Below are 260,635 nucleotides of genomic sequence, written 5' to 3' on the forward strand. Positions count from 1 at the left end.
AGAGGAAGTGTGAGGGTGTTACAGTACTCCCTCAGTCTCTGTTTGCTGAGGTTGAAAAGAAATGAGGATGTCCCAGAGGAAAGCACAGAATAAACTAGGATGTACAAGATAATACACTGACAAATCAGATGGTTTGAGATCCTTTTAATTAGTCCTGTCAACACCTGCATGTTTAAATCCACAATGCAAACATGTGTTGTCATGTCACGGCGTCTCTTACATCACTCTGTCTCTGTAGTAAGTACACCCCATAGATGATGATCCTCACTGCTTTGATAACATTCAGCAGAGACGCACAAGAAGCATTTCATCGTGTGAATTGTTAGCAAAGTCGACTTAGTGCTTGGTGACAAATAAAGCAAATAAATGCAGTTCAACTTGCCTCTTGATTAGAACTCGACCGATTAATCTTCCAGCCAATAATATCGGCCGATATCAGCATATGAAGTGGCTATCAGTTATCTCAGATATGCGCCGATATTAATAGATTTATTAACCAGTCAAAAAACGTTTCATTTGAGTTTCATTGTTTTCACTAGCAGTTCTCTTTCACCAGCAGAGGGCGCTATATGGATACCCACGAACATCATCACTCTCCAGAGTGTCAAGAGGTGATTAATATTAGTGTTGTAGTACTCCAAATCGGTCTTGGTCTCAAGACCACTTTTTGAAGGTCTGGGTCTCGTCTCGGAAACGATAGCAATTTTATTCGGTCTTTTCTCGGTTTTAGACTGGGTGGACTCTGGATTTTAAGCCAAGACCACCACTGAAAGGCTATTTTTTCCTCGGGTTACGTCCTTAACCTTCCAGGTGTCGCGTTCTGAGTAAGTGACACGCCTGCTGCACACTTGGAGTTGATGATTTCATTGATATTTATAGTCTTGGTCTTGACTCGGTCTCGATCCCTAAATGTCTCGAGCACTCTGTTCTCGGGTATGTCTTGGTCTCGGTTAGTGTGGTCTTGACTACAACACTAATGCACATACAGTACAAATTCTTTATCTTTATCTATCTATCTCTACAGAGCGCAGAAAGATATCGGTATTCGATTTTTTTCTCTTCCTAGTATCGGTATCAACCCCAAATGTCCCATACATAAGTTGGGCTCTACTCTTGATACTGGTTTGGTAGCTTGTACTTTTCTACTAATCCAGGCCTTCATACACTTGGATAGTATTTTTGTGTTTGTATGATTGGACATAAACAGAAACATACCCAGCTTAATGTCTGGACTCCAATGAGAAGTCTTGGCACTTGGCTTTGTTTGATTGGCCAACAGTTTAAATCAATATCTACAGTAATATAAACAATCTTATGTCGGATGATGAATAACACGTTTTATCCTGTTTCATTTAAAATGTTGTTTTCTGTCGGTCATAAATCATTGATGTAATGCCGACGCTCTAAACATTAGATATTCTTTGTATCAAACATTGTCTGCTTATCCTGCTGCTGAATACGCTTCACACCAAAGGTTGGCTTTCAAAACTATCCAAAGTTTTGTGTCTGAGCTCAAAACCCGGCAGCTCTATCCGCTCTTTTCTTGCCAGTTCTTGACTGGGAAACTTTCCAAGTCCGATGTCGAAGTAGTGTTGCACCACATTTCAGATTTGACTGATGCCACTGCTACGGCTGTCATAAAATTGACATAAAAATAAAATAATAATTCCCCCGCCGCTTCAAAGGATTTGGTCATAACTTATTATTCACTCTCCTGTACCGAGGCCGTCACAGATGCCCTTGATGTCAGGTTGATGTCAGAAGGATTTCTTAGGCTGAATAAATTCCCTCTAACTGAGGACTTTGCAAAGACATCTAGCACCGTCACTAATGTGTTTTGTGCTGGTCGATGGTGTTTGCAGCACTCATTTGTATTATGAAGCCTTAATTCTACCCTGTTGTTCCTTTGGGACAGATTTAACCGTGGTGCTCTGTGTTCCTCCCAGGTGGTAATGCCTCCACAAATGAAATGGACGTCCCTTTTGCCACGACCCTCAGGATTGCTTCTGTTAATAATCATCCTTTTGTTTTCATGAGCGTAGAAGCACAAGGACTCCAGACAAAGCTTTTATTATGAGACATAAAAAAAAACGTTAAATCGCCACCGAATACAATCTCTCATTTCCATCTTTCTGTGTCCCATGCAGAGCCGAACAAGACACTGTGTGTTACTATGGAAACAGAGGCAGCCCTGAACCCATCCATCTAAAACCAGGTCTGTGTTTTTAATGTGGTTGCTGTAGAAACCGTTCATTGCACATGCACCTCTCCTCTTGGCCTCTGGCCCGTTCTTTTCAGCGTGACATTACAGTGGAGATTTTGCTCCCAGATTGTCTCTTCATTGGAGGAAGTCAGACACAGAACTTACTAGCATTTCTGGGTTTTTTTTCTCCTTCATGTGCCCCTCAACAGGAGTGTACAGCTTGAGTAATTCGTTGCTGGACACTCCATGGAGGAAACTGCTGCAGGGAAAGCGACACTTCACCAGCGTCGTCAACGATCAGTCGCTGTCCTGCGACGGCCTGGTGCAAGAGCTACTCGGCGTCCTCAACAATGAGGATCTGTAAGTCATGAAAATGTTTTTTTAACTAATGATGCCTCTGTATGACCTGTGGAAGCAAGCAAGACCGTAATCGCCATGAAGTAAAAGTAAAAGACATGACTTAAAACGAACGGTGTGGAAGTCACGGACGAAGCAAACAACGCTTTAATGAGAATATTTTCCTTTAGTTCATTTTGTTTCCGAACCCCTGTTAAGATCATTGAGTCAACATGGAGGTTTGTGAAAGTACTTCTGATGATCGGAGGTGATTTCTATTTGGTTGTGTTTTCGTCCTGCACTCCATCACAAAGCCGAGTTCACCCTGAAAAACGTCGAACTCAACGGGACAAAAACTGTTTTTCACACCTGATAGAAAGGAGAGTCCACTTTGCAGAACGTTCAACAGAGATGAGTTTGCAGTAGACTTGACCTAAACTTTTATTCAGAGTCTACAGTATTAGGGCTTTCACACTTGCAGAATACTCCTGAAAAACTCCTGATATTTCCCAGAGGAGCTGAACGTATGAATGCAAACAGCTGAATTTGTCGTTCAGACTTTCTCCTGACAGACCTCTAGTATTTTGTCTGCAGCAAATCTAAGTAAGCTGATGTGAGAACGCAGCAGGATATTTTCCGGAGAATTCATCTTGAGCCAATAAGAGGGGGGGAGTGATATTTATATACTGTGACTGCTGCACGGTGCATACAGTGTCTGCAAGCAACCTCTATGATCTCTGTGCTCTAATGAACCTGCTGCATTATGTTTCCTGTTCTCCAGTATGTTCTTCTCCTCACTTTAGTTGATGTTATCATTCCGTTGAACTACTTGTAGCAATGATATATAGGTATATATTCTCATTATAGCATTGTGTAGCGAACTCTGTTTTCTGCCTGAGAAACTTTCAGTGAGAGAATTGAGTGAGCTGTGAGTTTGGAAACTAGCCTGTTTCTAGAAGTGTTGTTTATACACAACACCATTCATGGATATTGCAGATCAGCTGACTCTAAAATACTGCACTAAAGGCTCTTAAGCTTCTCAAACAGGTGTCCTCTGGGTTTGTTTGTTTAACAGGAACACACCTGATCCAGCTCAGGAGAGCCAGGGGGACGGTTACAGCCTGTCCATGATCCAGGCTCTGTCAGCAGTGTGTGTTCGCTACCCTCATTATGGCACAAGGTCAGTGTTCTCCTCCATCCCCCCCTGTGTTTGTTTCCACCTGAGGTGACAGACACACCTGAAGGATCACAGAATACTCCAGTGTATGAAACCCTTCACAGTGGGTTAATGAAAGGGGATCATCTAGACTGTAATGCTGCGCTGGATTAGTGGAAACAGACACTGACCGGTAGCCAAAAGGTCAGTCCTCAAGTTAGGGAATTGTCTTGTGGCTCTGCTCTCGCTTTCTAAGTGTGTAATAAAAAAATATCAAACATGCCATAAATCCATCCAACCGGTCGGGAGCAGCTGATTGGCCCGTGATCAGCAGCTGATTGGCCCGTGATCAGCAGCCGTGCCTCAGTGTTCATGCGTGTGATCAGGCTGGAATTTGTCCCGCCTTCAAAATCAGTCGTATGACTCAAAGATCTGGTCCAAATTGGCCTGAACTTGTACAGTGTACACCAGCTTAAAGTGTCAAGATGGAGATCAGAACCTGTCTCCATTCACACCCAGATCTGCATTGAACTTATCGATACTGCTATCGAGTCATGGGGTTCTGCGATTTATCACGAGTCGAGTCACATTATTTAAACAAAATCCCCTGGTGCACAAACACACATCTATTGGCTAAAAAAAGTTTTGAATAAACTTGAAATGCCAGGAAACCAGCTCATCAGTATTGTGTTTAAAGTGAAACTGTCCTGTGAAAAAACTCTGTCATCTACGACTGCTTCTGCTGCTGCGGGATCCTCCTACACTCAAAGCAGCCGTGGCAAGAGCATCCAAACGTTGTAGCTTCATTTAAAAATATTAATTTAATGTTGTAGTCTCACTAAAGGAGGTGACATTAGGTTACGTTACGATTTGTTCAAGAACATGTAGGTCATGGTAAAACACCTGAATAACTACATTTGTTTGGAGGAGAAATGTGTTTGTTTTCCATAATGATCGTTCTTGATTCAGGTGTTTGAAATCCCTCCATGAATGTGAAACTGTGACTCTGAAAATATCATACTGTCCTGTTTCTCATCATCTTGGTGGTTAATTGATGTTTTTGTGTCCTCACCCGTGTAGGACCAACACAGTAATCCTGATAGACGCAGAAGGTAACGTGACCTTCACAGAGCGCACCATGCTCAACTGTGACACCAGCAAGTGGAGCACCAGCTCCTTCCAGTTCACACTGCAGGACTGAAGACATGATGAAGTTAACCCACTCTGTGCCTTTCTGCATCACTACTCCTCCTCCTCCTCCTCCTCCTCCTCCTCCTCCTTCTCTTCCTCTTCCTCCTCCTCCTCCTCCTCTTCCTCTTCCTCTTCCTCCTCCTCCTCCTCTTTCTCTTCCTCCTCCTCCCCCTCCTTCTCTTCCTCTTCCTCCTTCTCTTCCTCTTCCTCCTCCTCCTCCTCCCCCTCCTTCTCTTCCTCTTCCTCCCCCTCCTTCTCTTCCTCTTCCTCCTCCTCTTCCTCCTCCTCCTCCTCCTCCCCCTCCTTCTCTTCCTCTTCCTCCTCCTCCTCCTCCTCCCCCTCCTTCTCTTCCTCTTCCTCCTTCTCTTCCTCTTCCTCCTCTCTCCTCCTCCTCCTCCTCCTCCTCTCTCCCCCTCCTCCTCCTCTTCCTCCCCCCTCCTCCTGTTCCTCCTCCAGCTGCTCGTCACTGAAGACCCGTCTGCACTTTTCTAGTGTGCAGCAGAAGCTGCCTCACAAACATCGGTGAAACGTATTTCTTAGAATTGGTTTGAGTCAAGATGCATCTTTTGAAAATGTGTGCTAATTTATAAGATTGCCAAAGACTATTCAGGATTTTGTAGTGCAACATATGTTAGCTACATGTAACCAAACAGCAGGGTTGGGATGCTTTAAGAACTCGGATCCATTATAGACTGCCGTCATGCACGAGGTTAGTTGCAGTCTAATTTATTCCTGTTGGTGTCTGATTATTTCCTTTAAAATCGATGATAGAGCAACAATAAAAACCTGTAATTTAAAGTAAAAATCCAGCTAATTATCTTTTGCTTCACACTGTAGGAATTGTCAGGTTATCGTTTTTTTACGGGTGATATGTAATTTGTTTTAATTTCACAGTAATCATCATAGATTAAAAGACAGATTGTGTTTCTGGTAACTGTAACCTTCTCACAGGTGATTCATTATAAATTATTTTGGGCACCAACCCTGCACTACAACACACTCAGTATTGGTTCCAGCAGTCAGTTTTATATGCAAATAGATTCAGACAGTGGATCTGGGACAGGGTCCACGGTGGAATAATGCATTATTCAGCTGCGTGACAATAAAAACAATCATTCAAACGCTCACATTTGGCTTGCTTTTATTATTATTATTGTTGTGGACGTAAATACTCAAACACAGTGTAACACAAATTGTTAACCACAGATGTCCATATGCTGCCAATCAAATGAGACAGCTGGCTCTGCCTGATGTATTTAACTTCTGTGTCCTGTTTCCTAACCACGTACTTTATACTGGCAGCTGTGGCTCAGTGGTAGAGTCGGTCGTCTCGCAGCCGGAGGGTCGAGGGTTCAGTCCCCAGCTCCTGCAGCCACATGTCCGATGTCTCCTTGGGCAAGACACTTAAGTTGCTCCCACTGCTTCATGGGCTGTGTATGAATGGATTACTCTTTACACAGCAGCGTCTGCCATCAGAGTGTCAATGTAATATAAAGTCATTTTCCACAAAGTTTTGTTGGATGTGACAGCTGAAGCGGGACTATAGGTGTTTTCGTACCAAACAGTTCTTGGGACGATTTGAAGAGGAACTTTCCACTACAGAGTTCCCTGAGAACTACACGCCATGGGGACTGTTCTCTCTGTCTGCATTTGCACCGCTGCCATGATGCCTACTCTGAAGCAGGAGCAGAAAAGAATCCTCTAAACGGGGTTCTCTGAAATAGTTCAATGTTCCTGCATTGCGGAAACAGTAAAAAAAAAAAAAAAAAAGGAGGAGGGTTCCAACAGTTCCTAGAACTATGAAGAAGTTCTAGGGTCCGGAAACTCCTGATGTTGGGAAAAGAGATGCAGGGGGGGGGGTGACAGGCAGCAAAGGGCTGAGGTTGGATTCAAACCCTCGGCCGCTGTGAAGGAGGACATCAGCCTCTGTACATGGGGCGCGCCACATAACTGCTAGGCTACAGTGCTCCCAGTGTGTGAATGTGTAGGTGTAAAAATGCTTTGAGTAGTCAGCAGACTAGAAAAGCATCCTGCAAACTCAAGCCCATTTACATTCAGGTTTTAAGACGACTCACATTTGATCTAGTACCCAGGAAAGCACGAGAGCTAGCAGGTGATCTGACTCGTGAATACAGATTGTTCTCATGTGCTTTGATCCGCTGTCAGCTGCAGAGCGTTCATGAAGCCTGCTGTTCGTCCCGTGAGGCGCACAGCAGACATTATTCTCTGAAATGTAGCAGGCATTTAGATCAACCGCACACATTTATATCCTTTTATTGCAGTGAATTCCTGTTTTCAGTTCAACAACACAGTATTGTATTTAAGTGTGTTTTTTCAACATTTTATAAACCCAGTGATTTAAAAACAGTGTGCTATAAAGAAAACAACACCCAAAAGACAAACCAGAAAACATCAAGCTGTTGGGCCACGCAGGCTTAGGACAGTCAAACCATGGACTTTGAGTTATATTACTGAGATGGCCTAAAAGGACTCTTTATCCCAGAATTCCCTGCGGCACTTCACACCTACGTGTGACGTAAAGGGGGGACCGGAACCGGAGGGAGACCCCACAGGAAGGCGGCCAGGTGATAAAACTCTGAGACTCCCCTCGTTCATTCTCTTTCACGCGCCGATTTTGAAGTGCTCGGAGATACAAGCTCACCTCCTGTTTTCTGCAACAACCTTCCTTTGTTTAAAGCTTTGGCGCGCAGGTAATCCGCGGCCGGCAGTGTTCCAAATTCCGAGCTCGGATTGTCCAGTGAACGCATCTCAGTTTCTCGGAGAGCGGCAGACTATAACAGATTATCAGAAAGATAACGGTCTTATTCCGTCCTGCAACGAAAGGACATCAACGGACATCTTTCCCCTCGACGGAGAACCAACGAAGCCGCTCTTGCCGTAAGGGACCCTCGCCGCCATCAGACGCCTCTGCACCAGGACAGACAGAAGATCTGTTTTATCGCCGGACTCCTTTTTCCTTCACCGATCGCAGGCAAAGCGATTCACAAGTGAGGCTTAATTAGGTCTGGGCAGAATTAGCTTTAGAGAGTGTTTTTAACAATTGTTTGATTGAAGCAGAAGCTGTAATTTTTATCTTTGTTGGACCGTCGCGTCCTGAGTTTTACCTGTCTAAAACTCTTGTTGTTCCCATTTCGGACCGCTGCGTCCTATATGTGTTTAGCGTAACAGCGTTATAACCGGGTATTATTCTTCTGATCAGAAAGGCCAGTGCAAGCCGTATTAACTCGAATTCGGCCATTGGTTTGTTTCTGTGAATGAAGGGAATTACTCCGAGTTGTGGTGCGGGATTCGGACTGTGATCCGGCCTCTTCAGGCACGCATTTCTCTCCTCCTCTACGCTCCTCTTTTATCCTCTTTTCTTCCCCATTACGCACATAGGCTACACACCCACACACACAGAGATCTATACACTCGCGGCCATCCAGACGCCTCAGACACACAGATCGTGTAGGGCCGAACTCGGTCTCTTTCAGACATTAAGGCCACATTAGGTCTTTGTTAGGTGTGTGCCATCGTAAGGGCGACCACGTGGGACGAAGCAATCTCCCCCTTTTCTTCTTCCCCCCCTCTCTCTCTCTCTTCTACACACACACACACACACACACACACACACATTTACACCTCATTCACAAGGTGTGCTTGATAATGTTTGTTGCTTAGATTAGTTTATAATAGTTATTTGTTTGATTAAGTTCATTGATTTTGGATTGATGTTGCTTTGTTTAAATAAATTCTGTTATAATTTAAGAGAGCAGTTGTTTGTGATTACTGGTTGTATTTGCATTGTGATATAAGCTGGGTGCGAAGGCTTTGTGTACGGATTTCACACCTTCAATTTATTAAATATAGTTATTAATTATTAATAATATTAGTAATTAAATAACTAATCTGAGACTGATTTGAGTGATATTTTGGTTATATTTCCCTGATTACAGGGTGGTGCCCCAAAACGAGATTAAACATAGTTTAATGATATTTTATTTATATTATTAATAATTAGAAATAATTATTAAAGAATATAACCAAAGTTGACTTGATACAACCCCAACAAATGGTGCCCCGTGTGAGGCCTTCAATAAACCAGCTTTATTGCACTGTAAATGCACAGTAATCCGAACTTAAATCCTAAAAGGGATCTTTCTGAAGAAAATCATATTTTCTTTAAATTTTTGTTGTTTAAGCAAAGCAGACATCAAGCTGTGGCTTAGTTGTGTTGTATGTTGTTGGGTAACGGTTAAAGCAATAACTGTTGTCCCCTTTGTGTCCATACAACAATTGGACATAAGGATGCAGCTAGTGTGACGTTCTCAATGAACTTGATTTGTTGCATTGATCCTGAATAATTCTACTAAAGGATTGTGGTGCTCCTTGTTGTTTGAGAGCCATTTGGCCAGATGAGAGTGTAACCATTGTCGCATAGCCAGCTGTCTGAGAGGTGTGAGTTCCTCCCTTCCTTTGAAGACTTGAGGTGTGAATCCCCTCTCTTATCTTCCAGGATAGACTACAGTGATCAATTGGGAAACCTAGATAAGATTTGCTCTGGTGTTGATCTAGCTTTGTTTAGCTTAGCGTTTTTAACAGTAATCCACTGTGGTTCCATTTTATCATGAAAATGTGTACCAAGACCCTAGGTGAGCCGGGAGCTGAGACTCCTTTTGGATCAGACGACGGAGCACTGCAAGAAACTGCTGCCGGTCTGACGAACCTCTCCTCAGAGGAGAGTGCCAACCTATATAGCTATTCAATTAGCATTAGGGATAAGAAATTAGAGGAGCTAGTTGATCTTGTCGACCACAGAGCCAGGATCACCCCTAACAAAGACAGAATGTATGCAGAAGACATACATCAACCATGGGCCAAGGCTCGCTGTGGATCAGACGATCCACCCCTTCAAGACGTAGTTGCTAATCTTATCCACCCCCCTATAGAGCAGCTCGACAGTCTGAACTCCTACACCCTCAGCACATGTGAAGAGAAACTAAAGGGCTTGGTTGAATATGCAAATCAACCAACTGGGAAGCCAACACGCACAACTTCAGATGTTCTAGGCAAAATTCTCCTCCTTTATCAGCAGAAATCAAATGTGCAGAATGAGATACACCGGGCACAGCTAGCCCGGGTACAAGAAGAAGGACAGATCCTGCGGGACGACTTCGAAAGATTGCAGGATAAACTAAAGACCTTGCAGGAAAATTGCATGGCCCTGCAGGAGGAGAATAAAACACTGCATGAAAGCAGCAAACTGGCCGAACAGACGAAACGAAGTGACACGGTACCCAGATTTCAGGATAGGCAGATAAGTACTGCAGCCCCCATGTCAGCTGAGGAAACCTCAGACGAAGGATGGGAGACTGAACCAAGCACATGGAGGAGGGAGACAGACATGTTGAAGGATCTGGAGGAGAGGGGAAGATACCGCCGGGTCGACCCAGGCACAAAAGCGCACACGTCCTCAGACTACCCGGTAAAGAGCTGGGTGAGTAAAGATGAAGGGCGCCACGCCTCCCCAGACCATGAAGCACCGTCATTGGGAAATGCCCCAAGGCCCCCGCGTTCTGCAATACGCTTTGAGCCAAGAGAACCCTCACCCCGCAGGAAGAGGGACTTCACGCCCCCTAGAGACAGGGAGGAGGCACGGGTCCAATCGGGCACCGAATATTACCTGTCCCATGATAGACGGCCACGTCTGAGCCGAACACAAACCCCGCCACGGTTGCAACCGTACTACCGTGACAACCACAGGGCTTACGATTCGTCAGACGACTCGGACGGCCCTCGCCAGCCTTCGGGTCAGGGTCTGCGAACCAGGCAGATGGAACCTCAGGCCAAAGATCTGAAGCGTTTTGACCCAGATAGCCCAGATTCAAGTAGTAACGACTACCTTAGAGAAGTCGACCATTGTCTCCGTGACCTGCCTCATGCGTCCTCACAGGAAAAACTGAAACGGATCTGGAAGACTACGGCTAGGAGTGTCCGTGCTTTCATGGGGACACTCCCACCAAAGGTCCGATCCTTGCAGAAAGGAAACAAATCTGTTAGTCAGCACTTACAAACTGCCAAGCAGAAAGTGTTGGACTTGTTTGAATTAATTCAGGGAGTACAGGTAAGCATGGAGCAAGACATATCGTCAGGATATGACTCCGATCCTGGACCAAGCCCCTCAAATGATCAAACAACCCTGCTGAAAAAGCTCAGTAAAGAACCGAGCAGCCAGGACAACCAAAGGACTGAGGAAATAAGTCTATTTTTCCCTGATTTTGACTGTGGAGCCCCGCTCCTTGGGGAAACACCCCAGTTCCCTGACAGCTGTGACACCCTTTCACACCTTCACAGGTTGGAATCACCACATAGAAAGGGGGGTGACTTCTCGGCCCCCAGAGGCAGAGATAACACCCGGCCCCCTCCTGCTACCTGTAGGTTCCCATCGCAGGATTCACAGCTGAGGAATATCCAAACCTCAGATGACTCGGATGGCTCCCTTTTACCCAGAGATCAAAGAATGCGCATAAGGCTCATTGAATCTATGGCACAGGATGTAGAGCGGTTTGACCCAGATAACTCAGACCGCTGCATCGATGATTACCTCAGAGCGATTAACCTGTGTCTCAGTGATGAACCTGATGCATCCACAAGAGAAAAACTCAGGCTGATCTGGAAGACAACTTCCAAGAGTGTCCGTAACTTCACGACTACCCTTCAGCCTGAGATCAGATACCAGTACTCTGCGCTCTGCAATGCTTTGCGCCAGGAATACTCCACCTACATTGACCCTGCATCTGCCCTTCTTAGCGCTTTCAGTGTCCTGCACCAGAAGCACGAGTCCCCCAAAGATTATTACTGGCGCCTAAGATCTGCATATTTCCAGGGACGTGAGGCTCCAGGTTTGGAAGAGAACCAAACTTTTAAGTCCATCTTCATGCACAATCTGCATGGCTGCGTGCGGTCAGATGTCACCCTGCATAGTCGTACACATCAGCTTAGTATGAAAGAGATCAAGAAATACGCACAGGTGGTTTGGCAGACACGCTTATGTCACGTGACACGTGAGGGCAACAAGAGACCACATCACTGGCAGAATAGAGAACAGAGCCAGGGGGGTGAACGTGGGACTCAACCACAGAGTAGGTTCCAGCCTGGAGAACTGAGAACTACCAGATCCGAACGGAACTCTCGGGATGGCCGTAGCCTGAGACAGAAGGGTAGGTATAACCGGAGTTCCTACGAGCTCCCTAAGGAAGCAAGTTCTGACTCCACATAGGAGTGGGGGTATAGCCTCCATTCTGGAAACACAACAATGTCACTCTACCGACATGAATGTTTCCTAGTCCCTGTTTTGACATTGGTAGGGAGACACATAATGTACATGTACATTTACACACCTACATGCCACACACACCTTCCCACAGGCTTACTCCTGCCCAGGCTAGGAGTTAGTTCACAAATCTACACCTGATACTCTTCTCTTTCTCTCCTCCTCTTGTCTGTTTGTTTCAATTGTTTTGTTAAAGAATTCACCTTGAGTAGCAAAGCTTTGCTAATGCCTGGTTATGTTGTATGCCTAGCTTTAGACATAATTAGACAGTCTGCCCAGACTTTGCCTCAGTGTCTGCCCAGACCGAATGCCTCTCAAAATGTATGGACTGTTGCTCACTAACTATTTGAACGTTTGTCTCCTAACACATGGACTGTTGGCCCTATTTGCCCTAAAGACTGTGAACCGCAATCCCATTCTTCAGGACAAAGGGGGGATGTTGGGCCACGCAGGCTTAGGACAGTCAAACCATGGACTTTGAGTTATATTACTGAGATGGCCTAAAAGGACTCTTTATCCCAGAATTCCCTGCGGCACTTCACACCTACGTGTGACGTAAAGGGGGGGACCGGAACCGGAGGGAGACCCCACAGGAAGGCGGCCAGGTGATAAAACTCTGAGACTCCCCTCGTTCATTCTCTTTCACGCGCCGATTTTGAAGTGCTCGGAGATACAAGCTCACCTCCTGTTTTCTGCAACAACCTTCCTTTGTTTAAAGCTTTGGCGCGCAGGTAATCCGCGGCCGGCAGTGTTCCAAATTCCGAGCTCGGATTGTCCAGTGAACGCATCTCAGTTTCTCGGAGAGCGGCAGACTATAACAGATTATCAGAAAGATAACGGTCTTATTCCGTCCTGCAACGAAAGGACATCAACGGACATCTTTCCCCTCGACGGAGAACCAACGAAGCCGCTCTTGCCGTAAGGGACCCTCGCCGCCATCAGACGCCTCTGCACCAGGACAGACAGAAGATCTGTTTTATCGCCGGACTCCTTTTTCCTTCACCGATCGCAGGCAAAGCGATTCACAAGTGAGGCTTAATTAGGTCTGGGCAGAATTAGCTTTAGAGAGTGTTTTTAACAATTGTTTGATTGAAGCAGAAGCTGTAATTTTTATCTTTGTTGGACCGTCGCGTCCTGAGTTTTACCTGTCTAAAACTCTTGTTGTTCCCATTTCGGACCGCTGCGTCCTATATGTGTTTAGCGTAACAGCGTTATAACCGGGTATTATTCTTCTGATCAGAAAGGCCAGTGCAAGCCGTATTAACTCGAATTCGGCCATTGGTTTGTTTCTGTGAATGAAGGGAATTACTCCGAGTTGTGGTGCGGGATTCGGACTGTGATCCGGCCTCTTCAGGCACGCATTTCTCTCCTCCTCTACGCTCCTCTTTTATCCTCTTTTCTTCCCCATTACGCACATAGGCTACACACCCACACACACAGAGATCTATACACTCGCGGCCATCCAGACGCCTCAGACACACAGATCGTGTAGGGCCGAACTCGGTCTCTTTCAGACATTAAGGCCACATTAGGTCTTTGTTAGGTGTGTGCCATCGTAAGGGCGACCACGTGGGACGAAGCAATCTCCCCCTTTTCTTCTTCCCCCCCTCTCTCTCTCTCTTCTACACACACACACACACACACACACACACACACATTTACACCTCATTCACAAGGTGTGCTTGATAATGTTTGTTGCTTAGATTAGTTTATAATAGTTATTTGTTTGATTAAGTTAATTGATTTTGGATTGATGTTGCTTTGTTTAAATAAATTCTGTTATAATTTAAGAGAGCAGTTGTTTGTGATTACTGGTTGTATTTGCATTGTGATATAAGCTGGGTGCGAAGGCTTTGTGTACGGATTTCACGCCTTCAATTTATTAAATATAGTTATTAATTATTAATAATATTAGTAATTAAATAACTAATCTGAGACTGATTTGAGTGATATTTTGGTTATATTTCCCTGATTACAGGGTGGTGCCCCAAAACGAGATTAAACATAGTTTAATGATATTTTATTTATATTATTAATAATTAGAAATAATTATTAAAGAATATAACCAAAGTTGACTTGATACAACCCCAACAAAGCCAAACAATAAAAAAAAACTAAGAAAAGAAACCCTGTTATTAGGTGCAGAAACCTCGGATCTATTGACTCTGTTCCCCTTGTTCAGTCCAGAGTCCGGACTAGATGGTGAATCAGCGCTGCCTGTAACTGGAACAAGCTGCCAGCAGAGATCAGATATGCTCTGAACGTAAACATTTTTATATTTTTCTTTTCATCGTGTGACTTTGAATGAGCCTTCAAGCTTACACTTTATTTTTAATCTGTTATCATTGCACTTCACAAATAATTATTATGTCATCGCATTGCTTCTTAATTGTTTTTATGTCTCTTTTACAAATTATTGTATTCTCCTTCATTTTATGTACTCCTATATTTTCTGAATGTTAAAGGGGACATATTATGAAAAATCCACTTTTACAGTGTTTCTGAACATATATTTGGGTATCCTGAGTGTCTACTGACCCACAAAATGTGAAATAAACTCATCCAGTCCTTTGTTTGTGGTCTGCATAAGTCTGACAACACAGAGACAAATGCTCTGTTTCAAATGTGCTCTCCTTGTGATGTCACAGTGGGATTCTGGTAAAATAAATCCCCTCCCCTCCTCTGGTATCTCCACCCATGGACTCCACCACGAGCCTAGAACAAAACTTTTGCTCAGGTCCGCCATTTTTATTCTCTCTACAGAGGAGTGATGTCTACTGGGAAAACTCAGGGGGGGGAGGGGGGCACATTAGCATTCTCAGTCAAACACAATTAAACTATCCATCTAATGGATATTGAACACCAGTTTTTTGTTGCCTTTAGAGTAAAAACAAAACCTTTAAATATACTCTTAATGTTTGTGATTCTTAACTGGATCAATAATCATTATTGGACACATGATTGAAGAGAGTGCATTAGAGCGAGGGACATACTGATTGCCAGAACTTGTGAGCAACAGAAAGTCAAACAAAATTGTAAATGACTCCACAAATGGACTTCACCCCCAGCCTAGAGCAAAACTTTTGCACAGGTCGGCCATTTTTATTCTCTCTACAGAGGAGTGATGTCTACTGGGAAAACTCAGGGGGGGGGGGGTCATTGCATTTAAAGAGACACACACCAAAACGGAGCGTTCTGAGAGAGCTGGTTTATACAGGGTCACAAACCTCCTCTGGTGCTTGATTCATGTTATATTTTGACCAAAGCACAGCACAGATGTTTCATTTAGACCACAGGGGACTGTTTGAAAAGGTGGAGAAGAGGGATAATATGTCCTCTTTAATATATTAGTCTTGTATTTGTGAAGTCTTTTCTGTTTAAAGCACATTGAGTTGCCTTTGTGCATGAAATTTAATATATAAATAAAGTTGCCTTGCCTTTTTTATTGAATGCACAACGCAGGAAATATGAACTATTTTAGTTCCTAGAACTCTGTTTAGAGGAACCTTTTTAGCTCCTGCTTCAGAGTGATTACTCTCCCAGCACAAGAATGACTTTGAAGTCTGTGTTCGTTGATTGGTCAAATGCAAGAGCCAGTCCTGTACCACCAACCTCCATTTTTAAGTCCCACTGTAAATGTTAGTGGATAACATTAAATGACAGCTGGTAAAAAGCTCCTAAAATCATTAAAAGTGTGTCTGTGGGGAGGCAGACAAAATGGACAGACAAAGAAGTCCAGGTATTATTAAGTGATGTTGCTCTGGATGCTGTTGCCGTCTGACGTCACTTTAAGGTTCATATCAGCCATCAATATGGCGGTGCAAATGCAGACAGAACAAACGTCACCATAGTATGTACTACTCAGGGAACGCCCTAGTGGAGAGTTCCTCATCAAAAGGTCCCCACAACTATTTAGTCCCAAACCACCTGCTTCTATCTGTATATGCATCAACTCATTTTCATTTATGAATGAGCATGCATGACTAAATACACGCTGCATACCATCTTTTATGTCAACATACTGATAATCCATCCATCCATTATCTATACCGCTTTTCCTGTTCGGGGTCGCAAGGGGCTGGAGCCGATCCCAGCTGTCATTGGGCGAGAGGTGGGTTACATCCTGGACTGTTCACCAGCCAATCACAGGGCTGACAACCAGCCACACTCATATTCACACCTACCGACCTAACGAGCATGTGTTTGGACTGTGGGAGGAGTCAGGAGTACCCGGAGAGAACCCACACATGCACGAGGAGAACATGCAAACTCCACACAGAGAGACTCCTGTCAGACGGGGATTCAAACCAGGAACCTCCTCACTGTGAGGAAACGGCGCTGATCACTGCACCATCGTGCAGCTACAGATAATCCAAACAGATAAAATGTAAAAAAGAGAAAGAGCAAAGGATCCAGCAAATAAACTGATGAGTGGTGTGCATGTGTGTATCCTCCTCCAGATATTTAAGCTGCTGTTTTTTATTCTGGAGTTTTATTTCCTTCAGTCTATTAAAGGATTCTGCCTTTATTTGGGACAGGCGTCAATTATGTTTAAACAAAATCTGTGCACATCAGAGATGGGACGGACTATACGATTGATAATTACATTACAAATCACTCTTTTGATCTTACTTTGCAGATGACAGTATGACACCCTGCTGCACAGCTGGTACACATACGAACATTATTTTGTCTTTTTTTGACAGAAGTTAAAGTTCATCTTTATGTTTTATGTGTCATGCTGCTTTTATTTTTAATCTAATCTGCAAACTAATCAACACTAAATGCATCAAGGCCTCTAATCAAGACCTGCCTTTATTTTTTAAAACATGCAGCAACACCAGGCTACTAAAAGGGACTGGGCTTTTATTTTGAAGTTTTACAGTAAGTATGTCAATCATCACTTAGGGGTGGCTGTGGCTCAGTTGATAGAGTTGGTCGTCTCTCAACCAGGAGGTTGGGGGTTCAATCCCCAGCTCCTGCAGCTACATGTCCGATGTGTCCTAGGACAAGAGACTTATCCCTGAAATTGCTCCCGCTGCTTCATCTGCAGCATATGAATGGATGAGTTAATACTGATGGACTCTTTACACAGCAGCCTCTACCATCAGTGTGTGAATGTGTATGAATGGATGAGTTAATACTGATGGACTCTTTAGCAGCCTCTACCATCAGTGTGTGAATGTGTATGAATGGATGAGTTAATACTGATGGACTCTTCACTCAGCAGCCTCTACCATCAGTGTGTGAATGTGTAGGTGTGACCTGCGGTGTGAAAGCACTTTGAGTTGTAAGAGAGGGTAGAAAAGTGTTGTACAACCTCAAATCCATTTACACAACATTTAACATTGACCCACTGCCTCAGTTTTACATTTGAGAATCTACAGACACAAGATATCAAATGAATGACAGCTTTAGTTTGATCTAATGTCTAGTTCACATGATCCTTATTGTTTTAAGGACTTAGATAAAAACATACACAATGATGAATGTGGTCAATGTCACAGCTTCATCTTTAGAAATACAATTTAACTGAACAACACAGGACTCAAGCTGTCGTGCATCAACTGTTTATTTTACTTTTGTTGGTGAATGGTGACCCCCCCTGGTAAGTATAGAAATGGCCATTCAGCCGTATGTGTGGGGCCCTTTAAAAGAATCAGGATATGTGCCAACACACCTATGACCATAAATATGTGATGTGATCAGTGTTTGACTCTCTGTTGAAGGTGCAGAGATTTGTCTTTGCTCTCGCCCGTGTAGGACCAGCACAGTAATCCTGATAGACGCAGAAGGTAACGTGACCTTCAGGGAGCACACCATGCTCAACTGTGACACCAGCAAGTAGAGCACCAGCTCAGGGCCTAAATAAATCTTTTTTACTCTCGAACAAGTTCATTTAGTTGGACACAGATATGAAAGTCTTATTTGTGTTGTGGTGATTCTAGAGCCTGTTTGGACCTCAGGAAAAAATATTCCCAGGGGCCCCTCAAACCAGCATTCATCACCAGTTATAAATAACCCGACACCAACAACGAAATGTAACATTTTCCAGAGTTCATATCAGAATGTTAAAAATAAAAATGTAAAGAACATAAGAAAAATGTAATGCCAATATATGAATATAAAGAAGGATAAAAACATCAAAGAACAAACACCAGGATGTTACGATATGTTTCTAACATGTGTCATCGCCCATATTAAGGATGAGACTGGCAAACTTTTACTATTCTATGATTGAGTGCTGTCAGATGGGGCCCCCTTAAGGAGGTCTCCTGTAATTGCAAACTGAGCCACTGCTGTGGATTAAAGGTTTTCTGCCCTTGAGGGTCGATTACTGGCCTGGGGCCCCCAGCAGTTTCCTGCTTTGCCTGTTGACAAGCAGCACCTCTGGCAGTGCAGCAGCAGGTAAGTTAACCTTGGACATAAACGAAAACAGTTTTATTAATTGTAATAGAGCTGTGTTAGTGCACTTTAATGCAAACAACAAATAAACAACAAACATGTCCTGCGTTCAGTGACTTTCCTTTACATATTTTGTGTTTGTTGTGTCCGATCATGTTTCCCAACACGGGAAAAATGTTAATTCACATTTTTTTTGTAATTTATACAACAACGAGGTGCTGCTTGTCAACAGGCAAGGCAGGCAACTGCTTGGGGGGCCATGCCACATAGGGGCCCCTCAAGGGCTGACAAACTTTAAACCACAGCAGTGTCTTAAAATGTGCAAATTTTTTTATTGACCGTAGGAAACCTCCCTTAAGGGGCCCCATCTTACAACACTCACTCTCGTCTTAGCATCTCATTTCATCTGTGAAAACCAAAGTTTGTCAATGAAAATCACAGAAGGAAGATGCAGAGGATTTATCTGTGTGGGAGTGAAAAAAGTAAGAGGAAGAGCATCAGGACACATCATGGGTAGTTATAATAATATTGGTTGTAGGGGCCCCTAATTCATTTTTGCCTAGGGCCCCAAGACTCTTTAGTTGCCACTGAAAACCTGTTTCCCTTGTTGATGTCTTGGATATTTGATCGTTAACATGTGTACTGTTTGTAGACTGGATAAAACAGTAAAGTCGCTGTGTTGTTTTTTTGCAATAAACTTGTTAATTTCAAAGTAGAAATGTACACATAATACAAAAATACAGTGCAGCCGGGAAAGAGGGCGGTAACTGTTGAGCCCTGCTATGTTGATTGGCGTAATCATTCATATATGACGTGTTGGATGGTGCGTTATGATTGGCCGACGGATAGATCAATCATGCAAAAAGCCGGTATCGAGGGGGCGGAGCTTGAGTTCGATTAGCCCGCTGAGGTTTTTTTCTCCAAGATGGCGGAGCTGCGACTCAGGAGGCAGTGTGGCGGAGCGTGGAGAATAAAATAATCAGGAAAGGTGGTTAGGTGCCTAAAAAAGGAGACAACCGCGTCATATTATTGGTGAGTTTGTCAGCAGCTGAGTTTGATTTCAGGGCGGCTGACATGTCAGCAAACCGTTAGAGATGTGAGTTTTAGCATGTTAGCATGTCAGCATGTTAGCATACGGGGGCCCGCTGAGCTTCTGCTGCTTCTTCTTCTCTTAAGAGTCATTTGCTTCATCTAAGATATCAAAAAATCCCCAAGCAGAACCATATATACGTCCCTCTTCCGCAGCTACATGTCATGATATGTCTGGTCTCGTCTAATTGCCTGTCATTTATGTATTTTTATGTATTTGAAGAGGTACCAGTGAGAAGTACCAGAGTTAGCCGACATGCTAATTCTCCTCTGCAGTCTTTCCAGATGTTCTTTGACTTCATTGAAGTAAATATAACACATTAACATACAGATGTACACAATACAGTGTGGATAACTACAACAAATAATATCCAACATGGGACATGATGCAGTGAAACTGACTCTCTTAATTGATACCACTGAGGAGAGAGATGCTCTGAAGGAAAGGACCCCCTGACCCCCCTCCCCCTGTAGCTGCACCTGCACCTGCACCTATAGTGGTCCTGCTTGAAGTTAATAAAGCCAGACACACAGAAGAGGACGATCCAAACCGTGAAGGATCCTATAAACTTAGGCAGACATTTTTGCATCTGATGAGGTTTTCCCAACTCAACAGTCTGTACTGCTTTAGGATATGGTAACCATGGCAACTCAATGGTTGTTTGTCTTAGGTTTTGGTCTGTTGGTCACAAAGTTGCTCTTGACATTTGCTCTCTCTCTCTCTCTCTCTCTCTCTGTGTGCTCCTTTTTCTGCAGCTCCCAGAAGAGTCCAGTGGAGGATGATCAGTGCCTAGATCCCGTATTAAGCTGAATGCATTGTGATTTCCAATAATTGAGACAGTGATTCTGAAAGCTGTCTACATTAATGAAAAGAACAATGTAGTCAGCTTAGCATTTTCACCTCTGGTACGTGGTCTTTACAGGGATGTGCTTCTGCATGCATGCATTCTTGGTTTAGGTAAAGGAGAGTTTCTCAGCAGGTCAGATTTTTTTAAGAGTAAATTAATAGTTCTGTGTAAGACAGAGTGTGAGACGCAGGGTCAATGGAGATAGATGATGTTTTACCCCCTCTCCCCTTGGAGCCACCTGATGATTTTGGCCAACATGAGGGCAGAGCACCTCCACCACCTCCCCTGCAAACGTCCAGTGACGCAGAGGTAATGGACGTTAGCTCTGGTGGTGATGGATACACATACACCCCAGGGGATGGGGAAGCCCAGCCACAGGAGCCCCTCAGCATGGGCTCAGTTACTTTCTGTAGCCACCTCTCAAATGAGGCCAATCCCAATCCGACGTGCCCTCGAACAGCCCGCCACGCTCCGCCAGTCACCAAGTTTCTCCCAGACCTCAAGCTGCTCAGAGATGTAAAGATCAGGGTGAGCTTCACTGAAAGCAGCAGCAGCAGCAGCACTAGCAGTAGCAAAGACAGGAAGGTTTTGTACACAGGCGAGGGGCAGGAGGGAGGAAGTGATGACGGCCTGAATGGTGAGCTGCATGACTCGACTGGTGAGCATGAGACCGCTGAAGGCAGCTCTGGAGCAGCGAACGAAGCAGGTAGAAGGTCAGAAGAGGCTGAGGGAGACCAGGAAAGTAAAGTAGAGTTTGCTGTCCTGGATGAGTTGGATGACTTTTATGAGAACTTCGTGGATCCCGACGATGGGGAGCATAGCAGCTTTAAGTCTGAGGTCATAATCCAACAGGAGCAAGGGGATGACGAGGTCGTGACTTACTCCTATGAGGTACGTATGCTCTCATGTCTGCCGTATCCATTGTTCATTTCAGCTACACAGACAAAGAACAATATTGTACACCTCATACAGCTCACACATTCCAGCAAATATTTTAATGCACATGACTAAAGAGTGATCCAAATACCTGCAAGCATCACTCTCTGTATTTATATTCATTATTATTTATAACCTGATTTATCTGTTCATGGATCAAGTTTTCTCAGTTATAGGATGAGCGAACCAGTTTTGCCCCTGCATTCTTTTGACTTAGGGGCGCACTCACACGAGGCAAAGTTGTCCCATACCGTGTTTAAGCACGATTGTCCCCCCCCTCCCCATTCCCCCGCTGGTCTGCACTCACACTGCTCCAGGACTAACCGGGCATGAGCGCGGTTATCTCTTCTACATACAGTCATCCTACAACACATGCATGACTTTATGTGATCATGAAGCGTGCTTAGTTTATAAAGCACGTCTTATTTATTAAGACAGGCGGACTCAAAAATTAAAGATACAAAAAATTAAAGGGACGTGTGGTCGAGTCTCCGTCCGCACATAGGAGAACAACACAGACCATGACAGCTTCTTTACTGTCTTTGTGTCTTACTTTGAGTCATGTTAGTCAGATACAGCAGGCTAAGGATTTCTCCTTAATGAAGGCTGTCCATGTTGTGTACTCGTGCATGAACTGTACCGTGCTGAAACAGACTTGCCAAGGGAGTGTACCGTACCTGAGCATTGATCTGAGCACTCGCACTCGTCAAACGAACTGGACTTTGAGGTGAAGCGTGCTTAGACACAGTACAGATTGCCTAGTTTGAGTGCGCCCTTTAACTGCTTTCAGTGTCATTCAAATTTAATCGAAGGGCCACAAAAAGCGACTGTTGTTAAGATTTCCTGATCCAGATTTTTTTCTGCTTCAATTAGCACGACATGTAAAGCCAGGAGCGTATGTTCCATTGAGACGCATAAATTCGGATAGTTTTTGTCTCTATAAAATAAATTCACTAGGTGAGATGCCTGATGTTTGTGCCTTTTTATTTCCCATTTAATGATCAGTTTCCTACTCAAGCAAAAGTAACTAATAATCATTTTTAAAGGAAAGAACAAAACAGAACTTCCAATAAAACGTATATATTTTCTGTTAGGTTCATTATTAGTTTCTGAATGCAGAAGTGTTTTTTTTTTTTTTTTTACTCTGCCGTAGTCAGTAAAGTGTTTTCTCTCTCTGGTCACTTCACTGCCTCACTTCAACTTCACTCTAACACCGTGTCCTAACAGCATGTGATGCGAGCGTCAGCCACCAAATCAGATGGATTCAACTGTCTCCTGTTTGACCGTCCCAACAGTCCACGAGCAACCACACTGTTTTCAGGTGCGGACAAAGTGGAGATCGTGTTGCATTAATAATATCCACATCCGTGATTGACAGGTTGAGCTTTGACCTGTGTAGCCACCGGAGAAAACCGTTCTTCGTCTCACCGTGAGTCGTTTATTAACGAGCCTCTGAGAGGTGATGTGAGTCAATACCTCGTCTTTACAAAGCCCCACACTTCTGGTTGTCCACCTTCAAAATAAAAGCACCAGGTGTTATATTGTTTACAATTGGACACTGAAACTCACAGAGCAGAGAAGTAAATATTTAACAGAAGCAGTGTGGATAAGAGCGTCCAATGGTGCCTGCGGCGCTTTCATCTGCAGCTCGCGTGCTGTTAGGACACGGTGTGAAATGACGCATTCTCAGCTCCCTTAAACCGGTGACCTATCCTTCTCTCTTGGCCTTAACCATTGACTCTTCCAGGAGGAGTTTGACAATGATGTCGATGCTCTACTCGAGGAGGGCATGCCGGTCCCAAAAAAGATGCGTCCATCGGAGGAAAAATATGGCGGGGACAGTGATCATCCGTCTGATGGTGAAGGCGGCGTTCAGCCCATGATGACCAAAATAAAGACAGTGCTGAAGAGTGAGTGGTGGATCCGTCCGGGTTTGGATTCTTGAAACTATTTTGAAGATGAAATAAACACAACTGACCTCAGAAACCAAGTAGCCATCCAGTCTGTGTTGTATGTTATCACAATCTAGATGGAGCAGCTGATAGGCACGTTCATGCTCTTTGATCACGTTATGATACCTCTCTTCTCTCTATGCCAGGTCGGGGACGTCCACCCACTGAGCCGCTACCTGATGGATGGATCATGACATTCCATAACTCGGGCATTCCAGTCTACCTGCACAGAGAGACCAGGGTGGTCACCTGGTCCAGACCCTACTTCCTTGGAACAGGCAGTATTAGGGTGAGGTGCAACACAAGGGTTTTGATCTTACAATTAACTGTAAAATCTGGTGAATAAGATGCAGTGTTTCCCCTACCATTATATTAGGCGGCCCGCCCCCCCAACGGCACCCCCCTTCCCCCTTGATGGTCAAGTTCATTTTATTTTCTTTATAGCGCCGGTTCACAACAGAAGTCATAAGGATACCTTTCCTATAGAACAGGTCTATACCTCCTCCTTTTATTAAACAAACTTAATAGCCTTATGTTATTTATCTTATTTACACGACGCCATGTCATTTCTGTCTCTACATGGTCGCGCGTTTACAATTCTCCTCTGCTCTCTGCAGGTGGAGCTTCACCCCGATGCACACACACACATACACACAGACACGTTCGCACACAGACACTTGCGCGCACACAGCGGAGGTCTGGGTGTGTGTTGTTGTGTCTGACGGACGCACACGCAATAATAAAAAGTCCGTAAGAACCATCAGAAAATAAAGTAGTCGGCTTAGTTGACTTCGGACTTTTCTGGCCATGTCTCTCTCTCTGCCATTACTCAGGAGATGCGCAGTGAGCATGCTGCATTCAGGGGTGCTCAGAAACGGGAGTTGCAGACGGAACAACTTGCAGGAACCGCCCCCCCCCCCCCCCCCAGAGCTCTAAACCTAGGGGAAACACTGAGATGCACCTTTAATACCTATTTTTTCATCTAAAAAGTTGGCTGCGTCTTTTACGCCAGTGCTACCAATTAACAGTATAAAATGCTGACACATTCTCTGTCATTACCGCGGGTACAGCAGCCACGACCACACACACACACACACCGTGCGACCTGGCACGATTAAAAATACATCCCCATTCATTAAATATTGAAAGCTGATTGCACGCTGTGCTGGGAATGACAGCGACACAGACCAGGCTGGTTGACATATTTTCTCCCTCATGAGGTCATAATCATGCATTTACAGAAAACAGTGGTATATTGTTCCGTAAATAAACCTTGTGGAGTACTCTTTTAATTGAAAGAGTCCTGGTGACGGGCAGAGAGCTCATAAGCTAGTTGTCTGTGCTTCACATATTCAACTGCAGGCTGAGAGCTCGACTACCGTACTGTAGCTAGTAGGAGAGCAAACTTCACAAAGTGAAAACAGACGGAACTAAAAAAGCGACACAGCTGCATAAAAACTGCACTTTGTTGACTTTGATGCACACGATAGAAATCATCACGCAGGAAAACATATTAAATTTTTTGTTCTCTCTTAGAGATCTTCAAAAACAGAATGCATTTTATAATCCAGATTTTTACGGTACTAGGGCTGTCAAAGTTATTGCTGTTTTTTTTTTTTTTTTAAATCTCTTTTGATTGCGTGCTATTTGTTCCCTTTAGACTGCAGCGTAGTTAAGCCACGGCACAGACGTCTGCATCTCCCTGTAGACATAGTGATGGAAAAGAACGACGTCTCTATGCCTGTGAATGGCTCATCATGAAGCGGACTGCGTTACTTAATTAATTCATTTTACTTATTGAATAAGGACAGTGAACATTAATAAACAGATATATGTAAATATGCCAGAATTAGTAGAAAAGCTAAATTCACACTACAGGGTAGATGGTAACAAAAAACCATACAGCAAATGTAGAATTACTGCCAATTTCAACTTAGTCTATGTGTGCTGTGCACTAAGGCACCGTGCCACTCGAGTCTGTGTTCCTGTTTCCCCAGAAAGTGGTCCTTCTCTGGAGCGTGCCAGCAGCGCCCCTCTGCTCTGCTCAGTTTTCAAACACGCTCAAAGTCTTTTTTTGTTTGAGTAAACTGCAAGCACGTATCAAGCTGTAATGTGCAGAATACAGTAGATCAACCTGGGCAGGAAGTCAGACAAGGAAACGCGCAGAGCATCCTGTCTTTTTCAAAATAAAACCCAATATACAGAATCACTGTCGTATTTTCCATCACTAAATGAGCTACCAATCCACCTAAGAGAGACAAAGCCACACCTTGCATCGCATTTTTCTCTTTATTCTCGTGTGAACTTGGGGTTCTCTTGGGATCTTGTGAACCTGTGTGTACAGCTGTCCGACAGAGCAAAACCGTTGCGCTGACGGAACGCAGCACAAACATACTATGTGGAAATTGGTCTCAATAAGTCTCAATAACTGGTGGGCTTCCAGGACTTATCTTGTTTATTGGTAATGGATGGTTAAGGATTTTATTTTATTTTTTATTGATTAAATAAAAAAAATTGCAGAATTTTTAAATTGGAGCATCATGAAAATGTTGAGGCTTTAGTCTTGAAGGTCAGGAAAATAACTTTGTTTGTTTTTCTTTTTTGTTGCAGAAACATGACCCTCCTACCAGCAGCATCCCTTGCCTTCACTACAGAAAAATGAAGGATCAGGAGGAAAGGGAGCTGAACGGGGAGGTGGCACTTTCACAGCAGTCTCCAGTAAAGCAGCTTGTCGAGGAGGCCAATGGAGGAGAGGAAGAAGGCAAGTCTGAGGCTACAGGGGAGGAGCAGGATGACGTCCGCCCCCCGAGTATGACAGAGGGTGACCCAGATGGAGAGGGAACCACTGATAACAGCGTGCCGGTGAAAGAGTCCCATTCGTTTGACACCGCCCAGGGAGCCTTAGGACAAGTCAAGGCCAAGGTGGAGGTGTGCAAGGATGAGTCTATAGGTGAGAGCCTTTTGTTTCATACGGCTAGTTACTGTAAAATCTGGTGTATAAGACACTCCGAATACCTGTTTCTTCATCTAAAAAGTTGGCTGCGTCATATACCAATATACTAGTATCAAATCCTGAAACCCACGGGGGTGCAGCCGCCACCACACATTGCACGCCACCTGATGAGATTGCAAATCCCCCACCCCCTTTATGTGTGTGGCAAGCTGTGCTCGTCATAATGGTGCTTTTAAAGCTCAGGGTGGATCAGTAAATAAAGCTTGTGGACGACTGGTTTGATTAAAGACTCCTCAATTAACAACAACAAGCGAGCGACTACATGGTGAAAACAGAAGGTCCTAAAAGAGCTGCACGAAACTGCCCTATGGGGACTTTGTCTAACACAAAAACGGGGACGCCTCTTATATTCAGGTGGGATTTATAATCTGGAATTTTACGGTAAGACTTTTGAAGGGTCACTATCGTGTTTGTTTTTGCTGCATTAGTCGATCTAACTCTCTTAAACCTCCTCCCAGAACTTGAAGAGTTTCGACTGTACCTGGAGAAGTGTTTCGACTTTGAACAAGTTACTGTAAAGAAGTTCCGTACCTGGGCCGAGCGGAGGCAGTTCAACAGAGACATGAAGAGGAAGCAGGCCGAGTCAGAGAGACCCATCCTTCCTGCAAACCAGAAACTCATCACGCTGTCGGTCCAGGATGCACCCACCAAGAAAGGTAACAATCTTGCTCACTAATACGTCCTGGATATAAATACAACAAAACAACTACTACAACTATTCATACTGGGGTCCAAAAAAAGAAAACAAGACAGGAAAAAAACAAGACAATCAATCATTTATCATATTATTTCACACTGTATGAAGTGTGAAGTCTGGGGCTGACATTATTTATTTGCAGTTCAAGCATTCATCCGAACCTAGTGGAGAAAGTTAACATTTGAACTGTGATTAGTCAGGCTGTCTGAAGTAGTTTGCAGTTTGATCCAGCAGAGGACGCTCTCAGTGTAACTTCACCATTGCATGCACTATTGACCTCAGTAAATGAAGACTGTAATGTGCTAAAAGCACATTGCAAACTTACATGAGGTCAGACTCGTCTCTCTGCATACAGCAAACCCTTTAATACACACTTGAGACCGGGGTCGTCTACTTCTGCACAAACGCACTTAGTCTAAGAAAAAGACGCGGTGCTATTCTTCATCGACCCTCTCTGCTCTGCCTCTCACATCCAGAGGATTGTTAAAAACAGGGGTGGGGTGGGGGGGTACTGCTGGTAGCTCCGCCTTGTCACGTCGCTGATGTATACCACTCTCTTCTTCTTCATGTGTTTTCTTGTCTACTTCTTCTCCTTCTTCATTTGTTTTTTAATAGCGGTTAGCAAACTGTAAAGAGCAATTACCGCCACCTGGATTGCGGTGTGAATACGGCGCTCTGTGTGATTTCCTTTAATCTCCACTTAGACGTATTTGTCCTGACTGTGACGCCTGTAAAGATACAGGATGAATACAGAAGATGTTTGTTATACCGTTTCCGTTCTGCATTAAAGTCTTTTGAGCTCGTTGTTTGTTTTTTTTCTTCTCCACAGAGTTTGTCATCAATCCAAACGGGAAGTCTGAAGTTTGTATCTTGCATGAATACATGCAGCGTGTCCTGAAGGTTCGACCTGTTTACAACTTTTTTGAATGTGGTAAGTTCTTCTTTTCGTACGTGTAGACAGCCAAATGAAAACTTGAAAATACCGTGAAAATAGGCCGTCAGTTACAATGCTGTTTCCAGTGTGTGTAGAAAAGTCTCCAGATTGTTGAACACCTTCATGTTCCCACAGAGAACCCAAGTGAACCCTTCGGAGCGTCCGTCATCATAGATGGAGTGACGTACGGCACAGGAACCGCGAGCAGTAAAAAACTTGCGAAGAATAAAGCTGGTAACTTTTTCTCTTTACTCAAAAGTGTCATCGATGGTGTGAGTGAAGAAAACTGAATATACTCTGTATCAGTTTAAATCGTTTAGATCGTCCTGATTATGAACCGTCACTTTGACACCTGAGGTCATTTATTAAAATGCAGTGAGGTCCGGTTTGAGATCATCTGACCCAGTGATTCTCAGCTGATCTAGCCTCAGGACCCACTACCAACACCGTTGTCAAAAAGCTGTGACCCAAATATCAGATATTTTTAAGCCAACTAGATGTATTCAATGAAAAATGGTACAAAACATGTGACAGAACTTCACTGGGGCTCCGGGAACTTACTGGTTAGTGCAAGCTCCCCATGTACAGAGGACCTACAAATCAGACCTGTGGTTCTTTTCCAGCTTGTCATTCCTCTCTCTCTAGCTCTCTCTCTCTCTTTCTCTCTCTGCCTCTCTTTCTTTCTCTCTCTCTCTGTCTCTCTCTTTCTCTCTCTCTCTGCCTCTCTTTCTTTCTCTCTCTCTCTGTCTCTCTCTTTCTTTCTCTCTCTCTCTATCTCTCTCTCTCTCTGCCTCTCTCTTTCTTTCTCTCTCTGCCTCTCTCTTTCTCTCTCTCTGCCTCTCTCTCTTTCTTTCTCTCTCTCTGCCTTTCTCTCTGCCTCTCTTTCGCTCTCTCTCTCTCTGCCTCTATCTCTTTCTCTGCCTCTATCTCTTTCTCTCTGTCTCTCTCTCTGCCTCTTTCTCTCTGCCTCTATCTCTTTCTCTCTGCCTATCTCTCTCTCTCTGCCTCTTTCTCTCTGTCTCTCTCTCTCTGCCTCTCTCTCTCTCTGCCTATCTCTCTCTCTCTCTCTGCCTCTCTCTCTCTGCCTCTATCTCTCTCTGCCTCTCTCTCTTTCTCTCTGCCTCTCTCTCTATCTCTCTCTGCCTCTCTCTCTATCGCTCTCTCTCTCTCTGCCTCTCTCTCTTTCTCTCTGCCTCTCTCTGCCTCTCTCTCTTTCTCTCTGCCTCTCTCTCTCTATCTCTCTGCCTCTCTCTCTGCGCCTCTCTCTCTCTGCCTCTCTCTCTTTGCGCCTCTCTCTCTGTCTCTCTCTCTCTCTCTCTCTCTCTCTCTCTCTCTCTCTCCCTCTCTACCTCCCAGATCTGATTTGTCCACTGTCCTATCTCTACAATAAATGCATAAAAATCCCAAAAGTCTTTAAAAAATGAAGTGAAATTATTTGATGCGATGGTAAACCAGTCCACATGAAGAGTTAGAAACCATGCAGCTTCCATCAGCTTGAAATTCTCTCACAGCAGTCATCCTCTCCGGCCCCTTCCAGACGTAGAGTTTACTGTTTGTTAGTTAGGTTTGCTCGTCTTCATCAGTCGCTCGATCTGCTCTGACTTTGTGTTCTGGTGTTACCCGCAGCTCGAGCCACACTGGAAATCCTCATCCCCGACTTTGTAAAGCAGACGTCTGAGGAGAAGCCTGTAGAGGGCGATGAACAGGAGGTACTGTTTTTACTTTTATTTCTATTTTTGACATTTTTTACCCTGACGTTTGAAGGCAGGTAGCAGGAGTTACAAGTCGTGTTGCAAAATGTAGAACTTGATGCTACGGTTGCATGATCACAATCTCAATTGATACCTATATGCAATCTCATTTCTAAATGATGCAGATTCTCCTGCTCGTATTTCCCTCTGCATTCAGAACGAGCAGCATTCATGTCAGTGTTTCTTATACATAGACGATACTCAAGCAGGTCGCCCCGGTATATTCAAGGTGCCCAAGTCGGCTATATTTCTGACATTTTATTTAATATTCCTAAAAATGTCTGTGGGCACGAGAGAGAGAGAGGGTTCCTCTGTCTGTAGATCCCTCCCGCCTTTCAAACCTCCCAGTTTAGTAAGAATCCTGCAGCCCTACTTCAAAGTGAAACCACTTCACTCACCTGCAGAAACCTCTTCCTGTCGTTGTCTCCACAGTATTTTAACCACATCAGTATAGAAGACTCAAGGGTTTATGAGCTGACCAACAAAGCAGGACTACTCTCACCATATCAGATTCTTCATGAGTGCCTTAAAAGGTAAGAGGAGCTCGTGTCATTATGTGAACGCTGTGAATATTTGAATCTACTCTGGAGCTGGAGACGTTTTGCTCTCTGTTTTCGCTGCTGAGCTGAACTCCTACTTGTCTGCTTTGTGATGTTTAAAGGTTTTAATCGTCACATCTCGTAAATATTTTGGCCAAATTGTCTGTAAAGGAACACTACATCAAATCTCATCTTACAAAAAAATGAATATAAGAATAAAAAGTTTGCTAGCTCTCCTCGTCACAGAGCCTCACTCGCCGTCATTTCCAGTCACATATTATCGTGAAATATAAGTTGCACCGGTATATTTTAGGGCCGGCAGTAGCTCAGTCCTGTAGGTGCTTGGGTTGGGAACAGGACGGTTGTCTGTTCAAGTCCCAGTGCGGACCACATAATGGAAATTGGTCTGGTAGCTGGAGAGGTACCAAATCCCTTCTTGAGTTACGTAGTACGGTTTTCTTATTTAAAGCTTTTAAATCACTAAAAAACGTCTTTTCCGTTTACTGCCATTCATATAACATGTATTGTTTTCACCCAGAAAGAGGCGGGGCCTGTGTTGTTTGGGCAAAGTACCCGGCTGGGTCGCTCTCACCAATACTCAGGGCAGCCAATCACAAAGTAGCAGATACTGTATGTATTTTAATTTTCTACTGTCTCTTCTCTCCGATAGAAACCATGGAATGGGCGACACCAGCATTAAGTTTGAGGTGATCCCTGGGAAAAACCAGAAGAGTGAATATGTGATGTCATGTGGGAAGCACACTGTCCGTGGCTGGTGTAAGTAGACCATCGTCCTCGATGCCCCACATGGTCACGCATGATGATGTCCCTCATGGTTAACTTCATGGAGTCTTTTACAGACTAGTTAACACGGTTTTGATTCTTCCCAACAGGCAAGAACAAACGTGTTGGAAAACAACTAGCATCTCAGAAGATCTTACAGATGCTTCACCCCCACGTGAAGAACTGGGGCTCGCTGCTGCGCATGTACGGCAGAGAGAGCAACAAGATGGTCAAGAAGGTGAGGAGCCCGAATATCTGATGACAACATTTAAAGCTCAGCTGATCAGCACTGACATTAAGGTCAAAACTCTAAGCCAATTAAAATGCATTCAGCGTCAAAGCCTCCTCAGTCACTTGCACATATTTCCCTGGAGTCAGCAGCTTTCTGGGCTTTTTATTTTAATTTCCCAACTCATTGTAAACGGTAAAAGGACTTGAGCTTGTATATTTCTAGTCTTCTGGCTCAAAGCTCTTTTACACCACAGGTCACACCTACACATTCACACACTGATGGTAGAGACTGTTGTGTAAAGTGTACATTATTAACTAATCCCATTCATACACATTCATACAACAGTGACGACGCAGTGGGAGCAACTTGGGGTTAAGTGTCTGGCCCAGGGACACATCGGTGATGTAGCTGCAGGAGCTCATATCAATGTGTAGGTTTGGGACCCTGAGGGTCACTCCTTCAAGTCCTGGTGTGGACTAAATCTAGAAATTGGCCCATTAGCTGATGAGGTGCACCCCCTCAGCTCAGTAGCCTCAGGCCCTTAATCCACCTAGTGGTTTTCCTGGGCAGAAAAGCGCTGGCTGGGCACTCGGGAGCGCTTCATTGCGCATTTGGCCTGCACAAAAAAATGCTGGGTCTTCCATGGATTAATAAAATATATCTTAACCCCTGACCTTCCAGTTGAGAGAAGACAGACTCTACCACTCATCCACAGCCGCCCCAACTCATGGCCTCGTTAATGTAACTTCATGCCTCATTAGAACAACCAATGAAAAGCAGCGTGCAGCTTCAATGAAGAGTGTCGTTCATTATGTTACCTACGTCTCCTGACTTCTTCTAATTCTCATCTTTCACAGGAGAGCTCCGACAAGAGTGTGATCGAGCTGCAGCAGTTTGCCAAAAAGAACAAGCCAAACCTTCACATCCTGAACAAACTGCAGGAGGAAATGAAGAAGCTCGCCACACAGAGGGTGAGAGCATTTCACCTTTATGTGGAGCATTTAACATAGCAAGTTTAACCTGTAAACATGTGAATCCCTCCTTAAACCAGCCGTCCAAACATCCTGTCGCTGATTTCTGTAGATTTTTATTTCAAATCAGTTTCATGTGTGAGTAGAAGTTTGTCTGAGCAGATTCTCTGAACTCACATGCAGAAGACGATCATTTGATGATTTAATCAACATGTTAGTTTTCTCTCTGAGTGTTGGAAAAGTTAAAGGTTTGTTTTTATTCTTTTCCTTCCATATTCCTTCGCCAAGAACTAAAGGCATTAAAAATGTCAGTAAGAGTTTATTTAACAAAAGACAAGATTTTAGTTTGAATCCAATCCAGAGTTTCTTTTTGTCAAACTGCAGGGTCGTAATAAAGAGGAGGGATACTTTTCTTAATAATTAGACTTGATGCTTAGGAGACCGTTGAGTTTTGTTCTTCACACGCCTGGAGCAGATTGATTCTGAAGCTCGGGGTCACAACCCCTGCAGCGGTTGCAATATATTTTCTCAGGGTCACCAGAAGGTTATGGAGAAGAGGAGCACGTTTACCTTACTGCTCATTGTATTTAGTCAGTCGCTGTCAGCTGACTTATTTTTGTTGATTCTGTTTCCAGACTAAAGTCCTGATTCTGTCTTTATTTGATCCCCAGGAGGAAACCAGGAAGAAACCCAAGATGACCATCATGGAGTCCGCCCAGCCGGGGAGCGAGCCCCTCTGCACCGTCGACGTTTAAGTCTCCGAAACACTGAAGAACCACGGCACTGAAACCTCGTCACTGTTGGACGTCCCGCACCAACGCCCATCCCTTAATTATGCATCACTGGACATCTAACGGCAATATAGTGAAGCGTGGACCGAGCCGCTTGTTTCTGTTTCACCTGTGTTCAATGTCTTCAGCTGGTAGAAGTAAACGCACCAACAGACAGTAGAGTCTACCTCTCTATGACGCACGAGGAACAAACGTATGAACCACCACTTAATAATAATAATGATAATGCATGCTTCTTCTTTTTGTTTCTGTCTGCAAACACACTCCGTACACTCTGTTTGAATCTGTTGCAGCACTTATTATTTCTGTGTGTGTGCTTCAAGTGTTTGAAAGGGACTCCTCACACTCGCGTATTTATAACATTCGTTTACGTTCATGGATATTTTAATGGTTGGTGTCATGAATATTATGGTTGATAAATACGACATATGCCGTTTAGTTTTTTCCTTAAGAATGGACAGTCACTGTCTCGGTTTGCACGATACAAATAAAAAACCTGCGTTGTGAAGCGGCCACTATTGAGAACTCTCGTCATGCACCCGTGTTGACTGATCATGCTGGTGGAACACGATTGGTTGAGATCTTTTTTGTATTTAGAGGGATATTTTTTTGCCTTTTTCTTTCTATATTTTTTTTAACACGCTTCGGCAATACCAGAAGCTGACCCCCTCCTCCCACCTTAATCCCGCCCCCTTGGACTGTGTTTGAGGGGGGGAACTGCTAGATTTGAATAATGTACTAATACCGCTCTTATAGGCTAACAGCTTTGCTTTTTAGTGCCCTGGAGAAATGTCATGTTGCCTTAGTCAGTTTGTTTCATGAAGGGCTCAGCGTTGAACGACCACATTGGACCTAAAATAAAATCCCTTCAAGTGGGAAGACTAAACAAGCCCGCCTCGGCTTGATGCAGCATTTAGTATTAGAGACAGCCTCACACTCATCAGGTAACTCGATGGGAAACGCCTTCAGCATGTGAAGAGTCGTCGTCTCACTCCGATCGGGCTGATCTTATTTTCTGACCACGAGTAGAATCCATTTTCAAAAATGCAGTCGCTCCGCTGATCGGATGAAATCGTTTTAGTCCAACACAAGCTGATGAAACTGTGTATACCAAAGCTTCCATACAGTCTTATGCATTTTATAGAAGAGAAGTGTTGCTGCAAACTGCAGAGGAAACGGCTAAAGACTCATTAGTTACTGGAACAAATAGAAAAAAGTGCTGTGCAATCTGTCCCGTATTTGTCCTGTGGTTTTTTCTTTTCTACTGAACATAAACGGACACAGGCTGGTGTGATGTTGTAGAGCGCTTTAAAGAATGTGCTTCCCCCCCTCCCTCCTCGCTGTGTGTTTGTCGTCTTGCCAACTTGTGTCGGTGTGAGAAGAGAATAAAAAAACAAAATCTGCTTTTACATGTTGCTGTTGGATCTTTGAGATGTTGCTGCCTAGATAATGAAGTTTGTATTTCAAGCTGAGCTCATGACTTCAGTGATATTTGTTATGCAAAATAAAGATGTCTTGACTAATGACCACAGCTGTTTGGTTTTTTATTCATTTCCAGAAGTATAAAACATTCCAATACAAAGTAATGGCACTAACTGAATCTTTTAACGATCGCTTCATCGTCTTCCTTCAAAAGGAAACATGTCGATGTATTTCATACATTGAAATACTTTTTCAGTCAACTAAAAAAGCAAAAGATTACAGTTGATGAAGCTATGTCAAACACTGTTATGAAATAACAGAAATACAGGAGAGTGGAAGAGTTAGGCGCGCTGGCCCTTTAAGATGAGTCGGCCTCGCAGAGACTTGACTAAACGATGTCATTATTAAAGTTAATGTTTCCTGGGCTGCTCGCCGTACTGATAAAGAGTGCATAGGGTTAAAGAAAGCGCCTGTTTTCTGCGACTAAGATGCCGTTTCTTCCTTGGAGGCGGTGGCTGGTTGCTGCTGGGAAGTGTAGTCCACTCTCTCCAGCAGCAGAAGCATCTCCACGTGCATGGTCTGAGGGAACAGATCCACCGCCATGGCTCGCACGGGGCGGAACGGGGCGCCGTGAACCCTGTTGGATGGCGCTCTGCACAAACTACAAGACAGAAAAAAAAATCAACATGAATTCTAACAAATCTGTATTTTTTTATGAATCTATAATTATTCAGTAAAAGAAATGAACGCTCACTCGATGAAGTTGTTCATGGCGGCTTTAGCGTTGCACGCCACGTACACCAGCCGCTTCAGGTGTTCCGCCCTCCTGATGGCGAGAACCACTTTGGAATCTGTCGGGTTTGGAGAATAACTCTTACAGAAATGTTTGATTGAAAGTGATCACCGCATTAGTTCCGCTGTGTACTCACGTAGACCGGCCCTCGGAGGATCCACGATGGCCGTGATGTTTGGAGACACGAGAGCATTCAGGATGTTGGGGAAAACGTCCTCCGCTTTACCGCAGTGAAACTCCACGTTACTCAGACCTTTAAATACAAACGCACGAGAAACCTCTGAGTTGATCCGTTTCTATAGTAACTTAAGAAATGACGTCTCTAAACACTGTCGTTTCTATTTCATGCACAGATCACTGCGGTTATATGATGTCATGGCGTCTCTTACCGTTGAGTTTTGCGTTCACTTTGGCGTCCTCGACCGCCTCCTGACACATCTCAATCCCAATCACCTTCTTCACCCGCTAAAACAGAAACACAACACTCATTAAAACTAGAGAGGCACCGATTCTCTGATAGACCCCGTGTCCACCTAGAGGGTTTTTCTCTAAGCGCAGCGTCCTTTTTCAATGAGGAGAGAGCGCCAAGCGTCTTTTACCCCCCCGAGCTCTCCACCTTCTCAGTCTGATATCGGTGTGCGTTAATTACATCAATATCAGACCCGATAGTGAGGTTAGATCGGATTGGTCCCATCTCTAATCAAAACCGTCCACCAACTGTTTTCACTGCTGAAAGAACTTCAGGGTGTGTGTGTGTGTTTTGATACAGCGTGTATTTCAGGCTCGAGCTGTGCGTCTTCACTGGACAACATTTGATTGGATTACAATTATCCTGTCCACAATTCAACGTATCAACGCATCACGAGGGGTTACATCCTCTATATTCTCGATTACTGCACACGGCTGCTTTAGACGCCTACATCTTCATGTTGTAAATATAAATACATTATAAAAGGTCCAGTCGATAAAATAATGTATTCTCTAACTAAAAAAATAAAACTTGCAGGCAGGCTTGGGAATTAATAATTTATGTTTAGAGTTTTTCCTTGTATTTTTTTTCCCCATTGCCTGTTTCTGTTTTAATTTTAAAAACCCTTCAATAAAAAAAAGAAATAAAAGCTCCAGTCGAGGCTGGAAAAAATATACAAACAGCAGGACACAATAATGGATTATGTTGTGTCTCTGTAATGATTCAGACACAGGATATGTTACAATTCAATTCACTTAGCAGACGCTTTTATCCAAAGCGACGTACACCAGAGAGTAAGTACAACACCAATCCATTCATACACCGCCACTGAAGCAGAGGGAGCAATGCAGGGTTAAGTGTCTTGCCCAAGGACACATCAGACATGTTGCTCAGCTGGGGATCAAACCCTCGACCTTCCGGTTGAGAGGCGACGACTCTACCAACTGAGCCACAGCCGCCCCTGCTGGATATCAAGAGGTTTTGAGTTTGTGACGTCACCTTAGCCAGAGAGATGCCGATGGTCCCGGTCCCACAGCACACGTCCAGCACAGTGCTGTCCTGATCCAGCTGAGCCCACTCCCCCACGGCAGAGTACAGCACCTCTGCAGCACCCGTGTTCACCTGCAGAGGACACACGCACACGCACACCTTTGAGGTCACAGCGGTGTCACATACATCGTTTTTTACATCTGACAGACCACCCTGTTTAGTGTTTGCAGAGCCAGAATTGTTGTTTTTAGAAAGCTGTTAAGAACATAACACAACATGTTAGAATGTTGGAACATAAGACCTGATAATATATTTTTTTGACATCTTTGTATACTTAGCTAACAGCCGAGTCCATTAAAAACTTTTTTTGCATCACATGTTGTCATTAATAGTTTTAAGCTCTTGCCTTTCGAGTATTGATGTCTAAGAGCATGCATGCATTTTGTGCAAGAAGTCCTCACTGAATAGATGTGTTATGTGTTCATGGTGGAGGTGGGGGTCGTAAGAATCAGGAAAATGTTTTGGATAAGCTGAAAAACTACGCTGAGGGATTGAATGTAATGTCGAATTGGCTGCAATACAAGGGACACCAGCTGACATCTTGCCTCAGTACGTTTGAGCCTGGTCTGGTGTCCTTAAACAATAAAAACACTGGTGAGCTTTTTTACACACAGCTTCAGTTTGTGATGGTCCAGAGGTATTTATAAGACTGCACACTCGACTGTCTGACCTTTTTCTCCATATAGTCAATGATCATATCTGTAGTTTTCTGTTCAGCTAAGACTCCGCCCACCTCTCTACAAACTGATCAATGAGCGGAAGGTGGCTCAGAATCAGCGTCATATCTTCTAATGGCTCTCCTGTCTGTTGTGCACAGAATGAACGATAAAGGTGACAGCACACGCCCCCTTGTTCTCACCTGGAAGAAGGAATGAGGAGAAATCCTGAACTTCAGACCCAGAAGCTCCTCGTGAATGCTGCTCTCACCAGACACCAGCTCACAGGGCAGGTCCTCCAGGTTAGGAGAAGTCCTTGAAGTGAGGGAAAAGTACGACTTAATGGTGGTTTATAAAGACTCTTAAAGGGATACTTCACCCGTTGAAACATGAATCTGTACTGACATTGGGTCATATATGTAGTAGAAATGTGAAATAAAGTTGGTGCCTTCTTGGCCGAGAAAAGGCAGAAAGTGTCTTTTTGGCTCATGTGGATGAAAGACACCAAATCCCAGAATGCACAGCACCACAGGCCACTCCCACTAAGGTCCCCTATTAACAGACATATTTACTTCAACACATAAGACCGTTTCCTCAACTGATTCAGAGATTTCTTCCAGAATTGATCTTGGAAATTCCTGTCAGAAAACAGACTCTATGTCTGTGTCCATAGACAAACAGTGAGAGCACTGACACTACCAGTCCGCTCCAGCTCGAGCCGGCCCGGGCTCCTCGTCCTCACCGCCGCCGACAGGCAGGCATTATGTCTCGGCTGCTGAGCTGGGAAGCGGCCGGCGGCGTCCAGCAATACAGCAATATAGCCGTGAGACGGTTGCTGCCAACAGGTTGGTTTTGTTTCTGGCAGCAGCAGCTGCAGCTGCAAAGCACAAGACCGGCCTGGGATTCTGGGAGTGAGTTCCCACCCACTGATCTGTGATTGATCTGTAGCTTCAGTGGTCGAAAATTTGAGGAACTAGCGTTGTAGTTTCACCCCGCTTCTAGTGATGCAAAATGACAATTTTTGCATCATCGGGAGCTCCTTTTCAGACTCAGAAATACAAAGATTTCACATCTCTGGGGAAAATGAGGGAGGGATGCACGACCATTCAAAAATACTACCAGGTTTCTAATGATACAAAGCTTAATGCAAATGGGTGAAGTATCCCTTTAATCATGGAGAGAAGACTGTAGAGAGTGTCCAGTTACCTCTGACCCTCTCTGACAAAGTAAAGAGAGGTGACTCCGCTGTCTTTCCCCTCTCCGTCTGTGAAGTAGTCCCTCATGGAGCTCTTCAATGCTGTGATCTCCTCTTCCTCAAGTTTCTAGAAAGTCACAGAACAAGTAAAGAAAAGAGGTCAAAAGAAAAAAATCTACCAAGGTTTAATTCTGTTTTACACAACGAGGTCCCAACTCCATCATCATCTCACCTGTGGGTTGAAGAAAGCTACAGCCATGGCTTGTTTGGTCCTGGTGGTCCGCACAGTCAGCTGCTTCCAGTGTCCTTCATACGTTTCAGGACTGTACATGGAGTACGGCGTCGTCCTGTGTGCACAACAACATTCATTGAAAGCTCTCCTCCACACGGGGCAGTGTACACATGTCCTCGTCTGTACATCTGACTGTGGACCATCAGGGGTCATCTTTAGTGTTTACCTGATGAACTTCTGAAACTGGCTGACCACTCTCTTCGCCTCCGCTGAGACATGACTCGTGTCGGCCGGCCCAACCACGGCACAGGAGCCGCCTTTATATTTCCCCAGGCGGAACCCGATGGTCTTATCCTCGCCATCTGCTCCCATGGAGATGAGGAACTCGCACTTGTTTCTGTATTCTGTCTGCCAGAGGTGAAGGAAGAGAAATACAAAAGATTAGGAGGTTATGAGAACATGTTCTGCTGTCAGTTCTTCAGTGTTGTGATACGAGCGCAGGCACACAGTGTGTAGTTCATCTTATTTTTGTGACTGTTGTGGGACCCGGCCTGTGATCATACCAGCGTAGGAGAAGGCCGGATAGCTTCCAGAGGACAACACATTCTGTTGTACTTTCCTTTCTGAGCAAACAGCCACGGCAACATGGCTTTGTTGGTGCTGCCGATCTCTCTGAAAGAAGACAAAAACAGAATAAGAGGGGATATAAGGGGTCGCTGGTGGAGCAGTGGTTAGAGCGCGTGTCCCATGTACAAATACATATGTATATATAGATATAGATATATGGATTATATAAATGATAAAAAATCATAGTATATCAAGTTGTATATATGTATGGAAAGTCATGGATTGTAACTATCAAATATAGTATCATAAATATAGTATAGCAAATTGTATAAATAAAGAGATTATAAGGAACACAGGAAGTTAATTTAATTTAATAAATATTAATTATTGAGCTGTGGAAAAGGGGTAGGATTAAATAAGTTTTATACTTCTTCCTACTCCTTTTCAGGCATATCAATTAAATATGTGTAATTTGCCCTTTTCTTTTTTTGTGAAATAATTTGAACATTGTTTTTTGTTTATTGTATTTTCGTGCTTTTCATTTTGTTTTGTATTTTTGATATGTTTGATATGTCTGAAATAAATGTAATCAATCAATCAATGTATGGAGGCTGTAAACCTCCAGGCGGGCGGCCTAGGTTCGAATCTGACCTGTGGCTCCTTTCCTGCATGTCATTCCACACTCTCTGTCTCTCTCTCTGTCCCTGATTTCAGACTCTATCCACTGTCCTATCTTTATTGTCTGTGTAGGTTGTCAGTCTTGGTAAAACCTTTCAGCTCTTGACCCCCACAATAAGAGTGCTAAAGACAGGGGACCCTCACTGTCCCTGGAGGTGGTCAAAGCATATAATGAAGCGCACACGCACACTGATTGGCCGATCCAAACACCGGTAACACAAAAGAATACAAGAGCCTAAAAACCATGATATTATTTTAGATTGTAGAAAGGAAGCAGAACAGAAGTTATTTCATTGTACAGACGTTGTTACTTGTTTTTTTTGTTGTTGGACACATATGTTGACCCCACTCACTTTGCCAGCGTCTGCAGCACGCCCACCACCTGCTGCTCCTTCCTCTTCAGCTGCTCCTCATAAGGCACGTTCCACAGAGGAGTCACCACGTTTGCTATCTGCACACTGAGCGCCTCCTCCTCTTCCTCCTCCTCCTCCTCCTTCCCCTCTGCTCGCTTAGATGGAGGCTGCCCTCCCGCGCCCTCTCCTTCGTCCTGCCTCCTCTTCCTCAGGATGGGGTCCGCTTTGGGTTTGGCCAGCCTGACGCTCAGCACCTGGCCCTTCCACTGCACGCCGTGCACCATCTTCATCGCCTTGTCTCGCTCCTCCTCGTTCTTGAAGGTGACGAAAGCGAAGGTCTGCTTGCCGAACAGCTTGATTTTGTGCGGGTTGAGGCCATGTTTGGACAGGAACTTCTTCAGGTCGTTGAAGCCGATGAACTTTGGGAGATTCCTGATCTCCACTTTGAAGATCTCAGATGTGAAGAGGTCGTTTTTTATGTAGCGGTACATGCTGGGGTCAGAGGCCGCTTCGCTCCCGCCTTCAGCTTTCCCATCAGACTTCCCAGCATCCTGAGGGAGGTCAGGTGTCTCCTTCTGAGGGAAGACAGGTGTCTCCTCCTTTGAGGGAGGGGTATCACTCACATCCGCCATCTTTCTGTCTGATTATAAATTCATTATTATTAATTTTTACATTGAAAAAAAAGGGTAGATGAAAACAGAAATACCTAAGGAGACAGTCTTGGTTTTCAATCATCGTTACAGAAAACTTCCATATCGATTAATTTAAAAAGTAAGATTAAAGTATCAAAATACGTCAGTTTGTCATTTACTTCGCTGTAGTTCGCTGTTAAAGGGCTAAATGAGAATACTAACAATCACACAGAGGTTTTAAAAATTAAGAGAAAGAGTTAATTAACATAAAACATAAAGTGAAGTTTCGGTTTTCTAGTTTAGAGAAAACCCGGTTCGTCAACTCGCTTCAATCTATGACAGTTTCCTGTTTCCGGTCTAATAAAGTCCTCGGTAACATTCAGCTGGAGAACAGACGATGATTAAATGACTGAACATACCTGTTTCAAACACTACTACTCTCTACAGTCAACAGGGCGCCGCCATGTTGTTTAACCACGTGTGGGGAATGAACTCTGAACTTTCTTCTTCTTCTTTTAGATATTCGGGCGGTTTAGACCAATCTGGGTATGTTACTGCCCCCCACAGGTAGGCTACACGGAAACTTTTTTTTGTTTTTGTTTGTTTTAAGACAATTACAACATAATACACAAACTATACATCTATGTACAACTATATACAAAGGGGGTATAAAAATAAATACAATTTTCCACAAATATCCAGGGTTTTCTTTGCTTTTTTGTCTTTCAGTCCATAGTGTTTGTAAGTAGTATTACATTGTTGTATTTTAGGTATTTTCTGATTCTATTTACATTTGTGAATAAAATATTTCCCATACAAAATAAACAAGTTTAACATAAATATTTGTACACTGTCAGTCCCACTCTTGTTATAGAAAAACGACAATATCCCTTTCCTTTAATTGAACATTTAAACATTAGTCTTTGTTTTAAAGAAGAGCTCTAACTTGAACCAAAAAATGTGAATATGCAAGCATTCATAAAATAAGTGAACAATGCTTTGGTATCATGGTGGTAAGAGGTAAGTTGCATTACCGTCACCCACTGGATTACAAGAGCGTTACTGTGAACTGTATTTACAGTTTCCACTCAAAGTGATCCCTCTCTCAATCATTTTGTCTGGGTTTGTTTCTTCCTTAAAATACGATGTCCATTCTTGTGTAGTCCAAAAATCTCCTGGCAGCATCCAACACCATTTTAACCTCGTTACAGTTCTTCGAGTGTCCACTTGAGGCTGGCTGCAAAAGCATCTGAAGTCACATACACACCCATTCAAAAAAAACTGTTTTTTACAGCATAAATTAACATGTTTACAGCCTGGTTAAAAAAAGAAAGAAGGTCTGATTGGCTCATGTCTCGATCAGCAAACACTGTACTTCCAGGGTGATTTATTTTGATGATTCAACCGTTTTCATTTTATGAAGGATATTCTATTTACAATAAGCTGACCTGATTTACAGGTGGTTTGTCAAGATGTGTAGGGTCCAAACTGGATATTTGGGACAAATCTTTTCCCATAGTGGATCACATATGGGGACTTTGCGTAATATTTATAGTCTATGGGACAGTGGCTTTCTGAATTAGAGATCTCGCCTTGTTATTGCTGGTTGAAGGACTAGATAAGAAAAATATTTCCTATATTTATCCTACAGTGGTTTCATTCTATGAGGGACAAAAAATGACTAAAGTATAAATAAATAAATAAATGTTGGGAGAAATACATACAATAATGTATAAATAAATAAATAATTAAATAAATGCATCAATAAATAAATAAATATATATATATATATAAATAAATGCAACAATTCATATAAAAATTAATATAAAAATAAATATATTTATTTAGGTATTTCTGTGTCCGTGTTGTACAAGGAAAAGTAAATATGTAAATTAAGTGGGCCGTCCTAACATTACTGAAGTAGGATTGGTCAATTTTGAAAAACAGACAGAAACAAATACATATATACTTTTCCTCTTACGACCTGGACACAGAAATAAATAGATGTGTATTTCATTTTTTGTCCCTCATATCATTCAATGAAAATGAGCTAAAAAGTTGCAGTGAACTCTCGGTCCCCTAACCGGAAGTGGGCCGTGCGGGCTTACGTAGGGAAATTCGGCGCGCGAAAGCTGAAGCAGGAAGTGAGAGTAAGTGAACGTGAAGCGGCGACCAGAGCGGGATTTGAATCCAACAAACGTCGTCCATAATCTACAAACATCTACCTGACAATGGCAGACCCGAAGGTAAGGCGGTGTATTTTGGATCATCCGGTTCATCAGAGTCGATTTAAAGTCTGAATTTAGCGACAGATTTATTTTTAAGAGTCTCAAATTCGTCAAAGTTTAACGAAGGAAGCTGCGCGCAGAGGTGTCGTGTTTAGTGATGCTCGAGAAGCTGATCTACATGTTTTTTTAAAACTACAACGATTTGTGAACGCTTAAGAAGTTCACGATGGGTCTGTAGAAATGTTTATTAATCATAAATGTATATTTAAATATCCTTAAAGCGTAGGGAAGCTCTGAAGTCAGTCAGCATGTTAGCATTAGCATTAGCAGCAGACTCAGCTGCGCAGGAAGCTTTGGGGATAAATACCTCTAAAGATTGAACTCTGTCGTTGTCGTCTGTTGTTTTGTCGCTTGTTTGAACAGGTTAATTAGAAAACTGCTGATATTAAATGTATAATAAAGACATCAAGATTATTTGTCTTTGTGTGAAACAGCTCAGCAGCTGCTAACAGGAGCTAGCCTACAGAGGTGTTAGCCTCTCTCTCAGGGCGATGAGTGACTAACTGCGTGTTAGATCAAAGTAACCCATTTAAACCAGTGAGACCAGACACAATGCCACCTTAATGCACATGTCATTCCTCGTGGATCAAGTTTGCGACACAGCGGGGTGTTAAAAATATTGATTATCTTCCGCATTAGCATGCTAGTGAGAGGCCTTGCTAGCTAGCCAGCAGGGTGACTCCACAATGAGATGTTTGGATTAAAAACAAAGTTAAAAAACTTTATGATTAAGTTACTAAAGTTAAATTCACCTACATAAATGCTAAACCTTTAATATTACCCCATCTTCATAAAAGATCGTTTCCTGTTTTATTAATTATTTAATAGTTTAAACTTAAACATAGCAGCTTGTTATTTTAAGCTAATGGAAGGCGCAAAGATTCCATTGTTACTATGGAAACGAATTAAAGCTGCTAATTTAAACCAGTAGAGGTAAAAGATTCCGTTGTTACTATGGAAACGAATTAAAGCTGCTAATTTAAACTAGTAGAGGTAAAAGATTCCGTTGTTACTATGGAAACGAATTAAAGCTGCTAATTTAAACCAGTAGAGGTAAAAGATTCCGTTGTTACTATGGAAACGAATTAAAGCTGCTAATTTAAACTAGTAGAGGTAAAAGATTCCGTTGTTACTATGGAAACGAATTAAAGCTGCTAATTTAAACCAGTAGAGGTAAAAGATTCCGTTGTTACTATGGAAACGAATTAAAGCTGCTAATTTAAACTAGTAGAGGTAAAAGATTCCGTTGTTACTATGGAAACGAATACAATCTGCTAATTAAAACTATTAGAGACAAAAGATTCCTTTGTTACTATGGCAACGAATACAATCTGCTAATTAAAACTATTAGAGACAAAAGATTCCGTTGTTACTATGGAAACGAATACAAGCTGCTAATTAAAACTATTAGAGACAAAAGATTCCGTTGTTACTATGGAAACGAATACAATCTGCTAATTAAAACTATTAGAGACAAAAGATTCCGTTGTTACTATGGAAACGAATACAAGCTGCTAATTAAAACTATTAGAGACAAAAGATTCCGTTGTTACTATGGAAACGAATACAATCTGCTAATTAAAACATATAGAGAAAAAAAAGATTCCGTTGTTACTATGGAAACGAATACAAGCTGCTAATTAAAACTAGTAGATAAAAGTGAGTTTTACAACCCTAATTAAAGGAAAGGCATCATTAAAATCACACATTGATATGTTTTGTCCACACACTCTTTGTTGTAGCTCATCACGTCAGGGCTGCTCGATCACAGCAAAAAATAGCAATCACGATTATTTTGATTGATACAGAACTCACCGCTAACCCGCCGACTTTTTCAGCTGCCCTGGATTTCCCTGTTCAAACCCTCAATTGACGTTTCACTAAATTCTTATACCAAGAGGTTAAAGTGTTGGAACCGAGACAACCAACTACCCCAATACTCGTTTAAAAAAAAAATTTATTTGTGGGAAAAACAGAGAAAGGGGTAAAGGTACAAGACTGTGTACACTTTCTTCTGGAGTTGAGTAACTTCCCATCCCACAATCCATTGTGACTGAAACGCTTTGTCTTAAATGTAACTTTAACCGTTATAATGTTTAAACTGTTAACAAAAGTGTAGTAGTTTATGTTGTGGGATATATAAATTACATTTACTGCGGGATAACAAGCTTATTTGTTAATTTCCTTTTAACTAGCTAGCTAGCCTGCTAGTGAAACTATCTGTTCGCATCAAGCAGCAACCTCCGGTCATGAAAAATGAAGCCAATGTGGAAGTGTAAAATCTCGCAGTTCATCAAGGCTGGCTCCAGGACCTTCTGAAGTCACATACACATGACTGGCACTAAAGCATAAATTAACATGTCTACAGCCTGGAACAAACAACGAAATTGGTCTGATTAGTTATTGTCAACACTAGCACACACCGTACGGGGGGTGTGTGGGGGATTATTTTAAAACGGCTCTACATGTTCTACATGTATAACAGTTAGTTTGTCGCATAGCTGACATGATTGACAGGTGGGCGCGATGTAATGGTTTGTCAGGAGGTTTAAAACCCGCCTCAGCTCCAGCTCTCAGTCTGTCGTTAGGTTGACTGAAAGTTAGACTGAGACAGGATTTCCAGCATGAAGACTGCTGCTGATGATCCTCCAGAGCCCCCTGCAGGAACAGATGGGTGACGTCACTCAGGCTTCATCCATTAACATTTACAGTCTATGGTTTAATGCATAAACTGTGTTCATGGCTTATGACAACGTACTGCACTCCCTCAGCCTGCAAGTGAGAGAGATAGACAGCTGGAGTGCGCACATGCATAGAGGAAGTGCATACGTGCAGCTCCACCATGAGCAGAGAGGTAATTTAAGGCATGAGGAGCAAGTGCAGGGAAACATTCTGAGTTGACTCTTCTGTACGTTGATCCTTTTTCTCTGCTGGTGGGCACCTCACGTCTACACTGCAGACACGTTGGGTGCGTGGCAGTCCGTTAGTGTTTGAGTCGCGATGTGCACGGCATGAAACACTTCGTGTGTGAGTCTGAGTTAGGCACACAATCAGATCTATTTGTGAGGACCGACTGGTCAGGGCAGAGCAGGCAGAAAACCGTCTGATGCCGGTCACATGCCGATCTGCACCTTTTTCGCAGAACAGAATTAAAGATGCCCGACTCAGCAACAACCATTTACTAAAGGCTTTGCTAGTTCCCCCTACAAAAGCGAGACTTAACCAATGAGCTCTTAAATCCCTCCATTCAACATTGATGGCCTGTTGGTCAGGTGCAGGAATTCGCTTGGTTACAGTTGAGTTTTAAGGCATCACACAGACATAAACCACATCCCTTTTTATGTTAACTTACTCTGATATCAGCTTCAAACAAGTGGACATTTGAATTTTGGTTAATTTGTCCGCTGCTTTCCCTTTCAGGATCAGGAAGAGCAAGAGACCACTGCAGCAGAAACCACAGAGGACACCAATCATGACCCCCACTTTGAGCCAATAGTGTCCCTTCCTGAGCAGGATGTGAAAACATTAGAAGAGGATGAGGAGGAACTCTTTAAAATGTAAGTTCTTTAAAAAAAGATTAGTTTGGGTTGACTCATTTTATTTGTGACGATTGAATGATAAGCCAGTGTCTTCATCCGGGATGTTTCCTGTTCGTGATGTTTTTTCCAGGCGGGCTAAACTTTATCGTTTTGCTTCTGAGAACGACCCACCTGAGTGGAAGGAGAGAGGGACAGGCGACATCAAGCTGCTGAAACACAGAGAGAAGGGCACGATCCGCATACTGATGAGGAGAGACCGAACTTTGAAGATTTGTGCCAATCATCACCGTGAGTCATGTTGAGAAATGAAACTCAGTTGTTATTTCATAGCAGATAAAAGAACGAGGGGAAAGAGAAATGTGAACTGAGACAGATTTAAAAATAACATCTATGAAGTAATACTGATAAATGTTGGCACTAGAGCCCGACCAGTAAGTACTTTTGGGGCCAATATTGATATTAGGGAGAGAAAAATATCTAATCTATCTTTGACCTGTTGAGATATATAGATTTACACATTTATTTTGTTAATCCCTCAAATGCAGTTATCTTAAACTTCTGGAAAGATATAAAATGACAAGATGGTCACTCAACTGAAAAGTAACTGAGCATGAACATGCATCACCGCTTCACTCTGGAGAGTGATCATGCTTGTTGTAATATAGCGCCCTCTGCTGGTGAAAGAGAACTGAGAGTGTAATGCAATGGAACTCAAATGAAATGCTTTTTGACTGGTGAATACATTTAGTATAGTCACTTGATGTGCTAATATCGGCCAATATTAGCGGCTAGCCGGTGAATGGGTCGAGCTCTAGTTGACACATTACTAAAAACCTGCTCATCTTGGAATCATTTTCCTCTGGGTGTTATTTATTATTTTCTTAACGTCTATCAGCTGGAACATAGGATGCGTCATATTTACATTAGCAGACCAGTTGCTCAGATATCTGCTTTAACTACTCAACATTTATATTTCCTTTTAATAAATGCACGTGCAGCCGAGTAGAGGACGCTAAACGGGAAGGCTGTAGCAGGCTCGATAGTTTTCCCCTGAGTGTAATAAACACGGAGCTGGTGCTTTCAGTTCAACATGAACTGTCACAAGAAATGAAATGATGTTCAGTTTGAACACAAAGCTGAAACAATCAGGTTTTCTAACTGCAGTACACAATGACTTCTCTGTTCTCATGGTAACCTGGTCCCCGTCTTGTGAACCCCAGTTGTACCTACGATGGAGCTGAAGCCCAACGCCGGCAGTGACAGGGCGTGGGTGTGGAACACACTCGCAGATTATGCTGACGAATGCCCCAAACCTGAACTCCTGGCGATACGCTTTTTAAATGCAGAAAGTGAGTATTTATACATCTAATCCAGTGTCACACTTGAAAGGCGCCCCGGGCGGTGTTTTAATTTGGAGTATGTTGTGACGATGACACAGAAGTGACTCTGTCTATTTACTGCACCCGGACTCAGCAGCTCGACGACGTGTGTGTGTACATTAACTCTCTGTTCTGTCTACAGATGCTCAGAAGTTCAGGGCAAAGTTTGATGAGTGCAAGGAGGAGGTCAGAAAATCTCTGGAGGGAACAGGTACGTACTCTTGCATTGTTACCAGTGTTAATCCACATTACATGGAAACATGACTATTTTCAGCGTGCTGCTCTTTAGGTTGGAGGAATGTGTTTTTTCTTTTTAATTGAGCCATGTCATGACTATGCAGACACACTCTGTTCTTTGCTGCTCTCTCCAGCATCGGACTTTTTCTGTCTGCTACATGAACATGCAGAATGTGACAGTGACTGGCCTCATTGTGAACGGCCGGTGCCTCTTATGTTCTGCTACATCCAGTGTGAACACGCTCACCTGTGATATCAAACGATGTTCATCTGAGAGAATCTTAGTGCATATGAGATTTACTGCATAACCCTGTTTGTTGTTTGTATTTTCTAGCTTCCACACTTTAATTTACGTTAATCTGATTAAGGGCACACTCACACTAGGCCCAGTTATTTTGACCCTCCTACCTTTTCTAACTTTGGCCTGAACTAGCTACTGACCTCACCTTTCACCCTGTCACCCCAGGCGACCCCGAGAGTGCAAACAAAGTGGCCGAGAAGCTGGAGGAGCTGTCGGTAAAAGACAAGGCTTCAGAAGGAAAGAAGGAAGAAGTCAAAAAGGAGACGGAGAAGAAAGAGGAGGAGAAAAAGGAGGTGAAGGCCGAGGAGAAGAATTGAGAACCAAGAACTTGCTTTGCTGATCTCCAATTTATCAGTTTTTCCTCTTTTTCTACAATAGACTCTAAATGAACTGAATTTGGACACTTGCATATTATTAGTTTTTTATTATTATTATCTGTTTTGCCTCAAGATCACAAGTCCTTGACGCCACTGTGGGAGGGGCGGGGGGGGGGGGCAATCCAAGATAGTGAATTTATGAAACAAAGAAGCCCTTTCCATCACCCCCCCCCCCCCCTCTGCACCATCATTGTCATCTCCAGCTCTTTTGTGTAAAGAGGCTTGTGATAGTGATAATTCCCACATTGGGGTAACTTTTTTTGTTTTGTTATTCTGAAGCGGGGTTTGTTTGTTTGTAGGGGGAGAGGACGATGTAGCCTGCGTGTTAGCAGCACGGGGTCAGGGACCAGGCGGGTGCATTCTCACTGTAAAATAAAAAAGCGTTATGCACCCTGTCCGCTGTCCATGCTTCCACTGTAAGGTGACAAACTTTAAGTGGACGCCTCGTAGAAGTAGTTCCTTCTTGGTTTCCGTTTGTCATCAGTTGTGTCGGGAACCGACCAGAGGAGGGATCCACTCCAGACAGTCGAGGGTCATCAGATTCACGATGGCAGCCTCCACTGATAGCTGACCTGGCAGGAGATCAGATGCACTTAGCTTTTCTTTTTCTTTTCCTTTTTTTTATTTTTTATTTTAAATATCTGAAAATTGTTTGGTCCAAAGTCGACGGTTCAGCAGAGTTGGAAGCCGCTTCGGTCTGCGCCAGGAGAGAGAACGTTTCTTTACATCAGTACATTCCCAGACTTCAAAATAAAAAAAGCATGTCGAGTATATGTAACAGAGTGTGCCCTTATCTGATCTGTGTGCTCACCACCCTCTCCTTTTCTTTCCTCTTAATTCAGTTCTTAACCTTGCCTCTGAAGCGCATCCAAGTGCCAGTGCATCTGTAAATACGTGTATATGGAAGAAATGTTACGTTTCATTTGCACTCAGATGATTTGAAATGTTTCCTCCACCTTCGAATAAAAGCTGTCAAAGACCACACGCAAGTCTGCATTCATGTGAAAAAAACAACAACCACCGCTTTGTTTCCGGGGCAAGTCGTGATGAAGTTATAAAAAAAGTGATTCTTCAAATATGAAATCAAGCTGACAAGTTAGAAGAACATGTTCTATGGAAAGTGCAGAGCATGCACAAGCTTTGATTGGACCATCAAGACAAAATGTGAGAAATGGACTCATGCATCAAATGACTCTTACACACAGGCTTCTTTTATACAGCACACATCTTTAGAAAAGTCCTGCAGGGCTGGAAATACAAGAAGTGTTTGTAAATGTAATTTTTTTAATTTAACATTTTATTAAGCCTGGAGGTTTTATTTTAAGGAGTAGTCCAACCATCTCATGAAGTAGGTGTGTAGTGCAACAAAGATCCTGATACTTTGCAAGAGTAGTGTGCAGCATTTCTAATTAATCCCAGAGGGGAAGTTCAGTTTTTTACTCTGATGCTACATGCTACACACACACACTGAGGTCTTAAATACACACACCTGCACATACAGGTCCTGTGGACACGCAGAGTGCTGCTGCACACAGGGAGTGTGCCAGGTCTGTTGGGGATTTGTTGCCTTGCTCAGGAGCACCTTGGCAGTACTTGGGAAGTGACCTGGTACCCCTCCAAATACCTGACCAACTTCCATATTTTGGTCTGCACAGGGACTCTGCTTCTCAACCCCAGTCCCCGTGCAGACTGAGCTACTGCCTCCACTAAATTAAGATCATGTGAAGTGCTGCCGTGTGCACATTTAAAGAAGGTATCATTTGATTTCCTCCTCCCTACTCTCTTTATGTGGTCAGAGTTACTTGTAGTGGACTATGTAGTGCACTCATTCAGCATGATACAAAAATATTTCACTAAACTAAAATGCGTCGCTTAGCTCTGACTGAGAGTAAATAACGGCATGAATTTCTGTCATAACTTAAACTATAGTGAGTTTATTTTCATTTTAAATAAAACATACATACTCCTCCATAAATGATTCATCAACTCCTTTAATTTTGCTCAAAAACTCTACTTGTTCCCGTGCTGACAATCCTTCGACTCTTTATTAAATCAGATCGTAGATTTCAGTAAAAACGCTCCAAATATGAACTTTATTGTGTTTCTGTTTTCACGCTGGTCGCTCCTCTCCCTCTGAGAGCAGTCGAGTCAAACTCCACTTTCCGCTCGCAGAAATCTTTGAACTGCAATACATGATGGTCTATATTGGTCAGATAGTGACATCTGTTGTACACAACTTCTCCAGACTTTGCGTTGTGGGGACTCTTTAGGGTATGATCCCGCTCACCTTATAGTGCACTACAGAATGTGAGTAATTTCAGACTCGGCCTGAATATGTAGAAAGAAAAATGTCAGCTTTTTAAAGAACATCAACAAAAAGCAGTCCCATCCAGTGGCAGAGTTTGAAACTTTTATTTACTCTCAGCTCGTTGGGAAATACTTCCTCTTCACAAAAATAGGAACGCATGTACATGACGTATATTCTATATTTCTCATACATATTTCATTGTTTCAGCTCGCTGCTGATTGGACAGATTCATTGTTGACTGTCAGGAATGACCCCTGACCTGCAGCGATGTCCGTCCCCCACAGAGGAACAGCGGACTCTTAATGGCAGTCATCTTAGAGAGGAATGACATCGATAGTGTTCTGATGTGTGGTCAAACTGTAGGAGGGGGGGGGGGGGGGGGGGGGGTTCAACTCAGCAGCTAATGGTCTGTTCAGGTGTTTCAAGATGTTCCAGTAAGGTAGCCCTGTAAACCACAGCTTCTTAAACCATCCAGATATGCTGGACTCTGTCAGCCTCACACTCCTGTGTTCATGCTAAGGCAGCTGGGTGAGACCTTCAAAGAGACCCGAACTTACAGTCCCGCATTGATAACATCCAACCCGGTCAGACGCTAAAGTCCACCACAGCTGAGCCACCTCCACACTCTGAGCTCGAGGGAAATGTAAAAATCCTTTAAAAAATGTCATAAATCTTTTTCTTCTTCCAGACCTTTCCATTCACATTTTAAAGTCAGTCTCAGATTTTATTTTTGGGGCCTTTTTTTTGCCTTCATTAGACAGGACAGCCGAGGAGAGCGAGTAAGTGAGGGGGATGACATGCAGCAAAGGGCCAAGGTCGGATTCTAACCCGCGGTCACTGCAATGAGGACTACAGCCTCTGTACATTGGGTGCACAGTATAACCGCTAGGCTATCCGGTGCCCCCCCACTCCTGCTCACTACAAACACTAGCAACATTTTTTAAAGAAGAAACGAGGAGGACTCCCAGTCAATGATTCAAACACCTTTACTGTCACAGCACGCTCATGTGGATCACGTTTCAGCGCCCGGCCTTCATCAGGAAGTAAAAACGGATGGAGAGAAACACTGAGCCGTTCATAGTGGGACTCGACCAGTTCCACACTTGGAGTCAGAGAGGTGTGGCCTGCAGAGCGTCAGTACACCTACAAACTAGAGGAGATGATGTTATTAAAGCCAATGTGTGTAAATGAAATAATCTCATTCCTATATTCATAGGAAGTGCCAGTAGTCTAGTGGTTAGTGCGCGCGCCCCATGTACGGATGCTATAGTCCTCTAAGTGTGCGTCCCAGGTTAGAATCCGACCTGTGGCATCTTTTCAACATGCCCTGATTTCCGACCTCTATCCACTGTCCTGTCTCCAAAATAAAAGGCACTTAAAGCCTGAGAATAAATCTTTAAAAAAAAAATGCCTACACTGATGTCAAAAAGGGGAATAAAAACTACAAAACGATCCTGCAGGTTCTGGACTGTCACCTTTTCTTAGGGAAGATGGGATGTGGTCTAGTGTTGTAGTAGAATAGTAGTCTTGGTCTCAAGAACACTTTTTAAAAGTCTCGTCTCCAAATCAAAAAAAACATTTGTACTCGGTCTTGTCCTGGTCTCAGACTGGATGGACTCCTAATTTTAAATCAAGAACACCACTGATGGTCTATTTTTCCACGTCATTACTGAGATTCATTCATAATCAGATTTTTATCCCCCGGTTACCTCCACAACCCTCCCGGTGTTACGGTCTAAGTGAGTGACGCCCCCCTGCACACAAGATGATGATTTTTCAGTGATATTTATGGTCTCGCTCTCGCTCTCTAAATGTCTTGTCTCGGAGCACTCTGGTCTCGGTTAGTGTGGTCTTAACTACAACACTTATGTGGTCTATACCGAAGGTTTGTAGTGAGGCTGGGTTACTACTGTGGAATTGACCCTGGGCTATTTCACGCCGGGATAACGCCATCCACATGACCATGCTGTGAGAATAAAGATGTCTTAGCTGTTTTCTTCTTTGACTGCTTACATCGTTTTGCAAAGAACACCACCTCTCACCTTCCCTTCTTTGCGTCCAAGTAGCACTCTCCTCCCTACATCTGGAGTTCTAACTAAATGTTCCTTCAAGTGTTTCATCTCACTACGTTTCACCGCGCATGAAACACAAAGCTTCTCCTCTCAAAGGCAACGATGGTTCATTCTTTATGTGAAGATCTTTTACATCCATGTAAACTCACGGCTTTCTTTATATATATATATTCAGATCGTTTCAAATATAGATAAACTCCTCCCACTCCGCCTTCTTCTTCTTAAGTAATTCATGCGATGAGACTTTAAACAACAAATGAAAATAAAGTTCAGTTTGAGTGGCAGACGACACTGGAGCTGTTCCAGACAGCTGCTGCAGACTGACCTGACATGTTCAGGCTTCATGAAGTCTCAGACACATGTTGGTGTCTTGGAGAAACATTTTCATGTTTTTTTTAACGTGGACTTAGAGATCGACTCAAACATTTCACACTTCCTCAAAACACACACACCCTATCATAACATTTCATTGTACGCTTCTTCACACTGCAAGGTAGAACAACCTGTATTCACTTTATGTTTTTTTTTTCTTTTTATGTCCATTATCACAATCTCAGATTCAGAATTTATCAACTAGAAATCCACTCGAAATAAAGCTTCTGTTCCAGGCTTCATTAAGTGTATAAAAAAAAGATGTATCAAACATTTCTTTTAAATGATGGGTATATAAAAAAGGAATCAAACCAAATAAAAAACTACACTACGATGACTGGATGACCAGCGGTCTTCATTTCACTACACTGGATAAAAGGCTCGCTTCCATTCCTATGTTATAACACAAAACGTTCATATTGAACCTTTTTTCTTGACAGAACATGAACAGAGAAGTTGTTTTGGTTGAGCCTGACGCGACTCGCTGAAACAGGGTGAGATGTTCTGATCCTTAAAGCACGGTTAATCCTGTGATCGTCATGGGTCAGGATAAAATAATAAAACTGATAAATGAAGGATATGAAGGGGGTTTAGCTGGCCTCAGAGGGAGACATTCATCATGTGTGAATCGAAATCGACGACCTCTCCTGGTTGCATTTATTCCTGAGACATGTTGTCTTGATTTTATTTCATTATAAACTTTTCTCAGAGAAATTTCAAATGCAACCACCAGACAGAAAACTTGAGCAGTCCCCTCTCAATATCTGTTTTTTTTTTGTTTTTTTTACTCGCACTTGTTGCTTATATAACTTTTCAATCCTGCATCACTTTTTAAAATCTGTACAACTCCACCCAATCCGCTGAAACAGTGCGATGCAATGTGTAGCACCTTGACTTCTCGCCTGTGTGTTTAATTCTTCTTCTGTGGTGTTTTTTTTTTTTTTTGTATTACAACCGGAGACGACGTTGTGACCACATCTGATAGACGACAGAAACAATATCGACAATCTGTTGGACGGCCACAAAAAGTCAGCAGGACACTCCTCCACAAGTACAACCTGCAACAGGATCAACTCAAAACAAAACCGCCCTGTACAAACTCACACAGGTACTTGGCAGACAGACCCTGTGATTGGACGATAACTCCCAAAACAGGAAGTGTAATGTGCCCCCCTGATTGGCTGTAATCTGGAGTCTCTTTGTCGCAGGTCGGCTGTTGTCATTGGACGCGGAGTGTCTTCTCACACTGATATCTCGTACGTAGTGCCTCCCACGCCCGTCACCTTTTTGACGTTACTATGGCGACTGGGGCTGAGTGTGGCACCCTGGGCACTGGGGTGGCAGTCCATCTGCCCGTTTACTTTCATGGCCTCTCTGAGTTGGAAGAGACAAAAAAAACGAAACACATTAGAGTGAGTTATTCACAAGACTAAGGTCAAGGGTCGTGGCCGCATGCAGACGAGATGTGCGGAGTTAGAAGATCAGAGGTGGAGTGTTAACGAGCAGGTGAAAGGCATGCAAAAGAAAAGAGAGATGAGAGGAGTCACAACTTTATTCTTCTGACATTCATGAAATTATACAAAAAAAAAGATATTTTAGGAGAAAAGCAAACTTATAAAAGAGAAGATGCAGAGTCCAGCAGGTGGACGTTACAGATCTGCACACATGCTACACTTCAGTCAGGACTAGAACATTAGTGCTTATGATGAGTCCAGGAGCACAGTTTCAATTCCCTCGAGTCCCTGTCCAGTACAAAGCATGCAGCCCCTCAGGGAGGGGGGGTTAAGATTCATACCTTGGGCCCCCCAGACGAGGTGAGTCTGTCCTCTCGAGGGCACTGATGTAGGAGAGTTTCTGGTGGGAGTAAGAGGGGGATCGGGGCATGGCGGGGGATCGGGGCTGGTGGGACGGGGAGAAATAGGGGCCGTCGGGGCAGGGGGCCCGGCTGTGGCTGCTGTTGGAGCTGCTGTGGTCAGTGTGCAGGGACGTGGATGAAGTCCTTGGCGCCCGGCCTAATGTGGAGCCGGCGTGGCGCAACACAGGGGTTCGCTGCCCGTAGCTCAGCCCGACTCCCATCAGGTTGTCCCTGGAGCCTCCGTAGGCTGGGGGTGTGGGGCCCCTGGAAACAGGGCAGCGAGGCCCTTCTGGGTAGCAAGCATTATGGGTAAGACCGTAGCCCCCGTCGAAAACGCCGGAGTCCTGGGCATAGATATGTGTCTGGGAGCGCCCGCGCAGCATCTGGCGCTTCTCCCTCTCCTCGATCTCTTTGCGCTCCTGGATGGAGGCCATGATGGTCTGGGAGAGGTTGTCATAGCGGACCGGGGATGGGTCCCTATCCCTCGGATGGGGGGACTGCCTACCCATCCCTCTAGGGGGCAGCACTGGACTGTAGGTGAGCGTCACCTGCTGCCTCTGCATCTCAGGCTCCCGGATGTGGCACATTTTGGTGGGCAGGTACGGCGAGTGGAAGCCCCTGGAGGGCGCGGCGCGGTGGGCCATGCACTCGGCGGCAGCGGCGGGGGAGACGCTGGGGTTGAGAAGGCTGTCATAGGACAGGCTGCCGTTCCGGTTGGAGAGCGCGTTGGGGGAGAAGACGCTCTTGTAGGGGGTGGAGGTGTGCGCCTGTGGCTGCAGGGCGGGGAGCTGGCTCTTCTCCTGCCGGCAGTGACCCTGCTTCAGGCTGAGCGAGCGGGAGCCGATGGGGTCCGAGTCCAGCTGGAGGGGGGATGACTGGAAGGTGCGGTGGAGGGGAGCGTTGGTGTACTCGGGCATGTCCAGGTTCGGCTCGGATCGGTAGTCATGACCACGGACACCCTCCTCCATGATGGCTGAGGTCTTCAGGTCGTCTGCCATGACAATCTGAGGAGCAGAACAGAATCTTAGTGGATATCAGAGAAGTAGTGTCACCATTATAAGATCCACACTGATCCTCTCTTACCTTCTCTCCAGCTGTGTGGTAGTGGACTTTAGGCATGGTGCCAAAGGACGGTCTGTACTTGTACATGGCTGGAGTGGAAGGATGCGTCTTACCAGAGAGCGAGCTCTCTACTAACACACACACACAACACACAACACACACACACACACACAGGGAGAAAACCAGTCAACACTGTAGCTACGACAAAAATGAAACCACTGAACCACATCTCACTTAAAGTTGTTTCTGCCAGAAACGAAGCTCAGGGCTGAGTCATACTATCAGAGCAAAGAATCTGTAGGGAGTGAGTTTTTTTTAAACCTGTATAACTTCTGCAGAGTCAAAATGAATGGATATATGCTCTCACTGAACAGCTGTCAATCTCTTGCAGTGTGCCTCAGCCATGAGAGAGAGCAGAAACATGAAGGTGATTCTTAACAACCAGTTTCTCCTGTATTATTAAAAAAACAACAACTCTCATTTACCCAAATGATCATTTATTCAGTTTCTTTACCAAAGGGAGCAAACCATGCAGTACTTTAAAAAATCCACCAGGCAGCAGTAGTGCTCCTTGGAAGAGCAGAACATGTTCACTCCCTGACAAAATGTACAATGACTCCTAGAAATCCTTTGGAGGGAGCATGCTGTTTAATGCACACACACATGTGTTTGACTAACACGTCACACAACTGAGAACAGCAACACCAACACTAGATTAGCTTCTTTTCATTGTTCACAGCGGTAGCTTCAAAATGCATTTAGAGCTGGACATCATCCCTCTCCTCTCTCTTTATTTGACAGAGCTCACTTCTTCACAAGTCACCACTCAAAAGGTGGTGATTCACGTTGCAGTGATTCACTCTGGAGTCTCTTCTTTGTGCCACAAATCTGCTGCTGATTCAGCGAACAGGGCTCTTCTCCTCGTTACAAATCAGACGGCCCTTTCTTCAGCTCGGCATGGATAAAAGGCCATTGACCTGACACTGAGCTGCACATTTATCATGCTAACCTAGCACCGAGTCCAACAACTGGGACGTGGTGACGACGGACAGAGGGAGTCTGAGGCGTGTTGCTTTGTGTCGCCCTGAAAGGAGTCAGAAAGGGGATTGACTGAACTTACCTTCGCTGGAGGTCAGCTGGTTCTTCAGCTGGTTGTACCTGTCAGCTTTGGGCGGCAGGGGCGGCTGGGTTTCTTTTTCGTCCAGGCCATCCAGGCTGCTTTTGGACTATAAGGGAGGAGAGCAGGGTGTTAAACACATCCAGAACAGGTGAGGGGAATGAACTCAGAGTAGCTCTTTGAGTTAATTTCTATCAAGCGCTGAACCAATGTACTGTTTTGTGACACTGTTGGAGTCACAAGCTTGAAAAAAGACACCAAAGTCAACCCAGTAAAACCACAGCCATCACCATAAAACTTCTCCTTTGTCTTCACATGACCCACAATGCAATTCTACCACTAAAGTTCACAAGCAGATTCAGACGTGATACGCTTCAAGAGGCCAATGATCCGATCCCGATCACCAGCCTAAAGCCTGAGCACTTCAATATCATGACACTACTCGACGTCAGGCAAGAAGAATGCAGGCTTGAAATTGTGAAATGAATAAGGAAATGGAAACTATGGGCAGTAAAACGCTGGCTGTGCGCTCGGGAGTGTTTGCAAGAAGCGTTTGTGCACTGAGAAGAAAAGCAGTGCACGTCCGTCCTGTCTCTATGACAACAGTCTGTTGACAACGGCCGCTGTATGACTGACACTACTCTGTTACTTTTTACTGCATGTTTGATATTTGAGATCATTTATTTCCAGATCAGACAAGGAGCAAAGAGGATGTTGGTACAAGACATGATCTGTAGGCGGCAAAAATACAGGTAATATACATTTGGCAAAGAGCACAAGTGACGTCAACAGCGACTTTCTGAAAAGTTTAAAGATTTTCAACTTGAGCGCTCGGAGCGGCCGCACAAAAAAGGCAAAGCGCTCAGAAAAAAGACGCTGGGCGCTGCACTTTTTATCCAGGCGGGCGCTTTCTGCTGCAAATGCTCTCTTATCATGGAAAACAATTTTTCAAAAACGCTGGCACTCAGAAAAACAACACTAAAGTCTCAGAAAGCCTCAGAAAGTCTTGATGTTAATACTGAGCAGATTTGAGAGAAACCATTTCAACAAAATCTGCAATTTACCAGATGTCGTCACTTATTTAAGTCTCGCTGTCACCACTGATTCTCGCTTTCTTAACCCCCCCCCCCCCAAAAAAAAGATATAAAAAATACTAATTCAATATACACTCATCTGTTTACAGTAAGCAGGGGGTTATGCTCAATGAACCCTGGGTAAGTCCCACAGGAAACTTTACTAAATGCTGACCTGTATAGTCTGCATCAGAGCCCTCAAGCACCTGACGACTGTGACACAGTGACACTCACTTTCACTTAGCTTAAAGTCTGTGAGTCCGTCAGTGTGCAGATCGGGATTGAACAAATGTAACCTTCAGTATCTAGTCACAATTAGACGCTTGATCCAATGAAACCTGTTGGTTTTAATCGTATGTTCAGTGTGTTACCGTCAAGCTGCAAAAATATTACAAGAATAAAATACATTATGATTTTCTTTATCTCCTGGTCTTCTACATATATCTGTATCATGATGGGGTTGATTACACACTCACTAATTGTTTTAACGCATTCATAATTTTTTTTTTTAATGAATCAGCAATTTGGAATAACCACAATATGTTTATATGAGTGCTGTCAGCATGAATGCATTAATCGTATTTTCCAGGTTTTAATCCAGCGTTCCTGTTAAATGTTTATTTATCTACCAAATATATTCAAATAAAGAATCATCTGAGTATTTTTCCATCAAAATAACCATATTTTTTCTTCTTGTAAAATGTTTTTAATGTCTGATGACTCATCCCGCACTAATGGGTGTTTAATAATTTTTAGATCAATTAAAGCTTTGTTGAAGCTAATGGTCCAATGAAATTCATCCCAATGTAATGTCCCGCCTTTTATCTTGTGATTGGTTAAATCCCGTTTCAGAGGGAAATACGACACGCTACAGAAGTTAGATACTTTCGGAGCTTCGTTCGTTTCATGGGGACTTTAACAAAAAACACCAAAATAAAAAAATGAAAGCATCAAAAAACTTTTTTTGAAATGTAAAATAATGGAATTTCCAATGTGATTAAATTTGCGATAAATCCCAAGTAAGCGTTAATACTAATCATTCAAAATAATTTAATGGACTCATTCTCTCAGACAGGATCCAAAGACAGCACATGAATCACTTCAGGCTAATTTATTTAAGTGCAAAGGACTAACGTTTGGACACACTGCGTCTTCATCAGAGTCAACCAGTACAGGTACCTTCTACCTTGTTAAAATGAACCATTTAACAGCATATATATATGTATATATATATGTATATATGCTGCAATGAGTTGTGGGTAATTAAATCAGGGAAGACTGCACCTCCACCAGACTCTCTGGAAGTCTGCAGTGAGTCAGCCTGGGCCCCGTGACGGCTGGATAAATGAGAGGTTTGGACAGACTTCCTGGGAAGGTTCCAGTAAAGTCTGCAGGACCAGTGACGTCTGTTTGTTTGGGTTCACGAGGAGTGAGCGACAGCAGGCTGGTAATCTCACGTCTATCTAACATTTCTATCACACACAAAAGGCTTCTCTCACCTCATCTGTCCAACACTATCTTTCTCCTAATTGTCAGTGACCAATCCCACATCTTTAAAGTTATTTTAGGGGATAGAACTGTTCTGGAGTCAAACTTTTCTACTTTAGGACTAATGAAATTATATTATTTATAAGAGGATTAGCATCTCCAATGCCTATAAGGGACAAAAATTATATTTTCATAATGATGAATTGAGACCATAGCTGCCTCTGTGTGAAAAGTCCAATAATATCCTAAAGCTGTAAACTGTTTATTTTGCCTTGTGTGTGAGCCTGTTTTAAAAAAACAGGAATCCAGGTACAAGTCTGGGGATGTTACATATGTTTGACATATATGTTGGACCCCGAGTCCAGGTTTAAGTGCAGTGTTTGTGTGAAGCGTTTGTGCGCTGAGAAGAAAAGCGCTGTACATCCGTCCTGTCTCTATGACAACAGTTTGTTGACAATGGCCGCTGTATGACCGACACTACTCCGTTATCCTGATCATACACGGAGCATAACTAGGGGCTTCAAGACAAAATACGGCCGCACAAAAAAGGCTGAGTGCTCGGAAGAAAATACGCTGGGCGCAGCGCTTTCTGCAAGGGGGACAAGGGGCCTCAGACTTTGGGGTGAAGCAAGAAAAAAAATGGCTGCTCTGAAGTCTGAAGTAAGAGGATACCAAACTCACCTTGGAACGGATGATGGTGTTGTGGATCCCGTTGTCGGAGACCTTGATGGTGATCTGTCTGTCCGACAGGTCAGGTCTGATGAAGGGGGGCTGGATTTTAACGTGGGCCTTTTTCCTGGGGTCCAGTGTGTACCTGCATAAGAAGACAAGTAACAGAAATCAGCCATAGCTACCTCTCTACCACTCAGCCATAGCTACCAGATGTTGCACTGACCTTGCCCTTTGACCGTCAAAATCTAATCACTGCTGATGTTTGTGCTAAATATGAATATCTTCCCTCAAGCTGTTCCTTTCAAAAACATGAGCCACCAAAAACATCAAGATGTTGCTGAAAACTTTATTAGTTCACTTTGTTGCCTTTTTGCCCCGTAAATCGTTGGCATATCATCCTTATTTCCACAAGAAATACTTATGTTGAATGCGAGCAGCAACTTCTGGTGTTGAAAAAATGGAGGCAATACGGACCTGCAAACAACTGCAGTTCCGCGAGTGTCCACCTGAGGCTGGCTGGAAAAGCCCCAGAAGTCACATACTGTACACACCCATGTTATTATGCCAAATGTTACAGCAGAAATAAACATGTTTACAGCCTGGTTCCAAAAGCTGATTTGGTCGGAATAGCTCACGGCTTTATCTGCATACTCTGTATGGGGAATGATTTGTTTTTATAACTCATCTGTTATCACTCAGCTCCACCTCTTTGTGTGTTACTATGTCGACCGAGAGTTAGGTTGAGACAGCATTTTACAGTATGGCGACCACCACTGTTAGGCTTCAAAATGTTCCTTCAGTAACCAATGGGTGACGCCACTGACACTACATCCCTGTTTATACAGTCTGTGGAAAAAGAAAAGAAGAGGCGGAGGAGACAAATAAGGAAAAAAAACACTAATGGTCATGCTCAATGGGCTTTCCTGAACCTGTGAGGAGAGCTGGAGAGAAATGAAACCTCCCAACAGCCAATCAGAGAGATTCCTCTCAACGACCGCCGACGCCGATTCTACATGTTGAATAGGCCAAATACCAAAAACTAGGACCGACAGCCGACGATCTCCTTGGTGTGTCAGGGTTATCAGTGTTTTGCCCGTACACGACCTATGTTTATAACAGATGTAGAATGTAATGTTTTAAGAAGAACAGCTAACATCACTGATGTTTTTTCAAATGTTGTACTGCACCTTTAAGACTTCTATAAACGTACATTGGCCATCCACAAAAACACACTACAGAGTACTATAATGAAATGAGTAGAGCTGTAAGTATAATCCCATTATAGTAACACCGCCTCAGACAGACTTTTCAAACACAACTTAGTGACAGAAAAGCCGAGTATCAGAGGGTCTTAGTGTTTTCATCATTAAACGGCTGTCACTGTGATTTCCTTTAAAGTTTCCTGCCGAGCGTGAAGAACTAGAAGAGTGAATGTGTGGTTTATGTTCTGAGCTGTCTTTACAAATGTCTCCCCCCTAAGATAAACCGTGTTACTAAATGAATGCTGCTGATTTAAAATGACTCCACTACTAGTTCATTCAGTATCAGTGAGGTGAAACATGCTCAGTAAATCAACACGCCTCCATCGGAGACTTCACAGCAGATGCTTGTGATGCAGCGTTTCACCCTCACCTGCTGCCGCCTCTCCGCACTCACACTGTTGATTGTGATCGAATTGGACTTGTCCCTGTTGGTAGTTAAACCGGCATTGTGGGTTTTTTTTGGTGTTTTTTTAAGCTGAGTGTTTAAACACGTTTACTCGTTCTGCGCTCTGATTCTGTTCTCTCTGTACTCTCAGCTGTCTGCCTCCCCCGGGGGGTCGCTGGATGCTTTCAGGCGGGACTGGAAACACATGTCCACAGCCACCTCAGAGAGCACGTGCATATACACTCCTACACACACAACACAGTGCTGTGTGTGTTCTTATTGCAGTTAAAGAGGCGCTGCAGCATGGACACTCATATGCATAAACATATTCTCTAAAGTGTGTGTGTGTGTGTGCAGTGACAGAAAGGTAGCGTCTACTGTACTCATGCTCACACGTGCAAGCTTGTAAAGCATCTTACCTCGGTGCCAGGGGACTGCATAAGACGTACTCCACGTTGCCACAGCAACCCCTGGTGAAGGGATTTACTCCTCCGCGAAACTTGCCCGTCACCTGAGGATCACAACGCCTCGTTCAGAGTCGGCATTAGAGGAGGCTCGAGGCCACAGTGTAAACACACACACACACACACACACACACACACACACACACACACACACACACACACACACACACACACACACACACACACACACACACACACACACACACACACACACACACACACACACACACACACACACACACACACACACACACACACACACACACACACACACGTCCAGCGTTTGAATACAAAGCAGGTGAGTCATGCTGTTGATGCGTCTTATAATTAGTGTGTTTAAGGATGTTGTCGTGTACAGAAGATACATTTCTTCTGTTTCTAAACTGTTTTAAATGCAGCAGAGGGGTTAGTGATACATTTCCATGTAAGGTGCTCTCAAGCATTGGATCCCAACCTGGGGTCCGGGCACCCTCTTGGGGGCTATCAAAGGTTGGGCACCTCTGCTCTAAAGCCTGGGGAGCAAACAGTGCATGAAGCTCCGGGTGTGAATATTGTTTTTGCATGTGTTTGTGAAGCAACGCCTCGCGGCTCTGTTGACATACGCTGGACAAATAACAGCAGAGTGATTGTTTGTTTACGTGGATACAGAACAAGCATGCACTCCTCACCTGCTCATTGGTGGTTCTGCCTCGAGCCACGAGCACCATATGGAAACCTGTCAGTCCCATGACTGGAATGAAAAAAAGCCCGGCTATGCACATCACCACCAGACTGGAGGCAAAAGTTCAGGATCAACAATATGAGAACACATGAGCAGAGAGTGCAACAAGTAGGAATAACAGAGTCTGACAGAAGACACTAACTTATGTCCATGCACTTTTAACATTCTGCAAATAAAAAAAACTATCAAAGTTGTCTGAAGTTTTTTTTTTTTTTAAGATTTATTTTTGTGCCTTTATTGGAGAGACAGGACAGTGGACAGAGTCAGAAATCAGGGAGAGAGAGAGTGGAATGACATGCGGGAAAGGAGCCACAAGTTGGATTCAAACCTGGGCCGCCCACTTGGAGGACTACAGCCTCAATACATGGGGCACGCCACCAGCCACCAGCTAGTTTGTTTTGTTTTTTAAGAGTTTTTCTTAAAGTCTTTATATGTGATTTTTCACACTTAAATGTAGAAATCAAGTATATCCTCTGAAAATAACTCTGTGAGTCATGACTGTCTACAATGGGTGTAACACCCGAGTCCCACTGTCTGTGATGTTTTCAGAGTTTTCAGAGTCCTATCTTCAGTTTGTTTACATCGTCGGGACGGCCGGCTGACTCCTCCCCTCATGTATGAAAGTTGTTTAATTGAGGGACTAGAGAAAAGAAGAATAACATACTGTACTCACTGCTTAACTGTGTTTCTAGATCACGCTCATTTCAGGTAAATCTACATGCAGTGTGAAGATATGAGCATAATAAAGATTGCTAGCATTAGCATGCTAACACAACAATGCAGCGCAAGTTGTTTTGGTTTCATGCTGCTGCTCAAGGGCGACATCTGCTTGATCAAAAAATCACATATAAAGCCTTTAAAGGTTGCTTAAAGGTTTTGCAGCGGGGCATCAAGGATACGTGACAGTGGTGTGCAGCGCTGCCAGCCTCTCCCGGTGGTGGAGGACGAAGAGGAGGCCGAAGGAGAAAACCCCCACCATGTGGATGCTTAGCGACAGCAGGAAGAGGAAGAAGTAGCGGTAGTTCCTCCGTCCGATGCAGTTGTTCACCCAGGGACAGTGATGGTCAAAGTCCTGAGGAGAGAGGGAACACAGCTGGTCAGGAGGTGGGGTTTTATTCACCATCTCTTGTTAATGGGTCTCTACTAAACCAAACAGTCTATCTGAACCCTGTGTGGTGGTGTCTTCATCTCCTCATGTGGATTTAAATGTGGAAAATTAGGTTTCCAAAGCGAATCCTGATAAGAGCATTAAACGCTTAAAGCTGCAAAAGCCGATATTTATGCCAGTGGTCAGGATTTTCTAATCATAATAACCTTATAGCAGATACCTAGAAATAACTTATTTATATCTATTCAGTGTTAATTTATTGATATTATTGGCACAGAACAGCATCAGAAAACATGGCCCGTATACATCAGTCCAACCTTTATATCTACACTGTGCCTGCATACATACATACATAACACATTAATCTCTCCCACACACACACACACACACACACACACACACACACACACACACACACACACACACACACACACACACACACACACACACACACACACACACACACACACACACACACACACACACACACACACACACACACACACACACACACACACACACACACATACACACCTCCACACAGTTGTCACACACGCTGCAGTGTGAGCAGCGAGGCGGCCTGTAGAAGTGACAGGTGGCGCACCACTTCATCCGGACCTGAATGCCCTTGATCTCCACGTTCTTGTAGAGCGGCGCTCGGAAATCATCGTCCTTGTCCTCGTCTTCATCCGCTGAGGAGGAAAAAAAATCACGAGACACGAGCACATCAATGGAGCGCGGATGCATATAGGTGTGAGATTGTGTTGGGGGGGGGGGGGGAGAGAGGAGGAGGTGGTTAATAGACACAAGAGCATTGTTTTGATTTACGATTCAAGTTGACATGAACAACAGCACAGCATCTTAAATGACGCCCCCCCCCCTCCACTGAGAGGAGGCACTGAGAGGGATGAACATTTACAGAGAGTGCTTCATTCTGCCTCTAACATCAGGAGTGATTACTGAAGAACACTGTGACTCATGTTCAACAGATGCTGTTTGCTTTCATTTCCCACAAGGTCACACAGCATCAGAATTGATGCTTCTTTCATGGAAATCAAACCTCTGACTGTGGCTGAGTTTACTCTGTGCTCTAACATCACCCCCGTATACACTATTAGAGCACATGCTGGTGCTTTTCTTCAGACATTCAGGATGTTTTTTGGAGTTGCCATTTTCCTTAGAGAGAGAGCCTTTTGCCCTGAAATGTCTCAGGGTTCTGCACTGAGCTCCAACCTCAGAAAATAACTTCACGGTACAACAATAACTGCAGACAGGCCCAGGTAGATGAACCGACACACACACACACACACACACAAAAGGAGCAAAGAAAGCAAGGGAGAAACAAAGAGAGAGCACAGACGTCAACGGGTCAATAAAAAGCAGATTGCTCTGTTATTACGTCTGTCAGGTCTCTTCAAATAGATTTAAAAGGTTTCCACCAGGCGGTCGGGTTCAGTTCAGTTCGGTACGGTATGGTACACATTAACCCTGTTTCCACCAAGAGGTTGGGTTTGGTTCAGTACAGTTTGGTACGGTAAACCCTGATCTTGCCAGTACCCTCACACATCACTAAATCACAGTGGAGTGACAAAGTGTAGACCGCCAACAAATCCAACAAAGAAGAAGAACGTGACACAGTAAACAAAGATCAAAGAATCCTAGGAAGGTCTGCATCTCTGAGGTCGTCCATGGGGCGGAGCTACATGCTGACAATCACAAAAAAAACAAAAACAGTCTTGAAATGACTCTCTCTAAATCTGCAGGATATTTAAACACGGTGTGTTTTGTGTTTGTCCTTTATTACTGCTGTTCCACAGGAAGATTCTTTTAACCAATCAATGGACTGCAGTGAGTCTAGCTCCAACCTTTAGGGTCGGATCGGTACGCTTGGCACCCCAACAGAAGGGGAGCAAAAAAAGTATGACAGTACGGATCAGTTATTTTGGTACCTTTCTTAACTTTGGACGGTGGAAAATGTGTACCGTACCGAACTGAACTGAAACAGACCGCTTGGTGGAAACGGGGCTTTACCACTGTCAAAAGTTGGAAAGGGTGTGTGTGTGTGTGTGTGTGTGTGTTAGCAAGCACCTGAGTGTGAACTCAGTATTTCTGGCACTTGGGAAAGATAAAGGGATATTAACGGGGATCAAACCTTTGACCTGTAGAGATCAAATGAGCACTTTAAAAACTTTTTTTTTGATGCGGTTGCCCGGGGTAACATGATGTCATGTTCTCAGAAACTTGACAAGTACACACAGCTTTCTTGAGAGCAGTAATGGGAATTTGACGGCGCTCTACATTATCAGAAAACGAGCAGCGTATCATTTTCTGTCATTAATCACTTCACACACACTCAAACGGCTGTTAGAGCTGTCGTTCAAAGTGCTTACCCGCCCATACTAACCAGTGCAACAAAAACTGACTGCTAAATCAGACTTTTATTATTATTGCTGCTGCTGTTGTTGGTCGTCTTCCAGGTGACACAATCAAAAGTTAAAGATGTAGTTTGTAACTTTGGGAAGAAAAACTCTCATTAATCTCACTTTAAAAGATAAGCGATTAAATGCTCTCTTCTAAATCATTATAGCTTAACAACAGTCTTTCAGGTGCTGTAATATAACTAACAGTATATAACATGAGCAACTGTTTGCTAACCTAACAGAGATATGGGGTAATACCCCCCCCCCCCCCCATGCATTAAGGCTGAGTTCTAATCACAGCGTGCCAGTTTTAGTTCTGACCCGCGGGCGTGCATGCCATCCTCTCTTTCTTCTCTGCATTTCCAGTTTTCTTCAGTTTCAACGAGAAATCCTGTCAAGACACCTTACAAAGATATTGCTGTAAAAGGGCGAGTACAGAGGTGATTAGTTGGACTTATGAAATATTGTTCACATGTGCTGCAATAAGACTAATTTTTAATAAGCAGCAACCGTCTTCTTTTCAACGTAACATTACCTACAATGGCCACTAGGGGAGCAGAAAGACCAGCGAGCATTCAGTCCTTTAAGCCTCATTTTGGTCGACACCAGCCTTACATCTAGCATCAATATTATAAATATAAAATTGAATCTTAAGTGAATCTTTGAGCTGCTGAAGGCTAAATGTACAGGATCTATAAGGGGTGGAAGTTGGCGTTCATCACTACCAGCACACTCTGCTCTGACCCACAGAGACTATGTGCTGCAGTGTTTGGGGTGCAGGGTTGGTCAGCAGTGGACCAAACCAGTATGAGGCAAGGGGGGACCTGATCTTTAAAGACCCCCACTGTGATTTCCCTGAATGCTTTTTTTCCCTTCTAGCCATGATCCCTAACCCTCTCTCATCTATTTCCTCATATTAAAAATGTCTCCCTGAAAGGAGATGACTATAATTCGTGTCTGCTCATGTCAGTGACCTGAATAGGAGAATTATTAGCTCTACAATGCCGTTCATTCTCATTTTTACAATCTGGGTGATGACGGTGATTTTCCAGGCAGATGTCAGTGATAGACTATTTCATAACAGTTAATATTGTTCATCAGAGCTTTACTGTCGGGTCTGCCATCTGTGTCATATATAATATAAGAGCTAAAAGAAAGTAATCCCACCAGCAGTCTCTAAAACCAGAAAGGCCAGGGTCAGATAACCTGCGCTTTATACATCATAATGATTATTACCCCTTTATGGATAGAGACGCTCCTCCTGCCGACAGGTGCTTATCATTTACAAGCGCATTACAAATATCCCCGAGGACAAATTCAATCAATATTAATTAACCCAGATGGTGCCGAGGACTCAAAGGCCGCAGTGGGAGCTGGTTGGACACCTGTCATTGTGAAGGTGTGTAGAAGTTGCACCAGCAGTACCTATTCACACCAAGCATACCCGGACTCGGACTTTGGCTCTGGTTTCTCCACCAGCAGCAACTCCGGGAGCTCCGAGGAGAAAGAGGAAGAGGAGGGCTAGCAGGAAGATGACATGCAATCTTAGTAAATATCAGATATTGAATCCATCCATTATCTATTCCACTTTTCCTGTTCAGGGTCGCGGGGGGCTGGAGCCGATCCCAGCTGTCATTGGACAAGAGGCGGGGATAACCCTGGACTGTTCACCAGCCAATCACAGAGCTGACATATAGAGACAGACAACCAGTCACACTCACATTCACACCTACAGGCAATTTAGAGTCACCAGTTAACCTAACGAGTATGTCTTTGGACTGTGGGAGGAAGCTGGAGTACCAGGAGAGAACCAACACATGCACGGGGAGAACATGCAAACTCTACACCCTGTCCGAAGGGGATCCAAACCAAGAACCAATGTTAGATATAGAGGTGAGAAAAAAAAAACGATTTATGTAAAAATTGACATTCTTCTCTTCTAAGATTCAAAATCGATTCATAATTTCAAAAATATAATTTTTTTTTGTTTTTTAAAAAAACATTTTTTTGGGGGGGCTAATAAGTCACTCCCTGCTAAGTGCTAAAACTAGCTTTTTATCTCAGTAGAATGCCAAATAGAGCAACAAGAAATTCAGCCAGTCTCACAGATGACTGGAGTAGATCCTGAAGTATGTACTAATTCAAAAATAGAGTTCCAATCATAAAAAACGGAATCGTTTTGAATCGTAAATCGATTCTGAATCGAATCGTGACCCAGAGGATCGTTATCGAATCGTGAGACACCCAAAGATTTCCAGCCCTAGTCAGATATTTCTTTTCAAACATAATTGTTTCCCACAGAATGCTGTCAAGTGGCCAACATTGTTATGCCATTGCTTGACACATAAACTCATTTGCACGCGCGCGCACACACACACACACACACACACACACACACACACACACACACACACACACACACACACACACACACACACACACACACACACACACACACACACACACACACACACACACACACACACACACACACACACACACACACACACACACACACACACACACACACACACCTCGTGGATAAACACCAGGGTCCATGAAGGTTGCCATGCTGAAGTTGGCCAACACGAAGAGGAAGACGAGGCCATTGTAGACGGGCACAGCGGGAGAGATCGCCTTTGTCAACCAGGGGCACCTAGAGACACAAAGAAAGGGGCACATTAGCATTCTCAGTCAAACACAATTAAACTATCCATCTAATGGATATTGAACACCAGTTTAGAATAAAAACAAAACCTTTAAATATACTCTTAATGTTTGTGATTCCTAACTGGATCAATAATCATTATTGGACACATGATTGAAGAGAGTGCATTAGAGTGAGGGACATACTGAATGCCAGAACTTGTGAGCAACAGAAAGTCAAACAAAATTGTAAATGACTCCACAAATGGACTTCACCCCCAGCCTAGAGCAAAACTTTTGCTCAGGTCCTCCATTTTTATTCTCTCTACAGAGGAGTGATGTCTACTGGGATAACTCAGGGGGGACTCATTGCATTTAAAGAGACACACACACCAAAACGGAGCGTTCTGAGAGAGCTGATAGCCACATAATATTTGTCATGAAAACCATCTCAACCTGACAAACAGCTTCCTGTTAAACGTGAAAACTTGTCACGTCAGGCATTGTTCATTAATGGGGATTCTCCTCTAAATCCAAGACTGACCTTCTCCACTGACAGCAAGTAATAACTGAGTCAGCAGTGGAAATGCCCGACTCACACCTCCAGCCCCGCTCAATCACCTGGACTCAAATGTCCAGGTACAGTACGTTTCCTGTGGTGCCATAATTAACGCCAACAGTTTGTCTGGTTCCTCTGGAGATGAAATACAGGCAGAGTGTAGACGCCCACAGGGCAAACTGCACAGATCCTGTGGGTCAGACGCTCAGAGAGAATCTATGAATTAATAAGAGAGGGAGGAAGGTGCTTCAAAGAGAGGCCCTGTCACTCTCACCTGCTGTTTCCAGCTCGTCTTCCCTTTATACTGGCCGATACGCCCACATTCGCTTACACACAAAAGATGCTTCTCCAGCTTATTCTGACGTCAAAAAGTCAATTTCCTGCCACCAGTGCCCCAGATCATCTTCAATCCATATCATCTCTCCCACTCCTCTCCTGCTTTGTTGAATTATTCAGAGACATGGCTGCAGAGAGCCGCTTACACAGACCAGAGAGGTGTTAAAGGGATGAGGTGGCCTCTGAAAAACCAGTCTGCACTGGTCCACAGCTTCGTGCAGGATATGGGCTTCATTCAAATTATCACTGCAACATATTCAGGCAACATTTTGGCCAACTGTACTTGACGTCACATGACAATTTAGCTACATGTGAAATCTGTTCTTTCATGATTTATCACATCAAGTACACTCTCTTTAGAGACAATTAGACAATCAACAGGAAATGACATGAAGGATGCAAGTAGCCTTAAAGTGATGTTATCTGTCTTGTAGATTTTTTAGTTGGACTAGCAAAGATGCTTTAATTAAATTTAAATTATTGTCCTCCTTCTAACTTTCGATTCTGGTCCTGAATGATCTGGATTTGTTTGGACCAGAGAAGGTAGGCGGTTTTAAGGCACCCACACACGGCCGTTTTGGACGCCCCTCGGTTTGCCAGATATGAGAGCAGTTATCAGGTCAACAGGTGTTGCAGTGATGGAAGCAGCAAGAGAAGTGGTTCAGATAGAAGTGATTGTACTCGACCTAAAAAGCCTCTGCATGTTTCTAATAAGCTCCACGAGCAGAAACGTGCTCAAACTAGGATCAATATTGGAGATGTTTTTGAAAAATGGAGAGAGGTTAGAACACAGAAAGGTTTACAGACCCATACAGAGCTGGATAAACACTGAAGCTTCAGTGTCCACCACATGGTGACCTGCGTGAGCATCGACTTAATGGAGGAGGGAACGGAGGGAGACAGCTGAATTTGGACTGCTATTTCTATTGAACTGTGTCAGGGTTAGATATTGCTCCTTTAAGCCAGTGTTTCTATTTTTTTTCCATGACAGCTGCACTGGCAGGACAAAGTCAACAGGAAGACCCACTTTTTACCACACAATACACCAAAAGTCACCCAAACCGTTCAGGATTTATGCTTACTTATTTGTCATCCAACAACACATAACATGTAATACAGCCAATAGAGTCAAAATGAAAAAAACTGGTTGAGCTTCATACTTGGATGAGCAGACGCAGGCATTTATTTCCTTATATTCTTCTTGTTGTGTTTGTAGTTTGTTGTTGCAATACTTGTCAGGCGTTCCAAACATGCCATTGGTGAGTCAGTTTCTCTGTTTCCTCTTCATAGCGTCCATGTTTGATAATGCTGACTCACATGTGCACGTGTTCATTAAAAAAAAAAGACACCACTTTCTGTACGAGTGGTGTCAAAGTGGGGACGTCTGTTTCAGATACAAAACTCCAGAAGTGTCCAAAGCCTGCTCCGAGTTCAACTCTGAGGACGTTGATCATCTGCAACTCAATGATGTCACTGTCTAGTGCAGCTCGATTATAAAAGCAGAACGAACTGTGTGATAGTCGGAGTCCACATCCACGTGGAACAAGTTTTCAGTAAAGTTTAAGATTTCATGTTGTATGACTCGAACCTGTCGTGATTTACTCAGAATATGGTGGCTTGAAATTCTCAAAACAAAGTCCAAAAAAATTATTATTGGGAGTCTTGTTAACTGTGCAATATGTAGAATTTGATGACAATGTTTACATTCAAGTACTTACATTGCCTCAAATATTTCCAACAGTTATCAAAGATAGATAAATCCGTTATTTTATAGTCAAGACGGGACGTGTCTTGTCAAGGCGGCCGTCATGATGAGCCGCCATGAGAGACAGAATGATTACCGTTGCCGTGGAAACACCGGATGTTACATCCAAGACCGCAACATAAGGAAGTGTGAGCTGCTACTGAAAGCTGCCGTACTGTTGCTGTATGTGCTGCTGTGATAAAAACGTTATGTAATTAATACAACTGATACATCGTCGGTAACCTCTTCCTCAGGTCTGTTTTTGCCCGTTCGTCTTCACTACGTCAACGCGGAATTCGTTTGTCACCGGCTGGGGAGGGGAGTAGCAGAAAGAATCACTCCCATGATTCCCCGCCAGCCTCGAAGTCATCATTCGTTATTCTAGTATTGATTGAGAGCCCCCTGGTGGCAGAAGCATACATATTGTGTCTTTCAATATCTCAACATATCAGTGCAAATGAAGATATATTTCTGTTTCACAAACTCAAAGCTCAAAACTTGAAGTTTGGTGTTTGCAGTAAGTGTCTTTTTTAGATAACTTCAGAATGCAGTTTAGCTGAACCGTCTTCACAGAGAGCTGTGGTGAGTAGTAACATGCTGTGTCATCACAGCTTTGGCAGCGAGTAGACGAGGTACAAACCCTTCAAAGAATTGATCAAAGAAGAGCAATAGTAGCAGGAAGCTCCACCGTTTTACAGAATCCCAACGGGCTCGCCTGTCATGGCATCGTGTGTTTTCGCCCGTGATGTGATACAGTTGAAACGCAGAGGAGGAAAGAAATGCAGCAACCTGTTGAGGAGTGTGAGAGCAGACAGCGTGGGAGGACAATGTGACTGAGAAAAGGCCTGATTAAGGCCACAGACATTGGTTAAGTGTGTAGGTGTGACAAATAACCCCAGAGGGCTTATCAACACGGTTTACAGCACTACAGCTTCTGTAGCCACGATACCTCATCTCAGGCAGCAAAGACTGTGGCTGCTCAATATGTTTGCTTCTAGACAATGAGCTGACAAAAGTGCAGTCACGTAATGAGTTTGGTGGTGTACTCCCCTTTAATTCTTGTGGCTGGCCAAAGTGAAATAAGTCCTCAGTGGTAATTAAAATCCTCCAGCCAGACGGCAGCGCTGAAGACACTATCAGTATGATGGTGTAAAGATAAGAGTCATGCTGTTAAATAAAATACATGGAAATCACAAACTATCTCCTGGGTAATACAAGGAATGTGGCAGGGAAAAATCATCCACAGTTTGCTCCTCAGGGTGGCAAAGAAACTAACAGTCTCCTCTCTAACGTGAGAAAGATCAATATGACCTCTCCCTCTGTCTTCATTTTTTAACTTAATAGACGTTAGAATGAGTTTTAGCACTCTGCTGCTTTTCCCATTTAAATATGACTCATGTGGGTTTATATATTTAACAAAAAACGCCTCATTGGCCCAACATGCTCGTGATTTAAAATGTGAAACAAGGTTAATGATTGGGGCAGCTGTGGCTCAGTTGGTAGAGGGGTTTGATCCCCCAGCTCCGGCCTCAGAAGGACACACTCACTGCAGAATGAGGTGTGTATGTTTACTGCTTCTACCTATGCACTGGAAGCTACCACAACCTAGCACAAGCTAACCGCAGTTGTTTTGCACTTGATGGTCCAACAGAAAGTAGTCTAACTCTGCATCTGCGAGTAAAAACACGGTTCACCCTCATTTTGGAACCACTTTTATCACCATGCTACCATGCTATGCTATGTCTTTGGCTGGGGGAAACACATTAGCTCCCCACCTAAAAACGTCCGGAGTAAACCAAAACAAACCAAAACATGAGAATCCCGTCAGTGGACAGACGGGGTCTCTGCAGACACAGTCAAACATGTATGGAGGCCCAAAAGTGATGATTGTGCAGCATTACATTTGTAAGTCTATATTCTGATTTTTAGGAAAAAAACTACTGACTCTACCTTTAAGGATGCAAAGCATTACTACAGAATTTTTTAATTTATGAGTCATCAAAATTAGCAATCCTGATACAGTACGTTTACGTACATAATACGTTTGGCATTATTCTGAGTACATTTGCTTGATTTTTGGGGGGATTATGAGGGATTTGGGGACTAAAAAGCAGCACAAAGGAAGATGGATTCAAACTGTCAGACTTCCAGAAATATGACTGTGAGCTAAAGAATTCACTGTAACAACTTGAGACTGCGATAAGATGTTGATGATGTGCTTATTGTTGTTCAAACGGCCAAATATGAAAACAAATCAGACTGATGCAGCTTGAATCTATTGTCTCGGGGAAGTAATGATCAGAACCCAGCAGTAAAAATCAAACATTTGAAATTATTTTCAGTTTTATGTGATCAAAACAGCAGCTTAAATCCACTCCTGAGTTTTAGAGCAGCAGCATTTTGCCCCTCTGTATCTTTGTACTCCTGGGGATCTCATCTCATTTGTGGATAACAGCAATGCTGCATCTGATAACCCCCTTGACAAATCATATAATACACACACACACACACATATTAGATCAGGGACTAGAAGACCGAATCTGAGCCTGGGGTATCTGAAAGTCTTCTCGATGACTGCAGAGGTGTAGCGGTGTCTCTGGTTGGGTATTAAGATTAGAGAAAACACCCCGCCTTTCTGGTAATGATAACCCAGCTGTCTTTGAAAAAAAAAAAAAGCCTGGACACAAATCCGGTCTTTAAAACTCAGCTGATTGTCAGGCACCGTACAAAAACACAGGCTGAGTGTTGATTAAATCTGGGGTGGGACCCTCTGAGATGAAGCCTCTAATCCTGCTGGTGTGAAAAACCTCAAGAGGGAGGAAAACGCTCGGTGGTCATCAGGTGTCAAATGACGGACTTTTAAAGGTGGTAGGACTGGTCTAGTAGGCAACATTTTAAATAGTGCTGTGCCCATCAATCACCATCCATCACAGAAATCATTCTACATGTTAGAGACATGATACACACCCAGAGCCTATTTAGCTCCTCAAATCTGCCCGCTGCTTCATTTGCCGGCTCAGAATCGGAGCAGAAAAGCGGCGCTGCCTTTGAAGTTGCTCTTATCTGTTCTTTAAGTAGCTCAGGGAGAAGAGAGAAGAGCGGGGGTGAGGGGTTGGATGTGGAGGGCAACCATCAAAGAGAAAAGTCAGGAAATCCTCTGACAGGTAGAACCTTTCTGGGCCTGACGTGAAGGTGGACGTTTTCACAAGACGCTTGGATTTTGGGAAAGAAGGGCGTGGCCGTGCGATGCAGCCAATGAAGCCTTAAAACCTGCATCTCAGTGACATTCAAACGTTGTTACGATGGACAGAACAAAGGCTATTGATGTCTTAAACTGGACTTTTAAAACACATGTCAACTATTTGGTCTGAATGACATCCTACAAATTTGAATTTCATCACTATGCCCTGCTTTATTTCAAATATGTTGCGAGTCTATTTTCAACAAAGCAACCTTTGAAAGACAAAGTAACATGTTGTTTACATGTTTTTTTTCTTTATTCCAGTGTGATCTTGTAGTTCTCCTGTGATCTTGCTCATGGCTGCGGCACGCTCTAGAAACAGACCCAGTGGGGCAGGACACCGCCAGCCGTCCATCAGAGCAAAACGCTGACAGAACATGTGGAAATAAAAAGTAACACTCCTTGATAACGGGGTTGGGAGAGGATTAATTCATGCATGTGTACACCTCATTCAGACCCAAGCTGGCCTCTGCGTTCTGAGCATGCTCCACAGACACACACGCCAGGCTTTGACCTGGAAGTCAAACAACATAAAAACGCAGAAGAATTATGTGTAGAAAACAAGACGAGGGGATCAACATGGTGAGTGCTAGAGCGAGAACCAATCACAGACGAGGAGGTCAGCTGGAGAAGTTTCAAATAGTACATGGATGGAAAAATGCAGAATGGCGACCTTGTCAAGAAAGATTGTAGTAAGTAAACCTGAAGAGGGTTCATTAGTAACTAGCTAACAGTGGGTATATTGCCACCTACTGTAGTGGAGTTGGAAATACTTCCATCAGTAAATCAATCCTCCCCTGGTCCTTGTTTACAAGGACAGTAGTCCAGTTAAAAGGTCTAAAGGAGTTTTAACCGTATCTAGACTTTACTCTACATAAACGTCCTGATTGAGGTTAACAGAGAGGTCAACATTTTTGCAACTGAGGCTGAAATATTCTGACCTTTATTTCCCAACACTGCATTTCCCAAAATCCAACCAATTAAAAAATAGTTTTACAAGAAACTGCATGCCCTTAAGTTTCCAGCCTCCCTGTTTGTAATGAAAAGTCTTATAAATGTATAAAGTCATCCACGAGTCGGGATGACCCAAATGACTTCAGTGTGTTTTTTTTTTTGTCTCTGTCTCATCTCAAACGAGGGGAATTCCCCAAGGAAAACCCTTTCTTCAGTTTCTGTCAAACTTATTGAACTCCTCACAGGATTCATGAACAGCAGCATCACTCCCCCGGGACCCGCCAATCCCTAACGCAATCACGTCCCTGAGATTCTGTGTTTACACACATGCCATTTAGTATTCTGCACACAAACGCACACAGCAGCAGGCTTACTGACGCTGCATACATCGGGGATGTTTGCTGAGGGCACCGAGCAGAGCACTTCCAGGCAGGTCAGAGGAAGAGCTGCACAGAGTATCATGAAAAGATTTCCTCTATGCTATAAGTTATTGATAAGGACGCTGCTGGTGGCTAGTTCAGTCCAAATTCAAAACATTGGAGAGAGCTGCCGGGTTTTCGGGTTCTCAGGCTTTCTCCAAACAAACCAAGGACATAATCGTTAGATTCATTTGTGACTCTGTAGGTGTGAATGTGAGTCCAGGGTTCGGCTGCCCTGGGATCGGCTGAAAAGTCTTGCAACCTTAAACAGGAAAGGCAGCATAGATAATAAATGGATGGATGTATTCTTTCTCCAATCGAGGACAAAGAATCTAAAAAAACATTTTAAATATGAAATGTTTAACTGCTTCAAAATTTATACTCAGTAATGTAAGTCTCAGGTTTCCACATCTGTTTTGTGTAGATTGTTTTAAATCAGGCTCGTTTATGCACATCTGTAACTGATTCAAGGTGAGCACAGATAAACTTTCCCTCTCTAACAGACACATTTAAAAACAGCCAGAAGGCAAAGCATCAAAGGGACGCAAACCAATTTTTGATTAGAGGAAAACATTTTTTAATATTTTAATATTCATGAACAAACGTGCAAATAAATAGAAATCCAGAGATGGAGAAGCAGAAAATGAAGTCTCTCTGCACCTCAGAGGAGGATCCTGAGCAGCTGCAGGCCACACTGTATCCATTCTGCATTTCAGCTCACAGCTCAGAGCCATTTGCATTTTCATTATTGCATAAGAGGTCCATTTGAAATGAAATAAAATGCCTTGCCCCCTACGCACTGCCCTTTCCGCATTAACATATTCATAACTCGGTTTAATTGTCTGCAGAGAGAGAGAGAAGCAGGAAAGCTGTCCCACGAAGAGAAACATTTCTGTTTCCCTCAGCCACAAATAGTCCAACCAGCCGACCCCCATCAATATACAGCAGACTGTAAATAAGTCCACTGAGCACTGATACTATTACAAACACCCTGTGGCTCCATATATACCAGGCTTAAATAGACAGTTTCATTACAAAGCTATATTAACCGCCTGAAAATATAATAAACCTTTGGCCAACAGTAAATCATTAGAATCAAACATTAGGGGCACACACACACTGGGCCCAGTTTCCCCGTACAGCGCCATGGTCTGCACTCACCCTGCTCCAGGACTAACCGGACCGGAGCGCTGTATACCTCTTGTGCATGACGCTGTAATACAACACATCTATGACTTTACTTGATCATGAAGCATGCTTACTTTTAAAGACAGACTCAATGGGGCGCTGGTGGCGCAGTGGTTAGAGCGCACCCCATGTATGGAGGCTGTAGTCCTCAAAGTGGGCGGCCCAGACTCAAATCCGACTTGTGGATCCTTTCCCGCATGTCATTCCCCACTCTCTCTTCCTGATTTCCAGCTCTATCCACTGTCCTATCTCTCAAATAAAGGCCCAAAAAGCCCAAAAATAAATCTTAAATAAAGACAGACTCAATCAAAAAAAGGAAAAGAGGCGCACGGTCGATTCTGCAACCGCACATTGGAGAACAACAAAGAAAACATGACAGCTACTTTGTGTCTTATTTTGAGTCATGTTAGTCAGACACAGACAGAACACTCCGGGGTTTCTCCATAATGAAGTCTGTCCACGTTTTGTACCCATGCTTGTGCTCATGCATGATGAACTGTACCGTGCCGAAGCACACCTCTTCCAAGTGTGCCAGGGACAAGGAAGTGTAAGTAAGTAAAGTTGATTTATATATTACCTTCCAAGAACAGAAAAAGCACAAAGTGTTTCACAATAAAGAATTTAACATAGATAATACAAAACAGACAGTCACATAAAATCAAATACAGACAGATGGTAAATGGACTTGAGCTTATATAGCGCTTTTTTAGTCTTCCAACTACTCAAAGCGCTTTCACACTGCATGTCAGAACTACACATTCACATGGTAGTGATCGCTACGTAGTATCATCCATCAGAAGTAACTAATCCCATTCATACAACGCGGGAGCAATTCTGAGTCGATGGACATGTTGCCCAGCTGGGGATCGAACCCTTGACCTTCCGGTTGAGAGACGATAACTCTACCAAATGAGCTACAGCCGCCCCAGATCAAACAAAGGCAAACAGATGGGTCTTTAGCTGCTTTTTAAAAGTGTCCACAGAGGTCAAGACTCTCAGTTCTGGGGGAAGACAGTACCAAAATGTAGGTGCCACAACCTCAAAGGCACAGTCTCTTTTGGTGCCTAGCCTCGTGCGAGGAACAACCAGCAGACCCTGGTCAGTGTGACCGGAGCACACTAGTCAAACAAAATGGACTTTGGGGGTGAAGCCTGCGTAGGCACGGTACAGATTGCAGAGTGTGAGTCCGCCCTTAATCCAACTAAGAAGACGGTTATCATGAGAGGTTTTGGATAACAAATGTGTAATCTTGTTCCCTGCAGACTTTCTACTTTATTAGGGAAAGCATTTGGAGTGAGCAGATGTCACACTTTTCATGCATAACTCTCTCTTTGTGACCAACAAATATTTCCATTTGGTATTAAGAGTATTTAGAGGAGTTTACACACACACACATTACAATCAAAAGCAGAAATCTCACGTGAACATACACAGTTTGTTCAACAGATCAATAACATCTGCTCTCACAAGTCGATTAAATCAGACGTCGATCACTTCCCTGATGAGAAGCAGTTTGCAGTGACATATTTCCATAGAGTAACTCACACATGTGTCCGTGTTTGCTAACACAGACGGCTGTGTGGGCGCATGTGTGCTGTAATCTCCCAAAAAGGGGTGATGGCACATGTGCTGCCCGTTTCTCAGGCTCCCCGTGGGAAACTGGAAACCAGCACAGAGCCATGGGTCAGAGGGAGTAAATGAAGCTTACATGGATAAAGACACCGAGGCTCTACAAGACAAGTATAGTAAATATTTGTGGGTATTTAGATCACAGTAACAAGGCCAGTCAGCTTGGCCGATGCAACTGTTGTCTCTGTGTGAGTTACGCTCTGCCAGCATTAAATATATGCAGCTATATGAAACACAATCGGGATGTTAGTCCTCGCTTCAGATGACCGTTGGGATTAGACTCAGTTGCCAGGCTGATACATACAGAGAGAGAGCAATGCTGCAGAAAGTTGGCGTATCCTCCGACACATTCCAAGCCACTCTTATTCTAAACCCCGAGCACAGCGGACTGTATGTGTGGCCACTGTCAGGACCTCTTAGAGTTATGACTGTAAGAGGCGACATGCAGGCAGAGTCCTTCAGTCGGCTTGTTTTCAGGTAAACAGGTCCTGGGAATAACCCTGCACTCACACGCTCCTATGGTCCCAGGTCAGTTCAAGTAGGGAAGTCCCTCTTCAGATTTCAGTGAGTTCAGGAGCTTAAAGATGAGATGTGAAACAACAGAGATGTGTTATATCGATCTGCTCTAAAGAAAAGACGGAAATACTTGCACAGCAACTTCAGGCCCTGAAACACCAAGCAGATCATTGGCCCTTGGTCCTAGTTGGACCAACAGTGAGCGATCGTCATTACACCTCGGCCCTCGTCTGCGTCGGTGAGAGGAGTCTCTCTGATTGGCTGTTGGGAGGTTTCATTTCTCTCCAGCTCTCCTGTCAGGTTCTGTAAAGCCCCTTGAGCATGCCGCTGTAGTATCCATGCTTTCACCCATTAGTGTGGTTTCTCCTTATTTGTCTCCTCCGTCTCTTCTTTTCTTTTTCCACTAAAAGACCAAGGGCTGATAACGCCAATGCCATTTTTAACTTTTTATCAGACATTATTCTCCATTAGTAGACTACCTCTAATACGAGTGGTGACCAGCGGTGTGAAAATGGTCTTCTGGTATCATAACAACGGACTACCACCGCCTGCTGACATGGAGAGTTATTTCCTCTAATGCATGAGCAGAACATACGAGGTGGTTGGCCGTTGGCTGTAGTCTTTGTGGCGTGTTCAAGTGCAACTTTTTGGCCAAAACAAAAGGCGACGTTAGGTGGCACTACAGTGGTTCTTTGCCATCTGCTCGGTGTGTCAGGGCCTTTAAAGTTACACTTTAAAGTGAACTGAAGTGAACTTTGAATGTGAACTTTCATTTTCCATTTACAGGAATGCAGGATTAGAGTCGTGCACGGACAGGGTGGGGCAATGCGTCTTGCCAAATGTTCCGACTGCCCCACCAAAATCATCCCGCTGTTATGATGCTGCAGCCAACAGAGGACGGCTCCACAGTGTTGTTTGAAAAATGTGAAACTCTTACTGCCAGTTACATAGAATTAAAAATGTCAAATTGAACACATTATGGTCTGAGGTATTATCAGATTTTATGCCTTTAGATTTAGATCAAAATAAAACAGTGCATGTTTTAGCTTACAGTCTTAAAGAACACTTATTGGTGCCCGAGTAACAAGTCTTGAAGTCTGGCTGTAAGTGACCAGTCAACAATACAAACAAACCTCTCCCAATCAGATCAGTCTTGAAGCAGGCCTGGTTGTGAAGTTAAGCAGGAAACGTTTCTTGATAATGTGATGTCTTCTTGCAGCTGTATAGAACAAATTAAAACAGATGGTGAGCTAACCATTACACACTCTCCTGATAAGAACGTGTTGGAACAAAAACTCTCAGAGGAAGCAAAGCTGCTATCCATTTACCGTGCTATTACTCCGAGGACTATACGTTCTTCATGAGAAACACCGCTAGGAATACTGGAACAGAGCGGAAATCAGGGAACGACCCAGAACTAATGACCAACATCAGCTTCTTCTGTTTTTCATTTTCCAGCTCTGCAGTTTCTCAAAATGTATCTTGACCACTTTACAAACACAGACAAAGACAATGCAGAAGATTTGCACAAGTTTACTTAAACTCTCAGAGTCAATCCACAGATCACATGACCAGGTTTTGACTTTGTTAACATTGTCAGCCTTAGGGCGAAGTAGGGCTGGGAATCTTTGGGTGTCTCAAGATTCGATTCGATTCAATTCTTAAGGGCACAATTCATTTCAGAATTTATTTTTGATTCAAAACTATCCTGAATTGATGATTCAAAGTCTATTTTTGAATAAGTACATACATACTCCAGTCATCTGTTAGACTGAATTTCTTGTTGCTCCATTTGGCATTCTACTGTGTTAAAGAGCTAGCATTAGCACTTAGCAGGGAGTGACTGATTAGCCCAAAATAAAAAAAAATTTGAAGTTATGAATCTATTTAAAATCTCAGAAGATGAGAATCTCGATTTTTACATAAATCGATTTTTTTCCCACCTCTAGGGCCAAGTGTTTAATTGAATCGGCCCAGCAGGGCTAACGAGGGGCTTTGATTTAAGATAACCTTAAACGCGTTCAAGATGCTGCTTAGTGCTTTCACATGCAAGCCCGACTTCAAATGATGTTTAAGAGTTTAAGTCCGTGTTTCCAAATTAAATGTATCTACACACTAGATGGTTTTGAAATCTTAACTGATTTTAAAAACATGGGAGACCACAGACATAAGGACAGTTTCATGTCCTCTTCATTTAACATTATTATCCTCTGAACGCACACACTAGACAATTCACCCAGACCGCGAGACAACACACCTGCTGTTTGTTTCAACAATTTCACACAGACACAAGATCTCACAGAAACGCATGTGATCAAACGTGACTTCAAAAGAAAAACAAATGTGGAGGCGGATGGACATCATCAGCTGGCTGTGTGGTTTGTCTTCATGACACATTATGCAAACATTCATGTCGTTTCAATAACTTCACAAGCTGCTCTTCTTCTTCAATATTCCACTCAGGCTCGGGGCTGAGTTGTGTTTGTGAGCTGTTAAAAGTACACAACATCCGGTTGGTGACGCTTCCCTATCTGCTCGCTCGCATTGGCTAATGCAGGTTTTATATCAGGGACAGATCGATCTGGAATCATAAATATGAAATCAAAAGATCGTGCGGGCCTCGGACTCGATCATGAGCAGTAAAATAATCGTATTTACTCCACACACTTGAGGATTATTTTTTACAAATAATCAGTTGCTAGAAGCCTTGAATCAGGCCACGCCTCCTCGTTGGGAGGAGGTGGAGCAAATCAGACCGGAAATCAGACCAAAAATCGTATATTGTGTAGCCAGCTAGAGTCCCTGTTTGAAAGCTAAGGGTAAAACCCCCTCTACCAGACACTTAGCCGTTCTAGGAAGAAGAGAGATAAGAAGAGCTGAGGTGAAACCTGAGGAAGCACTCCAGAAATACAGCAAACGGTGGACACACACACACGCGCACACACACGCAGACCAGTGACCGCCTTAATGGACTATGAACCTTAAAAAATGGCCGACCCCGGCGGCTCTCTCCGACACAGTTATGACTGTTACGGCTCTTTATCTGCAACAACATCTGCAAGCTGCTCCATCCACACCGGTGAGGTCAGTCCAATTCTCCTCTTACTTCCTGACAGGAAGCCGAGGTCGAGCTGGGACTGGACGGGCACAAAATCCCACAAACATTCACACAAGCTGCTCTTTACGAGAACCACAATCCTCTCAGTCTGCTGCAGACACATAATGTGGAGATTTTTGAGACTTTAATCAAGGACACAGTGCACATACAGAAGAATTTCTGCATCTACATGTTTAGGAGAACTGCCAGATTATCTGGCTTTGACTAACTGATGGTAACTGATCTGCAGTATTCATGAAAATGAATGGCACAAAGAAGGGGCTGTCAGAAAACAAGGTAAGTATAGACTTCTCCTGGATAAATGAAGGTCTAACTCACACATTCACACCATGCACTGTACAGTCATGTTGCTTCTCCGCAGGGCAGCGTTGGCACTAACTCTTGGATCAGCCGCTTGCCTGCCTTCTGTTCCTGGTGATATTTACAGAACAACACTCTCACACCTCTCCAAAAAACCATCGTTAAGTGGCCACAGCAAAACCGCCTTTGCAGCTCCAGCCTGCATTGCCTGCTTAGCACATTTATTAAGCATAAAATACGCTGCTGCACAATGTCAGTCACGAGATATTGCTAAACAAATCTCTATTTTTGTGACGAGCGGCAACAATGATGTATTTTCCTCCAAACAATGTATCACAAAGTCTGCAGAGTCATGATAAAGTGCGGTCGCAGCCGGTGTGTCAAGCAACTGCAAATTCTGGTTTATTTTAAAATCCCCTTCTTGTCGCCGGTTGCCCGTCTGCCCCTGCAGAGCCCATCAGCCTAATGAACTGTTCATCAATCAGTTTAATGTACACACACACACAGGCCCCGGCTGGTACAGAGGCTGGCAGAGATGGATGGCACCAGACTCGACGGGTAATAAACCAAGAGGAGATGTCTACACATTTCCCTTCTCTCTGACAGGCAGGGCTTCACATCAGAGACAAAAAAGGCAGAGAGGGAATCATTATGGAGGAGCCTGTGGACACACAACCTGTGAGGAGGCCAGAAACAAACAAAGTGTGTTCAAATGATACGAATGAAGAGGCAGAAACAACAAAGCTCTATAATGAGCTAGCTAGTATAAAACCTTGAATGAATTATTTATATTTTATCAACATGCAAAGGACAGCATCAAAGTGCCCGGGTTACTTCATTCAGAAATGTTCAAAGGAAGAATGTGCGACTTTTTGATCCAGTAGATGTCGCCCGTGAGCAACAGCATGAAACCAAAACAAACTGCTGTTTGTGGAACTCCGCCGTACTGAAGCCTCCGCTCTCCTCCAGCGACACACCTCTAACCTCCCTCTCTTCATTTTTGCAAGAAGGACTTTAGCGTAAGCGGCAGACAAATTTGTCTTTTGCTCGAGCTGCAATCAGCTCGCCCTGTGTCCTGTGTCCTGCATTGTTGTGTTAGCATGCTAATGTTAGCGCTCTTTAGTTAGCTTGTAGCTTCATATTGCATGTAAATTTACAAAGAATGACCGTGATCTAAATACGCTTACATGACGTTCAAATAATCAGTAAGTATGTTCTTCTTCTTCTCTCTAGTTCTTGACTAAAACAGCTTTTATACAAAAGGGGAGGAGCCGGCCGTCCCGTCCATGTAAACACGGCTCTGACAACAACACAGCCAGCGGGACTCGAGCTTCTTACTCATTGTAGACAGTCATGACTCAGAGACACATTTACACAGGAGAGACTTGATTTATGATGTAAACATGTTGCACATTCTTTCTTTAACTATATACTACTATATCGTAAAAAAGGGGCTACTTAAAATACATTACGCTGATTAGTGCATGTCATTCCCCCCTCTATCTCTCCACACTTCCTGTCTCTCTACAGCTATCCTATCAAAATAAAGGCAAAGGCCAAAAAAAGAAAAACTGCAACAGAAGACAGTTTAAAAATGCATTGCTCACAATAAAACCTATAGTTCTGATTTTACAGGAAATGTGTAATTACTTGTCGATAGACCATTTGACTTGTTGTGTTTGGATAGCAAATATGTCTTTAAATTTGAAGGTCCATTGATAAACACACTTTATGACGAGTGGCACATCTCAGGTTAGAAACTCTACATGAAGCAATAAGGAGTACAACTGTCGAGCAAATAGATGAAACTAGGTGTTTTAAATATACAGTATATACACAGGACTTCATAAAGGGTCTCTGTGCAGCAGGAAACTTGGTGAAACACTGCTGCCTCAGGACTTTCAAAGGGTTGCAGTCATTTATGTGTTTTTAGGGTCCATATGTTCCTGGTGAGGGGCCGGCCTCTGATGAAGGGAGGGCTTCTGTGGTGTGGTGGTGGTGGGCTTAGTACGGAGCCTTCACTGCAGCCCACATGTACTATGACAGACCTTAAGTCCAGACCTGCTCTCACAACACTGATGTCCAGATGTGGCTCCCTCTGGTTCCAGATCTGAAGAAGCCTACCGTTGTACTGTAGGTAAAAATATCACTATGTGGTGAGCGCAGGAATTCCAGTGTGTTTTAGAGGGCGGAGGGAGCGAGTTGTAACCTTTATGAACTTTGATACGTCGTCACATTACCTGTGAGCTCAAGCTGGATGTCAGTATATTTTAAAGCTTTAGGTTCTGCAGTTTGACTACTTAGGAAAAACAGTGTAGTTTAGAGTTTGATGCTAAAGCCAGGGGATCATTGGCTCCTCTGAGCATTACTTACTGAAGCATTGTATACAGCTAGTCTTTGCGTAAACAGAAGCATTTTTCATCTGATTAATTGATGGACTAATCAGCGTCAGTATCAATAACCAGTGTTACCAGAGGCGCTGCTAGTCAACAGGACAGAACCCTGTTAATGTTGTTTCAGTGTTCATCATCCAAGAGATTTTATCCAAAGGCGAGTTCTCCATCTCCACCCAACACAAACCAGGTCATCATATTTGTAAATCCAATGTGGAAAACAGCGCACATTTAAAATGAGTGTCTAGCTGTGCATGCTGACCACCAGGGTGCTGCAGGCTAATATCAGAGTTTGGTGCTGCACTGACTTTAAATAAAGAACGATCCGTTGAAGCTTTGTATCAAACAGTCAAATGTGATAAAGCTGATGATTCTGAACTGCAGAGTTTGTATGCTGCGGTGCTACAGGGGAATATGTGACGCACTAACAGGCAATACCAACCTGAGGAAGAGAATATGTTTACCGACGAGCTAACATATCCGGGTATAATTTACATGACGTTTTTATCACAGCATGTGGCACACACAGCTCTTTCCCTCTTCCTTATGCAGCAGTCTTTGATGTAACATCCAGTGTTTCCATGGCAACGATAAACATGTCAACTCTGTCATGGTGGCTCTTTCATGGCAGACCCTACGATAAGACACGTTCCGTTACTATTAAAAAATTACATATTTCTCTGGCTTTGATAACTGTTAGAAATATTGAGATGCACAGCCTGGATAGTTGTTAACCTCAGTAACAGTCTCGATGTAAAGATAATCTCAGGGGTCTCATGCTTTTTAAGAAATAAGAAATGTGCACTTTCTAAATGAAAAAAATGTGTATCTTATTTAAATGTTTCCTTTAAAGGCCACATTAGTCAACAAACACTCCTGCACACACTGAACCCTCCGGCTGCAAAGCACACAGCTGCCATGAAAAATCCAGCTATGGCTCAGTATGTGTTTATTTTTAAAAACTGAGTGTAAAAAATGAATTGCTGTAAAGATCTATTGATGGCAAAATAGCAGCAATTTTAAAATCCAATCAACTGAACATTTGTGTGAAGTCATAACAGAGCTGCAGAAATTTAAGCAGGAACATTAAATTACACCAAAGCAGACTTTTGATTTCAGAAGCAATTCAGGGGAGGAAAAAAAAATATCAATTTTTGGGAGGTTTCAAAAGACTCTCCTTCCCTAATTGCAGAGATTTAACATGAAAGAAGCCCATCCCCGCTGCCTTTATGTCTGCACTGCATTGATGTGTGCTGAACAGGCTGAAGTGAGGAATTTACACAAGTCCAAATCGTCCTTCACTTCAAGCTCCGTCTCCCTCCCGTCTTCCTTTTACTCAGTTGTTCCTCTTCATCCATCATGAGCCCCCAAAGCTGACGCAGGTGCTTTCACTAAACCTCCCCGAGGAGCTCCCCCCTCCTCCTCCTCCCCTCCTCTTCCTCCTCCTTCATCTCTGTCGCCACGCCTCCCACTCTCTCTGAAGGAACTCATCAGTGGCCCCTTCACATCTGCAGGAATCTTAATTGTATATTGTCAAAAGGGGGATTTTCTATCCATTGAGGGAAGGGATCTCGATCAGCTGGGGGGATGCATGGACACACGGAGCTTAATTTAAAATCATCCACACACAAAATGCAGGGGTATGCACAAACAACTTACTCATGCATTTGTGTTTGGGTGTAGTGTATGTGGATGAGCATGCCTGCACGCTCAGACTCGGGGGGGGGGGGGGGGGGGGAGCAGGATGCTAAACCTCTGAGGAGATGGAGTATGGCAGCTTTTCCTTCTGCTAGCTGCAGGGTTTGGGATGAAAAAGTGAAATGTTAGTGCTGCTCCTTTCACAAGCTTACCAAAAGCACAGACGACAAACAAATATGTTTTTGTGTTTCATGCTGCGATCATGACACGTCGATACAGACAGGGGGGGGGTCTTAGGGTTCCAGGTCTTACACGCTGCAGAGGGAACAAAGAGTCCCATTGATTTTTTTTTAACTGAGACAAGACAATGATTCTTTGAAGCCACAGAGGCTGGCAGCCCTGGGCAGAGTCCCACCACTGTTTTCTGGGAACTTTGGGAACAAAGAGGGGGGGACATACAGAGGGTGGGAGGGTCAATAAACTGGGGTGACCTGTCTTCAATGCAGGCCTTGTTGGCTCCAGCGTACAGCACAGAGCAGCTAATGGCTCATACATGACTGGGCACATTCAAGCTAACACTGAACTGTTATGTAACTGATATCACAGCAGATTAAGAGTTCTACACAACACATCAATATGTCCTTTCAAATCAAGTGGCAATTCACACGCAGCCAATCGAGCCTTGCTAACTTAGCAAACTTGTTGCAGGGGGACGGATGTAAATATGGGTCACTGACGGGGGACAGTTTCAGCTCCAGAACCCCCCAAAACAAGAGCTCCCCCTGTGATGCAGACTTCATTGATATCAGATACAAGAGCCTACACTAAAAATGGAGGCACATAGGTAGCATGCAACCTGCAGGGAAAGCTTCAACTGATTAATCCAAAGTGCTCAGCTGACTTTTGATGGGCTGTGTGCTCGCTGTTACAATCCTGTTCTGATGCACACCCGGTTTATTAACTCTTATACATCCGACACATTGTTATAGTGTAGTACTCAAGATCTGGAGACCACTTTTTGAAGGTCTCAGGTCTCTGACTCTGTGCAATAATAATGTTATATTAATGTTATATTATGTTTATCAAACCACTTTGTGCAATAACATGTTACACTTTATGTGCACTGTGTGCATGTCTGTGTTACACTGAATATTACGCACTACACTTTTGTCAAATAGCTGATCTATTTTTTAAATCTATCTTTTAGTATCTATTTTTTATTTTTTAAATCTTTTTTTTGTATACATTTTTTTGTACATTCTTAATTTTTCTTTTTTTATTTAAATTGTACTGTGTTCACTTTTTGTTTGCAATCTTTGCTCTTTGCTGCTGTAACAATGTAAATTTCCCCGTTGTGGGATAAATAAAGGATTATCTTATCTTATCTTAGAATCAAAAGCATTTTTACTCGGTCTCAGTCTTAAATTTAAACCTGTCAAGTCCACCACTGCTATTTTTCCACGTCATTACTGTGAAAACGAGGAAAACGTCCCTTTCTGAAACAACGTTTAACTTTAATTCAATTACAATGTTCTGGTCTATATGAGTGACATGCCCCCTGCACTCAAGATGGCGATTTTCAGTGATTTTTATGGTCTTGGTCTTGGTCTTGACTCGGTCTCGATCCCTAAATGTCTTGGTCTTGACTCTGTCTCGGAGCAGTCTGGTCTCGGGTATGTCTTGGTCTCGGTTAGTGTGGTCATGACTACAACACTTCATTGTTATCATGTCATCACATCAATCTGCATCTGAACGTACAAGATACATGGTGTCACATTAGCTCCCATGGGCTAACAGCTAACTCTAACTAGCCTTTTAGCTGAACCTGATCAGATCCACAGTTGTCATTCCAAACAGTCACATGAGAGAATTTTTTTCCTACCTTTGTCTGAACTTAAGAAACACTAACTGTTGTTTCAAACTAAGAAGAATGAGTGATTAAAAAAAGCAACGCCCTCCACCTTCCTGAAAAGCCAAATCCAGGATTTACAATTTCCTCTGAATGTACTTGTGAACATCATAAGAAGCAGGCAGACGTTATCTTGTGTAGCGCCTGCTGCCGGCCTACTTCCCTTATTAAGGGGATTCCTCTACATGCCTCTCCCCTCTGTGCTCGGGTCGTGCCATCTGCTCAGGCTGCACTGGGGAGTTTATTATTATGGCGCTGACAGCCCTGCGAATTGTGACCCTTAATGAAATTGTGGAGTAATATGTAAGGTCTGATCCTCTTAGGGAGTGGGGGGGGGCCTGTCAGGGTCTTTCTCCCTGCAGGCGCGGCAGGCAAGAGCTGAAGAGTGTGAGCAGCAGGAGCCGAGCCCGAGCCATATGTGGGGATAAACGTTGATGTCAGGTCACCGCTGATTCAATAAGGCGGGCTCTGTTAGGCTTTTACAATAACAACAAATTCACATTACGGGTGTGGGATTTCATTACCCGATTGTTAAGTGATTCCTTAAGCGAATTGTCGGCTGAAAGGCTCGGTGATGGGGGATGGGTTAGGGTGAAGATGGATGGCTTTTATTACACTGATGTATTTTGCTATTTCATTGAATAAACTTCTGTTTCTCTGAGAGTTCAGCTGTGGAGAAGGTGAGAAGGATACAGATTTATTTACTAGTTCACTGCTGTGCAAAGCAACAGAAACCAACACTGATTATTTGAGTCTTGCAGCTTCATTATGAGCTCCAACCACAGTGAGCTGTATTCACTGAGATGATTTAAATAGTTGTTTCACAGGGCAATAACGAGAGAAACTGGTAATAGCCTGTGTTCACTTATGGAGCACAATTCAGGCTATTTAGTGCAACTAGCACTGTCTTGTGTTGAAAGTATCGGAAAGACAGATTCTGTCTATAAATACACATGCTGACCCAATTATAGGTGGAGTCGAGTCATCTGTGATTTCGTGTGTTTGAAGCCAGCCAGAAAAAAAAAAAAAAAAGTCCCCTAGAGTCGGCTGGGTGGGGCCTGCGAATACTCTGAAAACAATTAGAGCCAGATATTTAAAGAAACAGTGGAGAATCTATGTAGATTTTGTTGTGCAGGATGTTTCACTTTCAGTTGCAGTATAACTCATTTTGCATTGTGTGCATGGTGCATGGTTATGGTTTAGGTTAGGTTCAGACACAAACATATTGGGTGATCTAATCAATGGACTTGAGCTTGTGTAGCGCTCTCTAGTGTTCTGACAAGTGTTTAGCTCAAGGACACATCGGACATACTGTATGTCTGCAGGAGCTGAGGATTGAACCCCCGACCTTTAAGTTGAGAGATGGCCGACGCTACCACTTATCCACAGCTGAATATACATGTGATGCATTTATTAATTTTTTTCATTTGTTGACAACTTTTTCAACTTGTACAGAAACCAGAAAATCCCCTTTTTGGTAAAGGATAAGGAGGCCTTCAATGAGTGTTATCAAGGGTGAAAAGTGGAAATATTAATAAATACCTAGCCATAAAAGAGAGTTAAAGGAAATAGCTTGATATTTTGGGTATGTGCTTATCTGCTGTCTAGAAAAGTTTGGTGATGAGATTAAAACCATCGTCATGGTTATATGTAACTGAAATATTCAGTCCGTCAGGCTGGAGCCTCATATTTACTCCAGTAGCACGAGTGTTGTGTACAATTTCTCACCAAACTCACTGAAAGAAAGCAAAATTGTCAAACTTCTCTTAAAAATGTCTTACTGTTGCCTTCACTCGGGGTGATGGGCCCTTAGTTTAAACAGATCAAATCAACTTTAAGCAACAAGAAAGGTTTCAAATACAACTGTCACAGCTGGATCTCATCAGGACACACTTAGCCTACGACAACACCATTGAGACTTAAAACACCAGGTGTTGACATTGAGTTTGATCTGGTTGGTGTTGACATTGAGTTTGATCTGGTTGGTGTTGACATTGAGTTTGATCTGGTTGGTGTTGACATTGAGTTTGATCTGGTTGGTGTTGACATTGAGGTTGATCTGGTTGGTGTTGACATTGAGTTTGATCTGGTTGGTGTTGACATTGAGTTTGATCTGGTTGGTGTTGACATTGAGTTTGATCTGGTTGGTGTTGACATTGAGTTTGATCTGGTTGGTGTTGACATTGAGTTTGATCTGGTTGGTGTTGACATTGAGGTTGATCTGGTTGGTGTTGACATTGAGGTTGATCTGGTTGGTGTTGACATTGAGTTTGATCTGGTTGGTGTTGACATTGAGGTTGATCTTGTTTTCACCTGGTGTGATTTGTCATCTGCAGTAACAACCCCCTCACAGCCTTTAACCTGCCTCATTAACACAACATGAAGCACAGCCCATGTAAAGACAACACATCCTTTCATGTAACCAGCATTCCTGCAGATTCTGCTAGCTTTTTTTTTAGCACTTTAGCAAGTCGTCAATAAAGCAGTCATATAAAACTTTGCATCTGGGATTGGACCGGGTACTCAGAGAGTGTTTAACTCAGAGGCATCTGATTGTGAGGAAGAACAGAGCTTCCCTCAGTTACGTGCAAAACCCACAAATCAATTTCTCCACCCAAATGAGCGCGCCATGAAATCTGCTTCACACCCAGCACTGATTAGGACCCAAGGCGTGATGGGCAAACATCTCCACGGGACCAAAATAGAGCTTGGCTTCCTACTAATCCTAGATGAACAGGTGCTTCTATTTAAAGGACCAAATCCTCTCCAATCCACCCTTTGGAATCCAAACAATCTTCCTCCCCGCCCATTCTCTACTGTATGGGGTTTTTCCTCCGTTTGTATTCCCTCTTTCTGCCTTTCCTGGATCATGGGCTGCAGAATGAGGAAGACCACTTAAGAAACCAAAACCTTCTCCACCCTTTCCCCTGAGATGTGTGCAGAAGTGTTTAACTGAGCACGCTTTTTGAGATTTAAAAAAGAATGTATTATCATCACACTTTCCTGCGCATTGCATCGGTAAAACCTTGAGATGAGTAGTTTTGATGTCGAGCTGCATTGACTTTTCTTATTTACAATGTATTAAGAGACTCCATGTATTGACACTGTGATAAACTCACAGAAAATACTGCAAAACCCTTCAATTTCCTCCAGCTCTACAAAGCATTTAAGCAGCTTTCAGCTTTGATTCTTCAATTACACAACTTTAATGAGTTGTTTCACTTTCACCACTCTCGTTATCCATAACACTTACAACAGGAAGCAGAGAAAAATCCTGAAATAAAAATGCCTCCATGTAGCTCACATGTAGTGTGTGAATGTTTAGGTGTGACCTGCGGTGTAAAAGAGCTCTACTAGTGCAAGTCCATTTACCATTTATCATCTTTCAGGACAAGTTGAGTCATTAATAATTGGAGCAGCAGAGAGCGGACATTTTCTTGATCCTAGACGGAGGAAACATCTCGAGGAAAGTTCACACAGAGTGCTAAGGCAGCAGATGACAGAAAAGTATTGGAATCAGAGGAGCAGGAGGAAGGAGAGAGGGGGATTTTACAAGATTGACTTTAGACTCTCCTTTGTTCTCTTTGACCTCAAGGCCCCTTGAAAAACCGAGAGGCCCGTCAGGCTGTGCAACACCTGGCGGACACTGAGTGACGGGGACAATATGGTGCGAGTCTGGCTTTGACAGCAGCCACAGGACGGATTGATGGCACCCTTAAGCTCCGGGATTGCCATGGCAAAAAGCAGAGCACTGCGAACTGAAAGCTCTCATGAAAGCAGTCGAGTTTGAGCACTGCTAATTATAATTTCCCCCCCCCCCCCCGGGCCAAAAACCAATTTGTCTTGTTGTCAATACCACCAAGTTTTCCTTCTATCATGCCGACAGGATGGCTCAAGCCGCTGTTTGCAAATCTGTAATGAAAACAATGAACCAGTAGGGTCCGTATTCAGCCTTGAAAAATGCAGAAAGGAGTAATCCCTCCCCTCCATCTATCGCTGTTAGAGGGAGGAGGAGGAGATAGAAGGCAAAAGCAGACATAAACTCTATTGTAGCAGTCCAAATGTGCCGTGTTGTTAAAGGGGAATAAGGTTGACAAACCCCTGGGGCTAGTCTTGTGAGACAGCTTTTCACAGGAACACAATCACAACCTTTCTAAATATGAATTTCTTTCGGCCTGGGCAGTCTTGGCTTTTGTTGTGGACACAATGCGACATGCATGGGCTGCGTCTGCTGAGCGCTGTAGCAAAAAGGAAAAGGCCGGGGGTTTCTGAGAGTGGGATGTGTTCCTGGCTTTCATAAAAGCCCTCATATTTCTTTTTCTTTTGACCTGGCAAGTCCACCATGAATTTTTAACTCGTGGGGTTTCAAACCCTGACAATAATTTGCTTTATACTCAGACTGTTTGAGACTGTCATCACTGTGTGAGCTCAACTCACCACAATAAATCACACCTGAAAAGGCTTGATGGGTCATTTAAATGTCAGAATGTGCAACATGTTACACATAAATAAATCATAAATCCAGTCTATCCTGTGTAAATGTGTCTCTGAGTCATGACTGTCTACAATGAGGGAGAAGCTCGAGTCCCGCTGGCTGTGTTGTTGTCAGAGCTGTGTTTACATGGACGGGACGGCCGGCTGAAGACTGAGACTGAAGTTAATGATAATGAATAACTATGACCTACAAAAGGAAACACTTCCATCAGCGAGGAGACTGATTGTTACCAAACGATGCGATTTACATCTCTGCTTTCTTTTTTTAACATTTTCCATTGATTTATGGTGAGTGGTACCCTGACTGTCTAGAATAAAACATGAGGACTTTTATGTTGCAGAAACTGACAGGCCAAGCTCAGCAAAGAAATCAGAAGTTCTACTTACAGTAACACCACAGGGGGCGCCATGGTCAACCCAAAGAAAATGTACTTAGATTAGCTTAATGTTTTCCAATGACAATCCACCTGAAGTGTATTGGGGTATTGTTTTGTCACGACCGAGGCAGTTGACAGATCGACTAAGAGAGACACTTTTCTGAAGCTGTTTATGGTTCTATGAAGAGCAGTCAATAAAACCTCCCTTTGAACTGAGTGTCCAAAAGTGAAAAGAACCATCTGTGAGGGAGGGTTGGGAATCTATTAAAGCAGAATCCATCCAAACATCCCTGGGGCGGAAAATTCATTTTATAATCCAAAGAAGTGGATTTCATCAGTGAGGAGGAGTGTGGCGAAGCACCCGTCATGACTTGGCAGAGAAACACTCAGCACTTTGTGTCCAGGCTGTTTCTCCTGGTGCTGAGTCTTACTGAGCCATGATTTTTTTTTTCCCCACTCAGAGAGTACGGAGAGACAGATAGCCGAGAGGAGAGGAGGCCGACAGAGCTGTGACCTCAGCGGAGTGATAGTCCAGGTGAAATATGAAAGAGTGGACAAACTGTCACTGGGTATGAGCTGCTGCAGTGAGACTTATCCCACCTTAAGGAGAAGTGAGTGAAATCACCCGGTGACCATTTGATTAACCTACACAGAAACCAAAATATCAATGGAAGTAGCCTGAGTGATGCCAACCATCTGTTCCTGCAGGGGGCGCTGGAGTCCCATAGATGGCGATCTCCATGCTGGAAACGCTGTCTCAGTCTAACATTAAGTCAACCTAACCACAGGCTGAGAGCTGGAGCTGAGGCGGGATTTAAGCCTCTTGACAAACAGCTACATCGCTCCCGCCTGTCAATCCTAAAAATCCCCCCCCCCCCCCCCCCCCCTACAGCCGATCGAGACATGAGCTAATCAGACCAATTTTTATTTTATTTTTTTAATCACGCTGTAAACGTGTTAATTTTTCCTTTTTTTGAATGGGTGTGTATGTGACTTCCTGTGCTTCTGCAGCCAGCTTCTAGTGGACACTCGAGTAACTGCAGGATTTTGCACTTCTCTGCATCGGCTTCATTTTTCAACACCGGATGTTGCCGCTTGCACAGAACCTACACGGATCGTCACGCTTTTGTGTGAGTTGCAACTATCTCACAAGACAGGGAATAAAATGATTGAACATCATTAGTATTGTGCTAAATGTTCCTGTTAAGACCCTTTTCATCATTTCAGAAGCAAAATACAAGTTAGGACATTTTGTTTTTTCACCTACAATTACCGGGTACCTGAAGCTCTTTTCCCCCGTTTCAAGACGCACTTTGGGAAAATGTGTTGTGACTGAGACGCAGAGCGAAGACTGAATCATCCAGCACTTTTCACATGAACACAGTTACACAAGTTTGAGGGAAGCAGATTACGTATAGCTTTATAAATAAGGACACACAGGACTACATCATAATAAAGGGAGTGTGTTGTGGATTTTTCAGCCTTTTCTCTGATTAGTTGGCAATCCAATATGAACCGTGATGATTATTTCCATATGTGGGTCTGCAGAAAGTGAAGACCTGCAGATACAGAGCTCGAGAACAGAACAAAGAGACGTATGTAAGGAGGATGGGGGTGTTTATTTCTCAATACATTTAAATTACACTCTCTAATATACTTCTGCATAATGTCTGTTTCTGCTTCTGTGTTTGTGTGCAGCTGCTACTAATGATCTATTAAATTAAACAAACTGTCAAAAGAGGATTAGACCGACGTGTGTTAGATTGCTGAGTCAATATTCTGTGAAAATCTAATGACAGTAGAACGAGGCAATAACACACTCGATGAGCCGGATTGCTTTAGTGTTATTTCTGAATCTGATAACTACTTGATCTGTGCCCGTTTGTATCAACATGAAGACTTTGCCCTTCTGCAACATTACCAGAGAGAGAGAGGAGTCAGATCCATACTGAGTTGGGGCCTTAAACTGAACCGTGCGTGCACCAGGGCTGGGCAATTAATTAAATTACAACATTGGCTTCCTGTGGTCATGAAAACAAGATAATCAAGATGAAATGATTTTTGTGCCGCATGCTGGTGTTGTGCTGTGTCTGTTGTTGTGTTGGGACACAAGAGTTCACCACCATTATCTCAAAACACAGTTCATTTATTAAGTGTTCAGAGTGTTTAAGTTCAATAAATGCACGTGATGCAGATGTTGTAAAAATCAATGCAGAATCGTGTTTAATAATCATGATCTAAGTACCAGTAAAAAATCATCACGACAATAGTAAATGGTAAATGGACTTGAGCTTGTATCGTTTTTTTCTAGTCTTCTGACTACTCAAAGCTCTTTTACACCTCAGGTCACACCTACACATTCACACACTGATGGTAGAGGCTGCTGAGTAAAGAGACTATCACAAGTAACTGATCCCCCTGGGGCGACGGTGGTCGAGTGGTTAGTGTGCGCGCCCCATGTACAGAAGCTGTAGTCCTCGAAGCAGGCAGCCATGGGTTCAAATCTGACCTGTGGCTCCTTTCCTGCATGTCATTCCCCACTCTTTCTCTCTCTATCCAATGTCCTATCTCTACAATAAAGGCATTAAAACAAATATATATATATATAAAAAAAAAGAAGTAACTAATCCCATTTATACATGTCCACAAGTCGCTGCTGAATCAAGGGGAGCAACTTGGGGTTAAGTGTCTTACCAAAGAACACATCGGACATATTGCAGCAGGAGCTGGGGATCGAACCCCCGACCTTCCTGTTAAGAGACGACCGACTCTAACTGAGAGCCTAACTCTAACTCTAAAACATCTACAGTCAGATATGCCCTCCTCCAGATCATTAAGAAAACTTTAAAAACATCCAAGGAAACCAGCTCCTGAAGATTAAGAGTATCTTGCAACTGATTCCAAGAGAAATACATTTTGAGTTTTGCAGTAATGGAGCAGGTCTACTCTTTGTTATCGCTGCATCAGTATGACAACAGTGTCACATCCTTATTCAGGGTGAATCTGTGACGTGAGGTGATGTGAGGGGTTTTTTTTGTGTCAGGGACTGTTTTCTAAGACCCAGAGAGAGGTTTCCTTCTCAGAGCATGAAGAACACATATGAGTAATGCTGGTCTCCGTGAACTCGGGGAGCCGTTTCTCACGACTCAGTTTAATCCAGCAGGGTGCAGAGGACATGTTCTGATCCTCCCTCCAAAGAAATCATTCTCCAGGCCAAAACGTCCACTCTACTCCCCCCTGGTCATGCCAGGCATAAGGTCAGGCAAGAGGAGGTGGCAATGAAAGAGAGTTTTCCTCCAGCCAGTTAAACGTTCAACTCTGTACTCTGCCATTACTTTTAACCCTTTACTCGCTCTCTTTCCGCTGCAGTACCCTGGCCATGACTCCCTCTTGCGGTGCTTTCTTCCCTCGCCTTCATAGAAAGCAGAGCGCAGCCTCAATATCATCTCTTTTTTTTTTTTAAATTCCCTCATCTTGTCAGCGAACACACTTCATGACACTATCTTTCACATCAAATAACACTCCTCCTCGCCATCTTCTAGTTGTTAAACTCTGGCGTTCTCGACACTAAGTGTGCTGCACACATTGTGTAGTTTCCACTCTGTGAGAAAATCTTAAAGTCTTAAACGTTGCAGAAAAAAGCCAAACATTTAATCTGACTCGTACCACCTCCCCTCCTGGCAGAACTTGCAAGAAATCAATTCATTTTCCAGCAGATTTAAGGAGATTGAATCAGCAAAGGGATTCCTTGAAGTGATCTATTGCCTCCCTGAGGAGGCGCTTGGCCTCGTGTCAGATGTTGATGGTTTACAACAGGCAGAGAGGCGTTCAAAGGTTTTCCCACATCGCAAAAGTACATACATGTAAAAAAAAAAAACAACTGAGACTGCAATTCAAATGAAGCTTTTTCGATGCGTTTAAAATGAAGAGGAGATTCAATTTTTGTCTGATTTGTAACAGTGGCAGGCGGCCAACCGGAGAAGAGACTTCAATGTGTCTCTTATGGCTGGTTAAGAGAGCAGCTGATAGTGGACTGTGTGTGTGTGTGTGTGTGTGTGTGTGTGTGTGTGTGTGTGTGTGTGTGTGTGTGTGTGTGTGTGTGTGTGTGTGTGTGTGTGTGTGTGTGTGTGTGTGTGTGTGTGTGTGTGTGTGTGTGTGTGTGTGTGTCTGGCTCTTCATAAGATATCTCTAAACTGTTGAAACTGATATTTTCTTGATCCTGTTCCCACTACCTGGGCGTACTTTGAAACAAACACTGTCAGAATAAGTTAACGTTTCCACTTTCTGGCCAGAAAAAAAAGATTTAATTAGAGGATTATTTCCCTTATTTACGGGTCCCGTCTCGTTGCATTCAGCAGTTTTTTTTTCTGACAGGGGGGCTGGGTGGGTTCAGTCTCATTCTGTCTGCAGAGAAAGGCAGCGGTGCAGCGCAGTATTAATTGCTCCACTGTCAGCCAGAGGCACTCGTCTCATCGTCAGAACCATTAATCATACAGTGAGAGGCGGGAGAGGGGCACAGGGCCAAAATCACATATGCATAAAAGCAATTTGTAACACCAGCAATGTGATCAGAAAAACACTTTTTGGATTCCCATGCTGGTGAATGATGTTTAAAAAGCGCTGTTTCTGTGTTGTTGAGACCCTCCTCGTCTGTGCATCTCAGAGGAACAGGAAGGAAGGCTTTACAGTAAACACACACGTGAAAGAGGGATCTCATTAAAACGGACCACAGACAGAGAGAAGCCTGTCTCCCTCCACACAACAATGTCGCCTCTCTCGTTCAGCCAACAGAGCATCCCTGGAGTCTGGATTATTAGAAGCCCGGGTCCCTCCTGAGCCATGAATAACCCCAACAGTTCATGAGTCAGAACCTTTTACATCCACACCTTTTCACGGGGAGAGGAGAACAGCAGCCTCCGCCTCCCCTCCCTCAAAGTTCAATGAATGAATGGAGGCTCTATGAGCCTGCCGCTTCAGCCCACAGTGGAAAATATGACGAGCCAGCAGCAGGTAGGAGAAAGGGGCTTCTGGGACGGCAGAGGTGGGAGGTCTCCCCACCAATATAACCGCTCTACACAGAGCCATTTGTATGTCCTGAGGGTTACAGCCAGAGTGACTTTGAGTCTCAGCTTTGTCTCCAAATCAAGAGATTGTTCTTTTAGCCACACGTGTGCAACATGAGACTTCACTCAGGGACGTTTTCAACAGGTGTGGTACGACTGTGAGCCCTAATATGTATCTTTTTTTAAATTGGTTTTCTTATTTCTTTCGTCTGTTTTTGTAAATACAGTAGGTGTTCCAGTCCCAGGAGCCGATTGGCCCAGAAATTTCTTGCTCCTACCACTGATACGATGCAGAAAAAATAATAATGCAGAAAATGGAGAGATCTCTTCACCATCGACAGAATCTTTGCTTGCATGCCGTCGCTGATTGAGAGGGTGGTGAAAAAAACAGGGATAAACAAAACACAGAAACATACATGCATATAAGACCTGATCAAAACCAGGACACTCTTCAGTGGTTCTCTGCCGGTCTAGTTGAAGGATGCACAACCAACTCCTTCATGAAAATCGCGACCCAAAATTCAGACATTTTTTCAACCAATCAGATTTATTGTGTGTTATTGTATTTATTTTATGGTACGAAACATAAGACGGAACAAAGAGAAGGAACAAAACCAACATGTGTTAATAGTGCTTCACAGACTTTTGGCTTTTATTTTCTCCTTCCAGTCACATGTTTGCGACCCACTGAAAACGGCTCCGCGGCCCACCAGTTGAAAACCACTGCTTGTGGATGTTAATAGAAACAGTGAAAACGTTTGAATTTGTGTTGAAATGATTGCGAGGGTGATAAAAGATGGCTCATTCAGACTGATGAAGAGGTTTGTTGTGCTGCTGGACTAAATAAAATGATCTAATGTTCACAGCTCAGTATCACGTCTGATGAATGGCGAGGGCCCGACACGTTACAAGTGGTGATGATTCCCATTAATTGGAGCAGCTTCTGGTGTGTGGACTTCATCTTTCTCTGATATGTTTCTTGACCATCACCCAGTACACAACTTATCATGTGTGCGTGCTGTTTTTGCACAGCTCCAACCTAACCTACTGATGGTATTTCATCATAAAGCAATTTTCCGTCATTATTGGTACACCTAATGGAACCTTTTCTCCACAAAAGTAATGGCCTTAATTTCAGTGACAATTGAGTTCATTCAGCAGAGACAGAGAGTGAGAGAGAGAGAGATAGACAGAGAGAGAGAGACAGAGAGAGACAGAGAGAGAGACAGAGAGAGAGAGAGAGAGACAGAGAGAGAGACAGAGAGAGAGAGAGATAGACAGAGAGAGAGACAGAGAGAGAGAGAGAGAGACAGAGAGAGAGACAGAGAGAGAGAGAGATAGACAGAGAGAGAGAGACAGAGAGAGAGACAGAGAGAGAGAGAGAGAGAGACAGAGAGAGAGACAGAGAGAGACAGAGAGAGAGACAGAGAGAGAGACAGAGAGAGAGAGAGAGAGACAGAGAGAGAGAGAGATAGAGAGAGAGAGACAGAGCGAGAGAGAGAGAGAGATGGAGAGAGAGAGAGACAGAGTGAGAGAGAGACAGAGAGAGAGAGAGAGAGAGAGACAGAGCGAGAGAGAGACAGAGAGAGAGAGAGACAGAGTGAGAGAGAGACAGAGAGAGAGAGAGAGAGAGAGATGGAGTGAGAGAGAGAGAGAGAGAGACGGAGCGAGAGAGAGATGGAGAGAGAGAGAGAGACAGAGAGAGAGAGAGAGAGATGGAGAGAGAGAGAGAGATGGAGAGAGAAACAGAGAGAGCGAGACAGAGAGAAACAGAGAGAGAGAGACAGAGAGAGATGGAGAGAGAGAGAGAGAGAGAGAGAGAGGGAGATGGAGAGAGAGAGAGAGAGAGAGAGAGACAGAGAGACAGAGAGAGTGTGGAAGGAGGGTCGACCTTTTAACAGAGAAGGCTTTGACCTTGACTTGGACCATGTAAGAGCTCTAAAAGCGTCTCCTGTCATCCTCAGAGTGGGTGTCCACACTGTTAATGTGTACTTCCACTCATTGAACCACGAGGACGTAGGAAGGGCACGACTCAGCAGCCGCTCCGAAGAGACCCAATGTGATTGTTTTAGTAGAACATGTTTGATTCTGGAAGAGCTAATGAGCATTAATGACGGCTTTGAATTGATTCTGCCGCTGAGTGGGCGCACATGGACAAAGTGACCACCAGGTTATCAGATGTGTCATAAATATATTATTTTGTGCCTTTATTTTAGAGATAGGAGAATGGATACAGTCGGCATTCCTTCATCACCCTAACAAAACCGTACCCTTACACATCACTAAATCACAGCAGCGTGACAAAGTGTAGACCGCCAACAAATTCAACAAAGAAGAAGAACGTGTCAAAATAAACAAAGATCAATGATTCCTAGGAAGGTCTGCATCTCCGAGGTCGTCCAGGGGGCGGAGCTACACATTTACAATCGCAAAAAACAAGAACAGCCTTGAAATTACTCTCTCCACAGGAAGTGACGATTCTTTCGACCCAACTTAAGACGGTGGAAACGCCAATAAATGTGTACCAAACCGAACCAAACTGAACCGACTGCTTGGTTGGAACGGGGCTTTTGACATCCCTCCTTTTTTATCATAATATATTTCGGGCACGCAAAATCGCTAGGCTAACTGGAACGTACTAAAAGCTGCTTTATTCAGTGCTTTACTCATTTTAACCATTGGCTCCATTTGTGTACACCCATGCAAATATTTTTGCTCCAGGTAAAAAACAGGCAAACATGACACACTGAAGGGTCGTTTCAGGATTGGGATTGTAAGATTTAGATCCTGTCAAGCTGATGCTTCTGCACGGTGGCGTTTCTAGAGTCTGTCGGGCCCCTAGGCAAAAATTCATTGAGGGCCCCTTCAAACCACCGTTATGTTGCCAGTGTCCCGACGCTCTTCCTCTTTCTTTATTCACTCCCTCACTGATAATTCCTCTTCATTTTCCTTCACTGAAGTGCTCAGCAAGGCAACAAGCGTTAGGGAGGTTTCCTACCGTCAGTGCAAAATTTGCACATTTTGAGCTACTGCTGCGGTTTAAAATGTGAGCACTCGGGGGGGCCCCAGCAGGTACCTTCCTTGCCTGTTGATAAGCAGCGCCTCTGCTTCTGCATTGCTCTTTAAAACCATAAAGCTTAAAAAATACGAATGCAGATATTAAACTGACAAAATGGGAGCTAACGCGAGGCCTTCTCAGCTGAAGATTAGAATTGTTGACTTTGAAGAGGCTGCTGTAAACAGAGGGATTTTATTCTCTTGTAAGGCTTTGACGTCAGGCTTATGAAAACAGTAGCTGCAGGTAATGAACAGCCACAGTACAGTGCAGAGCTCCAGACTAAAGCCGTCACTCCAGCAGCCTCTAAGAAAACACACTGAGCCTCTTGTTTCTTCTTCCTGTCCTTCCTTCCTCCCTCTCCCTTTTTTTTCCCACCTGCCCACACACTCAGGCTTAGATGCCAGAGGACGGATGAACATTCACCCAGTGTTGAAAGAAGTAGGACGTCTCTCAGTCCTCTACAGTGACACAGCTCTTTGCTCAGAGAGCGTTGTGACATTATGGCGGGAAGAGGACAGCATCAACGGACACATTTTCCAAAAACACAACAACCCACAGTCGGAAACTCGCAGCACTCTTTGCCGACTCTGCTTTCCCGTACCAATAAAAAGCATAGTTGAAAACCGCAGGTCACACCTACACATTCACACACTGATGGTAGAGGCTGCTGAGTAAAGAGTCCATCAGTATTAACTCATCCATTCATACACATTCATACACCGCCAATAAAGCAGAGGGAGCAACTTGGGGTTAAGTGTCTTGCCCAAGGAAACATCAACATATGTCTGCAGGAGCTGGGGATCAAACCTCTGACCTTCAAGTTTGGAGACGACAGACTCTACCAACTGAGCCACAGCCGCCCCTGACATAGCTTGTTATTAGCAGACATCCTTCCACCTATCAATATAACATAAAAGCAGCCGTTAAGAGGCCTAACAGTTGAACACTGATGGGAATATCTAAAGCAGGCCGTGTGGAGTCCTTCGTCTTGTCTCTATCACTGCCTCGACTAACATCCTAAAACATTATTTCTGATATCAGTTTCTTTATTGGACACCGTCCTCTTTCAGTGACACCATCTGTCCTCGTCTAGCGGGGCAAAGCAAATTACTTTTCTGAGGTGGTGGAGGAAAACAGCGTGACTGACGGGCCCTGGATCCCCCCTTCCTTCATCTCCGGCTGCAAATCTAGCTTTTAAAGTGACCTGTCAACTTGGGACTGTTAGTTTTTTTAAATAAACGCTCGCCAAAATGCACAGCACTCCCTTCATCACAGCTGTCGCTCGGGCCGAGCAGAGGGCCGCGTCTCGCTGCAATTGTGCAGAACAAAGACAAAAGAGTTTTCCATTGAAGGCTGTGAAATATTTATAGCTGCAAAATGTAAGAGGAAGTTGTTCTATTTCAGTCGGACTTCTAAAGTGCCAGTTGACGATATGTAAGGTTTCTGTGGACCGTGAAGCCCTTTAGAACTGTACAAGCACAAGTCCCTTTGAGTTTTTATTCCACAGAGCTGCTTTAAAAAAAGGCCCTGCAGTATTCAAGTGGGTCCGGTACATGATAACATTTCCACCTCTGACTGCAGCTACAGTAGGAACATCGATTCATGTTTCATGTGTCGCTCAGTGCAGCTGTTCAATAATCCTAAAATCAATGATATGCAGACGACAAAGTGAAATGCTGCGAGAGGGATCATTCACTTGTGCAAAGACTGAAATCAAACAGAGTGTAAGTGAGGGGAGTGAGACGGGTAACGACTGCCCAGGGACGGTCAGGGGTTTAGGAATGAGAGGCAACAGCGATGAGAAGTTAGCCAACGCCATCATCAGAGCGCTTATTAGCTTGTTAACAAATAGGGCTGTAGTATTTAAAGGTAGATATATTCTGATTTAAGACTTAACTGTATGATCGTTTAAAGTCGTGATTGACTGTCAGCTCACACTTTACGACTGAATCGTCGACACATGACCAGAGCTCACGATTTCTGTGCTTACACGATCCTGAGAGCTCACACTGTGCGAGTTAAATCTGACTGGAGAATTCACAATATTCAATAGAAAACTCCCACAGACTCAGGTTGATTTCCGTTGTCTCATATTCAGGGCTCAACTGGGTTAAACACACACTGGCTAAAACGTCCCCCCCCATCCCCTCACCCCTCTCTCTCTCTCTCACACACACACACACACACACACACACACTATCTACATCACCAATAAACACACGCTCATTAGCAGCTAAATCATAAATATTCTGTGTCATCTGGAGGTCCCTTCTGCGGAGGGCGGAGACAGATAAAAGGGGCATGCCTGCTGTGCTGTTGCTACGGTGATTTCAGTCACTGTCTGTCAGTTTGTGCAGGGAAAATCAGGGGATAAAAGTCCAGGAGTCAGGGGAACCTTGACGACCAAAATATAAAACATGTCAGAAATTCATCCCACCGATCGGGAGCAGCTGTTTCGAACTGTGATCGACCGTCTTTCCTCAGAGTACAATGCACGTGCTGAAATTTGCCCGACTTCAAAATGAGTCGTACAACTCAGAAACAGCGTAGGCCTTTCTATGATTTCTTATTTAATTTGTAAATGCACCCTGAGATATGTGGACACGGGAGAAAGTGGAGCTAACGTTAAAGCTAACGTTAAGCAGGATACCGACTGAGTCTCCTGCTAAACAAGCTACGCTAACATGGCTACCAGTAGGCTGTGTACAGTTAAGTGACAGTCTCAACTGATCAGAAAACTGACAACCTCTCTCGCTGCGTCTCCATATTTTATATGGCCAAACCAACCAATCAGATATTAGGAAAACAAATTATTTGGAATTTGGTATTTTCTGATTTGTTAAATCGACGAGGAAAATTACTTTTAATTTCTGGAACTTGGTGAAAGGAGGATATTTGGCTTTAGTGGGGCAGGCCGAGCATTTGGGGGGGGCATTGCTGCTCCCCTACCCATAATTAAAACCAGCCTGGCTTGTATGTATTCATGAATAATCTCTCAACAAGTGTGTGGTGCTACCTGTTTCATTTCAGTTACAATAAGTATTCTTTGAGTCTAAACTCATGTTATTATGAATCAAAGCTTCAGTGTCTTGCTCTCGCTGTAATTTTGTACCCACACTGATGCATCAACGTTGTGCTAAATTAAATGTTGTTGAGCGTTGCCCTGCATGAACGGTTGCCTGGCAACCAGGTATATCTGTACCGGAGTCATTCCAGTTGAAACAATGCAAACCTAACTTTAGGTGGGGTTTATCTTTCAGTGGCTTCATGACGCCGCAGATTCTTTTTCCATTATCGCTCAGGCCAAAGATGGATAAAAGCAGTATACAGCATCGTATCGTATAAATAAATATGACATAAATCACAGAATGTGCTGATATAACGGGCAGTCAAAGGGATGTTATGAGTGCTCTTTGATTATGTGGATCCGGGCGTCCTGTCCTGCAGGGATTAGTCAGGGGAAAGTAAACCCTGCTTTCACTGTCACGCCATGCCTTCACACCTTTTTAGAGATATCAGAGGTTATAGTAGAAACACACACACACACACAACAAACTCACAGGTGCACAGCCAGAAAAACACGACAGAGTAAAGCCTGAGTTAAGCACCTTGCCCCTCGGCTTGCCGCTGCATTGTGTGCAAACAGCTCCTTTGAAAACCCTCCTATGCATGTTTGCTCTGTCTGTTGAAGCTGCGTCACAGTGGAATAGATGTCAGCACAACTTTGAGTTCAAACGCCCGTATTCACAGTTTACAAAGCCAACAATACGTTGCATTTCTTCTCAAAGCTGACTCCGCTTCTCTATCCACCTCCAAGCTCACCTCTGCCCTGTGGGGGTCACTCTAATAAAGCGTGCGCAACCCCCCCCCACCCCGCGCGCAGAGGAGGAGCCGTGTTTGTAGCCTGTTGCTGACACAATTCAAATGACAACAAACATTTGAGGTTGACTTTTTCAGAGAGGAGAGAAAAGCCATCGAGCTGATGTCCGAGGCTTGTTAACATGTTGAGGAGGTTTCGCCCAGGATTGCAGGCGACAAGTGCTGCTGAAAAGCGATAAAACTCACACAGAGACACATTTACACGGCGATATAGTTATGTAAGAATCATTCATTACACCAGCTTTAAAGGACCTGTCTTTTTGCATTAATACATACAGAGAGGTAATATCTGAAAAGCCCCTAATTTGTAAGAATGACTCGCAGCAATCAACGGGCTGTCTCATTAGTTACACTCGTTTCAATGCAACATTAGCAGGACTAAAGACCCAATAAAGGATTGGAAACTCATTCAATATTGTCATTTTAAACGGGGTCGGTGACAGCTTTGGATATAGAATCTATCATAGCAGCAACAAAAGGTTATTGTTCCGTTAAACGGCTGTACATGACTGTGACCCCAAAGGTCAAAATGATTGTATTCATGCAGTGAAGTACGGGACGAAATGTTACAACAACCTGCTGCTTTTTACTGTTCAACCCCTTTAAAGCTTAGCAGGGTCAGGTTTCTGCAGCTGCCACGCTGTTTTTCCAGGAGACACAGTTTATACATGATAAACAGCCACTGGCGACTGTGTGTGTGTGTGTGTGTGTGTGTGTGTGTGTGTGTGTGTGTAAATAGGCATGACTTACTGCAGGTGTGTGGGGGTGTGAGCATCATCAGCCTGTTGTCCTATACGTTTGTTCTTCCCAGGCTGAACATGCCGACCACAGAGCTCCAGTGGATACTTTCAGTGCCCTGCTTTAGCAGTAATGTATGGAAACACTTTGCCACCAATGCAAACTGACAAGTCTCTACAAACAAATCTTTGGAAGACGTACTAAATGCAAGTTATTTCAAAACCGTAACAGAGGTAAAAAAGAGCTGTCTTCAAATATGCACTCCTGAAAATATCTAGATAATTTCAGGAGGACTGTTCTGGATATTCTCCTGACCTGGCGTCACTCATCTGTTACTGCAAGTTGGGTTTGTTTAAAAAACACACAAACAGTCTGCCGGCAGAGGCTTGACCTCCTGAGTCAGTGTCCGGTGTTAAGACTGTGCCAGCTGCGTGAATATTGTGAGCCTCATTAGGCCCTGGCATCAAAGAGAAGGGCAGCAAGCGAGCAAGAGAGGGAGGAGACACATTAACCGCAGCACGGACTCAGCAATGAAGAAGTTTGTAATATTCAGATTGATTGAAGCTGTGCTGTGTCAGAGCTCCCTCACAATGAAATGTCATTAATTGACAGACCACCACCGACATTATGGATTAGTGATACTGGTACTCTCAGCGTAGTCCGCTGTGACTCAGCAGAGAGGATTTTTAAATGATTGGTAAAAATGGTGTGCCAAGTTTAAAGAGCTTTTCAGAAATGTTCCCAGGGCTCAAAATAGGTCTTTGACCACTTCAGTATTCCTTCTTAACAGATGCAATCTGTTCTCATTGATGTGAATGAGTCATCAGGACGTTGTAGTTTAAATGAGTCATCAGGACGTTGTAGTTTAAATGAGTCATCAGGACGTTGTAGTTTAAATGAAACTACAACCGACCAGATTGACAGGCGGGCTGGGATGTAACGGTTTGTCAGGAGGTTTAAAACTCTCAGCTCTCAGCATGTCGTTAGGTTGACTGAAAGTTAGACTGAGACAGGATTTCAAGAATCGCGGCTGCCATCGACGGGACTCCAAAAGCCCCCTGCAGGAACAGACGGGTGACGTCACACAGGCTTAAACCATTAATATTTAAATGCTATATTTGTTATCTTATGGCTTATGATCCTATAGACAGATTTATTTGAAAGTTCAAATATTGATTTCGAATGTTACAGGAGGAAATTATCTTGTAAAAGAAGTGACTGTCCTTCATCTCTATATCTAAACGCGCTAAAATAAATCAAATCAATCTGCTCTGCTTATAAGTTAATAATCACTGATGTATAAACTGGATAACACCAAGCCAGCAGAATGAGAAACAGAAATCAAATAGCAGAGTTTAATTTCAGCGGTTTCTCAGCGACGGCCACAGAATCGATGTGTCAAGATGCCTTTTATCACCTTAACTGGGTGACGGCTGTTTGGAGCCAAACACTTTGATACACTGGTGCATTTTGACATCAGCTCATTAGAGCCATCTGGAACGAGACTGATCTGATCCCGGCCAACACAACAGGATCAGAGTGTGTATCCGAGCGCAAAGCACACGCTTGAAGCACAGGTGTCATCAGCACAATCAGTCCTCCACTTAAGCTCCCCCTGCCCATCTGTTCCATTCACTTCCAATGGTCACAGGTCACAGCCATATCCAGGCATTACAAGCCGACCGATGATCACCTGGAGCTCCGACCTTATGCAGGAAGAACTCAAGTTCCTGATGTGAGATACTGAGATGTGTTCATGTTTGCTCTTCAATTGGAGGAAGATAAATGTTTTTTATCAGAGCAGTTTGCTAAGTCAAGTGTTTACCTCGTACGGTTTGTACACACAGAAAGGGGATAAAAAGGTCCTCTGGATATAAATCAAAGATACAAGTTGGCAGGCAGCCAGCTCAGGTAAATGCTCCTGAGATCCATGAATCTTTCTGCATGGTTAAACTCCCGAATGCTGTGGACAGCACCGTTTATTTTGGAGTGCTGTCGGTTCAAATACAGGACTAACTTTGGATCCACTTGTTGGTGTAGAATAAGTAGAAGAGGAGGAGGAAGAGGAAGAAGTGAAATGAAAATAAACGACATCTAATATGCGTCCACTGTGGCTGATTGACACCTGCCGGCCCGTCAGCCGTGCAGCCAGTGAAATGAGCGAGCACTCTGCTCCACTTACAGCGGGGGAGTTAAAAATAGGCCTCTCTCAGTCACCACTTAGTCAGTGCAATGTGGAGAGCAGATAGTAAATGAGCTCAGTCAAGTGGTTGAATGGCAGCCCTTGTCTCTCTCTCTCTGTCTCTCTCTCAGACACACACTGAATGTAAAGCAGGAGCACGCGTCGCTAACGACGACGGCGCAGTAAACACACTTCTCATGCATTAAGGGTCTGTATGCATGAGGCCAGATGAGGACATGCGGCCGCCCTCTTTCTCTGCGAGCGTGTGGGAAGAAATAATGATTTGTTCTCTGTGCAGTCGGACCTCTAAAGTGGTTTACTAACAGATGGAAATCAAAGGCTCTATCTGTGTTTCACTTCTTAACTTTCCTCTCGCTTGAACATTGGAGGGACGGGAAGCAGCTGAGGACATGTCGGTCTCTGTGACAGTGTTTGACAGATGATGAGTGTCTGAAAGTGGCTAAAGACTGGTTACAGATTGACAAGCTTATGGCAGAATGCTGTGTGTATATGTGTGTGTGTGTGTGTGTGTGTGTGTGTGTGTGTGTGTGTGTGTGTGTGTGTTGCTTGTCTCGGAGGGATGAAGTGGTTCCTCTCTCGGCCATAGGGAATGTGACGGACGAGTGTCAGTTGCACCTCTTTGCAAGCAACTAATAACGTTCTCTTGTTCGTCTACCAACAAATTAAATGTCAATTATAGTCCAACGCTGACACAGTTTGAAACCACTGCAGTAACTCTGCTCGCCAAGCCAATCATGAGCCGTGTTTTATCACATGTACTCTGGAAAATTTGCAGAACGTTTTAGGCAGGATGCCCCTAAAAATTTCCTGACACTGCTTGTTCAAACATGATCCTCCCAGCAGGAGACTATCCCATGATCCACGTAGTCTGTTTTGCTCCGTCATACGGTGTGCGCCCGGCCACGCTGGATCCTTTTCTGGAACCGCGCAGGCATGACCAGCTGTACACACATCACAGGAGAACTACAAGATCAAGCAGGAATAAAGAGAAAAACATGCAAACAACATGTTGCTTTGTCTTCCTGAGGATGATGTGTTGTTCATTCAGTTCCTGTTTTGACGTAATGTTGATAAAGTGATGAAAAATACGATTATGAGTTTGTATATCGTGTTTTATTTTGAAATTGAGCGGACGCTCTGTGCGTTTCCTCGTCTGACTTCCTGTCCGGGTTGCCATTTTCTGTCCAGGTTAACAATGCCTGCTGCGTATTTGAAAAGGAGTGGAGCATGGTAATGACGCTTGGGATACGGGCCACTATGTGTAGCTCAACCGAATCATACTATCAACAAAAGAGCGTAGAAGAACATACTGACGAGCAGAAAACATAATGCAGCCGTTCAATTACATGCACGGAGATCGTAGTGGTCGCGTGCAGACACTCTATGCATCGTGCAGCAGTCACAGTCAGCTCACTTGGACGTGCTGCGGAAAAAAATTCTAGGGGTCTAGCGTTCATACATGCAGCGTTTTTCAGGAGTTTTCTTCAAGTGTGAAAGCCATACTGGTGAAATGCATTCACACATGCAGCTCACCCTGATCATTTCAGGCAGCTTATAGGGAAGTGTTAAAGAACCAATAGCAACAATTATACTTAGATGCTTACTTTTATAACTATTATAACGATTATTTTCTTATTCTGTCCAGGCCTCGAGTCAGAATTCTCTCCAGCTAAATCTCCTCCTGCCTCCTAACTGGCTCACAAACTTTCCTGGGGAAAATTTGAATACTTTTTGGGTCAGCATGACGACAACAACATCCTCACTGCAGCTTTTCTACACAGCAAGAACTCACGCTAACTTCTGAGGATATGCAACGACCTCAGCACCTGATATAAACCTAAGCTATTTACTGCACTACAGCACTTAAGACCCTGGCACATTAACGTGTGTCTGTTTTTGGAGCGAGCTGCGTCTGTGTGAGTGATTTTATGATGTATGCAAGAGAGTGCTTGTAACTTTTAATGCACCGACCAGGAGTGACGCTCTTCATCTTTCTGTATTCTTTCAGACTGCATGACAATAATATGTCCGTCAGATGGCCATGACAGGAGCTGTTTAAGGTGACACTGATGCATCAGTATGAACTCCTGCTTTTCACCAACAAAGCTCCAGGAGAGAGAGAGAGTATGGATTCATGTCAGTGTTTAAAGGACATGAACTGTGAGTTACAAAGATTCAGTCATGCCTTCATGAACTTTATCAATAAATATAGCCTCAGACGATTTAGACAAATAATTAGCTCCTGCTTCATGAATTACCCATGGCCGAGAGAGGGAGGATCAATACCCCGGCTCGTTCCGCCTGTACTTCATTAAGCGCAGCACGAGGCATCACCTCGACGGGAGTTGAAATGTGTCTTGGCAGCGGCAGCGGCAGCCTCTCCCATAGTCGTTCGACACAGCTCTCAGGACGGAGCCACATGTCTGCAAAACACATCTCTGCTTCAGAGGCGGACGGCATCACATGTCTGACAGCTCCTGCTAACCCAAAGGGCCACGTCACACTCAATTTTAACCATAGAGGAGTGATTACAAAGAGGTTGTTGTTCTGTTTGTCTCTATCTGTCTCTTTCTTTTATGTATCTCCCTCTATTCCACTTTACAAGCCCAACACAGTTTCGCCAGATGGCTGTTCAACATGATTCTGCTTCTGCTCGAGGTTTCTGACCTTAAAGGAGCAGTATGTAACTCTGACACCTAGTGGTTAAAATGGTTACTGCAGTCCAAATTCAAAACATTGTAGAGAGCTGCCCCCCCCCCCCCCACTCCTCTCTAGAGTCGATGCTCACGCAGGTCACCATGTGGTGGACTCTGAAGCTTCAGTGTTTATCCAGCTCTGTATGGGTCTGTAAATCTTTCTGTGTTCTAACCTCTCTCAATTTTTCAAAAGCATCTCCAATATTGATCCTAGTTTGAGCACGTTTCTGCTCGTGGAGCTTATTAGAAACATGCAGAGGCTTTTTAGGTCGGGTACAATCACTTCTATCTGAATCACTTCTCTTGAACACTTCCATCACTGCAACACCTGTTGACCTGATAACTGCTCTCATATCTGACAAACTGAGGGGCGTCCAAAACGGCCGTGTGTGGGTGCCTTAAAACCGCCTACCTTCTCTGGTCCAAACAAATCCAGATCATTCAGGAGCAGAATCTAAAGTTAGAAGGAGGACATACTGACTGCTGCATTGTTGTCAGAGAAGACAGCACTTCAACATAGCATGTTTCCTTAATGTCTGATCAGATAGTAAGATACCTTTATCATTTCAGTCAGTAAATATCTTACAGATTGGACCTTTATAGGGAGTTTTTCTTGCCCCTGTAACTTTGCTAAATGCTGCTTAGTGCTCATGGTGGATTAATGTTGGGTCTTTATAAATAATGTAAGGTCTACCTGCTCTTTTTGTGAAGTGTCTTGAGATCACATTTGTTATGAGTTGGCACTCTACTAATGATTGATTGATTCATAAAATCCATAGAAGTGTGGAGGGTTCCTAAGTGAAGTCCTTCTCCCGCAGCCCTGATTCATGATTCATCTTAAAACGCACTTCAAAGTTCACCGGGTATGTGAAAGCAGAAGGTCTGATTACCTTTAATATCCACAGAAATCAAACTCTCTCACGCAGCATCATGTGCTTGTTTTTCCTCCGTCAGTGTGGAAGAGGGTGCAGTTCAAGCCAAACAGAAGGCTGATTAAAGGAAATGACTCAGTGAGGAGCACAAGCTGCTTTTCTGCAGCTGTTTGGCATCGATTCTCCTCGTCATCAGAGCGATCTCATGATGTCTCTGAGTGCAAACAGTCTTCATGTCGATACTCTCAGGGAGTTAGGCGTCACTGAAAGTCACTTGTGATGTGAGGGATTTGATGCAGTACGAAGGACGACACTGCACAGAGCAGTCAGAGAAACTAATGCACTGCTTTGCTGACGGACAGTTAAATATGTAACAACGTGTTAGTCTATTTCAGGGGTTCCCAAACTTTTCAGCTCACGGGGTGCCAGCGACTGGAGACTGTCCCTGGAGGTAAGGTAACACGAAAGAATAAAACAGCCTTAAAACATAATGTTATTTGATAAAGCAATTTAGAGTAAGAAAAGGTGGAAGCAGAACACAGGTCAGTGTAGAAACTTAATAAACACACAGGTGAGTTCATGTTTATATGTAGAGCAGCAGACACGTTGGCGCTTTTATGTGATACCTTACATTTGAAAGAATCAATTCATAATAAAGAGTAAAGTATAGAATTTTACATGATTTACAATTTGTATTAGTTTTTTGAAGGCATCTTATATCTTTACAAGCTATTTCTTGTTGTTGAGATTCCTTGATTTTCCGTGTCTTCAACTGTTTCCATGACGCATTAGGAGCCTTTCTCTGCCTGATGTGGTTGCTTGACATTTCACCGAGCTTGCACAGAACATTTCTCAAATATTTCTGCTCAGAGATTTGTACAAAGACGTCCATTTTATTACAGATATTTCCAAGTACGCTCAACTATCTGTCTTTATCTGCCGTGTGAAAAGCCTCTTTCTGCTTCCATGACAAAACTAAGATTTCACAGAAATGTTGCTGCAAGACCAAAGTGTTCAGTCAACATGACTAACATCATCATCACAGGCTCCTGAGGTTGTGGGACAGGTGCTCTGATTTGAATCAGTGCTGGTCTAAAAATATCATTTAGTGGGAATCTACAGTAGAAGCAGGAGGATGATTCACTTTGACAACTTCCTGTTTGTATGTCTTTTTAGCCTCAGCAATGTGTCTCTGTTCCAGCTGCCCTCACACCTCAACCTGTGACACGTGAAAGCAGGCTACACAGACAGCTGCTGTCACAACCCCCCCCCCCCCCCCCCCCCCCCCCCCAGTCTCTATCCCCCCCATGCTTAGGGACGACCGACTCCAGACACAACAACTCAGCCAGAGTGGGGCGGAGGTTTTTCTATAGGGTCCAACCTGAATCTTGACATTTGAGCTATAACCTTGAGTCCGGGCTCCTTTGGGTGTTTACTTTTAGCTCTGGGGTTGAGACAGCTGTACTGTCCTGAACAACTGTTTACATTGTTTGTGCTTCTCAGAGCCAGGTGTACTTTCTGACTACTCAGCGGTTTCTCAGTGATTCTGTCTCCTCCAATTCCTCCTCCTCCTCCTCCTCCTCCTCCTCCTCCTCTTCCTCCTCCTCCTCCTCCTGCTGCTGCTCCTCCTCCTCCTGCTGCTGCTCCGGTGTCAGGGAAGCTTTTAATCAAATCAATCACAACATCGCTGATCAGAATCATGCATCCCTTGTTGGTCGTCTCTGCACTCAGACTTCTGTGATATTCCCAAAAACACTAAATCAAGCCTAACATATGTTGCCGTGGTTATTTCCTCCTGCATAACACACATAAAGCATTTCATAGATTGTGTTTGTTGTTGCACACTTTGCAACTTGAAAAATAAAGTTCTTGTCAGAATAGTCAGAAATAGGTTAAATTAAAAATCCCATAGTAACACTTCACTGCTGATGAGGAGAAAACCTAATTTTAAAATGTTTGGAAGGAAAACTTTCTGGGTTTCAAAGAATATTATGAGAACAGAAATTCTCCCAAATGAGGGGAGAAACTTTTTTTTAGAAAGTAAGATGTGTCTGAAGTCTCCAGGGAAGACAACCCTAATGACATTCTGCACACATTCTCACAGGGGACTTCTCATTTTGCAGCACCGAGCGCATTATCGAGGCAGAAATATGCTTTTTAAGGAGCCAGAAAACGCCAGGGCTTCTCGGAAAGATAAGCCCCGCAACCCTGAATGATTTTGTTAAGACGGAGCGAGATATATTTCACATGGCGGGCTAAACCCACAGGCTGTTATCAGGGGAGCTTTAACCTGCCACAGTGAGAAGATAAAAACATGCACATATCTCCTCAGACATTTTTTAACTTGTCACAAACTGAGCACAGAGACTCAATCATGGCGTCATGCCAAGAGACTGACAGACACGGTTTTACTCATTACATGTGTTTCTGCAGCCTCCTGCAGTCTCCACAGCCAGCCTCAAACGTCCACAGAGGTGAACGCAGCTGAGAGGAAAATGTGATCCGACATCAGCTGACATCTCAACATTACATGCGGCAGAGGAGGACGAGCAGGACCAGAATGTAAAATGAATGAAGGCGGGCAGGAGGACAGAGCTGGGTACGGCCTCGTATAAAGATCGATAACACAAACTAATTGATATTCACAGGTTATCCTGCCCGGTATTCAGCGATGCTAAAAGCCAGATCAGTGCTCGTGGGAAATGTTGCAAAGAGGCACATTATAAGTGCTGCATTATTGAACTTGTGTGGGTCAGAGAGAGAGAGAGAGAGAGAGAGAGAGAGAATATTTGATTGGAGATGCAGCACGGTCCACTTGGGCTGTTCTGGCAATTTTGCCCGATTTTGAACATCCTGGACACACAGGTGTAAACGCTGGCACCATTAGGAGAAGTGTTTTTCCCCCCCAATCATGAATCCTTCAAACCCCAAAGACAGCAAAATATAAACTGCCAAAGTAATGGCCTGGGTGAAGAGGTTTCTCAGCAGCGAAAATGGGTGGCACCCAGGCTTCAGTGTTGGTCGGCTATTACTCCTGTGACAAATCAAAAAAGACACCCACATCCCTCAGTGGGTGCAGGATCCAAAAAACAGGAAAGGTAAGTGGTCACTAGAGGAACTGCAGTTTTTTTGCACTTTCACATTAGCTTCATTTTTTGAACACAGGAGGTTAGCACTTGGCTCAAGTTTTTTTCGTTCACCTCTGCTGTTGGGAGCCTGATTTCATCAATCAACGCTTGGTGATCAGATCCAAACTTTTGTAGACAGTCAACAGAGAACTCTATTAAAACACTCTGAGGGATCAGCTGGATTTGCCCGCGTTGCTAATAGTTTTACAGAAGTTTAATCAGGACGTTAGCAGTCATTCACACTGCTGAGAATTCACATGGTGACGGGTGGAGATGGGGGCGGGGCGCTGTGAAAACACACACAAAGTCTGCGGTTCATGTCACTTCTGATCAGGTCAGTGAATTAAAACACTGGCTGGCATGTGCTGATCGGATTAAGACTCAAACTAAGAGCCGAGTTTGGAGGAGAGTGGCACTGTGGCGTGGCAGTGAAGCCGCAGAGTGCTCCCAGCAGGGACACCCCAGGGCGCTGTGTCAGTTCAGCAGTCATTTGGCTTCAAGTCTGCTGATGATTTGAACTTCAGCCAAAGCAAAATTAGCATAAGATCTCTCAGGATGGATAATTTTAGTGTTTTCCCTCAAGACAAGACACGCACACGAAAAAAACAGCAAACATCCTCACGCTAGAAAAACAAGTTAGGATGGAGCGGCATCACTGGGACGCCAAGTTGTACAGTCAGTGGTGGACAAAGATCACTAAGTCATTACTTTAGTCAAAGTTCAGATACTCCTAGTCAAATATTAGGATACTAATACGATGAATACTCAGATGGGACTCCATTACAAGTGAAAACTGCTCAGTCAATTTCTTACTTGAGTTAAAGCGGGAGTACCTGCTTTTTAAAAATACTTACAGGTGGAGTTAGCAGAAATATTCACTGCAGCTTATAAATAAAATATTCAAAGTGGGCCCCTCCTCCTCCTGGGCTCATCGCCCCCAGAAGTGCACGCCCACTGCAGGGTTAGCGTGTATGTTTACAGCCTGTAGCTACACTGCAAGCTACCTGAGATTTTATTACATTTGTTTTAATGGAAAAGCCGATAATTAGCACGCTAGCACAAGCTAACTGTCGGTGTTTGGTACCAGGAAGCAGACCAACTCCACGTCCGCAGGTTAAAACCAACATGAGATTCACCCTCGTTTTAGAACGGGCTTTATCTGCTCTGCGTTTCACCTCACTATGATTATATTTTCTCTTCTTTGCTGCTACGTCCACGTCTGTCATATTCGCTGGTTGGAATTGCGTCCAATCACTGAATTGTATCCACTAACAAACTCACATGTGCGCTGTCATTGGCTGGAGGAAACCCGCCCAGAAACATCCAGAGTCAACCAGAACAAACCAGAACATGAGAATCCAGTCAGAGGAGAGAGTCTCTGCAGACACAGACACCACCACACATGAGGAAGCCCAGAAGGGACGATCGAGCAGCTTCTCTTTATTTTGACTCTCTCTTCAAATCTCAAAGTATTGATGTATTTTCACAATGCATGAGTTGAGAATTGTTTTGAACCTAATTAGAAAAAGATTGGTGGGTCAGGTGTATGTCTGAGTATATTTATGATGGATACATCTGCAGGTTGTCTCGAAACGTCACTTGTTGCTAAATAAATCGTCTAACGGGAGCTCCCTGGTGTGCGGCTCTTCTTGCTTCATTATTGCAGATTCAGGAGGTAAACATGACTTCAACCTGGAGCTTAACAATAAGACACGACCACGAAGACAACATGGCTGCCGAGTAGTATGATCTTTTGAATCAAGCTGATTTTGTGGCTGACGCTCGCTCACTTTACATGCTAATAGGACACAGTGTTAGAGAGCAAGGGGACAGCTTTGTTATCGTGTCAATTCAGGGAGTTCCTGCAGTTGTGTCTCCTGTGAGCGAGGAGAGAAGAATTTCTTTGAACCTCCTGACCTTGCTCTTCAGTCGGAAAATAGAGCAACCATGACTCAATCAGCTGGGAATTGATAGCAGCAAAACTTACAGGCTTTTCTGCATACATTTGCTCACTGCCGGGCCAAAGAAAACAGGGAGTCACAGGAAATCCACAGACCGGTGCAGGCTGGCTGCTCTCCTGCAGATGATAACTGCCTCTGTCACAGATATGGTCAACAACTTCCTTCCACACCATCACGAGTCATAAGTCACAACCGCTGTCATATATTTGTCAGATTTTGTAAGAAATATATCACAGATAAATAAGTGTGGGTCTTTTTTTCTGTTTTACAAAAAGGTATAAAATGAGATAGAATCCATTAAAATCAAGTTTATAAACTAGCTCTGCCCCTTCAGATCTCGCGTACAGATCCAAACTGTGGCAGATATCTGTCTCCAATTGAACACCCAGAAACTCTCTATTAGATGGAAAAGGCTCAGTAATCCACAGGGAAACGAGGAGGCCCGAGGAGCTGAACACACTGGTCCTTTGTGAATTTAACCTCATTTTAAAACACCCTGTCTGCCAAGCATGATGTCACTCTTAAAAAGGCCATTTTGACCGAAAGACAACATGGTAACTGGAGCCGTTTTCTCATACGCACTCCTGGAAATATCTAGATCATTTTCAGGAGGACTGCTACGGATATTCTCCTGACCTGACTGTTCACATATGCTCCTCACTGCAGGAGATTATCTCTTTCATACTGGAGAACAGAAAACGTAATGCAGCCGTTTAATTAGAGCACAAAGATCGTAGAGGCCGCTTGCATACACTCTGTGCACCATGCAGCAGTCACAGTATAGAAACATCACTCCCCCCTCCTATTGGCTCGACGTGAATTCTCCTGATAATATCCTGCTGCGTTCTCACATCAGCTTACTCGGACTTGCTGCAGAAAAAATACTAGGGGTCTGTCAGCAGAAACTCCAAGTAAAGTCAGAGAGAAAAATTAAGCTGTTTGCATTCACACATAGTACAGCTCCTCCGGGAAATATCAGGAGTATCAGGAGTTTTGTGTGAAAGCCCTATAGTAAAGTTGCTCAAACATAAACTGACTCATGCTGAAGCTTCCCTCGTCTGTGCATTTACAAACAGGAGCTTGGCATATCTGCAGAGATTTGACAGAAAAACAAACTTTTATCTATATCGTATGAACAACTTATCACCCTTTGCCCAACGTATTTGCCTTTGTGTGTTTGTGTTTTCATGGTGCAGTTTCAGATATGTGGGAGGATGATGATGCAGAGTTAGTGAGAGGTGAGAAGGTGAGGCATGCACACGGAGAATCCTCATTTTTTTTGATATATCAATGTATACATGAGACATACTGGTATCCTGGTTTCTGCATTCTACATATTATTTGCGCAGGCGCCTGTGATGTTTATTTCTTGCCCATGCAGTAATGTTTCTCCACTTCTCTCCAACGTGACCTGACTTGCTCCAGCGTACATGTTGGGTAACCGGCATCCTGTAGCCTGTTCATTCCTCATGGATGGATTAGCATTTTGATGCTTTCTCGCATGTAAACTTACAATTATATTTAATTATTCCATCACCTACAGATAAAACGCAAAGGTTTCTCAGTCGCTCCAGACTAAGACGCTATCGTCGTCGCCTCCATGTTTGTTTTGCTGATACATCACTTGGCCGAGGCCGCTCCTGCACAGGTAGTCAGCAGCTGTCAGAAACCGGGTTAAGGCGTCAACATGCCACAGTAACCTGTTTTCTTTCAGAGTTCTCAAGGTTGTAAAATCCTGTTTCTGAAACCTGGATATGATTACATGTACAAACACAACAACAGGGTACTAAACAAACCCGATCAAAACCAGGATACTCAAGTCTATGCCAACATACTAAATGTTTAAAACAGATTATAATGTCCCTTTTAAGAAGAGAACAACTCCCTGCTGAATTTCAGGCTGATGCTAAGGGTTGTTATGGGTTTATTAAAGTTCACATATTCTCCTCATGCTCTCCTTTCATGTTGTCATTCGGTCAAACTCAGGCAAAGCTACAAACTTAAAGTAGCTTTGCCTGATCTGCAGCTCAAAAATGTATCTGATACTGGTGTCAGTAAAACCCTATTTTCAGCCTCTGCCTGAAACTGTTCGTTTCAGATGCTGCACCCCAAAGCTCTGTTCATGCACAATCCACTTCCCCGTGTTTCTCTAACACTAATATGTGTCTCTAGTCTGTCTACAAACCCCCCAATGATGAGAAAAGTCCATCCTCTCCGTCTTCTGCCTGCTCCACTTTTCAGAAAATGTATACTCAAACAGGCCGTTTGGAGATTTTCCCTTCATGACATCACAAAGGGCAGTAACTCCTCCCCCAGGTGGGTGACACTCCCACAGCTAGGTGTTTCTTCTGCCTCTGAGTCTGCCTTCTCACTGTAAACAATAGGACATGGAGCGAGAAAGCCCGAGCCACATCCACGTCCAGAAAGGGCCATGGTAAGACACAGCTAATTTACATATTTAAAGGTACAGACACAGAAACAGCCTGTTCTGAGCAGGGCTGAAATAGAGGGGTTTATAGGCATGATCAAATACAGGATCAGAGTGGATTTAGAACAGGAAACTTCACACACATGTTTTGAGGAGCACTGAGACTTATTTAAACTGGTTGAAGAGGAGGAGAATATGTGACCTTTAAATAGCTGCCCGTAAAAACAACTATGATTAAACATAGTGAGCCAGAACAGTGAAGTTACGAGCCAACGAGAGGGACAGGTTGTGGCTAAGAACTCTTTTTCAGATTTCTATGAGCAAAGCTTTTTAAATTGGTGCAGTGTATTCACATGACATGCCACTGTTACTTATGTGGACTTTTGGCAGAGATATAAACACAGACTTGATCTGCCTGTGTGTCTTCTTTAGGCTTTCTACAAAGCTCCTCGATCTCTCAGAAAGTCCCTCCAGCTGCGGGTGTTAGGACAAGCTCTGTTTCTACTTATTACCAGTCATGGTCTCCCTGTGGCATAACAACATGAGGGGGAAACAGGGTGGAGACACCCAAGGAGGGAGAGGCTGGAGGTCTAAATTAATCCCACATGTTCCCCAAAGGAGAGACTTTCCAGGCGGCCCCCGCTCCTTCACTTTGTGGGAAGGGTGGTGGAGTGGAGCAAACTCTGAGCACCTCGCTGCACTTTCCCGCACTTTTCGCCCCCACACTGCTGCTCACCGAATCCACATGGATCCATTTAGCTCGACTATGGCATCACAAGGCACAATTTACTTTCTTTTTTGGCAAGTACCAGAGCTCCAGAAGGTCACTGCTTCAGAGAAACCAAAAGGACTTTAAATAGACAAAGAGAAAGGAACACAGTCACAAGCTGCAGAGGGAAACAATGTACTCGACTGATCCAAAGAAGAGATGACACATTTGGACAAATTAAAGACTGTATCTCCTTCTTCTTCGAGGGAAAATTCAAGTTATCAGATCCACGCATATTAGAAAAGAGCACACGGGCTAAATAAATCGATGAATACAAACACAGAAGTCCAGCACTTGGCAGAAAGAGGACAGGCTAATTTTAGAAAGCACTGATTTCTATCAAACAATGTGCTGGAACATCATGCTAACGACATTATTTGGATCCTTAATTGCCTGCTGCTACAGATTAGGATATTTATGATCAAATCAAATGTTAATCTTTTGCTAATTATCTCTCCATGTATGGTCTTGTCTTAACGTACTGTTAAATGATAACACTGTCGACAGTTTAATTCATTCTGCAATGCATTTGTAGCAGAACTTTGCATTTAGCAGAAGTGAGCAACAGAAATAGATTTAAACTGTGCTGATCACTAATGACACATGACCATTTAAAGGAAGAATGTGTGACTTTTTGATCCAGTAGATGTCGCTCTAGAGCACCAGCATGAAACCAAAACGAACGGCTGTTCTGAAGCCTCTGCTCTCCTCCAGAGACACACATCCAACCCCTCTACAGTCACGTTCACATGAAGGAGTTATCAAAAAGAATATACCATAATTAAGCACCATTACGCGCAAGAAGCGGACAAAGTTGTCCTTTGCTCGAGCTGTAATCGAGCTGTGTCCTGCATTGTTGTTTTAGCATGCTAATGTTAGCGCTCTTTAGTTAGCTCGTAGCTTCATATTTCATATAAATTGACACAGAATGAGCGTGATCTAAACACACTTACATGACATCTCTAGTTCTTGACTAAAACAGCTTTTATACAAAAGGGGAGGAGCCGGCCGTCCCGTCCATGTAAACACAGTAGACTATTTAGGATACCCTCATTTTATGGGGAAAGTTGCAGCAACATTGATGTTATTGAAAATTATGGGTGGACCAATTCAGGAGAACTTGCCTTTTCACCTAGGGGGTGTGGATGGACGGCATCAGTTTGTGTTTGTCTAAAGCAGGTTTTCCCCAAACTTGTGGTCCCAACCCTAAATGGGGTCACATGGAATTCAAATGGGGTCCCCTGAAATTTCTGATTATTGATGAAAATAAAATATATCAGAGCATTTTGCATTATGTAAGCTACAAGACGTTTGCTACTGTGAGCCATAGCCCATGCTAAAAACTAACAAACTTGCAGTAGCTCGGTCTGTTTCTCATCCATGCCTCATGCGTCCAGCATTAGTTTCAACCTTGTAAATACAAACTCACCTGGCTGCATATCTTATACTGAGAAAAATAATCCTCCCTTTGTGCACAAATCTCATCCCAGCCCTTCTATGCCTGTGCAGAATAATATACCTGAAATAGCCTAAATGTGGTCTAAGATGAATGTTTACTTGCAACACAGTAGAAATAAACGATGACATGATGAAAATGTTAATCGCTTTAGCAGAATGAGTGTATGTGTTTTGGAGGTCTGGGGTCCCCAGAGTTTTGTGAAGTCAAAGTGGGGTCACTAGCCAAAAAAGGTTGGGAACCACTGCTTCAGAGTCACCCCTTGCGCGCTTGTGGATGCACATAGAGGGCTGGTGTAGCTGTCAGCATTATTTCAATGTAGTTGTCAGGCAATGACAGGAGGGCTGGGATGCAATGAGATCAGGAGACCTGGCCTTTTATACTCTGAGCGTCTCTCACTCATCAATCCCAACGGGGACGGACTGCTCAGACTGCATGAAAGCTCAGCAGCCTTCAGTTCAGACATTCAACCTTGATCAAGAGAAGACGAGGTCAGAGGTCAGGATTATATTCCTCATAAGTAGAACTTCTTCTTCTGCTGCTGAACTAAAGCCGAGGTCAAAGTACACGATCTTTTTGTCGGTTACAAAGGTTGGCATGTCATATTAGGCGATCACAGAGCCAGGAATTTGTGCCGTGAGTTAACAGAGACACATGACAGACTATGTGACGGTCCCTGACCAATCATGGACAACCAACGAGTTCTGAGAGAGAGAGCTGCAGTAGCTGCACGTGTGGTTTAAACATTCAGAGGAATACAAAAAAAACCTGTCATACACAGTGCTCAGAAAATTTGAGCAGGTCATTGTATCATGTAACCTCTGTAGATGATTGCACATCAGTATCAGAGGACATTAAAATAATATGATAGATTTAATAATATCATAATATGACAATATACTAACCAACAATTATTTTGAAAAGAAAAAAAGATCTAAAGGTGATCCTATAATCATGATTACAATAACAGACACACTTCTTAATTTGTCCTCTGCCCCCCGAGGATTCTTTAGAGGACCTTGTTGGACCCCTGACCCCCCCCCCCCTGAAAACAACAACTCCACAGCTTTCCTCTGAGGAGACTCAACAGCTGGACATACCTTTGTTGGCAGATATATGGCAGCTCCCTGTCACTGCAGTCACGGCTGCTCTGAGCGTTTGTATCTTGGATGTTTTGCTGTTTGGTGATGGTTTACTGCCACTCCAAAGAAAGTTTCAGTCCAAAGTCCCCGATGAACAACACTGTTTAACATCATTATCAGATCAAAACTTAATATCTGGATCTCACATTTCAGCACATCACTGTCAAACAGACAGCGGCTAAAAATATTCTGTTTGATTGATGGAGTACAGAAACAGACACGTTGAGCTCTCGTGATGTTTCCACGGCTGGAAATGAGACTTTAACTATTTAGACATTTTCAAGTCATCAACAGAGCCCATCCAGGAAGACGGATTTCCATTAGCATCTTTACCATGAGTACAACAAAGACTCAACTTTTCTAAGGAGGTTTAGCAACAAGCTCAAACTAACGCCACCTAAGTTTACATCATAAAAATGACAAAACAGTACTTTTCTATTGAGCCAATAGATGTGGATGACTTATCATTTCAAGAAATTGAAACCATAGAAATAACATCCTCAACTTAAAAATTAAAAGCCATGCTGGTGTTTTTGTAGTGGCTAATTTCAAAGTTGGTGAAACACTGTTAAAGGCTTCTGTTAAACAGGCTAGTTGACTAGCTAAAGTTGGGAAACTGACACAATTTATTGACCATGGCTAAACGTGGGAGCATAGCCTCAACGTGTAAATGTGGCTAACGTTAGCAGTGCTAGCACCGCTAGCCTCCAGTCCTCCTTGCAGGTTAATAGTTTAACCTGACACAGCCTACTTACAACCTTATCTCCAATTTCTAGCTCAAAATACAGCCAAACCAAACTGCTGTTCATTTTACATCCAGGTAATAGAGCATTATGGTAGCTCTCTCTTCCCCCCACCACCACCACCACTAAATTTCCCTGAATATTACCTGCTGTGTTTGCATATTGGTTTCAACCCAGAATTTTAACAAGGGGAAGGAATAAAGATGGCTGTAAAATGTGGCCACTGGCCGGGAGTCCAACCTATGACCATTGCAATGAGAACTTCACCTCTGGGTGCCTTCATGGGCGTCTGCTCTACTAACTGAACTAAACCAGCACCCCAAATATATAGACATATATACAAATATTTTTGGCTGCTACATCCTGCGGCTGCAGAGCTACATGGGTTTGCGTTAATCTGATTCCAGGTGACTTTTCTCTGTGTTTATTTGTTAGATCAGATTGAGAAATGATTCATACACACTCATGTTTCTTTGAAAAAAATGGAGGAGACCTATACAGTTTAGCATCATATACTTTCTGTTGTTCCCTCAATATGCAAGAATTTGTCACCCTGAAATTCTTCAACAAATCACATTTATAGGCCAAAGTAGCTTCATTTATGGGACACACGCCAGGGGAAAATAAACAGAGATTATCCGTTAAGGCTGTAAGGCGTTCCAGAGCCTGTAATGATCCCACAGGTTGGAAGCATGCCTTGTGGTAAACCATAGACCAGTGAAAATTAACCAGAAACCACCACACTCTAAAAAAATGTGTCCTCAAAATAAACGAGACAATAATACATCAGAAGAAGAAGAAACAAACATCAGGTCTATTTATAACTGTGGCCTTGTCTTCTGCACGAGTTCAACGTGAAATACATTTAGTATTTCCTGTCACCTCAAGTAGCTGCTGAAAAAAGTGACACAACCCTGTACTGCATCTGTCAATCTCCAGCCTCTCCGTTTCCAAGGTGCTGATGGACGAGGACCCACAGAGGAAATGACATCGTTATCTTATCTGACAAAGCTCGCCACACCACACGACCTGCAGCTGGTTTAAAGCCCAGTGATCAAAATACCACCAAAAAGCCAGGGGGGGGGATATTTGGCCAATGCAGGTGAGCTTGTTTTGGTAGTTTTGGTCGTGATAATGAAAGTTCATCCTCCGTTTGCCGCGAGGACAGGGGAGCTGCTTATCCACCTGAGCGGAGTGTGTGAGGGCAGAATATTTCAGCAAATGTTTTACAGGCAGGAAGAGGTGAATACTGATGAGTTTGCCCTAAGAGCTGCAATTTGCAACTTTCTTACCTTAAGCGTACTTGGTATTTAAGGTTGTGTGAGCATGTCACACAGCACTGTTCTAGACACTGATAGAACCACCATAGAGCATATTAATAACATCCCAATCTGTAATTCCCTCCCTTTGAAAAGCTCTCTATGACATCTCAAACTTGGAATCTAAATAGACTTAACACACCAGAGTAAAATGAGCATTATTTAAATCAGGCAGTCAACATGGAGGTCACCAACAATTCATTTTCTGTCAAACACAGCATGCCTCCAAGCCGCCACCACCACACTGGAGGGAGTTACAGCGGCTCTAATGGACATTAATATGAAGCAGTGAAGCATTAATGGTTACAAGCCTGTTTACTAAACCACTTCACAAAGAGAGAGAGAGGACAGCGGCTCAGGTTCAGCATACATACACACACACAGGACACGAGTAAGACTCAATGACAAACATTCAATGATGTGTTAGGGATTTCAATCTCTCTATTTCAAGCATGTTTTATTCAGCAGAGAAGAGAGAGGACAGACGACCACAGAGAGGACGAGTGACCACAGAGAGGACGAGTGACCACAGAGAGGACAGACGACCACAGAGAGGACAAGTGACCACAGAGAGGACGAGTGACCACAGACAGGACGAGCGACCACAGAGAGGACGAGTGACCATAGACAGGACGAGCGACCACAGAGAGGACGAGTGACCACAGAGAGGACGAGTGACCACAGAGAGGACGAGTGACCACAGAGAGGACAGACGACCACAGAGAGGACGAGTGACCACAGAGAGGACGAGTGACCTCAAAGAGGACAGATGACCACAGAGAGGACGAGTGACCACATAGAGGATGAGTGACCTCAAAGAGGACAGGTGACCACATAGAGGGCGAGTGACCACAGACAGGACCCAGGGACCACAGAGAGGACGAGTTACCGCAGAGAGGACAGGTGACCACAAAGAGGACGAGTGACCACAGAGAGGACGAGTTACCACAGAGAGGACGACTGACCACAGAGAGGACGAGTGACCACAGAGAGGACGACTGACCACAGAGAGGACGAGTGACCTCAGAGAGGACGAGTTACCGCAGAGAGGACAGGTGACCACAAAGAGGACGAGTGACCACAGAGAGGATGAGTTACCACAGAGAGGACGACTGACCACAGAGAGGACGACTGACCACAGAGAGGACAGACGACCACAGAGAGGACGAGTGACCACAGAGAGGACGAGTGACCACAGAGAGGGCGAGTGACCACAGACAGGACCCAGGGACCACAGAGAGGACGAGTGACCTCAGAGAGGACGAGTTACCGCAGAGAGGACAGGTGACCACTAAGAGGACGAGTGACCACAGAGAGGACGAGTTACCACAGAGAGGACGACTGACCACAGAGAGGACGAGTGACCACAGAGAGGACGAGTGACCTCAGAGAGGATGAGTTACCGCAGAGAGGACAGGTGACCTCAAAGAGGACGAGTGACCACAGAGAGGACGAGTTACCACAGAGAGGACGAGTGACCACAGAGAGGACGAGTGACCACAGAGAGGACGAGTGACCACAGAGAGAACGAGTTACCACAGAGAGGACGACTGACCACAGAGAGGACGACTGACCACAGAGAGGACAAGTTACCACAAAGAGGACGAGTGACCACAGAGAGGACGAGTTACCACAGAGAGGACAGGTGACCACAAAGAGGACGAGTGACCACAGAGAGGACGAGTTACCACAGACAGGACGAGTGACCACAGAGAGGGCAAGTGACCACAGACAGGACGAGGGACCACAGAGAGGACGAGTGACCTCAGAGAGGGCGAGGGACCACAGAGAGGACGAGTGACCTCAGAGAGGGCGAGTGACCACAGACAGGACGAGGGACCACAGAGAGGACGAGTGACCTCAGAGAGGACGAGTTACCGCAGAGAGGACAGGTGACCACAAAGAGGACGAGTGACCTCAGAGAGGATGAGTTACCACAGAGAGGACGAGTTACCACAGAGAGGACGAGTAACCACAGAGAGGACAAGTGACCACAGAGAGGACGAGTGACCACAGAGAGGACGAGTGACCTCAAAGAGGATAGGTGACCACAGAGAGGACGAGTGACCTCAAAGAGGATAGGTGACCACAGAGAGGACAGACGACCACATAGAGGGTGAGTGACCAAGGACAGGACAGGTGAGCACAGAGAGGACGAGTTACCGCAGAGAGGACAGGTGACCAGAAAGAGGTCTCTGTCTCTTTAAGGGCCCCCTCCCCACTTGCCCACTTTCTTCTTATTGACCAGCTCTTAGGAAGCCTTCCGGCGGGCAGAACGCTGCAGGGCTGCCAGGGGAGGGCTGCTCTCCAGTGCTGGGAGAAGAGAGCCTCTGAGGCCGCCTTGTGAAATTCTTTGTTTCATATCGGAGAACTATTTTGTGATTTGCACAAGCTGTTTAGCGCCCCCTGCAGACTTATACGGGGATTACTCCAACATACTTTTACTTTTTTAAAATGGGGATCAGCATAAAAGGTCAGCTTTTAATAAAGGTGGTGATATGGCTGCTGATAGGATCCTGAATCCCACGACAAAGTGATTCACTGTTGAACATATACTGTATATCCAGTGCCTGCTAAAATGCTTTTGGGTGATACTGCATGGACTACAAATAGAAACCATAATGCTTCTGATACTCAGAGTGGTGCCAACTGAGAGATCAGAAAATACATAACCAAGAATGTTTGACTGGCGCACTTGTTTTGCCTCACCCATATTTCAACATCTGCATACTCTCACTGGAAAACACCTAGAAAAAAAACCTCCTGCAGGAACCTCTGAGTGAAGCACAACAACCCATTCAGACTTCATTCAGGGCGCGCTGAATGAAGTCTGATTGAATGGACGTACAGTGAAAAGGAGGAAACAGATGTGGAAGCTGAAGATTAGATTCCTGTTTCCATGGACAGCGCTGCGCTCAGCCTGGTGATACACTCACTGCCTCTCTCATAATTCACCTCCACTCAGCCAAAACTGCTGAACACGGGCCTTTCTCTAGATGACCAATTGATGTTTTCCACACATTTATCCATACCTACTCCAAAGTATGAACTATTAGCATGGCTACAAATGATAATGGCAAGCGTGGCAGATCAGTTTCCTAAACAGGTTATTCATCTGGCATACAGTCAAGGGCAGTGATGAAGCCATTCTGAGGTTTTACTCAATGGAGAGGGAGAAATCTTTTTCAGCGCTGGGGCTAATTTAGACGAGATGTAGGCTATAACAGAATCTGGTTACAGAGCCAGATAAGGCCCGGATGATATTATGACAGTTTACCCATGACTAAAAGCTTCATTTGTCATCTGTATTTTTTACAATGAGTCGCGGTCATGCTGTGGAGATATAAATAATTATGTACTAATGTGTTCTAATTCAATCTCTGTGGGAAACACAAACTGTCAGGCATCAGTTAGCCAACACAGTAACACATCGTGGACAGGGTGCGTGTGTGTGTGTGTGTGTGTGTGTGTGTGTGTGTGTGTGTGTGTGTGTGTGTGTGTGTGTGTGTGTGAGCCAGGACTCATCCTCGATTGCCTGTATGACACCAAGTGGCCTGCTGGCATCAGTGAGACCTTTAACACACCGCAGCCAAGGAATAAAAAAAGATCCCTGTCCCTGGCAATCCGCCGAACTTGAGTGTTCATGATGGACGAGTATAGCGCTTTAGGTTTAACCCTTACATGTCTACGTCTGTGCGTTCTAAACAAAGTTGCTGCTGCACAAATAGGGCTTCTACTTGTGTTCACTTGTTGCAAATTTGAGATAAAAGGTATCAGACCAACTGTTATGTGGCTTGTGATGTAAATGTGTAGCTTTGCCGTGCAGCCAAAGACAATGCAAGACTGCAGGTTCAACATAATGGACTCTGTGTGTATGTGTGTGTGTGTGTGTGTGTGTGTGTGTGTGTGTGCCAAACGTGGCCTAGTTTGGTCATGCACAGCTCCCCGGGGGGGTTCCATTATACGCTACTCAATCCTCTGGACCTTTTACAGTGAAATGAAGGAGCAACAGAGTAAAGTCTTAATCCTCACCCATGAACCATCTGCTGGGGGCTGAACCTTAATGTGTACATTGAAGTGAGCCCCAGCAACAACAACATCAACAAACAAAAAAAAACGCTCTAGGCGGCAGAAATTCTGACTTCCTCCATATGCAAAGAAAATGTCTGAAAGGGAAAATGTCTTGAAATCACAACACATGCATTCTCCATCAGGACGTGCAAATCAGGCCATTTGTTTATGCAAACCCCCCCAGAGAGACGGCCGAGGAGTGCTGTGGGTTTTTTTTTTTAAAGCTACAATCCAACTCACCAACACAGCCCACGAACACCACATGTTCCCTTCAGTCTCAGTCGCTGACCTGAGACCACTCAGGGGGGGGGGCAGATCAAACATTTTCTGTGTTTTCCTGCATTTGTCTCACACAAGCAGAAAGAACACATTCAGCATCTGCATCGTTCAAATACAGGGCAACAAAACACACCACCTTAGGTACACAACAGCTGATAGTTGGAGGGGCAGTTTTGATCTAATCTGGCCCGTTTTCAAACATTTTTGAAGTGGCAAAAAGATAGAAAAACCTTCTCCACCTGACTTCATTGATGCACACAGTCATTTAAGCTTGCAGAACATGTGAGAACAAAGGAGTAAAGCTGCCTCCACCAGTTAGTTAGTTGGTGTTTTATTGTGTACCATTTAAACACCGGGGTCCTATAACAACCCAAATTAAAATAAAAAAATCCAACAGCGGTCTCCAGACCACTTTTTGGAGGTCTCTGTCTCTTCTCAGACTGGGTGGACTCTGTATTTTAAATCAAGACCACCACTGATCTTTCCACGTCATCACTGTGATTAGAAGGTAAACCCCTCTTTCTAAAACAACAAAAAAACTTGAAATTCATTCATAGTTTGATTTTTATCCCCCGTTTACGGCCGCAACCTTCCAGGCGTTGTGGTCTAAGTGAGTGACACGCCCCCTACACTAAGATGATGATTTTTCTGTCATATTTCTGGTCTTGTCTCGTCCTGTCTTGGTCTTAGTCTTGGTCTTGGTCTTGACTTGATCTTGATCCCTAAATGGGGATTTAGGGATAGATTTAAATAGAGCGATGAAACAGCTGTAGGGATCCTTTCTATGACACTGTTAGACACTCAGAATCACAATTTGAGCACTTTCAATGGACCAACTGTGATCAGGTGCCGCTCACAACCCTGTGTAGGTCGGCCCTGGTTTTAAAATACTCAAAGTGAATATTTCCTTAAAAAGAAAGAAATCTCTTATTATGCAGACAGTCATGTCCGATTAGCCAACGAGACATTACATCTATAAAATATTGTTAAACATAACGAGGGAGGAGAAAATCGGTTCAGCAGTTCTAAACCTAGAAAGATGAAAATGAATCAGCCAAAGAGTGGAGAGTCTGTTCCTAAAGGTTCCTCAATCCAGGTCAGAGGTCGCCAAAACAACTCCTGCACTCAGAGTCACAGAAGAGAGGTTGACATGGTTTCATTTCACTGATGATCCATTCACCCGAGGGTCTGATGATTCAGACCGCCCCTCTACAGCTCTGCACTGTTACTTCATCTCTCTTTAGACAGAGTGACCTGGGGATGAAACGTCTTACATGGGGGGGGCTGATAAGCTGTGTAATCATCCTGACTGAACCACTGACACCTGCTTGTCAGAGCACCTGGACTGGATTAAAGCCTGCCTTAGAGAGAGTAGAAACATGTTTGCCTTGATGAGAGCTAGGGCTGGGTGATATGGAGCAATAATCACATCTCCATATTTTTTAGCTGATAACGATACACGATATAAATCTACTCTAAAGACATAAAATCAAAATCAGTTCTCAGTCAAATCCACATGAGCTGAATGCCAAACATCACACAGACACGTCTATTAACAGCAAGCAACACAATGTCAACATGTACACGATAATAAACTTCCTGTTAGCTCCTTGAATTAAATTAAATAGATACAAAAGTTCCTATCCTGAATAACAAAATACAAACAGCTGAGTTTTTAGTTACTCAGGTGTTTCTTTGAGTTTCACTGAGAGAGGGAGAGATGAGGAGCAGGTGAAGAGAGGCGGACTGTGAGAGTAGAAACAAGAGAACTGGCAGCTCTGCAGAAGATTGAAACTTTATGGATTTAAACGTTATCACCTCCTATCAGTACCTTGTTGTATCTCGTTTGAAAGTACATTGATACCCTATATCTTGAAGACTCGATATATTTACCAGCCCTATGAGGTTGTCCAACCTTATTTCTTCCAGAGGAGCACTTGATGATTGTTTATCCAAAAGGTGAGACATGGTGGTAGAGTCCATGGCACCTATGTGGGGCCTCTGTAACTTTAGGACGATTATAAGCCTTGTTGAAAGGTTGTGACCCTGGAACTATCCCGGCCCCAGTGTGCGGGAATGACTCCCTGTGGCACAGAGAGTATCCAGGCCTACACTAGAGGTCTCCAGCAGTGATCCCAGCGCTGCTCTTGCACAACTTGCACGGTTTTAATGAAGTTTGCCTTGCAGTTATAATGGCTGAATGCTTAATCTGAGGCTGACGCGCAAACCCATTACTGCAACAAGGTTCTCCTTCGGGATAGATGTACGTGTTACTATAACACCACCTTATTCCACACAAGTGACTGAACCCACCCGTGCAAACTTCAGGCTGCAAATCCACTCCAGCCTGTGTAATCTGTAGACACACACGGTGTGTCAAAACACCGGCAATGCAGCGAACCAGAGAGAGAGAGAAGAAGAACCGGAGCAAACTTACGTGAAAACGAAAAATAAAGTGGTCGATCCCACCAGGAGTGTGGCAGCAGTGGACACCGGGATGTATTTGGTGGGTTTAAATCTCTTTCCAGCGCTGTTGGGCATTCTGTAATTTCCACATTCCTCAGTTATTTATTCCGATTGGAGGCGCATGTAGAAAAAAAGATCCAGTGTTGCAGGAGCAAGGCGTTTCTTTTGGCTACAATCACCAGTCCGTCTTTGCTGTCGCTGGAGCCGCATAGATCCTGGGATAGAAGCAGGAACACACGGAGCTCTCTGAGAGGGAGAGAGAGAGAGAGAGAGAGAGAGAGAGAGAGAGAGAGAGAGAGAGAGAGAGAGAGAGAGTCTGGAAATCCTGCCCACTGGTGAGGTCACTGAACCGCTCGGAAAGGTGGAGCCTCTGAGCAGAGCTTCTATAAGACGTCCTATAACACATCCATGGAGCAGAGTCTGCGAGGGGCTCCACCAGGGAGTGATCGGAGGCAGACAATCCAATACTGGTGACAGCTTTTATATTTGATCGCTTTTTCAACAGGAGATTTCTAAAATGCCTACACACCTACCTCGCTCATACAGACTCGATCAATGATAGTGTTAAAGGTGTTTGAAGCTGAGCTGCTCTGCTGTGGATGGACAGGTTCAGAGAGAGCAAAGATCTACAATCTTTCACTTTATCATTATTTATGCTTAAACGTGCAAACACACGACCAAACAATTAAGCACATTCACCTCTATGTTTGGTATTGTTTTTTTTATTTGCATTCAGCATTTTCCATTAAACAAACATACTTTAAAACAGTTGAACCTTTCATTAATTACTCCAAGCAGCATATTTAGAAGACAAAATAACACAAAAAAACATAAAACAACGATACAAGAATACATTATATTTCGAAATGAATCAAAATGAAATCAATGGAAATACAATATTTAAAATTAAACTTAATTTGGGGGCTTTAATAAATGTAAAATTGAAGTCATTCAGAGAGTCTCGAGGCTCTTCCTTTATCCACATTTTTTAAAGATTGAAAAAAAGATTTTCAAGTTTTTTTTTTTTTAATGCTACAACATTTGAGTTACTTTTAAAAAATATGTATTAGTATGTTTCGGTATAGTTGGTGTGCATCTTAAGGCATCTATTACATTTAAGTTGCTAAAATTAGTTCATATGTCCTATATGGAGGCAGTGGCGATTCTAGAGCCTGTGTAGACCCCGGGCAAAAATGTACAGGGGCCCCTCAAACAAGAGTTCATCACAAGCGGCAACCTGCGGTCTTGAAAAATGAAGCCAGTGCAGAAGAGCAAAATCCTGCAGTTCATGGAGTGTCCACTTGAGGCTGGCTCCAAGAACACCAGAAGTCACACATGGCTGGCAGAAAAGCTGTTTTTACAGCGTAAATTAAAATGTTTACAGCCTGTTACAAAAAAAAAAAATAGGTCTGATTAACAATTATCATCACTTGCACACACTGTACGGGGGGTGACAGGTGGGCGCAATGTAACGGTTCATCAAGAGGTTTAAAACCCGCCTCAGCTCCAGCTCTCAGCTGTTAGGTTGACTGAAAGTTAGACTGAGACAGGATTTCCAGCATGGAGACTGCTGCTGATGATCCTCCAGAGCCCCCTGCAGGAACAGATTACACCAGGCTAATAAAAGGGACTGGGCCTTAAATTGGGATGGACTCTTATTTAAAGTTTTCTGGTATTTGTTGTCAGGAAGAAGTATTGCAAGTAAAACTGAGTCACAAGGGCCTTTAAAACAAAACATTTCAAGTCACTCCTTCATTATTTAAAGTCTTTGGTTATTATTATTCCCTGTACTTTCTAGTGTGGATTTAAGCAGTGGTGTAGTGATGTCTGAAGAAGTGGGTATACTGTACTCTAATTCCCCCCCCTTCCCAAATGTTTTTTAAGTGACTTGTCCAACAGAGTATAAATGGCCTCTGTTATAAACAGTGACATGTAAGACTACTCTTGCATATTTAGTTGCGTACTAGCCAATTAGAGACAGAGTAGGGAGGGTTATTCCTTTACCATTCAAGGAAGAAAAAACATCTAGCATACTACTAAATATTGTCAATTAGTCATTGGTATGAATCAGAGGATATTAAGAAGTGGGTATACCCACTGAGACACCCACCCTGCAAGACAGCGCTACCGCAGGTTGTTCATCCCATCTGCCGTCAGACTGTTTAATCAGACTCTTTAACAGCATCACCACCTCATGACTCATTTCAATAATGCTACACACTGTGTGTGTTTTTAATAACAATAACCCTTTCCACAAGTGGAAGTGTACATACCGTGTAATTTTCTATTATTGTATTTTTTTATTTAACTGATGTAAATATGTTTGATTTGATTTGTAACTTCTATTTTTATTTTTAATAATTATATTCCCGTCCCCTGTTTTCTGGAGCTGCTGTAATGCAAACATTTCCCCCATGGGGATCAATAAAGTTTATCTTTATCTTTACCCTTTGGAGAGTGAAAAATAAGTTGCACTACACCACTGCATTGAAGGGTTGGAGCGCCCTCAAGTGGCAAATGTCAGAATTATAAATAAAAAAAACGCGAACTCCGTTTGGTTTGTCCTGTGCGGGCCACCGTAATGTTTGTAGGAAATTGCTTGGATTAGCTTGTGCTGAGCATGATGGGGCCGACTCGGGTTTTAGTGTCCACCTAAGAGAGACACCGCCCGGAGGATATTTGTGCCGCTTCAGGTGTGTGTGTGTGTGTGTGTGTTAACTCTGCGGCAGGTGTAATCTGTTTTCAACACCGTCTGACTAAAGGAAGATAAACATTTGTGAGGTTAGGGAGCTTTACGCTTTGATAACAACGGTGAATCATTGAAGCTAATTAGCTAGCCGTACTTTTAGTTTCCTCGGCGTGTCGCAGACATGTCGTCCAGGAGGACTTTGAGACTGATTTGTGGCTTAGCTGGAGGCTCTGCCGCACTCGTGTTTGCTGCCGCCGCCGCCGCTGATTCTCGGGGATGTTTCGGGGAGCCGAGCGGTCGGTGGTCGAGGTTCACCGTGCTGCAAGCTGCGCAGCCGGCGTGGAGCCCCGGCAGCCACACACCGGCCCCGACAGGACACAGCTGGGACTTCAACTGGGACAAGTACGTGTTAGTGTCATTACCTTCACAGTCCACTTTGATTCACCAGGACAAATCTCTGTCAAATATTCATCCATTCAGAAGCAGGACATCCACAGAGGAGGGATATTACAGGATTAGGACGTGTTGATCTTTATATTTTTTATAGAATTAAGTTATTTATTTATGTCTTACTTACAGTCTTTTTAACACAACAAATAACTTGGTTTACAGTATTTAAGAGTGGCAACAGGATGACACTTTTATACAGTTAAACCCCAAGAGGAAACACACATAGACATTCATCTATCAATATATAAATGTATGAGGGATGCATCGATTTGGTATCAGGCGATATTGGCACTGTTGACAGACATCTGCAAATAATGTGACATGAGCCGATGTTTGTCTGTTGTGCCAAATCAATTTAGTTCTGACAACTAGTACACCATTTGGGGCGGCTGTGTCTTAGTATGGTCGTCTCTCAACCTAAAGGTCGAGGGTTTGATCCCCAGCTCCTGCAGCCACATGTTCGATGTGTCCTTAGGTAAGACACTAAACCCCAAGTTGCTCCTGCTGCTTCAGAGGCGGTGTATGAATGGATGAGTTAATACTGATGGACTCTTTACTCAGCAGCCTCTACCATCAGTGTGTGAATGTGTATGAATGGATGAGTTAATACTGATGGACTCTTTACTCAGCAGCCTCTACCATCAGTGTGTGAATGTGTATGAATGGATGAGTTAATACTGATGGATTCTTTACTCAGCAGCCTCTACCATCAGTGTATGAATGGATGAGTTAATACTGATGGACTCTTTACTCAGCAGCCTCTACCATCAGTGTGAATGTGTAGGTGTGAGCTGTGTGAAAACTCTTTGAGCAGTCAGAAGACTAGAGAAGCGCTAAACAAGTTCAAGTCCATTTAGCATTAATCTTACTGATGATTCAGAGAAGAGATGTTTTTATTGAGCAGATGAAATCACCTGTTGAACAAACTGACTTGTTTTCATTGTCAAACACCTGTCAACCAATCTGTGTACATATCTACCACACACACACACACACACCTCACTTAAGTCCCTGTCCTGTATTCTCCACTGCCCCCCCCCCCTCCCCCCACCAGCCATGTCACAGCTTGTTTAGTAGATTTCAGCCTGCTTCAGATAACATCTTTTCTAAAAGTAGAGTAGGGGCCTCTTTTGTCTTTCCACTGTTTTAAAATCGACTTCTGATAAACGAGGTCAGAGATCAGACTCTGCCGTCCCATGGGTCATCCTAATCGTAGCTTAGTCAGCCCGGGCATTACTCCTAAAGTTAACCATGTGAGACAAAGCCTCTTTTAATCTGAGAGTCTTAACCGTGTTCAGGAGAGACCCGTCTGCACTGACCAACGGGAAGAAGAAAGACAACGCGGCCGAAGACCCCAGCTCGGAGCAGGACAATGGCAAACCCAAAGCTACACGGAACATCCTCCTCATCAGGCACTCTCAGTACAACCTGAGCGGGAGCAACGACAAGGAGAGGATCCTCACGCCGTTAGGTCTTTGTTCACTTTACGTCAAACACAATTTGAAGAGTCATTTCAGTTTGAGCGAGGTGAGGTGATGGCGTGTATTTGTCACAATGTCCACTGTGTCCTCGTCTCCAGGTCGTGAGCAGGCCGAGCTGACGGGTCAGCGGTTGGCCGCGTTGGGGCTGAAGTACGATGTTCTGGTCCACTCGAGCATGGCCAGAGCCACAGAGACAGCGAACATCATCAGCAAACACCTCACAGGTAGTGGACGCATGAAACTTGAACTCTTTCTGTTTGTCTTTGTCTTTCACCTCCTCCAGTTTAGAAACGTACTTTACTCGTAGGTCTAGCTGATGCAGACATTCTGACAAAGTGGATATTAACATTTTGTTCTTGTCTCCGATCTCGTACGGGTCCAGGAGTGGAGCTGCTGCGCTGTGATTTGCTGAGAGAGGGTGCACCCATCGAGCCAGTTCCTCCGGTCACTCACTGGAAGCCCGATGCTGTGGTGAGAAATGCTATAACCATTCTGAGAGCCGTCTGTGCAGGCGGTCCGGTCTAAAGCTGCGGAAATCAGACAATACGTCAGTGCATTGTTTCAGGACTTTCTGAAAGAGGCCAACAGTTAAAGAAGTTACCCCGCCAAGGATCAATGTTTCTGTTGAATCATATAAACCCACCATCAGTTGACAAATCATGTTTGACTTTAAAGACTTAACGGCCCGTGTCCACAGACGGCGCTTTTTGCACTGGAATCACTCACGACCTCCGTTTCAGAGCGCTTCTGGCCAGCGCTTATTGTTGCTAGGTTACAAAAGCTAACTTCTGCTTCCCTCTGTAATGTCTGTTAGGTGTGTTTCAGATAGGTGATTAATATTTGCTTTAATTTAAGGACATATGACAAAGAGTCGTGTCCTGGCACCAGCAGCAGCTCTACCTGGAAACCGTTCCCTCGAAAAGACGAGTCAGACTCTGGTCTCCTCCCACCATTGTTGTTGACAAAGCTTGATGTTGTATGTCCCGCCCCTTCTTGATTCTGATTGGTCAGTGAGGGAGAAGTGACATTGAAGAGCGCGGCCCTTTTCCAAAATTGAAAACATGTTTTCAACTGATAAGGCTGTGAGCGCAGCGACAAAAAACAGCTGACGCGGAGCGCTGAATCATATTGGTTTTGTATGGAAAACGAGCAAAGAGCGCTGCATGTGGACACAGGCCCTAAAGGGTTTGGTAAACACGATGGAACAAGTAGCTCCGCGTAAAGGTTGTTTGTGGTTCATCATTTGCTGCAGATTGCGTCTTTCCTGGTCAATCCACCGACCCCGCTTCCTCCAGTGAAAAGTGAGGAACAAAGAAAAAGTGAGTTTCAAGAACAGGATTATTAGTCCTGAAAACAACCAGTGGAAACGTCACATTGTTGAATACCTCTGTAGTGAGGTGAATTACTTAAAGTTGGTGCATCAGAGAGCAGTGTGTCCTCTTCCACACTGTTGGCCTCATTTTGGAATCTCCTACTACATTCCCCACAATGCACTGCAGCATCATGTATTGACTCTGTGACAAAGTGGCCTTTAAACCTCTCTACCCTCCTCCAGCAGTACCACGAAGATGGAGCTCGCATCGAGGCAGCCTTCCGCCGCTACATCCACCGCGCCGACCCCAAGCAGAAGGAGGACAGCTACGAGATCATCGTGTGTCATGCCAACGTCATCCGCTATTTTGTCTGCAGGTTAGTGTTTCCGCTGGACAATGAGGTCATCAGTCAGCTGAGACTAGACCGTGGCCTTCTTGCTTTGCCGACCGTTGTATTTAAACTCTTCTGCGGTTGTTCTTCATTTATTTATTTATTGAATATGTGCTTTAGAGTTTATTGTTCCCCATCTTGTAATGAGCTCAAGAGTCCATTTAAAGTCAGCTTTTAAAATATGATTTACTAAAACATCCTTGAGTCAAATCTGGAAGTCAGTAGTTCAAGCTGTCGAGCTCAAAACATCGACATCCTGTACAATTTGCAACCAGGTCATTTAAGGTCACCAGCTCCTTGACTTTCAAGGCACACTGCAACATGTTCCAGGCCGAAGGTGCAGAATACCCAATACTTTTCCCAGTTTCTGTCCAAGCGTTTGGGACAGAGAGCATAAAGAGGTCCTGAGGATGGGATTTAGATTTTGAATCATCTTTGATGAGAAGATGAATAATAATACTAAGACATAAAAAAGTATGAAATACTGAAAGGAAATTAGTTTAATGACATGATTCTACGTAGATTGGGCTTCAGAAAGCCTTGATCTTATTTTTATGTACTTTTCATATGTTTAAAAGAGACATAGTAAGTTATGATAAGGATGTAAAATCTTGACGGGCAGTTTTTGTACCATTTCAGTCATTTCTAGTTATTTATGAAATATCTCTACACCTGCTCCTGGAGTCTCGTCCTCAGCTGCTTCCTTCTCTCTCTCTCTCTCCTCTCAGGGCTCTGCAGTTCCCTCCAGAGGGATGGTTACGTATGGGTTTAAACAACGGCAGCATCACGTGGCTCACCATCCGCCCCAGCGGCAGGGTGGCCCTCAGAACTCTGGGAGACTCAGGATTCATGCCCCCGGACAAACTTACGCGGACCTGACGGCCCCAACACGTTGCAAAATTTTCTGGGACTCAGCCCGAGTCCTGGTCGGTCGGTCGCAGGGTCAGAACGCAGTTTCCTCCTTAAGTGTCTTGAAAAATGACTCGTTGATGTTATTGTTTTTTTTGTAATTAAACTTTCGATCGTTTGACACTCTGTGGGTGCGATTTCTTCCGTGCCATAGAAGGCCAGCAGTAGTGCTAACGGCTGCATTGCAACTCCTTCTGAATGTAACTGAGGATTTTTACAACAGATTTTTAAACCAAAAAAAAAAATGAAACAGTTTATTTGTAAAGTTGTTGTGAGTGAGTTCAAGCTCTCAACGTGTCACTGCAGGACGCTACAGTGAGGATTATGTGTTGTTTGGTGCAGCTGTAGTAAATAAAATGATGACTCCCTCAGGTTGTGTTCGAGGTCTTTGCTGAAGTGACTTGCACACACACACACTGGGCGTGAAGTAGGAGTGACGTTTTATTGGTTAGTTGAAAGCGAATGAGGTCTAGACATACAGAAAAGAGAATTCACCATGAAAGTTTGAATAAAGCACAGAATGCTAAATGCACAAGAAGTATGTTTTAAGTTTTTTAGGTGCATTTTTTTGCAAAAGTTCCACATTCATAGACATTCAGAGACCAGGATCCGGATCCGTTGTGACCCTGAGAGCACGCAGACGGCGATACAATCTTCTCAGTGACGTAGTTTGTGCTCAGATAAAAGGTGTAGTTCACAACAAAAAAAAAAACTGTACATTCAGAACACGTGGTTTTTTTTTTTCTCACACTGACTAGAGATGCACTCACGGTTGACAGACCCTCACACAGCAGGGGGTTCAAAGGTCAAATTGATTTGATACAACAAGTCTTTGCACATTCAGATACATCATGTTGAGGAGGAACGGCAAGAACCTTGTATCCATGGGAACGGGAGTTTACTGGAAGCTGATCTGAAACCTCCCAGGTAACACTTAAAGCCCGGCGTGCACTTCACCATTCCACCGTGTCCCTCATTTTGAAGTCTGCACGACCGACACCCGGCGATCGGGCTGAAATTAAGCAAGTCTACTTTGAGGCTCGGCAGCTGCTCTGGATCAGTCGGATGAATTTCTGACATGTTCGATATTTAGGTCGCACATCATTGCAGTGTGAGCAGAGCCACGAGCCGCTTCCTCGACTCTGGGACCCTCCCCTCCCCCCACTGATTTTACCTGCACATACTGACAGACAGCATCTGCAATCACCATGGTAACAACTATGGCATGAATATCTGCAGACCTCCAGTTGACAGAATATTTAAAATTTATATAACAGCTAGTTCTGACCAAGTAATCTGATTGGACGAGGCGTTCCCTGAGTGACGATATTGGAGAACATCACAATATGCGTCCCTCCTCAGCCAGGAGTTCTGAATACTTTTAATTAACACAGTAAGCAGGTTTAAGTAGCTGCTCTGTGGTAACCATGGACACCAACAGAGTGCAGTAGAATAGAATGTTTGGGTTGCTTGGCAACGGTCTAGTTTCTGTTAAATTGTGGAACTAGTTTACAGTCAACAAATGATCTGTTGTTGGTTTTAACTTTTTAAATCACTATTTTTCTGCTTGTCTAGCTGTTGAATCAAAGTAACATCACACTCAAGGGAGAGATGTTCTCTGTGATTATCTTCAGACCCAATCACAGCAGTGCTGATATCCAGTACATCACTCCCTCTCGTGTGATGTTACCTAATTAGATGCTAGTTAGCATGTGTTAACTGGTGATGCAGATTACTTGTGAGCACGTGTGTGAGAGAGAGGGGGAGCGAGAACAAGTTTTTGCTGGCGTCTGCTTTTTTTTTCTAATGAAAATTGATTTGACTCGTACATCAAGAGCGTTGGCCTTGCATCGTGAATAATTCAGTCGTACAGTGTGAGCACGCACAGAGTTCTGGTTGTGTCGTAAACGATAGTCGTACAGCGTGAGCTCTCAGGTCGTGCAGTGCGAGCACAAACATCGTGAGTTCTGGTCGTGTGTTAACGATTCAGTCGTTCAGTGTGAACTGACATTCCTGCGTGACTTTACTACAATCACACAGAGTACACGCCGGGCTTAAAGGGAACTGAAGCTCTAGTGAGCGCCAGTTTTCAGATGACACTACTTATAGTGAAGTGAAGATGGCTGTGAGTGATGCCGATCCCACAAGGAATCAACACCCTAAAGTGTTAATCTCAGTTAATTCTCTGTAAGCATAAGGCAGTTTCTTCTTCTTAAAATGGTCGTAGTAAACCGATAAAGGTGTCATATTTCTGCTGCGGCTACGTTAGCTTAAAGTCAGTCCGCCCCCTAGTGGTCGAAGATCCCTTGATACAGCTTTAAGGTCACCTCAGTGGGCAGTTTTAAGGGTTAACCTCTGGGGAAGGTTCAATTCCTCATTCATACTCAAAGTGTGGAAGATGCTTGTGAATGGAAGATATTTGAAAAAGAAACAAAAAAAAAAACAACTGCACGGTCTAAGGCCGCCAGTGAAGGCAGAGAAAGGAAAAGTCCAGACATGTCCAGGGACCACTGAGAAGAAATGGAAAAAATGTATGCGTTTATTAAAGATCAAAATAAAATCATGGAAGCTCTCCGTCTTATCCATTTGTCCCATGTTTGCCATAATCATCTGGGAGGTCGCACTTTCCAGATGTTTTGTGTTCGAGTTAGAGAGAGAGAGTCCAGACTGAGCGAGGACTGGTCCATCAACTCCAGAAAATTAAGGCAATAGGAAATGGCAGTCGGTTTTAACACCATTAATAAAAACATTTAATTTGTTTGTGCTACTGACCAACATACAAAAAAATAACTTTTAAAATATTGACATTTTGCCTTTTTTTTTTTTTTTTTTTTTTTAAGAACATCTTCAGTGACAGACTCCTTCTAATCCACACAAAGGTTTAGTGATGAGCTAACTTTTGGGGGGGTGCCGCTTGTTTTCACAATATTCAAAAAGTCGACTCAGGCTATGATACAAGTGCGTCACACTGGCCACAAATAACAGGACTGTCGCTTCCACATGGTCCACAGTCGAACAGTAACTAAATGACCAAGATTTTTTTTTTTTCCTTTAGAAAGTCTCGAGTGTGCATCACGACCCAACGTGATGACGGAGTACCACGCATGAATACAAATCTTCCAGACACTTGTGCATATTTCTGTTAGGTTTGTGGTTTCTGAGCTCCGGCATAGACACCTGGGTGCAGCTGGGTTTGTACTGGGAGGGGCGGGGTTATGTGAGGGTATGGCCATATCGGTGGGAGGCGGGGCAGAGGAGGGCAGTTAGACCGCTGGCTCGTTTAAGTGCTTGAGGCGGATACGCTGGATGTAGCTAGCATTAGCAGGGCTGTAACGGCTGGGGCTGAAATCCGGCGAGGCAGCGTGCCGGGCGGGACTGAAGCGACCGCTGGGAGACATCAGGCTGACCGGGGAGCCTGGCGTCTGAGGCTGCATCCTGAGCCGTGGTTTTACCACCACAGGGCTGGGCCAGCTGGAAGACACAACATCAAAACCAGTCAGTGGAAACATTTACAGGATTTCTGTTCTACCAATGATGTTAGACAGACACTGATGTCATGGCAACGGAAGTACCAGCTGTAATGGTTGTGCTTGGCTTTTTTCATCATTGTTCTTTGTAATTATCATTATTGCATCATTTTCTCTTAATGCGATTAATCTCAAGCTATTTTGTCCCTTTAGGCTCCCTGTAGATAATCCTCCTAAGTGTCTCTCTGTAGTCTCAGTGATGTAAAAGCAGGACACTGCTGCATCTCTGAACATCTCATTTCACTTTAACAAACTCTCAGACAGCTCAGCTGACGAGTCCAAAGTAATATCCACCTGATGACATCACACATTGACCTTTGTTACCGTTCCTTTAAGCCGTCAGTTTGGGATCCCTAACCACTTCCTGTTTCTGTGCTTAAGTTAAAGTCCTAACCTTCCAGCTACCAGAAGGTCCTTACTGTATTTCAAAATAAAAGCACACAGCAAGTAAAGTACTCTCAGCTTAAGACAGGAGAAAAATTCAAAATGAAAGCCTAACCGTTTTTATTCTAAAATGTGGAACAATGGAACTTTAAAATGCAATTTTTAAAAATAAACTATTTAAATTCAGCAATTAATAGTTTAAATTGTTTTACAGTCCTAGTTTAAGTTGTCGTCAGTCATCTCTCTTCTTGAAAAGTCTCTGAAACATGTCTAACAAACGGCATGTGGCTGATCTTTCTAACAGACGATGTGAGACTCCAACTCCCACACTGCCTTCATTTTGTTTCACCTTTGACCCTGAAAGAACATCAGGATGAGCCCAATAAAAATCCTCTTAACTGAAGCTGTGGCTAGGTTAACTAGCTTGTGAGCATTCAATTGACGCAACACATTTAATACACAACGGTTACCGACATTGGTGCATACCACATTATTTGCATGTCTGACCTGAGGGCAGGTATTGTCTGATACTGTTTGACCTTTTATCGGATAGTCTGAATTGATCAGCCTCTTTTAGAGCCCGTCAGCGTCATCATATCAGTAGACCCGAGAATAAGCCCACTGACCTCTGCATGTCTGCAGCAGAGTACGACTTCATTGTGCTCTTCCACTTATGAACGCTGGGATACTTCTGGGAGTCGACGTCTGCACCATCTATTGCTGTCAAGACCTCCCTGTCCAACTTGGTTGGTGAATCTCTGCAAACACAGACACCAGTGATAGATACAGTTTCTACACAATATTGATATCATCATCACTTTACAGAAGCAGGTCATCAAACCCTTTAACGACAGCCTGCCTTTCACATTTTTATCCGTCAGTTTTACAACTACACCCAGAGAAAGTATGGGGACTCACCCGTCAATGAACAGTCCTCTTCTAATGTGCGGTGGGGTCCTGTGAAGGAACTCGGAGCTATCTAAGGACTTATAGGAGGACCCAGAGGAGCCTGAGCTGCTCAGGTCCCTCCCTCCGTGGTCCCATGATTTGGACCTAGCACAGATGTTGCGCCCCCCTGATACAGACCCCCTAGTCCTGCCTAGCACCTCCAGACTTTCCTCTGCTTCATAGTACTCCTCTGAGCTGCCGCTGCTGCGCCTCTCCTCTGCCTCTCCTCCCTCCGTTCTCCAGCCTGGCGCCTCAACGCTCTCTCCATCGTGGCTGCTGTGGCCGAGAGACAGGCGGTTCAGCCCGGAGCTCAGGTCTGTGGCTGAGGAGGAGCCGAAGGAGTCACGGACATCCCGGTGCCGGCTCCCTCCACTGCTCCTCCTCTCCCTGCAGACGGTGGGGCTGTCAAGCGTCTCTTGCAGCGACATGCGCTCAAACTCCACCATGAGGTTGGAGATTGGGGACAGCAGGCAGGAGGGTGAGGTGCGAGGGGCCACCTTGTCTCCATTGTTAGTCCTATCTCTGGAGGAGGAGCACACCCCGTTTTTGCAGACGATGCCGGGTGTCAGGATGCCGTCATCGCAGCAGCACAGCAGGTCCTGCTCTGCCGCCGTCTCGATCAGGTCGGCCCCCCGGTGGTGCAGCGCGATGGGCAGGATGTGGAACTCACGGCCGCCCACTGCTCCCTTCAGACCGTCCTTGGATGCAGCAGAGGAGGTGATGCTGGTGAGAGCTGCATTCTGCCGATTCTTCATTTCCTCGAGGCTGATGTCGTCGCCCTCATCCAGGAAGGCACCGACAGAGATGGAGTTGCAGAACTTTTTGGGCTTGCCTTGGACAGGAGAGAAACGATCGTAAAATATACATTTTATCATAGTATGTATGTATGTGTTGTATCTAACGAGATGGTGTGAGAGAACATCAGTTCACTACAATATAAAAGAACACTTTAAGGTCTAGACGTGTCTCTGTTATGCAGGCAAAGGTACCTGGAGAGGGCGTTCTGAACCTGTTGCTGGTCTCATTCTCCCCCGTCTCTTCATGAGCCCGTGGACAAAAATCTCTCTTGCAAAGGTGTTCTTCCAGTTTGCGGAGCCCCTCAGCTGATGACAGATCCACAAAACTGTCCAGGAAGTCCCAGTACTCGGCCCATGGGTGGCCCATCCCATGAGCAAGGTCTCTGCAGATACGGGATGATTCATCAAATAGATGATCACAAATCATCCATATCTGTAACATGTATTGCTTAAACGTCGTGTTTGCATAGTCCACAAGAGGAGTACAAAAAAACTGCAGTTCACCAAGTGTCCACTTGAGGCTGGCTCCAAAAACCAATCCCCTTTAGTTCCCATATCAACATGCTGTTTTTGACAGGGGGGTTGCAACTAATTTATTTGGTTACTGTATTGTAAAAAATATGAACACCATGACACTATAGCCCAACTCATACAGCCTTAAGAAACATTCTTCAGGTGGAAGTCCTCACAAAAGGTTAGGTTTACGTCGGGGGACTCTGTTTCATCTGCCAGATGTTGTTAGAGCTTGTACTCAGAGTGCAGGATGTGAGACTTAAACATGATGTAAACATAATGTAAACACGGTGCCGACAACAACACAGCCAGCGGGACTCGAGCTTCTCACTCATTATAGACTGTCATTACTCAGAGAGACATTTACACAGGATATACCGGTAATTGATTTGTGATATATTTATGTGTAAAATGTTGCACATTCTTTCTATTTTTTTTAAGTAAAGCCTGTTTTATTATTTCATTAGTTTTTGATAACAACACATTTATTGATAGAGCACCTTTCAGGACCAAAAAATCACCAAGTGCTTTACAAAAAGAATAAAAACAACAATCTACACAACAGATCAAGCAGAAGCTTTAGTCTAAGCAAAAGAGTCAGCAGTGCCGACAAACCTTAAACCCAAAGGCAGAGCTCCAAAGTGTTGGACAAACGATATTAAAAGACACATTTTAAGAATAATAACCTCAATAGTGACTATACAGACTGAACAAATACCACAGTGCCATCTCTTAAGTTTTCAACAGTGGATTAAAAGGTAAGAAGCCTCATATCAAATATTTGCTTATGTTCCAGAAATTATTCATCCACGTTAAAACATTATAAAGCAGGCAGACAAGTTTATTTATGAGACATTTCTGATGCAAATTTTGACACTTTCAAGACAAATACTTTTATCAGAGAAGGAGAGCTGAAGAGAGACAAGAAAAGTTGGGAGGAGAGAGTGGGGGGATGACATGCGGCAAAGGGCACAGGTTGAATTCGAACCCATGGCCGCTGCAACGAGGACTATAGTCTCTGTACATGGGGCACACAACATACCCGCTAGGCTATCAGTGCTTCCAGGCTTCATGATTTAAAAAAAAAAAAAAAAAAAAAAAAAAGTAGGATTTTATTTGCTGTGTTGTACCTTTATTCGAGAGATAGGACAGTGGATAGAGATGGAAATCAGGGAGAGAGAGAGAGGGGAATGACATGCGACAAAGGAGTCACAGGTCGGATTTGAACCTGGGCTGCCTGCTTGGAGGACTACAGCCTCCATACGTGGGGCGCGCGCACTAACCACTGCGCCAACAGCTCCGCTTCATTTTTTTAAAATCAAAACTGATTTATTTATTCTCCTTGTACTGAGTGCATAGAGTGGAGACCAAAATGATTACTCACAGTTCCTAGTTTGTTAGATCTTAAAATCATGTTGACCAATGCAACAGAGAGTATTTTAGCTTCATCACGGTGTCTGTTGGAAGTTTTGAATAAAGATTCTGATTCAACTGAAGGGCTTGAGGTCCTGCTGAATTACGTTTTACTGACAAAGTGTTTCGATGATTGTGTGCAGCGTGTTTACGTTAGCGAGGATCGCTCTGAATGTGAATGAGACAGCGTCGAGATGTTAAACAAAGGATGAACCAGCTCTGAGCCAAGGCTGTGGGGCACATGGCCCAGTGGGTCCAGAATCAACAAAGACCTGTTTGTGCTGCCGGTTCCTGAAGCAAGGTTGACAGCAGGCCAATAAGCCTTCAGGAGGATCACAATACAGAATGAAAGCAAAGAAAGGTGTTGGTCTCACCTGCCCACTCTCTCTGCCCCACGGTCGGGATCAGACTTCAGAATGTGGTGAAAGTGTTCCGCTCGGTTTCTGGGCGGCGTCTTCCAGGACCGCCGGAAATCATCTGCCTACAGGAGAAGACGATATATTCTGGTCATTAAAGGTGTTTGAATGATGCAGTGATATCAGGTCATCAGGTATAGGACTTGCCTTTGATGGGCTCAGTGGGCCAGCAAAGGCTGTGACGGTCATCAGGGGGTCCATGGGGCTTCTTGATTGCCGCTGGATCTGTGACAGACTTTCTGAGGTCTCGGGGGACCAAAGAGCACCGATGATGGGCTGAGAGGTGTTGTCTGTCGCCCTCAGCAAAGGGATGTAGCAGCGGTCTATGACACAATGAGCAATTTAAAGTTTACCGATAGATAACAAGTCGAAAGGGTCTTATTCACAGAGCGATACACAAAGAGAAGAGCGTGTTTTAAAGAAGAATGTGCAACATATTACACATAAATACAGCAGAAATCAAGTCTCTCTGAGTCATGACTGTCTACAATGAGGGAGAAGCTCGAGTCCCGCCAGCTGTTCTGTTGTCTAAGCCGTGTTTACATGGACGGGACGGCCTTACATATAAAGCTAATTTATTCAAGGACTAGAGAAACAAAAAGAACATACTCACTGATTATTTGGATGTCACATAAGTGTTTGTAGTTCACAGTCATTCTGTGTCAATTCCTATGCAATATGAAGCTAACCAAAGTGTGCTAACATTAGCATGCTAACACAACAATGCAGGACACAGGCAACTGCAGCTTAAGCAAAGGCGGGACAATTTCCCAGCTGCAGCGTGCACCTCGTCCTATCTGAAAGGCCCTTAATGGTGCTTAATTATGGTACGTTCTAATTGATAACTCCTTTGTGTGAACACGAGATTCAGAATAGAGGAGATATGGCCAAACAGCAGTTTGTTTTGGTTTCATGTTGGAGCTCAAGAGCGACATCTACTGGATCAAAAAGTCACACATTCTTCCTTTAAAGACAATGGGAATCAAACTTAGAGCTGGCAGTGTACTTGAAAATAAAATCTATTTTGGTCAGTGCATATGGTGCTATCAGTCAAGAAATCCATCAATCATATCAAAGCACACAGCCAAATATAAACTACATGAAGCAACATGCTGCTCTTATTAAAGCATGCCTCTCTCTCTCTCTCTCTCTCTCTCTCTCTCTCTCTGTCTCTCTGTCATGGGCGTTCAGGAAACATGTAACCTTGTGATGAAAACGCTTACCCTCTAAATAGTCACATATCTTCTGCTTCACTTCTTGGGTTTTATTTTTTCTGCTACAAATGAGCTGCAGTTAGGAGAGAGAGAAAGAAAAGATTATGGGGTGTTTGTACAGCGGAGAACATCAACCTTGTTGTTGGATTATCAGGGGAGAGAACGTGTTCATGCCTGTCTATGTTTAGCCTTCACTATGCACCCAGCGAATGTTGCCAAAGATTTAAAAAGCAAGCTTAAAGGTCACAGCTTCAAAACCTGAGTAAGCATAGCCGCACCTCCGTCAGCAGCTACTGGCATGATGTCAGCTATACTCAGTGAGGCTGAGGAACTACTCCCATATATGTGTGTACATTTAAAACCATCTGTAGAATGAAAAACAGGGGCTACGCTGAATGTGTTCTTACACAGTCTGCATGTTAACATTTCTACAATTCTACAATTCACTTAGCAGGCGCTTTTATCCAAAGCGACGTACATCAGAGAGTAAGTACAACACAAGCAAGGATCTAGAAAAAAGGGAACAATGTCAGTAAGAGCAAACGATCAGCTTTGAGTCTGATTGGACACACAGGTGCTGACAGGCATTGCACAGAGCAAAACACAACATTGACGACAGTTCTTGAGAGCTCTAATCAGTATAGTGGGTCAGTTAACATAGCTAACAAGGGGATAGAAATCAAACTCCTTACATCACAAGGCTTCTGACCGTCTTTGTTCCGACAGTTCTTATCCATGTCGGGATGCGAGCACAGGACATTGACCACCTCCGGGCATCCAAACTTACAGGCAAAGTGGAGCGGTGTTTCAAAGCCCTGATGCACACAAACAGAGCAGGACTCAACATAAACAAAGATGAATTAAAGATGATAATCAGACCATGTGAGGCTGCTTTGGTAGAAATAACTTACCGCCTTATCTGGGGTGTTGAGGTAAAGATCTACGATGTAGCGGATACGTTTCTGCAGCATGAGTTCCTGGTCATCCGGGTACATGAGTCGCATGAACTCTGGGTTTTCCAAGGTGTCCAGCAGCAGCTGGACGATTCCCGCCTGGTTCTCCTTCGCTGCCACATGCATGACGTTGTACCTGCAGCCCTCCTAATCAGGGAAATCAGAGGAACAAGGATGCTTAACTTTGTCCACAAGCACCATTTCACCTGAACGTCAAATGCTGAAATTAAAACTCCTGAATATTATACAGTAATGACGAGGGCTTAAGACATAAACAACCATGGAGGGGGGGGGGGGGGACTCTGGGATGCTGAGTTGTGGGGGCCAGATGTCGCAATGTGGGAGGGTAGGGAGTATCGGCATTGTCACTACCTGGATCTCAACACAGCCTGGGTCTGTCAAAGGTGGCAATGCTGTCTTGGTTGCTGTGGCAACTAAGGGCCATCAGGCGTTTTAAGTAATGTATCAGTAGGGCATAGGGGGCATAATTGGGATGAGGGGGTGTCTACGCTAATCCTTTCATTAGGGCAGAAGTATCTTGTGTTTATTTCAAATTCATAATAAAGGTATCAAAGAAGCACTGAACATGCATGACTTCTTAAGACTGATTGCATGGTTTAAATTAAAGAAAAATCATGACTGTGTCTTTTTAAGCATTAACAAAACAGGTAACAATAATTGTCTTCATATTAGCGGCTGCAAACTGGATAAGAGCTCCAGCTGAGAGGTTGGAAAATACTTTCCAAGTTAGACTATTCATCTCTATTAAGAGCTAAGAGTTTCCAGAGTGTGAGAAAGCACAACAGGGAAATCTACAACAAGCTCAAGCATGGCGGCCTCTCCATTCGTCCTCAGGTTACCCCTGTTCAGGAAACGGGGCCAGACAGGTAACTTTCTGTTCTCACCTGCACTATGGTGGGATTATCTCCTGAGCCAATGAGGTATCTCGGGTTGCTCCACACCAGATCGCTGACGGTCAACTCGTCTCCCTTCTCCACAGCTTTCCTCAGTTTGGCGGTCAGGTCCTGGGTGCGGGGGCTCTTGAAACTGTTTGCTCGCTCCCGATTGATGGTGTCAACCTCCATGTTGTCTGGTGTGGAAGGGGAGAAGAGAGAGCGAAGGACAGACACAGATGTTACAAAAATAGAGTTCAAGGCTGGTGTGGTGACAACGTTCACCTACTCGCTTCAGATGATACGTCAGAAACTATTGGCCTTTCAAACTCAGATGATCTCACCACTAAATCACATTTTTTAAAGTATGAAAATTAGTTCAAAGAGAGCACTTCAATTAAAGGCAGGAACAATAAGTCAGTGCAGAGTACGCTAATGATCCTGTGGATAAATGCTCCTACCAAGACGGACTGGCAGCCTTCAGACAATATGCAGAAAATGAGAAACAATCCACACAATAGATTTAAAAACTACAGAATTTCTTCTACGAGCAGGCATGAAAAGTTTGCCCATTAGGGAAACAGGTGCACACTTTATTATACATGTAGCATTAGTTCTTCAGTGATGCAGACAGCATTAAACCATGACTTCAGTTTCAACCCTGCTGCTCTTGGGGCGCTGGTGGTGCAGTGGTTAGTGTGCACGCCCCATGTATGGAGGCCGTCGTCCTCTAAGCGGGCGGCCCGGGTTCGAGTCCAACCTGTGGCTCCTCTCCCACATGTCATTCCCCAACCCTCTCTCTCCCTGATTTCCAACTCTATCCACTGTCCTATCTCTCCATTAAAGGCACAAAAAGCCCAAAAATAAATCTTTAAAAAAAAAAAACCTTCTGTGCCTCTCTTCTGTGCATGTTCCTGAGAGCTCTAACCTTCTGCATGACCCAGCAGATCAGCGTGCCATACCTCCCAGACACCTGAACAGATGAATGTATGATAGAGGGAATCAATTATGACACTTTAACATTTGCACAAAACTCCTGATAACTTCCTGACGTGCAAATGTTTCACTTTGACTTTACCTTGAGTTTCTCCTGTTAGGCCCCGAGTGAATTTTCCATTTTAAATCGGGGTGATCTGATGTGAGAACGCAGCGGGAAATACTTAAAGGAAAATTCACCAGGAGCGAGGGGGGGAGGGTGGTGACGTTTATATCTTATGACCTGTATGCACACAACTGGTGGGATCTCCATGCATGTAACGAAACTCCCTCAGTGTTGTCTGTTTGCCAATATGTTCATCTCCGCTCTTCTGTTGTTAATGTGAATGTGTTGAGCTAGACGTAGCATCAGCCAAAAGTTTCTGTTGCTTCTTCTGCAACAGCGTCTGTCACTTTCTTTGCACATCATGTCTTGCCTCCTCAGATCCCCGCCTCCTGTCCAGATTTGAGGCGAAGACTGAAATCTTCTCGAAACGTTCAGGAGTTCATGTGTGAGAACGGCTGTCGTGTCATCTTTTGCAAAGGAGTCTGACTGTAGCTTGTATTTACCTTTACTGCAGACCAGGCCCGGTTTGACTGGAGACACGCAGGGTGCAGATTTGTTGGGAGAGGGGAAATAGTCACAGATCCCTTTAGCGAACTTCTCAGCGTCCTCGCGGTTGGGAAAGGCTTTGAAGCGGGCTCCCTTCATTATCTTTACTGCTTGAAGGGCATCTTTCTTATCCGTGTACACATGTGCTCTTTCTGCAGAAAAACAAAAAACACACCAGATCAGTATATTTATCTTTCTACATCCTTTCTTTGCATCGTCACGCTGTAAACTTATAGATATATATAAAGCCTCCCCTGTCAGACTAACATCCCCGCATTGATTTTTGTGGCAGCTCAACATTAATTGAGATCAATACTCTACATCAGAGAGGTCAGAGAGTCCTACTGTGCTACTTCTTACTGCCAAAGAAAATAACATCAAATGTTTTCATCCACTTAGCAAACACATGTGGATGTCAGACTACACGAGCAGCAAATAATCTTTAAACAAATAGAACAAGGCACCACAGAGAAGAGAAGATTATATATTAACAAAGACATACATATAATAGCATCCCAGAGGAGGAAGACTGTGTGAACTATGTGACTCGAGACAAGTTGACAATTAATCTTTTTTTATTTTTGAGGCTTTTTATGCCTTTAGTTTAGAGACAGGAGAGTCGACAGAGTCAGAAATTGGGAGAGAGAGAGAGTTTCATGGAAGTTTTCCACACATCAGATTCGGTCATTTCTTAATCTAAAACCTCCTGTCACATATTCTTGGAGTGGGATGTCACTTTTAAAAAGTATCAATATATAACAGCAATGTGTTTGACATCAGATAAAGAACATGGGCGAGTCTTTCTTACCGTTTCTAGCCAGAACGTCCTCCCAAAGAGGACAGACTCCGTAAAAAAAGGTTGGGGACACTTGTGCCAGTTTTGAAGGTGTTTCTGTTTTGGACTGAGAGTTGCTGCCTTCAGCAGAGCAGTGTGAGGCCTTGACGGCGATCCCCTCTTCCTCTGGAGGGTTAAGACCCACACCATAACCAAAGTCTGACTCATCAGTGGCAGTCTCAGGGGGTTTGCCGCTTGTTGCGGCAGAAGTTGATGCAACTGCTGTGGCACACGACATAGATTTGGCATGTTCAGCCACACAGACCGCACTGCCCGAGACTCCTCCTGCTGAAGAGCTGTTGTCGGATTCAGCAGCGCTGCTCTCTGGCCCGGCCAGGACTCGGGCTAATTTCCTCTCGAAGGTGGCTCGCGTGGTGGCTGTGATGGGGCCACACTTGAGGTCTGCCCTGGCAAACTCCTCGCGCAGTTCATCAGAACTCAGCCCCCGCAGCCTGCTCAGAACTGCCTCCATGCTTCAGCTCCCTACAACACACACGCACACAAACAATACACTTTAGCAATGTTAAACAGTAAGCTAGCTTTTAGTAGACTAAACAACCACTGACGGAAATATGATACTTATCACAAGCGTCTTATTAAAGTCTATATTAGTAAAAACCATACATTTTCGTTTGTTTTAAAATCAATTATTAATTATAATATTAATTATTATTACTATTAGTAGTCTAACACAGTCAAAGACCCGTTTCTTCAATGTAAGAAAATAAAACTATAATGAAAGTCATTGAGACTAAAATTATTTCTTTGAGCTCTGAGCGAGGAAGAGACAGAAACTTTTATCTCGTTTATCGTTGCTAGGTATGACACATTATTTCAGGAACTGTGATTGGTTGATCCAACAAAATGGAGGAAAAAAAAGTAAATCATAGAATCCAGACAGTCATTGTGTAATTATGAGCACTATGAAATTAGCATATGTGTGATAATTTGTGAGATGTTCTTTTAAAGTTTAAAGCCCACAAGATGTTTGAAATCACACGGCCACTTGTGCAGCAGCTTCTCCACATGCTGAGAATTCAGCAGGTAAAGAGCCTTAATAACAGATTGGATGCACCTGTGGAGGTGACCACATGTAGACAAACTCAACACACATGTCTCACTTAGTACTGAAAAAAGTCATTGTTGGCTTGAAATATCTGCACAAATCATTTATGTCTGCTCTGCACAACTATGATTCAATATTATTCTTCATGAAGTGTTTGCAGAACATTTTTTCATTCACTGAATCCTATTTCACAAAGATTGGAAGCCATGTTCACAATAGATTATAAATGGACTTGAGTGTATATTTCTAGTCTTCTGACTACTCTAAGCACTTTTACAGCCCAAGTCACACCTACACATTCACACACTGATGGTAGAGGCTGCTGAGTAAAGAGTCCATCAGTATTAACTCATCCATTCATACACATTCACACACTGATGGTAGAGGCTGCTGTGTAAAGAGTCCATCAGTATTAACTCATCCATTCATACTCATTCACACACTGATGGTAGAGGCTGCTGAGTAAAGTGACCATCAGTATTAACTCATCCAATCATACACATTCACACACTGATGGTAGAGGCCGCTGAGTAAAGAGTCCATCAGTATTAACTCATCCATTCATACACATTCACACACTGATGGTAGAGGCTGCTGAGTAAAAAGTCCATCAGTATTAACTCATCCATTCATACACATTCACACACTGATGGTAGAGGCCGCTGAGTAAAGAGTCCATCAGTATTAACTCATCCATTCATACACATTCACACACTGATGGTAGAGGCTGCTGAGTAAAGAGTCCATCAGTATTAACTCATCCATTCATACACAATCACACACCGCTGATCATCAGAGGGAGCAATTTAGGGTTAAGTGTCTTGCCCAAGGACACATCAACATATGGCTGCAGGAGCTGGGGATCGAACCCTAGAGACACTCCAGTTAAGAGACGACAGACTCTACCACTGAGCAGGTGCTGCTCATGTTACTGACCTGTATAACTAACAACCAGATATAACACAGATAGATCTGGTATAACAGTATATAAATAAAATAAATGATAACACAGATATAACTGCATATAGCAGATATAAATTATAAAACAGATATAACACTGATATAAATTGATATCAGAATCAACCATATGTATTTGGAACTAGCACCTGCTAGCTAGCATGCTAACCATGAAAGCTCCTGTCAAAGCTAGCATGATGTAAAGGGCTCAGATTAAACTCTCGACTGAGTGAATAACACTCACAGTTTATCCAGAACATGAAGAGAAGCGAAAACATTAAAAGCCGGACACATTAAAACAACACATCAGTCAGTTCACTCGCTGCTGTCACGCCCAAGTTTGTCATTCGAGGTGTTTTCGGACAACAGTAAAAAAAAAAAAAAAAAAAAAAACGTGCTCCGTGTTCCTTATAATCAAAGTGTACGTGATGACGTGTGCTAACAAATGTGTCCTGTACTCACCACAGAACATGTCTGTTAAATACCCGCGGAGGGAGCAGGACACGCTGTGACTTTTATTTCTGATAAACTGTTGGACAGACACAAAGCTGCTGGAGACGGTCTCAAGTCTCATTGTTTACAACACGTTGTGCGCATGCGCAGTTTCAAGGGAGGGCTCACGCTGCATTCCAGGTCTGTGGGAAAACTCAGACGTGTCCGCTTGAGGTGACAGGAACAAAGTTGGATTTCTCAATGTTTCTCACGGTGAATCAAACCAGCAACAGCCATAATAATGACATATAAATACTTCAAACTCCTCATTATCACCTACAATGCCCTACATAACCTTGCTTGCTAACCTTGGGGCGGCAGTAGCTCAGTGTTGGGGCGGCAGTAGCTCAGCATTGGGGTGGCAGTAGCTCAGTCTGTAGGGACTTGGGTTGGGAACCGGAAGGTCGCCGGTTCAAGCCCCGGTGCAAACCAAATATGGAAGTTGGTCTGGTAGCTGGAGAGGTGCCAGATCACCCCCTGAGCAAGGCAAGGCACCAAACCCCCTCCCCACCATCCCAGCCCAGGAGCACCACACACCAGTGCATGTCCATCAAAAGTAAATGATCAATAAAAGTAAATCTCCCCCCATACCCATCTGGCAGGCAACCGCACTCTCACCTCCGCTGACACAAACCTCCTGTCACCCCCCTGCAGGACCAACCTGCTCCATTGCTGCCTCTACCCTCTGGAACTCAATCCCAAAAACATCAGAGATCCTCATCCTCCTTCTCTCACATTATTTCTTATTTTTTGTATATTTGTTAAGCATCTTTGAGTATTTAGAAAAGTGCTATATAAGTCTAATATATTATTATTATGAACCTATACTGGAGAACGACATGTTTGATTTAAAGTCAGAAATATGTGTGAAAACTCCATATATTTATTTCATAAACTCTATTTCAGCTCCATTAAATTGAAATGTTATTTCAAAATTAACCCTGTCACCACCAAATACAATTTTAATACATACAAAAAAAATGCAATTATATTTAGTACGCTTTTTTGAGAAACACACTTTAGGACAACGTATTCCTATCAAACCTTTTTTTTTTACTTTCTCAGTTCTGTTGGGGCCATTAATGCTAAAAATTAATCAAAATATTAAAGAGCCCATATTATGCCCTTTTTGGGGTTCGTATATTTAATCTATGTATCTACTTTTGTACGTTCACAATAGCTAAAGTCCGAAAAAAGTGTCTGTTTTCATGTACTGCTCCTCCTTGCTCCCTCTACGCTCTGAGTCCGTCAGCTACACTCTGCTGAGCCCCCACTGTTAGACCCCATGTGGGCCAAGTCTGCTTGAATTGGTCTGCCAATCCGCTCTGTCGTTATTGGTCAGTTGCTCAGCAAGCTTCTCGGAAATTTCAAAATGAGCTGCAGGGCTTGCCACAACGAGCCAATGGACTTAGATCAGTGATCTCACACTGACAATGAAATTTTTATCGAGGGGGGCTAGAACCGAGCGTTACATGCAGCTAATGCTACAGCTAACAGGAGGAGGTAGGAGAAGCCGCGTTTCCGCGGACTTTGAATTTTTGCACATAGATGTGCCTAAACATGCACAGGACACTATGAAAACACACTAAAGAGCATATAAAACCAGAAAAAGCATAATATGGGACCTTTAAATCAAAACAGAGATCAGCTTAAATTTGTAATCTGAGTGAGCCTCTGTTATTACGCACTAAAACACAAGGCGACCAATCCCCACTGGACATCAATGGGTCGTGTGTGGAGGATGTTAAAACTAATAAAAGTCCACCTCCCAGACGACCACACCTGGTCCCTCAACACAAGCCTCTTCTTCCTTAGTAGGCTGAAGAAGGCAAACCTCCCACCCCCCATCCTCACCACATTTTACAGAGGGGCTGTAGAGAGCACCCTGAGCTGCTGTATCACCTCCTGGTTCGGAAATGGCACCACCTCAGACCGCAAGACCTCACAAAGGATAGTGAGAACAGCTGACAAGATCACAGGGACCTCTCTCTGCCAGCCATCAAGGACATTTATCTCTCACGTTGCCACAGCAGAGCCAACAGGATTGTTGCTGACCCCTCCCCTCCCACCCCTCCCACAAACTCTTTACCCTCCTGCCGCCTGGAAAAAGGCACAACAATTTGTTTTCAGTTTCAGTTTTAACTGTTAGTTACTTGGCGGTGGTCGGCTGGTCAGTAGAGGGCGTCGCACCACAAGGGGAATGACAGACCTTCAGTTCACTGAATATGATTTTAAAACATTTGTTCAACTATAAAAGTTAATGATTGGTGATGTGTTTCTGGTATTCAGGGTGTTAGACTCCTGGGCCTCCATTGCAGGGTATCTGCAGGTTTCAGCAAGTCAAATTTAAGACTTTTTATTACAACCACCACCAAGCATAGCATGTGTGTTACTCAATGAGACTCCCATGAATTGCGAGCCCAAGTACAATATCGTACGTGCACGTCGAGTTGCTTATTTTTAGTGGCGTGGTTCAAAGTCTCGTCGAACATTAAAACAAAAAAAGACTTGTTGCTTCTGATGAAAGGAGCTAGTCCAAAACGAGTTATATAGGCCGTCTTGTCCTTTCCAGAAGTAAACGTGCTCGCGATTTGTGAGTCAGGGAACATCAAATGGAAGAGATCTCCTATCCCCTCATTGGAGTTGTAAGACTGGTGCTTGACCACTGTGTTTAAAATCCACAAAACCTCCGATTTCAGTGTTGGTGTAGCACCAAATGCTGCTCTCAGGTCAGTGCTAGTAGCAGCGGGGACCGTTGTCTGCGGCGCTGGCCCTGGGGCAGAGACGCAAAACTGTGATATGGCTGGGGTCTGTTGGCTCCTGGCAGCGGTTTTGTGCTTTTTGCACTGGCTCTCGACAGCCTTAACCCCCATGGTGCCGAGCTTGAAGGTCCTTTTGCACAGAATGCATCTGGCCTCGTCTGGGTTGGCAACAGACGTGAGCCAACTTCGAAAATGGACGTCGTCCAGCCAACTCTCAATAAATTTGCACTTACCCATAGTCGCAGACTAGCTAGCAAGCATGCAGATAACCATTTATATCAGCAGCTAGTAAGAAAGTAGCCTCTCTACATCTCCTTCTCGAAAAGTTCCATGAGAAAAAGAAAAAAATATATATAACATTAAATAGTCCTGCCCCGACAAATTTAAGACCTTTGAGTAATGTATTTAAGACCAGCATATAACATTTTTAATGAATTTAAGACATTTTAAGGCCTTCATTTTAGATACATGAATTTAAGACTTTTTAAGGATGCGCGGACACCCTGCATTGACACTGGTTAAAAGTTGCCCATGAGATATTTGCTTCAATGAGTGCAGGATATTGCACTCTCGAAATCAACCACCCAGCAGGTTGCAGCAGAGACACATCCTGTGCATGGTAACTTAAAGAGTGAGCCATGTGAAAGAGAACTCAGTTAAGTCATTTAAAATAATGTCATTCGAGAGGAGATCTTTACAAGAGAAGCTGAGAGTCAAAGACCTCCGACCTAATCAGCCGGACATCAAAATTGGTCAAGAATCCATGGACGGGGAGAAACTGCACTTGGACTGTTTCAAGGTGTCATTTCAAGATGTCACAGGATCGCTTCAATGCATTGGCCATGCTCACAACAGAGAAGACACTTGTCAAAGACATCCAGGACTTTAACCTCTGAGTCTCTGAGAAATGTGTTTCCTTAACGTCTGTTTATATAGTAAGGTCATTTTATCATTAAATTCAGCCGATATCTTACTGATTGGTCCTTTAAGACTTTAACTTATCAAATTATTTTAAGATTTAATTTGTTACTAATAGACAGTTGTGTTGATCTTATTACATCCTGGGAACTTAGTATTTGAAACCTTAAGGCCCTGACACACCAAGGAGATGATGGGGAAATAAAATATCTAAAATAAAAAATATGCAGTAGAAAGTAACGGAGCAGCTTCGGTCATAGAATGGCTGTTGTCAACAGACTGTTTTGCAGTGCTTTTCTTCTCAGCGCACAAACACTTCATGCAAACACTCCCGAGCGTACAGCCAGCGCTTTCCTGCCAGGAGAAAAACATGCTAGGTGGACACGGAGCCTAATACAAGCAGAAAGTCGTGGTTTATAGTAGGGCTGGGCGATATATCAAGTTTTTAAGATATATCGATGTATTTTCAATCCAGATATAGGGTAGGACAATATCGTTAATATCAATATAGTTCATGTTGCATTAAAATAACTTTATACGTTTCTTCTGTAGAGCTGCCAGTTCACCTATTTCTCATGTCACTGTCTCTCCCTCTTCACCCTGCTCCTCTCTCTCTCTCTCTCTGAGCCAAACTCAACAAACTAAATGGATAACAAAACACACAACTGTGTTTATTTTGTCATGCAGAAAATGAATTAATTTCACAAACAGGTAGTTTGTTTTCATGTACATGTTGAACTTGTGCAACTGACTGTTAATAAAAGACATATCGATATATATATCGAGTATCGCCATTCAGTGCAAAAATATCGAGATATGAGTTTTGGTCCATATCTCCCAGCCCTAGTTCATAGTAAATAAATATCAACAACAGTTTATTTTTTTTAACTCCCCCAACTCAACTAGTTCCACAATTAAACTAGACTGTTGCCTAGCAACCCAAGCATTCTATTCTACTGCACTCTGTTGGTGTCCATGGTTACCACAGAGCATTTGCAGTATGTACATTTACGTGTATGTTAAAATAAAAGTAATATTATCATGAAAGCAGTGAAATGAGAGTCTGTTGTGTGATTCTGAGGTTTGAAATAGACAAATACAGAAAAACTCTGTCAGCTGTAAATGTTAGTTAAAAGTATTCAGAGATCCTGGCTAAGGAAGAGTGATCCACAGCGTGATAAAATGCGCCAGCTGTCACTTCATTCAATCACAAGTTTATACCTTTTAATTTGTTAATCTTAATTAATGTCTTGAGTAGTATCACAGTCCCAGAGGAACACGATCTTATCTCACACTGTCCTTGTATAATAACACAGAGGACTTGTCTGTCCCGGAGTCATGAACGCATCATCATGCTCTCAATAGAAGAGGATATAAAGAGATATTATTTATGAGACATCATGATTAAGACATTAAAACACAGATTAAAGACAACATGAGGGACCTGCACACGTCACTTTCCATTAAAGATGGAGGCAAACTAAAATACAGGAGAGAAACTTGCTCTGAATATATGACATGCTAATAGACATTAGCCGCATTAGCAAAGAAGCTACATCGAGCCGCCGGTCAGCTAAAGCGAACGTCAATACGTCACTACGTCAGGCGAGAACACCGGTATTAAAGTGTTACCGTACCAAACACTGTAATAATGTACTTCTGTTAGCAGTAGTATGTTCAGTTAAATTAATAAAATTGATTCTCACCTCCTCCTCCTGCTGCTGTTGCTGCTGCTAGGTGTCTTCACCGCGACGGTTTCAAAATACAGAGAATGAGGACCCGCGTCCGTCCCGCGCACTGCCTGATCAAAAAGAAGCACCGACCGTAGCCCGGAATATTTACAGTGAGCCCTTAGACATAGACTATAAATATTAAATTGCAGGGAGAGTTGCAAAACTATGAGGGACAACAAATAACTAAAGTATAAATAAATAATTAAATAAATGCATCAATAAATATATAAATAAATACATAAATAAATATATTCATATATTTATTTGTGTATTTCTGTGTCCATGTTGTACAAGAAAAAGTAAATATTAAGTGGTCCGTCCTAACATTACTGAAGTAGGATTGGTCAATTTTGAAACACAGACAGAAGCAAATTTACATATATACTTTTCCTCTTACGACCTGGACACAGAAATAAATAGATGTGTAAATGTAAAAATACGGAAATAAATTAATAACTCAATTAATGTGGAAATGTATGCATTGATACATATATAAATATATAAATGAATAAATACATGTAAAAATATATAAATAGCCTTTTTCATTAACAAAGTGTATTTATTATTTATTCATTGATGTATTGTTTTCAGCATTTATATATGTATTGACGCATTTATTTAATGATTTATTTATTTATACATTATTGTATGCATTTCTCCCAACATTTATTTGTTTATTTAATTATTTATTTATTTATACTTTAGTAATATTTTGTCCCTCATATAAAACTGCAGATTGGACGGAATCCCAACCAGCTTCCGTTCCTTTATTAATGAACGGAGACAATATAGCACTTCTATATCTAACATTAAAGGTGCACTATGTAGTTTTGGTAGAGAAATGTGAAAGTTGGAGAAGTGTACAGATTCTGTGTTATATGTTCATAACTCTAAACACACAAACTGTCCTCAGAGGAAAATGTGCTCCCTGTATCACAAGATAAAATGCAATGCGAGAAGTTATGGTGGCAACAGTGAAACGGTAACTCTCTTGGTAGCTTGGGGCCACTTTTTCACTGTATTCAGTTCAGAAATATAGAGCGTAGAATTCTCCAACTTTCAAATTTCACCAACAAAACTCCATAGTGCACCTTTAAGGGTAAAAAGGCGTGGTCAATGTAACTTTGTCTTTATATGTAATGTAAAAAACTGCAGAGTGAATCCATGAATGTCATGGGGTAAAGTTGGGTTTGTTTATGCAGAGCAAACAGGTTGAATTTTCGTGGTATAATATTTTGAGCTTGTGATGAAGCTACACATAAACAGATCAACTGCACAACATACAGACAACAAACAGATCTAATGCCTGATGTGTATTTTACAATAATATGTAAAATACATTTTACCATGTTTCTCAAACAGAAAAGTTCATCCTCTCCGTCTTCTGCCTGCTCCACTTTTCAGAAAATGTGTGCTCAAACAGGCCGTTTGGAGATTTTCCCTTCATGACATCACAAAGGGCAGTAGCCCCTCCCCCAGGTGGGTGACACTCCCACAGCTAGGTGTTTGTTCTGCCCTCTGAGTCTGCCTTCTCACCGTAAACAATAGGGCAAGTTACAAGAAAGCCAGAGCCACCCCGAGGCCTTCCAGAGAGGGGGCGTGGTCAGACACAACTAATTTACATATTTAAAGGTACAGACACAGAAACAGCCTGTTCTGAGCAGGGCTGAAATAGAGGGGTTTATAGTCATGATCAAATACAGGATCAGAGTGGATTTAGAACAAGAAACTTCACACACATGTTTTGAGGAGCTCTGAGACTTATTTAAACTTGTTGAGAAGGAGGAGAATATGTTAACTTTAAATTCCAATTTTATTTTATTGGAATATAAATATTTTTTAGCTTCAAATTCTCAGAAACATCCCAACACCATTGAAATAATTTGATCTGAAAGGTTACTTGGAACATCACAAGTGTATCGTAATATAATAATAAATCATGTAAATAAAGGATATTTCTAATAACAGTAAAATGTGCAGTTTCATTGTATATCACTATTATATATATTTGTCATTATACTCCTTTTTAAAGCTAAAGTTTTAGGATCAAATGCCTTTTGCTTTAGTATAACCCGATATCTTTTGGTAAGCTACGCAACAAGAAGAAAAACGTAACTGTTCATTGATGCTGAATTAAAATAAATAAAACTTTAGACATATTTTCAGCATGTAGGTGAGCAGAATTCAATTAATGATCACAAACTATAGTGACGGATGAATAGTGCAATTTTATGATAAATACAATCACATCTCCAAAAAACAAATGTTATAACAAAGGAATGAATCATTTCATATCTTTAGAAAGAAAAAAAAAAGCAGATACAGCAAGGTGCGTAGAGCACAGGTGCCCTAGCAAGTGTTATTACATACGACCCAACGTTACAGAGAAAGGTAGTCTGGAAGATACAAGGGGCCGACCGATTATCCGCCCGTTCAGGGTGGGGGGCGATATTCTGCATTTGGCCGATTATCTGTATCAGCGTTGTATTAGTGAGGTCTGTTGTCACTCACCACTCTGTCTGACCTATTGTCCCGCCCACAACACGATCTGATTGGCTAAATGTCACACGAGTAAGAACCAATCGACACTGAAGCCTGGGCGACACTGATATGCACAGAAACAAGAGCAGGCTGGAGCAGGAGGAGAGTCTCCGGTTGAGAATTTAAACTAAATCTCATGCTGGAGTTTGTAACTTTAAAGATTCTAAAAATTTTTGCGGAAAGATTTAAGTTTTTACTGTGAATGCTTATCGGTTCTAAATATCAGTCTCATGAAATGCTAATAATCGCTATCAGTATCGGCTCTGAAAATCAAACATCAGTCGACACATAATGCTCACAAACCAACACGACGATGGATTGTATGTCGTACTTAAGGCTTCATTTTCGCTGCCAAGAAAACCTCTTCACGGTTTTTTTTTTTTTACTGTCTGGGTTTGAAGGATTCATAATTTGGGAGAAATACTTCTTCTCATGGTGCCAGTTTTTACACCTGTGTGTCCAGGATGTTCAGACTCTTTTGACGGAGACTGTGAATGCATATCAGTTCCAAATATATCGGTAATCCATCTGGTGACTAATAATCGGGATCGGCCTTGAAAGACTAATATCGGTCGACCCCCAGAAAAAACAGTCAAAATACTTCAGCACACAGTATTTTAATATATCCATTGTTAATTTCCTCAATAATCATTTCCCTCGTAACATGTTTTTTTTTTTTTTGTCCCTTTGGAAAGTTATGAGCATACTGTGATGAAAAAGGTTTTCAGTGAGGGAGCGAGCACCTCCGCAGTCGACGTACCGTCCAGTGACCCCCTCTACACTTTGTTAATTAGTCCGCTTAGACTTCAATTTATATTCCATATCTCGTAATTCCTCTTTTAACATTGCTAGACAATTATGATTAATTTACAATCATACAAAAGAAAAAAAGGAAGTATACTCATATATTAAACTCTGAAAACAACAATCATGACACAGCCATAAAAACCAGAACGACGTCTGATTCAGGGGGAAGTCCTATCGTGTCAGTACAGTCATGTACCAAATGTAACAGAAATTAACACATCTGCTGTTAGAGGAAGTCATATTTCTGCTTCCTTCTCCGTCAGTAAAGTCTCGATCATCTCATGTGCAGTGTCAGTTTAAGAGACCAACATGTATTTTACAAATAAACCATTCTTCAGTACACACATTTACATTATTACAGCTCAAATCTTGCACACAACCCAAGCAGAAATATGCCCATTCAAACCAACGCAGTCCTTTACAGTATGTTAAATATCGCTTTAAGGCTTTTTCTTTTTTTTTTTTGCTTCAAATGACGTCAGGCCGTGCTGCTCCGACCCCCTCCACACATAACTGAGAACAATGGTTTTAGAGTTGAAGGGGTTGATATGGTAACAACAGATCTAAGAAACACTGCATTTCAACAAAGAGGCCATACAATAAACATAAACGGACAGCTGTTGCATGACTTTTAACTTCATGGAAAAGAAGTGAAGTGTCATCATCGACTGCTTGGAAACCGCGTGGAGGTGTAACCACGTCAGTTCAAAACACAGATGAGCAGCTTCACTCATTCACAGGCACAACAACGTGGAGGAACAGTTCATCGCCAGTCTGTGAACACGTATCAGACTTCACTTTTTTGCAAACAATGTCAAGTAGCATCGAATCCACTGGTATTATACTCGGAGGACTAAACACCTTTCTGTGAGTAAAACTGACCCGGTAGATGAAGCTGAATCACTATTTTATCTATGACAACCAAAGTGAAGGTGGGGGAATCCTTTTGGGGAGGCTGTCAGACAAGTTTTAATCCCTTAAGTCTAAAATAAATAAATGTGTAAATGGCACAACAAAAGTATAAAACATAAGAAAGAAAGAATAAAGCTATGGTGTACAAAGTATTACTCTGCAGAAGCACGTCTGTGCCGATGGGAGGATGCCAAATGTTGGCAGCAATTGGTAAGAAACGAGAAAGGATATAAGGGGCTTAAAAGTGCCGTCGTGGATAAAACTCCACTCTCCCTCAATTGGCCTGAGAAAAAAAGTTCTTCTGTTATGATTGCTGTTGTTCGGCGTCATTGTGGTTTTCCACCGCCGTGTTATTGAGCGGCGTCGATGATTTGGCGATGTCGTTTTCGACCCCCAGTTGAGCCAGTCCCTCCTCCGTGTCTGTCCATGAGCTCATGGACTCGTGAACCGTCACTGTGTGTTCCTCCATCTGCCTCTGGAGGCTGTCCATCTCCTCCCTGAGAATCAAATACAAAACATTACACGTTATGAAGATTTGGAGAGCCGCACAGCGCGACACATTAAACAGCTTCATGTTGACTTTTTTTTTGGATCATGCTTACTTGAGCTGCCGTAGACAGTTGTGCAGGTTGTTGAGGGGCTCCTTGTTGACAGACGTTGAAGGTTTCAGCAGCTCATCCAGCAGTGAGGCAGGCACTGGGCAGTCTGGGATCTTAACTGGCGTCACTGGGGTGGATGGGTTTCCCTCACTCTTCAGCTCCATTCGCTGCTGCTTCAACAAAAACAAAAAAAACAAAAAAACAGCATCAGGTTCAGGTTATTTTATTTGTACTAGATTTGTTTGCAGCCAGCAAAATCGACATCCATCATGACACACAGATTACAAGACAAACGCAAAACAATGAACACATAAGAGAGAAGGAGATCTAAACCAACTCAAGAATGTAACTAAAAAAGATAGGGAGTGATAGAAGCACTCAAGGTTCCACCAATCAGGGATTAGGTGAGAGAAATCTCCACCGATAAGATCAATTAAAGACACAAGTAAATAAGCTCTCCAGGCAGGCTACAAATACGTTTTGGCCATAAATAAATAAATAAGGTGTTTGAGCAAACATGGCTACAGCTTGTTCCGTGCAGTGATAGCAGCAGGAACAAAGCTGTTTTTGTACCGCTCTGTTCTGCACCTAGGGACTAAAAGCCTGCGTCCAGAGGGGAGAAGCTGAAAAGCACTAAACAGAGGGAATCATTTCAGCAATCGCAGTATCAGACGACTGGACCATTTTACAATCTGATTTAAGGAGTTTTTCTCTTTTAAAGATGTTTGACTGAACCATGACACCAAAGAAAAAGACAGGAGTGATTCAATGAAAGCACGATAGGGATTCATTTAGGGCGCACTCACACTAGGCAAAGTTGTCCCGTACCGTGTTTAAGCACGATTGTCCCCCCTCCCCATTCCCCCGCTGGTCTGCACTCACACTGCTCCAGGACTAACCAGGCCTGAGCATGGTTATCTGTTGTACATAACGTTATAATACAACACATGCATGACTTTATGTGATCATGAAGCGTGCTGAGTTTACAAGACACAACACAGAGAACATGACAGCTACTTTACTGACTTTGTGACAGAACACTCTGGGGTTTCTCCATAATGAAGGCTGTCCATGTTTTGTACCCGTGCTTGTGCATGAACTGCACCGTGCCTAAGCACACCTCTTCCAAGTGTACCAGGGCCAAGAAAGTGTACCGTGCTTTAGCACAGATCGGAGCACTCACACTGGTCAAACAAACTGGACTTTAGGGGTGAAGTGTGCTAAGGCAAGGTATGGATAGTCTAGTGTGAGTGAGCCTTTAGTCACGTATCTCCGGCAGGAACTTCCTCCTTGAAATGTATTTCCAAGATTGGGGGCAAAGATTGTCAGCTTTGTAAGCTTTAGTAAAATAAATAAGTGGTTACACCCTGAATGTGTAAAACAGAGCAAGTTATTAATTTAAAAAAACGGACATACAACATTTTCAATTATGATAGTTATAAACCTTTATTTTTGTACTGTTATATTTTTTGAGTATTTGAAAGCCTTCATGCAAAGATACGTAAGTAGAGATTCAACAGTATAAAGCTACAGATTAAAGGCCAATACATAAGTACTGCTTTAAAGGTCACATATTCTCCTGCTCTTCAACCAGTTTAAATAAGTCTCAGAGCTCCTCAAAACATGTGTGTGAAGTTTCTTGTTATAAATCCACTCTGCCCTACTGTTTACGGGCAGAGCAAACACCTAGCTGTGGGAGTGTCACCCACCTGGGGGAGGGGTTACTGCCCTTTGTGATGTCATGAAGGGAAAATCTCCAAACGGCCTGTTTGAGCACACATTTTCTGAAAAGTGGAGCAGGGAAAAGACGGAGAGGATGGACTTTTCTCATCATTGGGGGGTTTGTAGACAGACTAGGGACTTACAGTAGTTTAAGAAAAACATGGTGAAGTGGATTTTGCAGAATATGTGACCTTTAAATTACTACAGGTAGAAATGTGAAGTGCTGTTGCTTGAAAGCTGTCTAAAAAGCTGTAGAAACACAAAAAGAAAGGACAGCTCGTAAGAGAGAAGAGAAATCCTTACCTTCCTTAAGCGGCTCTGTTTCAGGTCCTGTTTGAGTTGCTGGTTCTGCAGCAGAACTGTCTTCATGCTGTTCCTCAGCTCACCCACTTTAGCCTGCAGCATGAACTTGTCCTTCCTGGTGCCGTTCAGCTCCTCCTGCACCGACTCAAGCTCCACCTTTATGTTCTGACACAGAGAGGGACCTTTGTTTACATTACAAACATAAACCATCATTTATCTTACAGAAAAGAGCAGGGAGAATTATTCATAAAGTGGACTACAGAGAGCACACAAACAGGTCAGGATTATTGAACTTAAAGCAACAATATGTAGGATTCCGGTTTGGGGCACCTGATCTCCGACCGATGGTCTCTGATGCAACTGCACTAAAGTAAGTCACACAGTGCTGTTGCCTCCCCCTCAGAGACAGCGTGCGTTTGTTGACAAACAGAGGGCGTTGTGAGAAGCTAAACAACCATGCCGAGTGACTACGTGCAGTAGTATTTCTGGACTTTGAACAAACTCTGCAAGAGAACTCAGTCTGTTGCTTGCAAACTGTTAGCATGTGGAGTATGACTTTTTGGTCAAAGTATTTATTTATATATGCAAACGTGAGGCTTTTTTTTTTCTCTACCCGGCAAAGCTGCTAAATTTGAGACAACAATGTCACCAATAACAATATTTACAGCAACATTACATCACAATCTGTTGTGAATAATATCTGCATGGATGTACTCTCTGCTGTCAGATTGTTGCTCTCCTGTTAGCCATGAGATGGATCATATCACCTTCTTGCTGGGCAGTAGTTTACCATGCATATGTATGTTTACATGCTGTGTTTTAACTTTCTGTTTATGCATTACTAACAACAGTTTGACTAAGCTCTCGTCGAGGTGTGAAAGCCTGTCCAATATCTCATGTAGTCTGGCATCATGCTCGCTCACTGTCTCTGTTTCTCTTAGTTTCATCTGTTACCGTCCTCTTCTGTTTCTTAGCCTCAGTCTTAACGGGCAGCAGTAGCTCAGTCTTAGGGACCTGGGTTGGGAGCAGGAGGGTCGCTGGTTCAAGTCCTGGGGCGGACAATGTCTGGAAATTGGTCTAGTAGCTGGAGAGGTGTCAGATCACTTCCTGAGCACTGTCCAGGTACCTTTGAATAACGTACCGAACCCTCCCCCTCCCCCCCAACAAGCTCAGGAGCGCTCGCTGTTGGAAGCCCCCTCACTCTGACATCTCTCCATTACTGCATGTTCATAGGATCCTGTTTGTGCATGTCTGTATTTCAGCCTGTGTGTGTGTTGCATGTTCAACAACAAATTGAAACTCCCCTCTTGGGATTAATAAAGTATATCTTCTTCTTCTCAAGTGAACACTTGCCTGCAGAGCTCTCTGTAGGTTGTCGAGTTCTCTGTGTTGACACTGCTCCATCATCTCCAGCTGCTGCTTTTGAGCCTCGATCTCCCTCTGTCTCTGCTCCACCTCCCACTTCAGATCCTCCACCTGAACGCACAGTCAGCGTTAGAAATCAGTGTCACTAAAGTGTCAGTCAAACTAAATCTAAAACGTACTGAAGAGAAGAGGAATCCTTGAATGCAACATGAAAACAAACAAACCCTAACCCAATAATAAAATAGATCATGATCAGAAGAATATATTACAATAAACGTAGGCTAAAAATAAAATCACATATTCAAACTGACCAGATCATCTTTATTATATCTTAAGGATAACCATGAAATCTCCTTATCAGGACATTAAAAGAAGGTCGACATACTACATATCTACGTATAGCCCTCGTTCTTTACCTCTTGGTTAGTGAGAGGCTGCTTGGCGAGTTCCTCATCCAGCTGTTTCTGGAGGATCTGGAGCTGTAAACGGGCCTCAGCCAGCTCCTCCTGGAACCGTGACACCTCCTGAGAGTGCTGCTCATCCTGAGCCCTGCACAGTACGACATAATCAGACATGAAGGGGAGGTAACATCTACAACTAACATGTGTTATTAATATGAAAAAAAAGGTCTGATTGAAGGTCAGCGTCCTTCAATCAGGGACATGCACATACTGTAGTTTGTGGGATTCATTCTGCAGAGCTTTGACCAGGTCCTCTTTGGCCTGCAGGTCCTTTTTGATCTCTGACAGCTCCAGCATGGCTGCCCGGTAGTGCCGTCTGTTGTGGGCTGCTTCAGCCTTTGCTGCTGCCACCTAGAGGACAGATCACATGATCACAACATTAGAGAACCTGGACAGTAGAAGCTGCTGAACCCACTGCACGATAGATGTATGTTGTAATCCTGCTCGTCACTCCTACAGAGAACAAACAAAATGACATATTTTTGTAGGCCAACCCAGAAGTAGCATCGCCATGGGGTCTAACGAGAATTCTCCTATGGGATTTCAGAAAATAATCTCTGTGGCAAACACACGTTTCTGAAGCGTAGGCGTTTTGTTCAGCAGGATAATCTTCACAGATGAACACCATTTTTATGATGTTTGAAGAGTTAATGCGGCCGACAGAAGTAAAAAGCTAACGTTATGCTACAAGCTAACTACACCACGGTCGGATGATTGTGGCGTCACCAGCGTTATGCTTCAGACGATCTCTGATAAACTAATCCACGTAGCTTAATAAATAGTTTACTAACATAATATTCACCTTAACCTAAAGATTAAATTTACAGGAGACATCTCCGACTAGTGAGAGAGTTCCCGCCCTCTGTGTCCGGCGTGATGACGTTTAATGTCCCGACAACCACTGTAGTCACATTTAGCCACTTGTTAGCAACCGGACTCGTAAAAACTTTTCAAGTTTCTTTTCAAAATTCACAAGTGGGGGTATTACCTAACGTAGTTTATGTGGTCTAACAAAACACCAACATCTCTTAAGCTTGTGTTAACCACAGACCTTATTTCAGGCGTCTAACCACAAACCCATTCAAAATCCCTGTTGACTTTTAGACGATAGACCCCATGGCGCTCAAATGCTAACTTACTTCAGGATTTTAGGACTCATTCCTGTGGCGCTCTATAGGCTTTGTAATGTGCCCTTTACAAAGAAAGTTGTCTCAAAATGACTATTCAAATCTATATTTGACTGACAGAGTGTGGAATCATTTGAATGGCAAATGGAAATGATGAGAGACTTGCACACGTTGATGTTCAGCTGAGAGACCTACCTGTTCCCTTAGGTCCTTCACTTTGGTTTTCTCTTTTTCCAACGCTAGCTGCAGCGTTTGTACCACCTGCTTCATCTGCTGGTCCTCCTCCTCTTTGCGCTTCAGAACAGCTTGAACCTGAACAAAACAAAAGATTCAATCTTTGCCTTCAGGTGTCACTACACCTAAGTATAGGTATAAGAAGTATACACAGAAACTATCAACATCTCTTTTCTCACCTGTAAGTTGAGCTGGACAAGATCTGCCTCTCTCTTAGCTAAGGCTGTCTCCAAAATGTTGGAATGCTCCCGCAGTGTATTGTGGGATTGTGCCAATCCTGCCAATTTCCCCTTTTCGTGTTCCAGCTCCAGTGTGAGCTTCTTGTTGGCGTCCTCTAATTTTCGAATCCGCTTCTTGAAGCAGCGGGCCTCCTGAAGCTGTGAAATCAACTCGTGTCATCAATACAGAACAGCGGCCATGAATGCACTAATCGAATGAGTCCAGGTCATAATTGTTCACCTCGTCTTCGAGCTCCATGACCTTCTCCTGATACTCCTCCAGCTCTGTGGAGGTGAGGGTGATCACCTCCTGCAGCTCCTTCTCCAGCATGCTTTTGCTTTTGGTCACAACCTGCAGCTCGACCTGCAGGACCTTTATCTTCTCCTGGAGGAGAAAATAAAGCAAATCAACTTCAACATGTCGCCATCCCTTTACAGCAGAGTTTTCAAGATTATTCACAATAACAAGATATTTTAAAATGTCGTCTTCTGTTTGTCTAAACAACAGCCAAAAGTACATGTCTTGAATTTATTCAGTGCAAAACAACAAGTATCCGTGTTATAGATGATGCATCTCTACGGTCTTGGGCTTACAAATAATTGTAGAATGTTTTTTCAGACTTTAAAGCGAGCGCACTCTGTACGATTTCAGGCCGACGTCGTATCACAGCCAGATCCGCTGCTCCCCACTGGTCCGATAATTTTCTGGCTAATTGATATTTATGATATGCACACACACAGAAAGTAAGAGCAGAGCCACGAGCCCATTCCCAAACGGCAGGACTATTCTTTTCAGATTGTGCCTTTACAAACTGGCAGACAGCATCTGACATCACCATGGCAACAGCAGGCATACCTGTTTAATCTGTCTTGCCCCTCTTGTAAATGTGCAACACCCACTTTGTCACTTTTCTAACAATGCTTTGTTTATGCCAATTAACTGACTTTTTTTGCCAAACTTTATGTTCGCTCTCTGGTGTACGTTTCTTTGGACAAAAGCGTCTTCTAAACAAATTGTAGAACTGTTGTTTCTGATAAACCCTGGCTTGTCTGTACAGTACCTGTAAGACCTGGCTGTTCCCCCCATCGGACACCTGGGCCTTGAGTTTGACGAGCTCTGCCTCGGCCGTCTCCTTGTCACTCAGAGCCTCTTGCAGCCTCCTGCTCAGGATGCCCACGGCGTTTTCATAGGCTTTGTGTTTGGTCTTCATCTCCTTCTGAGCGCTGGTCAGATCTGTCCCCAGCCGCTTCACACGCACCTTCTGCTCCGAGATGGCCCTGTGTGACGCATCAGAGACACTCTGTTGTTTTTCTGACAGCACACAACATGCATACACATGAAACATAGATCCAGAGATATATATATGTACTGAACAGACTTTAAAATCTAATTTAAAAGCAAACAAACCAAACTAAACTAGGTGAAACGGTTTGGATGGACTTTGAAAACAACCCGCAGTGACTCACATGTCGACGTGGAGAAAAGGAATGATATAATCAGTGCGTTCTACTTGTGTTTATAAATAGCACTCGACAACAGAGATGTTCATCGCAGTCCAAATCATTAATGTGGGAATCATTCAAGCTACCCAGATCTCCATGCAGCACATGACTCACTTTTTGGCTTCCCCCTCCAATTGCTCCACCTGTTTCCTCAGGCCTTCATTCTCCTCCGTCACTGCTGCCAGCTGGCTCTGGTCAAACTGTAGAGACTGAAACGGGGGATATTTTTTAAAGTACTAAGCGCCATGAATTTAATCAGAAACATATCAGAAAGGTATCATGATTACCTGGATCTGGGTTTCCAGCTGGTCCCTTTCTTCCTGGATTGTTTGCAGATGTGTCTCCATGTTGCTCATCTGCTCCTGGACTCTCAGCACCTCCTTCTGCAGTCGGGCCTGTTCCAGCTCTGCCTCCTTCTTCTCCCCCTGAGCGCCCAGCAGCTCCTGCTTCAGGTCCTTCACCTCTGCGAGAAGACGCTTTTTGGTGGACTTCAGCTCAGAGATCAACTGGTCTTTAGAGCTGGCGTCGCGGCGGTACGCTTCCACCATCACCTGGAAATGTAACAAATGTGCATCTTCATGAGGAAGTGATATTTCTCCTCTTTGGAGGAAAGTGAGTCGTCTCGCTCCTTTACGTTTTTTTCTTACAAAGTACTTTACAAAATGGCTGCACCAGTATTTTAATCCCACACCGTGTCATCTCTATGTCGGAGTTAAGGCCATTGCACACTGAGTCGTTTTTTTTCTTTCATCAGAGATTGAAGCATGTTAAAAAAGAAATTCAAGCTCATATTTTGCTGGTCATATTTTGACACTGACTCCAAAACGTTTCAATTAACTATGTTTTTTCACTTCCATCCCTCTGTGTGTGTGTGTGTGTGTGTGTGTGTGTGTGTGTGTGTGTGTGTGTGTGTGTAGTGTCCCTACCTTTGTGGAAATGGTGGGATTCTTTTTTGTGTGTGGTTTAAGTATAGAGAGTAGCGTATGAACCTGAAATACACCTAGAAGAGATCGGTGTGCAAACGCCTTTAGATACAATTCACGTTTCAGTTAGAAAGTGAAAAAGATGACCCGATGGCACATTCACACCTCCACACATCAAAATGTCAGAAATTACCACGTGTAACCACTTTGTGCATGTTAAGCTGCAGGGAGGGCCAAAAACTTCAAATAACTTAATTTACGTGTTAGAAACTTTAGTTGTGTAAAAGAGCGTCAGTGCGCACACAGCTCAGATTAAACAAAAACACACACATACAAGTGGCTGCATTAAAAGCATGATAAATGTTATAAATAATTGTTATGAGAGGTCAAAAGAGTGGTGTTAAAACATGTATCAGCCATTTCTGAGCCTGATGGATGTGGGCACAACGCTTGACATGGCTCTCTTAGTCCTGAAGGTGAGAGATCTGTAGCCTGAGGGGAGAAGGTTGTACACACGGCCGGTACAGTGAAACTGTGAATGGCTCATTAAATCATGTTTGCCAATTTAAAATAAAATCTGCTGTTTTCTTGACTTCAGACTAGTCAATTAGTCTGAAGGAACGCAGTCGGCCTATGTACATTCCTAGACGAAAAGCGACTTTTTGAATCATTGAGTAAGTGTGAACGCTTATCATCCTTTTCATGCTATTTTCTTTCTTCACCTTTGGACAATCAAAACTGAACCTCAATCTCATTGAGTTCATGTAAATGCAGAAAAAGGCCAATTGTTTTGTTTCTTATTTACCACCAGAGGGACAGTATGGTTTTTCATGGGTTGCTGAGAGCAGCCTCGCTTTCAATTGAAGGACAAAGATAAACGCTATTGAGTGAGTCTGAAGGCTCAACAAAAAGTCTTGAAAGACATAGAAAACAATTCACAAACTGTCATTCTGTCAATAGACTCCGCCCTCTTTATGACAGCCTGTCGATGTGAAACGAGCAGCATCCATCACTGATAAATCCTCTGAGGCGTGTCAACAAGCACAAAGCCATCTGGCTCGACAATACATGTCCCCGTGTCACCCTCAGATAAACTGAGCTGGCAAATTCCTGACAAGGGTTTTAAAAATGTACATATTGACTTCTACAGTCAAGTTTCTACCTCGCTGCTCCCAACTGATCTCACAGTTAAAAACAAAGGCTCACCTTTTGTTGTTGGAACTGCTCCTTCAGTTTCTGAGCTTGTTTCTTCAGGGAACTATTTTCCTGTTTGAGAGTTTCAATCTGCAACAGATAAAGAGATTTACATTAATCATTATTACATGGTGTGTGTGTGTGTGTGTGTGTGTGGGGGGGGGGGGGGTCTAACACCAAAAGAAAAAAAAATGATACACCATCGCTGTTTACATACATGCACTAATGAAAATTTCCAGAGAATGTCAGGAGGACTTCCCCTGAAATTCTCCAGATCTGGATGTTCACATATGCACCTCACAGTGGGAGACTGTCAAAGTGATAAAAATGATAGCTGTTTTCACCCCAAGTATCCATAGAAGTAGATGGACATATTTCAATGTCAAAGAGAAATGTGTGTGTGTGTGTGTGTGTGTGTGTGTGCATGACTGGTTGATTTGTATTTTACTCTTGCCATCATCTGTCCAGGGACAACAGATGGAAATGAGCCAGTTATCTAAATCTGGTACAAAGCATCTCTTCTCTTCTGAGAGTTTCTTTTGTACACTGTCCCTGATTAAAATGAACTAATAGACTAAAACTAAAGGTAAGGGCGGTGTCTGTTTGTTGTGAAGTAACTGGTAAAAGTTTGATTACTTTTGCTTTCATTTTCTCATGCTAGTGCCTTTTTGTCTCTGGTGGTCTAACCTCTTCACCTCCCACCTGTCTCATACCTGATTGGCTTTGACCTGGACTTCCTGTCTGAGCTGATCCAAGACATCTGAAGCTACCAGAACATCCTCTCCGAGCCGTTCAGCGTTTTCGTCAAGTTGGCTCTTGTCGGCCCTGGCTGCCTGCAGCGCCACCTCCAACACGATCTTCTCATTCTGGAGGAACTGGATGTTGTCATCCTTGGCACTGCTGTCCATCTGCAGCTCTGCTAGCTGGGCCTCGAGTTCCAGGTAACGAGCCTCCAGCTGGTTGATGGACTGCTCTTTGGTCTGCAGGTTCTCCTGAGTGGTGGTCAGCTGGCGCATCAGCTCCAGGTGCTCCTTCTGAAGTGACTGCAGCTGCAAGTCCTTCTGGGAAAGGGTCAACCTCACCTGAGAGGGATGGAGCATGAAAACCAGTTTAGAGCAGAAAACAACAAAGACTGAAAACATACAAACATTACATTTGTAACTACCTGTTCTAGTTCCCTTTCAAGGGTGCTGGCTGTGTTGGCCATTTTAATTAAGCGATCTCGCTCTTCCTCAAATTCGTCCAGTTTGAGCTGCAGGTCATCCTCCACCATGGACTTTGCATCCTGGATCTGCTTGTAAGCTGCTTCCTGTGTCAGCATGTCGGCCTAGGTCACAAACAGAACATGACTTTAAAAAAAACAAAACAGATGCACAACAATACAAGATTCTATCTATGATCATTTAGAAAAGCCTGCTTAATGTGAGGTCCTTTAAATGGTAAATGGACTTGAGCTTGCTTCGTTCTTTTCTCCTCTTCTGCAGGTCACACCTACACATTCACACACTGATGGTAGAGGCTGCTGAGTAAAGAGTCCATCAGTATTAACTAATACGTTCATACACATTCATACACCACTGATGAAGCAGAGGGAGCAACTTAGGGTTCAATGTCTTGCCCAAGGAAACATCGACATGTGGCTGCAGGAGCTGGGAATCAACTCTACCACTGAGCCACAGCCGCCCCTTTACTGACTTGTACCCGGTGTTGGCATATTGACAATGAGAGGCTGGTGAGTGTACCTCGATGCTCTGCAGCTGGACAGCGATGCGCTCTTTGTCTTTGATGGAGCGGTGTTGTGTCTCATTGAGCTGGTGGGACAGAGTCACATTTTCCAGCTTCAAATGTTCAAGGACACCGATCTGAGTCATCTGTCCAGCCTGTGGAGAGAAAAACAACACAACAAAAAAATGTCAAGTCAAAACTGATGACTAACATATGTGAAGCCTCGATGAACCGCATCCATCAACCATTACCTGCATGTTTGCCATTTCGCTCTGCAGTCGCACCCTCGCCTCCTGGGCCAGTGCTAGCTGCTGCTGGTACCACAGTCTGACCTGCTGCAGTGAGTCGATTTCAGCCTGAGAGGTCTTCAACCGGCTCTGCAGGGTGCTGCGCTCCAGCTGGACCTGCTGAAGCTGACCGTGAAGACCCCCCATCTGCAGACGCAACTCCTGAACTGCAGAGGTGAAAGTCAAAACATCAGATTTAGTCATGAGTGTGGACAAGAAAACAACAGGGAGTCAGGGCGTATTCGTTGGTTCCATCCCTTACCTGCAGTGTCTCTGGACGTTACAGTGTTTTGCATCTCCTCCACCTTCCCCATCAGCCTGTTGTATTGGTCTTCAGCCACCTTTAGGTCATTGCTAACAGAAGCCAGACTGGCGTTCTTGCTCTCCAGGCTGCCCTGGAGCTCCACCATGGCCTTCTCTAGCTGGCTGCAGTTCTTGCGCAGGGTGCCAACCTCCGTATTGAGGACGCTCTGCTTCTCCTGGCTGACCTGAGCCTCCTCCTTCTTAGCCTGCAGCTGAGCGTTCACTGTAGCCAGCTGGGCCTGCAGCTCCGTCTTCTCCTTAAGAGCCTGGGGGACAGATCATTGTTGTAAGAACTTGAGCCCAATTACTCTGGGTGTTTCCAACGAGGTGTCTCCCAGCTAAGCTAATTGCCATTAAGCTTAAAGTAATCTTTCTTTGATGCTATAAATCCCAACCTGACATTTATTTGAAGCACTAACAGGAAACACTGTACACATCATATACATATTTAAATATATGAGTAAATAGTGAAGAACACAGTATGTGATACAAATACAACACTAGTCCTGCACAGTGTCCCTTCTTTGTCCTTTTGGTGAAACAAGCCTCATTGTTAGTACACAACAATCATTTCTTTAATGTTCTGCTGAGAAACGTCCCTGAGTAAGTGTACGGCTTTCCTACCGCCAAATACTGTTACAAATACACCAGCCTAGTTTTTCAACTGGGTTGCTGGTAATGCATCTAAATACTTACCGCGTATAAGACGCACTTTTGACACTATTTTTATTATCTATAAAGTTGGCTGCGTCCAATACACCGTTGCAACCACGAGTGCAGCCTTCACCATCACACGCAACATGACGCAACTAAAAATGCAATGCCATTCATTCTGTGTTGCAAGCTGTGCTGGGAAACAAAGCGACGCTGAGGTTTTATATATGTAAATATATGAGTTTACTTAGTGCTGAATGAGACATGAGACGACGTAGTTTCTACACAACGCAAGAGATGAGCTGAGGTCCACTTCTGGAGGAACGGCGCTCGTGCATGTTAGTGAGGGGCATGGCTTTTAACTTTTTAAGAGAGCACAAGAGGGGAAGGAGTGGAGGTGTAGACGGAGCACTGAGGGAATGCTACTTTCAAAATCATCTTGTATTCTCTGTCAGGTATCATAAGATATTAGGTCATAAGAAAGATTAATGTTCAACAGGTGAGGGTGTAAGATGAGATACAATAAACCTTTATTGAATCCACAACAGGGACATTTAGTCTGTAGTCAGTGGATCTACTACATAGATCATCTCCTGCAAAAGGATGTGTTTGGATGACTGGAAACAGAAATCATGATTACAAGGGGTCATCATGTAATCTTACCTGATTGGCCTCCGATGACAAAGACTCCAGCTGACCCTCAAGTCTCATCTTCTCTTTCAACACCTGCAGCATTTCATCATGGCCCATCACTGAACTCTCCAGAGAGACACTGAAAACATACAAAATAAGCACTTTTTCTTTAATACATCGGCTTAAATTCTACATGAACACAGTCTCTGGAGCGATCCAGGCCGGTCTTTCTACTGACCTGCTGGAGAAACTGTCTCTGCGACTCCGAGGCTCTGCAGTCCCCTCTCTCTCCTGCTCCAGCTCCAGCAGGTGCTGCTCTTCACTGGCTGCCTGCAGCACCTCCTGCAGGGAGGGGAACTGTCCCATAGCATCGGGAGCGATCTCCCTCCCCTCCACCGTGTAGGGTCCCCTCTGTCTTTCTACTGCGGCAGAGAGCAAACCATACGTCCCCCTGGTAGACACACTGCTGTAAGACGAGCTGTCACTGTCATTGCCATCGTTCCCTGGTCTTGTTCCCGATTCACTGCCATCAACTTCAGACACATTGTCCCCGGCCTGAAGCGAAGCGACCGGCTGCGCCTCGTTCTCACAGGTGCTGCCCTCTGACATCACACTGACCTCAGACAGAGTGGAGACCGAGCTCATGGTGGAATGGAGGGAGCTCATGGTGTTGTCTGCTGATCTTACGCCCCCGCCTCCGACACTCCCACCATCGCTATCAGCAGACTTGTAGTCAGCCAACGAGTGGATCTTACTTGGGCGGGGTGACCTGGACTTTCTCTCCCTGGGTGGGGGAATTCCCAAGCTTCCCAGTTTGGGGCCTCGCGGGACACTGGTCCTAAGGAAGGAATACTCCGTGGTCATGGCAACAGTGTTGGCCCTGGGAAGACCCTCAGGATGCAGCATGAGCTCCGGATCCAGGGTGCTGAACGGCCTGTGCTTGGGGGTGCTGCGGTGAGACTAGAAACAGAAACAAAGAAATAAACTATGTTGCTGCCATCCTGACTCAACTCTCAAATACAAACAGACAAATAAAAGGCAAAATCTTCATGTACTGCTGAACATTTCTCCAAATCATGAAGGTCTATCCATTTTTAAAGGTTCATCTACTGGATCAAAACGTTGCACATTCTTCTCCTACATTGACTTCTTTCACGTACCCTCTCCTTATGTCTCTGCACTCTGTACTGTTTGAGCTGCTCCTCCAGACGCCGCCGGGCCTCCAGGCGAATCTTCTCCTCGTTCTCCATCTCCAGAGACGGCTTCTCGAAGGCTAAAAGGGTAAAAGTATTTAAAGACAAAGACGCATCAAATACCGGATATCGACACCACTTTATTACTACAACAACTGTGAGCCTATACGCTCTATTGTTAGTTGGAAACAAGTCTAATCCATTTATTTTCATTGGAAATATGTCCCCATGCTGTGCACCGTTACTTTCTATCTGGTCGTTTAGTTTTACTCTCATAAAAATCTACTTCATCAGCGATGCAGCAAGCATAGACGTGATTAAATTAAGACGTTCAGAAACAGCACATTAGACGAGTCATGTTCCATCGAATGATAAGCGAAGCTAAGATTTTAATGTGTTTTCACACGTGGGAGGTTCATTTGAAGACCACGGTGAAGCTTACTGGAGCCCTGTGCCCGATACCCCAAAACATAACATGCGAGAGATGTTGGTTCCAAAAACGCAGCCATTAGTCCAAACATTGCTCCAAGTGAACAACCCCCTCCAATGTCTAATCAAGCAATCAGATGTGTGTGAGTTGCAGAGAAGCTCAAACGACTTCCATCTGCTCAAACAATGCACGCACAAGGAGGTTAAAAAAGGATAAGCACTGGGGCTGAAAAAACAAAACATCCCACAGAACAATGAGGTTACAATGCAGGCGGGGTAGAGGGGGAAGACACTCCACATTCGTAAATGCTTACACAGTTCAGTCTCCTGCATAGGCATACTGAGTCTGAGCGACTGCAATGAATCACCCGTGTGAACCGTGACCTCAGCACTAGCACCCTCAGACCTCTCTAGCATCATGGGTGGATAAGAAGCCACACCTGGGGGGCGCTCTTGGGTCTGGGAGTTGACAGGGGAGCTGGTGCTCTGAGGAAGGGCTGTTGGAGACAGGGACCCATTGATACGAGTTTTACCCCCGGCACCAATGCCCTCTGCCGGTCCGTCTCCATTTGGTATCACATCTGAAGAACCGATGGGACCTGAAAGGGAAAAGGAGGGGGAGGGGAGAGAGAGATGATGTCAGGAATGTGACGATCAGTCATGATAACGTCTTGAGAAGCAGGCTGCTGTGAAAGTCATCCCACTGGTCATGCTGGATCGGCAACTTTGTCAACATACAATGGCTTAAGTGAAAAATGTGGCTGCAAATATTCATGGCACATGGAAGTAAGCTTCCCTTTATCTGCATTTCCTCTTACTATCAAGACGCACAATCAAGGCAAATTTAAAGCACCTAACATGTTTTTCTTTTCTGTGCATCAGCTTCAACCTCAAGGTGAATTAAAGGCGTATCTAAAAACACCATTTTCTGCCGTTCAGACATTCAGTCTGTGCCGTTTAGTCCGAGATCTTATCACTGGTTTGATACGGGAAGGGCCAAGATGGAAAAGGCAGGCGTCGCATGTATCTGTGAAAAATTCTTTATATAGCAACAGCTGCATCAAAGTCAGATTCCAGTTTTATAATCTAAATTTATGTTGTTTAAGCTTGTAAATCAACTCATATGACACTGTCCTGGGTTATCAGAGAAATTTAGCTATGCTATAAAATGTTTATGAATAATACATTCTGAATGTTTATGGTTCTACAGAAAAGGTAAAGATGGGGAGCACCGATAGCCTAGCGGTTATGTCACTCGCCCCATGTACAGAGGCTGTAGTCTTCGTCGCAGCGTCTGGGTTCCAATCCGACCTCTGCCCTCAAATTACTTTGAAAAAAATGAACAAAAGAAAAAGTTAAGATGAACCTAAATCCAAGGATTGAAATACACTGTTTAACATAACAAATAATTGTTCTCCAAGAAAATGTGCAGACCTAAATTTAAAAACTGCTAACAACTGAAAGAGAGTTAATTTAAGACATCAACATGAACTCAAAGTAACATGGATGTCAAAGTAAGAAAAGTGGCTTTTGTGGCTACGAAGAGCCTTTCATGTTAAAGGAGCAATATGTAACTCCTAGTGGTTAAAATGGGTACTGCAGTCCAAATGAAAACATTGTAGAGAGCTGTCCCCCCCCGCCCCCCCTCCTCTTTAGAGTCGATGCTCACACAGGTCACCATGTGGTGGACTCTGAAGCTTCAGTGTTTATCCAGCTCTGTATGGGTCTGTAAACCTTTCTGTGTTCTAACCTCTCTCCATTTTTCAAAAACATCTCCAATATTGATCCTAGTTTGAGCACGTTTCTGCTCGTGGAGCTTATTAGAAACATGCAGAGGCTTTTTAGGTCGGGTACAATCACTTCTATCTGAACCACTTCTCTTGCCCGCTTCCTGTTGGTTTGACCTGATAACTGCTCTCATATCTGGCAAACCGAGGGGCGTCCAAAACGGCCGTGTGGGGGGTCACCTTAAAAGCGCCTACCTTCTCTGGTCCAAACAAATCCAGAGCATTCAGGAGCAGAATCTAAAGTTAGAAGGAGGACATACTGGCTGCTGCATTGTTGTCAGAGAAGACAGCACTTCAACATGTTTCCTTAATGTCTGATCAGATAGTAAGATCACTTTATCATTTCACTCAGCAAAGTAAATATTTCTCATGATGGCACATGTTGGAAATCTCTACATATAGCTTTAAAACTTCCTTTGTCATTGCACATGTGTTTTCAGACAAAAGTAAATTCTCTTATTGTGAATTGCACAGTGCCTAACGCCTCCTGAAGCTGCTTCTCTTTAACCACTGAAGATTATCAGCACAGTGGCTGCATGATAATGACTAATTAGAATTCACCTCAGCTATTTAACGCGTTAGTTCAAAGAGCCGTGTAACACGGAGCAGTGAGGCGCCTCGGGCCTTTTAGTAACCACTAAAACAGGTCAGCCATGGCAGGATACAAGTGTTAGATAAAAAGGATACCAGTACAATGCAGATCAGAGAGGAGAGACTGAAATCAGCCAATCGCAGCACAGGGACAGTCATGATGGAGTACATTACAGAAAATACTTTCTTGGCTGTAATAATAATAATATTAACTTTATTTATATAGCACCTTTAAAAACACAGGTTTACAAAAGGCTTTGACATACAAGCAAAATCAACATCAAAACAAACACCAAATTAACCAAGAGTTTCCCACACATAGACCACACCTGGACGGGCCACGCAGGTATATTATTTGGCCACTGAAATGTATTTCCAGACCCTTTTTTGGTTCATCATCAATAAAAAAAAACCCTGCACGCACGAGAGAGAAAAAGAGAGGGAGAGAAGTCAGCTGACGTAGGTCGCTCCCATTAATGCAACGATTATGATGCCACGTCTCATTTTGGAGCTTCTTATGCCGTTGTTTTAATAGTTTTCTGCCGCTGCAGTGATCGTTTTGATGCGTGTCATATGCGCAGATCCCCTGATGTGATTACAAAATATGGAGATAAAAGCGCAGGAAATGTACTTGAGCGTCTCTAACGTACTGATGGTGAATATTGTCAAAACACAAAATTAATTTAACAAAGTTACAGAACAAGGCAAGGTGAGACAAGCCGCTGTGTGTAGGAGGAGGAAGGAGAGAGGAGATGAGCAGGTAGTGTGGTGTGTGTGTGTGTGTGTGTGTGTGTGTGTGTGTGTGTGTGTGTGTGTGTGTGAATAAGAGAATAAAAGGGGGACAGAGTTGAGATGACAGATTAGGGTAGCTTCTTCACAAGCTAAAAGAAGTTAAACAATAAGGCAGAATTAATATGCAAACGTAATAATAAACATAACTTAAGCTAGTAATACAAAAAACAAGTTTCTATAGTGTACCCCCACGAACTCCACCGCCCAGGTACAGCATAGTTCTATGAGAATCACTCGAACCACAACACCATAACGAGCCCAAGAACCCAACAGAAGAAGAACCCAAACAACAGCATATCCAACCAAACATCACAAGAACATCACAAGTACCACCATAAACTTAGGCAACAACAAACAAACAAACAAACAAAAAGTGAAAAGATGACAGAAAAATAAGATCAAAAAGAGTCAAAGGCAGTAAAATAAAGAAACGCTCAATAAGTGACATTTAAAGTCACTTCCCCAGAGTGGCAATGATCTCTCATCCCAACTCACACAGAAAAATACTGAGAACAAAACGTCTGTGTTGAATAAATGATAAAAAATTATGTGATACTGTACACATAAAGGGGATGTGAAACATTACCTACCGATTACAAACCATGCAAACCCACTGCAGACTACACAAATATGTTTTTAAAACCTTGTAGTTTCTGCTTTCTAACAGGATCAGGGGTCTACTTTCTGCTTCCCTTTGTCAACGTTAATGTACACCCCAGTGTCAGGAAACTGATTATCGGGGAAGGACTCATCAGTAGGGCCGCACAACATTGGGAATAAGTGGGATTAATAAAGGACATCTTCACTGTTTATTACAATCATCAGGAGATAAAACACTCCATCCATCCAACCCCTAACTCCTCCCTTGTGAGGGCGGAGGTTTCAGAGCTTTAGTACTCACCGTTGGGAATATCCCTGTTTGTGTTGGGTGCGTTCTCCAGCCCTCGTTGTTTCAGTAGCGTTTCCCCTTCAGCAGCATGGGTGTCTGCCTCTTTGGATTTTATAGCATTATCTTCTTGAGGGACTTTAGCCTCCATTTGAGTTGCTTCTGATCCATTAGTGTCCATCTCCATTTAAAAATCTGAACAGTTACAGTAAAAAAGAAACTCCTCACAAAGCCATCTTCGAGGGAGGCAGGCCAGTTGGGATCATGCCAGCATCAGCAGCACTAAAGAGAGAGAAAAAGAAGTTCATATTAAGGATAAATATTATTTACAAAGAAGAAACTGTTGTTCCTTAAAGAGTGGGCTGCTGTGGACGGTAATATTTACAGATTTGATCCAATATTGACGTAATTTATGTATCAGATATCAGACTGAGGACGCCGATCCAGAACGATCGCTGGGCACTTTAAACACTCAACTTGCACAGTCCCACTTTGAAGACATTCAGATCGAACTGTAAGAGGTGTCCACAAATCGTCTCCATGACAACGTTCAGACAAGGAACAGCTCCTTATATATTGATCAAAAAGTACAACTCTTAATATATAATTTGAAAACCTGACAGCTGTTGCTGCTTCTTGTTTGTTTGTAATTTTTATGCATTTTATTTTTTTTGCTCTATGAATATCTGCCAATTTTCCAAATAGTCCATGTGTGCTCGGTTCCATCAGCGCCACAGGTTTTGCTCCATTGGAAAGCACTTGCCCCGCCCCACTGGGTCCATTTCCACAGCGTGAGTGCAGCCATGAGCTGCAGCACTACAATGAAAATGAAGCTTTACTTCCTTACGGTTTGTCTCAGGTACGTCCGTTTAGATTTGGATGAGCTCCCTGGCGGCAGAAGTTAAAACGTTTTCCCTTACATTTAAAATCTTTGATAGGATGTTTTTAAAGAAGCTGTCTGATATCTGTCTCTGAACCATTTACTGAAAGAGAAAGAAAAAAAAAAGTAAACTAAAGCAAAATAAAAACTTCCAAAAAATCCCAATCTATAATAATCTCGGTCAGAGGAGAACAAGCTTGGTCGTTAAATACAGATTAACAATCACCTGAAACACATTCCTTTTTTAAACACAGATAACAGGATAGAGTATCTCTAATTTGAACATCACGGGACAAAACTGACAGCTCCATGTTCGTCTTTGTTTCTGCTCATTCCGATCTGAAGAGAAGACATACACACCTTTAAAAGTAAGCCTGTTAGGTGTCACACTTTAACTTCATTACGACGTGGGGATTATCCGTGTCCTTGGGAAAGGAGAAGCTGCCATGTTTGTATTGAGAAAATAAACGCTGTGCATACAAACTGGGCAGATGTCAGATACATAACTCAGATGTAATTTCAAGAAGGGTCTCCCTCTGTGGTAAAGAGGGGAGGGCATGTAGGGTCTCTCTCTGTGATAAAGAGGACCCCAGTTCAATTTAACCCTGTTCAGCTCGGTTGTTTTTAAAGAGGACATATGATCCCCCTTCTCCACCTTTTCAAACAGTCCCCTGTGGTCTAAATGAAACATCTGTGCTGTTCTTTGGTGAAAATATAACATGAATCAAGCACCAGAGGAGGTTTGTGACCCTATATAAACCAGCTCTCTCAGAACACTCCTTTTTGGTGTGTGTGTCTCTTTAAATGTAATGAGCCCCCCTGAGTTTTCCGCGTAGACATCACTCCTCTGTAGAGAGAATAAAAATGGCGGACCTGAGCAAAAGTTTTGTTCTAGTCTGGGGGTGGAGTCCATGGGTAGAGATACCAGAGGAGGGGATTTTTTTTTTTTTTTACCAGAATCCCACTGTGATGTCACAAGGAGAGCACATTTGAAACAGAGCATTTTTCTCTGTGTTGTAAGACTTATGTAGACCACAAACAAAGGACTGGATGGGTTTATTTCACATGTTGTGGGTCAGTTGACACTCAGGTTACACAAATATATGTTCAGAAACACTACAAGTGGATTTTTCACAATATGTCCCCTTTAACACTCCCAGTTTAGCTCGGTTTAGCCCGGTCTAGCACAGATAAACCCTGACACCGGATCAGAAGACCTAACAGGCACTCATGAATAAACTTTAATGTAAATGTTTATTCGCTGGGTCGAGTTAAACTCTTCAGACTGATGTGAAGGAGGGCAGACTTTAAGCTAGCTGTCTAAAACTAGCTCTCCATGCTAACGGAAGCTAGCGGATCTGTTTACGACCTGTCAGGCTATCCCGGCTAACCCGCTAGCTCCAAACGCAGAGAAGTGAATTCTCACAGATCTCAAATAAACAAACGAACTATTTACTTTCGCTGAAGCGCATTACAAACCCCGCGTTTAGTTTATACAATGACAGTTTCGGTAAATGTCACAAAGAGCAGTAAAGGCTCACCTCTCTGCGAGCTTCGCCTTTTCTCTACGTGGCTGTTTGGTGTCCGTCCGTTTTCTGTCCGACTGGAAACATCATCTTCTTCTTCTTCTCTCGGTTTTTTGGCGGATCGCAAACAACTTAAAGGTGCATACCGCCACCTACTGTACAAGTATGTGTAACATCAAGTGATCTACCTATAGGCCTACTTTTAAATTCTGCCGGCCAAACTTGGCTGTATCCGAATTGCCAAGTACCTACTCAATCTGTCAGTAGACAGTACCTACTATCTGTGCTGTATACTGTTAGTACCTACTATTCAGTAGGGTGCACAGTAGGCAGATATTTGTTCCTATTTCACCTGATTCATTCAGTATGGAAGTGACCTCATTTACGTTTCCCAAACCGGCCGCATCCACCCGTTTTTTTTTTTGTTTGTTTAGCTTTATTCAAGAAGAGTAATGCATATATACAGTCAGGTAAACAAAAAACAATATCACAATGTAAATCAAGTAAAAGACAGATTAAATAACTAAATAACATTATTTAGTATATAAATAGGAATATAAAGTAAAATAAACAAATAAAGACGCATTTAAATAGTGAAATCATTATTTAAATAAAGGGGGAAAGGTTTTATAATAATGCAGATATTTGTTATATTTTCTGTTGTTAATTAAAAGTAGTGGTTTCAGTCTGGACTTTAACTCTAAACTATAAATTTATTATATTAATCCATGCTCGTTTGTTTTGATTTGGAGGCGGACGTGACGATTTATGTTTAATTTCGCACAGCATTGTGGGAGTTAGTATACAATTCATTTCCTGAAAGCACGCATCCGACCCATACTGCATGAAACCCGGAAGTTAGTATCCATACTGAAATGTTCAGTATACTGAGGTGGACCCAAAAAATGACTACTGAATGACCACGAAAGTTCAGTATACTGAAACTCCTACTGAAAAGTACGTACTGCCTACTGAACTGTGACTATTCGGAAAGGGCCACAGTGTTTCGTGGAGTTGTGCTGCATCAAATAATGTTCCAAGTTCTGAATCATTTTAAATTACACCACTACTCAGTCCATTTGTGTTGTCAAAAATGTAGAACATGTTTTGGTAATGTATTATATTTTGTTATTAACGATTTCAGGATCAGGTTGTATTAATTTGCTCAGTAGTACATGTCGTTAGGTTGCACGTCACAGAAAATGTGACAGAAACGGAGGTCGACGGATATCATTTATTTGTACTAAAAAAAGTTAATATGAGAGAATTTATAACAGTTTGTTCCGCCGGTCGAAGGGATTAAGATGTGAGTTAAAAAATATAAGCGTATTTCCCTGTGAAGAGTTGGAGTTAGCTAACTTGATATGGCTGTTAGCAAGGCTGTAACTATGGTGATGTCGGCGCCAGAAATAACGGTCAGTAGTTAATGTTTCTCTGTTTTATCCGTGGTTTAACTAATATATCTACCTTTAACACGGTTTAACAAGTTTCAAAGGTTCAAACAATGATTTTATTTGTCTGGAATCAACAGAAATCTCAGCCATAGAGATGACAGACTATCAACATTAACTCTTATCAATTCATGTTACAGGCGGTCACAGGCCGCTCACTAAGGTTAATTCATTTTTCAGTTTTTTGGACATTTGAAAGAATAAGCTTTTGTTTTTCTGCATTTCTTTTGAAAAAATGCTCTTTATAGTAACATCTGCAATTGGGTCTACATCCTTGTTTTTTTACACATTATGCCAGACCCATCCAGTCTCATTACAATGATTTCCTACCTTCTGTTCCTTTCTTTATAACTCTTTGTTACAACTAATTTTTGACAATAAACAGAGTAGAAACAGAGGCACAAACACATCTTTCTTCTTCTTCTTCCTCTACTCCTGATGTTCCAGCAGGCTGCAAACTGTAGGGTGTAATACTGCCTAACCTACAGACCAAACCTGGAACCTCCCTGTACCTCAAGACTTGCGGCTTCTATCAGTTGAGAAAAAAATAAATAAACTAATTTCCATCTTCCAACCACACAGTCGGAATAAATTATGACGTGAACCAACAATGCTGTAGAACGACTCAGAGGCTGCAAGGAGGCTGCATGGAAATTACAAACTGCAGTTTATTCTTCAAAGAATGCAATGAGGACATCGACCTTCTGAGTGACTCACTAACCTCATACCTGAATTCACACAGAATCAGTAGTGTTTCCAAAACCATAACCCATGGATCGTAAAAGATATCAAACTAACTCTCCTCCAAAAGAAACACACATTTTAACAGGGAAATACTGTATGAATTAATCTATAATTCCATGAAAAAGGAATGACGGTGCAAGATAAGGAATGGAAAATCAGATTACTAGAGAAAGTTGGACAAATAAGTTTCTTGTGGTAACATTAGGGAGGCATGGACCTTGACCTCAAAGGGGCGGCTGTGGTTCAGTTGGTAGAGTCGGTCGACTCTTAACCAGAAGCTTGGGGGTTCGATCCCCAGCTCCCGCAGCAACATGTCCAATGTATCCTCTGGCAAGACACCTAACCCCACCTAAATTAATGTACACTATATGTTGTTGTTTTGTCATTACTTGTTGTATTGGTTTTTGCTTGTCATTGTGATTGTATGTAACTTTACTTTCGTGTTTACCAACAACCTGCCAAGGGTTGAAATTATCCTATGGCTATAATCTGTCACATTTACATGTTTTATGTTCATTAATGTGCACTGTCCCTATTTAAATAAATGAAGAAATAAATAGTAAAAGTGACTGTGCTGTTCACAACAAGAAGTCACATTTTGTGAAACTAGTTGAGAAACGAGCCTCATTCTCAGGTCAGACATATTTTATTTTTATTTTTTTACCTTATGTGATGTGTTAAACATTTCGTGAGTAGGCTATTTGAGCATCTGTAGTCCCTCAGAACTGTTTTTTCAAATGAAAAGGTTAGACAAGGCAGAAGCAAAAGGATCCAGATACTGCTGTAAGTGTTAGGAATCTGAATAGAAAACAAGGATTTAGATTCTTTATTCTATTGTCAGTCTGTTTTTTTCTTGTCTTTGGTTTTCTGCTTCATTATGCAAACAGGAAGTGAGTTCTAGTCTGTTTTTTTCTTGTCTTTGATTTTCTGCTTCATTATGCAAACAGGAAGTGAGGTCTGCAGCAAAAGTGAAAGTAACCAGAGGCTTTACGGTGTTCGTTCGGATCTACGGCTGGATTTATGAAGGCTTTCTTCTCACTCAGATCCAAACCTCGCTGAAAATAAGAAACTGTCTTGGATTTGTGTGGACCATAGACTGTAAGGTGTGGACACAGTGGACACGGACTGGACCGTGCGGGTAAGTCTGAAAAGAAGAGAACTTTGTTAAGTAGGCTAATAAAATAAAACGATGAAAAGAAGATCACCTCTGTTTTAATTACTATTGCACACAGTGTAAGGCTCCGGTAAAAAATAAAATAAAAAGTAAATTAATGATGTGGCACATTGTAGGATTACATGAACGCACCCACCCAACGTGGCTCTGGTCCCGGAAGTAAATTTCCTCATTCAAATCTTCCTTTGATTTTTCACAAATTCCTATATCAATAGATTGGGGCCTGGAACCAAGACACCCAGCTACCACAACACTAGTGACTATAGTACATTTAATTCGGCATCAACACGGCATTCAAAAACGAGAAAAAAGGCAAAGGTACAAGACTGTGTACATAATTTTACACATCCCATAATCCATTGCGAATGAAATCGTTTCTTCTTAAAAGTAACTTTTGGTGTTGTTAAAGCGTGTATACTGTTAATGCAAGTGTTGTACTATCCTGTAGTTTGTGCTGTGGAAAATATAAACTACATTCACAGCGGCATGACAATGTTATTAGTACATTTCCTGTTATCTAACTAACTATAGTGGGAAACATTGCCATGGAACAGCAAAGAAGGAAGATGGTGTTTCGTGGAGTTGTGCTGCATCAAATAATGTTCCAAGTTCTGAATCATTTTAAATTACACCACTACTCAGTCCATTTGTGTTGTCAAAAATGTAGAACATGTTTTGGTAATGTATTATATTTTGTTATTAACGATTTCAGGATCAGGTTGTATTAATTTGCTTCGCGCATGCGCAGAGCCGCTCAGTAGTACATTTAGTTGGGTAGCACGTCACAGAAAATGTGACAGAAACGGAGGTCGACGGATATCATTTATTTGTACTAAAAAAAGTTAATATGAGAGAGTTTATAACAGTTTGTTCCGCCGGTCGAAGGGATTAAGATGTGATTTAAAGTCACGATTATTTGTTAAAAAATATAAGCGTATTTCCCTGTGTAGAGTTAGCTAACTTGTATGGCTGTTAGCAAGGCTGTAATGTGCATATTATACCCTTTTTGGGGTTCTTATATTTAATCTATGTATCTACTAAAGTTTGTTCACAATAGCTAAAGTTATCAAAAAGTGTCTGTTTTCATGTACTGCTGCTCCATGCATTTGAGTGTGGGAGCTCTAAAACTAATGCTGCTATCTTAGATAGCCTCCCAAACTGGCTCAAACCGGTCACCTTTGAAAAAAAGGAACCAACTATTACTCAAATGTTTTGCTTTTACTATTTCAGTTAATTATGTGTATGTCAGGTGGTGCCAAATATTTCTTACCTTTCTTATATTTCTTATTTTCTTGCTCATGGTTGAGGACATACTCCCCCAAAACTCCTCAACATTAAAGGTGGTGGGATCTTGGGGCATGGGGATCTCCATGAGTTGATACTCCAGGAACTCCTCACTCACCTTGTCCTGTTCCTGTGGCCCATGGAAAGGAAGTAGTTCCTGAAATCTAAAAAGAGCACCATATGTAAAGAACTGATTAAGATACTGTGGGAGAAAAAACAGGATTTGTTTTGTGACCATGATCATCATTAAACTAAACAATCTGTTCAATATGTTGAAACTCTGGACGATGTGGAAACCCTTGCCTGTTAACAAAGTATAGGACATCTTCCAATCCACACTCAGCCCTCTGCTGCACATTAATAAATTTAGCGTGCTTCATACGGGCCTCCTTCAGGGGGAGTTTGTTGATGCTATACTCCACAGCCCTGATCAGAAACACCAGTGCTGCCTGCTGGAATAGCTGCACCTCCTGAGGTGTGATGTCTCCAGCCTCAAGGAGCCTGTTGAGGGTAGCTCTGGTGGTGAAGCCACAATATAAGCTTTTCTCCTATCAGAGAGAGAGAAAAGAAAGAGATAAAGCATATTAAATACAGGTAGTTTAAACAATATTTACGGGTTTTACCTATAGACTACATATACATTTTATGCCTTTTCCATCACATCAGAGATCTCACTCAACTCATAACAACAACCTTCACAAAAAAGTGTATTTGTGGACAATGAGCATACAGGTTTATCTCCTTATGAGACTTGAAAGCATTACCTGGCAGTTGGTTTAGTGGGTCCTTGTAGAGGATGTCATGGACTTGTCGGCCCTGTAGTGCTATCAGCTTCATGAACCTCGCACACAGTTTCAAGATGAACTTCGTCATTTGCAAAATTGTAGTTCATAAAAGATTTCCATGTATTACTCAAAAAAGGACATATCATCCAATGAAAAACTAGGCAGACATACAGGGCAGCAGGATAGCCCAACCTTTCCATTTTACCTCTCCATGGAGCAGGAAGATGGAGGACTTTTCTCTCTGGAGGAGGAGGTTCAGTGTGGAGAACATTGGCAGCGTTGCTTGGAAGAAGAGGAGGTAGACTTCTGTCAGGGGGTTGGAAAATACATCCACCAGCCTTCTAAACCCTTGTTGTTTCTAATCTGTTCTTAAAAGTAAATATTTAGTCTCATGTAATGCACCTGTACTACTGTCAATTAAATAAGCAACCTACTTAAAGACTTAAAATAGCTAGTAAGTGGTCCATACTGCCGCAGAATTTGAGTAATAGACCTCTCCAGGCTTAACCATCGCACTGAAATGTGCAGCAGTTTAGATATCTGCAAAACAAGAAATCAAAGATTTATTACAACACTATACAGCAAACTTTTTTACTTGGCATTGGACTTAACAGATTGGTAATATAAAGTGTAAATGTTTGAACTTACTTCCAAAAACCTCTGCCCTGCATGTTTGGCAGTGTTGTGAATAATATGGCAGGGGCATCCATGTATGTAAATACTGCCATTTTCCCTCAGCATTCTGGCTGCAATTGAATTTTTGGCCCCTGTATTTACAGGTGCATTGTCGATTGAGAGACCTACACAATTTCTCCAAGGGATGTTACTTTCCTGCAAGGCGTCATTGATTTTTTGATAAATCACTTCAGCTGTGCCACAGCTCCACCCACTGGTGGTGCACATATCCAGGAATCTGTGCACAACTTTGGTGGTGTCAAATATCCTCACAGTGAGGGGATTCATCTTCTCTAGACCTGCAACAATAAGGTGCATAACTAAACCTACATGTTGTTGGGAAATTTTATGAGTGTACATTAGGGGTGCAGAAATGCAAAATTTTCTCTAATTGATTACTCTTCCCGTTGTTAAAGCGAGTACTCGAGTAATCGTTTTGTAGTTCTTTTTTTTTCTGTAATTCTTTTCCCCCACGGGAGGCCCCGCCCCCAACTATGACGCAATACCGACTGTATCTATTTTTAATAATTGTTAGTAATAGGCCTTTGTATTAACGTTCAAATTAGGAAATGTCTTACTTCAACAGACAGCAAACCTCAAATAAAACTTCACACACTATATCTTATGACCGTTTTAACACTTCATTATAATTAGAGCAGTGAGTGTGGCGAGCAGACGTGCAGACATCAATGCACTCATGGGACGTTGAAGCTGTTTTGACAGCAACATTCTGTTAACAGAGACTACAGTCTGCAGTGTAGAGCACACTTTACTCTTGGAAATGAAGTTACAATAGAACAGGTGAACTGTTTCATCTTTCTCCTCTGTGCGTAATGACACACTCGCTCAATCTCGCTCCTCCGTCCGCTATGAGCTATTTCTCCCCATTTTGTTTTGTAGTTATTAAAAGAATAATCATCTAAAATTCCAAAATATAGAAAAACATCTAGTTATGCTGCTCTGTCCTGGATGATCAAACGTCATTGGTTTGGGGGGGTAAAGCGTTAATCGCAAAGTGAAAGTCCTTCTTTTTCTGTGGACTAAAAAGACAATTTGAACTGAACGTTCGTAGATCATATTGCATATTTTGTAGGGCTGCAACTAACGATTATTTTAATAATCGATTAATCGGTTAATTATTTTTCTGATTAATCGATGAATCGGATAAAAAAAACAACATTTTGAATTTCCACATGTTTATTCAAAAACAGAACATTAGTTCATTGACAGTGCAAACAAAAGTGCAAAAACAGCAGGTTACTGCTTGGACGTCTCCATGAGCTTTGTGAAATGGGTCCTTGAGGGAAGAGTGTAGCCAGGGTTCAAGGTGGGGATCATTGTAGTGAAGTTACATCTTAATTTTCAACCATCGTCAGAGGCCTCATGTCAGCGACGAGCATGTTGAGGATGCTATCTGTCAAGACGGATGCTTGCTGTGGTGTACATGATGTTTTCTGCAATGACAAAGATAGTATTAGTTTGTAAAACAGCACAATTTACATCTAATCAATATGCCTTGTTGTTTTAGTTATGAATTATTGTTATGTAAAGGCAAGAAAGTAACCCAAAGAGCACTTTCAGAGACAGCACACGTTTTTATAATATATATTTATTTACACTCATACAGGTACCCTAAAAAACGACTTATTTACACAAATTCAATTAAGTGTCTAAATGCACTTGCATACAGTGCAGTGTATTAACTCTCACCTTATTACAGAAAATTAACACTGGAAGCTTAATCATTAAATTATTAAATCATTGTAGTACACTAGGGGTACAAACGAGTACTCGGGTACCCGGTACTCATTCATTAAATAATAATCGGTTACAAAGAAAATGTAATCAATAATCGATTTGTAGTCCACATTTTTGTAAATGTTTCCTGTTGCATTGTGGGTTCTAGGATAGGCCTAATTCAAAACAGAAAAAAGCAGCACACTCAAACAGAAATAAAACTTCAGGTGCACGAGCGCAAAAAGAAAATAGATGACAAACAAAGCGCTGATAAAGGCTCTGCGCTGAAACGCTTCCGTTGTTGATCCGTACGCTGCTACCTTAACAAAAATATCCCTTTAATTTACCCCCTTATGAATTCACGATGAATAAAAATAAAAATATTAGTGCTGCAACAACGAATCGATAAAATCGTCAAAAAACGATTAATAAAAGTGTTGGCGACGAATTTCATTATCGATTCGTTGCGACGCGCGATTAATGCGTCACTCCCTTTGTCGCAGACTGTGGTGACGTACACGCCGAACTGTTTACATGCCGACAGCACAGCGTGGCGGAGCTAGAGCGTGAGAGAGCGGAGCTGGTATTTCAGATAGTGATGTGAAAAGCAGTTCTTTTCAGTGTACTGAATCAGTAGAATCAGTTCAGTAAATTAATTCGTTCAAAAGATTCATTCACCGAATCGTTCAGTACTTCTCTGCAGCTCTGTCTGTGAATCAGAATTTAATAAGCTGAAACACGGCCGAACGTTTAGTTCTGCTCGCGATCGTACTGAGAACAGCCGGTGGTGAATAATAAACCAATGAGCTGAGAATTTAGTTGGATAAAGTTACAGTTTGCAAACTGAAAGCTGCTAAAACAATCACATTTATTTTCCCCGACCGTTCTGTTCAGTTCGTTCAGTGAACGAGAGCTCCACTCTTCCTCTCAGTTCATTCAGTGATTCATGTCGGAGCTCTCGTTCAGTTCGTTCACTGAACGAACTGAACGAGAGCTCCGCCTCCGAGTCACTCTCTTCCTCTCAGTACGTTCAGTGAACGAAACACGAGCGAGACTGCGAGTCACCAGCCTCAGTCACACACACACACACACACACACACACACACACACACACACACACACACACAGGCTTTGAGTGACTCTTACGGTCTAGAGAGAGAGACACGAGACGGGAGAGAGGAGAGCGCAACTGAAGTTGAGAAAAGAACGACTCTTTTCAGTAAGTGATTCAGTTCAGTTCGTTCACCCAGATGATTCGTTCACGAACTACACATCACTAATTTCAGATATTAAACATAGCAGAGCGGAGAGAACGGTTCAATCGAAATCTTCTAAAGTATGGGAGCACTTCACAATGCATAAAAACACGAGTTAGTTTCAAGCTTTGCAATAGCGATATGGCGAGGCACAGGAGCACCACAGTGATGATGCAGCACCTGAAAAGTAAACATGTCAAGTAAGAAAATGTAACGTTAGTCTCTCCGGTTGCTCGGCTGGTGCTTTAACGTTAACGTTTAACGTTAGCGTTAGCTGGTTAATGACGGCAATAGAGAAAACGTTTTACTTTGTCAAAGCCAAACAAGCTTAGACTAAAGAAAACTTTATTATTTTGTCTTTTAGGCCCACTTTCAATACGATGTCAGATATATTCTTTGCTTTTTTCCCATATTATTGTCTGTTGACGTTGGAATATATTTGTGTAGGTGTGTTTTACATTTTATTTTAGATTAAAAAAAATGTAAAGTACTTTGTCAGCTTGCTGTAAATAAACAATTAAAAACGAATGTACTTACTTATAGGCAGGATATCATAAAGCAGGTGAATCTACCCATCATTTCAAGGTTGGGTGGGTTGTATTGAAACTGATGAAGGCGGCCAAGTCAGATGGTGGGTTGAGCAGAGGGAGGATGAGAAATAGTGATTCAGGCCACAAGTGCTGGATGCAGACCCTCAACCACTTCTCCGATGTCAACTAGTGCATGAAGGAAGGTGTCAAGAAACACAATCAACTCCACAAAGACCTTTCCAGAACACTGATGAAGTGAGACGCTGAAGCAGTTGGACTTACCCTCGAAAGGTTTAAGAAGAACAACCCATTTGACCACGATCGAGTTGCTTGTGTCCTTCTCAACAGGATTCATGAGCACTGTGGGTGACACAGTCAACGCTGAGAGAGCGGCTGAAGTTGGGAGGTAAATGCAGATAAAGCTGGATAGACAGTCAGTGACATTTTTTTAAAGATTTATTTTTGGGCTTTTTGTGCCTTTATTTGAGAGACAGGACACTGGATAGAGTTGGAAATCAGGAAGAGAGAGTAGGGAATGACATGCAGGAAAGGAGCCACAGATTTGAACCTGAGGACTACAGCCTCCATATATGGGGCACGCGCACACTAACCACTGCGCCACCAGCGCCCCGACAGTCAGTGACATTGACTGATAATCTTTGCCCAACAGGATATGACAGTTGAGACAAGCTTAGAGTATGAGCTGACTCCCTTCCCCTTGTCATTGTTCAACAAAAAATGTCAAAAAATGAACAAGGCGAACAAAGCAGGCTTTTCCAAAACAAGCTTGAAAGACTTGGCCGATTCGCTTGACCTTACAGACCAACCCTGCTCCAGTCTGGTGGTTGATGGAGGATGGCTTCTCTACTTGGTAAAGTGGGAACACGGTCAGACTTGGCAGGTGATTGCAGGCAGTTACCTGAGGTTTGTGCAGTGTCTTGGCAGTCACTCTCAGAAGATCATTGTGGTCTTTGATGGCTATAGTAGCCAAAAGATCATGACCACATCCAGCATACCAAGAACTCCTGCTGTAATCTACAGATTCGACCAGATATGATACATTTGACAACATTCATAACAAGAGTTTGCTTATCCATCTCCTCTCTTCAACGTTCCGGAAACATCAGATCACCGTGGAGCAGTGTGACAATGATGCTGACACTTTGATTGTGAGAGCAGCATTGGCTGCTGCTACAGATGACTCTGTTGAGGTCAGTAAAACATTAAGTAGCAATGTTACATGAATTACATCAACTCAAATTTAATAATACTTACATATCAGAGTTAAAATCATCTTGCAATATCTCTTTGACCGGTGAATATTATTTGATGTGTGTGGAATCTATTGTGTCTGTCCATGATCCACAGAATGGCTTGAGCACGTCTGGCACCTGCCACTCAAAACTCATTCTCTTGCTACAAATGTTAACCAACAGCAACATTTAACATTTAATAAAAGGTAGTTACCATCACTAATACATTTATAAATAGACCTATGAAGATACTTTATAATTCACATGCAACAAGCAACATTGATTTTCACCTAAACAAAGGGTTTTCAAAAGAGCGGGGAAAGTCGGCGTGGTCGTTTCTCTACCAAGGAGTGGTTTTGGTGCAAAATAAATGCTTGCAATGGATTCAGCATCCCAAATAACCCCTAATTTGACCCCTCGTATGCTATTTAGGGCACATGTAAAAAAAAAAAAAATCAAAGATGTCAAATTTTCAACCAATAAGGTTCCAGGTTCCTGAAGTTTCAGCAGCTCTCACGGATTTTCCACAGGAGTTGAATTTAAATATTTTTATATGTGTAACTAGACACATTTAGAAACACATTGGTGTAGAAATTGGTTGGTAAGGAATTTATTCCCAGATTGGCCATATATCTGATAAAATTCCCTTACTTGAGTCAGATGGGGAGATTGAAGGTCACTATGGTGACTTTGTCCCTGGAGAGACGCATGCACCCCACTGAGAGTGGTGAAGATGGTCTTGTGGTCATTAGGGTCACATTCGAGGAGTGTTCCCATAAATTTAAACAATGTTCAAATCTATATGGTCTCTGACAAACTGAGTGACTGAGCAGATTGACATCCATGATGTTCGTCTGATTGTAACTTTGTATTTCACTTTTACCAGCTGTCGTAACTAATAGACCCCCAAGTTGGATGTCAACCTCAATCTTATCATCTATCTGATTGTCAGTTTCTTCAACAATGGTACCAAGAGCGCCAGAAGCATCAGAGATGCCCACTCCATTCTTGTCATTGAAGAAGCAGTGTTTGTAATTTTGTATTTCTGCATAAGACTCTGTGTACCCTAACCGGAGTAACTTGTTGAGCATCCACTTTGACCCAAATCTATGATCCAGTTGTATGGCAAGCCCCGTCATGTAAGGCAATACCCCTGACCGAGGCCAAAAGGCCTTTGTGAAGTTCTGTCCCCAAATGGCTACTCTTTCATCCGTCCTCACTATAGGTCTCAACAACATCTGAAAGCTCTCAGGAACAAGTGCCAGCTGACTAGGGATATCAGTCATACTGTGTGCAGTTGGGTATGACTTTGGATCTACATCAATGGTGGTGATGTCATTGCAAATTAAGTGCAGTCTTTAAGATTTGAGTCTTCTCATTTCCAAACTTAATGTTAGCATGTTGCTCTCGAAGGATGTTGCTGGTCTTATCTTTGAAACAGTGAACATCTGCTCTCCTTTTCTGTAATTTGAAATACAGGGTATCCTGGTATTTCTCTAGGAGCTTCTGCTTCAGCCACTTCTTTGAATATGAGAGACTCTTATCCAGTGACTGATCGAACTGCTGCATTTTTATGCGGACTTGGTCAAGTGTCATAACCCCATGCTCGAGTTCCAGGTCTAACCATTCACAGAGCTCATAAAACACAACATCTCGCTCCTCATCAGTTTTCCTTCCTACATCTTCTGTCTTGGAGTAATGACCATCTGTCTCGTAGAATCTTAATTTAAAAAAAATATCTGTAATCATTCTTGTGATATGCAAGACATCCTTTGTCATGTGGACAGATATCTTCTCTACTATGTTGTATTTTGAAGCAAATAGGGGGTCAGATGTACAATTACTGCAAAAAGACCTTGAGAAACCAAAACAAACCACTGACGATAGCTAGCTAGCTAATGTTAGCATGAGGCAGTCAGCTATCATTCAAGTAAAATAGTAATCAGATGCACTTGGGGTGTGTTGATGTTAGCTAACTAACCAGACTACCTAGTGTTTGCTAGCTATAAGCTAGTTTGATGACAGTGCACTCCTTATATATTATTAATAAATGTAGTGACATTCAATACTTACAGTTGTAAATAATGTAAGTAATACGTACATATCAGAGTTAAAATCATCTTGCAATATCTCTTTGACCGGTGAATATTATTTGATATGTGTGGAATCTATTGTGTCTGTCCATGATCCACAGAATGGCTTGAGCACGTCTGGCACCTGCCACTCAAAACTCACTCTCTTGCTACAAATGTTAACCAACAGCAACATTTAACATTTAATAAAAGGTAGTTACCATCACTAATACATTTATAAATAGACCTATGAAGATACTTTATAATTCACATGCAACAAGCAACATTGATTTCCACCTAAACAAAGGGTTTTCAAAAGAGCGGGGAAAGTGGGCATGGTCGTTTCTCTACCAAGGAGTGTGGTGCAAAATAAATGCTTGCAATGGATTCAGCATCCCAAATAACCCCTAATTTGACCCATCATATGCTATTTAGGGCACATGTAAAAAAAAAAAAAAAAATCAAATTTTCAACCAATAAGGTTCCAGGTACCTGAAGTTTCAGCAGCTCTCACGGATTTTCCTACAGGAGTTGAATTTAAATATTTTTATATGTGTAACTAGACACATTTAGAAACACATTGGTGTAGAAATTGATTGGTAAGGAATTTATTCCCAGATTGGCCATACTGTATATCTGATAAAATTCCCTCACTATTAACAATTAGAATATTGAATCAAATTAAAAAATAAATACATGCCATTTATTTTTCTGTCATTTGAAACATGTAAACACTTGTGGGGAAAAACATGATCTTTATGCCTTCTTTTGTTGTGCCTATGTCTCCTCCTAACTTCAATAACAGCAGTCTGTTGTGTGTAACACTGGTCTCCTGGATTAGCACGTTCTTTATAAAGGTGATAAATACAGACACTGTCACAATCACCGCAAATAACAATGCGTGTACTAACTTAACTTGTTTGCATTTTCTCCTTCCTGTATTTTGCACGTTAGGGCAGAAATGCCCCATATTGAATATTCATTAAGTCAAACATACTAAATGGACAACGCGTGTTGTTTTGATCATTTGAAAGACACAATCCTCACTGCGCGCTGTTAGTAGATCAGATAACACTTTTTTTGCTGGTGGTATCAAGTTTGCACACGTTTTAAGACACGCAAACCTTTAGTAAATCTGGCCCTTAGAGGTAAGAGAAAAGCTTTGTGAATACGGGTCCTGATCTAGGACTAAAAAACAGGTGTCAGAATAGCCGCTGAAATTAGCAATGATTCAACTGGCTGGCTAGTTCACACACACTGTGTTGAATTGTCTTTGTTGCATCCAGTGTGTGCATGTGAATAAGAAGACAATTTATTAATTGCCACTGGTTCATTTATTAACCGAGAGTAGACATGTGTCATTCATCAGGCATGACATGTTATAACTGCGCACTCTAGTGGTGCTGATCAGGATAAACACACACCTCTGCTATGGTGGCCTGTAGTAAACAAACAGAACGATCATTTAGTGAATGATCTACACTCTGGTCAAACTGTTAGCTAATATTACTGATTACCAGCTGACTGGACACAATATTCCCCAACATACGGAAATCAAATGATGAGATGACTTACTGTACTCATACGATATGGTCCTCTTCTCCATAGACTGTAAATATAACGGTCCTCTCCCACGTCGATCAGTCTGTACTTCAGCGAGCGTCTGAATCAAAGTGTCATTGGCGTCTTCTTTGTAACCAGGATGTAGCGTTGTTGTAGCAGGAATATCTAAATCTTACCCGGATACAGCCATGCTATTTATTGATTGGCTGTTGGGTAGCTATATTTCTTTTTTTGATTAGCTGGTGCGTGGCAAGCTCCTTCTGAACTCTATGGGAAACCCCCTTGATTCCTATCTGTGCCATAGTTTAAAAAAATAGCGGCGCAACTTGGTGGGCGTTATCCTGGTAATTTATCTGCGTGAGAAATACAAGGGCCCTTTCCGAATAGTCACAGTTCAGTAGGCAGTACGTACTTCTCAGTAGGGAGTTTCAGTATACTGAACTTTAGTGGTCATTCAGTAGTCATTTTTTGGGTCCACCTCAGTATACTGAACATTTCAGTATGGATACTAACTTCCGGATTTCATGCAGTATGGATCGGATGCGTGCTTTCAGGAAATGAATTGTATTTTACCACCCACAATGCTGTGCGAAATTAAACGTAAATCGTCACGTCTGCCTCCAAATCAAAACAAATGAGCGTGGATTAATATAATCAATTTTTAATCTAGAGTTAAATCCCTACTGAAACCACTACTTTTAATTAACAACAGAAAATATAACAAATATCTGCATTATTATAAAACCTTTCCCCCTCTATTTAAATAATGATTTTACTATTTAAATTTGTTTGTTATTTGTTTATTTTACTTTATATTCTGTATATTACTGTCTTTCATTTGTTCTTTCCTTTATGTACTGTATGTTATTTAGTTATTTAATCTGCCTTTTACTTGATTTACATTGTGATATTGTTTTTTGTTTACCTGACTGTATATATGCATTACTCCTCTTGAATAAAGCTAAACAAAACAAAAAAAAAAACGGGTGGATGCGGCCGGTTTGGGAAACGTAAATGACGTCACTTCCATACTGAATGAATCAGGTGAAGTAGGGACAAATATCTGCTACCACAACACTAGTGACTATAGTACATTTAATTCGGCTGCAACACGGCATTAAAAAACGAGAAGAAGACTGTGTACATAATTTTCGTCCTGAGTCAAGGAACTACACATCCCATAATCCATTGCGAATGAAATCGTTTCTTCTTAAAAGTAACTTTTGGTGTTGTTAAAGCGTTTATACTGTTAATGCAAGTGTTGTACTATCCCAGGGGTGGGCAAACTTTTTGACTCGCGGGCCACAATGGGTTCTAAAATTTGACAGAGGGGCCGGGCCAGGAACAGATGGATGGAGTGTTTGTGTGAACTAATATAAATGACATGTAAAAGCCATTACATGAAAGGATTTGGCCTTTAACAGGTAGCAAAGCATGAATATGCAAGGCTCATTGTACAAATTGAGTTCCAAATGCATTCATTTAATTACACTCATTCATGTGTGAAAATATGTCCACAGCAAATGCAAAGTCACAAAGCCAGTTCTTGTCGCTTAGCTCAGGAAATTCGTTGGATTTCCACATTAACTCCAAAAATGCGCTGATCTCCTCTTTCAGCTCCCACACTCGTTGAAACACTTTGCCCAAACTTAACCAGCGGACACGAGAGTGGTACAGTAAGTCCTGATGATCCGCATCAGTTTCCTCCAGGAACGTAATAAACTGACGATGCTGAAGTCCCCTTGCTCGTATAAAGTTGACAAGTTTTACAACTGGATTCACGACATGATTAAGCTGCAATACAGACTTACACAGAGATTCCTGATGGATGATGCAGTGAAGGAAAATAACATCCTGGTCAGGGTTTTCCTCTTTCACTTTATCCTGGATTCTTTTCAGCAGCTCAACATGTTTTCCAGTTAAATTTGGCGATCCATCCGTTGTGACATTGGCAAGTTTACTCCAAGGTAGCTTCATTCTCTCGATGACAGCAGACACCTGGTTATACAAGTCCTCTCCTCACGTTTTTCCTTTCAGGGACTCCATGTTCAAAAACTCCTCCGTTATCTCAAAACTGTCATTAATCCCTCGGATAAAAATTAGGAGCTGAGCAGTGTCTTTTACGTCATTACTTTCATCCAGCGCTAGTGAATATAACTTAAAGGACTCAGCCTTTTTGTTTAATTCGCTGGCTATATCTTCATCAATCAGTTCCACACGGTGAGTCACAGTCCTGCGTGATAAACTGATTTTTTCAAACTGGCCTTGGCTCTCCGGACACAAGAGACCTGCTGTCTCTACCATGCATTCTTTTAAAAACTCGCCTTCGGAGAAAGGCTTGCTAGCCTTTGCTAATTTGAATGCCAGCAAAAAACTTGCCTTGGTAGTTGACTCTTGAATCACAGTTTGTTGGTGAAAAAAATGTTGCTGAGTCTGTAAATTATCCTTCAACCTCTGAGCCGCAGCCGCCCGTTCTTGCGGGGACTGCTTGCTAGCGTAGTTAGCATGCTTCGTAGCAAAGTGACGGCTGATATTGTACTCTTTGAAAACTGCGACAGTTTCTTGGCATATCAGGCATACAGCCTTTGATCGGACGTGAAAAAATATTTAGTTGTCCACTCCTTATTAAACACTCGGCATTCACTGTCCACTTTTCTTTTCTTTGATCCGCTCATTTTTACAGAAGGGCTCATACGGGTTCATAGGGCAAAGCGAAAAAGTGAAGAAGGGAATAATACACCACACTCTGAAGTGCGCCATCTATTGGGGAAACGCGGGCATTACAGGGGAAAATGAACGAGGTTTAATTATAATAAAATTTTATTTAATAATAATATAATTTGGACAAGTTTGGCGGGCCGTAGTTTGCCCATGCCTGTACTATCCTGTAGTTTGTGCTGTGGAAAATATAAACTACATTCACAGCGGCATGACAATGTTATTAGTACATTTCCTGTTATCTAACTAACTATAGTGGGAAACATTGCCATGGCAACAGCAAAGAAGGAAGATGGTGTTTCGTGGAGTTGTGCTGCATCAAATAATGTTCCAAGTTCTGAATCATTTTAAATTACACCACTACTCAGTCCATTTGTGTTGTCAAAAATGTAGAACATGTTTTGGTAATGTATTATATTTTGTTATTAAAGATTTCAGGATCAGGTTGTATTAATTTGCTTCGCGCATGCGCAGAGCCGCTCAGTAGTACATGTTGTTGGGTAGCACGTCACAGAAAATGTGACAGAAACGGAGGTCGACGGATATCATTTATTTGTACTAAAGGTCAGTAGTTAATGTTTCTCTGTTTTATCCGTGGTTTAACTAATATATCTACCTTTAACACGGTTTAACAAGTTTCAAAGGTTTTTATTTGATTTTATTTGTCTGGAATCAACAGAAATCTCAGCCATAGAGATGACAGACTATCAACATTAACTCTTATCAATTCATGTTACAGGCGGTCACAGGCCGCTCACTAAGGTTAATTCATTTTTCACCCCCAATATTTGTATTATTTATAGTTTTGAACGTATTATGATTTATTCTTGTTTGTATTAAGGGTAAGTCATATCTTTTTAACACTCCAATGTTTTAAAGGTGCACTATGGAGTTTTGGTAGAGACATGAGAAAGTTTAAGAAACGTACAGACTCTGTGCTTTATGTTCATAACTCGATATACAAACTGTCCCCCGAGGAAAATTTGGTCCCTGAAACACTGTTTAACCAATGTTTTTGTTGCGCCTCTCTTCAAGAGAAGGCTGACCGACCCTCTCATACAGGTCACAGTGATGAGTGTCAAATCGATCACCAGTTATAAACCTGAGGGTGGAGTGATAGACGGCGTCCAGAGGCTTCAGAGTTGAGGCTGCAGCATGTCTATAAATGACATCGCCGTAATCTATCACTGACAAGAACACAGCTTCAATAATTATTTTTCTGCACGATAAAGGAAAACTTCATTTGTTTCTGTACAAAAAGCCAACTTTCTGTCCCGACTTGGAGAGTTTTTACATGGAACTTAAAAGTGTTAACGGTTGTGTAACGGCTTGACAGAGTTAACATTAGCTCTGCCGCCGCCATACTGGTTCTGGCTCGCTCCCTAATATGTTTATCAAGACCAGAGGTCCATCCCCCATCAAATCCATACGTACATGAATGTTCCTCCACCTGTAGTGCACTGGTTATTGATCAGCCGTATAGCCTAGCTTCAAGGGGTCAAGTGTTAGTCATGTTTTTTACTCTCTGGAAAACTAATGACAAGTCCAGTGAGATTCTAACCTGTAATCTTTATAATTATTGGTAAACAATGTTTTACTGATACAACACTTAATATTCAGAATTAAAAGACAGATTTTTATGTTTAATATATTTTAAATGAATAATTAAGATAAATAATAAACACCTACATTGTTATATAAGTACCATTAACTATCAGTGCAGATAATAAGCCTGCGTTTATGAGAGCTTTCTACCACTTTTAACTTGTTCTTTTTTTGTTTCTCTTGTGCTCAGGACAATCACCCTCCACTGACATCAAACAGCAGATGGAGTTTTTCTTCAGTGGACATTTTGAGGCCTCTGTGTAAGTGTCTCTGTCTCTGATAAACAGTCTGTGTGTGATGTGGTCCAGGAAAATCATTTTAACTTACGGTGCATTCAATGTCTTCTTTGTCAAAGCCTGGATAGGACACTTTGGTGAGAGAGAGGTAGAGTACTTGGAGATAGGCAGGGGTCCTTTCTATATGGTCATTAGATCTGAATAATGATTGGACAGATTAATAAAAGCCTGCAACAGCCACTGATTGAGAAACCATTCTACAAACATTGTCATAAGAAATAAATATGCATGAGGAAAAGTGAAATTTGTATTTTTATATTTTATTTTACCCAGTCCTTTGTTCTACAGATCATTGAAGGAGGCTTTGTGTGCAGAAGTGAGGACAAATGGCTTGTTCAACAGAGTCTGCCCGAGATCACGTCAGGCTTGTCAGACGCCACCTTGTGAGAGAATTAAAGAATCTCGGGGTCTCTGTGATTGTGGAGAACTTAAATGAGCATGGAGTTTTCTGTGATGAAGAGGTCAGTAACATAAAGGCAGAAAGGACTGACTATGACAAATCAAGAACAATACTGGACAAAGTCATTAAGAGGGGGGAAGCAGCCTGCTACAAGCTCCTTCAGGTTATTGACATGATGTGTAGGAGGACCTCTGGAAGGATATCTTCTCTCTCTGAGGAAATGACTGAAGCTGGGACTAAAGAGTTTGACCTGCACTCCTGGATCAGCAGCTTTCCTTTCAGGGAAGACACAGAAATGGATATAAACTATTCACAAGGTATTTTGAGACAGAATTGTGATTGATAGTAAATTATGTATTTACATTTACTTCCTGTAAAGAACTTGAATTTGTCTGTGTACGAATATGTGACTTCTGGGGCATGATTTATTTATTCACTCCCTGTGTTTCTTCTTTTTCAGGCCTGAGATCATGCCACAGATATAAAGCAAAGTTAAAGTCAAAAGCACAAGACAGATCAAAGGAATTTTGGATGAGAAACAAAAATCTGTTTGGAGAAGTCTGCAGGCCTGATCTGTCATACAGTTCACTTGTATTAGACACACAAGGAAGAGTTTCTTCATCCAAAATAAAGAAAGGTAAGAGGAAAACGGGCAAAATGAGTCGCCCCAAAAAGCTCAAGACATACATCCCAGAGGACAGACAAGAAATCTCTCCCAGTGACCTGCTGAAAACAAATAAAAACATCCTCCTTGTTGGGAAGCCTGGAATTGGAAAGACAGCACTGAGTCATGAAATTTTAAAACTCTGGGCAGAAAGAGACAGCAGGGAGCTTGAATACATGTTTTACTTTGACATGAGGGGAACATCTCTCGTCAGAGATGGGATGAGCTTGGAGGAACTTCTTTTCAGTGCATACAGTGAACCAGATGAAGACAAAGAAGAAGTCTTTCAGGACATAAAGAAGTATTCTGACAACGTTACAGTTGTTTTTGATGGAATCACAGATCTCTCTTCTTCAGTGGTGCGTAGAATTGTAGAGAAGGACCTCCTTCCTAATGCCAAGGTCATCATAACCTGCAGACCAGATGACGAAGACTTATTTTCTGGTGACTTTGACAGAGTGGAAGTGAAAGGCTTCAGTGAGCAGACCGTTAAAAAATACTTCTCTGCGATGCTTGGCATGGAACAGAAGAAGGTTTTCAGCAACCTGGAGTTGTTAACTCTTTGCCATGTCCCGATGTATGCACTGATGGTGGCAGTCTGTTTTTTATATGAGACACCAGAAGACTCACCACAGCCATGCAGTATGACTGAAATATACATCAACATTGTTCGTTTTTGTCTTCAAACAAGCAGCAACAACAAACATAAAAATCTCAATACCTTAATCAAGGAGAAGAGTGCAGATCTACTGACGTTGGCGGAGGCTGCTTTTCATGCAACTGAAGAAAAAACTGTGAGCTTGACCGACCTGCACTGTGAAGACAGCTGTGTCCTTTCCTTCCTGAAATCACTTGTTATCAAAGTGGCTCCCATTGAGACAATAACAACGTACGCTTTTCTCCATTACACAATGCAGGAGTTTTTTGCAGCAATGTGGCTCTTGAAGAATCCAGATAAGATTAAGGAGGTTTTTCAGCAATGCCTCACGGAGGAGAGGAAGCACATGAAACATATGATCCCTTTCATGTGTAGATTGTTGACTATGAAGAGCCCAAGTTTGATGGAGCATCTGATTCCAGCTCAGGAGTTAAAAAAGACATCTAACTGGTTCTTTAAGGAAATGATAAGCACACTTTTCTCTGGTCAGTGTATGGAGGAAGAGGCTCATAATGATGATACTGGGCTTGATGTGGGCATACTGTTCTTATGCCAATGCTTGTTTGAGTCGCAGTGTCCTGACGCATGCACCAGCTTTCTGGAAACACTGGAGTACCAACTTGATCTCAGCGGTGAGAGTCTTGATTCCTATCTTTGCTGTGCTGTGGCCTATGTGGTCTCTCAGTCAAAGGAGAGGAAAATACAGCTGAACCTTGAAGATGTTTCTGTATCAGCACAAGGAATGAGATGTCTGTATGGATGCCTTTTCAATGTCCAATGGTATGTGTTAAACAAAATGCTGCTCAGTTTACATGTCTTATATAGCAGATTTAATAATAGACTGTATCGAGTAGAAATGTATGTAGGAATGAAAAACAGTGTTTTCTTCTCTTCTCCTTTATAATGTGGAAATGATCTCTGATTATTTTTTATTTGACAGGTGTGACCCTCTGCCTAAACAGCTGTGGGAAATTGTTCTTCTAAGTGAAGAAAAGTTGATTGACCTCAGTTTACTCGGCCTTGATGGAAATCAGTTACACCTTCCAGTTCGGGGTAAAAAACAGCTGTTTGAAAGAGCAGCGTCTGTCATACAGAATAATCCCATGAAGATAAATGTCTGCCTTCACTGGGACAATAGAGCAACTACTGCCTGTCAAAGTCTGTGTGGGTCCCTCCTGGAGGCTTTGTCGGACGTCAGGTCACTCAGGTGTGTAGCTGTTTTTTTTTTTGTTTTTTTTCATCCAACATACCAAAATAAAATCCTCCTTTTTGTGTTACAAAGAGCAGGATAAAAGAAACAAACTGGACATGTAGAGGAAATGGAGCCTGTGTCCAAATGATGACCTTGTTCTTCCTTTAATCCTTTCATTGTAGATTTATTTTGTTTACAGAAGCTAAACCAAATCTAGAATTATTAAAACAGACGACTTAAAGACTCAAGACACCTTAAGGCCCCTGTGTCCACCTTGCGTCTTTTGAGGTAGAAAAACATTTGCTGTGCGCTCGGGATCTCTGGAGGAGACAAGAGCTCAGATCAGACACGGACTGAGGAGGATGTGGGTACACAGTGCCTCCAGGAAAGTTAAAATATTTTCTGCTCGGAGCTGTTGCACAAAAAGGCGGGCGATGTGCTTTTTCTCCAGTCGGCCGCCTGCTGCTGCAAACACTCTCCACATTGAGAACAATTGAAAAAAGAGGCTGGCAAAAAACGCTAGGTGGACAAAGGGCTTAAGTAATTAAAGTACTTATACAGTCGATGCATTGTCATTGTGTTCACAAATCACTTTATTATCATGAAGCTTCAGGATGACCCACCAAGATCCAGAACAAGAAGACCAGGAGCCAGACCATGGGACCCTCGAGAGAAAGAAAAAGAAGCTGTTACTGGATTTATGCCTGCAAGCAGCACTTGACAAAGAAGAGAGCTTTCACCATGTTGTGTCTCAGCTCGTCTCTTTGTTTTCTGTTGACAAACACTTGCATAACTTTTTTGTTGATTTGTATCAACACGTCAAGAGTGAAGGGTGTTTAAGTGTTATTCCAAAACTGGGTCAACTTTTTGAGTCAGCTGCTGATGTCTGGTCCATAAACCTGTCAGAGATCAACACCTCCATCCTCCTGGAAGTGCTGAGACTCCGTCCAGAGAAGACTCCAGTGGAGCTGACGGGCTGTCCAGATGAAGAGAGTGAAGTGAGGAGCTTCCTTCAGTGTCTGCCTCATATCTCACAGCTCAGGTAAATGAATTACTCTTCACACCACAGTGTACACCTGTTAAGGTTTGCTCCTCCATCTGAATCCTCTTACTGTAACATTGAATTATCCAATAACACTTGGTTACATTGTAACCTTGGTTCTCTGAGTGAAGAGGTTGTCCCTTCACCAAACATATTTCCAATATGGGACTCTTTAAGACACCCCATGAGGAGAATGAGGAGACAAGAGCAGAAACTGCCCTCAAGACACCCACTGGTCCCCAGCTCTGATATTTGAATGAGACGTCACCATATACACATTATCCCTCACTGCCAAGTGACATCGACACTCGCCACTTGTCACTGCCTGATGTTTGGGGGCCAGACGCGCCCCAAACATGTCCAACCCTGCCAGATGCAAGTGATCGGACTTGAAGGATAATTGTCACTCAGGCGACGTGCCTTTTGGCAGGCCATCTGACAGGGGTACAAGCCATCCCCTTGGTTGGGGTCTCAAGGGCCCCTGTGTCAAAGGGCTCAGTGATCATGTTATTATGATGCAGCTGCCCTCAGCACTTGTTCCCAGGGATTCAAGTTCTCCGTCGCTGTGACAGATTTCCGTCAATTTCACAATTGGAATGATTTTAGTCAGTATCAATCAGATTAAAAAAGTCGAGCAGAATGAGGGTTAGTGACATACCTTCACGAGCAAACTGCTGATGTTAATGTCAGGCATTTATCTGAACCCTGTAACACAAGTGTAGTTCTGCATTTCAAATGTACAGAGAGAACTTTTATCTGCTACATGAAGTCCGACCAAGTGAAATACTTTACAATGATAATCTGTAACATGACAGAGTTTACTGTCAGTCAAGTTTCATTACCGGGCAAACAGTGGCCGAGTGCTCCACTACCGGACACACTCCACTAGGAACGCGTGTCAAGACAACAGGTGATACAACACATTACCCACACAGAGCACCGCAACATGAATCATCTTTAAACTGGACTGTTTGACAACACAATTCTTACATGTTATATTAGCTTAACAAGCTAGCACTAGTTTACTTTGTTACTTTTAACGACTGAGTGGGTGGAAGTTATAAAGTACAATACAAACGTTCTGTACAAATGTAATAAAAACCTTCTTGTACTTAAAAAAAGGATTTGAACATGCTGACAATCTGCCAAAGCAGAGAGATCGTAGAACCGAGATAATGTGTTTATTTAATCATGCTGCAGTTTATGCTCCTACACAGACACGTCTCCACCTCCCTTTCTGCTCCGCATCGGAGAAAACGATACTTAAGAGTTAGTCTGCAGAAACAACTCCATCCCGGTTATATGCAGCTGTTTTGATATTTTTACAAACCGACATAACGTGAGCAACAGTTAACTTATCTGTATAGTTTGCACAGTTCAGTTGTCAGTTAGCGACACAGCGAACTCTAAACGAGCCGGAGAGACGTTCACAGTCTGCAGAGAGTCAGACAGAGAGGAGCTCAGACAGTCAGTGATAGGAGATATAACCCCGGTGTTTCAAATGTTGCTGTCTGTGTTTTCTGCTCTCTCTCAGTTTTTAAAAGTTACTAACAAGCCTCTCCACTCAAAGCTCACCTGTTGTGATAACTGAACCTATAGGGATTAGGCTAAACGACGTTATGAAACGGAGGGAGGCGATCAGATCAGCGAGGTCCGGACCTCAGCTGTTTATTTTTTTAACAGTAGGTCAACAATCATTTATTTCTATACATTGATTTCCATGCATGCTGCTTGAAGAGATGTCAGTCTGCAGCTCTTTCTCCTCTTATTCAGTGTGCAGCAGGCAGGTGAGAGTGAGTAACCATGGTGACTGTTTGTCTTTCAATCGACGATGTCCCGCCCCCTCTATGAATAAAACTCTTCTTTCAGTAAAACTTACTTTGATCATGTGTTACAGAATGAGATTATGTTTGATTATATATAAACTAAATTAAAGTTAGTCTAATAATGTCATAAAAAACAACATATCCTATAAACAAAGGCTGCAGAGCCTACATGAAGCTACAGCTGTAGGAATTCTGCAGGACTATAATAGCACAGAAACACAAGAACTCAAAGTCTACATGTTTTTAAATGAATGCATCACTGTGTGAAAATGTAGGGAAATAAGTTTGGTTGAACTGATCAGTAACTTGCAAATTAGTCTTAAGATCAGTATAAAAAAAATCGTGATTTTGCCATAAAAAAATCATGATATGATATTTTTTCCATATCGCCCACCTCAAACTGGAATGGCATAAATAAAACATTCAGCAAGGTAATGAATCAAGACTTAAAGTCCAGTATTTGGGGGGTCTATTTTTAGTTACCTTCTGTTCCTCCAACAGTGGAAGGATACCAAACTGCCCCTTTGATGCAGTTTGGTACACAAAAAGATAAAATATTGGAAAAATTAAAATAATTAAGTAATTAAATAGTAATGCTCTGCTAACACAACTTTAACTTTCATTTCAGTTTCTCTTACTGGTTTGAAAGAGGAGTCGAGTTGTGTGGACGTCTGTTCTGTGCAGCAGCAGAGAGAGAACAGCAGACAGGAGAGAACACACTGCAGCTGTTATCATCACTGTGCACATATGAAACATTTCCTATTAGTGGCAGATCCATTTATCATGACGTCAAGGAATATCAGTGTTTGTTCCTTCTGGATCTGTACTCCCACATGAAGTACTATGAGACTAAAACAGGCTTGAGAGTTCTTCCATCAGTACAGGCTTTTTTCCTGTCAGCTCCTGATGTCTGGTACATTGACCTCTCAAAGAGAAAGACCTCCATCCTCCTGGAAGTGCTGAGACTCCGTCCAGAGAAGACTCCAGTGAAGCTGACGGGCTGTCCAGATGAAGAGAGTGAAGTGAGGAGCTTCCTTCAGTGTCTGCCTCATATCTCACAGCTCAGGTAAATGAATTACTCTTCACACCACAGTGTACACCTGTTAAGGTTTGCTCCTCCATCTGAATCCTCTCACTGTAACATTGAATTATCCAATAACACATGATGATGAAATGTGTAACATAGTCCCAGAAATCCTAATTTAGCTGAACAACTGCTTTCTGAAGTTTTTAAAAATATAGAATGAAACAGGTCCAAACTTGTGATGGTCTATTTCAGTCTTTGGAGCTAATTGATGATGAATTATTTACCAGTAAATAAACAGCTGCTGAATAAGAGGTTTGAAAGATATTCATTTTGAAGAGTGAACGAGATGATTCAATAAGAGCATGAAAAACAATCTGTATTAATCAATCAAATCAATAAATGTACCACATGAAGGGTCAATAGTTTAAAACAAAGAAGACTAAAGAGCAAACATGTTTAGAAGATGTCAAATGAATCCTGATGATTAAAAAGATTATCATCAGGATGTGATAAATAAATGTAAAGAAAACAATGACACACCTTTTCTTTTTGGACTTTAGTGAGTTTCAAACTTGTCATCCAGTATTCCAGTGTTTGGAACGGATTGATTTATGAATATTTGAGTTGAAGGTTTCCTTAAAGTCACTCTGTTGGTTTATGAGCTGAATCCATGTCATAACATAACATCTCTTTAGACAGAGTTTAACAAACAACTCTGTATTTGACCTTTCTGAGTCCTCCAACACTTTTTAAAGAATTACATTTAGTGAAAGTTTAGAGAAATCTACATTTGATCTTCTTTATTGCATCATTATTTGTGTGTAGATTACCAAAGTGTTTTGTTTTCTGCTCATTTGTGTTTATTTGTAAGCTTTGAGTAGATACACTCTGTCAGTAATTCATGTCTCGTTTCTGATGCTGACTTAACAAAGTTTTCAACTTTCATTTCAGTTTCTCTTACTGGTTTGAAAGAGGAGTCGAGTTGTGTGGACGTCTGTTCTGTGCAGCAGCAGAGAGAGAACAGCAGACAGGAGAGAACACACTGCAGCTGTTATCATCACTGTGCACATATAAAACATTTCCTATTAGTGGCAGATCCATTTATGATGACGTCAAGAAATATCAGTGTTCGTTCCTTCTGGATCTGTACTCCCACATGAAGTACTATGAGACTAAAACAGGCTTGAGAGTTCTTCCATCAGTACAGTCAGTTTTCCTGTCAGCTCCTGATGTCTGGTACATTGACCTCTCAGAGAGAAAGACCTCCATCCTCCTGGAAGTGCTGAGACTCCGTCCAGAGAAGACTCCAGTGAAGCTGACGGGCTGTCCAGATGAAGAGAGTGAAGTGAGGAGCTTCCTTCAGTGTCTGCCTCATATCTCACAGCTCAGGTAAATGAATTACTCTTCACACCACAGTGTACACCTGTTAAGGTTTGCTCCTCCATCTGAATCCTCTCACTGTAACATTGAATTATCCAATAACACATGATGATGAAATGTGTAACATAGTCCCAGAAATCCTAATTTAGCTGAACAACTGCTTTCTGAAGTTTTTAAAAATATAGAATGAAACAGGTCCAAACTTGTGATGGTCTATTTCAGTCTTTGGAGCTAATTGATGATGAATTATTTACCAGTAAATAAACAGCTGCTGAATAAGAGGTTTGAAAGATATTCATTTTGAAGAGTGAACGAGATGATTCAATAAGAGCATGAAAAACAATCTGTATTAATCAATCAAATCAATAAATGTACCACATGAAGGGTCAATAGTTTAAAACAAAGAAGACTAAAGAGCAAACATGTTTAGAAGATGTCAAATGAATCCTGATGATTAAAAAGATTATCATCAGGATGTGATAAATAAATGTAAAGAAAACAATGACACACCTTTTCTTTTTGGACTTTAGTGAGTTTCAAACTTGTCGTCCAGTATTCCAGTGTTTGGAACGGATTGATTTATGAATATTTGAGTTGAAGGTTTCCTTAAAGTCACTCTGTTGGTTTATGAGCTGAATCCATGTCATAACATAACATCTCTTTAGACAGAGTTTAACAAACAACTCTGTATTTGACCTTTCTGAGTCCTCCAACACTTTTTAAAGAATTACATTTAGTGAAAGTTTAGAGAAATCTACATTTGATCTTCTTTATTGCATCATTATTTGTGTGTAGATTACCAAAGTGTTTTGTTTTCTGCTCATTTGTGTTTATTTGTAAGCTTTGAGTAGATACACTCTGTCAGTAATTCATGTCTCGTTTCTGATGCTGACTTAACAAAGTTTTCAACTTTCATTTCAGTTTCTCTTACTGGTTTGAAAGAGGAGTCGAGTTGTGTGGACGTCTGTTCTGTGCAGCAGCAGAGAGAGAACAGCAGACAGGAGAGAACACACTGCAGCTGTTATCATCACTGTGCACATATAAAACATTTCCTATTAGTGGCAGATCCATTTATGATGACGTCAAGAAATATCAGTGTTTGTTCCTTCTGGATCTGTGCTCCCACATGAAGTACTATGAGACTAAAACAGGCTTGAGAGTTCTTCCATCAGTACAGTCAGTTTTCCTGTCAGCTCCTGATGTCTGGTACATTGACCTCTCAAAGAGAAAGACCTCCATCCTCCTGGAAGTGCTGAGACTCCGTCCAGAGAAGACTCCAGTGAAGCTGACGGGCTGTCCAGATGAAGAGAGTGAAGTGAGGAGCTTCCTTCAGTGTCTGCCTCATATCTCAAAGCTCAGGTAAATGAATTACTCTTCACACCACAGTGTACACCTGTTAAGGTTTGCTCCTCCATCTGAATCCTCTCACTGTAAGATTCTCTGAGAGATCATCGTACATAAATGGAAAACAAATCTACAGCTTGGCTAATCTCTGTCTGCACAGATGTAACCAGATCCAAATGTGTATTTGATGAAAACTGCAAATACTTTTAAATATATATGTATATCATTTATTTGTGGATTTCTATTACATAAATATAAAATAATAAATATTTGTTTGAATCAGAAATACGTTTGTGAACATTATTTTTTTACATGTGGATTTTTTACATTTATGTATGATGATAAAGACTTGTGTGTTCATTAAAAATAAGTTTGAGGATAGAGTCATAATTATATGAATCCAAAAATAGATTTATGAATCCTTCTGTGTGCATTCGAGTATATTGAGACTGATCTAAATCCATAAAGGAAGAGCACTTCAAAAGGTTTTATTATTTCGTCATCGACAACATCGACAGCAGTTCTAGAGATTTCTAATCATCATCTTCACCATGTTCAATAAGGTCGTAGGTGGTCATAAAGAGCTGGGTCTTTGGGCGCCTATAGCCGACTGGTTAGTGCGTGCGCCCCACAAAGGATGAAGTCCTCAAAAGCGGGCAGCCAGGGTTCAAATCCGACCTGTGGCTCCTTTCCAGCATGTCGTTCCCCTCTCTCTCTCCCTGATCTCTGACTGTATCAACTGTCCTATCTCTAAAAATAAAGACCCAAAAAGCTCAAATATATATATATGTAGTTAAATAAAAAGAAAAGAGCTGGGTCTTAATCTTTTTCTTAAAGGTGCTGGAGGAAGTGTCGACCTGGATGAGAGAGTTTAAATAAGGAGGAGCTGCGTTTGTGGCTGTTTTGTTAGCGAGCAGCAGAGTTTTATATATCTAGATTTTTTGATGTCTTTATCCTTCATGAAAGACATTTGACATGAAGGTCTTCATAATAATGTTTGTCTTGTTTTCACACTTCATCCATATTATTCTGTTTTAGCTGCAGTCAGCCAGAGTTTTTCCAGCTTGTGTGCACATCGGTTTCTGTCAGATCCAGAGATGAGGCTGAGACGTTGGTTGCTCTGCTGCGGCTCCTGGGATTCACCCTTCAGTTAACAGGAAAGTTACACAGCAAAACCTGCAAGTCTGTGGGACGAGTTCTTGGACTTTGTGGTTCTCGTGTGGATCTCATCCTCACACCCAGAATGATGTCTGTCAGAGGAGCCTCACTCCTATTCAGACACACCAAAAAACTACACAGTCTGAGGTTTGCATTATTTAGTTCCTCTTTTTCTTAAGACATCATCCTGTCCAGCTAAAATGTCCAGATTGTTTATGTCACCTATGCTTTCTCTCTGAATGTTTAAATCTTAGGCTTTCCAACAGCATCACCTTGCTTCTGTCTGGATGGGTAAGAAGACAGAGAGTGCCCTGTCTGACTGTTACTGAGCAGCTTTCTCTTGCCTCTCAGTCAGACCGACCTTCAGAGAAAGTGTTGTTGAGGGTTGTGAGTAGTTTGGCATCTCTGCTGCGATACTGGACAGTCAGACAGTTGGATCTAACTGAGTCCTGGATCCCTGCTCAGTGTCTCTTTTCACTGCTCTCTCATGATGGCCCTCTTACAATCAAGTAAACATATTTCCTGAACCGTATCAACTCTGAATGTGTAATAAAACATGTAAACTGTAATAATCATTCACTCTTCTTAAGCTATATTTACAATTTTCTTCATCAGGTTGCATGAGAAAACTTCCCGGCAGCTACTTGACCTCCTCTATGAAACTCAGGACAATGACTTGACCTTGGCCTTCTTGAGAAAGGTTAATGGAGACCTGACCCCCTTCTGTCTGAACTGGGAGCTTCTTCAACATCTTCTGCAGCAGTCGTCTCAGATGATTACTGTGAACATGAGGAAAAACAGCTTCCTACAAAAGAGCATCGCACGTCTGCTTCCCTTTCTGGACAGGATCGTATTTGTGAGGTTTGTGTTTTTTTTTTTTTGACTATTCACAAATTGAGGCCGGTAAGGATGTACGCCACTCACCCTCTGAAAGTGTTGACCAATAAAAAACAAACTTGATGTAGAATATGCAGACGTGTAAGTAAACTCTGACCCATGCTGGGGAATATTTTGGATACAGGCTAAATCAAAGGTAATGTAATGTCATTCCTAAGGTAATATCTGTCCAGTGTTTATGGTTAAAAGTGGGCGTGTGGAGGGCGAATAAGAGACCAAAAAGAGAACATCAACAACACAATATGTCTAAACTTCTTTTAGCGTTTGTGCTTAAGTATATGTTAAGTATGGAAAACTCTTTTTTCTTTCAGGACTTGTCCCAGCTTTGTGTTGACTTCCCTCAGAGAGATCTATACAACTCGTGCCAGTTCAGTTGTACCCAGTTTTCTGAGGTCATTTGATCACGTGATCAACCTGACCTGCCGAGAGATGGACTCAGAGGACTGTGCTGCTCTGCTCTTCACCCTCAAACACAGTGATGGAGTGAAACTGAACCTCCTGTGGACCTCCATACCAACGGTGGGAATCAAATCCATCCTCTGCACACTGGACAAAGTTTCTCAACTCAGGTCAGACATCAGTGCTTGTTCCTCACAGAGATGGTGGTAATATTTGTTAACCATGTTTTTAATCAGTGTTCCTAACAGTGTTGACAGGAATCTGCTGCTGAAGTTCATCCACTGCTGCGCTGCCTCTGATGACCAGCAGAGGGCAGCAGTCAGTCTGCTCAGGACTCTGCAGCACAGGTTAGATCTGTCCTGTTCCTCCTGTGTGGAGCTGTCAGAGGAAGGTCAGAGTGAGACTTTCAGACTGACGGTCGCTGACTGCAGCGCCGTCTCCACCATCCTGAGACGCAGCAGCCAGGACACAGAGCTCCATCTGCAGGACTGTGATGTGGAGGACAGTGGACTGGACCTGCTGTTTCCTGTCCTGGACAGAGTCCGCCTCAGGTTTGGGGCTGAGTGGGGACCACAAAATGAGCAAGACAACAGTTTGAGTTTGTGTTGTTCATGTCAGTTCACTAACAGCCTGCCCTTCACTCTGATTCTCCTGTTTAGATTCAATAAAGTTGTCCTGCTCCAGCTGGTGTCGCTGGTTCCTTCGATCAATGAGCTGGATTCAATGAGACGGGCGGGGTCCCTGTGTAAAGCCCTGGGTGGAGAGCTGGACCTCAGTCACACTGTACTGGATCAGAAGGCCTGTGGAGCTTTGGCCTGGATGCTGGACTACTCTGAAGGGCTGACAGAGCTGGACCTCAGTCACTGCCAGCTAACCGACCAGCTACTGCTCACAATCAAGGAACATCTGCACAAAGTACAAGTCCTCGAGTGAGTTCACGAGACAACACTGCACTTAATGCAAAGTCAGCTTCAGCCTGAGTGGACGACGGAGGAAATATATATAAAGAATTGACTTAAACACAACAGGTGGAGTTGGTTATGTTCAGAAAGAGCCAGTGATGTCAACTGTGTGGCCAGAAAAACCTTTGCTGATAAAAAAGAAAAGAAAAAAGACAGATGTTGATTTCCAGACTATTGCACCTCCCTATTTTGTTTTCCAAAGTGGTTTAGTTGTTATATTGACTCTGGAGGTCAGATGTGTCTTTGACAGAGTCGGTCAGAGTAGATCAATTGTTCACTGAACTAACACGTTGTATTTCTCTTTACTTGTGTCTGTGGTGTGTTTGGACCGGACCTGTTTAGCTCACACCAGCAGCTGGCTGACACCATGTGTAATAAATAAATCACTGTGTCACTTTTTTCTTTGTGTGTCTTTCACAGCCTGAGTCACAATAAGATCAGCGATGCTTCAACATCCACGTTGCTCGAACTGATCTCCAACAACCCGTCCATTGAAACCGTGCGGTGAGCATGCACTAATAAGAGCAGCATTCCTTTATGAAGACATTTCTCGTCATGTTCTTACAGACGAGTCATCCATCATCATAGATTATTTTAATATACACTGAAACTCGTGGATCTGGCTGAATGACTGATGTTTGCTCTCCTTGCTCTTTTTTCTAGACTCTTCAGGAACAACATTGTAAACCAAACACCCTTTAAGAAAACCAAGAAGTTTGAGATCTGGTGAAACGGGAGCGAGTGTGCTGTGAATGTGCTGCTCAGGGAAGAAACTCTTTATAAACTCAGAATATACTGACGTTTAAAATAAAGAAGAAGCAGCCGGCAAAGTTCTCTGATACTTAACGCTGAAGAGCGTTCCTTTACTGTGCTCATATCTAAGGTCCATGTTTATGGTACCGGACCTTCATGCTTCAGATCTTTCTGTTGGAACATGACAGAATTATTTTTATATCGGGATAAAAACAGAAGCCAGAACTGTTTTGTAAAACATATCCATTTGTATTTAATCACTTCAAGGACTTCATGATAACTTTTTGAACTCGATGATGAACATCTTCTTTTGAATTTTCTGGATTTTAAGAGTTTATTTTTTTGGTAATGGGAAACGTGTGGTTGTTCCAAATCAGATGAAAATGTTTAATGTCTCTTATCAGCATAAAGTGCAGGTACAAAAACGTTTCTGGTCCATCATGAAATGTACTTTTTTTTTTATTCTTTATTTGGACAGCAACAATATTACAGAGCATTGTCACAGAAAAACAATGAAGTCTCTTTTGCAGTCCTCAGCTTTTTAAATATAAACATAAAGAACTAAATACAGTGTGGGAGAGATAAAGTGTGCGTTCAAAATGAGTTCAAGAAAAAATATCAGAAAAAATACTACAGAGAGAGAAAGAAAATTGGCAAATAAATAAAAGATTGAGCTAAATGATATGGGGTTTGCTAAGACATCAGAAGATCACCTCCACACAATCTGTCTGCAATGGTTTCACATATTTAACCCACTTGGACCAGAGTTTAACAAAAACTTCCTTCTGAAGACGCAAACAAAAAGTGATCCTTTCCATAACATAAATATCATTTACAATATCAATCCAGCCGTGTATGGTAGGAGGTTCAGGAAGTAACCAGCGCCGAGTAAAGGCTTCTTTACAAGCAGAGACTAATATGCCAAACAGGTATTTATCAGCGCATCTTGCCTGAAAATCTGCATTTCCTAAAAACAATGTGTTAAACTGCAGGGGCAGGTCCATGTTAAGAATACACAAAAGGGTTGTATCACTGGGCACGCCCAGAAAATGTGCCAGAGGTTAGCTTCCTGAGAGCCACACTGCCTCCAGCATTTGGTATCTCCTCCTGCATAATGTGCTTTCTGCTTTGGAGTGACAAAGAAGCGGATACAGCACTTCCAACCAAATTCCCGCCACACTTGAGAGTTTGTGCATTTCCATGTAAAGCTCCACATATCCAACCAGTCTTCACTTGGTACTGAAAGATTTCTCTCTTTCTCCCATTTACCTTTAACATATTCTGTTGTGTGTAATTTCTTTTGCATTAGAGCCTTATAAAGTTTGGAGATAGCTCCTTTACTTGAATCATTTTGCTATGCACCTAAAAGTAATTTTAGTATTGGATCCTCAAAGTCTGTTTTATTTCTTATATTATGGTCAAAATAATTATGCACCTGAAGATATCTATAGAAATCTGATCTTTCAAGTCCATATTTTCTCCTCAGATTCTCAAAATCCTTAAACTGACCTTTTTCTGTTAAATAAAAGAATGTTGTTATTCCTTTTGTGCTCCACGATTTAAATCTAAAATCCATTTTGTTTAAAACCGGGATCATAGGCACACCATTGAATTATTTGTATTTTATCATCAAGTTTATATTCTTCTCTTATTGTCCTCCAGGTTTTTAACTGAGCTTTGATTAAAGGATTTTGTATTGTATCTATAAATCCACCCAGAGTTTTGTGAGCCAACACTGCCTGAAGTGGAGGGTCATTCATGCTGGTGAGTTCGATGTCTTTCCACCTGGCCTGAAATGTTGGATTACAGATATTTATGAAGGGTTTGATCTGGGTAGCATAAAAGTAATCCTTGAAATGAGGGAGGGCCATCCCTCCTTCTTCCTTTTGGAGTTGTAAGGTTTGGAGTTTAACCCTGGGTTTTGTCCCTTGCCATATAGACGGGTTTCTTGTATACAAACAGTACTGGGTGCGCGCACAGCCAGGGGGCAAAAAGAACGCTTCGTTAGCCATGATGAGTCAATTGATATCAATGTAGATGTCTTATTGTTTGTAAGTTCTTGTTGACTAATTTGTAATAAAATGTCATTTCATAGTTACATCTGTTTGTCTTTCATTTGGATCATAAATCTGAAAAAGAAACTTGCTGAAATGTCCATGAATTTCACGTATGTAGCCTACAGCTAGCTTGTTATCTAGGTCTGGGTCAGAAATGGCTGAGATCAGTTACATTAGAAGCATAAGTAGCTCGGACTGCATCGATTATGTAAATAAATTAGTCCTTAGATCCATACAACGTTCCAAATGACAAATGGATTTCAGATATGTCCAAATGGCCCGACATATACACCTATCTCTGAGAGAAGCCCAGTGTGCATACAAATCCCTAGACGCATATAATCATGTACTTTGTGGTCATGTGCAAGATGTGAAGTTTTGTGAAGAAGGTCAGGATTTTTCTGTCAGGGCGCACACGCACTGAGGAGGAGGTTGCCTGCACATCCAAACCAAATCAGTGGAAGGATATGTCTCGGAAAAAGGTTGAGCCACAAAAGCTGAAAAACATCAACTTCAGCCGACCAGAGAGACTTCTCACAGAGTTTCCCCAAGTCCATGACGTACCAACACCCCAAAACATACCAGGTAGATGAGAGCCAAATGATGCGTGACGCGCTGATACTCGGGTGAACTGTACTTGGCAGCCGTCCACAGGTGACTGAGTGAATGACAATTGTATAAACTAATGGGATTTGCTGATGGGCCGGCCCTGCATCTGACTGGCCCATAGGCACATCCCATTGGTTTATACAGTTGTCCTTCACTCAGTGCCCGGTATGGCAGAATGTCAGTCCGTGAGTCCACCCTTAATGAGAAGCTCTGAAATAGGTTACAAGCCGTACAGTCTATGTTACAAGCACAGTGATACTGATAATATTATTGTGTACCAGCATATGCCTACATTCCTTTTCTATTAAGCCTATTTCTACCTGTGAATGATCATCCTTCTTTTATTTAGCCTACGTTACATTTCATATCAACATCTACTTAATAATACACCTTTTTTTTTAGAATTGTTTTTATTAATTTCATGCTTTTCATCACAGAATCATACATAACAATACATTACATAATAATACATGTTTTATTTCACTCATTTGTCTGCAGAATTAAATTAAATCCAATATAATTTACATATCAAACATTTTAACAAGTAAACTGATGTGCTATTTTAAAATACTCCCTCTCATGTGATATTGCTTACATATATACATTTCATATTTCACACAGACATTACAACTGAAGATCTGGAGGCATATGTCCAGACGCTGCGTTGTTTACAACAATCAACACAGCTGCAGACTCAGACACAGCATCAGAAGCAGAGTATGAACTCCCTGAGCCCCTGACGGCTACGTACGACCCATCTGCAAGGGACCTGTCGTCAGCTGACCTTGAGGAGAAGTGAGAAACCAGCTAAGGCAAAATAGCTGGTCAATGCTCAATTAACAGACTGGAACATCTACAGGATGTGACCAGAGAGCAGGTTAACTGTACTACATGGAACATACACAGAGTGGGATGTGTAACAGGCCTTGGTCTTACTATGACCTTGTACATACAGTACATCATAAATCAAATAGCTTCGTGGTAGGTATAGACCTTGTTGTACTCTCAGTGTGCATAATAAAAACATTCCGTTCTCTCATCTTCTCACCACAGTCCCCCTAAGGTTTGTAAGACCAGCGCATATGGTTACAATGTCATCAAGCATATTGACTTGGCCAATGGGAATGACAGTGTTCAGTATCTGAAAAGTTTTAAGCTGACCTATTACTCGTTCTACATGTATGCAGACTCTTGACAACTGAAGTGTCGACACACGAACCAGGCAACTGAGATTTCCCCTTAGTGAAACTGGGGATTCTTAAAGTTGCTCCTACTCCGGCCAATTCCTCTCAAACAAGGAAGCCTCTATCAGCAAGGATCTCATCCCCATGTTCAAGTTTTCCTAAGAAACCAGACTCTAACGTTATTAGTTTGTCAGAGGCACCCATGAGATAAAAAAGATATAGCTCCTGCTTGTGTGAATCCAATTAGATATTTCATTGTGTTTTGGTGCTTATAATTTCACCAGGTTTCCGCCCTTGCTTTTAGATTGTATGTCCGCTCTATAAATATCTCAGTACAGTCTATAATACAACGACAGGCTCTAAATTTTGGTTTAAAATACTTTGGCATGTTTGCTCTCACTGCATCCTAACTAGGCCACATTATCAGAGGTTTCAATATTTGGGACAACATTGGTATCCAGTCTCTGATTATTTTTGATACAGTTAAGAAGGGAAGTCCAAATCTGTAGGCAAGGTCTCTGTTGGTTAGTCCAAGCCTGACTTTCATCAGAACCAATAGGAGATGGTTCTCCCAGCTTAGCCCGCCCTTAAGTGTAGCAGACTTAAGATGGTTGCTTGTTGTCCAATAAAGGCACCAACACAGGATTTTACCTTATTTATTTCCTGTAGGGCAGCAAAAAGGGCACAAACGTCACACACACACACACACACACACACACACACACACACACACACACACACACACACACACAAACACACACACACAGACACACACAGACACGAGCGATGACGCTGTCCCTCTCTCCTGCAGCGAGTCAAATATGCAAATGAGACACAATCTCCGGCGTTTTTTACATAATTTACCAACATCATCGAATAAAACCAATAGTAAAGCTAATTTCAAAATACTCTATATATTATGGTTACGTTTTTACACATTTTAGAGCTAATTTTAACTTATTTTACGATCGCTAGCTTAAAACAAGAAGAGGGAGCGTCACAACTTACCATCACAGAACAATCCAATTTGTGCCGGGAAAAAAGCTGCTTTGTCATTAAAGTGTCTGTGTGCATCATTAACTAGAGCCATTGAGCCACTTGGTGGTAATGTGTGATGTTCTGAGGCAGCTCTGCTAGTTTCGTCATTTCCTACTGTACTCTCTGGATGAATGACACTTGGATGTAGATGGCCTACATTGTGTTCAGACCCGGTGGCATTTCCGCTGTCCCTGTATGGTTCAGGGCCATGGTCTGTCTCATCTCCAGCAAGTTCATTGACACAAGGAGCTGGTTCAACATTATCCTGAGGCGCTTCAAGAGGTTCTGGAGATGAGTGCTCCCTTTCAAAAGGATCTTCCAGGGACGTTGCTTCCGCTACCCAGCTGGCAGTGCATTCTGAACGGTCAAACTCAGACTCTTCCACCATAAGGTTCTCATCCCCCTCAGTGTATTCAGGACCTGGCTCAGATCCACTGCAAAAGGATGACTCCTCCACCTGATCTGCCTCTACAGGCAAGAAGTTGGCTTGTAAAAGCCGGTTTCGGTGGACAACCCTCTCTTGACCTGCATCAGGATGTCTTATGCGGTAGGTGTGGCACCTTGAGTCTTTGGAGACCACTATGTAGAGAGTAGACTCCCAACGATCTGCTAGCTTTCTGCGACCACGGACACACCTGTTTGCCAAGAGAACCTGATCTTCTTCTTCAATGTCCGCACCTTTTGTCCCCTTGTTGTACAGGTCTGCCTGACGCTGCTGACTGAGACTTGCGTTGACTTGGGCCAGAGCCAGGGCTTCCTTGAGGTCATCTCTCATTCTCCTGACATAACTGTGATAGTCTCTTTAACACCAACCTCTGGCTTTACCAGAGTTAAGGAGAAGTTCACATCTGTTCCTAGCGACAGCCTCCAGACTTAAAAAATGAAGCCAATGTGGAAGTGCAAAATCCTGCAGTTCATCAAGCTCAGTACCTGAAGTTCATCACTTGAGGCTGGCTCCAGGACTACCGGAAGTCACATACACTGGCAAAAAAAAAGTTTTTACAACATAAATAAACATGTTTACAGCCTGGTACAAAAACAAAATAGGTCTGATTCCAGCATGGCGGCTCCTGCCGATGAGCCTCCGGAGCCCCCTGTCATAACAAATGGATGACGTGACTCAGACTTCGTCCATTATTAATTACAATCTACGGTCTGCTCCCAGGACATACATGGTTATCAGATGATGATTGCTGATGGGTTCCAAGATCGCTACCATCTCCATCAAACTGGAGAGAAAAACATGAAGTCAGTGAACTCTGAGTGGACGACATTACGTTTATGTTTGTTAAATTAATTCTCTTCTCTCATCAGGACACACAAACAGCTCGCTCTTGTGTTTGAACCTGTTACTCTGCAAATATTCAGACAGGGACGTTTAGGAATTGTCAACGCAACTTCAGGAGCCTCCGCCGCCTTTGTCAAAGCCTTTGATGACTCCAAAATACAGGTGTGACGAAAAGGAAACTATAAACGTTGCTCTTCAGTTATTTATCTCTAATGAAACATATTTCTAATGACTGTCATCTCTACAGTGATCCTTATCTCTATCGCTATTGTTAAGTAACTCGCATGTAATGATTGTCCATGATTGAGGTAATTTTGGTGTCCGATTTTCTGTGTTTAAACTTACATTAATATCATTCATTTTCATTTTAAAGGTCACATAGGGTTAGGGTTTCCCACCAGTTTAAATAAGTCTCAGAGCTCCCCAAAACATGTCTGTGAAATTTGTTGTTCTAAATCCACTCTGATCCCGTGCTTGATCATGCCTATAAACCCCTCTATTTCAGCCCTGCTCAGAACAGGCTGTTTCTGTGTCTGTACCTTTAAATGTAAATGAGCTGTTTCTGACCACACCCCCTCTCTGGAAGGTCTTGGGTGACTCGGGCTATCTTGCACCATGTCCTATTGTTTACGGTGAGAAGGCAGACTCAGAGGGCAGAACAAACACCTAGCTGTGGGAGTGTCACCCACCTGGGGGAGGGGTTACTGCCCTTTGTGATGTCATGAAGGGAAAATCTCCAAACGGCCTGTTTGAGCACACATTTTCTGAAAAGTGGAGCAGGCAAAAGATGGAGAGGATAGACTTTTCTCATCATTTGGGGGGTTTGTAGAAAGACTAGAGACAGAAAGCCATGGTGAAGTGTATTTTACATAATATGTGACCTTTAATCTTAAAGTCAGGCTACTATACAGAGATCATAGGTATTAACACAGAGTCTACGAAGGTGCATTGATATTATCAATGTTTAAAGTTTAAGGAGTATTAACACACAGTCAGTGATGAAACGTCTCTGTGTTTCAACAGACCTCAGAGAAACTCGATCTGTTGGCGAAAGCTCTTAAAGTTTACAAAAGGAATGTTAACATGGTGAGATCAACATGAAATCTTTTCACTATCTTTCTATCTATATATCTGTCAGCACGACGTTTAAAGATCCCAGTGGAGTTTTGAACATTTCATGTACTTTACACTTTTCACTGCTTTGTGTTTTGAATGCTAAAAACTGTTAATTATAAAAAACTTTGTACATAAGAAAACGTGGGTTACGAGTTGTAACCATGGTTCTCTGAGTGTAAAGACTATCTCTCCACTACATATTCCATATGTATGGGGCTGACCACGGGGTCAGGTGACGTTGTGGACAATTAGCTTTAAAACAATCCACCTGTGAGGTGGCTAAATGACAGTATAAGAGCACCTGTGCACCACACTGTCACTGATTGAAATTTTGATGGAACAGATCCCTGAGCAGCCTCGAGCTGAAGCGATAGTCTCTTTACTCAGGGAACCATGTTTACACCTTATATCCCATGTTCTCTATCTTATCAAGACTATCTCTCCACTACATATTCCATATGTATGGGGCTATGTAAGACACAACGCGAGGGGATGGCGCAGAACCCGCCCTTAACATGAGCCCAACTGTGTATCTTTCGATAGAGATGTTGCCGCCACCAGGAGTGCTCCAAACAAATATCCAAGTGTGCATTCAAAAGAATCACCAACGTGGATGTCAACTATATATAAATGTACAAAGTATACACACCCCCAGGCCAGCTAGTACAGCTGACTGCAAGTTACTGCTGCCTGATGTCAAGGCGCCAGACGCTACCAAGGCCAGCCTGCCCTGCAAGACGCTAAGGCTCGACAAGAGAGGTGAAGTTGCCACTCCAAACAGCCCCGCCAGGTTGACGGACAAGTAGAAATTAAAAATGATGCTACCATTGGTCTACACCAAGCACCCGTTCGCCAAAAGACATAATTGTAGCCACATTCATCTGGTAGAACCGAGCAAATGTAGACGGGACAGACCAAGTAGCAGCAGTGCAGATCTCACTCAGAGACTCACCTAGCCACAACGGCCAGGAAGCTGCCATGTCCCTGGTAGAGTGCGCCCGCAACCAAGGGACCCGGGAACCCAGTGCCCACGTATGCCTGCTTGATAGCATCCACAATCCAGTGGGAAAGACGAGCTTTTGAAAACGGTTTGAACGGTGGGAGCGATGGTCTACAATGACGGCCCATATGTCTTCTGGCCCACTTGAGGATTTAAGACACAAGGTTGCCAACTTCCTCGGACAATTGGCATAGTCCTATACGGGCTGCCTTGATAGCCGCCACCATACACCTCAGGGTGGAGGGCGAGTGACTTCCCCGCATCCAGAAGGAGCTCCTGCAAAAACTGCAGAATCTCCAGAGCCGAGCATGCCAGAGGATCTACCTGATGTTCCCTACACCTGTCCTCACCAGCACATGCTGACCTCGAAGATGTGGGAGGAAAAGGTGAAGGGCAAGGTGGATCGCCATTAGCTCCAGCATGTTGATGTGCTGGGCTGTACTTGGACCATGCCAGCGACCGCTGACACCATTCTCCCTGAGCACTGCCCCCCAACCTGTCAGTGAAGCATCTGTCTCCAGAAGCTGGCGATGCGTCACTGGGCCCAGTATGTTCCCACTGCAAATATTTGCCCTGCGCAGCCGTCTGGTGACAAGCACAGTGCTTTGCAAATGGCTTCCTGGGCTCAACCCTAGACCCAGGAGACACCTCTGCTCTGGGCACATATGCAAAAGGCCCAATGGCACAGCTTGGACAGATAATGCCACAAGCCCCAGGAGGTGGAGACACAGACCCCATGTGACCCTGGCTCACAGTTTGAAAAGTGAGAGACATCCCCTGAGGGCCACCTGTCTCTTCTGAGTCAATGTTAGAAGTGCAGTCTGGGAATCCACAATCAGGCCCAGAAACTGCATCCTTTGTGATGGCTCCAGCCTGCTCTTGTCCCAGCTGAGACTAGGTGCTGTAGGTGATCCAGGAGCAAGGACAAATGAGCCCGACATTGCTCTTCTGAATGTGCATACAGGAACCAGTTGTCCAAATAATTTAAAATCCTGATCCCTTTCAGTCACAGCGGCAACAGAACCTCCCTGCGGTTTGGACGGACAGTTTATTCCTGTGCCGTGTGAACCCCTCACCAGAGCAATACGCCAGGAACTTCTGTTTTGGATTACTCACAACTGACAGGACTACCGCCTCTCCCGTGGCCGGGATTAGTCAGATAGGCTTTGTATCTATGGCTCGTCAGTCCCTCTTAAGAACAATACGACAGAAATGCCAACAGGACGACAAACAGTGGAAATCAAATATGCGGAGTAAATTGTAACCCCGAGAGGCAAACTCCCAATCTCGCTTACACTCCAGTAAGTGGCAAATATGGTCTCTTCCTAAATAACTCTACACACAGAGTTTAATTCACACAAATGCCAACCTGTGATGCACAGGTGCTTTCATACTGTCATTTAACCACCTCACAGGTGGATGTCTTAAAGCTAATTGTCCACAACGTCACCTGACCCTGTGGTCAGCTCCTTACATACGGAATATGTAGTGGAGAGATAGTCTCGATACGATAGAGAACTCCACAGAGAACCTAAAAGTCTACATGCAATAGCAGTAACACAACTTGTTTCGGTCTTTAAGGGACTCCACGGACAAGCAGCCTATGGACATCTCAGTGGTCTGGAAATGCAGGCTGTCGAGGGAAAAATCCCCACTCCTGAAATCTTTACAGATATCTCCTACAAAAACTTCCTACAAAAGCTTTCAACTTCCAAATGATAGCTGGTTAGGTATGGATGAGTTTTAACCAGATTTTTATCTGCTAGGAGAGAAGTCGTGTTTATAATTCACTGTAAGCACACAGACACTGGTGAACCTTCAGGTGTGGCCCTGCCCTCTGGTGTTTTAATAAGACATACAGTATCTATGTACCCTGAATAGAATAGAATGGCTCAGTCTGTGGCGGCAGTAGCTCAGTTTGTAGGGAATTTGGTTCGGAACCGGAGGTAGCTGGAGAGGTGCCAGGTCACTTCCTGAGCACTGCCGAGGTGCCCTTGAGCAAGGCAACAAACCCCTAAAGTTTCAATAGGGTCCTCACTCTGTGGTCGGGGTTTGTGACCTAATAATACTTTATTAGGTAACTAAGTTCCTATTTTGGGCATGTATCAGAGCTCTCACATCTCTCTCGTTCTTTTTCAAAAGGTAACATCCAGGAATGACATTATCCCATGTGATAGTCCTGAAGACCTGGGACAGTCCGACTTATGCTACGGTATTATGAACGATCACATGGAGTTAATAGTGTCCAGTTATGATTATTCTGAGACCGGCAGAGAAAAGAATTCAGCAGAGATGATCCAAGCTGTGGAAGATGCCATGTTGGACATGAGGAACCTGTTTGAACAAAGATCCCAACTGGGAAAATAATTCAGCCACCTGAAGGTTAACTTGTGTTTCAGCCTCCATGTTGAGCTAAACTATGCCAGCTTTTTCCTCTTAATAAACATCTAGATATAAAAGTGGTGTCAATCTCTTCCTTCAAACATCAGCAAGTGAAATAAAGAGGTATAAAATGGTGGGGCATCGGTAGCCTAGCGGTTATGTTGTGCCCAATGTACAGAGGCTGTAGTCCTTGGTGCAGAGGCCATGGGTACAAATCCGACCTCTGCCCTTTTCTTCATGTCATCCTCCCACTCTCTCCTCCCAACATTTCCTGCCTCTCTTCAGCTCTCCTATCTAATAAAGACAAAAAGGTCCCCCAAAAAATCTGAAAGGCAGGGTTGGTGATTTTTGAGAAGTAGCATGACTTTGAAAGTTCCATCATTGCTGAGTCTACACCCACCCCCTCCCCTCTGTGCTCCCTCAAAAGCCACGCCCCTCACTTATATGCACGAGCGCCGTTGCTCCAGAAGCGGACCTCATCTCATCTCTTGCAATGTGTAGAAACTACGTCGTCTCATGTCTCATTCAGCGGTAAGTAAACGCTAAACTTTATCATAATATATGTTAAAAAAAAACCTGACTATTTTACCTTCACAAATTCATACCTATGGGCAATTAAGTGTCATCAATTAACCCAGTGAGCAATTCTTTGGACTGTTGGAGGAAGCTGGAGTATCTGGAGAGAATCCACGAATACACGGGGAGAACATGCAGACTGCACACAGCGAGGCACCTGTCCGACGGGGATATGAACAAAGAATCTCCTTGCTGTGAGGCAACAGCGCTAACCACTGCGTCACCATGCAGCCCTTATGTTGAATTCATGAAAAACCAACAACTCAATATCAGTGTTACCATCTTTTAATGTAAAATTTGTATGTACACGTAAATCATGGCAATGTGCCAGGGACATTCAAATGTGAAACAAGAGAGTGCTAAAACAGACCAACAAGCAAAAATACAACAGAAGAGTGAGTTGGCGATGTTTGCGCTTTGATTTCTTTTGCATGGTCAACATGTATGACTTCAAGGTGTTTCACATCACCAATGAATACTGATGATAACCGCAGGTAAGCTCGACACACAAAAACAGAATAGTGGTATGATTATCAGCTGAAAATACACACAGGTCGACATTTTATCTACATCATATAGACAGTTAGTTATGATCACCTTCAGACTTTTCAAGTAACAAAGTGGAATGTGATGAAACAAATTGAATAAATGAAAAGGAAATTTTGTAAAATGATTGGTCTGCTCAGTGTGAACTTTGACAGCACAAGCAGCTGATTCGAGCACTCAGGACACTTTCTCATCCTTGTGTTTAACTTGTGTTTTCAGTTTGGTTTTAAAAGTCCAACTCTAAAGAAGTTTTTTTAAACAATCAATAAACATTATACTGAATTTGTCAAATATATACATGAATAAATGTGATTGATGGACACTTTGAGGTTTGTATTATTGGACTGTACCACATCACTGTTTCTTTCTTTCTCCAGTCTTTTCTCAGATAACTCCCTGCTGGCTTTAGTTTGATATTTGCCCTGAAGAACGGAAACCCCTAATTTCCACATACTCCATGCGCGCCGCGGTCTGTCAGCGACATGCACTATGGCGTAGTTCGCTGCCACTCTAGTCAATCATTGTGTTTCCACAGGGGGCGCCATGCTCTGTCTCCGGAGCGTGTGACCAACGCTACTACGCTCTGCCTTGTTTCAAACATGCTGCGAGTCTATATTCAATGGAGTGCGCTGCAGGCACGCGTCAAGATGGACAGAATATGACAGCCCGGACAGGAAGTCAGACAAGGAAACGCACAGAGCAGCCCGTCAATTTCAAAATAAAACACGATATACGGATTAGCGATCGTTTTTTTCATCACTTTATCAACATTACGTTAAAACAGGATCCGAACAAACAACAATCATCCTCAGAAAGACAAAGCAACATGTTGTTTGCACGTTTTTCTCTTTATTCCCACGTGATCTTGGAGTTCTCCTGTGATGTGTGTACAGCTGATCACAGCTGAGCGCTCACGTTCCAGAAATAGGGGCAGGGCAGTGTCGTACGGAGCAAAACCGTGGCGCTGACAGACCACGTCGCGCACAGAGTATGTGGGTATTGGGGGAAAGTGGTATAATTTTTTGTCTCTCTGTAAGTAAAAATAAAGTATATTACACAAAACTACGACGGAGTGATAGGGCCTTGTTAAAGAAAAAAACATCTAACATTTTGAGTATAGTCGTGAATGTATTATATTAAAATCATAACTCGAATCAGGCTATGGTTAAAATTCTTATTCTGAAAGGTTGTATCAGAAGAGCAGCCATGCTGCTGCGCGAAAATTATGAAATGAGAACCCTCACAGACATTTTCTCAGACACAAAAGAGACGATTTCCTCCAGGTCAGTGTGGTTCTTTCTCCAGAAAAGTTTCCTGCAGTATCTTTTCAGGGTCCTGATTCTCACAACGATGTGACGCTGATGTGCCAAAAGTGTGTAGTTTCATATCAGCACACATAAAGCCCCAACACAACTAATGGGATATTTAGGGACCTTAAAGCAGCTCATTCCACAGAGAGTAAATACTCAGTCAGGCTGTGTTACAAACTACACAAGGAAGCATCCTTATTTATGAAACCTTTACTCAAGTGTAACTTCACAAGATGCTCCATGTTCCTCATTTGCTCCTGCTCTTCTGATAGAACTATAGACTAAAATAACAACTTTGATGTTCGTAATTTTTACGATTTTAATCTCATACATTTTTGACTGTCTTATCTTATGACTTTTTTCTCATAACTTTATGACTTTAATCAAGAATTCTCAAAAATAAATTCCCCTGAATGTGGCCCTTATACTCCTTTGTACAAAACAACGAGGGCTGTCAAAGGATTACAAATTTTAATTTTGATTAATCACTAAATTTCAATACTTCATCACTATTAGTCACATTTTAATCGCTCATTTGGAATTCCATTATTTTGCATTTTAAAATAAAAATTGTCAGGCTTTTATTTTGATTTTCCTACTGCCTTAAAGGTCACATGTTCTCCTTCTCTTCAACCAGTTTAAATAAGTCTCAGAGCTCCTCAAAGCATGTGTGTGAAGTTTCTTGTTCTAAATCCACTCTGATCCTGTATTCGATCATGTCTATAAACCCCTCTATTTCAGCCCTGCTCAGAACAGGCTGTTTCTGTGTCTGTACCTTTAAATATGTAAATGAGCTGTGTCTGACCACGCCCCCTCTCTGGAAGGGCTTGTGTGGCTCTGTGCTTTCTCGCTCCATGTCCTATTGTTTAAAGTGAGAAGGCAGACTCAGAGGGCAGAACAAACACCTAGCTGTGGGAGTGTCACCCACCTGGGGGAGGGGTTACTGCCCTTTGTGATGTCATGAAGGGAAAATCTCCAAACGGCCTGTTTGAGCACACATTTTCTGAAAAGTGGAGCACTCTAAAGACGGAGATGGTGGACTTTTCTCATCATTGGAGGGTTTGTAGACAGAGTAGAGATGCATATTGGTGCTAGAACAACATGGTGAAGTGGATTTTACATAATATGTATGCTTTTATTTTGAAATAAAGAACCTTCAGGTAGATGGGAGGTTACAACATTAACTTAAGCACAGGAAAGAGGACATGGTTACGGATCCCAAACTGACGTCAAACAGCTCAAAGGAACGGTTACAAAGGTCAATGTGTGATGTCATAAGGTGGATATTACTTTGGACTCGTCAGCTGAGCTGTCTGAGAGTTTGTTAAAGTGAAATGAGACATTCAATGATGCAGCAGTGTGCTTTTACATCTCTGAGACTACAGGGAGACACTGAGGAGGCTAATCTACAGGGAGCCTAAAGGGACAAAATAGCTTGAGATTAATCGGGATAAAAAAAAGAATGCATTTATTTCAGACCTTAATTGATCGCGATGAAGCAGTTAATGCTGACAACCCTAATAACAACCAAAACAATCATCGAAAGAATCCACAGACCTGTGAATGTAGGAGTGTAACGGAGTATCTCATGTTAAATCAACTTGGTTTCAGGGGGAATTATATTGTTCTTTTCTGAAGCAGAAAAAGAAAAGCGATCCGAACCCTTCCTTTGTAGTATTGTCACTCACCTCATTAAGCTAAAAATAAAAAATGGACATGTATATTTTTAAAATACAAAGCTATATATATTTATATAAACAGGAAAACAGGAGTGACCCTTTTGGATTTGATCACCTGTCTAAGTCATATGTAGGATGCAATGGGACCAAAGAATGTGTGTGCATGTGCATATATGCGTGTGTGTGTGTGTGTGTGTGTGTGTGTGTGTGTGTGTGTGTGTGCGTGTTGTGGAGGTGGAGGGCTTATCATTAGAAGACATTGTCAAATGAGGAACATTTGTATGTTTTGAGTTTCTTGATGGCCTGTTTGAACTCTTTGCTGGACTTGTCCCACTTGTGTATGCCCGTGAGGAGGTACTGCTGATCCACCTTGCGGCCCATGATTAGATACTGGTTGCCCAAGTTATCAAGCTGCTGGCAGGGGCAGTCCGCGCCGTTTTTTAAGTACAGCACCAGTGTTTTCATGTCCTTCTTCTTCAGGTTTCCCGCTTTCAACATCTTCTTCCTCTTCTGCAAGATCACCTTCCGGTCCATGTTTTCCCGTGTCACCTCCTTGATCTTGGTTTTGAAAGCTGTTGTCACAAGAAGAGGAGAACAAGTTACTTCATGCTTAAAGTAGACGTATGATCAGGCATGTGATGGACAAAAGACAAAAAAGCAGCCACCACCACAGCTACTGTATTTTTCCACGTCATTATTGTTATTGGATGGAAAAAGCCTCTTTCACTTCTATTCATCTGTAGTTTGATTTTTATCCCCCGGTTATGTCCGCAACCTTCCCAGTGGTACGGTCAGAGTGAGTGACACACACCAAATTATGATTTTCCTGTAATATTTATGGTCTTGGTCTTGACTCGGTCTCGCCCTGCCTTGGTGTTGTCTTGACTCGGTCTCGACCCCTTAATGTCTTGGTCTTGTCTGGGTCTCAGAGCACTCTGGTCTCGGGTATGTCTTGGTCGCGGTCAGTATGGTCTTCACTACAACACTAGCAGGAAGTAGAATGTTTTTGGTCAAATCCATTAAAAAGTTAAATATCTGCCTTTAAAAGATGGCATCATCGGGTAAGGGGGTCTTAGGATCTTCCACGATACATTTCTTCTCCTGCATCATGATCATTTTTTAAGCACTAATTTGTAACTTCTGAATACCAGTTTATAATCTTTGTATACTCTTACGTCTTCTTCTGTGTCTTTTAAAATCCCTTTTTATTTATTTTTTATAAAACAAATTTACAAGATGTGAAACACTTACGAGCGCTGAGACAAATTAACAAGTGGCAGAAAAACAAAACAAAAACAATGAAACTAAAACGAATGAAAACAAAACACTTTTACCGAGGACAGAACAAATTTACAAGATGAGCAACACTTTACGACAAATTTACATTGGCAGAACACTTTTACCAGTCCCCAAACTAATTTACAAACCACAGATTCTTGATGGAAAGGGAATGTACCAAATGCAGGAAGTGACCCGGAATTATCTGAGTGCTTCTGGATCCACTTAGCCACAGGCAGAATCCTACAGCTGGAGTCTATATGTAGTTTAATATAATGTTACAGGACTTATTTTAGACATGTTTATAGACTCGCGGTAATGCAAAAAAAGGAATTGCTATTTTAAACACAGTCCAGAATCTCAGTGACGCTTGGTCATGCAGTGAAGAAGGGATTTTTTTTCATTGACAGAAGAGGGGCAGGGACTACTCTTTAATGACTGACTGTCTCCATAGTAACTCACTCGCACCTGTCTGTATGCACGTTGAACAACAGGAGAGAGAGAGAGCTGTTGGCTGATATCGCTTGGAAACCTGGCGCAGAAAGAAATGACCCCGTCCTGAATCTACTGTTAAAAACATCATTATTTCAGTGCTTTGTTCTACTGTTGATTATGTTTTATAAAGTCGCCCAGACTAAACAACTGCTGTTCTAAAAAGTGTCCCTCCCAATTAAATTTAAATAACAGGTAAACCTTGGACAGAAGAAGTTATTGACATAGCACTACGAGTAAATAAACAAATAGTAAATAAACTAGTAAATAACAAATACAGGCGTGTGTCCATTGGCTGTGTCCATTGGCTGTCCGGACTGCTCTGCTCAGGTTGTGTTTGTTGTCTTTAAAATCAGCTCTCTCAGTAAAGATTACACCTTGGAACATAGACAGACCTGTAACGAACACAGTTTCCAGCTTTTTCCTCCACGATGATCAGTGGTTGCCGGCTGAAGTCTTAACACAGCACAGGACAGAAACATTTGCCAGAGGAGAGAAAGGCACAGAGGAGGACAAGGTGGTGCTTGGAACAGGCTAAGGACCACAGCCTGTCCCTGTCATGCATCCTACTTGCCTACGTCCAGACTCTGACGCCTACGTCACATCAAGGTGAACATAGGGAGGCTCAGGAAGAGCTTCAGGCTGCCAGGTGTGTTAACTCTGCCCTCTTCAGGTCAAAACACAGCACCTCATCAACCTCATCAACATGACACACTGTGGAACTGTGACACACACATGATGCATGCACACACACACACACACACACACACACACACACACACACACACACACACACACAGACACACACATGATGCACACACACACACACACACACACACACACACACACACGATGAACACACATGATGCACAAACACACACACACACACACACACACACACACACGATGCACACACACACACACACACACACACACACACACACACACATGATGAACACACATGATGCACAAACACACACACACACACACACACACACAGACACACACACACACACACACACACACACACGATGAACACACATGATGCACAAACACACACATACACACACACACACACACAGACACACACACACGATCACACACACACACACACACACACACACACACACACGATGCACACACATGATGCACACACATGCACACACGATGCACACACACACACACACACACACACACACACACACAAACACACACACGATGCACACAAGACACAAACACAATGCACACACTCAAATAAAAAACTTTCAGTAACAAGTAACAAAGCTGTGTCGGTCATATACCGGCCGGTGTCGACAGACTGTTGTCATAGAGACAGGACGGACGTGCAGCGCTTTTATAGCTTCTCATTTTTCAACACCGGAGATTGCTGCTTGGAATTTTTGCATTATTTGCAGGAAAGGAAAAGTGGAGATCGGTGCTAGACCACGCCCTCTAGTGGATGAATGGTTTTAATGTCCATCCACACAACAAAAGACACGTGGGAGTAAATGGCCAGTGATGGTTATATTGTTTAAAGTGTACATATTCAAACATGTAAAAGATTCAAAATGAGCCTTTACACTATCTTTGACAAAGACTTATTCTGAAGAAAATGTATCTTTAATGTATCTCTAAATCTTAAGTCTCTTTCCCAACTCTGCCAGACGTAGCTGGAATAAAAATACTCAAATCGTAATTATTATAAAAACAAGCATTTTGTTTATTAACATCTGTAGAACCTTATTCATAGACCACAGCCTCTCTGCAGCACTTATCATATAATATGTGTGTGGGGACAGTAGCTCAGTCTGTAGGGACTTGGGTTGGAAACAGGAGGGTTGGTGGTTCATGTCCCGATGAGGACTAAAATATGGAAGTAGGTCTGGCTGCTGGAGAGGCCCCGAGCACTGCCAAGGAGCCCCTGAGTACAGCACCAAACAAACCCCAAACGACTCTAGTGCGCTCCCTGCCTAACAGTGTGTGGCAGCCCCCCTCTGACGTCTCTTCATTAATGTATGTCCACAAGTCCTGTTTGTGCATGTGTGTATTTCAGGACTTTGTGTGTGAGAAGCATGTCTCGCAATAACAGAGTGTAAAACCAGAATTTGCCCTCAGGCATTAATAAAGTATGAAAAAAAGAAAAGAATCAGTGCATGTCTGTTTTTCTGCTGCTCCTTCCTCTGAATCTCAGGCTGTTATTCAGAGTGACCACAATCCTCTTGATCTTTCCATAAACTCTCTATAACCTCTTAATCTCTTGGTTTTCCTCCAGTACCCTCTTTTTTGAGGCAGGAAGCAAGCCACACTTTGGTGGTCCAAATCTCTTCATGTCTAGAAGCATAATGTCCATTTTCTCCTGATGATTTTGCTGCATGGACAACCCGTGTGTTTGACCAGCGTGAGGAAAAAGCGCTGCATGTTAAAACCCATTGAACTGACAGGGCTGATGTCGGTCTAATTCACTGACTAAAGCCTTGTAACCCACAGTGCAGGGAGCTCGATGAAGCATGAATCATTTCATGATCTGGGGCTGTAATCACGAAGCCTCCTCAGTACTGAGAGTTTCTCCTAGTGACTAAATTCTAAGAACGAGAGCATTTTCTAAGAATCTCCCCTCAAAGTTAGGACTGGATCCTGGTAAAGATGAAAGCTTCTTAGCCCTTAAGAGAGCTCTTCAGGTGTAAAACTGTCAGGAGTAGTGAGGAGGACTTTTAAGAGGATTAAGATTTTCTTAAACTGAGGAGAAAATGGAGAAATGTTCAGCAAACACTACATAAAGAATATTGTTGACACATGCATGTTGAGTTTTTCGAATGTGTTTACCTCCACAGGTGCATCCAATCACTAATTAAAGGGATACTTCACCCGTTGAAACATGAATCTGTATTGACATTGGGTCATATATGTAGTAGAAATGTGAAATACATTTTGAAGTTGGTGCCTTCTTGACTGAGAAAAGGCAGAAAGTGTCTTTTTGGCTCATGTGGATGAAAGACACCAACTCCCAGAATGCACAGCAGGTCTTGCGCCTCTCCTCTTCCTCCATCAGCCTCAACTCCCTCCCACCACACATCAGTAGTATTGACTCTGTCTCTATCACATCTTTTTAAACTGGCATGTTCAGTCTGATCATTCCCCTTCCGGTCTCATAAATCCACCACATCTTGTTAATTTGTCTTTTTAATGTGAACATCCGATTCGAGCACAAGACCTTCAAAATCCCCTTCATCCATATCAGTTTGAAGTTGAAACTTGTGTTTTCCGCCATTGTCGGTTCTTATCAGCTTTCTCCATAGAGCCTGTTAGCATAGCTTCCAAGCAAGATGGCGGACGTTAAGTTTGGATTCTGGAGTGAGGTCCCACCCACTGATCTGTGATTGGTCTGTAGCTTCAGTTCCCTGATGATTTCAAACATCTAGAAGGCAGTGTACTTTTACAACTATTTCAACAGAGATGTTCACTTCATAGTGTTCATAATTACACAATGTCTGACTACGTTCTATGATTGTATCCAATCCATTTCACGGCGTTTTAGGTCACTGAAAATGCATTTTTTGTAAAACTCCTTCCTGGGTGAAGATTTGTAAGGTGTTTATGTGTAGACGAGGAAAACCAAACCAAGTATTGTCACGCTGTGCGCCTGTTTCTCCTCCGTTTGATGTCATTTTGCGACGCTGTAACTTTAGTTTTCATGAGATTAGTGCGATGGCAGACAAAACCAATCTAGCGCTGGTGCTAACGTTGCTAACCGGGCCTTTATGCACACTCACACATACATACACAGTTACTCTCCCGCTATGAAGACGAGCAGAGACGCCTGAATGAACAACTTTGTAAATGAAATGGTCGTTGCACAGGAATGGGGAGAAACATTTTATCGGATCAGTAAAGTTAATATCACTCACACCTCACACCACAGGAGAATCTGGCAAGATGATCTTTGGATCCTTCTGATAATCAGGCCTTTGGTCCCGATTATCTTCGAGTCTGTTCCCCGCGTGTCTCTTCCTCGCTCAGAGTTGCTCTAAGACCGTTCCTAAATCACTCTAAAGCTAAGAATGCAGGCTAGGATTATTTGAGATAAATTAGGAGCTCTCTGAGAGGATTCCCTAAATGTTTGTGAATACGGATTTCAGTTTTATTTTCGACAGTTTTTGGCACTCTTTCTATAATTTTAATTATCGGCTACTTTCTGACACTGTAAGAAACTTTCAAACGTTTCAACTCAAGCCTTTATTCCACTGTGAACTAAAGTGTTAAAAAAAGTGGCACCTTGGTTTTTCCAGTATTAAGAATGCACATGGCAGGGATTAAGACTTTTATCCAGCGCCTCTGTAGCCACTGAAACATTCTCTGTGAAGAGGCTTAGTGTTCACTGAAATCACAATTAGAGTCATAAAAGAGACGGCCTGGCTCACTCTTACATGGAAGTCATCTTAATGAATTCTTCATCCTTGGTAATCCTTGCATGCTATGAACTTTCTGATCGCCTCGTGTTGCTGAGGGCTTAATCACTTCAGCAACGTTGTACAGTAAGACTCAGCTGTTATCTAGGTTTTATTTTTAAGATGTGGAAACTGTCCCTTTTGCAACAGAGTAGGGAGAAACATCCAGACTAGGGTTGCTCGGTTTCGGCAGAAATCATAATCATGACCATTTAGATAGATATTGAGATCACGATTATTAAATGCACAGTATCTAAATTATGCCACCAGGGGGCTCTCAATCAAAACGATAACAAGAGATGATTATATAAAATGATCAAATAAAGCTAATAATGCATAAGTAAAAATAAGCTAACTGTGTTTTTGAGGTAGTGGTGATGAACTCTTTGAAACATTTATCTCACATGACATCGCCCAGTACTTGTTGTGGCCCAGGCTTCTTTTTCTTTTACTTCAAGAAAAGACCTTGCCTTTAATTTGGGACAGGCATCAAAACGAGACAAGCCTTTAATAACTTTCAAACAAAACCTGTGAACAAAGATGGGAATGACTAAAATACTGTAAACGTACACCAGAAAGATAATTCAAAGGCAGAATGTGCGACATTTTACACATTAATACAGTGGAAATCAAGTCTCTCCTGTGTAAATGTGTCTCTGAGTCATAACTGTCTACAATGAGTGAGAAGCTCGAGTCCTGCTGGCTGTGTTGTTGTTAGAGCTGTGTTTACATGGACGGACGGCCGGCTCCTCCCCTTTTGTATAAAAGCTGTTTTAGTCAAGAACTAGAGAGAAGAAGAAGAACATACTCACTGATTATTTGGATGTCATGTAAGTGTTTTTAGATCTCGATCATTCTGTGTCAATTTACTTGCAATGTGAAGCTACAAGCTAACTAAAGTGTGCTAACATTAGCATGCTAACACAACAATGCAGGACACAGGCAATTGCAGCTCGAGCAAATGACAATTTTTTCATCTTTGGATAAAATTAGGATATGAATAAACAAATCAAATAATTCACTCATTAGCTCCTGATCTGTAAAGCAGCATGCAAACCTGCTTCATGGCCTGAACACACATACGAGCATCATTCTGTCTTTCTTGGACAGATGTTGAAGTCCATCTTTATTTTTTGTGTCGTGCTGCTTTTTCCTCCTTATTTTTGTTACACAAAATGCTATTTTATTTTAAAAGTATTTAACCAGGCGAACCTCAGTGAGGTTAAGAAACTCATTCACAAGAGTGGCCAAGGTACAGGACACAGAACAATAAACAAGTCAGAGACATAAAACACAGAGCACTTACAGATACAGATCAACATGTCCTGAGTCACAGAGAAGAGAAGTCATTATTCAAAGCATCTACAACCTGAAGCCAAAATATTTCAACTCTGAAATCAGAGGGGTCTCTATCTGAGAGCTGCTTTTATTTGTCAAAACGCGGAGCAACACCAGGCTAGTAAAAGAGACTGGGCCTCACATTGAGACAAGCTTTAATTTGATGTTTTACGCTAATCTCAATTATTTTGTTGTAATGATTGTGGGAAGACAAAATCATAATTGGAACACAATATATTGGGGCGCTGGTGGCGCAGTGGTTAGTGCGCGCGCCCCATGTATGGAGGCTGTAGTCCTCCAAGCGGGTGGCCCGGGTTCAAATCTGTAGCTCCTTTCCCACATGTCATTCCCCTCTCTCTCTCCCTGATTTCAGACTCTATCCACTGTCCTGTCTCTCAAATAAAGGCACAAAAAGCCCCAAAATAAATCTTTGAAAAAAGGAATACGATATATTGGCCAGCCTTAATCCATAAGACGCTGGTCTATTTATTTATGTTCCCATTTTACTTCTACAGTACAATGTTCAACCATGGACTGTTAAAGTGGAAAGACCTGGTGTATATTAAATATGTTTATAGGGCTGTGTGTATTCTGAGTATATAGAGTAATAAAGTTTCATCACACTATGAGACGTAGTACTTCCAGCATCATTTAATCCTTTCCTGTATTCATCCTGAGACATAGGGGTTGTTTTTAGGCCCTGACCGATTTTGGATTTTTGGGCCAATACCGATATTTTGACAGAGACAAAAAACAGATACAGATATATATCGGCCGATATCTTTCTTAGAGCTATGTTTGATCTGTAGAGATAGATATAGATTGCCAAATGTATTACGTTGATTCCTTTAAAAGCAGTTATCAAACACTTGTGGAAAAGATACATGTTGAAGACAAGATCACTCAGCTGGAAGGTTACTGTGCATGTCTGTGCATCACCGCTTGACACTGGTTGGAATTAATATAGCGCCCTCTGCTGGTGAAAGAAACTCAGATGAAATGTTATTTGACTGGTGAATAAATCTAGTAATATCGGCGCATATCTGCGATAAAATCAGCAGAAACAGACGCACAGTCAATTGATATGCTAATATCGGCCGATATTAACGGCTTGTTGATTAATCGGTCGGACTCTACTTGTGTATCACAGCATTACTTATTAGTAATTCACAGGAGGTGATAGTTAAAACTAGCTCAATATTGATTAACCACCATTGAGACTTTTCATTGGTGGATCTTCCTTCTTCTTTGTGTAGTCTCTGTCCCCTGACCTGATTTCCTCTGGCTGTTCAGAGGATCAGACAGCTCCCAGGGTGTCATAAACCCAGCAGGAGGGCGTGCACAGCTCCCAATTCTTCATAATGGAAACTCTGCTGATCTGATAAGCTTAAGTAGTCTGTCTTCCGCCCTGTTGTTTACTGCATCAGCAAAGGGAAGGAGCAATTAGGCTACAACAACAAAGTAAGCCTTTCGAGGTAATAGTGTGATTTAATTGAAGGATGGGAGTTTTTGGGGACAAAGGGGAACCATAAAACCCTAAGCATGGAGATAAACTGGGGCGGGAACCAAGTGTCGAGTGGGATGAGCTGTAAATCTGTTTCTTGCTGAGTACTGCAAATGTGGTGGTGTGAGTGTGTGTGTGTGTGTGTGTGTGTGTGTGTGTGTGTGTGTGTGTGTGTGTGTGTGTGTGGTTAAAGAGACGTGCTTCTCATGGATTGTAAGTAGACCAGAAAGAAAACTAAGTATCTTACATGGTCATCCTTTCTGATTGCTGCTGCAGTAAACTGTGCCATGACAGTCAGAGCGGCATGACAAGCTGCAGCTACACTCAGAGGCTGTCAGTCAGTATTAGCTGCCAGAAGAACCACTGAGCCTTTCCCAGCAGCTACCACCAAACATGCTGGTACTGACACATAACAACATCAGCTCAGTGCATCTGGCTGCCGGACAATGGTAACTTTCCAGTTCCCATCTTTCCATCAGGGTATGATGTGAAGAGAGTTGGTCACCTATAGTGGTGCAGCGTGATCCGTATAGATCAACCCCCCCCCCCCCCCATGGTTAAGCAAATTAGTGATCTGCAGATGTATCCCTGTGCAGAGTCTGAGTGAAAAGAGAGACGGTTATCTTTCACACTAGAGGCCAATGATTGCAGGCATGAAAACATGGAATCAAAGGGGAACATTTTTCATATAACACCTTCTACAACACTGGTTACAACTAAGTTAGCAAACTTAGCATGATAGCAGCTAGCAGTGGTGAGTATTAAATGGACTTGTGCTTGTATATTTATTTTCTAGTCTTCTGACTACTCAAAGCGCTTTTACACCGCAGGTCACACTTACACATTCACACCCTGATAGTAGAGGCTGCTGTGTAGAGTGACCATCAGTATTACGTATCCCATTCAGACACATTCTGACTCGGCAGCGGCAGAAATGGGTTCAGTGTCTTGCCCAAGGACATGTGGCTGCAGGAGCTGGGGATCAAACCTCCAAACTTCTGGTTGAGAGGAGACAACTCTACCACTGATCCACAGCCGTCCAAGGCGTATTAAGAAGAAGACATCCTCTGTACAAACGTTAAGACAGTCCAGTCTTTATAGAATATGTTTGACATGTTTTTTGTGTTAAAATGTCAGTTTTATGACTACTTCATATCAAACGACTTTTATCGTCCCACTGTGTCTGCATCTATTTAACAAGTATCAGCTGGTTGATGCATGTGGAAACAGTCTGTTTACTGCAAAGCCTGCTTCAATCTGTATCAAGCATCAACCTCCGGTGTTGTAAAATGAAACAACTGCAGTTCTTCAAGTTTCCGCTTGAGGCTGACTCCAAGAGCCCCAGAAGCCACATACACATCAATTCAATTCATCACAGCATAAATAAACATGTTTACAGCCTTGTTTAAAACCGATATTGGTCTGATTATTTATTGTCATCACTGGCACACACTGTACAGGGGGTGATTTTTTTTTTTTATAATACATCCGTTTTGATTTTATGAACTATAAGAGTTATCCATAGTTAGGCACTAGAAGGGCCTGAATGACAGGCGAGAGCGGTGCAACAGTTTGTCAAGAGACTTAAAACCCGCCTCAGCTCCAGCTCTCAGTCTGTCTTTAGTTTGACTGAAAGTTAGACTGAGACAGGATTTCCAACATGGAGACTGCTGCTGATGATCCTCCAGAGCCCCCTGCAGGAACAGATGGCTGACGTCACTCAGGCTTCATCCATTAATATTTATATGGTCTGGATCTGTAGAAATATCCATTATACACACACTCTGCTTTCAGCGCTGTGTTTGGTCCAAAAAAACTGACGCTATAAATCGTAAACAAACCCTCCCCGTTTGTTTCTTTGTCTAACAACACACACTGTGGCCAGCTCAAAGACACACACACATCAGCTACATCAACGGTGTGCATGTGGTACATGTTCATCATTGTCGAAGCTCATATGAAAACAATTGACTTGTTTTCACTTCTACTGATTTGTGTTTGTAATGTTGACGTACTTCATTAGGGTTGACAGATACCGTTACTCAAATTATGTAACTTTTTATAGTACAGCCTGCTGTACTCAGATTTTTGTAAAGCATGTTTAAATTAAGAGTTCATTTTTATCTGACTGATGGTTTTAATTATTGGCTGTGTGATACATTATAGAGATGCATCATGATGCAGTGTAATTGGTTGCGCCCTTAAAATGCACAGTTACGCTCATTGCTGGCTGGTAGCAACCTTGTACAATGTTTATCTTTTCTTTTTCTGATCCAAATAAAATAATCTCCTGAAAACAAAGCACTTTGTTCCACTTCAGTCACTGCTCGCCGTGACATTGTCTGCCTTTTATGGAGTTCAAACTACATCCCAAGTCAAGTATGCTTGTGTTAAACTGATAGGAAACATGCCTTGTTACACAAAAAAACGACTTCACACTTTACGGTTACCTCAAATGAGAACAGACATTTCACAACTTCCAGTAAGTGAGCAGTCTTGTGGACAAAAATGCTTATTCACTGCCAGGGTTCAGATATTTACCACATGCTTGGTCCAAACAAATTAATAAAGACTGGAGTGAAGTCACTCATACATTCCTCGTGGCTCTCTGCGTTTTTCTGGACCTATTTCCCATGGTCAAGAGCAGGAAATCTATCCATCATGTCTATTATTGGTCTTAGTCGAATAATAAAGACAGCTTTGTTAGTATGTAAACTTCTGCTACCTATTATGTCCATCCTCTTTCAGTGAGGTCACAACTAGCAAGGAGTAATCAGGATAATGGTCTTAACCACCTCTTATTGGTGGGTTAAAACAAAATAGTTGTGTGTCATGACCCTGATGAAGGCCACAAGCTGAGACATCTATGTCTAATAAAGTTAAAGGTCACATATCCTCCTCCTCTTCAACCAGTTTAAATAAGTCTCAGAGCTCCTCAAAGCATGTGTGTGAAGTTTCTTGTTCTAAATCCACTCTGATCCTGTATTTGATCATGTCTATAAACCCCTCTATTTCAGCCCTGCTCAGAACAGACTGTTTCTGTGTCTGTACCTTTAAATATGTAAATGAGCTGTGTCTGACCACGCCCCCTCTCTGGAAGGGCTTGTGTGGCTCTGTGCTTTCTCGCTCCATGCCCTATTGTTTACTGTGAGAAGGCAGACTCAGAGGGCAGAATAAACACCTAGCTGTGGGAGTGTCACCCACCTGGGGGAGGGGTTACTGCCCTTTGTGATGTCATGAAGGGGAAATCTCCAAACGGCCTGTTTGAGCACACATTTTCTGAAAAGTGGAGCAGGCAGAAGACGGAGAGGATGGACTTTTCTCATAATTTGGGGTTTGTAGACAGACTAGAGACACATATTAGAGTTAGAAAAACATGGTGAAGTGTAGTTTGCAGAATATGTGACTTTTAAAAAAGCTGATCTTCATACTACAAGTGTTGCTGGAGCTTTTTGACCTTTTCAAGTCTTTCACTATTCATGCACAATACTTAAAACTATATTACCTGAAAAATCAAGTCAAATCATCAAATCACAAACAACAGGGCGATCTGTCAAAGACATGTAACTTAAAATCTTTAAAGGAAGAATATGTGACTTCCAGTAGATGTCGCCCTTGAGCACCAGCATGAAACCAAAACAAACAGTTGTTTGTCCACACCTCCGCTCTCCTCCAGAGACACACCTCCAACCCCTCTCCCCTCACGCTTCCCTAAAACACTTACGTGACGTTCAAATAATCAGTGAGTATGTTCTTCTTCTTCTCTCTAGTTCTTGACTAAAACAGCTTTTATACACAAGGGGAGGAGCCGGCGGTCCCGTCCATGTAAACACAGCTCTGACAACAACACAGCCAGTTGGAGCTTCTCACTCATTGTTGACAGTCATGACTCAGAGACACATTTACAGAGGATATACTTGATTTTTTGCTATGTTTATTTGTAAAATGTTGCATTTTCTTCCTTTACGTATTGGAAACATGTCCATCCTGTTCGCATGTTCTTTTCAAACTGCATGGCTTGTTCTGGGTTAATGTGATGCACTGCACAAACCAGCTGAGGGAAACTACTGGTTACACTACAAAAATCGATTTATGTAAAAATCGAGATTCTTAACTTCTGAGATTTTAAATAGATCTATAACTTCCAAAAATGTTTTTTTTTTTGGTTAATGAGTCACTCCCTGCAAATGCTAAGGCTAGCTCTTTAACTCGGTAGAATGCCAAATGGAGCAACAAGAAATTCAGCCAGTTTAACAGATGACTGGAGCAGATCCTGAAGTATGTACTAATTAAAAAATAGACTTTGAATCCAGAATCGTTTTGAATCGAAAATTGATTCTGAATTGAAGCGTGACCCCATGAGCAGAAATCGAAATCGAATTGAATCATGAGACACCCAAAGATTCCCAACCCTACACTCAAGTATACATACCACGGAGACTGACATTCTTGGATGCTCATTTAGGTCTTGGACACATTCATCTTAGATGCACATTAATATGGTTGAATATCTTTTTTTAAGACAAAGAAAGGAATACATCAGAAAAATGTAGAGCCCGACCGATTAATCGGCCAGCCGATAATATCGGCCGATATTAGCATATCCAGTGAGTATCGGTATCAGCAAATGTTATCGCAGATAAAAAAATAGCATTAACACGTTTTATTGTATTAAACTAGCAGTTCTCTTTTAACCAGCAGAGGGCGCTATATGGGTTACAACAAGCATCATCACTCTCCAGAGTGTCAAGTGGTGATGCACGTACATGAGCAGTTACTTTCCAGTTGATTGACCATCTTGTCTTCATTTTATCTTTTTCACAAGTGTGTGATAACTACATTTAAAGGATCAACACAATAAATGTGTGTCTCTATATCAATCAATCTCTACAGATGGAACATAGATCTAAGAAAGATATCAGTATGTGATTATGTCTCTTCCCAATATCGATATAGGTATCGTCCACATCGGTCGGGCCCTAGAAAAAAGTAATGTGCATGTACAGGTGTGAGCGTACTTTGGTTGACTTATGTATTAAAATCAGACTCGAGAACGGTCCTGTGCACACTCGTTGTCTGACTGGTGAATCATTTATTTTTGAATATTGATCCATGTTTCTCCTTATTTGTCTCCTCCGCCTCTTCTTTTCTTTTTCCACTAAAAGACCAAGGGCTGACAACACCAGCGCCATTTTCAACTTTTTATCAGACATTATTCTCCATTATAAGTACCTATAATATGAGTGGTGACCGACAGCGGTGTGAAAATGGTCTTCTCGTATCATAACAACGGACTACCTCCGCCTGCTGGGTTATTTCCTCTCACACATGCGCAGAATGTACGTGGTGGTTGGCCTTAGTCGGCTGTAGTCTTTGCGGTGTGTTCAAGTACAACTTTTTGGCCAAGAAGTGAGGCGACGCCACAGTTGATCTTCGCCGCCGCTAGTTCTTTGCCGTCTGCTTGGTGTGTCAGGGCCTTCAGTCTTTACTATTGATTATATCTTATGACATCAATAATAAATAAAAAAACAGACATTATTAGATAAGAAGTGACTACCCCGCCTCCACACACACACACACACATACACACACACAAACACACACACACACACACACACACACACACACACTGACAGTCCACCCAGACAGCAGAACAATTAACTTCTAAGAGCACCTTTGAAACCCCTTCATTAGTCACTGAACATCATCCTCCATGGTTCATCTCACCAAAATGAAATCCTCTCCAATGAGCTTCATTGAGCGACATCAAATGTTTCTTGTGTGAAGCAACTTTTAGGTCAGAGGAAATAATTGATGCAATGCCATCATAGTTCTCCTCTGATTTCCTGGAGCACTGTGACAGATGTCAAGGCGTAAATGGAGTGAAGTGTGTGTGTTTCGTTGGCACAAAGATGTTGTGGCGGATGCTTACCGAACTCGCTGGCACACATGTGCTCCAGCATGGCATCTGTTTTCATTTCATTGTCACATGGTGGGCAGATGGGAGAGTAACCTGGAGGAAAAAGAAGGGATAAAAAGATGTTGGAAAATGGGCGAAAATACAGAATGCAAGTTGCAGAGACACTCAGCATTGAATCAACATCACGGCCTTCTTCACATTGGAAGTATTCATGTTGAGGATGTGGTTAAAAGAATGAAGAGAATGATAACCTCACAGTGAAAGTAAATTATTTCTGAACAAACAAAACCCCCTTATTTAGCAGGACAATCTTGCCACACTTTGAACCTCTCTGTGTGTATGCAGACATCAGTTGTGTGTGTGGTGTCAGATGCCTGGTCTCTTGTGCTTCGTACGCTCTGATGACCTGACCCCGGTGAGGAATGTCTTCAGCTTTTATGGCCAGCTGTAACTAAGAGCTGCAGTAAACACTCTTCCTCATTCTCTGTTACATTCGAACACTTGTATCAAAATGTCTCTTTCTGGCACGTGGTGTATACAATAAAGACATGTAGAAGAAAATAAATGGTCAATCCCTGTTTCAAGGAATGCTCTGACGTTAACCCCCCCCCCCCCCCCCCCCCCAAATATAAAATAAAAATAAAAATAAAAAATAACTGCTGGCTCGGGAATAAAACCACACTGGAAACAAAAAGCCAAAATATGTTTTCCACAACGACTAATGCAGCCTAGAGACGCATCTGCATATTTTACCAACAGCATTTTTCAATTTTGTTCTCCTAATACTGCAAATGATTTCTTAATGCCAAACAGCTGAGTCACAACATGCCTCAGCATTCAGTTCAGACCGACTGCTCTTCAGTTTCACAGTGTGGCTTGTGGATGGATTGAGCACAGGGTCGAAAAAGCAGGGAAAACAAATAGCTGTCTGCCCCGTTACCAGTTGTCAATTACATGTGTTTAGGGAGAGCTTGTGAAAGTTTCACCTAGGTGTAAAGAGCCTGTGAAAACAGACACTGTTTACAGAGTCTCTATAGGTCCCCCTTCCCCTATTAATGCCAGGCGCTCCTCTCAAAAACGGACCATCAGCATGTATTTGGCGGTGGGGGTGAGAATTGTTGACCTCGATTAACAATTGTTTAGAAGAAGAGCTGAGTAGATTAGGCTGCTTTGTTCGACTTTTTTTTTTAAAGCTCCAGATCAGTTGAAACATTTTCCTAGAGATTTTTTTGTTTCCTGAAGGTTCATTTTTGGGCTTTTGATTTAGAAGGGGAGAGAGTAGATAGAGTCAGATATCAGGGAGAGAGAGAGTTGGGGGTGACATGTAGGAAAGGAGCGACAGATCGGATTCAAACTCAGCCGCCGCTGGAAGGACCACAGCCTAAATGCTTGGGAAGCGCACTGACCACTGGGCTACCAGCGCCCCCTTCCCAGAGATTATTTAAAATGAAATTCCTTTCTCCAGGGGGCTCTCAATCGAAACAATAACAAAAGATGACGTCGAGACTGGCGGGGAATCATGGGACTGATTCTCTCTGCTACTCCCCCTCAACCCCTGATTAAAACAACCTCCATGTTGACCGCAGTCAAGACGACCGGGCGAAACCGACCTGAGAAAGAGAACAAGTTTACCGACGATGTATCCGAGTATTATTCACATGACGTTTTTAATCACAGCAGCACATACAGCAACAGCACCATGGCAACGCTAAACATGTTGTGTCTATCATGGCAGCCACTGTGACAAGACACGTCCCGTTACAACTATAAAATTACAGACTTCTCTGGCTTTCATAAGTGTTGGAAATATTTGAGGTAATGTAAGTACTCAACAAAAACAAATATATAACAGGTTTAGTCCATTTTGAATTCATTTAGATATTTTAGTTCAAAACTTTTTGGCATAATTCATCTCTGATATAGAGTTAACTTTAGAGCATGAAATTCAGTCCTGCAAAATGAACAAGTGCTGACAGTGAAATATAACAAGAGATGTCTGAAAACCAGAAGATGTTTTTCAGAACGACGGGCTTCTGTCCACACCGCCGCGTCAGTGACACCCACTCCGTCTACACACACGTACTAGACAGACGTGGGACGAGTTCCCTGTTCAGACACAATGAGCACCGAGTTATTGCTTAAAGATCCACAGTCCTTTCTTCTCCAGCCAAAAATCTTCAATCGGTGTCTTTTCAGTTGGACATGAATATATAGGGAAGTCGATGATGGGACGGTGGACTTTCCCCTCCACTTTGTGGTTTGAGTGAGTTGGATGCTTTCTCTCAACCAAGGCAAATCATAGGATAATGACATGAAGCCTAAACTATTCAGAATTAGCTTTATCTTCACCAGATTACTAGATTTGGACTTCTCAGGGTTTCTCTGGTGTTGGTGAGCTCAGCCAATAAGGTTCATGCTTAAAGGCCATTATTGGACAATGTAACACCCAACGACACAGCATTAAACCCAATTTTTTTACTTCTGCCTTGAACCCAGCCTCGAGGTTGCAGAGTCCAACATGCAATGCTCAGAATTTAAAAAAAACCCGTAATATTGTGCAGACTCAGACCACATTGTTATGATTGGTCTGCTTATCAGCATCACATCGTAAATGCAGAAGTTGTCATAATTAAAGCTGCTCGGGCCAAATGGCTTCAACTGGAAGCTATTACTGAGTTAGTGATTGCCATTTTAAGTTTCTACAGACATGTTGCATAATTTTCGTCATAATTTTTATGAAAATGGTTTCAACTGGAGTCTTTTACTGGATCTTTTCAGATGGCTTTTTGCTTCCCCAAAAGTGCTGCAACAATTTTTAAGTTTTCTTCAGATATGTTGCTTAATGTTTGTATTATTTGTTATTAAATTTAACTTTTTTATGACTTGTTACCTACAAATAGGGCTGGGCGATATGACCTCAAATCAATGTCACGATTAATTGAACATTTGACCTCGATTACGATTAATGAGCGATTATTTTGTGGGGGTTTTTGCCCTCATAGTTCACTGACGAGGTCGCCACTGTAAATATGCTCAACTATTAAAGCTGGCATATGTTTTCTAATGAACGAGTTCATATCTGATTAACTATTTTGTGGTTATTTATTGGATATTTCGAACTGAAATCAAAGCATTGCTTGAATTGAAAACGACTCATTTTAGTTTTAAAGTAGAAATCAACTTCTCTAAAACAGTAGAAAATAAATATCTTGCATTTCTTGTTAACAATTTTTTTCCACAGTGTTTACATTTAACTTATTTTTTATGTGTCGTCTTCCCTAAAGACAAAATGTGTCCAAACGATGGACAATGCTTCCATGTCGTCAAGTGACTCTGCCCTGAAAATAATCGAAATAATCGACACGGGCAAGATTATGTCAGTCAGAGGTTCAGAATGTCGATTTTGATTAATTTTCAATTAATTTCCCAGCCCTACCTCCAGCTCTATACACTTGGTTTCATTTGCATATAGTTGCACACAAAAGAGATAAAAGACTAAATATAAAGGCACTGAAACGTATTCCCAGACAATGTTGTGGTGAAGTTATGCTGAGCCAAGCAGACCCAAAGTGTGCAAATGTGTCAGGCTCGCAAAGGGAAACGTGCTGCTTCCACGCTCTATTCTACACAAAAGTCGGACCGATTAGCATTTTTGTTTTTATTCAAATTCTGTCTTCATACCGTTACCATTTCCGGTGAAATAGCTACAAGTCTGTGAGAAAGGAGGATGTGGTAAAATTTGGCCAAGCAGGTATTTACTTTTCTCACTGCTGGACTTCCTCTAAGCATCGCCCCCCAATTCAACAAAAACCTTTAAGTAAAGGTTGGCTCGATCTTTTTAAAAATAACCTTAAGCCAAGTCAGCAGCTAGCGGTATCACACTCTCTTTAAACATTACACATTTTAAAGTAAAACAAACGACTGTACTTTAAGAGCCCGGGAGGATGGGGGTGACGTGGTTATATTGGGATCAGAGCTCATTTCTACCAAAAGGTTGTCTTTGTTTGTGTTTGAATTTGCATCTGCAACAACATTCCCAAGCCCCTCTCACTGAGGGGCTTGGGTGTCCACTTTGACACCGTGACAAAAGCTGGGGCTGTTTGTTTTCTCAGTCAAGTAGCCAATTATCAGTTACATTAAGAGAGTCCTTATGGTTGCTTTGACAACAACCGACAGAGAAGTTAAGATAACATTCAGTCAAATAACAGATTCATCATTGAAGTCATTCAAAGATTAAAGTGACATTAAATGTGCACTATGTAGTTTTGGTAGAGAAATGTGAAAGTTGGAGAAGTGTACAGATTCTGTGTTATATGTTCATAACTCTAAACACACAAACTGTCCTCAGAGGAAAATGTGCTCCCTGTATCACTGTTTGAAGATAAAATGCTACACGAGAAGTTATGGTGGTGGGTCCGCAACAGTGAAACTGTAACTCTCCTGGTAGCTCTTAAGCTCCAAACAGTGATCAGGGACACATTTTTCCCTTTGAGTAAAGTTTGTGTATTCAGTTCAGAAAATATAACAAAGAATTGTTTCACTTCTCTAACTTTAAAATTTCACTTCCAAATCTATAATGCACTTTTAATCGCAGTTTTCACCTTTAAAATGATCAAATTAGGTTTTTTAGACAATTCTTATCATTGGATTTTGGTATGCAAGGAGGGATATACTTGATCTCAGGGCCTGGCGGGGTGTTTCTACAATGAAAGACACTAAATTCACCTTTTCCATTTGTCTTGGATTAGGGGGTCATGCTATGTGATGATTTAAAAAAGTAACTGTTCTCTTAATGATTAGCTTTTGTGCTAATGTTGGCAGATTTACATGGATGCTATTTGCTGATATGTTGATTCATGAAATGATACTCAATACATAAACCCTTTAGTGTCTATTTTCAGGACACTTTGAAATGCTTTAAATATATATATTTATATATGCTTTAAATATTAGAAATATGCAGTGGTGTAATGCATATGCAGGTATACAGGTTATACCCACTTCTAAATCTCCTCTGATTTACACCATTGTTTGATTGACCATATTCAGTAGTATGCTCGTTTTTTTCCCCTGATGGTGAAGGGATGACTCTCCCTACTCCGTCTCTGATTGGCTCGAACACACAAACTTAATATGTAGGAGTAGTCTTACATGACACTGTTTATAACAGAGGCTGTTTTCCTCTGCGAGAAGGGCTAATAAAAAAAACATTTGGTGAAAAATGAAGAGTATACCCACTTTTTTAGGCACCACTACACCACTGGAAATATGAGAAGGAGAAGATGTGTTTGCTTCATCATTTCTAAAATTGTGCTTTTAAACTAGCTGTTTTTGCAAAGTGGTGATATAGTCTACCGCTGTTCATGTACAGGCCTCAAGGTAAATCAGTGCATTGATTCAAGTTTGGATTGACAGCTGAATAATGAAGAATCTGGAAAAGATGTATGAATTGCAGAAACGCTTGCATCTTGGGGGATATCACTACTAGTTTAAGTACAGGACAGAGAATATGACGATGACCCCTCTCCATAAAACTCACTGAAGTCCATCTCACTGCTCAGTGACCAGGACGAACACTTTATCCCATATTTCATATTTACGCAAAGCACTCTTAACAATTTCAGCAAATTCAACTTCCCTGTTCACATTTAAATTCCGGGATTAAAGAGTAATGATAAATAAACAAACAAACAAACTCTTATAGTGTGGATTACCTGTCGGCTGGGTGGCCTCGGTGGCGTTAGGCTGCGGCATGGCGATGCACACATCATCTTGGGGAAACTTGTCGCAGGTGAGCATCTCCGGCCAGGGGAAGCCAAACGACTCCATGATGGGGGTGCAGCCGTCCCGCACGGCCTCGCACAGCCAGCGGCACGGATAGATGGGCCTCTCCAGGCACACGGGCGCAAACAGCGAGCAGAGGAAGACCTGCGTGCCTGGGTGGCAGTTCTTGTGCACCAGTGGCACCCAGCTGCTGGCCTGCTGCTTCACCTCGGCCATGGTTTCGTGCTCCAATAGGTTGGGCAACAGCATCTGGTTATAGCCTACGTTGTGACAGAGCCGCAAGTCCTCCGGGATGTCAACGCACTGGGGAGGCTTGCCGTAGCTTCGTCCGCCGTTGTACATGTCCGACTTCCAGCTGAGGTACTCGTACTCTGACGCACTACACGACGATATGAGCGCCACTGTCACCGCCAGACGGATCATTCTCAACAGCGACACAGGAGCAGAAGTCATGCTTTCTTTTTGGCCACAGCACAATAAAAGCAGCTCGGTAGGTACGGCTCGCACGCACGGACGATTCGAGCGTCACTTCAACTACAAACTCAAAGTTATTACAGTAAACAAATACGAAACAAAGCCGTACTGTGCAGATCGATCTTGTTTGGGTGAACTCGTAGCTTTCAGCCCCTCCGAGCACCTCTGTTGCGTGTTATACTCTCGGCCAGTGTTTGCGGAGGAAAAGCGCTCTGCCTGCGCTCAGCTTAGAAACAAGAGGAGATTGTAAAATTCGCTCTGGCCAATCGGAATTCGTCTGCGCCTTTTGGCACTCTGCTGTCAGTCAAAGAGCTTAATTATCCAGTGTGTAAAACGCTCCGGGAGCCTCCCCAAACACCCCCCCACCCCCCTCTTTCACTCTGCTGCTGCTGCCTTGCTGGTACAAACTTTATTTAGAAAAAAAAGTCCTGCCATGCCAAATAGTAGCACGATCGAATTGTATGCTGGTAGGCGACGTATATTGGAGTTGTGCAGTGTAAAGAGGTTTGACTGAGAAGAATTTGGCATGCATCCAGTCATGCGGCGCAGAGAACAACATGCTTTCCTCTTTGTAATGACGGAGGTTTCCCGATAAAGTGAAAGATCCGAACTGATTCAATAGAACATTTACCAGAAATATCCACAGAGAAGAATTCACATGTGTGGTGGTCCTTGCTTTTCCCCCCAAAGTGCATCCATTCAACTGAAAACAAATATCCGGTCATGTTTGGAAAGGCAGATAGTCATCAAACAACACACACTTCTATTTTGGAGCTGTTTTCAGGATCCTTCTAACCAATCGGAAGGGACATTTTCTACTACTGCACTTACATTTTAACACATGTTTAAGTCTGGCATCGTGAATATAGAGACAGCAATTATTGTATTTCTTTAAATTGAATGGAATAAAAAAGGGAGAAATCTGGAAAATCATCTTTATTCTGCAGCTTGCATCATATTTACTCAATCGTATTCATAAAAGAGAATTTGAGGGCTCTCAATAGAAAGTCAAGAAATGCAAATAGTCCCATGTTTTATTCATTTTCAGTTTATGTGTCTAATTAAAGAATAATCGATGCAATGGGACTTCTAGCCATGGCTTTAATTTGCAGTCCTTGTCCCTGAGGTTAGGCTTTTAAAAAATAACACATGATAGGCTTCAGCAACACAGTAAAATAGACTAAAAGTGACAAAGTTTGTTTGCAGAAAGTCAGTCTGCTTTCTTTTCATTCCTTGATGAGTTTCAGGGAAACTCAGTGAGACCCTAAGGATGTTGAAATACGTTTGCCAAAGACCCTTTGTGGTACAGTTCTGCAGAGCCGAGTTTATTTATATTAAACGATTCCATTTCCGATGGTCCTATTTTGAGATTGTCTTACCAAGCGGTGGTTTCTTATCTCAGCCTGCTAGAAATGCAAACACTCAGTAAATGATATGTATCCAACCTAATTAGACTCTGCAAGTTTAAGTAAATTTGCTGATCCCGATTGTCCATCTCCTCATGCAGGCCTCCCTTACACTGAGATAAAAACCTGAGGTGTGAAACCCCTCTATTCAAATGTGGAGCCATTTGCATTCCATTGTTTTGTTAACAGATCTCAGCAAAGACAAAGCACTTAATTTGATTTTAAGCAGTATACACAAGCCTTTTAGATAAAGAGCCGTTGTTACCCCCCCCCCCCCCCCCCCCCAAAAAAAAAAAGAAAAAAGAAAAACGCTAACAAAATATTCCACTTTTTATTGGTTTGTATAAAGGAGGGGTGATGGTCTTATAGTGTTTAGGGTCTATGCTTTACAGACAGAGCTATGTTTTTTTTTAACACAAGGCAATGTACAAAACCAGAAAGGAAAAAACATGACAGATATTTATACTAGATTGATCAAGAGGCCGATGGTGGAATGACAAAAAAACACATTCAAATATAAGGAGAGGTCAAAGGTTGTGTCCTATATCACACACTCATTCCATACTCACTTTTTAAAACAGCAGTTCTAAATGGTAAATGGACTTGAACATGTATATTTCTTTTCCAGTCTCCTGACTTCTCAAAGTGCTTTTACACCGAAGGTCACACCTACACATTCACACACTGATGGCAGAGGCTGCTGAGTAAAGAGTCCATCAGTACTTATACACATTCATACGCCTCAGACGAAGCAGAGGGAGCAACTTGGGGTTAAGTGTCTTGCCCAAGGACACATCGGACATGTCGCTGCAGGAGCTGGGGATTGACCTTCTGGTTGAGAGACGACAGACTCTGCCACTGATCCACAGCCGTTGTATTGTACTAAATAGTGAATAGTGATGGATTTCAGACACAGCCAATGTCGATTGAATTTAGTAGTGGACACACAAAGTTAATCAAGTAACAACAGGAAACTAAGATGTATAAAAACGTCCATCAAACCATCATCAAAACCAGAATAAAAATCCATCTTCAGTAATCAGGGTCATCATTAGAGTTCAGAAGCTTGATGGCCTGAGTTATAAAATACATTTTTCAACCTGGACTTAGATTGGACTTGGCTTTTGGTAATCTGTATTGGGCCCGACTGATATGGACATTTTGGGGCCGATACCGATATTGGTGAGATAAATGTGTGAGATAAATGTTCGATCTGTAGAGATAGATATGGATATACACATTTCTTGCGTTGATCCCTAAAATGCAGTTATCACACACTTGTGGAAAGATAAATAATGAAGAACAGATGTTCACTCAACTGGAAAGTAACTGCTCATTTACGTGCATCACCACTTAACACTCTGGAGAGTGATAATGCTTGTTGTAGTCCATATAGCGCCCTCTGCTGATGAAAGAGAACTGCTAGTGTAATACAATGAAACTCAAATTAAATGCTATTTGACTGGAGAATAGATCGAGTTATATCGGTGCATATCTGTGATAAAATTTGCCGATACGATAGTCACTGGATGTGTTAATATCGGCCGATATTATCAGCTGGCCAATAAATCAGTCGAGTTCTAATCCTTATCTCCTGCCTACTCCTCATCACATCCTGTATTCTTCTATCACCACCACCACCAGGGTCTAGACTCCATAGAGGGGTATCACCACCACCACCAGGGTCTAGACTCCATAGAGGGGTATCACCACAACCACCAGGGTCTAGACTCCATAGAGGGGTATAACCACTACCACCAGGGACTAGACTCCAAAGGGGGTTTATAACCACTACCACCACGGTCTAGACTCCATAGAGGGGTATCACCACCACCACCAGGGTCTAGACTCCATAGAGGGGTATAACCACCACCACCAGGGTCTAGACTCCATAGAGGGGTATCACCACCACCACCAGGGTCTAGACTCCATAGAGGGGTATAACCACCACCACCAGGGTCTAGACTCCATAGAGGGGTATCACCACCACCACCAAGGTCTAGACCCCAATAGGGGGGTATCACCACCAAGGTCTAGACTCCATAGGGGGGTATCACCACCACCACCAAGGACTAGACTCCATAGGGGGGTATCACCACCACTAGGGACTAGACTCCATAGGGGGGTATCACCACCACCACCAGGGTCTAGACTCCATAGAGGGGTATCACCACCACCACCAAGGTCTAGACTCCATAGGGGGGTATCACCACCACCACTAGGTACTAGACTCCATAGGGGGGTATCACCACCACTACCAGGGTCTAGACTCCAGAGAGGGGTATCACCTCCAGGGTCTAGACTCCATGGGGGGGTATCCTATCCTGCTGTCGGTCTCACTACCCCTCTGAGTACATGAAGTCGTCATAATAGAGTTTAATCCCCAATCAATTTGCACATTTATTTTCTAAATTGTTAAATAAATAATTCTTCATTCTTAATTAAGTTTCTTCTGTTTGAACTGGGCTCAGTTCGTTTCTTAAACTTGCAGAGTCTAATTAGGTTGGATAAATATCATTTACATTGTGTTTGCATTTCTAGCAGGCTGAGATAAGGCCATGACACAAGGAGATGGATGGCCGTCGGTCCTTGTTGGACCGTTGGTGAGCGGTTGTCGCCGTAGTTTTAGCGGTGTGTTTGGCACTGTCGCTACCCGTCGGCCTTTTTATGGTCGATTCGACATGTTGA

The 260,635-nt window shown here is 42.9% G+C and overlaps 10 protein-coding genes, 1 long non-coding RNA gene and 1 other non-coding gene across 23 annotated transcripts in view; 7 read left to right on the forward strand and 5 right to left on the reverse strand.

The window, feature by feature from the left end:
* Positions 1–6,013, forward strand: part of tango2 (transport and golgi organization 2 homolog (Drosophila)) — a 23,854-nt gene extending 17,841 nt beyond the window's left edge. Inside the window, exons 7-10 of the mRNA XM_061037287.1 lie at positions 2,148–2,215; positions 2,413–2,563; positions 3,615–3,719; positions 4,776–6,013. Of these exons, the coding sequence (XP_060893270.1) occupies positions 2,148–2,215; positions 2,413–2,563; positions 3,615–3,719; positions 4,776–4,896 (445 nt within the window). The 3' untranslated portion in view covers positions 4,897–6,013. The remainder of the gene's footprint in view (positions 1–2,147; positions 2,216–2,412; positions 2,564–3,614; positions 3,720–4,775) is intronic.
* Positions 6,014–19,515: 13,502 nt separating this feature from the next.
* On the forward strand, positions 19,516–34,686 carry dgcr8 (DGCR8 microprocessor complex subunit). The gene is made up of 14 exons (XM_061037321.1): positions 19,516–19,656; positions 20,470–21,452; positions 23,245–23,407; positions 23,596–23,738; positions 26,060–26,399; positions 26,921–27,118; positions 27,989–28,090; positions 28,229–28,327; positions 29,720–29,802; positions 30,277–30,377; positions 31,054–31,160; positions 31,277–31,404; positions 32,256–32,369; positions 33,041–34,686. The coding sequence occupies exons 2-14, from the start codon at positions 20,757–20,759 to the stop codon at positions 33,122–33,124; spliced, it is 2,358 nt and encodes a 785-aa protein (XP_060893304.1). The 5' UTR covers positions 19,516–19,656; positions 20,470–20,756; the 3' UTR covers positions 33,125–34,686.
* A 46-nt stretch (positions 34,687–34,732) lies between these two features.
* On the reverse strand, positions 34,733–41,691 carry trmt2a (tRNA methyltransferase 2 homolog A). Its single transcript, XM_061037326.1, has 12 exons — positions 41,282–41,691; positions 40,576–41,215; positions 39,541–39,649; positions 39,204–39,385; positions 38,978–39,092; positions 38,757–38,872; positions 37,754–37,865; positions 36,844–36,966; positions 35,765–35,840; positions 35,512–35,628; positions 35,337–35,433; positions 34,733–35,243 (listed from the first exon to the last, which is right to left on the reverse strand). Exons 2-12 carry the CDS (start codon positions 41,205–41,207, stop codon positions 35,066–35,068), a joined length of 1,857 nt encoding a protein of 618 aa, XP_060893309.1. The 5' UTR covers positions 41,208–41,215; positions 41,282–41,691; the 3' UTR covers positions 34,733–35,065.
* A 1,609-nt stretch (positions 41,692–43,300) lies between these two features.
* Positions 43,301–50,312, forward strand: ranbp1 (RAN binding protein 1). Its single transcript, XM_061037288.1, has 6 exons — positions 43,301–43,453; positions 46,916–47,052; positions 47,165–47,322; positions 48,255–48,383; positions 48,556–48,624; positions 49,117–50,312. Exons 1-6 carry the CDS (start codon positions 43,439–43,441, stop codon positions 49,266–49,268), a joined length of 660 nt encoding a protein of 219 aa, XP_060893271.1. The 5' UTR covers positions 43,301–43,438; the 3' UTR covers positions 49,269–50,312.
* Positions 48,751–48,882, forward strand: LOC132975043 (small nucleolar RNA SNORA77). Its single transcript, XR_009673217.1, has one exon. It is a non-coding gene; the product is annotated as a small nucleolar RNA SNORA77 (small nucleolar RNA).
* A 1,412-nt stretch (positions 50,313–51,724) lies between the features above and the next one.
* zdhhc8b (zinc finger DHHC-type palmitoyltransferase 8b) lies at positions 51,725–133,703 on the reverse strand. Of its 4 annotated transcripts, none has more exons than XM_061037323.1 (11): positions 133,411–133,703; positions 70,242–70,363; positions 65,822–65,979; positions 65,079–65,251; positions 64,127–64,229; positions 63,414–63,505; positions 61,357–61,489; positions 58,118–58,223; positions 57,019–57,125; positions 55,876–56,939; positions 51,725–55,454 (listed from the first exon to the last, which is right to left on the reverse strand). In XM_061037323.1, the coding sequence occupies exons 1-11, from the start codon at positions 133,512–133,514 to the stop codon at positions 55,322–55,324; spliced, it is 2,295 nt and encodes a 764-aa protein (XP_060893306.1). In that variant the 5' UTR covers positions 133,515–133,703; the 3' UTR covers positions 51,725–55,321. The 4 variants fall into 4 exon arrangements, with proteins under 4 accessions (XP_060893306.1, XP_060893305.1, XP_060893308.1 ...); XM_061037322.1 differs by having other exon boundaries at positions 57,019–57,128; XM_061037325.1 differs by lacking the exon at positions 133,411–133,703 and adding an exon at positions 124,520–124,669 and having other exon boundaries at positions 57,019–57,128.
* Positions 133,704–136,025: 2,322 nt separating this feature from the next.
* pgam5 (PGAM family member 5, serine/threonine protein phosphatase, mitochondrial) lies at positions 136,026–141,043 on the forward strand. Of its 4 annotated transcripts, none has more exons than XM_061037334.1 (6): positions 136,026–136,530; positions 137,877–138,049; positions 138,158–138,283; positions 138,442–138,530; positions 139,615–139,748; positions 140,492–141,043. In XM_061037334.1, exons 1-6 carry the CDS (start codon positions 136,310–136,312, stop codon positions 140,640–140,642), a joined length of 894 nt encoding a protein of 297 aa, XP_060893317.1. In that variant the 5' UTR covers positions 136,026–136,309; the 3' UTR covers positions 140,643–141,043. The 4 variants fall into 4 exon arrangements, with proteins under 4 accessions (XP_060893317.1, XP_060893318.1, XP_060893315.1 ...); XM_061037335.1 differs by having other exon boundaries at positions 139,618–139,748; XM_061037332.1 differs by having other exon boundaries at positions 138,158–138,282; positions 138,435–138,530.
* Positions 141,044–141,095: 52 nt separating this feature from the next.
* ankle2 (ankyrin repeat and LEM domain containing 2) lies at positions 141,096–162,139 on the reverse strand. 3 transcript variants are annotated; one of them, XM_061037316.1, is made up of 14 exons: positions 162,055–162,139; positions 154,127–154,636; positions 153,276–153,470; positions 151,743–151,927; positions 150,796–150,984; positions 150,577–150,699; positions 149,894–149,957; positions 148,814–148,993; positions 148,629–148,731; positions 146,521–146,711; positions 145,502–146,363; positions 145,210–145,341; positions 141,857–144,143; positions 141,096–141,822 (listed from the first exon to the last, which is right to left on the reverse strand). In XM_061037316.1, the coding sequence occupies exons 2-13, from the start codon at positions 154,623–154,625 to the stop codon at positions 143,936–143,938; spliced, it is 2,931 nt and encodes a 976-aa protein (XP_060893299.1). In that variant the 5' UTR covers positions 154,626–154,636; positions 162,055–162,139; the 3' UTR covers positions 141,096–141,822; positions 141,857–143,935. The 3 variants fall into 3 exon arrangements, with proteins under 3 accessions (XP_060893299.1, XP_060893298.1, XP_060893300.1); XM_061037315.1 differs by lacking the exon at positions 162,055–162,139 and adding an exon at positions 156,639–156,794; XM_061037317.1 differs by lacking the exon at positions 162,055–162,139 and adding an exon at positions 156,421–156,544.
* A 2,150-nt stretch (positions 162,140–164,289) lies between these two features.
* golga3 (golgin A3) lies at positions 164,290–187,780 on the reverse strand. Of its 3 annotated transcripts, none has more exons than XM_061037301.1 (24): positions 187,692–187,780; positions 185,286–185,552; positions 181,655–181,813; positions 180,753–180,865; positions 179,831–180,552; positions 179,623–179,731; positions 178,265–178,571; positions 177,967–178,169; positions 177,733–177,870; positions 177,156–177,317; positions 176,704–177,072; positions 176,003–176,080; positions 174,161–174,424; positions 173,988–174,082; positions 173,432–173,648; positions 172,612–172,755; positions 172,332–172,529; positions 172,114–172,230; positions 171,003–171,142; positions 170,747–170,879; positions 170,319–170,441; positions 168,966–169,130; positions 166,944–167,113; positions 164,290–166,838 (listed from the first exon to the last, which is right to left on the reverse strand). In XM_061037301.1, the coding sequence occupies exons 2-24, from the start codon at positions 185,455–185,457 to the stop codon at positions 166,646–166,648; spliced, it is 4,491 nt and encodes a 1,496-aa protein (XP_060893284.1). In that variant the 5' UTR covers positions 185,458–185,552; positions 187,692–187,780; the 3' UTR covers positions 164,290–166,645. The 3 variants fall into 3 exon arrangements, with proteins under 3 accessions (XP_060893284.1, XP_060893283.1, XP_060893281.1); XM_061037300.1 differs by having other exon boundaries at positions 166,944–167,110; positions 181,529–181,813; XM_061037298.1 differs by having other exon boundaries at positions 181,529–181,813.
* A 3,170-nt stretch (positions 187,781–190,950) lies between these two features.
* Positions 190,951–222,619, forward strand: LOC132973737 (uncharacterized). Of its 2 annotated transcripts, XM_061037293.1 has the most exons (17): positions 190,956–191,009; positions 206,714–206,783; positions 207,108–207,536; positions 207,680–209,321; positions 209,482–209,748; positions 210,341–210,775; positions 213,230–213,667; positions 214,580–215,017; positions 215,930–216,367; positions 217,391–217,657; positions 217,765–218,019; positions 218,126–218,371; positions 218,719–218,976; positions 219,055–219,357; positions 219,466–219,735; positions 220,189–220,272; positions 220,432–222,619. In XM_061037293.1, exons 3-17 carry the CDS (start codon positions 207,146–207,148, stop codon positions 220,496–220,498), a joined length of 5,799 nt encoding a protein of 1,932 aa, XP_060893276.1. In that variant the 5' UTR covers positions 190,956–191,009; positions 206,714–206,783; positions 207,108–207,145; the 3' UTR covers positions 220,499–222,619. The 2 variants fall into 2 exon arrangements, with proteins under 2 accessions (XP_060893275.1, XP_060893276.1); XM_061037292.1 differs by having other exon boundaries at positions 190,951–191,009; positions 219,055–219,735.
* On the forward strand, positions 194,373–195,268 carry LOC132973735 (uncharacterized). The gene is made up of 2 exons (XR_009673068.1): positions 194,373–195,074; positions 195,109–195,268. It is a non-coding gene; the product is annotated as an uncharacterized LOC132973735 (long non-coding RNA).
* Positions 222,620–232,040: 9,421 nt separating the features above from the next.
* Positions 232,041–256,857, reverse strand: sfrp1a (secreted frizzled-related protein 1a). Its single transcript, XM_061037331.1, has 3 exons — positions 255,998–256,857; positions 250,296–250,376; positions 232,041–235,878 (listed from the first exon to the last, which is right to left on the reverse strand). Exons 1-3 carry the CDS (start codon positions 256,518–256,520, stop codon positions 235,556–235,558), a joined length of 927 nt encoding a protein of 308 aa, XP_060893314.1. The 5' UTR covers positions 256,521–256,857; the 3' UTR covers positions 232,041–235,555.
* Between the last annotated feature and the right edge of the window lie 3,778 nt (positions 256,858–260,635).

Source organism: Labrus mixtus, chromosome 5 (assembly GCF_963584025.1).
Source record: "Labrus mixtus chromosome 5, fLabMix1.1, whole genome shotgun sequence".
Lineage (NCBI taxonomy): Eukaryota > Metazoa > Chordata > Actinopteri > Labriformes > Labridae > Labrus > Labrus mixtus.

Coding starts and splice junctions, on each gene's coding strand:
- zdhhc8b (XM_061037322.1), bottom strand. CDS start 133,514: ATGCCCAACAGCGCTGGAAAGAGATTTAAACCCACCAAATACATCCCG. Junction 70,364..133,410: donor ACTTTATTTTTCGTTTTCAC/GTAAGTTTGCTC, acceptor TTGTGTCTCTAG/GTGCCCCTGGTTGACAAAGG. Junction 63,506..64,126: donor GCAGAACCACCAATGAGCAG/GTGAGGAGTGCA, acceptor TGTGATCCTCAG/GTGACGGGCAAGTTTCGCGG.
- sfrp1a (XM_061037331.1), bottom strand. CDS start 256,520: ATGACTTCTGCTCCTGTGTCGCTGTTGAGAATGATCCGTCTGGCGGTG. Junction 250,377..255,997: donor CGAGGCCACCCAGCCGACAG/GTAATCCACACT, acceptor TTTTTCCTCCAG/GTTACTCTCCCATCTGCCCA. Junction 235,879..250,295: donor CATGTGTGCCAGCGAGTTCG/GTAAGCATCCGC, acceptor TTGTGACAACAG/CTTTCAAAACCAAGATCAAG.
- pgam5 (XM_061037332.1), top strand. CDS start 136,310: ATGTCGTCCAGGAGGACTTTGAGACTGATTTGTGGCTTAGCTGGAGGC. Junction 138,050..138,157: donor GAGGATCCTCACGCCGTTAG/GTCTTTGTTCAC, acceptor CCTCGTCTCCAG/GTCGTGAGCAGGCCGAGCTG. Junction 139,749..140,491: donor ATCCGCTATTTTGTCTGCAG/GTTAGTGTTTCC, acceptor CTCTCCTCTCAG/GGCTCTGCAGTTCCCTCCAG.
- ankle2 (XM_061037316.1), bottom strand. CDS start 154,625: ATGGAGGCAGTTCTGAGCAGGCTGCGGGGGCTGAGTTCTGATGAACTG. Junction 145,342..145,501: donor AGAGGACTGTTCATTGACGG/GTGAGTCCCCAT, acceptor CTGTGTTTGCAG/AGATTCACCAACCAAGTTGG. Junction 144,144..145,209: donor TCTGCTGCAGACATGCAGAG/GTCAGTGGGCTT, acceptor TGTGTCTTCCAG/CTGGCCCAGCCCTGTGGTGG.
- trmt2a (XM_061037326.1), bottom strand. CDS start 41,207: ATGGCGGATGTGAGTGATACCCCTCCCTCAAAGGAGGAGACACCTGTC. Junction 39,650..40,575: donor GTGCTGCAGACGCTGGCAAA/GTGAGTGGGGTC, acceptor GTCTTCTTTCAG/AGAGATCGGCAGCACCAACA. Junction 39,093..39,203: donor CAGTTTCAGAAGTTCATCAG/GTAAACACTAAA, acceptor TTGTGCACACAG/GACGACGCCGTACTCCATGT.
- LOC132973737 (XM_061037292.1), top strand. CDS start 207,146: ATGGCTTGTTCAACAGAGTCTGCCCGAGATCACGTCAGGCTTGTCAGA. Junction 213,668..214,579: donor CCTCATATCTCACAGCTCAG/GTAAATGAATTA, acceptor CTTTCATTTCAG/TTTCTCTTACTGGTTTGAAA. Junction 215,018..215,929: donor CCTCATATCTCACAGCTCAG/GTAAATGAATTA, acceptor CTTTCATTTCAG/TTTCTCTTACTGGTTTGAAA.
- dgcr8 (XM_061037321.1), top strand. CDS start 20,757: ATGGAGATAGATGATGTTTTACCCCCTCTCCCCTTGGAGCCACCTGAT. Junction 23,408..23,595: donor AATAAAGACAGTGCTGAAGA/GTGAGTGGTGGA, acceptor TCTCTATGCCAG/GTCGGGGACGTCCACCCACT. Junction 31,161..31,276: donor GCACACTGTCCGTGGCTGGT/GTAAGTAGACCA, acceptor TCTTCCCAACAG/GCAAGAACAAACGTGTTGGA.
- ranbp1 (XM_061037288.1), top strand. Junction 48,384..48,555: donor ACGCTTTTTAAATGCAGAAA/GTGAGTATTTAT, acceptor TTCTGTCTACAG/ATGCTCAGAAGTTCAGGGCA. Junction 48,625..49,116: donor AAAATCTCTGGAGGGAACAG/GTACGTACTCTT, acceptor CTGTCACCCCAG/GCGACCCCGAGAGTGCAAAC.
- golga3 (XM_061037298.1), bottom strand. CDS start 185,457: ATGGAGATGGACACTAATGGATCAGAAGCAACTCAAATGGAGGCTAAA. Junction 177,871..177,966: donor GCGAAATGGCAAACATGCAG/GTAATGGTTGAT, acceptor TTCTCTCCACAG/GCTGGACAGATGACTCAGAT. Junction 173,649..173,987: donor TTGGAGGGGGAAGCCAAAAA/GTGAGTCATGTG, acceptor TGCGTCACACAG/GGCCATCTCGGAGCAGAAGG.